Raw genomic sequence first — 277,612 nt, 5'->3', positions numbered from 1 at the left:
AAGAGACATCTTACATTTGATTATTAGCTGATTAGCAAGCAATAATGAACATCTTTATCGTCGATTAATGGAGATGGGAAAAAAAACATCTTATATAGGGTTTTTACCGGCTTGATTGGTTTTGTTTTATATTATAGTAGTTAATACTTAAGTAAATAGTAATAATAATAAAAATAATAGTATAATTAAATAATTTTTTCAACCTGTAATGAGTTGGATTTGATTTTTTTTAAGCCTACCCCAAGCTAAAAAAAATGTAAAGATGTCAAAACACAACCTAAGATCAAGTGGGCCAAATGAGCTCCATCACACTGTAATCCTAGTGGTTATCTATTTACTTGTATCAAACAATTACTTAAATAGTAAAATGAAAATAGTAGACGTGGAAAAAAAATGGAATGTGGATAAAGGAGGAAAATTTTTGAAAACATAAAGATTATCCCTTTTAAATAAGATATTAATAGTAAAAATTAGGAAGGAAAAAAATATATTATTAAGGAAATCTTGGTCATCATGGCCATCATCTTCGCATGCATAGTTTTTATAATATTTTCAGAAATGGTAGAAATAAATTGGTGGGTGAATAAAGAGGAGCCAATCTCAAAGTGTTTTCCCTCAAATTATTTGAAGTAATTAATATTTATAAATAAGAATGAGAGACCTAAATATGTTCATTTAAGAAAGTTTATGTAGGGCAAGAGAGGATATAGAAATCTTTCAAATTTGTCTCCTTTTGAGGTTGAATAATATGAGATTGGTCTTTTGTATTGCTTTCAAGCCTTTTTTTAAAGTCCCTTTTTCTTCTAAATTTCTTCAAATTAAGGGTACTTAGACAAGTTACACAAATTAGTACCTTAACTCTTATTTTGAAGCTTTATAGATTTTAATGAAATTGGCATAATACCATCTTTGTCTCCTTATTTTAAAAGAAAAATTAAAATTTCAAATATATCCTAATTTAGTTTTCAACTATTTGATTTCTTTAATTTTTTTATATTTATTTATTTTTTGACATGAGATAATATTGATTCTAATTTTTGTAAAACTTATTTCATTGTTATTTATTTATAGTTTAAAAAGTGACATTGTTTGTAATATTCAATTTATTTTTAATTATTGTTTATTGTACTTAAATTATAAAATATGGATATGTGAATTTTGGATGGATAAATTTATTATTAGATAAATATTTATTAGGCATAAAATAAAATTTAAATTTTTTATATATATTCAAACCAATCAAGAAAATACTTTCATTGGGATAAAATGGTCATTAAAAAGCAAATAAAAAAATATTTAATAAAGGATTTTACCAAATAGACAAAAATATTTTTTTGGCTCTGAAAACTTCTTTTAAAATATAATTTCCAAACATCAATTTATGAGATAAATAAAAATCATGGCTTATCCTTGTTCTTTTATTTCAAATAAAAGCACAAATAATAAATTATCTTGAATAAAATCATTACCTTTGACACAGTCAAACCTTATCTGGAATAATTTTTATTTTTTAATTTTTAGCTAGAAGTTAAGTCAAAGTCAAAGATATAATTTTATAAGATAATATTAGGTTTTTAAATTATTATTAAATATAAAATTGCTTCCTACATAAGTCAAAATTGATCTTTTGCCAAAAGTAACGCTTTGTTGACTTCTATATTAAACTTTTTTTTTTTTTTAAATTGTAAGGTTTTTTTTTTTTTTTTTTTTTTTTTTTTTTAACTAAAATTAGATAAACATATGCAAAAACTCTTTTTGAGTTTAAAATAGAGATTTTGCCTTCTTACAAGTCATTCCAAATTTGGCTTTTTACTGAAAATAATTTATTTTCAAAATTTAAATTGTTTGTTTTTCTATTTTTTCATGATTTATTATAAATTTTTTACTAAAAAGAAAAAGTTTAAATATGTAGCTTTTTCTAAATAAAAAAAATAACATATTGGTTTTTCTATACTTTTAAATACTTAATAGAAATAAAATGCTACAAAAACAAATAATATAATATTTAACACTATTAAACATTAATGTTCTATTTAAAATTAAGTAAAAAAACAAACATCACCTTAGTCTAACTTAATGTTATGAATTATTCCAACTTAATGTCAACCATAAGGTCATTTCGATATAATTATGTAGAAGCATTGGCCGACTCTTAGTTTAATTTTGTTAGATAGTCATTTGGCTATAATTTTTTAATTTTCTATTAGGTTATTACCTTGAGAATGTGGCTTATATTAGACTTAGGGCTAGTGTGAGCCCACAACCTCTATGAGAAACCTTTCTAATTGATCATGTCACAACATTGGAATGTTCATAGAATGTAACACTAAGTTGGAACAACAAGAAACATTGCTCAATTTGTCTTGTTATGTTCATTTTGACAACGGATTAAGGATGAACACAAGAGACACACAAGACTCATCTAGTCGCCTCCTAAACCAAATTGAAGTAGAAACAAATTTTAGCGAACTTTGTAATGAACTTACAAAGATCATTAATCACAATGTCATGATATGATTTAGGCTATTGTGAATTATTCAATGAAATTTGATCAATTTCAAGATAAAGCATCTCAAATGGGATGCTAAAGAGGATGTCGTCCTTAAAAAATAGCATTTGCATTTACTATTGTTGTTCCAATGAACAATGTTATTAATTTGATATGCCAAAATAGAAATGCTATTAATTTCATGAGCCCAATTTGGCATTGCTTTGAGCAATGCCATTTCATGTGCATTGGGTTTTTTTTTCATGTATATTATAAAATTTGCAGTAAACAACAATTGCTAATGCTAAAAAATAACTTCTTGCTATTTTAGCATTTTGGGTTAGAGATACTTACCCATTGAATTGTTTAGCACATCTTCACATTTTAGAGACCATGGGACATATGGCACATAATTGTTTCAAACAAACATTGTAACACCTAAACCTAAAATATATTTGTATTATTTGATTTTTCTTGTTTAAATTATAGCTTATTATTTTCCATTTAGTTCTTTGATGTCTTAGATTCAAATATTTTGTAAAAGTGTTACTTAAATAATAAAGATGTGTAGAAAATTTCCAAGTTAAAAACAACCTAGAATTAGTTAAATTGCATAGCAATAGGAGGATCTTGCATAAATAGTAAAATAAAGGTTTTATACCCTTATTTTAGTTTTTCATCTTTGGTAACATAAAAAGTAAAAAAAGAAAGAAAAAAAAGCGAAAAAAAGTCAAAGAACCAGACCATAAAAGAAACATAGAATAAAACCCTTTAATCATGTTTGGTTAGTTAGATATAATATGAGATGACATAAGAAAGAGGATAACATTTCCTATCTCATGTTTGATTGGTGATGAGATATGATAAGTTATTGCACCATTTATCTTATCCTATATTCAACTAAACATGAGATATGATAATCAGTGAGACATATTATTCATCTTTTTTTATTTTTTTATATATCTCTTATATATGAGATGTGTTAATCTTAAGCTAACATTTAAGATATACATATCCCATCTATTATAAATATGTATTTTTTATCATTTTTATTTTATTTTTTTATATTAATTATTTTGCAAAATAATTTTTTTTATGATAAAATTAACTTTGTGGTTAAAAAAGAAGCACTAAAAAAAATTAATATATGTATTATTTAATATTTAAATTATTTGTATATATTGATTAACATAATATAAAAAATTGTTTATAAAATTTAAATATTTTAATTATGAATATAATTAAATGTAAGATAAATTTTATATTTTTTTAAAATAGAAAATATTAGAATGCAATATATATATAGATGATATGATATGATATGTTATGGATATCATATCTATTGAATATAATATCTAAAGACATCATATCCCATTAAAAATCATATCCGATGACATATATTTCATATCCAATAGGATATGATATTATAAAAAATACATATCTTATCATATCCTATCTTATCATGTCAATCAAATATAGCCTTTGTCTTTATTCAAACTTTCTTTTGGAGATTTAGGGGCATCAAGAATATAGAAGTCATATTATAAGCAATTTCAATGTCCCCAAAAATAAAACCTTAGGAAGGATTTAAACTTTAAATTTAAGGTGATGTTTGTTTTCTTATACTTAATTCTAAATAGAACGTAAAACTAAATGGTGCTTATTAGTGTTAAGAATGATATTGTTTGTTTTTTTAATGTTTCATTTTTATTAAATATTAAAAAGTAAAGAAAAACCAACTTATTACTTTTAGCATATTTAAGAAAAATTCAAATATTTTCATTTTTTCAATTCAATCTTAAAAATTAAGAAATAAATAATAAGTTAACAAAAAGTTAAAAAAAAAAAAAAAAACAATCTAAAATCTTAAAGCAAATTACTTTCAACAAAAAATTAAAAAAACAAGCAGCACCTAAATATGAAAAGTTTAAGCCTTAAGATTAATAAAATAGCAAGACAAAATGAGTTAATGCATATTTATGACAAAAAAGTTGAAAATAAATTAAGAGCTAAAAATGATTTATTCAAATTGAGAGTTAGAATTCACCTGAGATCAATTTTTAGGCAAATTCTCAATAAATTGTTTTACAAAGGAAAGTAGTATGCTCAAGGTAGCATTTGGATTTTGTCGGCAAAAAAACTTAGGAATGATATTATGGCTTATCATTTTCTTTGAATGTTTTTCCTTTTAAAATAACAAGCAAATAGAGTTTTTCAATTTATCTTTGCATGAATTGTGAAGATCTTAAATCAACCCTAAGTTTCAAACAAAATATTTTAAGATAAATGATTGCATTTGAACTAATATAATTTATAGCAACTTTAGAAACATTTGAATTGTATTATATATTACAAAACACGCATGACTTAAGAATATATGAAAATTCTTAAGAAGCTCTATATTTTATTTTCTTAACCTTACTTAAAAGGGAGTATATTATTGACCTTCATATACTTTGAAAGAGATTGTTAAAGTATAGGTTTATACCATGGAAATTTGTCTTCCATCCATCATAGATAGCAAAAGCGTTAGTTAGCCTCCATGGAATAATATGTTGTTAAATTTTTGGCCTTTAGATCTATCAAATATGATACATTATATTTGGACCTATTATACGAATTTCTTGAAAACTAAATTAAATGTATTAGGATGTGAATGTTTGATATACTTGTCTTCACAAGCTTATTTAAAAAAAAAAAACTATTATCATGCTTTGTTGATTCATGACTTATGATGAGTTGGTTTGTTTAACTACATACAATCTAGTTACCCTTTTGATTCAAATAATTTTTATGTTAGGATGTAAGGCTTGATAAATAAAATAATACTCATATTCCTATTGTTGACATTCCTAGGTTTAGAGCATGAAAATGATACTCACATTATTCCAAATTTTAATTGAGTCTTTATTCATTAGGCTCATTAGACTTTTTGGTTAGCATAAGTTCTCATTCTCAAATAGATTGTTAGTTAATTTGAGTCCACAATTTCACATTTTTAATGATAATCCTTGAACTTCAATTGTAAATTTTTGAAATGGTCACGAGTAAACTTCCATGTGTAGTATCTATGTATAACAATAATCATTAGAAAAGTATTAGGACATTATTTCATGACTTTGTATGATATACATTACAAATCCTTAATGGATTAGAATGTCGTTTATGAGAGATAGTAGTTAGGGTTAGAGGTTGTAGTAGTAAACAAGGTAGCTGATGTAAAATAATAGAGAGAAGAATATAAAGGTCCATTAAACAAGCAAGTGTTGACCACTACTAGATGGTGAACATACTGATTTGTTAATACATCCACAATCACATTAGTTGGCTTCCATGAGAGTAAGGAAATGAGCACAAAGTATTGGAATGGAGGTTTTTTCTTGTAGAAATAAAGGAAGAAAAAATAGAAAGTTTGAATGTGCCTTAGTAAGGAAATGAATAAACCACATTGAAAATTGTACTTATAGTTATGTGTGATGACAAATCAAGCAAATATGGATTGGATCTAAGTCTTTAAAAGTTAAGGAATAGACCAATGAGCATTGATGAAGTTTTCTGATAGAATTTTTAGGGTGACAATTACAACAAATGTGAACCATAACATAATCAGTCTCTTTCAACTCCTTCGTACATACGATATGCATCATCAATAAGTTTATAATCTACATTACTCAAATTAATTTTTTATCATATCTCAACATGTCATTCACAAGTATGGTCAACAAAGGCCTAGAAATTCAAATGATGGTAACTACTAGGCAAAGGATGAAGATCAATAAATTAGTAAGTTAGAAGAACATTAACAACTTTATAAAGGTTTTTTTCATGTGGATTGATTAACCAAGGTGTTTACTCAACTATAGCTAAAACAAGATCCAATAACCGAAGTACTATCATCTCATCATTTACCTTTGTTTTTCCAATTAGGCTCAACAATGCATATAATCTTCCCTTTTTTCACCAAAAACATTAGAAAAATTGGTTAGCAATATTAAAAAAGGGACCAATATATTAATAAGATGATTTTGACCTAAAACATAGTTAAAGCAACAATTAACCATCATTTAGTGACACTTTTTGAGTAATCAAATTTCATGATTGCATACCAAGACATAGGAAACATTAGGTTAAGATTTAAAACTTGCTAGATGACTTGCAAATAAGCCCTTTCATGATAATAGTTGGTGCAAGGGAACTAAAAGAACTATTAACCATATTAATTAACTATTTATACTCTAATAGCTCATATATATATAGCTACAGCACGCATAGCTTGAAGTTGTTGTTTTTTAAGAAGAAATTGGGATATGTTATCAGAGAATGAGGCTTGTGATGGCTACTTAAGAAAATATTGTTTAATGGCATGCACCGAGGCATCATTTTTTAAAGTGTCCCACCATTTAGTCTTAAAAGTCCTTCCAAGGGTCGGAAATGTTGCTGATTTTTCTGCAATAATGATATAGTCCCATGGGACTATCTGAGCAAGACCTAACTCGCTAAAAAAGAAAAGTAATAGGGGGAAAACTAAAAGTCATGTAGTAAAACTATCTAATAATTGATTTTCGTTCAACACATCTAATGTCAATCCATAATTTTTGAGCTAAACCACTTTTTTGGGCCATATTATAGATACATCAACTCCACATTGTATTTATAAATACCAAATGGATTGCATATTTCTATTTGCATTAATATATTATTATTCATGTGCTATGTTTGTGAGTTAATCAACCTAATGTAATCACCTAAGAGAATGATGAATAGGGTGATGATTATTTTTTTACAAATTTTTAACAATTATGAATGCAATTGATAATTATATGTAATTAATATGAAAAAAAAAACAATAAATATATAGTTGTTTATAAATTAAATAGAAAAGAGAAGAAATTACAAACTCAATTTTTATAGCAGTTTGGTACAATTTGTTCTACATCTACTTTCCTCAAACTTTAACTATGTTGAGGACTTCACTAATAAGGCTTCCAACCCAAGTCTTCAAACTTTACACTTAGATTATGGTTTTAAGGGACCCTTATAACAATAAGACTTTTAAAAATAGTCTTCAAACTATCTCCCTTAGATTATGGTTCCAATGGACCCTCTCAAGAGATACACCGTTCTTGAGGTTATCAAGTGATCTTATACTTGGTAATCCTTACAAAGTTACAATTAATAGAAAATTGATCTCACAAAATCCTAATATAAGTTTTAGCTCAAATGGATAAAAGATAAAGCTAGGATTGAGATACACTAATATGAAATGCAAGGTTTGGGTCAAAGTGCAGTCAAAATATTCTTTAAGACTTGATTAATGATTAAAGAACAGTTTGGAACAATTCTCTCTACAATAAATAAAGTATAAGAGTATTATACAAGAATTGCATAAGTAAACTAACCATTAGACATAATTTAGGTGGACTAGTTGACTTGGGTATCAATCAATTGACAATTTGTTAGTTGGCAGAGTAGTAAAGCAGGTGATAATTGTTCTCTACAACTCAATTGGTAACACCAAGAAGTCTATTGATACCTTTGATCGGTTGAGATAACATCAATTAGTTGAGGCTCTAAACCTACTATTAAAATTAAGGAGGAGAGAAGATCAAATCATATCTCCAAATGAGTAGAATCCAAAGTTGAATATTAGTTTCTCATTCAATGGTTGATTTATAAGGATTTACCTTGATTTGTTCAAATTATTTTTATTCAAAAATTTTGATGGTTGTTGACTTACTCAGAAGAGTGATAGTATTTTGTATTTATTTTGAAGTCATTCTTTGATAGAGTTCTACAATAGTGAAAAATTCTTTGTTCTCAAATGTAGGCAAATTATTAAACCACGTTATTCTACGTTCTTCTCTAAATTTTACACCCACAACACAAAACCACCTTGATGAATGGAACCTAACTACCAATTCGAATTATTTGAATATGAAAAATTAAGATTGAAAAACCCTTTTTGATGATATATGCGTGTCAAAATATAATTTTTTATTCTTAAAACAATCAATATTATTTTTCATAAAAATCATTAAAAATATATAAATGAGCTCTATGCCTCATGAAGCTTTTGCATTTTGAACGCAAAATCCTTAGGAAATCCAACCAGATAAACTCCTTGAACCATGAATAACACTAATCAAATAGTAACTAATTTTATTAATATAATAAAATATCAAATGGAGTGAAAACATGTTCCAACATAACTGCTTAATCTTCGGTTGTTGTAGTTTAATAGTAAGAATTCCACTTAGCAAAAGAAGTCCAAAAATTGACTTTTATGTGATGCCAATCAATGTAGAACAGTAGAGAGAAAAGAATATCGAGCACCCCATAAACAAAGTACAACTGAGATTCTAAAATAATTATCAATTGACAAATGTTGAAAATTTATAATCAATGTGATGAAAACCAAAATGGGACCGCATCAACCTTTGACTCATTCTTTTTTCTTTGCATGACTTGAGTTGAAACCCAAGTCTCATGAAAAAATAGTCAATGAACTCTATTATTATTATATACCAATATTCCCATGATACCCTTTCAAACGAGTTTAAGACCAAAATAATCCTTTTGTAAAAAAAAAATGGTAAGAATAATATCCATTTCAAAATATTTGCCAAAGTAATATTTTGTATCCACGTAAGCATTCACATGGATTATTATTTTTTTTTTAAGTGTAAAAAACCACCGTTATAACTATGGTTTTAAAATTTTCAAAAATATGCTTAAAACCATAGTTTGTGACTATGGTTTTACAATTTTCTTTAGAACCATAGTTAATAACTGTGGTTTCAAAATTATTTTTAATCCACCTCCATTTTAATGGTAAAATATTTTTTTTATCATAATAACCATTAAATCACAATTAGTAAGGAATAACCTAAAATCATAATCATTGACATTATTTTTTATATGAAAATATAAAAATTTAAATAATATAAACAATTTGTTTAATTATTTTAAAATTTAAAAATAATATGAAAAATTAATTTTCTTTAATTCATATGTGATAAAATTCATAAAACAAATAAATATTTTATTTACTATAAATATATAAATTTTTATGGGAATGCATGTAGGCGAAATTATTTTCTCAAAATTTCAAGGAAAATATGAAAAAAAAAAAAGAAGATAAATATATATATAATTTTAAAACAGTCGTAAAGAAAAAATTTATTAAGGATAATTTGTAAAAAAAATAGTTTTAAACTGACAATGGAAAATTGTAAAAAATTTTCTCCACTCCAAAATGAACTTTAAGGAAATTTGGTACATCGTCAAGAAATTTTGATACATCCATAATTTACACTAAATTTAAAAATAAAAAAACAAAATTCTAAAATCTTATATTTTTTTAGTTGATATATGGTTATATAAGTTCTTTTTAAAGATAAGTATGAAACCACAGTCTGTAACCGTGGTTTTTAGGATATTTTTAAAACCACAGTTACTAACTATGGTTTTATGGTTATTATGATAAAGGATATTTTAAAAATAATATTAAAATCACAATACCATTTAGATGAGGGTGGGTTAAAAATAATTTTGAAACCACAGTTAGTAACTATGGTTCTAAGGAAAATTGTAAAACCACAGTCTGTGACTGTGGTTTTAAGCATATTTTTAAAACTTTTAAAATCATAGTTACCAACGGTGGTTTTTTACACTTAAAAAAAAAAAAAAATCTATGTGGATGCTTACGTGGATACAAAATATTATTTTGACAAATATTTTGAGATGGGTACTATTCTTACCATTTTTTTTTACAAATGGATTATTTTGGTCTTAAACTCCTTTCAAACAAGGTTAAATGAAAGAAGTCAAATTCAATTATATTTTGTATTTCTTTAATTTTATAAATAATTTGTTGTTATTATATCACAATAATATGTTATATTACTATTTAAAGGGTTAAAATATGTTCATATTTTCTAAAAAAGAAAAATAATCTTTATACTTATTTCACATGAAAACACTTTTTATAAACTAAGCATTGAGGTATTTACTTTTGGGATTAATTGATTAAAATTTTTTTAAAAAAAAATCTCAAATTTGTGAAACTAATATCTCATTTTTTTTTTTTTAAATTTAAAGAGTAAACCTATTTTTTTTTACATAAATATCCTTCAACATTTTCATTATTTATATATGTATTTTAAAAGAAAAGTTATTTTTATATGAAAAAATAAGGATATTTTTCTTCAAAATAAGTACATTTTTTTGGTAAAAAAAAGGTAGAATGTTAAATTTATAATTTCATGTTTATTTTATCCCTTTTTATCAACTATATTTTGTTACTTTATTTTTTATTTTTCTTCTATTTGTGTAAATTAAAAAAAAATGATCTATTAATAAGAAAATAACAAATATATAAAATGTATGCTAGTAATTAAATTCTCCTTTTTCACAAACAATATTGAAAATAAATAATTTTAACCGAAATACGGAGGTAATCGTGGATGAATGGATGCATGTGATGAATTTAACACATGAAGCATCGCATCGCATCGCATCACATCAAATCACATGCATAATATTGCGGCAGAATTATTAAATAGTATAATATAATACAACCGCCATGCGAAAATGACCTCATCAAAGATTCTAACTGAACATAAATAACTTTTTTGGGTTCCATTCCCCTGCATCGCCCCCTTACCCATGTACCTTGTGACTCTCTAGAGACCTAAAGATAACTTCTAGAAAGAAAAAGGGTGTTTCGTCACTTTTCCTCATAACTCCTTGTTGGTTTTGACGATGACAGTAGATGAAATGATGCCAAACATTGCCCATCTTTTGTGAAAGCCATTTTAGTAGAATTTTGGGCACCCTACCCATTTTTAAGATTTGGGAAACAATATTGAACATCTACTATGGGTGGGTTGTTTGGCAGGTGTACCAGCAATAAAGAGGACTTCTTTTAGACTTGTTTTTCCATTTTTGAAAAGATAACGTAAGAGAAGTTTTTTGGCTGATTGTAACCATTACTCAATAGGGTAACTCACAAAATGCTTCAATCACCTCCTCATTGTAACCCAAAACAACCAGAGTTCATTCCCCAATGTGGTCCATATGACCATGCATATAACTTTGATCCCAACTCCCAACACATACGTCTCTCTCACTTTAATAACATTAAACCTTGGGTTTTCCATTTTTAGGAGTACTAAGAATGGAAAGAGTAAAGATAATATGGAATAATGACACTTGATGATCTTCCAGCAATTACAGCATTCTACAAATAGTGATCTACATTATTGACTTTTCCATATATGCTTCAGAATCTCTTAACCTACACTACTGACAAACTACTACACACAAGATTAAAAAAAAAAACTGACAGAATACCACCCATTACCTGGACTCAATGGCATGACTTTCTGAGCCTCTTAGAAATGATCTACGCCACCAGATTTGGAAGGCTTTGCTCAGATTAGGGCATTCAGTACCATGCTTGGAAAAGCAACGAAACCATTCCATAAACAGCATGTACTGATGTTTCAAAGGAAGTGTAAGCAGTGCCTGGCCCATGGCTTCCTCCAATGCCTTCATGTCAAGCCCCTTTTTGCATCTCTGTAGCCAACCAAAGTCCAGCACCATAGGCCCAAACCATGCCTGCAGAAGACCTAATCTTGCTTCTGTTCGACAATGCATTTTTCTGGTTCCCACTGCAATGAACAAAATGGCTGAAACCCGACTCAGCTCATATCTGACCATTGGAGATGTGTTCTCATGCATCCTAAGCAATTCCCCTTGGCTTGCCCACATCTCCACAAACTCCTCAGCTATTTGCCTATCAACTAGGATATCTAGAAGCCAGTTGATGTTATCAACCTGCCTTGAAATGCGTTCAATCAGCGGCTTATCCATTTCCTTTTTTGCCAATCTCTCACAACAATTGGTGGCCTCCTCAAACAGGGTCACTAGTGAACCCAAACAAGATTGGCAAACACCGTAGAGATCCTCCTTGTTGATGTCGGAGTGGTCCTTCTCATAGACTGAACTTTTGCACAGCAGGCCCTTGACTAATAACTTCAGTTCATTCCTTGCATTGGTATCAACACAAGTGGTGATGGACCAAACAAGCTGTCTAGCTAGATTTCCTTGTGAGTCCCCCGATTCAAGAGGGTAAAGTCTGGCCAGGATGTCTTTAGTTGTTGCACCATCAAACTTAAACCTTTCAAATACGCTTCTCAGCTTCTCCTCTTCTTCCTCACTCCAAGGAACAGCCTCAAGGTATTTTAAACAGGACAAAACACCCTTAGTGAACATGATGCCTGCTGATACCTAGCAGTAGTAAGAGAAGCCCATGTGAGCATATTATGATAGAAAATAAAAACAAATAGTGTGTGTGTATGTGTGTATATCTGTATGTTAGCCATACAGAATTCATGTTTGATGCTAACTTCATACCACCACAAGGAAAGACTCTTACAGTTATCCCACAATATCTGAAGATGCATAAATAATATAGGAGACCCACTCATATTATTTTAATCAGTGCCTATTTCAGCCAATAAGTCAATATTTAAGACACTTAAAGCCATCCCATGAGATGGTAAGATGATGGATTTGACCCATCATCAATAAACACCAAGTTCAATCATAATTCCACAGCTCCTGTCTCCAGTGTCAAGGTTCAGACATTCAGTGCCTCGTCCTATTGCACCTTTTCAACTGTATCTCAACCATCCACCTTAAACCAGGCATCCACCATCAGGATGGCTAATTGTGAGGAATGCAACACTTGGAGCAGGTAGAATTTGATATTTGACTGTCGTTGAGGGAGCCACAATTGTCCTTGACAGAGGCCAAATCGTTAGCTATTGATTGCATTACATGGGAACCATAGATTAGACCATTTTTCCTTAGCATTTAATCTTGGCATATTTAAGTTCATAAATGGATTAGTATTTTTAGATATCAAATCAAAATAGTCATTAAAAGGGAAATTTAGATGACCAGAAAAGATTATTCAAGGAACTTATTGCTCCATTGTGTTGGAAAATCTCATGACATCATACTAAATTGCATGACAAAGCTGTTCAGGTATTTTCAGGCATATATCAAGGGAAATCTAGTAACATGCCATCTCATGACATCATACTAAATTACAAAGCCAAGAATAGATTTCACAATGAAGTTAGCTCATATGTCCGGCACTCCCATTTAGGGATGGGAGATTTCAGGTTCAAATCAACTGTTCTTGTGGGAGTTAGCTCAACTAGCTGGCACTCCCATTAAGGAGCAGGAGATTTCAAGTTCAAGTCCTATGCTTACCAAACACACTATTCTTGGGGGAGGTGATCTATCCTGGATTTTCCCAGAAAAAGAAGTTCATATTAATATATAAATACAAATAAATAATAAAATAATTAGTTACAATACTCCCCTTTTTATCAGGATTTGTTGGGTTGCATGCATCCAACTAATACTTCCTAGTTACAAACTGCAACTCAAGTTCTTGATCTCCAGCACATTATCACATACAGCAGAATACTAATGGATAGCAAAATATAGTCATTGGGTTCCTTATAAGGAAATTGATTAATACTATGTAATATCCTCAAAGAAACAAAAGAGTAGGGGGAAAAAAGAAAAAAAGACAAAACCTACTAATATAATAATACCGCCTCTCTGACCTTGTAAAGAAAAATTCAATATTTCTCCTGAAAGGGAAAAAGATATAGAAAGAAAGAACCAATAGACCCTCAGCTAATCAAATGAATGGAAAATGTAAGCCAAATCTGATGGTTGGGCATGGTTCAAAGTTGCAAGTATTGATTGCTAACTCAACAGGTCCCAAGGTGTATCAGTCTCGATACCTCAGATCAATATTGGGTGATATGTACAACATGCTAGTTAAAAAGCCCAAGAAACTCCAAAATACTAATGATAGTGCTATCTATCGCATTTAATATCATCTAAATAGTTACAAAAGCATGGGTTTGAATTGGTTTATGACAGTGTTAAGACTTACATGAAATTTAAAATATTACCATACTCTTTCTTATACACAATACCAAATTTTCACAATTGGTATTTTGTGAAAATAAACAATGAAAATGACAAAAAAAGTGATTGTTAAAAATGATTAATTTGAAAATAAATCAGCTCGAATTTCTTGTTCCTATTAAGGCATATTATATTCAAGTTTTAGTGTTGTTACTCTGAGTCGTCCTGGGTTGGTTGAGTCAAGTGATTCATATTTGAGTTTAACCCAATTTGTTGTTAAACCGCATAATACTAAGACATATATCAGACTAGTTGCAGCCACGACCAAGATAGTTATGACTCATCTGATACACATCAGGAAATGACCGATACTTTGAACCATGTGGCTAGGTGGGTTGGTGGGATCCTCTAGATATCATGTTTGTCCAACCCATGTAGAACCAAACAGAAAATTCATTGTATACTAAATAAGACAATCAGCAATAATCTAATCCAAGAGACATAGCATTAATTTTGGAAATTAAAACTTTGATCAGACCAAACCCAGCTGTAGTCAACACCTCAGTGGCCTGGACACAGGTGTTGAGGGAATGAATTGAAGATAGGGGGGTTCTGAGTTTAATTTTGGAATTAAAATTATAAAAATGCAAAAAGAAAAAAAGGAAAAGGTTGACCATAAAATTGCCTATAAACATACTTACCATAAAAAAATAAAAATAAAAAATAAAAAATAGTGTGATTGGAGGTTTAGTTGTTAGTATACACTGCTCTCAGAGGCACAAACTGAGTAAGGTGCAAAGTTCTCTCAGAGCTTAGGCACTTGCTATAAACCAAGGTGCATCCTTGATTGAACAATGGTGCAACATAGTCCAATTTTATAAACATTGCAAATTTGGAACTAACATTTATCATGTACTCATACATGATCCAAATCGTATCAACCAAAAAATTTCAAAAAAAGAAAAAAAAGAAATCAGATTCAAGAATCTAAAAAACGCATCCAACAATAATAATTAAATTCAGAACTAAACAGAATTTTTTTTTTTTAATATGTAAATAAGAGTTTGTATTAGTAATGCCTAGAAGCTGCAAAAAAGGTACATAACTAAACAGAATATTTCACAGAATTCATAAATTTAGCACTAATTAAAGTCAAGAATAGCTCACATAATTCATATTTAGCACTCACTAATTCAGGCATTAATTGCCATAAAAATAAGAGTGAATTCCAATTCTTTTTTAAAAAGGAAGAAGTGTTAGTGAGGTTTTGCGCTTTTTTTTTTTTAAATAAAAAAAAAAGAAAACAAATATCAAAATGATATCGTTTTTCCCCTTCTATTTTTGCACATTTATCCCAGGTATACCCCTTTGAGGAAAGAAGGGTGGGTCAGATTTATATCAAAGGGCAAAACTACATTTGGATACAATACTGAGAGCTTTCTCTAAGCATGCGGAAATAGGGTTAACCATCTAGGTAGAGACATTGGCATTATTGGAAGGTTTGATGTAGGCAGAAGCTTTGCCGCAATCCAATCTAATTGTAGAGGGAGATTTTGCCACTTTAATATTTTAGGTGAATAATAAGGAAAGGAGTTCATGGAAGTCAGACAACTAGACGTGCAAAATCATAGATACTGCAAATGTATTGAGTTGTTCTTTCTCTTGGATTCCTTGTTCAGCTAACCAAGCCGTAGATTAGTTAACCAAACAAGGAGCAAAGCATATGGCCTCCTTTGTTGGAGATTTCCTTCCTCTTTTGAGTGCCCAATGTTTTTTCTCCTGTGTATATGTGGTTTTTCATAAGGAGGGACTAGTTTTTATGCCTATAAGAAAATGACCACTGGCCAAAACACAAGGACTAAATAGAAACTTCAGAAATTAAAAGACATTTCTTATTTTCTCAATTAGGTCTTGAAGAACTACTAATGAAATGAAGAAGATAAGAACCTTGCCAATTAGTGCATAAGATGAAGAACACAAGAGAGGGTGGGCTTGTGGTGTTAGCACCAAATCTTCCTTTCTCTCCCCATATTTTGCAAACCTTATGCACAAAGGCTCTTTTGCCTTTTCCTCAACACTTTTTTTTCTTGATAGACACCAAGATCATGTATTAAGAAACGCCTACAAAAAGGGGGGTGCACCATACATATACAGACATTATGCACATAAAAAAACCCAAAAATAAGCCCTTTTACTCAACATTTTAGAACCCCTCACTTGAGAAAAGTCATGTCTTTTATTCATTCACTTTGGGAGTCTCAGTTCTAATGTTCCACAAACATATATAATACTGGCAGAAACTTCCAAACCCATGTACCATGACAGAAATTAGCAAAAACTAAAATAAAATTATATATATATATATAGATACTCCAACTATTTTTTTCTTTCATGATAAAGGACACCATATTATGAAACATGGCATGCTTTCAGGACATGAAGGCCAGAAAGTCTAATGGGAAGAAACACTTGGATGAACCAAAAGATCTACAGGGTGAATCAGCACATAATTCCAATCGAATTGCATATCTTTCAAAGCCTTGTGTATAATGCATTGATTCTTGACCACCTTACTATGCTTCAAACACGATTTGAAAGAGGTTAGAGATTAAGCTGATATTGCTTAAAGTTTGAAGTTGTCCACAAGAAGAGACATGTTTCTCACTGCAATAAGCATCACCTAGAAACAGAGGATAGGATGGTCAAGTCATACCATCGTCACTTGCCCCCATTATGCAAATAGATTCAGACACATTGAATGATAAGCAAAACCTGTGAACTCGGATATAATAACACTCACAAAAACAAATTTAAAGTACCTAATGGATCTGATGATGGCTGGGGACAGTGTTTTCGTCCATTTTACACCTTTTTATAATCTAAATATTGAAGAAGACCAAACAGGCTTGAAATATAAACTAGGAGTCAGAAGCACATAATCCACATTGAGAAATCCATCAACTAAAAAGTAAAAAGCTCATAATCCACATGCAAACAGAAGTATGTGGCTACACATTACTCTCAGAGATTTACATCACCAAAGGACAACACATGCAAGTCACTAATTCAATTCCCTGTATTTATCTATTTCTCTACAACACATGTAAGTCAATTCCTGCGTTTTAAAAGAATACAATGGCTTGGTTGCCTTGAGATTTAGGAACCATTTCCAAGCTCATTCCCGCCACCTCATAACATCTCAACAGTTCAACTTCCTTTGCACTTCCAAAACTTTGAATTATCTATATGCAGTAAAAGATAACTACAGCACACATATATACAAATCTAGAAACCAAAGACTTCGAATACAAACCCATTTAAAAAGCAAAGGCAGCAAACCAAGAACCAAAAGAAGAAAACAGGAATGGAACCAAAAGCATCACCTCCAGTATATCAATGGACCGATATACTCCAGCCTTCAAGAGCCGCTTGGTGATATCTTCCTCAAACATGAGCTCAATTGTCTCACGAAATACACCCAAATGCTCCACCTCAGGAACCTCAATCCTACACAACTTCGCCGCAGGACCACTGCAACCCTTCCGATAATCCGATATCAAATCCGCAAATATGGAACTGTTCGCACTCAAAACCTCCGAATTCAACTCCAAAACCAACGACCCACCATGTTTTCCCTTCAAATTCAACCTCACATCAAAAACCCCAGCTCCATTTTCACTCTCCTTCACAACATTGCATGAACCCGGCGACGCCGACCCTTCCGGCGGCGCCCGAAAATTCTCCAGCGGTGCCCGAAAGCTCGCAGATCTCACACCCGTATCACGGACCGGAGACGGGTCCACCAAGATATCGTGAACTAAATCACCAGATGGGTCAGAGTCGATCGGCGAAACTCGACCCGGCGACAAGATTCGTCGCGGATCGATCCGACCCACCAACCCCAATCCGGATCGGGCACTTTGCGGCGAATTCGGAAAAGAGTTGCCCGATTTGGATAGGGTTTCGAACTTCTGAAGAGGCTTGGGTTGCGAGACCCGGAGGTGCTCTGGGCTCGTCGGGGGCACTGAGAAAGAGCAGCACCATGATCGGCGGCGAGGCTGGGGTTCCCGGCGAGCACGGGGTCTCCGGCGAGTGATATCGTCCATGGAGGAGAAAGAGAAGCAGGGGTGAGATCAGGAGCTAGGGTTTTGGGGAGGGCACATTTTTGTTGGTGGGTTTGTGGCTTCTCGGAAAACGTGAGTTCTTTTGGCTGCTTGTTCGGTTTGTTAGTTCGTTTGGGTGAAGAAAATGAGGAATTTTTTAGACAAAGAAATACAAGGATTGTGAGAGATTCCAGTGCTGCAGCTTTCACTCTTGGGGGAAGTGCTAATCTGCGCCTCGGAAAGTGCTAACGTGCGCTGGGGAAGTGAGCTGGAGCTCTCGTGCTTCTGCCGTTCTTCTAGGTACGTCTTAAAGGAGGCAAGATATTGCTTCGCTGCTCTTTTTGTCATTTTCCTCGCCGCCAAACAAGCCCACAAAAAATATAAATATATGAACTTTTCATCATATATTATTAGTAAATAATCTCAACTATATCATAATAATTAATTAATTAAAAAATAGGAAATAATTTATTAATTCAGAAATAGGAATCGTCACAATAGAAAGAAAATGGTGTGAGGTGCTCTCCAAGAGTATAAACCAAATTCCTTGTCACATCTCCCTTGTGCAAAAATGGAATCCAAGGTATATTTTTTCCAACATCATTTGCTTCCATTTTATAATGATAAAAAAAGGGCACATTGTAAAGAATATGTCAAAATTCTACTTTTTTTTTTCCGAATCTACTTGTATAAGTTAAAATTGGTTTGACTTTTTCCCTTTTAGTTTTTGTTTTTATTTTTATATTTTAAAAATAATTTTTATTTTTATTAGGGTGATGATTTTTTTTTAAAACTTTTTATTGAAAATAACTTGCTTTAAAATTATATATATATAATTTCTTAATCTTTAATAGAAATAAAGTATTAAAAAAACAAACAACTTAATTTTTAATACTATTAAATACTATTTAATTTTAAATTCAATTTAGAATTAAGTTGAAAAAAAAAAAACAAACATCACTTATTTTAAATTGCATTTAATCGGAGTGAATGCAATCAATATTTAAATACTTTTAATTGAACAAATGTTATATTAATCTATTCTTAAATTACTATTTATGTTAATATCATTTACAAAATTAGCATAAAAAAGGTTTTTATTGTGAACACAATTAATTGTTTACAAGTAATTTGATTCATATTTTTAACTTTTCAAAGAAATCCTTGATATGCTAGAAAATTAAATAAAAATATAATATGTTAGACTGTCAAGATATTATAGAATCTATTTGATATAGAAAATACTTTTAATTTTTCTAATATTTAATAATTTTTGTTAAAAAGGTTATTTTCAAATTCTAAAAGGATTATAAATATTTTTTAAAATTATTGTGAAGCAAATTCTAAATTTTTTACTCAATTATGGAACTTGAATCAAGCCCAATATTTTAGTCCGGATGCTAAGATCTATCTAGCTTATTTGTCTATTGCAAGTTTTTGTTTGTGCAGTGTCAAGGCTAGTAATGCCCATACCAGATTCTTTTTTTACAACTTATTCATTGATAAATTTAAATTCATTTTCTTTACATCATATTTTGACAATGAAAACACCTCAAGGAGGTGTGATATATGGATCAAACCCAATTTTAAGATTGGCAAAGTTTAAAACCATCCGATAGTCTGAATAATTAAAGAATAATTTGAAAACTAAGTAGGTGTTTGATAAATTAATTTAATAACTTAAAATGATTTAATTTAAATAATTAAGTTAAATATGTTTGGTAAAATAACTTAATGGTATAACTTAAAGTCAAAAATAGTTTTAAGTAATAAATAAAAATAATTAATTTATTTTTAAGTTCATATTTTTATTTTATCTTTTCATCATAATTACCTCTATAATCTTTTTTGCTACTTTACGATCTCTTCTGTTATTCGACATATTTTATTTAGTTATAATTTATGAGAATATACATGTGAATTTGATGATTTAAAATAAGATTTAAGTCAATAATTTAAGTATAATTTAACTTAAAGTCAATTTAAATCACTAAGTAATAAATATTAAATTTTATCGAATAGCCCTAAAAATAATTAAGGTTTAATTTGATGAGGTCTAATTACAATCTATGTATAAAAAATGGGTTTGGTAGGGGCGTTAAAATCTTGTTCCAAAAACAATGTTTGAATTATGTTAATTTTTTCTTTCCAAAATCTCGTTTTTGCTATTTTTAGAAGGTTGTTTTTTTTTGGAGCTTTGGTACGTTGTTGAGAACAAAATTAAGGAAGTAGTTATTTGCTTTCCACCCAATGAGGTAATGCTTTGCAAATATATTCAATTCAAAATTTTAATTTTGACAAAACTTAGATAGATCCAAATATCAAACATCAAATAGTAGAAGGATTGAGAATTTCTTGAGGCTTTGAGGTGGGTTTTTGGAAATTCCGATGAAGGTAAGACCAAATGGAGTAGTTCCCCAACTTGTCGAAAAAAATTCGAATTAGTATTAGAAATATTAAATTGAATGTTATATATTGAATAACTAATTTATAGACATTTATTTTCATTTATTGAATATTAAAATTTATAACTTTAATAATATTTTCCTTAAATAATTATTATTGATTCTATTATTTTGCATAAAATTATTTAAAAAAAACAACTATATTAAATACATGTTTTCACCATTTTCCTATTTATTTATTTTTAAAAGATTGTCCATTTAATATGTGAAAAAAGTTTTTAAATCTTTAAAATTTTATTGACAAGGGTGAAAGAATTACTTTAGATTTCAATCTACAAAATATAGAATTGGGAAGAGGTTTACTCCCTACCATTTAGGTTGGTAGGTAAATAATTTTTATGGGTCTATTTTATTTTCTTTGCCTCCTAGGATAAGTATGGAGAGTTTAAATGAAGTAAATTAATCCCATCCCATTTTGGTCTCACCACCTCGCGTCTAATACATCCACAACATGTCACATCATCGTGAGCTAAAATCCATTTCATGCTTTGTTAGCAAATTATTATTTACCTAAACATCTCAGTCTTACTATGTCATATATTTGACTTAAATTATTTATTTATTTTTTATTTTTAAGACAATTAATATTTATAAAGTTTGTGTTTTAGTAAATTATTTTTAATTTTTTATTAGAATTATAAAGCTATTGGTTTAAGGTTAATTCATATGACTATAAATATATGGTTTTTATAATAGATTGATAGAAAAAGAAAGAGAGAGATAGGGAGAAGAAAAAAAACAGTAAGAAAAGAGCGAAGAGAGATAGGCAAAAGGGTATATTGGGATTTAGGTAGAGAAATGTTGAAAGGGTTTGAAGTGGATAATCTTGATATTTATAATAAATTTGATCCCCCTTTCTCATGGTCTTAGGTGATTACATTGAAGCACGCAAGTGTTGTGATTTTTCCCAATAAGCGGTATCAGAGATTTTACATACTCAACAAGTGGTATCATACCACAATGATGATTGTGGGAAAATTATTTTGAAGATGGTGTCAAGAATAAAATATAATATTAAGCATTTTGATGGGAAGAATTATTTTAATATTTGACAAGAGTACTGTTAAAGATGTTTTGGTGCAACAAAGACTTCTCAAAGTATCATAAGGTAAGAAACCAAAGAACATGATAGATGAAGTATGGGAAGAATTAAAAGCAAGAGCAACAACTACTATTCGTTTAAGTTTAACTCCTAAAATAAAGTATAATGTTTTGAATGAAAAGTCTCCATCTAATTTATGGGAGAAGTTAAAAAAAATATAAGTCAAAATCCCTTACAAATAGGCTATATTTGAAAAAACAACTACCTAGTTAAGGATGAACAGAATAATAGATGTTAATGATTATACAAATAAATTTAATAAATATGTTACCCAAGTATTAAGATTGATGAGGAAGATCAAGTTATTATTTTACTATCATCCCTACAAAAATTATATGAGATAGTGGTGACTACGTTCTTCGTTGGAAAGACAACGTTGACAATGGATGAGGTGTCAATAGCTCTTTTAGAAATTGAAAATATTAAGTAACCAAGTAATTCGTCTTATATTGGACAAGGTCTTGTGATGAATCTGAACCACATCATAAAAAGAGTAATTTGTGAGAAAGAAATTATGATAGGAGAGATGATTGTTCATAATCATGCTTCTAGAAGGATATGAAGTGTTATTAGTACCACAAAAAGGGATATATCAAAAGGTACTATGAAAAATTCACAAAACACCTAGAAACAAGAAAAAAATTTGAATCCCAAAAAACTTCAGATTCTACTAATATTGTTGATATGAAGAGCTTGATAAATGTGATGTTATTCTATTATAGTTGATGAATTTTATTGACTCTTGGATTTTAGATTCTAGATGTTCCTTTATGTATTCATATAAGGATTGGTTTGATACTCATAAGGAATGTGATGTTAATACTATTCCAATGGGTAGTGATTCAATCCTTAATTTAAGCATATTCCCAAGTTGAGGAGGAGTCTAATTTCATTGGGGGCTTTGGACACTTTGGGTTATGATTTTTTTTGCAAAGAACAATATTCTAAGTATCAATAAAGGTGCTTTTGACAAATATAAAAGTGAAAAAAGGCAAGAAAAAAAATTATATACTTTGATTAAGAAGACAATTTTAGGTGGAGCTATCAAGGTGGAGTCAAGCCATGAAGAGTCTTCTACTAGTGTTAAAGTTGTCAAAATAGAAGAGCGAACAAGATGATCAAGACTTCATTTTTGGCTAAGAGTACTCGTTGACACAAGGATGAGAGTAATTGCAAAAGCAATGAAGTTGTAAAAAAGACAAATACGATTTCTTGAGTCAAGTTTGACGAGAGTTTGAACTTTACATGTGTTTATTCTCATTGATTATGCAGTATTAAGAGGATTTGACTTAAGGTAGAGATTATTGAAATTTGGGCTAATTTATTTATTTTTTGGAAAGTTAATATTTTTAGAGTTTGTGTCTTAATAAATTATTTTTTAAAAGTTTAATTAGAATTAGAAAACTATTGTTTATGGTTAATCCATAAGACTATAAATATGTGGTTTTATGATAGATACATAGAAAAATAAAAAGAGGATAGAAAGAAGAAAAAATGTAAGAAAAGAATGAAGAGAAAAATATAATAAATTTGATTGCCCTTTCCCATAGACATAAGTGATTACATCGAATCACATAAATATTTTGTCTTCTCTATTTTATTTTATTTTTTCCTATTTCATTTAAGTGTTGTGATTTTTTCCCACAAGTGGTATTAGAGCTTTCACATACTCAACACTAAGTTGCAACTTGTTGCCTAGAGAAGAGGCTTGACAAATCTTGATCTAAAAATAAGAAGCCAGACGTTTTTTTTCTTCATATGAGCTCTATTGAAAAATACCATAATTAAAAAAAATACTTTTCAAAATACAACACTTTTAAAAATATTTCCAAATCTATGGAGTTTTGTGCTAGTAAAGCACCAGATGGATATCATGTCTTGAAGATACGATTTTAGTTCATTTTGTGGAAATCATGTCTTTGAAACACAATTGTGAACCCACATTTTTCACATGTGTTTTCACTTGATTGTTAGACTCGTTTTTAGTAAAAAAAAAAAAAACTATTTTTTTTTAAGTAGAGCCCCACTTATTTATTTATTTTTAAAGGGAAAACAAAATAAGAAATAAAAATTCTAAGTGCGACTCCTGAAAAAAAAAAAAAGACGAGTCTGTGAAAATCGAGTTTGGGTGTGAGGGTCAAATTACATATCGAGAAGGCATAACAATAAGTCGTAGCACCCCTCTAAGACCTAAAGTAGGTCTCTACTAATTAAGTCAAGACAACTAACAATTGATTGGTTATCTATGGATAATATTAATAATAAAAAATGAGTAAGTGGGATAGATTTGGGGTGTACCTTAGTAACAAGTTGAGTGCTATCATGATAGATAAGGTTAGCACATACGGATAAACATAAAATATTTGATGTATATCCTACGGTAAAGCTAAATCAATCATTTATTTTAATAAACAGGTAACTAGAATCAATTAACAAATGAGTACATCATATATATGGGGTCTCACCACTACTCATTTTATTTTTGCATGGATTAATTATATAAATTTTATTAATTTAGGAATTATAATATTTATTTATGTATATTAAAAAATTGAGAAAAATGGAAAATTATTAAAAATTAAAGAAAATGAAAAGAATGTATGTCGAAATGAAATTTGGCAATACATTTGTTAAAAAGTTTTTTTAAGTCTGATGCCAATTTAGTGTAAAACTCAAATTTAGGGTCTAAAATTCGGGATTAAATTTATGATTATCTCTTCAATCTCTCTAGACCATTTGCAAAATCAAGAATACACTTACAAACATGGTATTCAAAATCTTAGAATAGAAGAAGATTTTAATATTTTTACACTCTATAGATCCATAGTTTTTACATTATTGAGGTTGACAATAATCTTTATCGGTGTTTTTTCAATTATATCTAATGTCATGTGTAAATTAACTGATTATTGATTTATTTGGATTATCATTCATCTCTAAGATTGATCAAAAGAATAAATTGATTAAATCAAATTAATCAATTTTGTTGCCTAAGAAAATCAAGTTTAGGGTTTAAAAATTATGCATAAATTTATGAACTACTTCTTCAAGCACCATCGGTCCTAAAACTTCAATATTAACCTATTTTCCCAAATATGGACGCTTTTGATACACATAAAGTATAAAACATAGATATGATATGTTATTATATTAGTTTTTTGTATTAATGAATACACTTACACATTTTATATTCAAAATTGTAGAATTTAAGAAGATTCCTTTCGACTAATAAAATAACGTTAAACAAAAAAGAAAAAAGTCAAAACATTTAATTTTTTATATTCCATTAAAAGTAATATATTAATATTAACCAATATAATTAAAGTAACCTTATTATCAATAGATTCGAGATAGATTATTTTTAACGTAACAGAAAAGTCAAATATTTTGAATTTTTTTATTTAATAAAAAATAAATAAATATCACCTAGATATTTTCAATAGATTTAAAAATCTTAAATTAACATAAGAAAAAGCAAATAGACCAATATTGCTCATTTGTGTCTATCGACAACAACATCTCATGTAATAAGATATGTCTCAACCTTGCATAAAGATAACGGATAATTAAGACAAGAATTGACGTTAAAAAGCATAAAAAATGAAAAGACAACAAAACTTCCCTTTCAACAAATTATTTTCTGCTTAAAATAAAAAAGGAGTAGAATGATGTACACCTCAAATAGAAGATAGTTATCTTGAGTCAAGACAATGTTCGAGTCCAAAAACAGAGGAGATAAAGAATTCATATTTGGAAAACCCATCAACTTGTCTCATGGCCGATGGAGTGGGCGGCACGCCCCACCCCCACCCCCACCAACAATTGGGGCGTGGGCCGTGTGGCTAACCGTCCTTAGCCACCCAACACTTGGCCATCTCCCATTGGTTGGAGTATCACACACAAACACGTAATTTCCCTTAGAAAAAGCAAAGATCAAAAATAAAAATTGCAAATATCCATTTAGGGATCTCCACGTGACATGTCGAAACACTAGAGAGTCCTCACCTGAGACACACCATAAACATGTGCCACGTGCTTGATCGCACCAAACGAAGCCACGTTGACAGAACCTGGGCGGTTGGAGCTTGCCACGTTACCAGACGTGGTGCGATGGCCAACCCTAGCCTCTGATTTTCCTTCTCTATTTATAGACCCTCCACCGTGCATGCTTGGATTTCGAAGGCCTCTTTCTCTTTCCGCGTGTTCTAGTCTGAGAGAAAAAACGGGGAGTCGCAGTGATGGGTATGGAGAGGCAAACGTCCATAGAGACTGAGCCCATGACTCTTACTATCAATCAGCTCCAGTTTGCAAGGGTACGTTATGCTAGCTAGTATTTGAACTAATTCTTTTTCTTTTTTGGGAATTCGAATCATATGATTGATCATGATTTGGGTGCAGGAGGCGGCGCTGTATGTGATGAACACAAAGAGCATGGAAGAAGCTTTGAGTATTTTCACAGAGGTAATGACCCACCCAAAAAAACTCTTCTGAAATGGAGTCATATATATTTACATATAGATATCACCTGTGTATCATGCTGCATGGAGTCTCCTTTTCTTGTTTTTGGTCCATGGGTATGAAATATGGGATAATACCCAATAATAATAATTAAAAAGAGATGTAGATTTGATGATGAATACTCATTCTCCATTAAGCAGTACTAAGTTTTTGGATACTGCAACTACGTGATTTAAGTTATTTTGTTCTTAGGCAGTTTCAAGCCTGGTTTTGTTTTGCTCTTAGGCATTTTCAAGCTTGCTTCTCTCTCTCTTTCTCTCTCGTTTGGTTTTGCTTGTGGCTGGTTATAACCTTCCTTTAGTTTAATGATATTTTCCATACCCTTTTGAAAACAAATTTCTTAAGAAAAGCATGAAAAATTAATTTTCACGAATTTAATTTATATTTAATAAAACTTTATTGTACGGATATTGTTTTCAAAGATTTTGATTTTCATTCTATTTCAATTTTTAACTAAAATTAAAAAAAAAAAAAAAAAAAAAAAATCTTTAATGGGTTATAAGCCGCCTTGTGGAAATAATTTTATCCCTTGAAATCACTTTCACCGCCTTTACACCTAATGTGTTTGGTGAGGCAAATGGGCAAAAGAAAATTTCATTTTGGCGTCTTGGCATAATTTTGAAAAGCATACGAAAGGTAACTTTTTAAAAGCAATTTTATTTTAAATTACTTACTGTTCATTTGATAATGTGATTTTTGGAATTACTTTTAATATTTTCAAGATACTAAAAAAATGAAAATATTTTTTAAAATCAATGTCAAAACACATTTTTATTCTATTTTCAAAGAAATTTTTTCTCTTCCGAGCTTTATGATATTTATATTTTATGTAGTTCATTATAAAATATTAAAAAAAATATGAAAGTATTTTAAAAATAAAAATCTAATAATTAGATTTTAATAATATAATGATTTATTCAATCATTATACTTGTTTAAAGCACTACAATAATCTAATTTATGGACTCTACCCAAATCTGATTTTTAAAATTATAGTATACTTTTAAATCATATAGTATTTTTTTAACCATACTTTGTTTTGATTTTAATTCAATTAAAATTACAAATGTGGTAAATTTTGCAGGGTTTAGAGCCAGTGCGCAGTGTGTTAAAGAGGAATGGAGATTCAATGATGAATTTAGGTGAAGAATTTGATAGGGAGGCAAAGTATCTGCCAACATCCAAATCAAGGGACATTGTCTCTGCTCCCTTTTAGATTTCAACATTACAACTTTTTCCTGTATATTTTTTTTCATGTATAAAACACTAATCAATGCAAATTTTGTCTTTTCATCATGTATAATATTCAAATTTTGTTCCTTTATATTGTAAATAAAAAGAAAAAAGATTTGGGATTACCTTCAAAGATGCTCAAAAAGATGAAGAAAAATCTTTTTTTTTTTTTAATGAAAAGAGATTATCAAGTTGGTTAAATTTAAAAATATATTTTAAATTTTAATCATCTCTCTTATGTGGATGTGAAGAATTAAACATTAAAATTTCAAATTCTAATTTTAACAATAATACATGTTTTAATTAAGAAATACACAAATTTCAAAATTACATTTTTAATGAGATTTAGATGAAGCTCTTTACCGGCGTCATGTGTTTTCAAACACTCATATAAAAATAATTATAAAATAGTAATTGTCTAAAAATAATTCAAGTTTTATACATTTATCAATAAAATGTAGTACCTATATTATTAAAAAAATTAGTACCTAAATGATTAAAGGTGGTGTTTTTGACCAAAAAAATGAATAAAGTATTAATTATTTTAAATAACCGAGTAAAATTTATATTTTATAAACTTAAATTCCTATTTTGTGATTTTTTTTAATGTATGAAAATACACTTTTCCTGCTTATATTAAAGTAGGCTACCTTGTTACTTATGCTAAGGTCTTGTTTGGATCTTATGACGAAAGCTTGGGAATGATTTTTTTAACCCCACCCTAATGAACCCAAAATTTGGTTGACAATGAAACCCAAATTTTACTTCATTTTTCATCATCATCATTGTGATTATTATAATAATAACTATCATTATTATTTACAAGAATAAAATGGAAATTAAAACTTATTTTTATCAATTTGTTTGACTTTTTCATATGGTATTATGATTAGTTTTATTCTCATTTTTCTTCTCCACCTATCAAATACAATTTGAGTGCATGAATTTTATAACTTATTCCCATTCTCCTCTATCCAACAATTTCAAATATCAAATCATTTTACCATCAGTAAATTTTTAGATATTTCTCAAAATCAAACTATTGAAATCGGTGCAACGATTTATGGTGAAAAGTAATAAAAAAAAATGAGAAAGAAAAACAGGCAGATTTAACGTGGGTGCAACGATTTATGATGAAAAATAATAAAAAAATGAGAAAGAATAACACACAAGTTTAACGTGGTTCGGCTAATTACTTAAGTCCACAGGATTAGGAAAGAGAATTTTCACTATGTATTAAATTAAAGTTACATAAAAGAGTATTTATATTAACCCTTAAGAATGAAAATTTCAAAAATACCCCTGAACCATACCGTAGGGGGCGTTGCCTCCTGCACCCTCCCAACCTATCGTTCTCCTCACAACAAAAGAAGTACAAGCCTGAATGACAAATGTTATCACTCCGACATTTGCCCCATTTTCTCCATATGTCTTTTCGCTCACAAACCATTTAAGAGATGGGGGTGGTCATAGAAGAGCCTAGAGTGAATGGTCATTGCTCTTATTTATTGACTGAAAAATTATTAATTAATTTTTATTTATCTAATTTAAAATATTACATAAAGAGCAAGGATTTGTATGAAAAGTGGATACTTGAAATTTATAAAAAGTTAATTACATTTAAGCAATTTTTAATTTTGAATTGTAATATTAATTTATTTTATCAAACATATTAAATATATCTAATAAATTAAATTAGTTTATCAATCTCCCTAATTGGAGGCTTATTAAATTAATTTATCAAACTCCCTCATTTGAGGCTTATTTTTCATATTTTTAGTGTTTTAATTTATGAGAATTTCTAATTCTTCCCTACTTGTCTAGGATTGGTCCTTCTTTGTGACTTTCCCAAGATGGCTATTTTATTTGGACGGTTTGAGATAAGTTGTTCTTATCCCCACCCATCCTATTTATTTAAAATAATTTTCATCCTTGTGAACATGTGAATTTCTTAAGCTTGACCCATTTATCTTTTATCTTTTTTCTTTTTTCTTTTTTGAGACTTTTTAATTACATTAAAATATATATGTTTTATGAATAATTAAAATATTATAATTTTTTATAACTTATTTTATTGAAATTTTTTTTATTATTATTATGTATTAAAATTTTAAAAATGAAAATTAAATTTATATATAAGGGACGGGGTGGACCCAAACCTGTCCCAAGTCTAAAAAATATTTCTAAATCCATTAATTTAAATTTCAAACTTATCTCATTAGAAGCGAGATGAATACTCGAGAAAACTCATCTCATTATCATCTCTAATTTTATTTACTTATTTTAAATTAATAATCTACTATTTTTAGACCATGCACATTTTACTGTTTTTTTTTTTTTTTTTTTTAAGTTGAGTTGACATGAACTTTAATTAGGTTTAAGTACAACTTTTTATCTTAAAAACCGTGAAAAAAGCAAATTATTTTGCTTTTTCCATCCTTGATTTTCAAGATGGTAAAGATCAAAACAATTTTCGTTTGGTCATGGTTTTGCACAACAAATAAATAAATAAAAGAATTACAAAATAGGCCAAATTTGCTGAGAAAATCTATATTCATACCCACTTATTCCCCACGTATTCACTTGGATTATAATTTTTTGAGAACAAAATTACCTATTAGTGAAAAAGATTAAAATACTTTTAAAAATTAATACATACTTAATATTAAGTGTTTGTTTTTTTAATTTTTTTTTTTTAAAAACTTACTTTTAAATTTCAGATAGTTTGTTTTTTTAACTTTTTATTAACTTATTTCTTAAATTTTTTATTGAACAGAAAAAATCAAAATATTTGTTTTTATAAAAAAGTAATGTGTTGAATTTTCTTTATTCATAATATTTAATAAAAATAAAACATTAAAAAAAACTAACAATTTAATATTTAATATTATTAAACACTGTTTAGTTTTAAATTCTATTTATAATTAAATTAATAACAAACAAACAAATACCACCTTGCTTTTTTTCCTCCTTTCTTTTTTCAATCTTTTCATAACTCCAACAAAGAAAGTTATGTTTTTTGAGTAATGAATAATCAGATAATCATCTTTAATATAGAAGTACAAAGATATGATTTTAACTTCTTATATATATATATATATATATATATATATATATATATATATATATATATATATATATATATATATATATATATATATATTTAGTTTGGAGTTTAAGAGGTCAAAAAGAGTATCAAAAGTTTTCAGGTATGAACAATCCTTGAAGCAATCACGTTATATCTCCAAATACTCTTAAAAGTGTTTGACACTATACCTTTAAAGACCTTTAAAAGCATCTACTAATTTAGTTTCGAACATCCTTAAGGGCAAGTGTTTGAAAGTATAGTTATCAAACACCCTTAAAGAATATCTAGTAGTGTTGGATGCTTCAAAAACTATTAGCTCTAAAACTTCAAACATTGTTTTTTCAACCTCAGTATTTTTAAGTTCCAAAAACAAAAAACAATTTTTTTTAAAAAAAATGGGGATATAAACTAAAATGCATAAAAGATGTTGAAATTTTCTTTGAATACAAACAAACTTTTGATGATAGGATTTTGCCTTGGGATTTTGTTAAGAAGAAGACAAATAAGAAAAGAAGGTAGAAGAAGATGTGATTTGGAAGAGAAGAATAGAAATGATATTTTAGGTATTTTAAAAATACTTAAATGCATGTGTTAAGAGATTTTATATTTTAAAGTGTGTGGATACCTAGACACATTAAATGGTCGTGAAAAGAAATGAGAGCAAGAGAGAAATTAAGATTACCCATTTTGTATTCTTTTTTTGTTATGCTTTGCTATTGTATAGAGATATTTTTATGTACTTACCATTACACTTCTACCATGAGTATTTCTTAAATAAATAAAGCAAACAAAATGTGATTACATAAAATGAGACACCTTAGCTAGGAATGGCAACGGGGCGGGTTCGGGACGAGTCGCCCCCATCCCAACCCTGCCCTGTTTATTTAAAACAATTCCTATCTCCGTCTCATTTAAAAAATTAACGGGATAAGGCGGGTATGATAAATTCTCATACTCGCCACGCCCCGTTTAACTTTTTTTTTTTAATTTTATTTTATTTTTAAATTACTTTAAAAAATTTTAATTACATTAAAATAAATATATTTTATAAATAATTAAATTATTATATTTTTTATAACTTATTTTATTAAAAATATTTTATTATTATCTATATATTAAAAATAATAAAATTAAATTTTAAATTAAATTAATTTTAAAACTTAACTTAAATTTAATTTTAAAAATAATTTTATATATAATCAGGGTGGGAGCGGGGCGGAGGCGGGGCAATACCCGAACCCGCCCCGGGTTTTTTAAAAAAATTTCATACCCGTCCCAAACCCGTTTATTAAAATTGAACCTCATCCCATTAGAGACAGGGCGGGTACCAGAAAAAACCCACCTCGTTGTCATCCCTAACCTTAGCACCTTTATTATACAAGCTTTTATACTTCTCCTTAAGGTGAGTGTGGTCGGTTAAACAACACTAAACTTGCTCTTCAATCTTCCCAAGTGAGTTGTTGATAATGGTTTTGTTAAAATGTCTACAACTTGATCCAAAAAGGGATCATGTTGAACTAGTAGCTCCTTAGACATCACCTTTTCTCTAAAAAAAAAATATGTCTAATTCTATAAGCTTATTTTGCAACCATAGAATTCTACTATCACATTAGTCAAGCTTTAGTATTCAACCTTTGTTATTTCTTTGGGCTTCAAGAAATTAAGTTTCTACCAAAGAAAACATAATAACATGAGGTAGATCTTCTATCATCTAGATCCATACCCTAATCAGTATCTAAGTAACCTATTAAATTAAGGTTAAATCATAATCTGAGTAACCTGTTACATTAAGTTTTTGAGGGTTGGTGTAACAACAAATCGTGATCAATGGTGCCCTTTAGATATCAAAGCGTACTCTTAATAGCCTTCCAAAGCATATCAAGGGGATTTTACATGAACTGACATGCCTTGTTCACACTGTAATAGATCCCTAACCTTGTTATAATAAACATAATACAGAGTACCTCCTATACTTCTGTACAAGGTTGCATTCTCAAAAGTATCACCCACTTTAGTAAACAATGGAGAACCAATTATCATTGGAGTAGATACCAGCTTGGCATGGAGCATTTTTACTAGTTCTAGTAGGTCTTGAATGTACTTCCCCTTGTTAAGAAGCATTCTGTCATTAGGTACACATGTGAACTTCAATACCAAGGAAGAATTGAGAGGTCCTAAGTCCTTGAGTGCAAAAACATTATGAGGCTACAAAATGAGCTAATCAATAGTTGTAGCATCACTCCCGGCACATAAAAACAATAATGAGATCCAAATTTAACAAACAAAGAGCAATCAACTTTAGAAGAGAAGAAATCGCCAGTAGTAAGACAATTTTTTAGCTTGTCAAATTAACCAGACCCTGGGGCTTATTTCAAGCCATAGAGAGCCTTGTGAAGTTGACACACCAGGTGAGGAGAACTTTGGTCTTTAAACCTAAGTGGTTGCATCATATACACATCTTCATGTATGACCCCATTAAGGAAAGTATTATTGACATCCAACTGTTGAATTGGTCAGTGATGTAAGAGAGCCACAATAAGAACTACGGTTTAACCATGGGACTAAATGTCTCAATAAAGTCAAAACCAGCAAGTTGATTGTGGTCTTTGACAACTAGTCTAGCCGTACACTGAGCCATGGAACCATCAACATGTCTTTTGATCTTAAAGATACATTTGCAGCCTCTAAGCTTCCTATCCAAAGAAGGAGAAACCAAGGTCCATGTGTTATTCTTGATGAGAGAATTGAACTTTTCTTCCATGACTTATTTCTATTTCACATTTGATAATGCTATAATAACAATAGATGGTTCTAGGTCCTCACTTGCAGAAGTAGTGAGAACTTTCAGTTTAAAAATTCTTACATAGGCCTAAGTAACCATAGGATGAGAAAGACCACATGAAGCTTGATCAATTGGTGCTAGGGCTAAAGAGTAAGATAGTAAGAATTCTAATACATAAATAGAAGATAGAGAAAGTGTATTGTTAGGGAAAGAATCAATGGAAGGGATAGATAGAGATGGAACCCAAGGTGGAATAGGAGGACAAACGAAAGGCAGAAAAAAAGGAATTAGTTGTAGATTAGTAGATGGAGAAGGAGATGAAAAGGGAATGCTTTGAAAAGGAAAACAAATTCATTGAAAGTGACATGCCTGGAGATATATACTTGGCCATTAGAGTTAAGACATTTGTCACCTTTAACCAAGGAAAGTTCAAGGAGGAGGCTTGTACTCAAGTTTGTGACCATTGTTCGGTCAAATGTAAGGGACACACGGACAACAAAAGACCTTGAACTTAGAGTGGTTAGGTTGAACTTTAAAGAGGACTTCTAATGGATTTTTGTTGTTAAGAATAAAAATAGGAAGTCGAAATGATGTGAACAACAGTAGTGAAAGTTGCATCCTAGTATTAAATGGGGAGGTTGGCTTAAGCAAAGAGAGTGAGACCTTTTTCAACAATGTGCCTACATTTCCTCTCCACAAACCCATTTTGTTCAAGGGTATGAGGGCTTAAGAGTTGATGAACAACTCCAAAAATGTGAAGTGTTGAAGTCAGAGAATGAAATTCTCCACCATAATTTGTTCTAAGAGTTCTTAGTTTATAATTATGATAAAGTTCAACTTGTGTTTTAAAATTATGAAAAATTGAATACACTTTAGATTTAGCTTTAAGGAAGTAAAGCCATATGAATCTAAAATAGGCATCTATAAAACTCACCTAATATCGAAAACCATTAGATGAGAGGGTTGGAGCAAGGCCCAAAACATCAGAGTGAACAAGCTCTAATAGAGTTTGATAAGCAGAATTTGAAATTACGAAAGGTAACTTATGGCTCTTACCTAATTGACAAGTTGTGCAAAAATGAAAAATTCCTATTGCTAAAAAAATTTCTTTTACATTGATTCAAGACAATTTTGACAATCTTATCTGTTTGATGGCCAAGTCTTTGATGCCAAAGATCAAGGCTAAACATTGAGCTTTGATTACAATGAATTGAATTGGAATTTGGACTAGAACATAAGTTGGCTAGATAAACTCTAGAGACTGAAGGGTTGGAGAATCGATTTGTTGAAGATGATGTTGAAATGTGATGACAACTAGTTGGACTGGTGAAAGACTCACTTGAAGGAGATTCTCAATCTTGGAAGATGAAATTGATGAAGTCAATCCTTAAGAGTCTCGTTGATTATAGTGGCTTTTGTGACCACATCCTTTACAAAACAAAGTAGAGTGAACTTTAAAGTAAACCTTATTATCCTTGGCAAATTGTGAGATACTAATGAGATTTTTAGCGATTCTTAGAACATGTAAAAGGTTTCTTAAATTAAGGGATTTAAAAGAAAGAGGACTTGAAAAAATGGAATGTCCAACATGAGAAATAGCCAAACTTGTACCATCAACCAGGTGCAGCCTATTAAAGCCCTAATAATCAGCTCTTATGTTTAGGTTGCTGAATTTGTTTGTGATACCAAAGTCTGGAAATCAAGCCCCATCATCTTAAGTATTTAGTGCTGCAAGCATCGCTGGCATTTGGCCTGCATTGTTGGAGGACCTTGGGGTAGTAGTACCAGTATGTAAGTTTGAGCGGCAAGCAGAAAGACCAATCAAGAATGAGTCAAAACAATTACCACATTTGAGAATAGTGTGACCCATCTTCCCATTAAGTTGACACTTAGGCTTATTACTTCTTCTACCACTACACCCTCAATCTCTACCTCTTCTACCGCCATGAAACTGTCATTTCTATGATGAGTTTCCTTAATCAGGATGAGTGAATTGCTTTTGTGGATTCTGATAGGCAACATTAGTGGTTAGGATGACATTAGTTAATTTGTAGGTATTCAAATTAGATGTAATTTGCATGGTGATGGATTCATAATCATGGCCTAATCCACTAGTACTAGTAAGTACCTGATCTCTTGTAGAAAGAATTTCACCAATTGAGGCAACTGAATCCATAATGGTCTTCATTTTGTTCAAATAATTCCTCATAGCTAAACTACTCTTTTGTAACTTTTGTAATTCAGATTTGATTGCATTAAATGATCTTCATTTAGAGCAATGAAGTATCAGTCAAGGCAGCCCAGATGTCATGTGAAGTAGTACCTCCAACCAATTGAGGAAGGATACTTACAAAGATTGAGCTAAGAAGCCAAGAGACAATCAACATATCTTGGCCTTGCCATTGTTCATTTGGATCCAGACAAAAATTGAGGACAAAGAAAAGTGTCTAAAGCAAAACCATCAAGCCTTAACTCACGAATTGCAACATAGATATGTCGTTTCCATTGGAGTAAGCTATCCTCGTTTAAGTTTCACTGGAATTGATTGTGGTTGGATTCACAACTTGAATCAATGAAGATGATGAACCAAAAAGCATCGATACAGTGACAGTGGAATCAATAGCAGGAGAAGTTACCATTGACGAAAAATGGACCATGAAGAGATATGAGAGCAGGGGAGAAATTTACATTACCCCTTTTTTTATTTCTTTGTCTATTATGCCCTACTACTGTGGAGAGATTTTTATATGCTTACAGTCACACTTCTAATACGAGTGTATCAAAAAAGAAAAATGAAAAAAAGCAAAACAAAACGTGAATGCACAAAAAGAGACACCTCAACACCCTCATTGAGCTGTAAGCTTTTATGGTGACAGAAGTATGAACTCTAATTTGGTCATTGAGTAGACCAAAAAAAAGGCCAAGGTGCTGAAATAATTCCCCATTAAAAGTCGACGTTTAAAAATCACTGAAATACAAGGAGACATCCTGGATCTTATGTGCCTAACCTCGCCCTCAACTTCACATCATCACCATCACCTTCCATTTTTCAATCCAAATCAAACATCCTTGAGCAGAAGAATACCTTCCATGAAGATTATGGAAACAAACGTTTCATTTTAAATGTAAAAAATAAGCCAAGTTATAATTTAAAAACAGAGGGCACATAACACCCTCTGTTTGACCCACACAATCAAGTTGGCCCCATAATGGATTCGTCCTTGTTCATGTCAATAACCAACCAAAATAACATTATAGAATCCCAAACATTCCCAACCAACTTATTTACACAACCCCCATATAATTGAAGGCCTTCCCACCACAACCATGGCACTGAGCTCAGGCAACAAAAGAAAGAAAAACAAAAATGGAAAATAAATAAGCTAAGCAAGGAGGAGGTCCCATGCAAACCTACCAAGTTTCATGAGGATTGCAGCTATGAACACACACATTAAAGCTGAGAGCATCCCCAAGAATAGGGCAAACATGAAATTGCCGTCCCAGAGAGCTGCTTCCTTCCTAAACTCCCTCCTCCTATGCAGGTTGCACCCACAATAACCCAGGCATGACAACTCCAACTTGTCTGACAGTGCCTCCTCGGTGCACCCACCAACCCCAACACTAGCACACAAGACAGTTCTTGTATTCTTTCTCAGTCCGTTGCTAGAACCAGGATGCTCTGCTGCTGAAGCAGGTCGACTGGGGATGGACTCCAACAATTGTTGGAACCTTGAATAATATTTTGTTTGCTGTTCTCCTGGACAAATATAACAAACAAACGAGGAAAAAGAAAATGAGGATTCATCATTTTTAAGGACAATATATAACAATCGAGACTGCAGCAAGAGTTCTCAGCGCCTTATGCTGACGGCCTCTTAAATCAACATGTCAATAGACCGGTAGCAGAAACTCTACATCCAAACATACTTGCAGAACCAATGAAAACAGAACTGAAGAGTTTGCTTACATGACTCTACTCAACAGGACTCAACTACATACAAGAAAAAACCTACAATCTTCAAAAGATACAAAATAAATTAAAAGATCAGCAGTTCCAATGCTTTTGCTTAAGACTCCCACTTGCTCTTATGTGTTCTGCTACACAGACTTGAAAAGTAGAATGAGCATTGGAACAACAATGCAGGTTCCAACCATCAGAATGTCACTGAGGATAATGAAATCTACCTCTTTTGTGGGTTTGAGCCACATGTCCACTGTCTGGTTCAGATTGTTCAGTGCTGTATGATGCAGATTCATATCCCCCATATCCCTGCTTTGCATTTTCTCCAACACATTTCTGAAATATTAGCAAATTCAAATATCTCAGGATAACATGGGAAAAGAAAAAGGAATGTAATTTCCAGATATAAGAGGATGGAAAAGAAATGATGTCAGAAAGTCAAGGTACTGCAATAGTTCACCTTTGAAAACACATCCATTTGATTCTCAAACCCATAAGACCTATCCGCCAGCACAGGAGGATTAGGAATTGATGCAGAAGCATGATGCCTCACACCAAAATCATTAAATGGATAATCAAAGTGTTCAGAGTTATTGCAACAGTCGCAATCCATGCAAACACCACCAGGCGGGACAAAACCAGATCCACTACCTTCAACAATGATTTTCAATGGATGATCAAGATCACGTAACTCCAGAAAAGAATCCGTAGGGGGCCACTGATCCAGAGAATGGTTGCCTTTGTGACTACTAGAGAAATTAAATCCATCTTCATTCATCTCTGCCAGCTTGCCCAGGTCCCCTAAGTCCTTAAAAATATCATTTCCTTCCATAGGGAATGCATCATCCACATTTTGAGCATGGCTGGGTTTATCCACCTGTCAAAAAAACCAAATAAAAATAAATAAATACAAAAATAAAGTAAATATCTGACTTAAAATTGGCTTGGGGCCTAAATATTGGAGGAAAAGAAATGAGTGCCGGCATTTCTAATATAAAACAAAATCTCCAATATGAGTAGAAGACATAAATCAGCAGCCAATGGTTAATCTCCACTGAACCTGTCAATTACAAAAAGGAGGAAAAACAAATATAAAATGAAAAATTTACATCATTTAATCGATTAACACCAGGGACACCCTCTGAAAAACAAAACAAATAATTCATGGCACAAGGCAGCAGTTTATACACCTCATTTTCATGATTCTCGTTGAAAATCATACTGCTATCTTTGTCAAAGGGATCATGATAATAGAAGGGGAAAAAATCCCAACATCGCCTAATGTAACCAGACATGATAAATGCATAAAGTAAGCAGCCAAGAGGAAAGCATATTGAATAACACTCACTGACATGTATCCAAAGAAGACAATGGAAAGTCAATCTTGGAGCAGCTTACCTCATTTTCATCATTCTCATTGAAATCTTCAAACATGTCAAGCATTGACATAAGCTCATTATCATCTGGAAGCTCACAATTATCACCATCTGGAACTGATGGAAGCACCATGTCAGCAGATGGAAGACTTTGAGATGGACCTGAGTTAGATGGAAACCCACTAGGCGTATCCTCAGGGCCAACTGTGTCTCTTAAAATGGAATTGCTTTGGTTGTCATTAAGCACCATTGCAGGCACATCTATGGAAGAAAAAGGTAAAGATTCTATATGATCAGCTTCATCCTCACTGTTCCACTCTTCTTCATTAAATGGTGCACCATATTGGGCACCATTTTTTGGTCCTGGACCACTCTTCTGGAAAATCTTACACAGCACAAACGCATCCTACAACACAAAAGAACAAAGAGAATCAGTTAACATTATAGCCACTACAACTTCTCCCAACGGCCATTTATTTGAATTCAAAATAGGCAACTGAATAAAGCAACATGGAAAGGAGGCCTGATGCATTGTATGATGACTAAGGCTCGTAAGTGCAGCTTTTCCTAAAAGCAATTTCATCAAGGTGATTCACAGCATGTTTAGTTCTCCGGTGAAGCACTTTAGAGAAGAAAATATTTTGGGCTTAAAAGCTCTTTTAAACACTTCAGAACTTTAAATCTTGTTACAACTTACACACTAATTCACAAACTATCTTCAATATAAAATTTCTCAAAGCACTCCATTACCAGGTACTGCTACTTAAAACAGTCCAAAGCATAGTTGTTCATTGGCAAAACATATTGTGTACCATTTTTCCATTTTTATGCATTGTGTGTTGTACCACATATGGTAATTTTTTTTTATATAGTGAAAAATAAATTTAAAAATATATATGCATACATGGGCAGATATATTGGACGCACGAAGTATAGAGTGGTATATAACCAATTTCATCAAAGATAATATGACTTAAAAAGTTAAACTATATCATACTATATTAAGAATACCAAAGTTTTAAAAAGTTCAATTCAACATCATGAGTTTAATGTATAGGTTCATCATAAAATCCACAAAAATAAACTTTTTAATTTTTAGTTCCAAATTTTAATTAGGCATATGCACTTATATGTGGTGTTGATATATGTGCCTTTATGCTTCATCTCCTAGGTTCTATATTTTTATGTTCACCATCATTCCTTTTCAACTGGAAATGAAAAAGAAAAAATCCAGAAAAAAAAAATGTAGTAAGTTAGGTAAGAGTTTTATTCACTGATCACAATCATTTTAAATGTCAACATTCAAACAATTTAAACAAAATTTTTCCATTATTCATTGTAAGAATAAATTTACTTAACTTCCACTTTCACCTTTGAGAACAAGAAAGCAACTTTTCATATAAGATTATTTTAACTCTTTGTTTTAAGATCAATTTCTAACCTTTCTGTAGATGTTAAACAATCAATATACTAATTATTTTAATAAAAAAAAATGAATCTAGGTTCAAGTCCCAATGGGGACAAAATTTACCTATAAAAAAATTTTGAATTTCATTTTTGTTAAAAATTATGAAAAATAGTTGAAAGCATATGTATTATTGTATCACACACCATATTGTGTATCGCATATATATCATAATATACACTTAGGAGACAATATGTATAGTAATACATGTACATTTTCTTTATAAAAAAATGTATTATATCGTGCAGTTTTTAAAAATTATGGTCCCGGTGTGTGCCGAAGTTGTTTTTTATATCTAAATTCATTCTCATGGACCACAAATGCAAGGGAAAGAAGGGCACCAAAAAATGCATACAAATCATGATTGCAAAATTGCTGCCTTAATGTATAAATTTGAGCATGGTACTAGAAGAATAAGCCACTGAAACCAGTCTCTTACCAATGTCAGAAACAAAATAAAGTCCTTGTTTTATTTTTGGAAAATTACAAAGCTTTTTTTTTTTTTTTGATAACCGTGGATGTCCGGGCCAACTCACGCGCACCTCGACTAATCCCATGGGGCCCTGAAGTTAACGACCATGTAAACCTCTAGTGGCCTTGAGGGGACTCGAACTAGTGACCATTGGGGAGCAAACCCAAAGCCGGACCAACTGAACTACCCCTCGGGGTTGGAAAATTACAAAGCTTTTATCAACAAAAGGTCAATTTTCTTTAACCATATGCTAGTAGAAAGAGTTTCAGAAATATCTACTGATCAACACTTTGTTGACTCCAAATGCTTTATTTTGCAGGCATAAATATCAAACAACTTCAGAAGAAAATATTGGCAACACCAACAAGGGCCTACCTCTCTGATGCAGAAGATGAACAAATTAGACAATCAATTGAGTCTAGAAGTATAAGTTACTTGACTAGAAAAATAGTTAAATGAAAATAATCCAATCTTTAAGCAACCAAAAGAACATGAAATCAATCTCAAGCAATGAAAGAACATGTTAAACAAACGAATTCCTTGGGTATGAAGAAGTAAGCATACACACTTTTTTGTGATGCTGAATCCACATACCCATATTTCACGAAATTAGAATGACAGCTATACAAAGAATAAGTTCATAAGAAAAGAGCACCCAGAAATTTCCCAGAAATTTCCATGTATAGCAATGATACCATATTCACAAGGATTGTTTTATTTAATCCAATAAGCAACAATTAAACTAAACAATGCAACATATATTGAAAAATACTGGCCAAACCCTCAAATATGTAGATTGAAAATGTAAAGGCTAACATGTAAGAGACATATTTCTTTCATCAACCATGAAAACCAAAACTCCACATGCACTACAAAGTTATTAAGAAAAAACAAAAACCAAAAAAAAAAAAATAAATAAACAAATAAACACACAAAAATACATGTATAAGTAACATTAACATAGATTTCACACCACTAAAAAATAATAGAAGCTCAATTATTACCTGAACAATTCCTCTGTCAACGAGAACTTTATCTTCGAGTCTATACTCATGCATCACCCAATCTGTTCTGTCCCCTTTTGGTGCCCGACCTTGATGAAAAATCAAAGTTCTTATCTGTCCCACAGTTCGATTCTCATAAACAACTTGTCTATCCTTTCCAGTGGTCTTCCAATATCCAGATTCTGTTGTTCGATTCATTCTACCTCCACTAGCATATTTCCTCGCTCTGGGGCAAAAGAAGTACCATTCTCGATCCCTACTTTTCAAGCAAGATTTATCTAAAGGAACAAAAAAACATACATCAGTAAGAAAGTGGCATGACATAAGTACAGATATTAGCAACCAGATTGAGAATGAATCATAGTAAAAATTAACAATTAAAGCAAGAAATTATTTTACATAGATACCTGGCAGATCCTGTGGAACAAACTTGTATATGTCCAGCTCTGAAATGACTTCAAAAGGCATCTTTTTCCCCATTACCTTCTTCTTGAGATAATACATAACCAATTCGTCATCCATTGGATGAAACCGAAACCCAGGAGGGAGCGATGTTTTTCCCATTATACCCAATATCCAGCTACCAAGTTATGCCCAAATCTGAATATACCCCAATCCAAATGCACAGTCGCTTAAAAATTAGCCACCAAATAGCCAAATCCTTCAGCCAACAATATTGTTTTTCCTTTTTTTTCCGGGAATAAATGATTTTTCAGAGCAAATATTAACTATCTCTATAAACTAAAAAGGGCAGAAATGATAAACGGAGAGCTTATGAATTGCTGTCAGGTCCAGTGCCGAAACAAGAATCTACGCCAACAACACAGCCTACCTCGGCTCGTGAAACCAAAAGCGCGCAGAAGAAACCGCGGGTGTTTCTTGCTGATCAGATCAAAAGACATTTGTTGCACAATAGAAACCCTGTTCCCAACATCATTTGAATCGAGTTACAAACACCTCAAAACCCTAAACAACTACTTCAAACTCAAACATACAGCAAAAGCCAACAAAACCCATCATCTAGACGCCCAAACATATACATATAGACACCAATATAACCCCTTTTCCCCGTCTAGAGACTGAAAAACTGAAAGGGAAATCAATCAAATCAAGCCCACAACTAGCATTTATCAATGACTTGCCGCCCAAGAAACCCAAATAGAGAACAATCAACTGAACCCAACACGAATAGACCAGACACAAACAGTACGTTCCGATTCAAAGACAAACTAAATCACAACAAACCAGCTTAGAGCCCATGATCGACGAGAGTAACAATAAAGATTGACAAACAAAGAGCTCAAAGAAAAACCCTAGCAACACAAACCAACCACAGAAATAGCAAAACAATAGCGGAGAAGAAAGCCTGGAGAGACCAAAAAAACAAAACCCTAGAAATCTTACCCGAGAGAAGAAGGAACCGAGGGGGCGAGAGGCAAAAATCGAGGCTATGAGAGAGAGAAATGAAGAGAAGAGAGTAGAGAAATAGAGGTGGCTATGTCTCACTGCTAATCGGAGGGAAGCGTCTCCTATAATCCAAGGCTTCTGATTGGCTGGCTCTCCTCATAAATCAGAAATTCAATTTCCTTTTCTATTTTTGTTTTATTTCTTGAAGATTCCTTGTGGTAAATGCTTTACCAAACCCTGTTCACACCACTCACTACTCATTCTATGACAAATGTCTTGGATTACTACCACTCTTGTCTTTATTTTTATTTTTAGAAAATTCATGAAAAGTGTATATGAAATTTGACATCATAACAAAATCTTATAAAATAATCATTATTATTATTCTTCCTTTTGTATTAATTAATATATTCAAAATTAATACTTTGTCAAAATTATTAATTGAAGGTACTTCCAAATATTTGATAGTATCAAACTTTATTAGATCATTAATAATTTAATCGTATTTTCCAAATAATTATTATATTTTATTTAATATTATTTTACAAAAATTAAATTTTCTTATCTAGAACCTCATTTTGAGAAGAAAAACAAAAATTGAAAAAGATACTCTTATTTAATTTAATATTGAAAAAAAATTTATTTTCATTCAAGTAAAATTGTGAAAATGTTAAATAAAATAAAATATAAAATAAAGTTGTTTATTATCAAGATAAAACTTCTTTTTTGATAGTTGAATGATTTATTTGTACGTCAAACCAAATCCCTGGATGATATTTAACTATATGTATGTGATTATTATATCCTTGTTTTAATATGCCTCAATATCCTATATCGGATACATTTGATTTTATAATGAGTAATGGATGAGGATGTGAAATGTTAATCTATTTTTCCTTAAGTCTTTCGTATAAAGGTTCGCTAATGATTCTTATATCTTTGAAGTATTCAGAAACATAATTTAAACATCATAAAAATATTTGTAACCGTTTCTTATCCTTAATTTTATTAGGAAATTTATCATTAAAAATAGGTTTTATTTAAATAGGTTTTATCGTTCCTTGATAAATTTTATATCATAAAAATCTAATTTTTGTTTGAAATAATATTATTTTTGAAGCATAACACGTCATTTCATTTTCTTTAATTAAATTGAATTTTTATTTTAAATATATGAAATGTTTTTCTAATGACTCAGAAAATATTAAAACATCATCAATGTAAATAATACTGAATTTGAAATGAGAATTAAAGATGTCATTCATTATATTTTAAAATTTACAAAGGGCATTTTTAAATCCAAAATGTATAATATTCAATTCATAATGACCAAAAGAAACGGTAAAAGTAGTTTTGTATTTATCCTAGTCTTCAACTTGTACTTGCCAAAAAACCCGATTTCATGTCGAATTTTCAATAAGTTATTGCACTATCAAGTCTTTTCAATAAATCTTGTTTATTGGGTATTGGTTATCTAATAATGAATCTATTTCTTGTTTACACAAGTCGAGTTGTGTGATAGTGCAAGTTTTCTGTACTACAACTAAATAAGTAATAAATTTAACTTCCATGGTTAACAATGTTGTGCAAGATCTTACTTTTCCATGAGATGACACCATTATTAAGCAAGAATGTACATCCAAATGTTGATTTGGACTCATCTGGATTACCTACCCAATCAGCATTGGAATAACCCACCAAGCTCAATTCTTTGCCTTGATAATAAAGGGAATAGTCCATAATGCCTTTTAGATACCTAAGAATTCTCTTTACTTCTTTATAATGCATTGTTCTAGGATTTACTTGATGGTGGCTAACCATCCCAATAGTATAGCAAATGTTTGCCCTTGTGCACATTGTAGCATACATTAGACTTCCAACTGCATTGAAGTAAGGAACATTGTTCATTTTCCTATTTTCTTCTGGAGTTTTGCTTAGGTTTTCATTTCTTGCAAATAAAGTGTTAACGAGTTTGCAATCTTGCATATTAAATCGTTCAAGGATTTTCTTAATATAGTGTTTTTGTGAAAAAACTATTAGTTTATTAGAACAATCTCTATGGATCTTTACTTCAAGAATGTAAGATGCTTTTCTCATATCTTTCATTTCAAAAGTAGATGACAACCATCTTTTAATGGTTTGGACAAACTTCAAATCATTTCTAACTATAAGAATATCATCTACGTATAAAGATAATAACACATGTTTATCTTTATGTCGCTTAATATAAACACAATGATCCTTATGAATTATTGTGAAATTATACGAAGTTATTACACAATGAAATCTCAAGTATCATTGTCTGGATGATTGTTTAAAGTCATAAATTGATCAATTTAACTTGCACACTTTGTGTTCCTAGCCTTGAATTATGAAACTTATTATTGTTCCATATAGATTTCTTCATTCAACTCTCCATTAAGGAAAGTTGTCTTAATATCCATTTGGTGTAGCTTTAAATTCATATGAGCTACTATAGCTAGAACAAGGTGAATCGAGGTAAACCTAACTACTGGAGAGAAGGTTTGCTCATTGTCTTCCATTCTAAGTCAAAGATATCCTTGGGTGTTTCTTCATCCTCAAGGGTATTTGATAAATCATTTATGGTGAGAAAATCTTCCATCATGGACTTCCACATAGTACAATTTAAGTTGTTAAGTTTTATCATGGAAGTTAAACTCCTTTCCATTTCCATCCTTTCTCAAAACAAGTTGTAGGGAAACCTGGATCTATCCATTCCCTATACCCGAATTAAGTTAGAAGCATGAAAACTTTTCTAAGCATTTCTCAATCTTATGCACAACGAAAAAATTGCACTTTAAAATAATAACAAGATTTAGAATGTGTAATCGAACACAATATCTCAATTTGGATGTTCCCGAATTAGTTTTACACTATGAAGTTGAAGCATAAAGTATTCAAAGGTCTATACACCCAAGATCTTCCACTCAATCTTGGCACTCCAGGGGTTGGTCTTTGGAAAGGAAAAGACGATGGCTCTCTTTTCTTTGGAAATGGAAATTAAATGACTCTCTTGACCCCTAAGAGGGTATTTATAGGGTTTCCTAATTAGGCTTAAGTGACTTAAAGTCTACCAATGACTTGGATAACTTAATCTAGTCTAAAATGGGTCATAATCGATTAATTAACTTCATAATATTAATCAATTAGTCTAATCCAAAGACTTTGTTCACTAATCCCTATGCAACCTCATGTAATTACCAAAACACCTTTATACACAAAAGTGAACCTAAAGTCAATTCAATCATAATAGATCGTGTCATTAAGGTATATGAGCTTGAGTAGGGACCATTGGGACTTATAGGAGTTCTAACTCCCTCAAAATCTAATTCTGAGTTGATTCAACATCCGACTATAGAAAATCAACTACACTCTAATACTCTATATAAATAACAACGAAATGAAGCTTGAGCTCATGACCTACTATCTACTACATGTAGACTCCCTATAAATTAGTATTTATAATATAATAAGGTAGTGTTATCACCTATCAAGATTACATCTTTAATCCTTAAATTATAGATCTTACTTATTATGTAATCAATTAACATACTCTAACTCTAAAGAGCATATGTTAAATTTCTACTAAAGGAAATGTTACAGTCATAATCTTTTAGGTCACAAGTCCTTTGGATCATCCAAGGGAACACATTGTCTCAAACCTATAAGATATTATGGTGTGTCTATTGAAAATACCTATTATCACTAGCCTTCATCAATAGTGACCCAATCCATAGGGATATATGACTACCTTAAGATCTCATCCATAGGTCAAAGTCTCTTGTCAACTTTGGCACAAACTCAATATCGCATCAAGATTGAGAGTCCATGTAATATAGTAGTTTGGTGAATTATGACAATCAATAATCTTACGTCATGATTCACCATACATTTTGTCCAATGTGTAACAATACATACTAATGCACTCACCATGGAAAATACATCTCAATGGCCAAGACAAGTCATCCCTCTAATTAGGAGGTAGTGCAGTACAATCTCTATTGGATTGCTCAAATTTATGAACTTACTATGAACAACTTATCTACTTTTAAGGAACCAATGAGTTGTATTCTCTATGCAACTCCTAATGCACCCAAGTCATATATAATGTAAAATATATGAGTGTATATTCTTAAACAACTAATTAATGCATATAAGATAATAAATATGAAACTAAGAAGTATAGATAAATACATTTATTAATGAATCTTGATTTATTACATTATATCATGCTTTCTATGACTTAATCCCAACACAAGTATCCTCACTAGAACCAAACTTTGATGCCACTTATTGGGACCTAGGGGATACTTCACTACAATGGGAGATAATTGATTGAAATAGAGGATATGGAATTGATACGAGGGACAAAGAACTACATGAACATAAAACCTAGTTTTTTGCTATACAAATCCAATTTGCTCCACCACAACTACAATAACAACACAACCAAAGCAATAATAACCTAAAAAAATATCAACAAGGTGACATCATATGTAACATGAAAAAAAACCTACTAAAGGAAATGAAAAAACCATGGAGAAATATTCTTCTATTTCAACCAAAAATGGAAATACGAAGTCCTCACTGGCTTCTATAACAATGAAGACTATTGGAAATACACCAATACTTTGAGATGGAAAACCCTCTTCTCAGGAATACAAGGAAGAAAAAAGAGTGTAACATCAAGGGTACCACAATGGTTCAAGCAGTAACCTCCACAAGCAAAGTTGGAAAGAAATCAACCATAATGAACGTCACCTTCAATGCCTTTGAACTCTAGAATGGTGCATCAAGAATCACCCCCCGTTCTCTCTTTTCTTCTTCATAAGTGGGCTCACAATATGCTCTCTCAACCACCAAAAGACAGTGTCACACCCTTTTTTTTTTTGTTATTCTTCAACTAAACAATTGATACTCAAATACAGTATAAGTGCTCTCAAAAATTTAAATGTTGAGTTCTTGCTTGAATTTGTTCAAAAAAGAGGATACGCAAAACCTGTTATAAAGAGTACATCATGTATTAAACTTTGTGACTATTAGTTAACAAAATATGTTTGTTTCACAAAAGAAACTTGTACTACATTAATTTACATATGCCAAAACCCCATTGTTCACTACGGGTAGCCCATACTACAAGTGTACCTGACAAATATTTATATATTGCATCATTCCTACAAAAAGGTTCAGTCATTGATACAAAAGGCAAGGCCTCAAAAGACTTTCAATGCGAGCAAACGACATCCAATCACAGTAAAGCATTGCTTAAGCATTATTTTCTGCATAGGTCTTCTGACCTGCATCTAGAGGTGGAAGGAATAGGGTGAGTTCACAACTCAGTAGGAAAGTTTATAACCATCCTAAGCATACCCTTAAAAACCTTGAATTAAACGTTTAATAACATGCATGATAAACATTTCATAACCATTAACAAATGTGTAATCATGTTAAACATGTATGCAAGTGTTTGTTGGTTTCATCTTTGCTTTTCCTCATCCATCCTTTCACAACTAATAAACTGCTAACCCCCACCAATCTACACATCAGATATCAATGCTCAACAAGATACTTGATCAATATAATAATGACTATTCTGGGACATCACCCAAGGGCAAGTCATACCCCGTGTCTTTTGGGACTCATACCCAAGGGCAAGACCAACCCCGTGTCTTTAGGGACTAAAACCTAGGGGCAGGACCAACCCCATACACCCACATCGGAGTGTCTTCCTCGAGGGCTTTAAGGACTTTCACCCAAGGATCCACGGTCCCACATAAACAATATATCAAATGATAATGTTTGTAGCATCACATAAACACTTCCCATCAATCAATTCTTTGAATATCATCTGTGATAATTCCATATCCTTCTTGTAATGCAACCACACCATGAACCATTTCAATAACACAGAACCATGAATCTTCATACCAATATACGTTCCAATATCATGGTAACATTTTAATGCAATAAACCGAAATGCAATGACACTTTAAAACATTTTATGAAATCATAGAAATAACATGAAATTCCAACAAATGATTCAAGGAAAGAAATCAAATACACCATAGAATAGCATAAAATTTCCTACCTTACACCAGTTTTCCTTTTTGTGTTTCTTCTATGTAGGCGATCTTTGCCTATTACGAGGAACTGAAATGAAACAACATAATTTAGGTTTTCTAACCATTAAAATTTATTCAATTAAAACTTATAAAATTTTCCTTTCTTACTAATTTTTAACAACTTTCTATTATTAATTTTCTTTTTCAAATCTCATATATCCCAATTAATTACCAAACACTAATTCTTTTGATTTTCTTAAAGTCTAACCTATTTTCAAATCCCAAATGTCCAAATAACCTAATTAATCACATGTTCGCTGATCTATTTTTCAATCAAACCAAATTAAATAAAGATTCATGCTGATCTTACTATTAATAAAATACTTCAGCTAAAATACTTTAATCTTTAATTAATTGTAATTTTTAACTAAAACGGGTTTATAACTAATTACACTCAACTTTTACACAAATTTTACCGTTAATTCTTTTCAGCATACCATTAGGAACCAAAATAAACGAAAATTGCAAAATTAAACAACTTGCTTACCTCAAATCTACACTTTCTCTCTCTAGATTCTCTCTCTAACCCAAGTTGCTGCAGGTGAACTGGTGCAAAACGAGCTGCAGCCCCCTCATAAAGGAGTCTCCATGCAGCCAAGCACGAGGTGGTAGGCCACATGGCTGCCACCAATCCACCCAAGTAGGAGGTTGCATTCCACTAACTTTAATTTCCTAATTTTGAATTTTAGTCCTTCAAATTATCAAAAATAAAACCCATAATTGTCCATTAGTCCTTTAGGTTTTCCTAACCCTAATCAGTCCTTAAGAACCTAATAAGCATGCTTAGGTCATTAACTAATCGCACTTAACCTTAATCAAAGTTTAATTCATTATTAAACATGATTAGCACTAAACTAGTTTTAACATCTAATTAAACATGTTTAAAGTTCAGTACTAAGATAATCATTATTGCCTATTTAATTCATTAGTACTAGGTGTTACGGACAGCCCTAGTCATTGCCAAATAATGGGCTTAAAACCCAGCCACCAAACACAGCCAAAACGTGGGCCTAACAAAACTCTCACGGGCTGGAACCCATATGTTTGAGTTAGCCCAACAATTTTTCAACCAATCTTTACTAAACCTGGTGCATTTGGCTGTTCTCCAGCTGAAGCACAAGGGCCTCCTACTCATACATCACACTTCTCAACTTCATTCCTGGATTTTGTCGTAAACCTCTACCTCATAGCTTGCAGCTTTCTTTCATCACTTCTTTTCTGATAAGCTATTTTTGACCCTGGGTGTCTGCAATCTTGACTTAAATTATGCAGACATTAGTGGAGAGCCTGGGCGTAATTAAATGTTTTTAACCTTTAGAAAAGCCTCACCTTTTCCAAGTTCCAAACATCCTTACAAGAATCACATAGATGTTGCCCCTTTCCATGTCTAGATTAGATATGACTATGACAATTCTAGTTCCAAAATGAAACCAACGGTTAATAGTAGTTGTTACATAACCAAAAAGGGAAAGGAAAAAAGAAAAAACCTACAAGATGGAACAATCCCTCTACACCATAGCTAAGTGAGTGACTTACCAGAGCAAAGAAAAAAGCAGCACATTTAACACCAGATTACAGTATCACAAGCCAAAACATTACCTAGGGTTGGTGCACCCTAGCAATTGTTATTATGAAAATAGTGATCCTGGGCTTTGAAAAAATTCTCCCTAAAGGAACAGTAAGACTTCACTGCATGTAACTCAGTACATCTCCCCAAGCCAAACCAAATTATTGACTACCTACCACTTGAGTAAGGTGTACAAAAGGTATTGGAAACAAATGCCAACAAACTTCTGATTTTTATATATGATGAGTATTAGAATGAACAATTGCACTGTAAAAGAAACTGAAATCAATAATATATTATACACAATACAATCATATCCTTTTTCCAAGGGCTTTGCTAACACCAATAACAACTTAAAAATGTATGGAAGAATCATGCTTCAGGAACACACGTGCATGATCAAGGGGCTGAGACCACAGAAAGAAACAACAGGCAACCTTTCCTGTGGTGGAGTTATCCATGCCTTTTGTCTGAAGAAGAGATTGACTTTGTACAGAGTCAAAAATGCTTTTCTACTTCAGATCACTAGCCTGCAACACATCATCTGATAAACATAGTCTCCAAAATCACTCCGTGTTCGATCTGCTGTCTCCCTCGAAATCACTCTTTACAGTGTGCCATTTGATGATGGGTAGAAAGAGGGTTGTATATCTCCTTCAAGTTGAATCAAGGTATAACCCACAAGCCAGCAGAGTTCCATATTACATGAGACAAGAAATGGAAACAGGGGAAAGACCAAAAAAAAATAAAAATGGAAAGACTCTGCTGAGGTAAATCTAGCCTGGAGACTCCCAATGAGTGTTTCTGCCGATACAATTACAAATTCCTCACACTGAGAAAAAACAGGCCACAAACTTTTTTAATCCTTTTCACCTCAAAAGAAAAAAAATCTTTGAAGCCATCCCATAGTGAAACCCACTGGTCTTCTATCACAGTGATTTACAAATGCAATGTTGATTGAAGTGCTTCACTTCACTGAGTAGGCCTTGTCAACAGGACCATGTAACCAACAATTGAACCTAATCTCACAAGATCCCGTTTAAAACCCTCTGATAATAATCATACTGCCGTGTCCGCCATGCATCTAAGCTGCTGCTGATCAGGGAGAGCACCAAAGATACACATTGCTGCTAGAAATCAAGAAATACTGTCAATGACCATCATCTCAAAAATATATTAGCTAATACTAAAATGATGATAAAATTAAAATCAAACCTCTTCTGTTAAACTCAGATGGAATCGTTTCCTTAAGTTTTGTATTGTCCGGGGACCACCTTTGAAGCATGGGAAACCAGAATCCTGATCCAAACATAAAAAAGAGTAGCCTGAGCCAACAGTTCATTCTAGAAACATTCATTCAATCTTCTTTCTACCAGAATTGAGATGACAAAAGTAGTGTGACTCCACTACTCTTTCTTACACTCAAACACAGACACTGTTACAATCTGTGGGGATCCAAATGAGGTGTAAGCATCACTCCTTGAGGCTACCTAGGATGGCAATGAGGCTGATACAGGACCATTGACCCTTCCTTTCACTGTTTAAAATAAAAAATAACTCCTTTCTTTAATCCGATGGGTGGAATAGGACTGGGTTAGAAAAAATGATGGGGGTGGGGCAAGCCCTCAATATAATCTCATTTATTACAGTGGACAAAGGTTTAACTTCTGTTTAAACCATGCATTTAATATCTATATATCCCATCAGAAAAGCCTTTATATGTTAACAAAACAATGCCAAAGCCAATTTAGCAAGCTCTTTATGGAGAAGCTGGATGCTCTACAACATTTCAACATGTACACTTGATTTTACACAGAAACAAATCAACAATGGAAGAAAATCCAAATATATAGCTTTTCAGCATCATAAGGCAACATCAGCAGTTGCTTTTCATAGTTGAGAGTCAGTGCCTTTGACTTGAATCACATATCAAAATATATTAGTGAAAATTTCCTATAAGAAAGAACTCCTTCAAACATTTCCACCTGTTAGGCTCTTCAAGAGAATGGTAGCAATTTTTAAAGATAAAAATTATGTTTCCAATATTTTGATAGGTAAAGCAAGAGAATATTACAAAAAGTAAACGCCAATAGAGTACCCCAAAGTACACTGGAAGTATATAACAAACACTTTTTTCGTTCAAAACTTAATCCATGCTCAAAAATTACAAAGAAAAGTGTGTTTCAGTTCTTAGTTAGAATGCTTCTCGTTTTTAGATGACCTTTTGTTCCTTTCCTTCCAAACAGTCCAATAGATGCATAAGGAGCAACTCGCCACACCTTTTTCCGTTTATACCCATAAAAGAGTCATTTCATCCTAAAAGGGTCTATCTGACCAATGAGGGTAGCACCCATGACATGCCAAATAGGAAAACCAACAATTACCATAAACTCTTGTTTTGACATAGTGAATAAGGATGTGATTAATAAACTCTTCTTCGAAATGACAAAGGAAACATTTATTTTCCAAAGAGAACCCCTTCCTTTGTAATTAATCCAAAGTTAATACCTTTCCCTACATTGCCTCCTAAGCAAAAGAACTCACCTTTGGTGGCACCCAAGAATTCCAAATAATGCTTGTGGGGAAAGATTTTGAACTCCTCGTCTCCAAAATAGAGTAAAGGGCTTTGATAGAAAACTTATCGCTCTTTGGCTCTGTCCAAATCACCTTATCTTCCTCTTATTCTAAAAAAAAAAAAACTCATCCACATTTTCCACCTTCCATCATTGAAAAAACATAGAGAAGCAAGGAGTCCAACAACTTCCTTCATCTTATTAGTGATTACCCACTGAGAAGGAAACCCTACTGCTCAAAAGAACTCAATCCTTCTTAGTGGCTTTTCATAACCCTACCTTGTACCCTTCTCTCACTTCTCGGGTGTGCTACCCCCTTCTTCTCCATTCTTCAAACTTATAACTTGCTTCCAAAAGGGCCTCCTTTCATCAGTAAAACATTAACTCCATTTACAAATCAAGTTGAGAGACACCTAAACCACCCATCACCCTCCTCCTCTTTCATTTTTTTTGAATAAGAGCCCCATCTCCCCAAAGGAAATTCCTTTGAATTTACTCTAACCTCACCCTGACTATGCTTGGCATGCAAAATAAAGGGGCACCCCATCCCCCATTGCCACATATTTAAACGGGGCACTGAATGGAAGACCTAAGAAGATGGAAGCACACCCACCTTGCAACCAAACTCTAGTGCCAACTTTTCTAAATTCTTCCCCTTCTCCACTGTAATTAGCTTGCTTTTATCCAGATTAATTCTTAGTTTTGAAATGACCTCAAACCACATAAGTAGTCAGCTCAAATAAGTCAATTGGTCCTGAGAAGCCTCATAAAGACAATGTTATCATCAACAAACAACGGATGAGAAACTTCAACCCTTGCATAACCTCTGTCCCTCACCTGATAACCTGGTAAGAAACCGTCATCCTTAGCCCTCTTGAGAAGGCAACTGAGAGCCTCAATAGTAAGATCTAATAAATAAGGCAAGAAGGGATCCCCATGTCTCAATCCCCTAGAGTTGTGAAAATAACCCAACGGGGCACCATTAACAAAAATAAAGAACCTTGCTATAGATATGCATCATTTAATCCATTTGATCCACTTATCACCCCAACCCATCTTATCTAAAACTAAGAGCAGAAAATCCTAATCAACATGATCATAAGCCTTCTCAATATCAAGCTTACAAAGAACTCCACACTCATTGTTTTTCAATATCAAGTCAATGGCCACATTAGCAATAAGAATTGCATCCATTGGTCTTCCCTCCACAAAGGCATTTTGGGAATTAGAAACCACTTTACCCACCACCTTCTTTAGTCCATTGACTAACACTTTAGCCAACATCTTATGAAGGCCACCCACCACTAATAGGCCTACAACCCCTAAGGTCTTTCGCTTCCCCTTTTTAAGGAATTAAAATAAATAACATTGCATCCAGGCTCTTTACAAATCTACCCTACTTGCGAAACTCTCTGGAAAAGCCCATCACCTCTTCCTTCACAAAATTATGTTTTGAATATTAAAAAGCAGTGAGATGATAAAAGGTGAAGGGTGGGGGTGGGGTGGTGAAGGGCCATTCCAAGCATGGATCCAAGATGTGTTGTGAACTTGATTACCATGCCTATCCCTGTACTGCTGCTAGGTACCCATCCCTATTCCAAGTAGAGGGGAGGGTTACACGGTACAAGCATCTCCTTGCCATCCTTGTTGGCATCTAGAGCATGTACCTTCATAAGCACACAAAAGGATAATTTTATCCAAACCATTTAAAATTTTCATTTGTTTTTTTTTTTTTTTCATTCCTTATAAGCATTCTTCTCAGGACCTATGCTAATGAAGATAGCGAAATATTTTTCCACAATCAGACTGCATGTTGGAGTTAAACTCAGTAATTTCCATTAGAGCATCTCCAGCATGGTAATAAAGCATTAAGGTCTACACATCACATGGGGCGTCTCAATGCCTTGGCTGCTGTCAAAATTCATGTTTAAAATATGACTGGTTGCCACACCAATGCAGTCCTGTGCTAGGCACTTCTTAAAGTTTCCATATGTTCATCTATGCTTTCAAGCTAAAAGATCACCTGATTTTTGTAAGTGAGATATCACCTCAACAGATAAATTCATTTAGAATCATCAGTGATATCAATTAAAAGATGATAAATGTCATATACAAACTAGCCCAGAAAAAACAGTACACTACTGTTGCAATAAAAAGATCCTATAAATTTGTGGTTGAACCTTCCATTAAATGTATTTCGAGGTTGAATATTAGAATTGAATTTGTGAAACCTTCTTCTCATTTTCTTCTCAATGAGTACCATAGTTTGAATTCAAATGAATGGAAAAAAAAAATGCATAGTTTAAGAATAGAAATACATCATTCTATTGGCTACATCTTTTTTAAGATGTAAAATATTGGCGCAAAACTGTGGATAAAATTTCAAAAAAGGAGAAATTAGACATGTTTTAATCAAATAGGTATTGGCCAGCAGAAACTTATTAAAGGGAGTTTCAACTACCAAGGCATCACCTAATTACCTAGACTAAACTATTATTTTTAGTTGGACCGACGTGGGTGTGACTGCCAACTTAGTGGCCTGCCAACTTTCATGATAAGGTTCCATAACGTAATAGATGACAATTTAGTTGATATTGAAAAATACTACGTACAGAGAAATGTCGCTAGTTGCTTACCTGCAACATTTCAACAAGAAGAATAATGCGCTCTGCATGCTTACGGCATGTTAGAAAACCTTGAATGCATAGAACCTGAATGCATGGGGCAACAATCAAGAGATAATTTAGCGTTGAAGATATGACAAGGCCATCCGAAGATTGAACTAGTCAAAAGAGTAAGAATTTAGTACTTTAAAATAGTCAAAGAACTCGCTTGGAACTCCCTCAGCATCAGAATCCATGACCTACCACAAGTTCATGTCTTGATCAGTTCAGGATCAATTGAGGAACAAAGATGCAAGCATATCATAATGAAACTTAACAAACTCAATATAGAAAGAAGCTTAAACCTACAAGCTGTAATATATTAGTATATTACCTCAAGAAGTTCCCGAGTTAATTTAAATGGTGCACTCTCAAAATTCACACCACCAGGTGAGTTGGAGAGCATGAAGCCAAAATCAATATGTATTATATGACCTTCTTCATCCATCAACAAGTTCCCATTGTGCCGATCCTTCACCTAGCGACCAGAAGAGGAGGATGAAAAGGCAAATATATGTTAAACCAACTCACCAAACTGGTATATACTACAGATAATCCGGGGTCATTGACCAACTAATTCACTGATAAAGTGAATAATGAAACTGAGTTGTAATGAGTTATAATTCATCTTTGAACAAAATCTGTTGATCAAAGTTTTATTGGCCAATAGACAGAACATATAAATAAATGCGCCTAAAAAAAAGGGGGCACAACCCTTGTACACAGGATGTATGATACAAAGTGCACAAAGGAAAAAGGAAAGAAAAAAAAGAAAACAAAAGGGCCAAACATAACTGCCCTCGACTGGGATGTCTTTCACCAGTCAGTTTGCAGTTATCATTAATATGATGGTAACGGATGGAATATGGCTTCTAAAGGTGGCTGATGAGTAAACTTTTTCTCCTTCTTGTTTACTATTATGGTTAATGTAACTCAGAACGATGATCTGTAGGCTGAAGAGTGTGGTCTAGCGAGAGGTTTTAGATTGGAAGGGATAGAGTGAATTTTCCATTTGCAATTTGCAAATGACATCATTTGTTTTGCTTAGTGCCAATGAAGAGCATATTTATAAGCTTAAGCTCATTTTTTAACTTCCTGTGGTGGTGCCCAACCTAAAGATCAGCATAAATAACAGTACAGTCTCACTTCATTGGTGCAGATGAGTGGCCCTTATCTATTTAGGTCTCTCCTTGGGAGTCCTGGATCTGCACATGTATACAATCCACAACTAAAGAAAGCTTCTAAATGGCTACATGGGTGGAAAAGAGTTTACCTGTCCTTAAGGGTTAGGAGTAATTTACAGATCTATCTAGCACAACCTACTACCCTTGCATCTCTAAACTCCCAGTAACCCCTAGAGTAAAGTTGGAGGGGACTTTCCATGGTCAGAGAAACCTCTTGATTGGGTGGTTTAAAGTTTAACTTCTGGGTTTGAGGGGGGACTTTTATGACGACTTCCTCATTAGCAAGTGGTTTCACAAGGAACATATTCCTTATTGCATCAAGTGGTTAGAAGCATTTGTTTGCAAAGTAATGGGCGGATTGCCAACTTTTTGTCGTCCAATTTGCACCAATGTCCCAAGGAACATAAGGACCTCATTTGTCATGTCCTTTTTGTTAATCATGGATCACTAAACTCTTTTCAGGAGCATTGGTGCATGGAGAGATCAACCATTCTTCTACCAATATACTGTCCCTAGCACTATTAGGATTTCTTGTCCCAGAATTTTGCTTATAGATTTGATACGCTAATTATTTTCCTCAAGCATAGTCCATTTGAAAGACTAGAAGTCCTTCAAAAGTCAGACTATCACCAACATCCCCTTGAGCATCATCATGCTGGATCAGAGGCCAAGATGCCTTCCTCTTGGGACAATTAAAAATAGACGTCTTTGCTTGATGAAAGCCCTGAAATCAATTTTGATAGGTACTTCTTGGGTAACATGTCTCATATGGGTAGTGAGTGCCTTTTTAAAGATCATAAAGGTGGGATTATCAAGATGTTGGGCTAAATGGTCTCTTATCTCCGAATTTTCCTTGAATGTACTCTTAAGTTCATATTTGGTTGGCTGGATATAGTATATGATAGGATAAAAGATAGGATAACATATCTTATCCCATGTTTGGTTTGTGATGGGATAAGATAAGTTTTCCTATCACTTATACTATCCTATGTTCAATCAAACATGGAATAGGATAAATGATGAAATATATTATCCACTCTTTTTTATATCTTTCCTATATGAGATATATTAATCCTACATTAAAATATGAGATATACACATCTCATGTATCATAAATTTTTTTTTTATATTACATATTTTGAAACATAAAAAATTTAGATTAAAAAAATGAAATTTGAAATTAAAAATGAACTAAAAAAATATATAAAATATATCATAAAATAATACTAATATATGTATTATTTAATATATACAAATTATTTTTATATATTGAATAATATAATATAAAATTTTTTATTTATAAATTTTAAATATTTTAATCATATAATTAACAAATAGACAAAAAAAATTATTTACTAAATTTTAAATTGTAGAACAATATCCAAATAATACTAATGAGAGAAATTTCATTTTTCTTATTAGAAAATATCAGATTACAATATAATTTTTATTTTAAAGAAATATCAAATATTGAAAAATAGTATATTTTTCATTTCATTTTTTTTATTCATTTTACAACTCAAATATAAATATGATATGACATATCTCATTAAAAATGGTATCTTGGGATATCATGTCCATTGGATATAATATCCAGGAATATCATATCTCATTGGAAATAATATCCTAAAATATGCATATCCTATCCAATGGGATATGATATCTTAGGATACATATCTTATCCTATTCAGTCTCATCAAGCAAACATAGTCTTAAAGATTTGATATTCTGATCATTCTTTTCCTCAAGCCTAGGTCATTTGGAAGTCAAAACTCCTTCAAAATTTAGATTGTGGTTAATATCCCTTTGAGCATCATCTTGCTAGAACTGAATGGAAGATTGAGATGCCTCTCTCTTAGGTAGTAGGTGACAATTAGAAATAAACTTCATTGCTCAGTGGAAGCCTTGAACTCAATTTTGAAGCATGCTCCGGGGTAAAGTGTGCCATATGGGCATTGGTTTTCTTTTCGAAGACCATAATGGTGGAAGCAATTCCCATTCCAACCTTAACTCTTGTTATTGTGTAATAAGGAATGGAAGCAAAGAGTGGGCCCAATAACAATTTGGAGAATGACATTGAAAAAAAGAATCGGTTTCCTCATATAGACCCAAGGAAACTGATTTTGATTCCGACTACATATTTATTTTTACAAAAATGCACCCCTCAACACCACCCATTCTTCTCTTCTCACCATCACCCAAATGGGTATATGTCGTACCAATATTAGCCATGCAATTTTTCAATTCTTATTTTTATAATTAAAAAGACAATCTTAAAAATTATGATTAGGCTCTTTTAAAATAAAGTAAAATTAGAAAATATAAAATATTAGCACAATTACTTGGATTTTTTTTTAAAAATTTTCATAAATATTTTGCACATTTAAATATTTAATGTTATTTGTTATATTTATAGATTTCTTAAAATAGGTTATAATCAAATCCATATTAGTACAATATTTACAAATATCAGATAAAAAAATATGATATTAAAAATGGCAATTATTTAAAAATAATTATAATATATCATTCATTTTCATTCCTTATAATTAGTAATCAACTCAAAGTCGACGATGTTCATTCACATACTCTTTTTTGATTGTTTTATAAACACTTTGATCAAATTTCTAATTTTGATTCCGGCTCCATCTATTTTGTTTCCCCGTCATTTTGATTCCATGTCTCCTCCATTTTGTTTCCTTAAAGTTTAATAAACATGCCATAAGATGCTTGAAAGAGGTACATCATTGGTTGTTCCAAACTGGAAGGTTGATTGGAATTTAATGAAAACCCCTTTTTGGGTATTTGAGTAAGAGAGGGCTACGAAAATATTTTCATTGGTTGTAAGGAAGACTGGAGCTTTCTAGAGTGGGTGGCTCATCATTGTGAATTTTAGATTAGCAAATGGGGAAGCCAAAAAGCTGGTCAAGAAAGGAGCCATCCCTCCATTGATTTTGTCAGGAAGCTTCTACTCTCTTATATCATCCAAGTATTTCCATTACTTTTGCCTCTTACCTTAGTTTGAGTTCTAGGATGGATATTGGGTTTGCCTTCTTCACTAAGAGACACTATCCTAAGTTGGCATGGGAGTTTTGTGGGAAAGAAGCGTAGGAAGGTGTGAAGGGGATGCTTCAGTGTGCTTATGTTGGATTATTTGGAAAGAGAGAAATTACAAATCATTTTGAAATATGGAACGGTTAGATAAAACTCCTCAGATATCATTATTGTGTACCCTTTTGCTTTAAGCTAAAAGGTTCTTAAGATGCAACTTTAATGTCTATGTTAGAATTAGTTGATTGATTGCATTTTAGAAAAAAAGTAGAGAAATGTTTTCATCACTTTCGCCTTTAATCCAATTAGTGCCCTTTGTATACTTCCAATGTAGTTAGCCGTGCTCCTTTCTAGTTAGCACTATTAATAATATTTTGTTTACCACTTTGGAGAAAAGGACATTCTTGTTCATCCTCAAGAAGCAAGAAGATTTGGTTTCATATGAACCATAGATGCAATCTATGTAAAGCATTCCAACATCGTGCACAGATTTCTTCTTTGCTTTAAGGTACTGAAAGTTATTTCTTTGTTAAGTATTTCTTGGGTTTTTTTTGCTCTACCCAAAAACTCCCTAGAATCTTAGAGAGGAGGTATTGTGCAAAGGAAAAAGAGGAAAGTTAATAGAATAACTCTATAATGTATTGTTTGCTTTCTACCAAAGGACAAGAATCAAAGAGTTTTTGAAAGGACTTAGTTATATATTCTGTAGGTCTTGTTTCATGCGGTCTAAGAATGCAGTTGGGGTAGGTGATAGTTGTTATTGGTTCTTACACTTTTCTTTCTTGCCATTATGTTTGGATGACCTTCTAATACACATCCTAGGTACAATGAGTTCCCCTCTAACCCTTTAATACATCGATTATTACTTATGGGAAGAATAAAAGGAAACATGTATAGATAAATAAAATGATTGAAGATGAAACCGAATTCTCCCCTATCCATAAGGTGGGTATTAAGATTATGTGAGATTTGAAGGGATAGATGAAAAAGACAAAAACCATAGGAATAAGAAGGTCACGGCTGTTGAAGGATAGCAAATGGTTGTTGCTAGTATGGGTCACAATACTCTCGTTGGGCCGACCAATGAGGAAAGGGAGGTGGCCTTTGACCTGTTGAGGGCAATCTTGGCAAACGAGAGAGTGAGGGGTTGTTCACCTATGTTAGAGTTGGGGGATGAGGAGGGTGTTGATGGGGCCTTTTCGATAAGGGAGTTAGGAGGCGGGTTATTGGAGGAAGAGGGAGAGGCTTCAGATTCATGGATGACCAGTTGCCTGGCGAATTTTTGCTACTGCTTGGGTATGCCAACCAAGCTTTTTGAGGGGGAGATTTTGAAGCTTCTTAAAAGGATGAAAGGGAGAAAAGAACAGAAGGGGAAGGTCATTGGCAAAAGGAGGAAACTTTAGAAGTCCTTAAGATTTGAACTAGAATTGAAAAAACTTGAGTGCTCAGTGAACTATAGTGGTTCAAGATGGGTGTGTGGAGGAACCACCTTGAGCTAAATGAAGCTACGAATTTTATCATGGAATATAAGAGGGACCCATGACAGTGATAAGAGAAAGGTGATTAAGGCTTTAATTAAGTCTTAGAAAGTGGATTTGGTTTGTCTACAGAAAACTAAGATTCAAGAGATGTCCAATAGGATAGTACGAAGTCTTGGCGTGGGAAGATGCTTAAAATGAGGTCATTGAGAATTTAGAGTTAAAAGACTTGTCTCTACAAGCAGGCCCATTCACTTGGAGTGGCAGCCTGAACAATCAATCTAAATCGAGACTTGATCGTTTCATGGTCTCTGAGGATTAGGAATGTCACCTTATTGGGGTTGTATAGTGTGTTTTCCCTGGACCAGTCTCTAATCACTTTCCTATTCTACTTCATGGGGGAGGGCTAAGGAGAGGCCCCATGCCTTTTAGATTTGAAAAATATGTGGTTGAAAGAGGAGGGCTTTAACGATATGTTGTAAGTTTGGTGGGAAGGGTTCAATTTCAATAGGTTAGCTAGTTTTTTTTTTACTACAAATTTGAAAGCCATGAAATCTCTCCCGAGAGACTAGAATAAGGAAGTCCTTAGTAAGATTGAAATCAAAAAGGATTTGGCCTTAAACCAAGTGGACTTTTGGGATAAAGAAGAGAGAGCCCGTACACTTTCCATGGAAGATATGGAAGCTAGGAGAGAAGCAAGGAAGCAATATAAAAAATGGGTTCTCTTGGAGACAGAAATCATAAGAAGTGTGGTTGAAGAAGGGGATAGAAATACTAGATTTTTCTATAAGGCGGCTAATGCTCATAGGAAGAGGAATTTGATGGCTAGAGTTAAAATTAATGAAACTTGGTTAACATAGTTAAAGGAGTGGCCAGAGCCTTCCAAAACCTTCTGACTACTACAAGAGATAGGAGACCCAGTGTAAGCAAACTCTCTTTTGAGAGGTTAGAGACTTAGGAGGTGGCAAGGTTGGAGGAGCCTTTTTCAAAGGAGGTTTTTGGTGCCCTTTTGGGTTTTAGTGGGGACAAAGCGCCAGGCCTGGATGGGTTTTCTATGGCCTTCTGGTAGTTTTCATGGAAGTTTGTGAAGGATGAGATTATAGGCTTTTTCAAGGAGTTTCATGAACACGATCATTTTGTCAAAAACTTGAATGCAACCTTGTTAGGTTGATCCCAAAGAGAGGGGGAGCGGAAGACTTGAGGGATTTTAGGCCAATCAACTTGGTGGGAAGGTTGTATAAGTGGTTGGCCAATGTGCTAGCCAACAAGCTAAAATTGGTGGTAGCCAGGTGATTTCCAAGGCCTAATATACTTTTGTGGAGGGTAGACAAATTTTGGATGAAGTGCTTATTGTCAATGAGGCCATTGATTTGATCGTGAAAAGCAATGATTGTGCAATTTTGTGCAAACTTGATATAGAGAAGGCATATGATCATGTGGACTGATCCTTCTTGCTTTTGGTCATGAATAAGATGGGTTTTGGGGAGAAGTGGATAGGGCGGATCAAGTTGTGTATATCCATAGCTAGCTTCTTTGCTTTGGTCAATACCCCTTTAGGTATTTCCCAAAGCTCTAAGGGTCTAAGGCAGGGAGACCTCATTTCGCTCTATTTATTTGTGATTGCAAAGGAGACACTTAGCTACCTCCTAAAGAGAGCAATGAATGGGGGTTTTTTGTCTGCTTGTCAGGTGAGGGGTAGAGGTGGTGAAGGGATTCAGGTTTCCCACTTATTGTTTGCTGATGATATACTTATATTTTGTGAGGCTTCTCAAGATCAGGTGACTTATTTATGTTGGCTACTTATGGGGTTTGAGGTCATTTCGGTGTTAAGAATAAATTTGGATAAAAGCGAGTTAATTCCACTAGGGTGTGTTGATAATGTGAAGGATTTGGTTGTTAAGCTTGGTTGCAAGGTCGGAAGCCTCCCTTCTTCTTACTTGGGGATGCCATTGGGTGCTACTTTTAAGTCCATGGCAACTTGGGATGAAATGGAAGAGAGGTTCCACAAGGTTGGAGGAGCCTTTTTGGTGCCCTTTTGGGTTTTAGTGGGGACAAAGCGCCAGGCCTGGATGGGTTTTCTATGGCCTTCTGGTAGTTTTCATGGAAGTTTGTGAAGGATGAGATTATAGGCTTTTTCAAGGAGTTTCATGAACACGATCATTTTGTCAAAAACTTGAATGCAACCTTGTTAGGTTGATCCCAAAGAGAGGGGGAGCGGAAGACTTGAGGGATTTTAGGCCAATCAACTTGGTGGGAAGGTTGTATAAGTGGTTGGCCAATGTGCTAGCCAACAAGCTAAAATTGGTGGTAGCCAGGTGATTTCCAAGGCCTAATATACTTTTGTGGAGGGTAGACAAATTTTGGATGAAGTGCTTATTGTCAATGAGGCCATTGATTTGATCGTGAAAAGCAATGATTGTGCAATTTTGTGCAAACTTGATATAGAGAAGGCATATGATCATGTGGACTGATCCTTCTTGCTTTTGGTCATGAATAAGATGGGTTTTGGGGAGAAGTGGATAGGGCGGATCAAGTTGTGTATATCCATAGCTAGCTTCTTTGCTTTGGTCAATACCCCTTTAGGTATTTCCCAAAGCTCTAAGGGTCTAAGGCAGGGAGACCTCATTTCGCTCTATTTATTTGTGATTGCAAAGGAGACACTTAGCTACCTCCTAAAGAGAGCAATGAATGGGGGTTTTTTGTCTGCTTGTCAGGTGAGGGGTAGAGGTGGTGAAGGGATTCAGGTTTCCCACTTATTGTTTGCTGATGATATACTTATATTTTGTGAGGCTTCTCAAGATCAGGTGACTTATTTATGTTGGCTACTTATGGGGTTTGAGGTCATTTCGGTGTTAAGAATAAATTTGGATAAAAGCGAGTTAATTCCACTAGGGTGTGTTGATAATGTGAAGGATTTGGTTGTTAAGCTTGGTTGCAAGGTCGGAAGCCTCCCTTCTTCTTACTTGGGGATGCCATTGGGTGCTACTTTTAAGTCCATGGCAACTTGGGATGAAATGGAAGAGAGGTTCCACAAGGTTGGAGGAGCCTTTTTGGTGCCCTTTTGGGTTTTAGTGGGGACAAAGCGCCAGGCCTGGATGGGTTTTCTATGGCCTTCTGGTAGTTTTCATGGAAGTTTGTGAAGGATGAGATTATAGGCTTTTTCAAGGAGTTTCATGAACACGATCATTTTGTCAAAAACTTGAATGCAACCTTGTTAGGTTGATCCCAAAGAGAGGGGGAGCGGAAGACTTGAGGGATTTTAGGCCAATCAACTTGGTGGGAAGGTTGTATAAGTGGTTGGCCAATGTGCTAGCCAACAAGCTAAAATTGGTGGTAGCCAGGTGATTTCCAAGGCCTAATATACTTTTGTGGAGGGTAGACAAATTTTGGATGAAGTGCTTATTGTCAATGAGGCCATTGATTTGATCGTGAAAAGCAATGATTGTGCAATTTTGTGCAAACTTGATATAGAGAAGGCATATGATCATGTGGACTGATCCTTCTTGCTTTTGGTCATGAATAAGATGGGTTTTGGGGAGAAGTGGATAGGGCGGATCAAGTTGTGTATATCCATAGCTAGCTTCTTTGCTTTGGTCAATACCCCTTTAGGTATTTCCCAAAGCTCTAAGGGTCTAAGGCAGGGAGACCTCATTTCGCTCTATTTATTTGTGATTGCAAAGGAGACACTTAGCTACCTCCTAAAGAGAGCAATGAATGGGGGTTTTTTGTCTGCTTGTCAGGTGAGGGGTAGAGGTGGTGAAGGGATTCAGGTTTCCCACTTATTGTTTGCTGATGATATACTTATATTTTGTGAGGCTTCTCAAGATCAGGTGACTTATTTATGTTGGCTACTTATGGGGTTTGAGGTCATTTCGGTGTTAAGAATAAATTTGGATAAAAGCGAGTTAATTCCACTAGGGTGTGTTGATAATGTGAAGGATTTGGTTGTTAAGCTTGGTTGCAAGGTCGGAAGCCTCCCTTCTTCTTACTTGGGGATGCCATTGGGTGCTACTTTTAAGTCCATGGCAACTTGGGATGAAATGGAAGAGAGGTTCCACAACAAATTGGCTATGTGGGAGAGACAATACATTTCTAAAGGAGGGAGAATCACCTTGATTTGAAGCACTTTGTCTAGCTTGCCCATTTATTTCATGTCTTTGTTTTCCATGCCAAGGATGGTCAGATTGAGATTAAAGTAGATTCAAAGGGATTTTTTGTGTGAGGCTCGTGAACAAAAACCTCATTTTGTAAGTTAGGCAACCATTTGCTTAGACAAAAGAAAATGAGGATTAGAGGTCAAGTGTCTTTCTACTCTCAACAAGGGCTTTTCTATGCAAATGGAGGAGGCTCTTTGCGAACAAGAAAGGAGTCTTTCGGAATCAAGTGATCAGGGGGAAGGATGGGGAAAAACAAGGGGGATGGTGTTCTCAAGAAGTAAGGGAAGGGTATGGTGTGGGGTTGAGGAAAGAGATTAGGAAGGATTGACACCTTATTAGTAGTAGACTTTCCTTTGTGGTGGGTAACGAGCGGAGGGTGAAATTTTGGAAGGATAAGTGGTGTGGGGTCATGCCTTTGTGCGATTCCTTCCCCACTTTATTTGCTTTAGCTGTATCCAAGGAGGCTTGGATGAAAGATGTTTGAAATTTCTCAAATGGAGAGGGGAGTTGGAGCAATCTCTCTTCTTTAGACCTTTTAATGATTGGGAAGTCGATGAAGTATAGAGTTTCTTGTTATGTCTTCATGGGAAGAGAGTGTAGAGGGATGAGGAGGACCAAGTGCTTTGAACGGAGACAAAGAGTGGCAAATTCTCTATTAAGTTTTTTTTTTTTATAGATAAAAAGAAATATAATAAACAAAAAGAGGAAACACCAAACTCTAGGTATACAGGGAGTATACAAAAGCAGCCCACAGACTCAAAACCAAGGAAGGGGAAAGAAACAACAACCCCTACCCTTACTTAGAGCCTAGCCACTCAAAAAAGCTAACAAGAGAAAAAATGTTCAAAACTATAAACACCCTAACCCAAGACCAAAGATTACATACAAAATAATGTTTCAGCCTTTAGAGTGAAAGCCCTCATTCCCAAAAGCCAACAAATTTCTTTCCTTCCAGACTAACCAAAATATACATAAGGAGGCCATTTGGCACGCCTTTTTACAGGTTTTCCCCACAAACGCTCCATGCCATCCAAGTAGAGTTTCCTTAACTGAACCAGAGAGAACCCAAGCCACACCAAAGAGGGGGAAAAGAAGATTCCACAATGCCCGCGTCTTAACACAATGAAGTAAATGGTGATCCACCGTTTCTGCTTTAGAAAGGCAGAGAAAACACCTATTTGCCAAAGAGTACCACCTCCTCTGGAGTTGCTCCAAAGTTAAGATTTTGCCCCAGGAAGCTTCCCAAGCGAAGAAAACTACCTTAGGAGGCACATTCGCTCTCCAAATACTACCATAAGGGAACAAAGCAGAACCTCCGGGCTCCAGAATAGAATAGAGCGACTTGACTGAGAAAACTCCACTTCTAGATGCTACCCACACCACTTTATCCTCGTCCTCCCTTTGCACTCTAAAGGCTTGGATTTTTAGCATAAACCGCTCCACCATCTCAATCTCCCAATCATTAAGCGCCCTTGAGAAAAGAGGGGTCCAACCATCCCCCACACCATCTGGGTTCCACACATCTGATACCCAGGCATCTTTAGCCAGGGATATGGCAAATAAAGAAGGGAAGGACTTACAAAGAGGCTTATCTTCACACCACTTATTCTTCCAGAATCCCACTCTCCTACCACTACCCACACGATAGGCTAAACTGCTATACATACCCATCCACTCCTTTCTAACAGCTTTCCAAAGCCCTACACTATGCCTCCCGCTTACGGCCTGAGTACACCATCCTCCCTCCTCTACACCATATTTGTGACTGATCACTTGCTTCCACAAAGCCTCACTTTCAATGGCAAAGCACCAATTCCACTTACCCAAGAGAGCTTTATTCATCAAAGCTAATTTCTCACACCGAAACCACATTTCTTTCTTTCCAGACAAACCAAGTTCCACCTAACAAGATGTGGCCTCTGCTCAAGAGCTCCTCCCCCCCACAGGAAGTCCCTCTAAATCTTCTCCAACCTCAGCCTTACTTTTCTGGGCAAATAAAAGAGAGACATGAAGTAAACAGGCAAGCTAGAGAGAGTGCTTCAAATTAGGGTGAGTCTTCCCCCTTTTGATATATATTGTCTCTTCCACATAGTCAGCCTTTTCCGAAACCTCTCTTCAACACTATCCCATACCACCTCTGATTTGAAGGGTGCCCCCAAAGGCAGACCCAAATAACAAGAAGGCGGACCACCCACTTTACAGCCCAACTCCAATGCCAAATCCTCTATATCATTCACCCTTCCCATCAGAATAAGCTCACTCTTCTCCAAGTTAACTCTCAACCCTGAGCAAGCCTCAAACCACATGAGAAGTCAGCTTAGATGCATCAACTGATCCTGAGACTCCTCACAAAACACCAAGGTGTCATCCACAAAAAGCAAGTGAGATATCAAAATCCTCTCTCCACCCCTGCCTCTTACCCTCCACCCTGATAAAAAGCCCCCACTAATGGCCCTTTTCAATAAGCAACTAAACACCTCCATAGCTATCACGAACAGATAAGGGGAGAGGGGGTCTCCTTGTCTCAAACCCCTTGAACTTTGGAAAAACCCAGAGGGAGAACCATTTATAAGAACAAAGAATCTTATAGTAGAAATACACCACTCTATCCACTTAATCCATCTCTCCCCAAAGCCCATTTTTTTAAGCATTGCCAACAAGAACTTCCAACAGACATGATCATAGGTCTTCTCTATATCCAACTTGCACATCACACCCCCTGGATTGCTTTTCAACCTAGAATCCACAGCCTCATTTGCAATCAAAACTGCATCAAGTATTTTTCTACCCTCCACAAAGGCATTTTGGGGTTTCGAAATCACTTTTCCCATTACCTTCTTGATTCTATTTGTCAACACCTTGGCCAACAACTTGTAAAGGCTTCCCACAAGGCTAATCGGTCTAAAATCTTTCAAATCTTCTGCACCTCCCTTTTTAGGGACTAAAACCAAGAAGGTGGCATTTAGAGATTTTACAAATCTGCCCCTTTCATGAAATTCTCTAAAAAAGGCCATAATCTCAACCTTCACCACATCCCAACAAAAAAAACCAAAACACCATGGTAAAACCATCCGGCCCCGAGGCTTTGTCTTTGCCTAGATCTGAAAGAGCTGCAAACACATCTTCCTTTGAGAAAGGAACCTCCAACCCCTCAGCCTCACTACTATCTGAAAGTTCTCAGTCAAGTCTCTCTATGAAGCCTTAAGAGTTAGGTTTTCCAAATCCTTTCCCAATGAAAATCATTTGGAATTCATGGGTATAGCCCAAAGTGAGCTTCTTTGCTTGGGAGGCAATGGGGAAGCACTTTAACATTGGATCAAATTCAGAAAAGAGGATGGTCTTTAGCAAATAGATATTATTTTTGTCAAATGCTTTATTTATAAATCGCATCCTTCTCCACTGTGTAAAGATAAGGGCTTTATGGGAAATGTTCTTTACTCTTTTTGAGGTGTCTTAGGTGCTTTCTTCTTTAATTAGGTCAACACTTTTGGGTTGGAATGGATCATGTGTGGGCAAAAAGTGAAAAGAAGTTTGGAGAGCAAGCCCCTTATGTATTTTATGGGCAGTGTGGAAGGCAAGGAATAGAATTTGCCTTTGAAGACAACATACTTTCCATTCAAAGGCTAAAAAGTTCTTTTGTTTGCTTTATTTGGCCAGAGACTGAGAAATTTATAAAGGATGGTCCTTTGACGTTAATTGGTTTCATTGATTGGTTGGCCTCTCATTGAGGGTGGAGATGTTTTTTGCACCTCCATTTTGGCAGCTTTTTTTGTTGGAGTTGTGTGAGGGTGGGTGTATTTATCTTGTATACACGCCTCTTTTTAATATATATATATATACTCTTCTTTACTTATCAAAAAAAAAAAGAAGAGGTAAAGGAAAAAATAGCACAGTCAAGAAGGGAATAATTACCCATAGAATACTAATACCCGACAAGGGTGTCTTTTGTTGATGGAGTTTGGGCGCAAGGGCAATAACAAAAACTAACCAGAAATATCTCTTCAATGTTTGTGTCTGGAGGAAGGTCCACCTCAGAAACAATAAAAACATAATGGCATTTGATTTTTTTCCCTTGAATGTTTTCTTTTCCTCATTGAAAACAAGTGTTAGCAATCAGATAGATGGTCTTACTATTAACAAGAGTGATTACAGCGTTTTAACTAAGTCTCTAATATGTTCTGACTGTAATGAGGAATAGACTTAGAAGAGCTTTTCGAAATCCTTGTTGGAGTGGTCTTGGGATGTGATGGGCATAGAGATCTTCACAATGTTAGATTTTTTAGATAGCCTTAAATGTGAATAGATAGGTCTTTTTGTTATCTATCTTTTTCAATTACTTTTTTCCTTTCTTTTTGGTGCCTTTTGTGTACCACATGTGTAGATTGGGTGCACCCTTTTTGTTAGGCATTGGCCTTTTAATATATTATCCATTTGCCTATTTAAAAAAAAAAAAGGCTTAGAAGAGCTTTCTATAATGTACTTCCCTAGTAGAAATATGTGGTTTGAGAAACACAACTTGTATGTTTAATTAAGTAAATATAGACAACCTATGAGATATCCAGTTTATGTCTTAAAATCAACAAAGAAAGGTGCAGTTAAAAATTGATGCAAATGCATACAGAAGACCCTCAATTTTGTGTGTCCCACTATATTCCAACATTGAAACCATGGATGGTAAGGTCTAGTTTGGGGTAGAATTGAAGTCCTTTGAAATCCCTGCTGAAAAGAGATTACAGGGAGGGTAGAAGGCAGAGCATTGGAGAGAGGTAGATGCTTTTTCCAGGCCTCCAGCTAAATCAAGTTTGGGAAGAAGAGTTTATCTTGGTTGCAAGAAGGAATGGAATCATGGTGCAAAGGTAAAGTTGTGCTCCCTTTTTGCAAGGTTTGGATGGAAGGGGGGAGGGTTTATTTGCTTGAGCTGCCTAGAAATGGTGCAAGGAGTTATCTTCAGTGCTTTGTTTGCACTAGCAAAGCAAATAAATTTTTGTTGGCTTTTCCAGAAGGTAAAAAGCTTTCCATGAGGTTAGGATACCCTTGGTAAGAAGCTTTGGAAAATTTACATCAACACATAAACTGCAAATACTGATATTAAACACCTCAACTGATATTTCAGACCATATTTGTGCTCATTCATATATATATATGAGCCAGTGAACTATGCATATGGGTCCAGAATGTGTGAGCACATGCATGCATCTGGAAGAGGATGGTAAGAAATTATCATACCTGCAGAAGATAGCACACTAGAGAATATCCAGCCATACTTTCAACAAAGTTCCTCTGCAATAAAAAATCAGTTCCCAGAACCAAAAGGTAAAATCAAATCTCTAAAAGAATATAAATCAATCTTTTTTTCTTCCCTTAGGAAGTCTAAACAACGATAAAAATCAATCAGAATATGTGATTAGCAAGAACAATAACTTCAAGAATGCAGAAACAACCCTGGTATACAGAAAAAATATATAGAACATCCAACCATGATGGAAAAAGGAAAAGGGCCCACCTAAAGGGACTTAGGACTTTTTTTTTTTTTTCAGAAACAGAAAATACATTGATAATAATAAAGATGAAGAGAAGGGTGAGAGATCCTTCCCTCAAAGTACAAAACCTGATCAAAGTGAAAGTATACCCTCCACTGTACTAGGAGAAATACTCATAAAAGCATGTAAAAAAACTCTCAAAAATAAAAACCAAACTCTCTCAAAAGTTATCTACCCCTTTCTAATTACAAACCGAAAGCCAACTAAGCAGAATAACATTAAGGGGAATTCCTCTAAAAGTGAGGGTACAAGAAGCCCAAAAAGAGGAGTAGAAATGAAAAAGATCCCATAACATCCCTTCTGTTCTACACTTTTCCTCAAAAATCTTAGTATGTTTCTCTCGCCACACAACCTACAATACAGTGATACATGCTACATGCCAAAGCATCTTGCCTCTAATTGAATTCCCCAAGCCCCTAAATGAAATAATCATCATATCTCCAATACTCTTTGGTAGAACCCAATCCAAATTAGTTACACTGAAGAGCTTATGCCAAAGCCCCAATGTTATTGGGCAATGTAGAAAAAGATGATCAATTGATTCTCGACTCTCTTTGCATAAAATGCATCAATGAGTACTAAATCCAGAAAAGATGGACTACTCTCCCTCAAATAATCCTTAAACCAAGAGAACAAGGAAGACATTGGGAAAAATTGTGTCCTAGCAAGCACAATAATTTCATTTCTATGCATTTACATAAGTTGCAAACCACCTTTGTAGCAGAAGATGAAACACAGAAACAACTTTAACTAAAATTCAAACAAGAGTTGCTAAATTGAGGAGAGTACCTCACAAAACTGAATAGAATGGCCAATAGTTTGCTCAGAATTGAGCACAGGGGGAAATGCTGAAAAAGAACGAAGTCCACCTTTGCAGAGTTCAGCTCTTAAGTAGTTTGAAGACATAAAAATACCCATTCTTAGGAACAATTTATAGTTGATTTGGTGCATATTCCTGACTATCTTCTACCATGGCCTGTTAGATCCTTTCCTTTTACCTAAATTAAATTTTGCGTTACTTATGTATCACAAATCATTAGTTCCATTTGCAAGTCTTTCTTAATAAAAATGATATTATAAATAAGTAGGCTATTTGCTAATGGTGCTTTACATTTTTTTCCCCATGAAAAAAATATGACAATTTATATGGAAGTAGAAGCATGTTGCATATGAGGTTGACACCTACCCAAGGGACAGAGTTGGGTTCCCCTTCCTGTTAATCTAGCTAAAGCGCGCCAATCATGTGCCAAGGACACGCCGCTGTGCCCAAACCAGCAAGCCTTCCAACTCCATCCACTAAGCCAAGACTTTCTAACCCAACCCCCACACACCCTACCCTCCCCTTAAGTAGAAGAAAAAAGGGAGAAATAGTAATTTTATAATATTTAACTCACTTTCCTAGGAATAAATTCCACACCCCTGTAATCTCTCACGCTGATATTTGAGAATTAACTCAAGGTTAGGCAAGGAGATTTAAGGTGGCACAACCTTGCCACCAGTAATAGTAATAATAATAATAATAATAATAATAATAAAAACAACAACAACAATAATAATAATAATAAGTTTTTCTCAAAAGTATAAATAGTTTCAATAATACATGGGGACAAGGATGCATGGCTCCCACACAAACTGAAGGCTAACTACTTTTCTGTTGTCAAGTACCTGGGCAAGCTTAAAGCTTGGAGAATTTTCTTGATACTTGGCTATGAAAAAATCACGTAAACTTGTGATGTTGGGAAATCTACTTTTGAGAGCATGAAGTGAGGCCTACAAAAATAAAAATCAAAGAGATCAAAAATCTTCTCACAGTAAATTCATTTAAAACCATCAAGTAAGAAAATTACTGTATCTGGAATGGTTTCAATGAGAGCTGTGTAGGAAGAAGTAACAAGGACTTCGTAAGGGCGCAGCCAGAGAGGAAGACCAGCTTCTTGGAATATATCTGGCATTATCAACCAATGATCAAAAAGTTTCAACCAGCAATTAAACAGAATGAGAAAGAAGACCACTCAACATTCTTAAAATAAATCAGTTAGGACATTGTAGTCAAATTTGGTTTAGTTTGCCATCCATCTTTCTTATTTACCAGTTGCAAATGTATGATGAAGAAAACTTTGGATGGCACAACAGAAAAAATTGAGTAAAATTTTGTATTTGTTTGTTCACAAGGAAGATCACATTACACTAAATCATAATGACTGAATTATCCAACAAAAAGATCTTCAAAATGCTATAACACAAATAGCTAAAAAAACACTCAACATCAAGGATGGAGAATATAAATCCTGTAAAATTCTCAAGTTAGATTATCATTGTTCTGTCTGTGAACAGAAAACAAGCCCAATGCATTGAAAACAACTCATGATTTTTTTTAAGAAAAAAAGAATAGGCCCATTAGCTTACAATTGATAAAAGGGATGGGGTGTGTTTATACATTGGTGCTTGAATGAGGTAAATACACGGAAATTGACCACAGTACCAGTTCAACTGGAATCCCCACCCAAAGGTGAGTGAGTAAATTGATTTTTTCCAAACCTTTAGAGCTTTGAGGCAAGGAGATCCATTCTCTCGTTGTTTATTCTTGTGATGAAGGCTTTGAGTTGGTCTATGTCTAGAGAAGTAGATGAGGATTTCAATAGGTTTTAGGGTGGAGGCCATAAGGAGCAAGGAGGTAAAGATTCCGTACTTTCTTTTTTTCTGATGCTTCTCTTTTGTTTTGTAAGGCTGATCGCCTTCAGTTAATGCACATTAGATAGGTTTTATTGTTCTTTGAAGCAGTTTCTAATTTAAACATTAATTCAGACAAAAGCGAGCTTAATCCAGTTAGGAGGGTGGAATAGGTGGATTTATTGACCTCTCACATGGGATGCAAAGTAGGCAACAATTTTGTTGTTTATTTTATGAGCGGTTATCATTTAGTGATGGATTTTATCAGAGTTAGGATTTTTTTTATAGGTAAATAGTAATATATTAGAACAAGGCACTCCAAAAAAGTGTCCCAAAATACACAGAAAGTATACAAAGGATGCCTAAAAGCGCCTCAAAAAAGAGTAGGGAACCAACAAAAAACAGCACCGCCTTAAACAAAGCCCAACCAATCTATAAAATCAACAACAGAAGAAAGGTCAGCAACTAAAAACCCCTTAGCCCACACCCAAAGATTACAAAGGAAATAAAATTCACACCCTTGTACCAAATGACCCTCATCTTCAAACGCCCTAGCGTTTCTTTCCTTCCACACTATCCAGAACAGGCACAAAGGAGCAACAAGCCACACTTTTTTTCTCTTCTTACCCACAAAAAAAACCATGCCAACCTAACATCTCTCTAACTAATAATGGAAGCACCCACAACACCCCAAACAGAGAAAACAACTAGTACCTAAGCCGCATTGATCTTGATCTTCACCATGAAGTTTCCTCTCTTATGGGTAGTGGCTGTTTTGTGGAAAAAACTTCTATTTATGTCTCCCTCCCTCAACCATAACTCCCTAGATTTTTGCCTCCAAGAGGTTTTTCCCATCACCACCCACTTCTTATACTCCTCCGTAGCCTGTTTTATGAGATTCTGCTCTTCTTCGGATAAAGCCCTATTCCCTTCTACAGAATCCCAAAACACCACCTGGTTCAAGGCTGCCTCCTTTCTAGCAGTGGCATTCCTTACACTTCCCTATTCCAAGTCTTCAAAATAACCTTAAGTACTTTCAATTTTTCAGACAGGATGAAACTAAAGAACCCTCTTAAATGGAGACCTAACCACCAAGTTCTTAGCAAATCCTTAAAACCATTCTTCTTTAGCCACATATTATCATTAGAATTAGTTTTCTATAAGAGTCAGGATAGCCTATCAATATATAGGCCTAGTGAAGTTAAACACTTTGGAATTCAATTAATAATATTTATAATTCTTTTAGAAATTTTCTCTTCTACTTTTATTTTTCTGCTCTATATTCTTTGCACCACTATCCTACATCAACTTGAGATTACTGCTCAACTCTTCTTCTACTTAGGCTTTGGTAAAGAGACATTTAAGACCAAACTAACTTCTTGGGAAACATAGTTCTTGTCTAAGGCTGGTAAATTTACCTTGTTAAAGGGCACACTTTTTCTACTCTCCCTATTTACTTTTTATCAAGTCTTGTCATCCATAAGAAGGTGTGGTATATGTTAAGAAAATTTAAAGGGAGGTGCTATAGGGAGTAGGGCATACTAAAAAGAGGATATCCATATGGCGAGGTAGTTAACTATTTATCTGAAAAAGCTGTGAGGGGGGCTTGGAAGTTTTAAGGTGCTCAAAAACGCTTTGGTAGAGAAGTGGTTGTGGAGGTTCACAACAAATAATAACATTTTTTTCCCAGACCGCAAGGTGGTTATAGTGGAGTCATTCTTTGGTTTCTTGACTCTTTTCAAGGTGATAGGTGGTTATGACAACAAATTGATTTAGAAGGTTCCACAAGTCTTTGTCATCAAGTGAGTCTTTTTTCTAAAAAATATTTAGATGTCAAGGGTGACCTCCAAAGTGACTTTTTGTCTAGGAGGCAACATGGATGTTATGTTCTCAATTTTAAGTTAGAATTTGGGTCCACAATGTATACCATGCTCCAATACAAACCCTAGGCCAAACCAACCACCCCCCTAACGCTTCACTCCCTCTTTCATATGCAGCTTGAAAACTACAAATGGGAGGCATAGACAATAGACAAATCATAAATTGAAGCTCAAAAAGAGATAAATATATGAGAGAAAAGCTTGAACCTGAAACATACAGTTAACTAGAGAGGTAATACCATGTAGAGTCACCAATTTTTCTAAAAACTTAAATTATTAGGATTTGGGCCCATGATGTATCATACTCCAACATTGGGAAAAGATTCTCTTGGATTAAAGTTTGATAATAGGCCAAAGTTTCGTTGAAAGGTGTTGCCTTTGCAAATAGGACGTAAAATCATATGTGCATATCCACATCCACATCCATTGCAAGTGGACTTCCGATTTGTGGTCCTTCATGCTTTCCCTGTCCAGAGTATCCCTTATGATCAATTGTTTATTATAAAAAGGTTAAGGGCGGATCAGGATACAAGAACCTTTTGGCACTCAACAAGGCTTTACTCGATAAGAGATTGTGTGGAAGTTCTCTATTGAGCGGAATAATTTGTAGAGTAGATTTATTTGTGGTATGTTTGGGATAGAAGAGTGGCTAAGGAAAGTAAGAAGACTTGTGGGATGAACCTTTGGGAAGCTATTAATAGAGGTTAGGGTTACCTTCCACCCAAGAATGAGTAGTTTAATAGATCATGGATCTAAGACTAGTTCTAGCATGATCTCCACTTTCACAAATCTTCTAAGAAAGGCCATTCTCTAGAATTGTGAAAATTGTGAAAATTGAGTTTTAACAATCTTTTTTAAAATATTCCAAATGGAAAATAGATTAGCTTTCATAGGATAAACCCACGTCACTCTTGAACAATAATCAATAAAAGCAAATAAGCAAATCAAAGGAAGGAAGTAATGGGAGCAGGTCCCCAGGGGAAAAGGTGTCCTAAACCAAAAGGAGGGCTATCTCCGAATTAGCTTCTAGAGACTCAACCTTTGTTCTTCGGTTTTTTTACCAAGATGATCTACTATTTGCAAAGTTGAAGTACAACGAAAGATACAAGGATTAAGGAGCAACCAAACCCTATTATCATTCACAAGCATAATGATAAGAAACTAATATGAGTAGATCACTAAGAAAGGTTTTTTTTTTTTTTTTCATTTGCTAGCATCTAAACTTGAGAATGGGAATCGTATTTTTAAAAATTAATTCTTGAGTTTAGTGGATACAAGATTTTCATTCTAGTGTTCGACAAAAGTTTAGAAATTGAAATTCCAATCAAACTTTATTTCCATCATATTGATTAGGTATCTGGAAATTAATATAAATTTACATCACAACCTTCCAAGAACTATTTATAAAAATTTGATCTAATTATAAATAAAGTAGTCCACGCTTTATCTTAATTCACTAGGAATGTGAATAAAAGAAAATACAAAGGTCCTTCATAGGTACAAGTTTGTCCCAAATTTGAAAGGCTCCCATATCCAAGGAAATAAAAACTTCCCAAGGTATATGCACCCAAAAATGGTAATCATATACAAGATATGCATTTTTTTCATAATCTTACATTCTGATGTACGCTATACATTTTTTGTTTAAGATACTCATGAACCAAACACATTCTTAAGGTCAAGAGTCTCTTGCCCATTTTTGGACACAAGAAAGAAAAAGGGGGGAAAATAGTTATTTGCCCCGAAAACCCAAATATAAACTATACATACATGTACCAAACTACCTACCATAGAAATGAGAAATAAGTTGCACGGCAAGATGCTCCTGCCTACAATCATCTCCACTCTTCACGATAACCTATGCAATAAGTAAGAAAGCAAAAAAGGCATGTCAATTCCAAAATCAATATGAGATATAGGTAAACCATAGAAACAAGCTTCTTCCCTCACATCCAATGAATATAAAATTGTTACACATGAATCTACCAGTTATATCACTATGTTTGTGGTAGGTTGACAAAACCCATTCAATTACCCAGCAGACATTAGATCACTAAATCATAAGAAAACCAATACTATGATAGGGTGGGGTTGGATGAGGGCAAGTAAACAAATGCAAAACTTACAGAACGAAGAGAGGGATAGTTTTGTGGCAAGATGCTTGTATAGTTGTAATTTGGGTTGTGTGGAGGGAAAGAAATGCGAGGATTTTTTAGGATAAAGCAAGGAATTCAGAGAATCTTTGGGATTCTATTCATTTCCTTGCTTCTCTTTGGGCTTTTTGTTCCAAGGTTTTTAAGGGGACTCTCCTTATTGTGTTACAACTTGATTGGCTAGCGGCGTGTAATTCCTTTGGGTTTGTCTAGTCTAGAGAGTTTGTTCGTTTTTACTTTGTATTTTCTTGTTTTCGTATTCTTGTTGTTTAGTTTTCTTTGGTGGAAGGATTTCTCATCCTTCTCTTGTACTTCTTTTTTCTTTTAATATATTCCTTTGTCGTTTCCTATCAAAAAATAAAATAAAATAAAAAAAACTTACAGAACGCAAGTCCCAACCAGGTAACTTTCCATACACTGAAGCTTTGCAAATCCTCTCTTTCTTTACCTCCCAAAGTTCACCAGATAGAGCATCACTGGCTTTGGGAACACCACCATTTGTAACCTGCTAGGGATAAAATCAATCTTTTAGATACAGCATTTAACACTACACAACAAAACACAGAAGATTTTCAGAAAACACCCACCTTTGGTTGTGTGTCTGATGAATCTTGGCCGGCACCTTTCAAGGGGAGTCCAGGTGGAGCTTCTCCTTTTGCAGCAGCCGCCTGCAGAAATGTCAATTAAATTAAAGAAAATAACAATGAAAATAATAAGAACTAAAAGTGTTGCATGAAATAAGCTACCCAAAGAGCAATAAATGGACTATGGTGGAATTGAAAAAACTAGCATTGCAAATTGATTACAAGTGAAAAGGTCACTAGCATTGTAAATTGTTAGTAAGAGTTGCTAGATTGGTAAAAGGGTTGGGAGTGATGGAAAGATTTGACGTGGAAAGAAAGGCTTTTCAGGTAAAGTTTGAAGGCATCAATGGGGGAATGTGGATTTCAATAACAGAGAGAAGTCGAGGTTTTGTTGTTTCGTTAGGATTTGGAGAGGAGTTGGATTGGTTGTTGGAACATTTGAAGAAAGCTGTGGAGTTGGAGGCTTCCAGGGGTTTTACTCGGAAGATGAGGGGCAAAACGAGGACGCATTTGATGGAGATTTGCTTCAATAGTAAAGGGAGATTTATGAAAATTACAGAAATTGTTGCAAAGAGAAAACCTCTAGTGCTAGTTGTTCCTGAGGGTGTTAAAGGCAATGGGTGGGAAACCCTTAGGAAGGCGATTTCTAGAGTCCAAGATGTGTCTGATCAGGCTATAAGAGCCTCGAAGGAGAAGGATAAAGAGTCTCAGGTAAGCAAAGAAATGTACAAAGAAGGGCGGTCCTATGCAGATGTGGTTGCAGAGGAAGGACATAGAAACGGAGATTCGGTGCCAGTTGGAAAATGGGCAAGAGCTATAATTTGTGAAAGTAAAGGAAAAATACTGGATTGGTTTGATGTAGGGAAAGTTATTGCGAGGATGATGGGTACGAAAGGGATGGTGTCTGTAACTCCCATTTCCGAATACAAGGGGTGCTTTTTTGTGGATTCTGCAAGGAGAGCTATGTGGTTTCAAGATCAAGGGAGTTTAACAGTGAGAGGAGGGGTTGTTGCGTTGAGGAGATGGTCGCCAAAAGAAAACTCTGTTGTTGGTGGAAAGTTTAGAAGGGGTTGGTTAGAACTGAGAGGCCTTCCTTTCCATCTATGGGATGAGTTTCAGTTGAGGTACATTTTGCAGAAATGGGGGAGGGTAACGAAGGTGGCAAAGGAAACTCTGAAGCTCGTAGACTTGTCGAAGGTAAAGATGCGGGTGGAGATGCATCCAAATGTCGTGCTACCAGCGTTGCTAGAGGTGGAAGATGGAGCCTGGTCATTTACGGTTGCAGTTTCCGTCATCGGAGAAGCTGAAGAAGACGTTCTTCTCAGGCCAGAGTCAAATCGCAGCAAGGACGAAGTAACGTCAACGGAAGGTTGCGTCTATCAGAGGCCAAAGAACGTTGAAGGGCTACGAGCTACTGCTAGGGATAATGAGTACCACAGATGGAGGCCTCGTCATCGCTCCCGTGCTCGGTCTTCAATTTCAAATTCAGCTACTAAAGTGGAGAAAGGAAGGGGGAAGAGCTGTTTGGGCCCAACGGCGGGAAGTGTTGACGGGCCAACAAAACCAGAAGCCGTTTTTAAAGGCCGTTTTGCTAGGGCCCATTTTGAGGAGAAGAACATTGGGCCTTTTGCGGGTCCAGTCCACGAAACTGAAGCAGGGTCTTCTAATGGTGGCCCAGCAACGCCTTCGTCTTCAAAGCTTCAACGATCAGGAACCTCTGCAAAGGAGGTGATGCCGATAGCACATTCTCAAGAGTCAGCAAAGCTAAAAGGCAACTCAATTACTACAAGACGCAAGGCGAGGAGTTGGCCGCCGAGCCTAAAGGTGACGTCTCTTGCCCCAAAGCGCAACCTAGATGGGGATGGCGCACCGGAAGCAAATCGAGGCTTTATTTGGGGCAGATCAGTCTTCAAAAAGGGTGCCCTTTCTCCTGTTTCAAAAAAATCCCGACACTTCACCAGGGAGACGAAGGGATCTCGCCTTGCAACTGGGTAAAAAAGGTACGTCCTCCTTCCTTAGCTCTCTCTGAGAAGGGTCTTCCTTTGGTTGGGGCTTTTAATCCAAATATTCTTTCCGACTCCTCTGTTTCTTCGGTTCTTCCTTCTCGATGTCAGGCTTTTTCTCCGATTCCGTTGGAGTCGAGCCTTGTCTCTCAGCGTAGTCCCTTTCCGAAGTTTGCTGTTGTTGAGCCCAATCGTCCTGTTGGCGTGTCCCGTTCTGAAGGAGTGGCGTTTCCCCTAGAAACCTCTAACCGAAATTCTGAAGACTGGCCTTTATTTAAGGATTCTCTAAGTAGCCCAGAGAAGCTTTGTGTCTCAAGGAAGAATCCGTCCCCAAACCCAGAACCTCCCATCCTCCCGTTGGAAGGTTTTCAGGTTGAGGGACTCTCGCCTGGAAAAATGGTCAAGGTTCAGTCGGTTTTCGAGAGTTTGAGGATCAGAATTGTCAGAGAATATGGAAAAGGTGCGGAAGAAGAAAACCAGAGTAATTTTTTTGCGGACAAGGTTTATTTCAGAAGGAAGAGGAAAAATGCTTTTGGAATCCGAGGAGAGGATTAGGTTTGGGTGCTGGTTGTGCTGGGTTGTTTTTGGTTTATATGAAGATTTTAAGCTGGAATACGAGAGGATTAGGATCCAAGAAGAAAAGGAGGACTGTCAGAAGGTTTTTAAGTACTCAAAATCCAGATATTGTGATGCTTCAGGAAACAAAGAGGGAAACTTGGGACCGGAGGTTTGTGAGCAGTGTTTGGAAAGGCAAGAGTTTGGAGTGGGCTGCTCTTCCAGTCTGTGGAGCTTCAGGGGGGATTGTGATTTTGTGGGATTCTAGTAAGTTCGAGTGTACAGAGAAGGTGTTAGGATCCTTTTCTGTAACTGTGAAGTTTAACTTTGGTGAGGAAGGATCTTTTTGGTTAACTTTAGTGTATGGCCCGATTAATCCGTTGTGGAGGAAGGACTTTTGGTTGGAGCTTCAAGACCTATATGGTCTAACATTCCCAAGGTGGTGTGTAGGAGGGGATTTTAATGTTATTAGGAGGATATCTGAGAAATTGGGTGAGACCAGATTAACTTTCAACATGAGGTGTTTTGATGAGTTTATAAGGGAGAGTGGCTTGCTTGACCCCCCTCTAAGGAATGCGGCTTTTACATGGTCAAACATGCAAGTTGATCCTATTTGTAAGAGATTGGATAGGTTCTTGTTTTCTTCCGAGTGGGATACCTTTTTCTCTCAAAGTGTTAAGGAGGCGCTTCCTAGATGGACCTCTGACCATAGCCCTATTTGTTTGGAAACTAATCCTTTAAAGTGGGGTCCGACTCCTTTTAGGTTTGAGAATATGTGGTTGCTCCATCCTGAGTTAAAGGAGAAGTTTAGAGTTTGGTGGCAAGAGTGTACGGGTGAAGGGTGGGAAGGTCATAAGTTTATGAGGAAATTAAAGTTTGTTAAGTCAAAGTTGAAAGAGTGGAATATAATGGCCTTTGGTGATTTAAAAGAGAGAAAAAAGCTCATTCTTACGGACTTAGGTAGAATTGATCTAATTGAACAAGAAGGGAATTTGAATCTTGATTTGGTGTTAGAAAGGACCTTAAGAAGAAGGGAGTTAGAGGATGTGTTATTAAAGGAAGAGGTTCAATAGAGACAAAAATCTAGGGTTAAGTGGATTAAAGAAGGGGATTGTAACTCTAAATTCTTTCATAGAGTGGCCACAGGTAGGAGAAGTAGGAAGTTCATTAAGTCTCTGATTTCTGAGAGGGGGGAGACTTTAAACAGCATTGAGGTTATTTCTCAGGAGATTGTTAATTTCTTTGGGAATCTTTATTCCAAACCTATAGGTGAGTCTTGGAGGGTTGAAGGAATTGACTGGGTCCCTATTTCTGGAGAGAGTGGAGTTTGGCTGGATAGGCCTTTTACTGAAGAGGAGGTTCGCATGGCAGTTTTCCAATTAAATAAGGAAAAGGCCCTTGATCCTGATGGTTTTACTATTGCAGTTTATCAAGAGTGTTGGGATGTGATAAAAGAGGATCTTATGAGGGTGTTTCTCAAGTTCCACACCAATGGGGTAATAAACCAAAGTACAAATGCGACCTTCATTGCTTTGGTACCTAAGAAAAGTCAATCTTTTAAGATCTCAGATTATAGACCTATTAGCTTGGTTACAAGTTTGTATAAGATAATTGCTAAGATCTTATCAGGGCGTTTACGCAAAGTTCTTCATGAAACAATCTCTGGTTCTCAAGGAGCCTTTGTTGAAGGGAGACACATTCTAGATGCTGTGTTGATAGCCAATGAAGTGGTGGATGAGAAAAGAAGGTCAGGGGAGGAAGGAATTGTTTTCAAAATCGATTTTGAGAAGGCCTATGATCATGTGGATTGGGGCTTCTTAGATCATGTGCTTCAAAGGAAGGGGTTCAGCCAGAAATGGAGATCGTGGATAAGGGGTTGTTTGTCTTCTTCTAGTTTTGCAATCCTAGTTAATGGGAATGCAAAGGGTTGGGTTAAGGCTTCTAGAGGTTTGAGACAAGGAGACTCTCTCTCTCCTTTCCTTTTTACTTTAGTGGCAGATGTTCTAAGTAGGTTGTTGTTCAGAGCAGAGGAAACTGGGCTTACTGAGGGTTTTTCTGTGGGGAAGGATAGGACAAGAGTGTCTTTGTTACAGTTTGCAGATGACACTATCTTTTTCTCTAAAGCCTCTATGGAACATCTTCAAAACCTCAAGATTATCCTTTTGGTTTTCGGGCAAGTTTCTGGTTTAAAAATCAACTTAGAGAAAAGCACCATTTCAGGTATTAACACTAGGCAGGAGCTATTGTCTAGTCTGGCCTCGGTTTTTTATTGTAAAGTGTCTGAGTGGCCTTTATCTTATTTAGGTCTTCCTTTGGGAGGAAACCCAAAGACAATAGGCTTTTGGGACCCGTTGGTTGAGAGAATTTCGAGAAGGTTGGATGGTTGGAAAAAGGCCTATTTGTCTTTGGGAGGGAGGATTACTTTAATTCAGTCTTGTTTGTCTCACATCCCTATTTACTTCCTCTCCCTCTTTAAAATCCTAGCTTCAATTGCTTCAAAGATTGAGAAGATGCAAAGGAATTTTCTGTGGTCTGGGGCAGGGGAAGGGAAGAAAGATCATCTTGTCAGATGGGAGGTTGTTAGCAGACCAAAGAAGTTGGGAGGTTTGGGTTTTGGGAAGATTTCTTTGAGAAATATTGCTCTCTTAGGGAAATGGCTTTGGAGGTTCCCTAGAGAAAGGAGTGGTCTTTGGCATAAGGTTATAGTGAGTATATATGGGACACATCCTAATGGATGGGACGCCAACACGATGGTTAGATGGTCACACAGATGTCCTTGGAAGGCTATTGCTCAAGTTTTCCAGGAATTTTCCCCTTTTGTTCGCCTAGTGGTGGGCAATGGGGAGAGAATTCGCTTTTGGGAAGATCTTTAGTGGGGTAACCAATCTTTGTGCTCGCAATTTGCTGATCTTTATAGAGTTATTTCTGTGAAAAACCTCACTGTTTCAAATGTCCTTGGCAATTCCTTTCCAGTGGCTTGGAATTTAAATTTTCGCCGCAATCTTACCGATTCAGAAATTGATCTCCTTCAGAGATTAATGTCCTCCCTCAGTTCAGTGTTTTTCTCTCTTTCTTTGGCAGATTCTAGAGCGTGGTCTTTGTCTTCATCAGGCTTGTTTTCAGTGAAATCTTTTTTCTTGGCCTTGTCAAAAGTCTCTAATCCTATTTTGTTCCTTCCGGCCAAGTTCTTGTGGAGTTCAAAAGCCCCTTCAAAGGTTAAGGCCCTCGCTTGGATAGTAGCTCATGGGAAGGTGAACACCAATGATAAGTTGCAATTGAGAAGACCCTACAAGTCCCTCTGTCCTCAATGGTGCATTCTTTGCAAAGGAAATGGAGAGTCGATTGATCACCTTTTTCTTCATTGTCCTGTTACCATTGGACTCTGGAACAAATTGTTTAAGCTAGCTGGGTTGGTTTGGGTCCCTCCAAGGAGTTTTGAGGACATGTTGGTTATTGCTTTTAAAGGCTTGGGGAACTCCTTAAGAGGCAAGACTCTTTGGCAAGTTGCTTGCCTTACTTTGGTTTGGATAGTGTGGCAAGAGCAAAACAATAGGATTTTTTAGGATAAGGGGAGATCGGAAGAGACGTTATGGGATTTGATTTTGTTCTATTCCTCTCTTTGGGCTTCTTGTTCTGCAGCTTTTAGAGGAGTTCCTTTAAATGTGTTACAACTCAACTGGAGTGAGGTTTGCGCTTCAAAAGTTTGAGTTTGTGGGGGTTTCTCTTTGTTTTTAGCTAATGTTGGGTGTTTTTTCTGTTGTTCAGATTGTGTAGGATCTCTCATCCTTCTAGTGGTTTCTTTTGTTTCTTTTTTTTTTCTTTCTCCTATATCTTTCCTTCTATTAATATATTTCTCTTCGTTTCTGATCAAAAAAAAAAAATAAGCTACCCATCACAAGCACATATCTCTAGAAACATGCTTGGGATGAAGAAAAAAATTGAAATGGCAAGTCATGAAGAAGAAAGCAAATGCACTGGAAAATCAGATACTAAGGAAAACAAGTGGACTTCAAACAAAGCACCATGTCTAGAAATGTAGAACAAGTGAACACCAAAAACTCCCAACTTGCATGACATAGAGCAACTATCAAACTCTTAGTATGTAAATCAAAATTTCTTCCACCAAATAATGATTAATAAAATGGGTGCAAATAAATACACCAAACAAAAGGTAAACAATTCTTCTTTTTCCCCCCACCAGGTAGCATTATTTTTCCCCTCTTGACATTTGAATCTTGAACCTTTCATGCCCCATTTCAACCCTTTGCCGCTTGAGTCAAGTATCATGGGCATACAAGGGATAAACAATGTGGACCTACAAAAGAATATAGCTTCCAAAACCATGTGGAAACACTTCTATGACATTTATAAATAAACAAAGACATATGAGATATGAGTCTAAATCCAATCATAATCATATAGATAGAGAAAAAGGATTCAGGTGAAACATATCTTCATGAAACCTGCATCCAGACATCTAGTGAATCACCATCCAAGGCAAAACCCAAGAAACAAAGCAAACTGAAAACCCAGTGGATTAGAAGATCCAGTTCTTAATAACAGATAATCACAATCATCATGTCAACCTTAATTGCAAATGTCAAACCTGGACTTTGAATTAAGAAGTAACTGCCACGACCCAACATCATAAGTGATAAAATAAAATAAAAAAAAACAAAACAAATACTTCTCCATGCTATCATATGCAAATTATCAAGATTTTTTTTTCTTACCAGCTAAAATTATTTGGTCTTTTTCGATCACTCCAGATCTAAGTAGTTGTTTAGTATAATTTGCCCATCTCTAACATAATATGATTTAATGAAGAGGGCAAATGAAACAAAAACAAACTTATGTTCTGGAAGTAACATGTCAAACAAACATACTTCTGATATACATATATATATAGAAATGTTTTCAACTTAACCACCCATAACCATAAGAAGCAAGCATAAACTCGACATTATATAGTGAAGAACAAAGGCAATAACAACATAACTAATAAAAAGCATCCATTCAAAGGCCCACCTTTACTTCCTCTATAGCTATTGTACTTGGAACACGCCGATGCTCTTTCCTACGGGGTGGCTCTTGATCCTCTATGTCTTCCATGCTAACCCCAGGATCTGCAGTCAGCACAACCCTCACCCATTCCAAATCATTATTATTTTCTTCTCTTGAAGCAGAGCGACGACTACCCCGACGAACACCAGGATCCAAATCAAGTGATCCCATGTTCTTTGACTGGCCAAATGGTCGATTCTCCACAGAAAGACTCACCTGAACAAATTTTACTTTTGCTTCCCATAAATGAGCCATTGCCTGATCAATTGCCTGAGAAGTGGATCTCGAAATCCTATCATTACTATTTCGATATACTTCTTGTGTAGTCCACAAAGGATATGCCCAAGGAGGTGGCTTTCGCAATAGTGCATCTCCATTTGCTAAAGGAATCCCCCCTCTAGAAAGCTTTTGAGCGCTGGATGCATCCTTTGTGTTACTAAGAAAACCACCAACACATATTAGTTTGGGTCAATTCACAAGGGCCTCTTACAATAATCATAAAGATAGGAGAATGTTTTGCACCATCTATATAGATCACATAATTCCATGGTTACCTTGGCATTTCACCTTTCAAAACTTCAACACAGATAAGATAAGGTGCCTTTTCCCTAGAGTTCAAAAGGACCGCTTCATCTTCGGGTATATGAACCACGCGATACATACCCTTCCCCATTGGAAAGCACACTCCTAAAGCAACATTAAATGAGAGGATGGATTCAATTTCATAGAATAAAAAACAATTAAAAGAACTCATCCAGCTCAAAAAAACATTAAACAGCAAAGAACTAGGATTAGTGCAGGGTAACCATCTATCACTAAAAGCACAAAATGAAATTTAGAATAATTAGTGAATACTTTAACTTTCTTGATACTTTTAAATTTCAATATTTTTCAAGCTCTAAGGTAAGGCAAAATAAAACAATGAGCATATAAATTACTTAAAAAGATCATTGAGCTCAGAAAAATTTATGCATCTCAATTTATTGACCCAAATTATGTACCAAAAAGAGTTTTTAACCTAAATTGAAATTGTCAGCTCTCTACACCATGAACCTTGCAATAAATCATAGGATTACAAATTGAAACCATAATATCAAAAAGAGGAACTAATGTAATGCACTTATCCACATAACTAAGTAGAATATCCCAAAAATAAAAAATAAAAATAGAGTGTATAGAGTGCTTTAGTTAAAAGACATTTGGCATTTGGGATAGGGTTTGTGTGCTTAAGTACACGTGCATGCATGTGCCTATATATGTATGTGTGTGTGTGTGTGTGTGCGCGTGTGTGTGCATGTGTGTGTGTGTGCGTGTGTGTGCATGTATGCGCGCGCGCGTGTGTGTGTGTGTGAGAGAGAGAGAGAGAGAGATTTTCGTATAGTTCTTTATTCTTTTTAACTCATTTACTTCATTTTCTTACTTCGTTACTACTTTGTAACAATCTAAAGGGAACATCTACGCAACAACCACTACTTTCAAATGCATTATCAACTTTTTGGAAGCTAATATAGTAAAATATTATGAACTTAATTACAATTAAAAAAAAAAAATCAAATGTATCTATAACCATTCCTCAAACCCAGTTAACCACATCTAAAGAAGTACCTCCACTATTTTGAGCATCAGCAATATGTGCATTGATCTCCCCAAGTGACTAGAAACACAGGAATCATAAATTCAGAAAATTGGTTAGAAAAATATTCAAGAACATACACACGCATGTATATGAATGAACATAAAGCAAGTTGGCTGAATAATGCAATATTAGAATAGACAACCTCATGAAGAGCTCTCTTGCGATCTTCAATGGGAAAAATATCCACTAAGCCATATGACGTATCACACAATGATTGCACAAAGTCTAAGGACTCATGATAAGTCCCCTTGCGAAAAGATGCATCATTATTAGGAAGTGGAGGCCTGGCATTCAATTGTTCATTCCGTTGCCTTGGTGAGCCAGGACGCTTCTGCCAAATTAGAAGCTTAAATGAATCAAGTTAAGGCAAAATCAGTCATGTTGATATAGAAAACTCTTACCAAAGGGGTCTCAAATAGTATTCATACATGAAATCAATTACAGACTGATAACTCCCCTGATTCAACTAGTCTTCCTCAAAATGGACTAGCTGACTGGGAAGGTGCAACATGATAAAAATCACTTCTGAATAACTTAATGATTTTTCCATATATTCCTTACTTTAATTACATTTTAAATTTTACATGGGACCTATATAAGAACTTTCTGATTTTATTATTGACTTTTACTTAATTGGATGATAGCACTGAATGATTTTGTTATTTTATGTTTGCTTTCCAGAGGTCAGGTCTTCCAGAATAGGTTTCTTCACTGTATTGATTGCTACCAAGGGAGCTCCTTCTTTTCTACACTTCACATCTCTACCACATCATTTTTTTTTTCATGAATGGAATGTTAGCAACTGCCACCCTAAAATCCTAGCCAAAATGAGAATGTGAGGCATTTGTAGGGATCATTGTGACATTATTTATAGAACTCAATTATCAATGTTTTCAGTAAAAGAAGTGGCTTCCTTAAAGCTCAATTATCAAAAAGAATCTGACTTTTTCACTTCATTTAAAGAACTACATTACCAGTCTTTTAGGAATATTAAAAGAGGAGAAACGCAACAAAAAAGTACACATCCTTCAAAAGATAAAGAAAAGAAATTCCCAACAAGATGAGAAACATAAGAGCACAAATAATAAGAAAAGGGGAAACTAAGACCCCAAAAAGAACATCTCAATTGGCATCTGAACGGCTGAAGCATGGTGGCCCTTTTAGGAACCCACTTCATATCTCTTTTTTTTTCAATCAGAAACAGACAAATATATTAAATAAGAATAGAAAACATGACAAGGATGAGAAATCCTCCCCATGAAATACAGACCCGATAAAAAAGAGCTAAGTAAATCTCCTCTATACAAGGGGATAAACAAAACATACAAAAGTCTATACAAGTGTGACAACTTCTGGTCCTGTAGACCCTACCCTAAGGGATGCAAATCGACAACCAACTACTTCATATCTCTAACAAGCAAAACATAAAAGTTGAAGATTTCACAGATGAAGTCACTATACCAACAGGTCAAGTGCCTAGCCCCTCAACTAATCGATAACAATCAAAGGAATCTCCCTCAATCAAAATGTCATAAAATCCCATAGAGTGGTGTCACAATTATTCCAAATGTGCCACAACTAGTCTTTGATTGGACCCATATAAGCCCAGATTATGCTCCCTCCACAATTTTAAATTATGCTCCCATACCCAACTAACCTAAAGTGCCCAAAGCACCTCTATCAAAGTTAAGCTTGAGCATTCCCAAAGGAGGAGGTTTCTATATATATATATATATATAGAGAGAGAGAGAGAGAGAGAGAGTGATCAAAGTTTTTATAGGCACTCTTCAGACACACATCGAGGAGCGCTTCAACGAGAGGTTGTTGCCAAACACATTGAGGTGTAAGAAAAAGAACATCAACCCTAAAATGCGTTCAACTTAGTGACACATGGTTGAGGCACACCTCATGCACGCTTTTCATACTTTATGGGTGACGCGTAAGCCTCAACAAAATTGTTGATGGGCCCAGAAAAATAAAAATAAAAATAAAAATTGATCGAGAGAGAAAAGAGAATATCCTCATTATTTCGATCTGCTTTTGTTCTCATTGGGGTCGCCACTTTTCTATTTCTCAAGTTGTAGATTTTCTCTTTTTGCTTTTCTCTCGTTTCTCTGGTTTCTCCACTCCTCTCTCTCGTTTTCTTTCTTTAGTTTTGTTTCTCCCTCTCATCATCTCTATCATTTCTTTGTTTTGTCTTTTTTATTCTTTGATTTGTGTGGAAAGTCAAACCAACATCAACCCCATCACATGGCCTTTCAATGCATCTAAATAATTATTTTCTATTTGCTATTTCCAATGGGTGAATTTCCCTTTTTTTCCCTTTTTTATGATTAAATTTATTGAAAGGAAAATTTTTTCCTTTCCTTCAAATCATTATCAAATCTATAAGAATATTTTTTTAGATAAATGAGCGCATATATATAAAATTAGGCAAAAAGCCACAAAGCATACAGGAAGTATACATAGTAGCCTACGCAAAAACAAAAGCAACACTCACCATCCCTTAGGGAGTGGCAAGCCATTCCAAAAAACCTAAAAGCGAAGAGGACTCCTCTCCCATATACACCCTAGCCCAACTCCACAAATTACAAACAAACGAATTTTTTAGCTTCTGAATAGCTAGAGATCCCTCCCTAAAGGCTAATCTATTTCTCTCCTTCCAAACCGTCCAAAAAATACACAAAGGAATGGAAGTCCAAATCCTTTTCCTCTTTTTCCCCACAAAAGGGCCCCTCCAACTTTCTAACATCTCTTTGACTTTCTCTGGGAACACCCAATTAGCCCCAAACAAGGCCAGGACAATCTCCCAAAGAGCCTTTACAACTGTACAGTGTAAAAGAATATGATTGACAGTTTCCTCTTCACAACCACACAAAAAACACCGGTTTGGAAGCTGCCAGCCCCGTCTTTGAAGATTATCCAAAGTTAGGACCTTCTCCCAAGAAGCCTCCCAAGCAAAAAAAGCAACTTTGGTTGGGACCTTGTCCACCCAAATGCTCTTTTTCGGGAAGGTAATGGCATTAGACCCTGTCAACAACTTGTAAGCATCTCTAATCCGAAAGCGACCGTGTCCCTCTCCTTTCCATATCACTGCGTCCTCTTCAATAGAGATCCTCAAGTCCCTCAACATATGCAACAGCTCTCCCAAGGCGTCCAACTCCCAATCATTGGAGTTTCTAGAGAGTCTTATGTTCCAACCTCCTTGACCGAGACTCGAGTCCCACATCTCATTTACCGATGCATACCTGTGAACCGCCAAGCAAACAACTGGGGAAAAGCTTGGGACAACGCCTCATTTCCGCACCACAGATCAGTCCAGAACCTTACCTTAGTCCCCTTGCCCACTTTGAATTCTATTAATTATTATTATTTTCTTTTCTTATTTTATAGTTATATTTTATTTCAATACTCAATTATATGATTTAATTATTTTTTCCAAATAAAAATAATTACATAGTACAATTATTATTACTTTTTAATTTATGTTATGGAATCATTAACATGGTTTTTATGAAAAATAGATTTATAATGAAATTTATTATTTATTTAATTTTATTTTATAGATTTAAAACTATGAAAATAGAGGCCTAAAAGGCTTACGCCTCACCACATGGGCACTAAAACGCTTCACCTTACACTTTCGCCTTTAAAAACTTCTCTCTCTCTCTCTCTCTCTCTCCCTATATATATATATATATAAAGGGTTAAATATACACTTTACCCCCTCAACCTTTGACATGTTTTACACTTTGTCCCCCTATATTCAAAACTCAACACTTTACTCCCTAAACTTGTTAAAAAAATAATACTTTGCCCCCAAACTTTGAAAAAAACCAATGAGCAACTTATTAAATAAAGAAACAAGGCTGAAATGCAAAGAAAAAAACATGCTGTCCAAATTTGAAGTTGTCACATTTTGCAGTTGCATACGAAAATCATAAATAGTCATGTGAACATCTCTCTAGAATCAAAAATCAAAACAAGTGGTTGGTTGGAGGTCAAGAGTGGTAAGAGAGCCCTATGGGATTGGAGTTTGGAAAGGGATAGGAAAGCAATGGGAGCCTTTTAACATGAAGATTTCCTTCAGGATGGGTAATGGGAGAAGCTTGAAGTTTTGGAAAGACAAATGGTGTAGTAAGCAACTCTTATGTAAGATTTCCCCTTCCTTGTTTGCCCTTTCTGATTCAAAGGAGGCATGAGTATCTGATTTTTGGGAGCAAAGTGGGGAAGGAGAATCTTGGAACTTTCATTTTGTTAGAAACCTGAATGATTGGCAATTGGTTGTTATGGAGAGGTTCCTTTCAAAGCTCCAAGGTCAAACAGTGAAGGAGGAGGAGGATAGAGTAGTGTGGAAGAAAGATAGCAAAGGGGTCTTCTCTGTAAAAAGGTTTTATTCTTTGTTGGAGACAGATTCTACCATTCTTTTCCTTTAAAGATTATTTGGAGCTCGTGGATTCCTATGAAAGTGGGCTTCTTTACTTGGAAGGCTTGTTAGGGAAAAGTTTTGACTTTGGATCAATTTCAAAGAAGATGATGGAAGTTGGCTAATAGGTGTGCCTTATGTAAAAAGGAGATGGATTCCATTGATCATATCCTCCTTCATTGCGGCAAAGCGAGAATTTTATGGTAGTTGGTGTTCTCCATTTTTGGTGTACGATGGGTTTATCTAAGTCAATTAGGGAGACTCTCCTAGGGTGGCATCGCTCTTTTGTAGATAAAAGACGTATTAAGGCTTGGAGAGTCGCTCCTCCTTGTATTTTCTAGACAATATGGAGGGAAAGAAATAGGAGATTCTTTAATCGTGTAGAAGTGTCTGATCAGAGACTAAAGAATTTGTTCCTTAGCAATCTCTCTTTGTGGGTTAGGGTATATATAGGCGGAGGGTATATGAATATGGTTGATTTCATAGATTGGTTGGGGTCAGGATGAGGGAGGGAATATTTTTTGCATTTTCGCTCTTTCCTTTTTTTGCCAAAGCGCAATTTGTATACATACTATGCACTCTCGTGCGCTTTTAACACTTATTAATACACTCTCTTACTCATGAAAATAAAAATAAAAACAAATGGTTGTCATATTTCAAAAGCATTTGGGAAATTTCACTTCAAAATTGTCAATTCGATGTTGGTTCTACCTAAGGTCAAACAAGGGTTTGAACCATTGTGCAAAAAAAAAAAAAAAAAGCAATCCCTTTTATAATTTAATGGAAGGTTTGTAATTAAGGCCAAAGTATTGCTCTTTAAGAAGTTTAAAAGGCAAACTATTGAGTTTTGAATGTGAGGGGATAGTGTAAAATACATCTAAGGTTGAGGGGATAAAGTGTATTTAATCCAAAAAATAACATTTAAATAAAAAAAGAAAAAATAACTTTTGGACTCCAGAACCAACACACCCCACCTCTCACAAGGGGAAGGAAAAAAGGTATTACCATGATATCTTGGAAAAAAGCCTCATGGGCTTGCTTGCTAGCTTGGATCATCTCATTGGTGTTCGCCTTCTCTAAGTAGTGGACAAAGCTAAAAGCCTTAAATTTTTGGGGCACCTTAAACTTCAAAATTAACTTTGTAGGGGATAAAGTTTATTTAATCCAAAAAATAACATTTAAATAAAGAAAGAAAAAAGAACCTTTGGACTCCAAAACCAACACACCCCACCTCTCACAAGGAGAAGGAAAAAAGGTATTACCATGCTATCTTGGAAAAAAGCCTCATGGGCTTGCTTGCTAGTTTGGATCATCTCATTGGTGTTCGCCTTCTCTAAGTAGTGGACAAAGCTAAAAGCCTTAAATTTTTGGGGCACCTTAAACTTCAAAATTAACTTTGTAGGGTGGAGGTAAACATTTTCACCCTTTTTTAGGGGCAAAATAAGACATTACTTTCTAAAGATTAATATTTTTCTTTAGGAGATTAAGGAACAGATGAGCATCAGCTAATAGAAAGAGGAAAGTTGCATAAGTCTTGTGTATTAAGATTCATGAAAAGGCAGTGCTACTAAGAGAGGGTTCCTTTGAGGTAATCACAATCTAAATGAGCAAAATCATGATAATAATGTATTCTAAATAAAGCTTGAAGGCTAGCAGGGAATAAAGCCGCAAAAGCCAGAGAAAAGCTGTAAATCCCTTGAAAAGCTTTATATGATGGGATAACAAAGCTACAATCTTGGGAAGTTTCTGAACAGTTTCACATGATAGGGAGTAAAGCTGCAGCCAACAGACTTTGTTTGAGTTCCGAACACCAACCCTCACCTTGGTACAAGTCAACCTCATGATTAGGTAAACTGTGATCACATGGGTCAATTTGGGATTCTTTGTGATCAACTACCCATTTGGAAAATGAAGTATCATTCAGGTCAAGCATTGCAGAGTCAAGCAACCTCAATTTTATGTAGCTACACTAGGGTCAATATCTTGGACCAAGCTGATGGTTATATTCTAAAAGAGCAATCACACAAGGCCATAGGCCCTTCCAAAGATCAACACCTTGGCATGGGTAGTGCCACAAAAGCCTACAAAATGATACATATTTAAAGCTTCAAGATTTACAAAGCCTAAAGATTTACAAAGCCAATGACATCAGTATAGGAGTAAGCCAATGACATCAATAGAGGAGTACTATCTTTCCTTTTCTTGAATAGATGACGACCATTCCATGGAACTATCCCAAGAATTACAAGAAGGATGAGTCATTGATGGAGGACACTGCTGCAAATATCAATTGTAGATTTACAAGTGGAGAAAGGCCGGTCCCAATGCCCAACCCTTTATCTAGAACACCAATAATAATTTGAGTTTCTCTCGGCACCACCACCGTTTGTTCGGATTAAGTTGAAGCTTTTGTTGAGTTTTAGTTTAGGTAGTGATTTACTTTTTGTCGAATTTTTATTTCTTTTAGTCTTCTTGATATATTAGGAAACTTTTTATTTCTTTTAGTTTCTAAATAATATTCCTTTTTCCTTTTTTTTTTATCAAAAACAAACATTTCATTATTATGAAACCAAGGATAAAAATATTAGTTTTGACGAATATATCAATAACTCGATTTACGAATATATCAAAAAATATCAATGGATATTTTGACACAAAATATCAATGGGGTAAAAATTGATCAAAACTCCAATAAATGATATTAGAAGTAATAATAAACATTTTGAAGTTGTTTTATTGAAGAAATTGATATATGTATGGTATAATTTGTTATATTCAACAATGATATCGCGTGCATCAATAAGAAATATGAAATTTGTAAATATAAATTCATTATTAAGCTACATTTAATATTATTCAAAAATAATATTGTTACATTTGATTATAATATCTCTAACCTTAAAACATATTTAATATTAACATTATGACCGATTTAATTCAAATGATTCAATGATATAAAATAAATAAATGATGATATATGCTTAAATTTTTTAATACTTATAATTTTTATATTTAATTAATATACAATGATATAAAAAAACCTATTAAAAAATTATTATGATAATTTTTATATTTTGGTAATCAATTAAATGAAATTTAAAAATAAAATAATTAGAATTAATTTATTTATTAAAATATCCTTTTAATATTTTATTTTTATGCAACACTTTAATATATATATATATATATATATATATATCCACATCTATCATTGAAGGCTAATTAGCCCTAATGGTAACCCAAGGTTCAATATGAACCTTTTGTCTTGGGTTTGAATCCCCTATTTGCAAACCAAGCCAATTTTTGAATTTTGACTAGGTTTGACCAAGCAAATACCTCAGCGTGAGCAGTTGTTTGACTTACAAAAGCAAGCATTAACTGACCGAAAATATCAGGAATTTCCCAAAAAATTGGTGAAAAAATCAATATACACCAAATATCGCTGAAAATGCCAAAAAGTCAACAAGCCAGCATTTCTCCACCATTTGTCGCTTCGGTGGTGACCAATACTCAAAATTTCGATGAAATTTCGCAATTTTTTCATCCTTGTATGGAACAAGGAAGTACAAAGAAATCCTTACCCAAAACACAACCACTATGTAACTCTAATCAAAAGCAAGAATAACTATCTACTCCCAAGAGCAAAGAAATTGTGTAACTAAAAGTAGTTACAATTACCAAAAAAACTACTTTTAAGGGATAGAAAACGCCATATAAAAGAGAACAATAGTTTGGCTCCTCATTTTGCTAACATGTTTGCCACTGATTAGCTGCACAAGGAATTCAACAGCACCTTTCCTATATCTATTCCTATACCAAAAAGAAAAGAAATTAGGAAAATTATCTTTTTTTTTTTTATCAATAAGGAAAATTATCCTATTAGGGAAGAAAGTTACAAGTCTACATATACCTATGTAGTTTTCAAAGTGGAGAACCAAAATTTTAATTAAAGTTTTCAACATCTATTATGCTTCTTTGGAGGATTTGATGGCATTTTTACCAAGTGTAATTGCTTAGGCTATGTTGCTTCGACTCAAATGTGTGTTCATATCAAGGGTTTGATAGCATTATGATACGTGGAACTAGCTAAAAAGAATCCAAATTTTTGGTATGAATACAGGGATACAACTTAATAAAGGGGGGAAAAACACAACCAATTAGAAATTAACTAAAAGTAAAGTACATATCTTTTCTTTTACCTTTATCTTTTTCTTCCTTATCCTTAAATATTCTTAAATTCTTTCCTTTTTCAATGTATGTACTAATTAGCAAGGAAGTTCAAAATTAACAATAAATTAATAAATTAATCAAAATCAAACAATCGTATCCAAAGCAAGGTAGGAATATCCAACAAGGATCCCATACCCATGTCCTATCGACACGGGGTACATTGGGTGAAGTTAAAGGGTCTAGGTATCATAGTACTTATGAAACCTTAAATGTGATTGCTTAAGAACATTAGTGTAACTACCAAGGATTTATTCTATGCTTTTTTTTTTTGATAGGCATCTATGCTTTTCAGCCATCTTTAATGCTTTCATCTCACTTTATAATTCAAGAAACTTCTTGAGTGTCGCAAATCTGACAAGAATGCATTGTTTATCTATCTCAAGGCAAATTGATCACAACAAAAACAATATTTGAATACCAAAAGTGATCTGAACCTAAAACCCCAGAAGTACTAATAAGGAAGAAAAGACCCAATTGTCCCAACTAAAGACTAATGGACAAAGCTCCTTTCCTAGCGATTTGTTGCCTCATTAGTAAACCTTAACATCTAAGAAAAGCAACTTATCTCTTTCTATAAATCTAAGATCTTCCTCATCCACAAGTCTTATAACCATGCTCACCTCCTTTCCTGAGCTACCCAAGTTTTTTTTTTTTTAATAAGTAATATTGAGATATTACAAATATATGCCAAAGAAAGAGTGCATCAAGTTACATAAGAAGTATACAAAGAGCGCCAAAGAAAACAACAAAAAGGTCAAGGAACAACTAAAGTGGGATTACCCAAAAACAACTCCCTCCCTTACTAAGAACCTAACCAATCAACAAATTCAATTAAAGGCATTGTACCATCACCCATATACAACACAACTTTACCTACATAAGGAGATTTGAAAATGATCTTCAGTATTTGGATCAGATTGCTCCTCATTCTCAAATGACCTTTGATTTCTGTCTTTCCAGATAATCCAAAAGATGCATAAAGGAGGAACTTTCCAGACCTTCTTGCACTTCTTTCCGATGTTGGACCCATGTCACCCTAGTAGAGTCTCTCTTATTGTGGCCAACAAAACCCAAGGAACACCAACCAAAAAAACCAGCAACTATCAAAGAACTCTTACCTTAGAACAATGAAGGAGAATGTGATCTACTGACTCCTCTTCTACTTTACATAAAAAGCATCTACTAACCAAGATCCATCCCCCCTTTTTTTTTGTTTTGATTGGAAACGACACAGAAATATATTGATAGATAAAAAGAAGTACAAAAAGAAGGATGAGAAATCCTCCCGCCATAGAAAACTAAACTACAGGAAATTACACTGAAAAACAAACGAACACTCTAAAAAGGACCATTCCTTATAGAGTACACACCGCTAACCAATCAAGTTGTAGCACATTAAGGGGAGTCCCCTTAAAAACCTTGGAACAGAAAGCCCAAAGAGAAGCAAGGAAAACAATAGAGTCCCAAAGATACTCTGAATTCCTTACTTTATCCTCAAAAATCCTCGCGTTTCTTTCCCACCACACAACCCGAATAAGAGCAATGCTTGTAGCTTGCCACAAAACTAACCCCCTCTTAGAAGAACCAAAACCATTAAATTTGATGGACATCATGTCAAAGATGCTCCTCGGGGGACCCAATCCATCTTAGCTAACTGAAATAACCTGTGCCACAACCCCATCCCCTTTTTTTAAGCCAATCAAGAGTCAAAACCTTTCCCCAACAAACTTCTCATGCAAAGAAACTTACTTTAGATGGAACCTAAGGATTCCAAATGACCCCTACTAGAAAAGACAATGGAATCCCTAGCTCTAAGGCAGCATAAAGAGAGTTCACAAAGAAGGTTTCATTCCTTGAATCCTACCACACTGCCCTATCCTCCTCCTCTCTATTCATTATCTTTCATTGTAGTCTTGCAAAAAATTGCTCTACATTATCAATTTCCCAATCATTAAGATTTCTAGAAAAATAGAGATTCCATTGTCACCTCTCCCTTAAGTGATCACGTAAATTTGCTACCCAAAAGCCTCTCTTTTGAATAAGGTAAAGCATATAGAGATGGAGAGTGGACATACAAAAGCTCCTCTCCATACCACCTATCCCTCCAAAACTTCACCCTCCTCCCATTTCCTACAGTAAAAGATAATCTTCTATTAAAGGCACCTCAATCCTTCCTTATAGTTTTCCATAACCCAACACCATACCTACCTATCACATCACAAGACCACCACTTCTTTCTCCCCATACTTATAACCTCTTAAAGTCGAAATGCTAACTCCACTTTCCAAGGAGAGCCTTATTTGAAGAAAAAAGGTTTCTAATCGTAATAAACTAGTTAAAATGATGGTTTTTTTTTTTTTTCCAAGCTTAGCTCCATCCCAAAAGAAATCTCTTTGAATTTGTTCCAATCTTAGACTCACCTTTTTCAAGATGACAAACAACAATATGAAATAAATTGGAAGGCTAAATAAAGTACCTTTTTTTTTTTTATCAGAAACGAAGAAACTTATATTAAAAGAAGAAAACATACAAGAGAAAGAGAAGAAAACAAGAGAAGGATGAGAGGTCCTTCCCACAAAAACAAAAACTGAGCAAAAGAGAAAACACCCAACTTTAGAAAACTAAAAACAAAGAACACTCTCAAACTTTTGAAGCGCAAACCACAGTCCAGTTGAGTTGTAAAACACTAAGAAGAATTCCGCTAAAAGCTGCAGTACAAGAGGCCCAAAGAGAGGAAAAGAAAATAAGCAAGTCCCATAACATCTCTTCCGTTCTCCCCTTATCCTCAAAAATCCTATTATTTCTCTCTTGCCACACCATCCATAACAAAGTAAGGCAAGCGATTTGCCAAAGTGTCTTGCCTCTTAATGAATTCCCCAAACCTTTAAAAGCAATAACCATCATGTCCACAATACTCCTTGGAGGGACCCAAGCCAAACCTGCTAGATTGAACAGCTTGTGCCAGATTCCAATGGTAATAGGACAATGAAGAAAAATGTGGTCGATCAATTCTCCATTTCCTTTGCAAAGAATGCACCATTGAGGACAGAGGGATTTGTAGAGTCTTCTCAATTGCAACTTGTCATTGGTGTTTACCTTCCCATGTACTACTAACCAAGCGAGGGCTTAACCTCTGAAGGGGCTTTTGAACTCCACAAAAACTTGGCCAGCAGGAACAAGATAGGATTTGAGACTTTTGACAGGACCAAGAAAAAAATTTTCACTGAAAACAAGCCTAATGATGACAAAGACCAAGCTCTTGAATCTGCCAAAGAAGGAGAGAAAAACACTGAACTACGGGAGGACATTAATCTCTTAAGGAGATCAATTTCTGTATCAGTAAGATTGCGACGAAAATTAAAATTTCAAGACAGTGGAAAGGAATTGCCAAGGACATTTGAGACAGTGAGGTTTTTCACAGAAATCACTCTATAAAGACCAGCAAATTGAGAGCACAAAGTTTGGTTAACCCACCAAAGATCTTCCCAAAAACGAATTCTCTCCTCATTCCCCACCACTAGGCGGACAAAATGGGAGAAATCTTGAAAAACTTGAGCAATAGCCTTCCAAGGATATCTGTGTGATCATCTAACCACCATGTTGGAGTCTCATCCATTAGGATGTGTCCCGTAAATACTTGCAATAACCTTATGCTAAAGACCATTTCTTTCTCCAAGGAACCTCCAGAGTCATTTCCCTAAGAGAGCAATATTTCTCAAAGAAGTCTTCCCGAAACCCAAACCTCCCAACTCCTTTGGCCTACAAACAACATCCCATCTGATAAAATGATCTTTCTTCCCTTCCCCTGCCCCAAATCAAAGAAAATCCCTTTGCAACTTCTCAACCTTTAAGGCTATTGATACTCTGGGATTTTGAAGAGGGAGAGGAAGTAGCTAAGGATGTGGGACAGACTCGACTAAATTAAAGTAATCCTCCATCCCAAAGACAAAAAAGCTTTTTTCCAACCATCCAACCTCCTCGAAATTCTCTCAACCACCAGATCCAAGCCTATTGTCTTTGGGTTCCCTCCTAAAGGAAGACTTAAATAAGACAAAGGTCACTCTAACACTCTGCAGAGGCCAAACTAGACAACAACTCCTGTCTTGTATTAATACCTGAAATGGTGTTTTTTTCTAAATTGATTTTTAATCTTGATACTTGCCCGAAAAGGATAATCTTGAGGTTTTGAAGATGTTCCGGAGAGGCTTAGAAAAAAAAAATGGTGTCATCTGCAAACTGTAGCAAAGACACTCTAGTCCCGTCCCTCCCCACAAAGAAACCCTCAATTAGCCCAATTTCCTCTGCTCTGATCATCAATTTACTTAAAACATCTGCTACTAAAGTAAAAAGGAAAGGAGAAAGTGGGTCTCCTTGTCTCAAACCTCTAGAGGCCTTAACCCAACCCTTTGCATTCCCATTAACTAAGATTGCAAAACTTGATGAAGACAAACAACCCCTTATCCAAGATCTCCATTTCGGGCTGAAACCCTTCATTTCTAGCACATGATCTAAAAAGCCCCAATCCACATGATCATAGGTCTTCTCAAAATCGATTTTAAAAACCACCCCTTCCTCCCCTAACCTTCTTTTCTCATCCACCACTTCATTGGCTATCAACACAGCATCCAGAATGTGTCTCCCTTCAACAAAGGCTCCTTGAGAGCCAAAGATTGTTTCATGGAGTACTCAAAATAGAGTACTTTTGATCAAGGTGAGTCTCTCTCCTTTGGAAAGATATTCTCTCTTCCACATAGTAAGCCTTCTTTGAAATCTCTCCTCTACTAAGTGATTATACCACATTGACTTTATTAACCCCTTTCTCAACTCACTAAGATAGCAGCTTGAATGGGTGTCTCTACACTCTTTAAGAGGGGTGAGTCAGATATGTGTTTTTTGATCATGTTGAACATATCTCCTCTAGTTTCACCAAAAAGGACTAGGGGTATGGCACTAAATGCTTCATAGTTGTCCAAGTTAGGAGGTGGACTCATATAGCCCATCATGGGCTTGAGTACATATTAGTGGCAAGCTTGGTGTACTCCATAACCAAGTATATAAAATGATTCTCGAGTCTTGATTTGGCAACTAGAGTTAGAAGCTTAAGAAAGTAAGATTGGCTCAAACACTATGGACCTTATCTTGGCAATACTAATAAGGGAGAAGGGACAACTTACTAGAAAGTATTGTGTCACAATATTTTCCACCAAAAAGGTCAACTAGTAGTACATGTGGCCTTATATTATTGGTTCATGTAAATGTGATGTCATTTCATTGATCCTTGATTTTTTTAGCTTGCTTAGCTCTTATCCAAAAAAATTTCTATATAGAAGACTCTTAAGGGGTCACCATTTGAAAGGATTTTGGATTTCTTTAAATATTTTTTCTCTTTTGAAAGACAAACAAAAAAATATATAATAAATAGCACCATCAAAAAAAGGGGGCACACCTTATGCATACATGGAGTAATTTAGCATCTCAAAGAAAATAAAAAATAATTGAAATATCCGAATAGTCACTGATTTTAAATTATACAGGAAAGTATTAGATGATATAATTGTGTATCTCTCCCAAAAAAGAATTTACAAAATTGAGGATTTATGTTATTATAATGCAAGGTTCCACATTTGCAAGATAATTACAGTTACCTTTCCAATAAAACTGAACACTACATGCTTTTCCCAATGAATTAAGTAATAGCTCAGCAACGAACAAAAAATAAAAAAATAAAAAAATGAAAAAAGAGAAAGAAGACCATGCACAGCTAAATGACATTATGGCCAAATTTTCAGTAAAGACCAACTACCATTCAAAATATTAATTGTGTACTGACCTCTTTGTTTCTCTTCGAGCCATACAGCTCTGAATCTTCCACAGAACGATCCCGGTCTCTGAACAGCTTGCGAAAAAAGTTCTCTGTCCCCGGACTGCTTTCAAACAAACCACCACCATTGCTGTTTTCATTAGCTAGGGAAACTTTAGCATCTTCAGGATGCACACGGAACAATTTACGAAACAAAGAAAAGTCTGAAGGATCCTCTTCCTCACCATTTGCATTCCCCTTCTCTTCATCTTCAGTTCTATCATTCCCATCTTTCTTATCCTCAAATTTCTCCTTAAAAAATTTTCTAAAAAACCCCTCCTTTTCATCATCTTCAGCAGATCTAGAACCAATTTTTTCTTCAGAATTCACCCTGTCTTCCTCATCATTTTTATCATTGCCATCCTTCTTGTCTTCAAATTTCTCCTTAAAAAATTTTCTAAAGAACCCTTCTTTTTCATCATCTTCGCCAGATTTTGAACCACCTCTTTCTTCAGAATTCACCCTATATTCCTCATCATTTCTATCATTCCCATCCTTCTTGTCCTCAAATTTCTCCTTAAAAAACTTCTTGAAAAAACCTTCTTTTTCTTCATCTTCTACTGACTTTGAAAGAGATTTATCCTCCGAATCACTCTTGCTGTCACGAAATAACCTCTTGAAAAACCCTTCAGAGCTCGATGTCAGCTCCTCGTCTTCATCCTTACTATCTCTCAGAAGCCTCTTGAAGAACCCATCCTTCTCTAATTCTTCATCATCCTTCTCTACAGACTTCCTAAAAAGCAACGCATCTCTTACTTTTGGACCAGGAATAAATTTCTTGAATATCGTGTTCTCATCAGGTGACTTACAACCCTCATCCTGCAAACTGTTTCCCAATGAAGGTGAGAAGGATATAGAACGGTGGGTTGGAGGTGACGATGTTAAAGACAAAAACCGCTGTTTTGATGAAAGTATCCTATTAAGTACTAGACTCTTGCTCCCAGGGCTGGTTTGTGCATTAAGAGGTCGAACCAGGGGAGGCCACTCACCCATCAAAGTTGCTGCAATCTGACACTTCTCTTGAATTCTACTAATCCCATCATTGTCATCGGAGTCTTCAAGCTCTGCCATCAAAAACCAATGCACCTTCAGTGCTATCTGAAGTGACTTGGAGCACATATCGATGACAAACTTATCCAAAGATGGGCTTGGCTTGTGAACCAACATGTAACAAATTTGGAATAGGTAGCTCTCGATGCCCGAGAGCGGAAGTGTGTACATTCTATTACAGAGGTAGTCTCGAACCCCCGGGTGATCATGTTTGTACAAATAGCTAACAGCAATCCACTCACAGAAAAAAGACGAGTCAAAAAATCGAATGAGCCACCCATTCTCACCAGTCTCGCTGGTCAGATTGGTTCTCGTAATCTCACGAGGTGACTCATCCACGCGATTCAATCCCAAAAGCCGCACCATTGTCAATCTACCATCATAAACCCTAATCACCACTCAATCAAATCCAAAAACCCTAATTTCTTCGGAATTCAAACACGTTTTCCCTCAATTCCAAGCCCTAACAACTCCAATCCAATCCACAAACCCTAACAACTTCCCCATGCACTCCCCTCCAATATAAACCCAACCACAAGCCCTAAATACCCACAGTATGTCACCAGAACCCCCAATTTTAGATTCACATGAAACAGAAAACAAAAACCCGCTATCTGTTTGGCATCCCGGAAAATGGAGAGGAAAACAGAAGAACAACTAGAAACGATGGCAAACCTTTCTCGAGAAAGTTGCAATTTTCGGAAAATAAGAAATGAAATGAGAGATTCAATGTGTCTTACGCAGAAATGAAGAGGCTACCAAGCGAAGATCGTTTGAATCTTCAAAACGACGTCGTTGGCCGCGTCGTTATTGTTGTTGCTGTTGTTCCCAAGAGCAGAACGAAGTTGGGAAAAATTATGATTACATTAATAAATGTCCGAAATTTTGAATACTTCTAACCTGCGCCGGGAGTGAGGTGTTCGTTTATGTTATTTATTATTTTATTTTATTTTTAATTTCCCTTCCCTCCAAGTCCAAGCAAGCGTGACTTTTGGGAGATACGTAATTCACGGCACTCCATATGATAGAGAAATCTATTGGTGAGCAAAAAAGGAATTTTCATCATTTTTTTTTTATGCCTTTCCAAAATTGGGGGAGAGGAAAAGGACATTCATAGAAATATGTAGTTCGGAAATGCTTGAAATTAAAAAATATGAATGATTTTTCAACTATATTTTTTATCTTTATAAACAATAAAATATGTTTAACAATGTCATTTATTTTTTTGCTTTTAAAAACAAAAAAGACATATATTTGATTATAGGCTTTCTCTTTTCTATTCTTAAAAAAAAATATGTGAACATTTTCAAAAGATTTATGTTGAAAAAATAATAGTTTCTAAAAAAAAATTGGGGTATTAAAAAAAATTATTTCCTCACATTTAAAAAAATTTTAAAGTAATTTTTAAGAATATAAGATAATTTCATGCTCTTTGTGTAAGAATTCCAACATTTTATATACAATTTACTACTATTTTCTAAATTTAAAAAAATGGATAGTGTATTTAAAGAAGACATATAATAAAAAGTAAAAATAAAAAAGATGTGCAAACTCAATTTACCAATTAACTATAAAATGTTTATAAATAATAACTCTAAGTACACCCAAAGTTATACACAACCAAAAAAAAATACTAAGTTTGGAAGATAGAGGGTATTAGGTAACTTAGTTTTAGTTGTAATCTCACATTTTTGTAACTTTTCCTAGATTTTAATTTTAAATAACTTAACACTCTAAGGATGAAATGTGGGGAGGTTTTTTATAACCTAGTTTTACTCACCGTTGGCTTATTTGTGCATGATTTAAAAGAATCTAGTTTCTAGTTGTGGTTGCATTGACTAAAACAACCATGGGAATGAAAATATATGTTGACTAGTTATGAGGGTCGTAAATCAAGCAACTTTAGGAGCGTACTTAGATTTAATTTTTATGATTATGGAAATTAATCATAGGTTGGCTCACACGGAAAGGAACTCATTTAAACCATCTAGTTGCAAGGATCCAAAAGGTAGCAATCAAAGTGAGTTGCCTTATTTTGAGGTTGTTACAAGTGATAGTGGTCTTTAATCGAGCTCAAATTTTTTGGTGATGCATTATTTAAGTAATAGTTAGATTATTTATTCATATGTGTACATAAAAATGTTTTGATAAGTACGTAAGGTTACACAATAACTTATAAATAATCTTTATTGATTAAGTTAATAGATTTATTAGTTTAATTAATTGGAGTCCAATAGGTTAATTAATTAATTATGATTTAATGAGTTAAACTAAGTGACCTAAACCTAAAGTAACTAAGTTACTTAAACCCACAAATAAGTCTATATTAACCCCTTTAAGGGTTTATGCTCAAAGTTCTACTATTTAGTTTTATAAAGAGATGAACCTTAGCCTCCATTCCCTTTGAGGGGATTCCGCCATCTTCACGTGCCAAAATCCAGGAAAAAGATCTTGCAAGCGGAAGATCGTGATTTATTTGAGATCCACACAATTGTCTTCACTGATTGGAATTGATTCGAGAACATATAGATTAAAGGTAAAGTTAATCATAGATATAATATCCCGATGATAGTTTTGCATACATTTTAACAAGTTAAAGTTTAGAATAGAGCAATCTATACATTCCAACATGCTTCACCCATGGGAATGTGTGAAATAGATAAGAAGTTCCTTGTTACAATTAGTTGATAAATTAATTTGCTAGGTTGGAATATTTCTAATAAATATATATCTCATATGTGGGAATGAGTTTTACACTCAATTATAAGTAAGCATTTGAGTATTTAGAAGAGCACGATACAAAAATCTTCTACAAGAATATTCTTATGATTGATGTATGATTAAAATTGATCAAAAACGAAAAGTTTATACGATTTTATAAAACAATTTTCAATTTTCTTTTGTTATTTAGCTATTTTTACTTCAAGCTCAAACTTTCATAAATTAACTTATATCCAAATCATTTATTGCTTAGAATGGTCATGAAATGGTAGGGCACATTTTATTTATATATCATTTATTTAAATTTTTTATAGTTACTATACATCCAAAAAGATGTGTGTTAAATTATATATATATAAATAAATAAATAAAACCTTCAAAGATAGTGAAGTGAATATGAAATTAATTGCAACAATGATATTGCATCCTTGTTAAAAGTTTGAAGTGTATAAAGTTTGTTGTACAAAATTTCACTGAAGTAGTAAGGGTGATATGATTGAAAAGTGCCATGACAGGACTTGGTTCCCATTGCCCATTGTTTTGTAATTTGTTTTGTGTGTTGCTGGCATGGAAAAGATGTAGGTCATGTTTGGCAAATTTCTAAAAAACAATTTTGAAAAATAATTTAAATTTTCTATTTTTATTTTTTATTTTTGTAGAAACAAAGTTTGCATGAGAACTTGAAATGTTTTTAACATGTTTTTCATATTTTTTAAAATAATTTTTATATCTAATGCTTTATTTTTAATAATTTTATATATTTAAATAATTATTTTTTAAAACAAATCTAAAAAAACAATTGAAAATAATTCAAAGATATTATATGAAAACATATTGTTTTTTTATTTTTAAGAAAAAAAATAATTTTTTAATTATCAAATATGTTTTCCTACTTTTTTTTTTTGTTTTAAAAAAGATAAACTAATCTCAAAAAACAAGTGAAAATAATTCAAAAATATTATACGAAAACATATTGTTTTTTTATTTTTAAGAACAAAAAAAAAATAATTTTTTAATTATCAAATATGTTTTCCTACTTTTTTTTTTTTTTTTTAAAAAAAAGATAAAATTGTTCTACAATTGTCAAACAGATTCGTAGGAATTTTCTATTTTTAAGAATAAAAAACAGTTTTTAATTATTAAACATATTTTCTCATTTTTTATTTTAGAGAAGAAAAAACTATTATTAAAAACAGTTATCAAACACACCCGTAAAAATTCTATATTGAAAAAGATGAAGGCATAAATCCAAAATATGGATTATGAATAACTAAATTCAAGTATAACTATGAAATAATTTAATCCTAGTACTATAGTTAAATATATAAATAGGATTGTTTGTTAAATTTCCTTATTGCAAGTATCTAAATTAATGAAAGTGATCTAATTAATGACTTGAGGAATGAATGGGATACATGCTTGAGACAAGAATGACTGCAAAAGATTTTAGATCAGTAACTTTATAGAAGATAACCACATGAAATGGAACTTTCTAAGAAGCATAAAAACTAGGATACACTAGTTAATTGTAGTCAATTAAGTTCATCGGTATAAGCTAATGTTCATGGGAAATTTTTGGCTAATAGTTTATTATTTTTCCAAAATGACAATGTTCATGCAAATTATTATAATTGATTTTTACAAACCGTTCATAAAAATAATTTTATGTTCTTTAAAATAGAAAATAATTTTAAAATTGTAAAAACACAATCAATAAATTCAAATATATGCTTTTTTATGTTTTAATTTCTGCAATAAATTAGACAGAATTAAACATTAAATATTTTTTAATATCACTTTTTGCATTTCAGAGATTGTCTAAAATGCATTTTTGGTCAACCTGTGATAGCGGTGTTTAAGGCATAATTTTCATTTGATTCTTCATTGTCTTTTTCAATCATTAATCCTGTCATTAAATTTTTGGAACAATAATTAATCACAGATTTAGTCCTGACTTGGAATGAAATTACTTAAGGAGGCCAATGGGAATTAAATCTGTGATTAATTACTATTCCAACTCGTAACACCACTCGATTCTCAAAATTTCTTACCTTCTTCTACAGATATAATTTACCAATTAAGAGATATAATTTTTTCTTCAATTTTTATTGGAAGTTCAATCTCCTATAAAATGTAAAAGGTAAAAAAACTATACATAGAATCAAAATTTCAAAAGAAGTTTGGGTAGAAGGAGCGGAGCGTAAGTCCAATATTGATCAATATAAAGTCTAAAAGTGGGAAATAATTGACACCAATAGTTAATAATTGAATTTTTAATGGTAGATTTGAATTTTTTTCAAACATTCCCTTAAATTTATTATACTTTGGTGTGCTTTCCAAATACTTGGTACAACTTGGAATTTTTTTTCTTGACTACCGACACATTCTTAACAGCCAAGGACTAAAACAAAGGCAGTTCACCTGTCAACGGAAGACAAGGATTCACCTGTCGAAGATGGGACTAACTGGCTTGCCAAGGCCTTCGATTTTTCAGCCGGATAGAGAAGTATTGATATTTTTGCTTTAAGAAGATGAACTTAGTACCACTGCACTGGTCAATAGCTAAATCATCAATAGCAGCCTTACAGTTTTGGGCCCGGAATAGCACATGGCTTGCCTTTTATTTTATTTTTAAATGCAAAATAATTTAAATTAAGGAAAATGTTAAAAGGAAAATGGTTTTCTAATATTTAATTTTATTATGAAAAATATGAAAAAAAAATCAAATATAATTTAATTTAATTAAAATTTTATGTATTTTTAAATTATTTAATATTTATATAACATAGAAAAATAAGTGAAATGACTTTGAAAAATCATATTTTTTTCACTTTTTCCCTTTTTTCTATTTTTTTTAGTTTTTTTTCCTATATTTCCCTTTAAATTTTTCGAAAACCAAATATAACCTTAAATAAGAGATTACCCATCATTGTACTTAATTTATCACAAGAGGATTGAAGAGCTTTGGAGCTATGGAGGACCGACAACAAATAATGATTGAGCCATTGTATTTCATTTTCCCATTAACCACATTTTTGTAAGTAGTACTTCCATTATGGACACTTCTATGAAAATTTTATTAGTATTTACCTTGTAGTGTACTTGAGGGTAATTATCAGGATTACCTGAATCGAAAAGTAAAAATAGCTTTTAACTATTATAAAACATTTTTAATCTTTTTAATTGACTTCTAAAACTTGGAGATATTTGAAGTATATAAGTAATAATCTAATAGGCAAGGTTTAAAGTATTGGTTGAATCCAGTATGACTTAATCGAGTCGTATTTATCTTGGTCCTTTCCATGTAAAGTGTAATACTTAATATCTTCTTAAATATAGATTCAGTTAGGAATCGGTTAAACTCGATTTGTTCAATTGAGATTTTGAGTTTACATGGTTGAATCATTTGAGTTAAACTTAGAAATTGTTTTTTTCTTTCAAATCACAACAAAAAACACCAAATGATAAAAAATAAATAAAAATGAGAAATCTCTGAAAAATTAAAGATTCTTTTGAAAAGTTTTTTAAGCATTGATTGTTCCCGTAAAGAAGAAGAAAAAAGAAGTTGATAGTTTTGTTGTGATGAATAATGAGAAACATTATATTCTTCCATTGATCATTGACCATTTGTATTGGTTTCTCTCTATCTTCTTCGCTTTGGGCACATTGGGTGTGTGTTGTGAAGGAGGCTCCCTCCCTTTGCTCAAAAGAGCCATCAATACCCCCTCTCTCTTTACACGGTGTGGGTTGATGTGGGAATTTGAAGAAAATGGGTAATATATTATTTTATATAAGAATAATTCAATTATTTTAAATACTTATGTGTGGTATAAATTATATTTATATGATAATGGTTTATTATTTCATATTAAGAATGCGATATGAATTATATCAATGTACCTAAAAATTTATAAGACAATCTTGTTTTTTTAGTTTTTAAAAATTATTTAATTGTATTTTTTTAAAAAAAATTCATATTATTTTTTATTATCTTTTGAACCTACATAAATTTACATATACTCATAATGTGCCTCAAGGCCCTTTGAGTCAACAACCCATACAACTTTCAACCATGCTAATAGCATGTGAGAACCAAATGCACAATGAGACCAGGCAAAGCCTGCTCAAGAGAAGGAGATGGTAGCAATAATGCACTACAACTGAGAACATGGGAGCCAGCCATGATCCATGGCGAAGACCCACATGTGGCCGGGAGTGCTTTCGTCACCTATGTGAAATCATGATCCATATCAACCGTATAATACTGTTACAAATAATAAACAATGAAACAACAGACTTAATCTTAATTTCTGCTACAAAATAATTTCAAACCACACATCAAATGCCAGTGGAGTTAAGCAAGAAAGCTTGCGATTTCCTCTCATAGTAGTAGCCATTGGCAGAAGAAGCATCAGCCGAGAAGATCATTACTCCCTTCACATCAATTCCATTTTTCTCTAAAAGCTTCAATGCATCAAAAAATGCCTCCCCTTGAATCCCCCTCCCGTCAACTTCATAGCTAGGCAGCAACTTCTCTTGATCGAACTGCTTGGCTCGGAGCTTAAAAGCTTCAAGGTACCGTTTCGGTGTACTAACTTTGTCGGTGTAGAATTGGTAGTTGACATAGTCTATAAGATCTCCATATCCATCACAGAGCTGTATGTAAGGCACGGCTCTACTATTAAAGGGTGCAATGGTGGCTACCGAAATGACACTTTGATTCTTCAAGAGGGAGATGAGCTGGCCAATGCAGTATGGGAAAGTTGAATTGCGTTTGGGGAAGTTCTCGTAGTCTATGTCAATGCCATCAAGATTGTAAGTGACAATAAGGGATTGAAGAGAGGTGAAAGCATTGGAGATCCAAATCTCGGGGTCCTTTGGATCATACCAGCGGAGGATTTTTTCCCCGAGGCTCCATCCGGACAGGCTAGCTAAGGCTTTTACATTTGGGTGTTGTGCCTTGATGTCTGCTACGGAGTCGGGGGTTAAGGTGGAAGCCCAGTATGGTGAGAATATGCCATTTTGAGCGTTACCTGATTCGTCTGCATCAATGGCAAAGCCAAGTATAAAATGGAACTCGATGTCTTTTTCTATTGGAACATCATCAAATGTCACTGGAACCCCTGTAGCTCCGATATACTCCATCATGACCTTCCCATCTGGATCATAAAGATTAGTTCAGAACATTTTTGATGCTGTGAAATTCACCCAAAACATGCTCTAAAACCGATATGAACATGCAAATTTTCTGGAAGTATAATTTCCTTTGAACACTCACCCGAAAATCGTAGGAAGATGAGCGCAAATATTAATCCAACAAGGAGGACACAGAAATGAAGCTTGATCATCCTTCTTCTGCTGGCTGTGTGATTGAATGTAGATATAAAACAGATGTAGGTTAGGTTATATAGATTTCTGGAATTCCCAACCAAGCCGGCTCAGACCATTTTAGTAATGCTCTAAGCCAAATATACCCGTCAAAAACAATGTTATATAGAGCATATCATAGGGCTGCTAGTGAAGGTTACAAGACTTTGGTCCATGGTTTTATATTGTTCCTAAGGAATGAGTCAAAGTTTGCTTGCACTTTGATTGTGATATTCTCAATGTCAAGTAGGATGTGACAGAGGCAGCATCTTCGTACCATCCAAAAATATATTTAGGACCAATTCTGAAGGAGGGAGATCTAACCGGCACCAAAACCCCTTCACTGTAATAGTAGAATGAAGCAAAATGACAACAGGGTCGGCCGAATTTGAGGTGGTCAATGATACTGCAAGACAGAAACGATTACCTGATTACATTACTATTAACCATATACCATATAATTCGTGTAGGCTTTATAATTTTGTCATGATTAGTACTTAATAATATTTAGGCTATGTTTGGTTTGCTAAAAAAGAAAAAGAAAATAAAGAGAAAAAATGAAAAAAAAAATTAAAAAATAGATTTAAAGGCAACAAACTATTTTTTTTATATTTCTTTAAACTCATTTAAGTTATTTTCCTTTGTTATTTAAAGATTAAGTTATGTTTGATTTCCATAAAATTTAAGGAATAGTAGGGAAAAAAAAAAATTAAATTCAATAAATTATTTACATGTTTCTTTAAATGCATTTTACTTATTTCCATTTGTTATATAAAGATTAAATAATTGAAAAATATATAAATATTTAACAAATTTTAATTATATTTAATTTTGTTTTCATATTTTTTATAGTGAAACCAAACATGAAAAATATCATTTTCCTTAACAAATTTTTTTTTCTTTAGTACTTTTCGAAAATCAAACATAACATAAATAAATTTAAAAGGAACCAAACATAACCTTAAGCATTAGTCGATCATCAATCATTCTAAAATTGCAACATTTAAGGAAGTTAAACTCTCCTTGTCAAGAGACTTGACCTTCGTTTAGGTTTTTACTTTAATTACTTTCTTTCAAATTTCATACGTTTTGAAAGTGTTGCTCTAGCCCAGTCGGTTGAGTCTTCTATATGCAACTGTTCCAATTCTATAAAATATACTTATACATGTGAGAAGACCCATGTTCGATTGCTTATATGAATAATAATAATAATAAATTAGTTATTTACTTATTTTTTTTCAATCCATATCATAACCCGAACTCTAAAGGACCCATAACTAAATCCATGACTTCGAGTTAAAGGTTTGACCCTAAGGTAAAGCCGATCATCAACCAATCAAATTAATTTCTATAAATAATTTAATATAAAATAAATATATAAAAGAATACTAACAGTTATATTAAAGGAAATCATTTAAATAAATCTTAATTACTACAACAAAATTTAACGATAGATTTTCTAACACTATAATAATTCAATAATAAATTACACTATACAACTTAGATATAAACTATTAGATTTGAAACAATTACAAGTGAAATCAAGGGACTTATGGTTTTCATCCTAAGGTCTCTTTAGGAGCTTCTATAGGCATTTGTCTTTTCATCAACTAGATCTACATCTAAAGGGGCAAGGGGGTGACCAATTCTACTATGCTCAACAGAGGTGTTTCCTTCCACGGTTCCACCCATGGAAAGGTATAATAACTTAAATTATATAAAGTCTTAATATGAATATTAAAACGTTACAATTATCCTCCATTAAGACTAGTTGAGTTTTAACAAGACATTCATATCCAGACTTTCATAAATATATATAAAAAAATTTAATGTTGCATAGTGTTGATTGTCCACCCAACAAAATCATGGGCTATGGGAGATTTATTTATTTATTTTATAAATTAATCTTCTTTATAAATAGATTTGTTTTGTTCATGTTAAAAATACTATAATAGCACGTTACAAATTTTATAAATTTATTATTAATTACTTATATAAAGATCAAAATTGAAAAAAATGGTATAAGTGAAAATATTAATATGGTGTTTTCAATTTTTTTTTTTTTAAATGGTGAATTGTTTTAAAAGTTATTGAAAAATACAGAAGAGAATATAATCACATGAATGATCTTGTGGAATCTATAATTTAAAAAATAAGTAAATATTATAAATATAAAACAAAAATACTAATATAAATAAATATTATCTCATATTTTTTGAAATTAAATATTATCTTACAAGTATATTAATATAAATATATTGTTTATTTATTATATATATTTTTATATTAAAATAATTTAATTATTAATTACAAATGTAGTATAATATTTAGTTGATATTTTAAAATAAAAATAATAAAAAATAAAAAATAAAAAATAAAACTACAATATGATAACAAGCTCATATATAACATTATTTTTAATAATAATATATTTTATAACAAAATATGTGTATTATGCAAAATTTTAATTAAATCTTTTTCACGATATTTTATATTAATGAAAATTCAGAATTGAAAAAAAAATTATAGATTTATTTAAAAAATAATAATTTTTACTTTTTTTTTTTAGTCAAATGGTATTTTTAATGAAAATTATTTTAAAAAAACTATAAAACTTTTTTTAAATCAAAAGTAAATTCTTGGGGTTTTAACTTTTGCAATTAACATGGAATAATTTGTCATCCACCTCATCATATGATATAACTTTACCTTTTTAAATATACTTATTTTTATTAATATTCAAATTTTTAAAAGGCAACGTGGAGAAAAATAATTCATTTTCTTTTGATTTACGTGGATTTGATCAAAACTCAAGTCTATATTTTCTCTATAAATAAAGATGAAACCTTCACAAGATAGAGTTAGAAAGCTCAAGAACTTGTGTTATAAAAATCTCTCTCTAGCTTTTGTAACTTCTCTTTTAAAAAATCTAATCATTTATAATCATCCCTTAGTTATCCTTCAATTGTCAACAAATCTGTTATCTTTGTATTTTTATGATTAATTTTCTATCATAAATTAGATAGAATAGTAATTATTTTTATTTTTATACTTGAAATTCAAAATTAATTTGTTGTATGCGTAACTTTTCACTAATAAAACAGCACACACGTCCATCTGGCACATTTTTCCGAGTTAAAAAAAATTATTAAATTTGAAATTAAATTATTGAATTTGAAGTGGGAAGCAGGGAAGATTCTGTACGAACGGGGCAAAGGGCAAGAATCAATCATCGTCCACGATCCAACAGCTATAAAACACCAACTGTAATATCAAATCTCCTAATCAAACGGTTAGGAACCTCAAATCATCTCCATCCCTCCTAACTGTTTCACACCCAAGTTTCGCTCGTTTCATTTCCTGCAATTTGTAGAAGAGAGAAGCGTAGGAATAGAGTTGAGACATGTATTGTTGAGATGGTGAACAGCAGGGGTTATTCCCACTCGAGAGCCTCTTCAACATCTAAGTTTCTCCCCAGGAAACCAACTCTTTATACCATCACTGTGTATATAATCCTTCTCTTTGCCTTCTCCATTGTCATATTTCTATTCTATACGAGGGATGTTTTGGAAGATGAACAGAAGCCCCTGTCCTCGGAGGATTCTCAGTTTGTGCAGGTATGACTATTTTACTCACTGTATTGCACGTATGCAGAGAAGGATCTCGATTTGTTTGGTGCTTTTTAGAACTGGGTTTTCGTTTTCGTGTTATATTTTTTTGATGGGTGTTTATTGGTTCTAAGGCGGGGGAAGAATGTACGATTTTATTCTTTGTTCTTTACATTTATATTGTGGGTTTTTTTTGTGACCTTTCAATTGCGTGGGGTTTGCTAATTTGGGGTCTTGGGTAACTGTATCCTTGTCTTTACATTTGTTTGTGAAGTAGGTTCTGAGTGGCTCAGATTTGTGAAAGTTTGTAGATCTGAAATTGGGGGTTGAGGGGTTTATTTGTTCTTATGTATGAATGTTGGTGCAACTTGGAAGTAAATGATAATGTTGAGAGCAGTTTTTAGTATAATGTGATTGGCGACATTTTCCCCCATTTCCCCCCTTTCTGGTAGCACTAGAACAGAACAGATTAAGAGTTTGTTTGAGGGTGATTCTTGGGGGGCTTCCTAGTATTCCCCAAGAAAAAAAAACTAAGCATATAAAATTTAAGGTAGTAAAAATTTTTTAATGCCTCAAAATTTTTTTTAACAGTTTTTCAAAGTCATCCAAATGAAATCTAAGTGTTCGGATGAATACACTTCTTGTTTCTCTCTCTCTCTCTCTCTCTCTCTTTAACTTCTATATAAAATTTAAGTTCTTAAAGACTTATATTGAAAATGTATTGATTTTTAGAAACTAATTAAGTAGTAATTCAAATATTAAAATTTTGATATTTGTTTCTGGTAGCAATACTGAGTGTTACATATCACTTTGTTTATATATATATATATAGATGTATGTATGTATGTATGTATGTATGTATGTATGTGTGTGTGTATGTATATATTCCAAACCACATTTTGAAACTCCTTTAGTGATTGCTTTGGCAAATATAGAAGGTGAAAAATACAATGGTATGTTAAACCATCTAGCTTATTGAGCCAGAACTCAAATCTTCTTCTGGCTTTGACTTGCTTATTTTAATTGGAGAATGTTTATGGGCATTCCCTGTGAATAGCAGTTTGTTTTAATGAGTAATTTTTTCCATTTCTAGAGGAAGAATGAATGCAATATTTTTATGGATTAATGAAGTTGCTCTGCTTCCAATTTTCAGATGCAAGATGAACTTTGGAATGCTCCATCCAGCCATGGTTTACACCCTTGTGTCAAGCCTACTTCTAAATATAAAGGTTATTCTTAAATTTTTTCTCTTCTGCATCGAAATCTGGGCCCTTCTTCCTTGACCAGAACTCATAGAATTATTACTCAATCATATGTTTTAACTTTTGTAGTAGTACTAGTTTTATTAGTGTTTGCAGCAGCAAGCCTTTCTTCCATATTTTAAAGTTCTCCATTTGGTCTTTGTCAAATGCATTTTATTTTTTTCACTTTTCTCCTTCAAACTTTGAAATAATAGAAAACTATTTCACTGTTGGTTTTTCTAGTGAAAATTTTACAGAAAGAGTAGTCATACATAAGCAATGCTTCAAGGTCTTTCTGTTTTCCATTATACTTCAAGGAAACAAAATGCCACTAGTAGTTGAGGGAAGTTTGTATCCTATATCCTCCTTTTTTTTTTTTTTTGTGCACTTTAGGTTTTTAGTATTATTTGAGATTATATCCTTATTTCCACAATTCCTAAGTTACCGTTTGGTCTCGATATGCACATGGAAGTTCCCCCTTTCATTCTCTCTCTCTAAACTTACTCTTCTTTAACTTTGGTTGCAATTTCAGCCACCCAAGGATGGGATCGCTATATGACAGTAAAAAGCAATGGAGGACTAAATCAGATGCGTACTGGTGTAAGTCTTTTAGCATTTGCATCCCATGCCATCTTTTCTAACTTCTCATATTTTCTTCTATTGCTATTGTTAGAAAATAAGAGAAGTACTTGGTTAAGACAACTCCTTTATAAAGAACATGGATTGTTTTATGGAAAATGGACTTTTATAAGCTATGTTACATGGGTTTGAGTTCGGGTATTGGGTGCAGGTATGTGTCTAGGTGTTGGATAATTTGCATTCCAAAATCTTAGGACATGAGAATTTTGCTGAAAGTATCTCAACTATGAGAATTCCTTATATACATCATCAATAAAAAATAAATTAACACTAAAAATAAACATTGTATGATAAGTTATCTATATTACAATATGGTTTATTGTAGTTGGAAAATATATTTATTATATCTTTTCTAGTTTAATAAGATGTTATACATTATTTTACTTTGATGTTATCGCTAATTGTACATAAAGAATTTATTATTATTGATCTTTTATTTTAATAGAATGCTGAGAAAAGTCTTTAAGAAAATATTATACCAAATTATTAGTAAATGTTGATTAGTTTAAAGCTTTAAAAATTATATTAATTTTTTAATAAAAATTTTCTAATATACTGGATATTGATAAAATATAATTTATATTTAATTTCTTATCATATGAAAATTTTAATCTTTTTTTATATATCAATTATTATAATTTATTTTTAGATTTTATAAGATGTTAATTTTGATATTCGTCTTTAGATTTTATGCTATTAATTATTATATTTATTTTTAAATTTTATACGATATTGATTATTATATTTACCTTTAAATTTTATTTATTGTAATTTAAAAAAATAACAAAGAGATAAAGCATTTCTTCAATTACAAGACTTAGAAATTAATTCATTTTTTTTTATTACAATTTATGAATTGTATTTTATACATTATTTGTTATAATTAAAAAAAATAATAGAAAAGAGATAAATAATGAAATAGTTGTATAAGATAAAATATAAATATGATTAAAAAAATTTAAAGAAAGAGATAAAGCAATCATGAGCTAAATTTGAAGCAATATAAGAGTATTTGACATTGATCTCACACTGCACTTGTGTCATATCATGTCGACAAGGGTATTTGGGCTAAAGTTAATGTGTCCATATATTACAATTTATAAACATATTTAAGAATAAAAAGAAAGGCAATAAAATAGAAAAGACGAGTTCTTGTCAAAGATATATCTACTTTTGATTAATGTCTAATTGTTTTTTTTTTCTTTTTATTATATTGTAACTAAGTGCTCATACCCATCGCTAAAATCCTTTTTGGTTGAGTCTCCATTTCCTAAATTTGTAAGTGTAAAGGATAGACACCTAAACAATACCCATACTCAAAACATTCACACCAAAACCATGAACATAGCCTTGTATCATTAAAACACCCCTCAAGGAAACGTTAGTGCCTGAATGTGCCTTGCAACTTTGTGCACCTTTTTCCTTATTGCTTAGAACATAGATCCTTGGCTTATCATAAAATGTTTATTGGCTCTTAGTGAGCTTCACTCTTTGGTATTCCCTTCCATCTCACTAAATACTCCATTATAAGAGGTACTTCTTGTTGTTGAGTCATAAAATTGGGTATGATAGGACATTACCACCATGGTAGGTGCCTTCTAAGACTCTCCTTAACTTGGTTTCTTGTTTCCATGACAAGGCTTCAACGAACTTGTATGGAAGGCAAAATGAATTTTAAGACATGAAGGGAGTTCAACCTTGTAGGACACTTTACAAACTTTACCCACAATAAGTAGGGCATTTAAATCTTCCATGCCAATCGTTTTTTCTTAGGGACTTGAATTCCTAAGGTAGTAAGTTCACAAGGGCTAACTCCCTAACCTAATCCTTTGTATGCCACCTTCTACTATTGACCCATTTCTTTATTCTGTCAACCACCTTATCAAGGTAGGAGTGAGCTATGGTAATTATCAACTTACTCATGCAATCCTTTAACAAACTTGAATGTCATAACACTCTTAATAAAACTATAAGATCATCACTTTGATGTAAGGTGGTTATTACCTCATAGCTAGCTTGAGTGCTTTTCTACTATCTCGCTTCTTTATGGTTATATGAACATTAGGCCATGTGTAACAACTTGGCCATTTATTCTTATTGATGGTTATGATTGCCTCAATATAGTTTCAATAGGACATTCAATCTTTTTTTTTTTTTCCATCCATCCATCCATTCAAGGATGAAAGCTTATAGAAAAATGAAGATTTGACCCATCTACCTTGAAGAGCTTTCCCAGAACTTCCTAGTGAAATGAGTGTATTTTTGGCTAATGATAAATTCAGGCCAACCCAAACTCCTTTTTTTCTTTTTTCTTTTCTGAAAGATCATGAACAAGCATTTTATTACCATGAAATAAATACAAAGAAGGATGAGAAATCCTTGTCTCAAACACAACCACTTCATAGCTCTAATCAAAAGTAAGAAAAATTGTTCATTTTAGATGTTGATGGAAATACACAACCAAGAGCGGTTAGAACTATTGATTCTGAACTTAGGGGGGTAGAAAATCCCTTGCAAAAGAGATCAACTAATTAGTTCCCAATTTTGGTAACATATTTGCTATTTGGCTAGTTGCTTAAGGAATTTTGCCACAGGAACACTCCAACTTTAGATCAATATTAAAAAGTTGGCGTAACCACCCATTAAACCTTCACAAGCCTCTCTTCTTTTTATTAACCCAAGATGGGACTATTGCAAAATCTTCCTCTACTAGAAGATTGAATAAACTCTTAGTTTTATCTAGCTTTAAGTCTTTTGGCAAGACTAATGTCTTTGTCTTGATGGATATATCTTTTTGGCATTTATAATAATTTATCTCACTAATGTTTTGTGATGATTCATGAGCATTTCTCCAATTCCTAACTGTTTTGGGTTACCTAAGGAGCACCCTATCAAAATCAACTTCATGTAGCCCATTAGATGAGGCATCCATGTTGGGAGTATCTCTTCAACCAATTGAGCAAATATATGTACCATTGGAGTGCATGATATACATTGTGGGTCTTTGCCTATCAAAAAAAAGAAAATATACATCGTGGGTTTGAATCCTACAAGTTTAAGCTTTTAGGAAAATTGGTTTGTCTATATATACTAATTTCCATTTTAGCAATATAATGCTCAAATGGGTTTCTGGAAATGTTGCACTGGCTGATTCCCAAAAAGAAGAAGAGAAATAGATTAAATCTTAGATTATCTCCAAAGTACTCCATTTATCCTCCAAATTACCTCAATTCCAAATTCTAGTACTTCACTAGGTTACTTACGAACAAAAATATTACCTCTTTCACTACAAGTTTGTAAGAGTTGTTATAAAAGTAGCTAAAGAATTGATCCTCCACCATGACAGTTGATTTGTGGCCCCTCAACTAAGGTAATATTGATGATAAAGTCCTCAATCAAACTCTCTCATGGTCATGCAAGTGTTACCAGCGGCTCCAACATTCCTTTAAGGACCTTTACCATATATTTTTGGCATACATTATATGTCTTGACATTACTAGTGGCTCCAACATTCCTCTAAGGACCTTTACCTTATATTTTTGGCACGCATTATGAGTCTTGACATAGGTCTCATCCCTCATTTGAGGCTAATAGTAAGCATATTCTTTTTTTCTGATAAGAAACAATCATTTCATTGTGATGAAATATTAGGTACAAAGAAGGATGAGCAATCCTTCAAAAAGTACATAATTCTCTATACAAAGAGGGATAAAAAATGACAAATGAATATATACTAGTTCAAGAAGTCAAATATAGCTACAATTCACAATGGTATAAAATCTCCTACAAAAGAAACTATATGTCTAGCTCCACGTTTTGCTAATGCATCTGAGTAGTAAGCATATTCTAGTAGTATCCTTGGGCACCGTTGTCTTGGATTTGGGCTTGTAGAGTCTCTATCTTTTGGGGCATTAGGGGTTGTCATCCACCTAAAACTACTTTGCTTTTTCCTTACTAGCTATGTTGATAAGGCTCATGGCCTAGTGATCCTTCCCTTATTAGATTAACCAACTAGCATAGGGTTTACTACCATTGAACCAACCTTTGTCTTGTGGGTTAAGGCATTGATCGCCTGATAAGCTCTCTTGAGTATTGTACTCTCACAGCTCACTTAGGACTTGGCTTCTTCTAGTTTGAAGGAGCCATTGATATGCTATCATTCTTTACTGCAAAAGGTAGCTTCAAGAAGTAATGATTCCACATGTATTTTGACTCTTGCCATCCCCTTTTTGTAAATCCTACAGGGGCACTTCTTGTTGTTTAGCTTGTGGATTCCATAGGCTAGAGGATGCGTTTCTTCATGATATCCATAACAACTTAGGCTTTGATTGAGAAGTGTTTTCAAAATCAGTTCTGAAAAATTGTTTTTGAAAATTGGTTTCTGATGTTTGTAAAACAAAAGTTTGCTTGGGAACTTGAAATATTCTTAACCTGTTTTTTGTTTTTAAAATAATGTTCTAAAATTATCTTTAATTTGTAGTGTTTTTTATTTTTAATTATTCTCCTTGTTTTTTTAATTATTTTTTAAAATAGTCATTAGAAAAAAATTGAAAACAATTAAAATATGTTATCAAAATACACCTTGTTTTATGTTTTTAAGAACTGAATATTGTTTTTTGTCTTTTGGTTGCTAAATATTGTTTTATGTTTTTTTGTTGCTAAACATGTTTTCTATTTTTTTTTGTTCTTAAAAACAGAAACTATTTTTGAAAACAACTTCCAAACATACCCTTATATCTTCTTTTTTGTCATTTAATTTTTTTTTTCCTTTTTTTTATTTATTTTCCCTACTTGGTTTCCTTGCTCAATGAGAAAAGAATCCCAATGCACATAGTGCATAAAGATTGAAATAAAATCGAGATCTAACATATTCTCATGTTGCATGAAAGTGAGTCATAGAGTCCTAAAAGTGTTTTTTTTTTTTTTTTAAAAAAAAAAGATTTCCCTTCATGATATTGGTATTTAACTAGATTAGATCCTTATGATGTTCTTTCCCATGGAAGAAAGTCCAGTTGTTTTTTAGGTTTTTGTGGTTTGGGATGGTTGGTATTTTCCTCTTCTCTCCATCTCTTGCTAGCCTTTTGGCATTGGTTGTATACTTCGTTGTGTATGTGGTTGCGCCATTTGTGCTTTTTAATGTATTCTATCTTTTACCTATCAAAAATAAATAAATAAATAAATAAAATAAAATAAAATAAAATAAAATAAAAAACCTAGATTAGATCCTTATGATATCTTATGATGATCAAATACTTATGCACATTTTTTTTATTTTCTCTAAACATGTGTTTTTTTAATCCAACAATCATTTGCAAGAACAATATTCTATATAATCTGACAATGAAGTATATCATATTTTCAATATCAGTATTATTGAAAGTATACCATCATGATAAAATGTTTTGATCGACAAGCAGTTTAATTGAATTCAACAATGAAATTTCAGATGATGCCAACCAACTTTTAACATCTGTAAACTAAATTTAAGACTCGGTATCAATACTTTAGCACATAAATTTTGAACTATATGACATGTTCACTAAGGGAAATTTCTAAATATTAGCAGTTGATATAAAACACGGATGAAAGATGGCAACTAATGCCCAAGTGTCATGTCCCCTTTTAGAATATTGTTATAACTTGAAACAGTGGTTTGATATGTTACATCTACTATTTTAAATGGATGGATTAGTGCTATTCTATTAACTAAGCTTAAATTTTGCTTTTTGGTTTTCTTAATTATAATTATTCACCTTGTTTTGTTTATAGATATCTGATATGGTGGCTGTGGCACGCATAATGAATGCAACGCTAGTAATTCCTCAATTGGATAGACGCTCATTTTGGAAAGATTCAAGGTCTTTTAAAGCATTACTTTCTCCTGTCTGACACTTTGGAGCAAGTCAGTTCTTTTCAGCATGTCTATTCTACTTACATGTTCTAATTTCTACATATATTGATGCAGTACGTTTGCTGATATATTTGATGAACTTCATTTCATGACAACCTTGCAAGGGGATGTGAGGATTGTCAAAGAGCTCCCTAAGCAGTTGGAGTCTGTTCCTCGAGCTCGGAAGCACTTCACATCCTGGTCTAGTATGGGCTACTATCAGGAGATGACACATTTATGGGAGGAATATCAGGTATTTTTTCTTTGACTTTTTTTTTCCCTGTTTATTGATAAAGTAAAGAATTCATTGTAAAAATGGTAGCCAATGCTTGAGCACCCAAGGTGTATGACAAAAGAAATTATCTAAAAGTGCAAACAAGAAAGCCCACTCTGAAACCAATCACTTGCACCTGAACAAAGGAGGACTTTGCTACAAAGAACATCCTTGAAAACTCTCCCATTCCTTTCCTTCCAAATATACTACACAATATTTAAAGCCATCTTCCTCTCCCTTATTCTAATGTTCTGTTTCTAACATAAAGATTCCAAACAAATAGCACGTAAAATACTGAACAATTATTTAAAGAAGACCTAGGCTGTCTTGGGGACACTGAGGTGAAGCTTACTCCGGCTCTGAGGTGCTTGGGGCTAGGTTATTTAGGTGTTTATGGAAAATCTTAGCTCAAGCGACAGATGGCTAGGCTCTAGTATTATACAAGAGGACAAGGTATTTGAGAAATAATTGGCAAGATCTCCTCTCTGGTGGTTTTGATGCAAGAAACCAGGTTGAGGTTTTAGAGTTGTCAAAGCTATTTAGAAAGTAACAAACGGGGCCTTTCCAATCATTGCCCTGTAATATTAGGGTTGAATGCCATCAGGTGGGTCCTATTCCCTTTAGGTTTGAGAATATGAGGCTTCAACATTTACCTTTGGGCCATTGGTTAAGATTTGATGCAGGGAGTGTTCTGTCTCAGGGTGGGAGCACCATGGGTTTGCGCAAAACTAAAGTTCATCAAAATCAAGCTTAAAGAGTGGAATAAGTAGGCGCTTGAATGCCATTGTGCTTGAGGATAATGTACGAAGAGAAAATAAGCTGGAAGCAAAAATTTGTAGTGAGCTGGGTGAAAAAAGGGGATTGCAATGCGAATTATTCCACAGAGCAGCAATGGAAAGGGAAACAAAAAGTTCATCAAATTTATCCTTCAAGTAGGTTAGACTTTGGAAGATTAGGAGGCTATTTTGGATGAAATCTTGAGTTTCTTTTCTTACCTCCCCTGAAGAAGTTATCTTTTTACATTTTCCTTGGCTAGATTGGTATTCCATTCCAGAGAAGGTGTTGGGCCTTTGAGAGACCTTTTTTTTCAAGATGAGATGAGAGAGCATGGTACTTGAGTTAGACAAAAACATAGTTGCAAACTCAGTTTACCTCCTTCCTTGTAACCATGCTTTTCATCACCAGAAAACCCTATATGGCCAATTTCCTGATTTTGTGCAAGAGTTGAGAGTCTGTGGATCACTCAGTTATTCATTGCTATTTTTCCTATGCACTTTGTCAGTGGCTTTTTTCTGTGGCAGCATCTCTTGGGCAGTTCCAAAAGAAATTGCAGCAATGTGGAAATTATTTTTGAGGTTTGGTCATCAATGATTGGATCAAGTTTCCTGGAGGAAAAAATGATAGGACAAAAATCTTGCAGACTTGTGCCACTCTAGCTGTCATTTGGGTGATAGGCTGGAGAGGAATATAGGTTATAAGAAGGTATCTCTGGATGATGTTGGATACCTTTATTCCATTCTCTTTGGAGTTTGGTGTTGTTGAGAGAGAGAAAGAAGAAAGACCTTAATTCTCATTAATATAATTAATCTACTTACAATTGAGAAATATATATATATACAAGGCTAGGAGTCCTAACTACCATACATGTATCCTATATTAACAAGGAAAGGTTATATACTATAAATACATTATATTCAACACTCCCCTTCAAGCTGGAGCATATACGTCATATGCACCAAGCTTGTTACAAATATATTTAATCCTAGGACCTCTGAGAGATTTAGTGAAGATGTCAGCTAGTTGATCATTTGAATTAACAAAACTTGTAGCAACACATCCTGATGCGATCTTCTCTCTAATGAAATGACAGTCAACTTCAATATGTTTGGTCCTTTCATGAAAGACTGGATTGGATGCAATATGTAATGCGGCCTGGTTATCACATATGAGTTTCATCTGTTCATCCTTTCCAAATCTCAACTCTAGAAGAAGATGTCTCAACCATATGAGTTCACATGTTGCCAAAGCCATAGCTCGATACTCGGCTTCAGCGCTAGATCTGGCCACTACATCTTGTTTCTTACTCTTCCAAGATATTAGATTACCTCCAATAAAAACACAGTACCCTGAAGTGGAACGTCTATCTATGGGTGAGCCAGCCCAATCTGCATCTGTGTAACCAACAACCTGAGTATGACCTCTGTTCTCGTACAACACACCTTGGCCTGGTGTACTTTTGATATATCGAAGAATGCGGATTACAGCATCCCAATGGCTATCACATGGTGACTGTAGGAATTGACTAACAACACTCACAGGAAAAGAAATGTCTGGACGAGTAATGGTGAGATAGTTCAATTTACCTACGAGCCGTCGATATCTCCCGGGGTCTCCTAAAGGCTCCCCCTGTCCTGGTACAAGTTTGACATTCGGATCCATAGGTGTGTCTACCGGTTTACAGTCTAACATACCAGTTTCTTCCAGGATGTCTAAAGCATACTTCCTTTGGGAAAGGACCACAGCAGAACTGGATTGAGCTATCTCAATTCCCAAGAAATACTTGAGTTTCCCCAAGTCTTTGGTCTGAAAGTGGGTAAAAAGGTGTTGCTTTAGTTTCTGAATACCATCCTGATCACTGCCTGTAATGACGATGTCGTCCACATAAACAACCAGATAAATACACTGCCCCAAAGAGTTATGATGATAGAAAACTGAATGGTCTGCTGTACTGCGAAGCATGCCAAACTCTTGAACAACAGAACTAAAACGGCTAAACCATGCTCGAGGAGATTGTTTCAAGCCATATAGAGAACGGCGTAACCTGCATACTAAACCAGACTCCCCCTGAGCAACAAAACCAGGAGGTTGCTCCATATAAACTTCCTCGGCAAGATCACCATGAAGGAAGGCATTTTTAATATCCAATTGATAAAGAGGCCAAGAACACATGGCAGCCATGGAGAGAAGCAGACGGACAGAAGCAATCTTGGCAACCGGAGAGAATGTGTCACCATAATCAGAACCATAAACCTGAGTATAGCCTTTAGCAACTAAGCGGGCCTTAAGGCGATCAACCTGACCATCAGGACCAACCTTAACTGCGTAAACCCAACGACAGCCAACGGTAGATTTACCCGAGGGTAAAACAACAAGATCCCAAGTGCCATTAGAGTGCAGAGCAGCCATTTCATCCACCATTGCCTGTCGCCAGCCTGGATGGGAAAGAGCTTCATGGGTGCTCTTTGGAAGAGAAACAGAGGATATAGCAGAAACAAAAGCAGAATAGGGTGAAGATAATCGATGATAACTCAAAAAATTGTAAATAGGATGAGGATTACGAGTAGAGCGAGTACCTTTCCGAACAGCAATGGGTAAGTCATTAGGAGAAGGCAGAGCCGGGGTAGGTGAAGCCGAAGGGATAGGAAGTGAGTCAGCAGGTGCCTCAGCAAAAGGGAGAGGAGCAACGACACGAGGGCGACGATGATAAACCTGAAGTGGTCGAGGAGGCATAGCATCAGGTGGGGAGACAATGGGAATAGGCAAGACTTCAGAAACAGGAAGAGACTCAGAAGTGGTGGAAAAGAATGGTGAGTCCTCAAAGAAGGTGACATCAGCGGAGATAAAGTATCGATGAGTCTCAAGGGAATAACAACGATAACCCTTCTGAAGTCTGGAGTATCCCAAGAAGAGACACTTCATGGCTTTGGCGGAAAGCTTGTCCTGTCCAGGAGTGAGAATATGAACAAAGCAAGTACAACCAAAGACACGAGGAGGAAGGAAATAAAGTGGTTGGTCAGGGAAGAGAAGGGAGTGAGGAATCTGATCATGTAAAACAGAGGAGGGCATACGATTAATCAAATAACAAGCGGTAAGAACAGCGTCCCCCCAAAAACGAAAAGGAACATTGCTATGGAGGAGGAGAGTACGAGCTGTCTCAACAAGATGTCGATTCTTGCGTTCAGCTACCCCATTTTGTTGAGGAGTATGAGCACAAGAAGATTGATGAAGAATCCCATGATGAGACATAAACGAAGTAAATGGGGCTGAAAAATATTCCCTGGCATTGTCACTGCGTAACACACGAATAGAAACATTGAACTGGGTTTGGATTTCAGCATAAAATTTCTGGAAAATAGAGAATAACTCAGCTCGATTTTTCATTAAAAATAACCAAGTACATCGAGAATAATCATCAATGAAAGTGACAAAATACTGAAATCCTAAAGTAGACGCAGTCCGACAAGGACCCCAAACATCAGTGTGGACAAGCTCAAAAGGAGACTTTGCCCGATTATTCAAACGCTTTGGGAACGAGACACGAGTATGTTTCCCAAGCTGACATGACTCACACGGAAGCGACGATAAAGTGGAAAAACGAGGGACCATCTTCTGGAACTTGGAGAGACTAGGGTGGCCCAGACGATTGTGAATGAGGAGAGGAGCATCAGTGGAAATGCAAACTGCAGGAGATGAATCCGAGGTGAGGTGATAGAGGCCTTGAGACTCACGTCCTATGCCAATCGTCTTCCCCGTACTCCGGTCCTGCAAGGTCACAAATTTATCAGAAAAGGTAATAGAGCAATTAAGAGTACGAGTGATTTTGCTGATGGAAATAAGATTAAAAGGACATTCAGGAGTATAAAGGACAGAAGTGAGAGGTAGAGAAGGCAGAGGAAGGGCCAAACCAATACCTTTAGCCACAGTTTGAGAACCATTAGCTAAGGTAACAGTAGGTAAAGCAGAGGTAGTAGTAATAGAGGAGAAAAGATCCTTATTACCAGATAAGTGATCAGAAGCTCCAGAATCTAGAATCCAGGGTCCAAGAGAAGATGTGTGGGTAAGGCAGGCAGAGGCATTACCAGGCTGGCCAACAGAGGCAACAGAAGCCTGAGATGCGGAAGAGCTCGGAGCTTGAGGCAGCGGAGAATCAGAGGACTGGGCCACATGGGCAGTGCGAGGAGGTCGTCCATGTAACTGATAGCAACGATCGCGAGTGTGGCCAAGTTTATTGCAATAGGTGCAATGAGGACGTTGACCTCTACCTCGGGTACCACTACGGCCTCCTCGAGAGTTAGTTTGAGAAACTAACACAGAAGAATCTGAAGTGCTATCAAATGGCAAAGTCTGAGTGGAGGAGATACGGAGGAGGCGAGCAAACACATCATCCAAGGACGGAACTGATGAACTACCAAGAATCTGATCGCGGACAGGCTCAAGATCCGGACGGAGGCCAATAAGAGTAAGAACCATGAAGAACTTGTCAAGCTGTGTTTGTTGAGCCCCAACATCAGGAGTAAGAGGCATCACAGTCAAGAACTCCTCCTTAAGAGAGGCAATCTGGCCAATATAAGTAGATAGATCCAAGTCCTGTTGGCTGAGATGGACAATAGCAGAAGCCACCTTATAAAGACGCTGGATATCATTCGTATATAATCCTTTGGCCTGAGTCCAAAATTTAAAACAAGTTTTGTAGGCCCGAAGATGAAGAAGAATCTTGGGATCAACCGATTGCCATAATACACTACATAACTGTGCATCTATCTTCCTCCACTGTACGCGGTCAACCTCAGGGATATCTGCCTCCTGTGTAATCAAGTGATCCTCATATCCTTGACCCATAAACCAAAGTTCAACAGAGGCAGACCAGGAAAGATAATTGTCACTGCCAACCAATTTCTCCGAAGTAATCATAGGAGATCCAGATATAACAGCGGAAAAATGGAATTTTTAGTAGTCATATCTACTTATCTGGAGAATGAAGTATGTTTGGATTGAAGAGAGCCCTAATACGGCTTCAGATTGCGGCGTGGCACCACCGAAAAAGGGAGACGGCCTCAGATCGCGGCGTGGTACCACCAGAAAGGTAGAAGAACACTTCCCAAGGCACGTGCAGGGATTGGAGTAGAGAAAAAGTAGTCGGAGCTTCGCCGGAAAGACTGTTTGGAGGGCCGACGGAGACAAAAATCCCCAAAAGAGGTACGTGCAGGGCTCGAATGGGAGAACCAGGGAGGTAAGGAGGCTGGTCGGCGTCAGGCGAGGCTGCTGGAGGAGCGCCGGACGGAAATGTGCGCGTGGGCGGCGCGTGGATGCTTTGTTGGTGCCGGTGCCTTCATAAAAGTTGTAGATCTCCTCCAGGCGCTCCTTCTGGTATGGTCGGTGTCGGAAAAATACGTCGCCGGAAAAGTTCGCCGGAAAATTTTGCCGGCGGTGAGTTGTTTCTGTCGACGATCCGAATGACCGGAAAGTATTGGGAGATGGGGAAGGTGACCGGAATGAAACACGGTCACCGGAAGGTTTCCCGGAGTTGATGACACGGGAAACAGGAAAGAATTAGGTTTTCTTCCTTGGCTCTGATACCATGTTGAGAGAGAGAAAGAAGAAAGACCTTAATTCTCATTAATGTAATTAATCTACTTACAATTGAGAAATATATATATACAAGGCTAGGAGTCCTAACTACCATACATGTATCCTATATTAACAAGGAAAGGTTATATACTATAAATACATTATATTCAACAGGTGTTAATGATTTTTATGGAGCTTCTCTTGGTATTTTGTAAGGAACAAACATATTATTCATCCATTGAATGATAAATACAAAGAAGGACAAGCAATTCGTCAAAGATATATAATTTTTATCAGAAAGTAAACAAGTATCCTGTTCCACAAAATGACTGTCCATCTTCACAAAGAAAAGAAAATGCAATGTACACATAGTAGAGAAACTTCATACACTCAAGGGGGAATAAACTCTCCAACAAAGGAGACCAAGTGCTTTGCTCCTAGCTTGGTTAACCGGTCCACAACTTGATTGGCTGAATGAGGAACCCAAGGGAAGGAGCATCCCACCTCACTAGCAACCTCTATTATTTTGCATATCCAATTATCAAACTTCCATGAGCCTCTCTCCCTATTAGACAACCGAGATACTACAGTGGTAGAATCTTCTCTACAATTAATTGGATAGGCACAAAGCTTTGACCTGCAACAAACCGAAACGCTAATATCTCTGCCTCAATAGCTGACCCTACTCCTATAAGTTTAGAGTAAGCTCTCAATACTATAATTGAAATGATTGCTTATCATGCTTCCAAATACCTAATTGTTTAGGATTGTTCGAAGAACATTGGTCAAAGTAACTTCACCTAACCTACTAAAGGGGGTAACTAGTTAATCATGGCTTTCTTTGATCTCTCTAAGTAGTAGACACTCTTCCAATCTAGTATTAGAATATACAAAGAAATAACCGCAAAAGGAGAAGAGAAAAGGTAAATCAAATCCCAAATGGCATCCATAAATCTCCATCTATCATCAAATAGCCTAGCATTCCTCTTCAACCATAAGACCCTTATCAAGGATAGGACAACCATTAGCCAAAGAGTCTTCTCTTTTGGTAGTCTGGTAACTAACATCCTTGCTATGCCTCTAACAGGAGCCCATTTGACATTGCCTACGCAAAACAATCTATGACAAAGTTCTAGTGTTGTGAGACAATGGAAAAAAGATGACATGCTAATTCACTATTCTGAAAACACATAACACATTGGTTGGGCTAAGAGCTTTATAGGGCTTCCTCAATTGAACAAAGCTTTAGTATTAATCTCTTTATTAGCTACAACCTATGTAAAAGACTCTACCTTGGGTGGAGTTTTTGAGTTCTAGTTTAACTTATTACAAGTAAAAGGGTTCAAGATAATTCTCTGGAGAGAATTAAGATCAATGGGGAATGGTTACTAGAGGAGCAGGAAATTAGGGAAGGAATTGCTAATGCGTTTAAAAATTTTCTATCAGAAGATTCGGGGTGGAAGGCGGATATTGGGAGAATTCAGCTTGAGCAGATCAGCCATCAAGAGGCTGAAAACCTGGAGAGGCCCTTTTCAGAGGAAGAAATTCATGCGGCCCTGATGGAGATGAATGGGGACAAAGCCCCTGGCCCGGATGGATTTACTCTGGCCTTTTGGCAAAGCTGTTGGGAGTTTATCAAGGAGGAGATCCTAGAAATGTTCAAGGAATTCTACGAACATGGCTCTTTCCTAAAGAGCCTTAACAATACTTTCTTGGTGTTGATTCCCAAGAAAAGTGGGGCTGAGGACCTAGGAGACTTTAGACCCATTAGTCTCCTGGGGGGGTTGTACAAGTTATTGGCTAAAGTGCTAGCTAACAGACTGAAGACAGTGGTTGGAAAGGTGGTATCTACTTCTCAGAATGCCTTTGTGAGGGGAAGACAAATCTTTGACGCCTCCTTAATTGCAAATGAAGTGATAGACTCGTGGCAGAAACGAAAAGAAAAGGGTCTAATATGTAAGCTGGATATAGAAAAAGCCTATGATAGTATCAACTGGAAGTTTTTGTTGAAGGTGTTGCAAAAAATGGGCTTTGAGCCAAAGTGGGTGGGGTGGATGTGGAGCTGCTTATCTTCAGCCAAATTTTCAGTGTTGGTTAATGGCGTGCCTGCAGGTTTCTTTCCCAGCACTAAAGGTCTTAGACAAGGAGACCCCCTGTCTCCTTATCTCTTTGTTATGGGGATGGAAGTGTTAGATGTTCTTATTAGGAGAGCTGTGGAGGGGGGCTTCTTATCAGGGTGTAATATAAGGGGTGGCAGGGAACCCTCTCTGATTATCTCTCATTTGTTCTTTGCTGACGATACAATTATTTTCTGTGAGGCCAGAAAGGAGCATCTAACTCATTTAAGTTGGATTTTATTCTGGTTTGAAGCGGCGTCAGGCCTAAGGATTAATCTAGCCAAGAGTGAAATCATTCCAGTTGGAGAAGTGGTGGAGATGGAGGAGTTGGCTGTTGAGCTAGGATGCAGGGTGGGGTCCTTACCTTCTCAGTACTTGGGTCTTCCCTTAGGGGCTCCTAATAAAGCGCCCTATATGTGGAATGGGATGGAAGAGAGAGTCAGGAGGAGACTAGCTCTTTGGAAACGGCAATATATCTCTAAAGGGGGAAGAGTTACTCTAATAAAGAGTACTTTGGCTAGCATGCCAATCTACCAAATGTCCATCTTTAGAATGCCCAAGATTGTTGCTAGAAGACTTGAGAAAGTGCAAAGGGACTTCTTGTGGGGAGGGGGAAATATGGAGGGGAAAATTCATTTGGTTAATTGGGAGGTGGTTTGCACAGACAAGGACAAAGGTGGGCTAGGCCTAAGGAAGCTAGCCATGTTGAACAAAGCTTTGCTTGGTAAGTGGATATGGAGATTTGCTTGTGACAAAGATAATCTTTGGAAACAAGTGATCAAGGTGAAGTATGGGCAGGAGGAGTTTGGGTGGAGGCCAAAGAAGGCTAATGGGGCAGTGGGGGTAGGGGTTTGGAAAGAGATTTGGAAAGAATCAGATTGGTGCTGGAATAACATGACTTTCAGAGTAGGGAAGGGCAACAAGATCAGATTTTGGACAGATGTGTGGTGTACAGAGTCAGCGCTGTCCCATTGTTTCCCTCATCTCTTTGGTATGACGGTGCAAAGGAATGCAACGGTTGAGGAAATGTGGGATCAAAATTCGGGGCAAGGAAATTGGAATCTAAACTTTGTGAGGGATTTCAATGATTGGGAGATGGAGTTGGTTGGGAATTTTTTACATATATTGAGGGGTCACAAGCCCTCTTTGGAGGAAGATTCAGTCCTGTGGAGGAAAGGAAAAAGAGGTCAGTTCAGGGTCAAGGAAGCGTATAGCTTGTTGGCGAGGTCTGCTGATACAGATTTTCCTTCTAGGAGCATTTGGGTGGCACGGGTGCCTACTAAAGCTGCTTTTTTTGTGTGGGAGGCGACTTGGGGGAAGGTGCTCACTTTGGATAGACTTCAAAGAAGAGGGCTTCAACTTCCAAATCGCTGCTTCCTATGTGGTTGTGAGGAAGAAAGTGTAAATCATATCCTTATTCATTGTACAATGGTTAGAGCTCTATGGGATATTGTTTTTGGTTTAGTTGATGTGAAATGGGTTTTTCCAGAAAGTGTAAAGGAGGTCTTAGCTAGCTGGAGGGGCTCGTTTGTGGGAAAGAAAAGGAAAAAGATTTGGGACGCCATTCCGTTGTGTATTTTTTGGACGGTGTGGAAGGAGAGGAATAGATTAGCTTTTAGGGGAGGTGTGTTGAATGTGCAGAAGTTAAAGCATTTTTTTGTTTGTAATCTTTGGAGTTGGGCCAAATTGTATGTAGGTGAGGAGGCGTTCTCCCTTATAGGTTTCCTGGAGTGGATAGCTTCCAGTTAAAGGGAGGCGATTCTTTTGTTCTTGTTGTTGTTTTTGTGGCCTTAGCTGCCTTGTATACTCCCTGTATACCTTGTGGCGTTGTGCCTTTTGAATGAATATCCTTTACTTATAAAAAAAAAAAAAAGGGTTCAAGATAAGAGCGACTAAAAGAGCTTTATAGAAAGAGTTCATTGAGAGGAGTCTTGAGGGTGCTAATGAAAAAACTCTTTATCTAGGAAGGAAAGTGATAGGTACACATGTAGTAAGAAGGAAAGAAGGCTAGTTAGTTCCTCAATCTCTAAATCAGAAATGTTTTCAACTAAAATTGAAATTCCTTGATAGATAGGTAGGGGATGAAACTAGAACAGAGGAACCAAGAAAATTTCTCGGCCTTGCAACTTTGAAAAGATTTGGAATTAAAGCTGGCGAGATCAATCACCAAACCAAATATCCTCTTAAAAAAATGTAATTTTGTGTCATGTCCCATTAAATATTGGTTAAAATTATAAATATTGTCGAAAACTTGAGTAATAGCCGTCCAAGTACAATAGTGTAACCATCTAACAACAGTGTTGGTATCCCAACCATTAGAGTGCAGCTCTTAAATGCTTAAGATGACCCTATGCCAAAAAACTTTGTTATCTCTAGGAAACCTCCACAATTGCTTACCTAGAAGAGCTTTATTCCTCAAAGAGATTCTCCTTGATCCAAAACCTCCATTCCTTTGACATTTGTACACATGTTCCCAGCTAACTAGGTGGTCTTTCTTCTCTTCCTCAAATCTTGACTAAAGAAAGTCCCTTTGTACTCTTTCAATCCTGGAGGCCACTTTTATTGAGTCCTTAAAAATTGAAACTAAATAAATGGGGATAAGAGATAAATAGGATTGTACAAGGTTTATTCTACCTCCCAAGGACAAAAAGGCTTTCTTCTAGCCATGTAACTGACAAGAAATCCTAACATTGGATCCCTGAGAGAAGAATCTCTAGGAACCCTACCAAAGGCAGATCTAAGTTGATAAGGGGCCAATCAAAGACGCTAATTCCAGCAAGAAACTAAAGCATGAATAGAATCCTCTCTTACACTAATGCTTGCCAATGAGTTTTTTTCTAGATTAATTTTTAGGCTTGATATGCAATCAAACACCATTAAGATAAGCTTAAGATTTTGGAACACCTCTCTATTAGCTTTTTAGGGAAAAAAATGTATCATCTGCAAACTGAAGAAAATAATGATTTGCTTAGTGTCATCATGTCATATTAGAGAATGATTTGCTCTTTTGTCATACTAGAGGCTTCATTTTCTTACAGTACTACTGTCTATCGCCCTTCACACAACCTCTTAAGCTAAATTTTTTATGGTTGTCCATTAGGAAACCTAGGCCAAATGGAATTGAGATTATCATCAGAATCTTAGAAGTGAGATTGTTTTAATTTTAAGTCGGTGGGAGAGGATTCTGCTATAGAACATGTTCTTGGTTTGAGTAGTTATTCTAGATTTAAAGGGAAATTCACTACTTGTTATTTCCTGGGTGAGGAAAATGTCATGGGATGTATGCAAGCTAGGTTGAAAGCCTTCATGGGTTTAACATCCACAAACCTTTTTGTTTTTGTTTTTTGTTGTTTTTTTTTTTATCCCCATGAAGACTTGAACCAACCCTTTACCACTTAAGCCAACCTTTGTTTTTAATGGGAAAACAAAGATATATTAGGAAGCATCAATTAAAAAAAGGGGACACACACCCAATGTATGTAAGGAGTATACAAGAGAAGCCACATAGACAAAAAAGAAGTAGCACCAAAGATAAGAACAACTAGAAACCACTATCCACGGTTCAAGATATCAATATAATCCAATATAGAAGCACACCCTCTCCCTTGTAGGGCTCTAGACCATTCCATAAAAGACCTAATAAGGGTTTCTTTAAGCGTATGGTTGTTTAGTTCTTCCTTATTGAAGGTCCTTTTGTTTCATTAAATACTCCACACCCTCCTCTGCCTTTTGTCCATGCCCCTCACCTTCTAACTTGGTAATACCAATTGTAGCCCAAAGATAGCTAACATGTTGCACCACTTTCTAGTTATTTCACAATGGATAAAAATGTGGTTTGTCAATTGCTCACTAAGTTTACAAAGACTGCATTTATTAGTCATTGACCCCTCCTTTCCTCATAAGAACATCAATGGTTATGATCTTCCCCCACACAACCTCCTAAGGAAAAAATAAAAAGTAAAAAATAAAAATGTGAAGAGGCATAAGTGCCCAAATTTCTTTGGTAAGAACAAGGCTTGATTCTCATCATGTAAAGAAGTATAGAAAGATTTCACTTGAAAAGTCTCTTCCTTCCCTTAAGTAGCTATCCTCTCTTAATTCTTGCTCTCTCACCTTATGGATGAGCTCCTTAAATTGCATCACAACTCCTAACTCTGAACTCCCAATCTTGAAAATACCTTTTGAACAGAAGGGACCAAGAGCCTTTTTCCTCCCTTGCCACTCTTAACTGAACTACTGTTGCATTCTTATTAGAGGCAATCATGGACAACGAAGGGAATGCCTCTTTTAGAGAACATTCACCCATCCATCCAACCAAAATTTGGTTTTGTGGCTATTTTTATCCAAAATGGAGGTCCTAAGGTTGAATTCCTCCCATCTTCTTTTAATTGCTTTCCATAACCTCATACCAAAAGATTCTCTTACTTCTAAAGTATACCAACCACTTGACCTCTCCATATTTTCCTTGGATTATCTTCCTCCATGGGCTATCATGCTCAAGGGCATATCTCGACAACCATTTTCTTAACAAGGCTTTATTAAGAACATCTAACTTTTTCATTCTCAATCCTTCATTCCTTTTATCTTTACACGCTATTCCCCAACTCACGAGGCACATTTTTCTCTCTTTAAGATGACTCCCTCACAAGAAATCTCTTTGATATTTTCTTAACCTTCTCACGTTTCTTGGTATCATAAGAAGGAACGTGAAATATATGGGAGGGCTTGTGGAGGCGCTCTTTAGGCGAGTCAATCTTCTTCCCTTCGATAACTACTGTTTCTTTTAGGGGTCAATCTCCTTTTAAACGTCTCCTTAACTAAATCCCACACTCCACAAGACTTATAAGATGCTCCCAATGGTAGCCCAAGATAGATGGAAAGGAGGCTCTCAACCTCACACCCAAACAATGAAGCCAAAATGTTTAAATCTTTCCCTTAACCAGTCAAAGTCGTGTTGCTCTTTTTCAAGTTAACTTTCAAACCCGACACAAGCTCAAAACATGGTAGGACCCAATTCCAATATTTCAGCTGATCAACATTAGCCTAAAATAAAAAAAATAAAAAAAGGCATCATTTGCAAATAAAAAAATTTGAGACTTCCATCCTACTCCCCCTCTACTTTCAACCTTAAAGCTACTTAAACAACTTTCTTGGATTGCTCAAAGATTTGGTAGCTCAAAGTTCCCATAACTAGAACAAACAAATAAGGGGAGAGGAAATTCCCCTCACCTTAAACTTCAATAGCTAAGGGAGATTTCCATTAGAGAGTTGTTAACTAGAACCCACCTTCTTATTGAAGAAATGTAGAAGCAAATCCATGTCAACCATCTTGGTCCAAAACCCATTTTTTTCATGATTGAAAGGAGGAAGTTCCAATTTACGTGATCATAAGCTTTTTCTAAGTCTAGCATGCATACCAATCCCTCCCTAGAGCTTTTTTTTTCTTGAATCTATGGTCTCACTAGCAGTCAAGGCTGCATCAAGAATTTGTTTGCCCTCCACAAATGCATTTTAGTGCTTTGACACTACCTTGGCAATCACCTTTTTTAGTCCATTCACCAAGACCTTAGCTAGGATTGTTGAGACTCCCAACAAAGCTAATCAACCTGAGATCCTTGATATCTTCAGCTTGTCCCTCTTTAGGAATAGGAACCAAAAAGGTGGCACTGAAAAGCCCGTACTTTGTGGTAGCTGATTTTTGCTTTGTTCGATGTATAGTAGGTGATGCACTCTTCAGTTTGGGAATTTCTCGAGTTAGCCTAGATCTTTTATTGGAAAAAAAAAAAAAACTTGGAAGGTTACTCTATTATGTGTGTTTTGCGTAGTTGTGACAAGTACACTTAGACTCCAGGAATCACAACGCCATGCTTCGGTGCCTTGCCTGACTCTAAGTGCCGCCCCTTCACAAAGGTGTTGATTAGGCCCGCAAGGCACTCGTCTCCAGCCAAGCGCAACACCCCAAACAAGTGCGCCTTTTCGATCATTCCTCTTCTTCTTCTCCTTCTTCTAATCTTCTCCTTCTAGTCTTCTTCTTCTTCTTCTTCTTCTTCTCCGATGATTGAGTTGCAGAGGCTAAGGCTTTTCTTTTTGGCTTTGTTGTTTCTAAACAACATCATTTTGGCCAGAACAAGGTCCAAAACAACCTTGTTTTGGCCTTTCAATTTTTATTTTTATTTTTATTTTTAAAAAGTGTCAAAACCATGTTGTTTTGGACCTTCTTTAAAAAAAAAAAAAACCAAAACGACGTCATTTTGGACCTGTTCTTGTATTGCAGCCCCCAAATACCCATTTTGAAGCCAACAAAACAAAAAACAAAGCTCCAACTCCTCAGGCTCCAAAAGAACTTTGCACCTTGGTGTGCCTTGAGCCTTTTAAAATTATGATGTTTTGGACCATCTTGAAGGAGAGAAATAAGAGAGCCTTCGATAATTGTGAAAGCTTGGACCAAACAATTAAAAATTCTTTCTTGAACCTTTTTTGGAATTGATTAGATTGTATATTGGGGACAATTCTTTTTCATTGATAGAATTTGTGGATTGGTTAGCCTCTTTCTAAGGTGCGTTCCCTGGTTTTTGTGTCTTTGCACCTCATTTTTTGGTCTTTTGGTTGCTTTGTATACATTGTGTATACTTTCTTTTCTCTTAAATCCATTTTTCACTAACCTATTAAAAAGAAAAAAAAATCAATGGATATGGTGATTGACCAACCTTCAGGCTTTCCGTGGAAGGATTCCTTATCCTCCTTTTCTTTTTTCATTTAACCAATCTATTATAAAGAAAAATCAAAACCACCTTGGTTTTTAAATTAAAATAGTGGTCCTATACAATCAACAAAACAAACTTGCTTCTAATGCTATTTTTGACTAAATGGGGTGGTTTTGGTTCTACGGTGTTGAATGCCCCTGAGTTTTGAATATTTAATTTGTGAGCAGTGATATCTTATTAGGTGTATTCTGTAATTAACACAAAATAAGCTGAAAGAAATACTTTATATCCACTTGCTTGTTTGATAAGTTCAATTTCTAGACTTCAAGGTGGCTTATCAAGTTGGTTTATGCAGGTGATTCATGTTGCAAAATCTGATTCTCGACTTGCAAACAATGATTTGCCTATTGATATACAAAGGTTGAGATGTCGTGCTTTATACCATGCTCTCCGTTTCTCTCCTCAAATAGAGAACCTGGGAAAGGTTTGAACTACTGTTCTTGTGGTATTAATTTCACTAATCTCCTGATGGAGGTTTTAATTTTGGTTTCATCATCATACCTAAGTCCCTGATACAATTGAATAAGTAAATTCTAAGAACTCTCTTTCAAATCTCATTGAAATGTTGCAGATCATGATTAAAATTCAGTGGGCCAGATTTTGAAATCTGTCAAATTTTGTGATGGCTCAGAGCATTCAGATTGAAATGCCCAAAAATTTTGAAGTCTCAACACACTTTAAAACCTCACTGAAAAATCATCGTGTTTCATTAGGAAAAAGAAATGTACGTGATCCCCATTTATATTTGCTCTCAGTATGCATGCATTTAAGAGGTCTCCAATGGGGCTTCCTGTTAAATTAGGTTCTGAGCATGCATGACGGTGACACCACAGAAGCTGGTGGAGCGGCTGAGATCACGCGGGAGAAGATACATTGCTCTTCATCTGAGATATGAGAAAGACATGCTTTCATTTACTGGTTGTACTTATGGTCTCACAGATGCTGAATCTGAAGAGCTGAGAATAATGAGGTGAGCGGTGACATGCACGCATAAGGAAATGCATCCATAGTTGCATTCATGTCCTAGTGAATAGAAGAGGCAAACTTTCCTGCTTCTGTCTTTATTTTTGTTCTGTAGTTCTCTTCTGTAAGCATTCTTTTCGTTGCCTTCTTTGCAAGATTTTAAATTTCAGTTTCAGCACCAGGTCTTGGTTGAACAAAATTGAAATAAGAGCTTAAAATTCTATATTTTTTTTTCCCTAAATATTGTAATGTGGAAGTTTTGCAAAGTTTATACCATTGACAAGTCCAAAATTGTCTAGTAGTGAAATTATGACAGGATAGTTTTATTTATTCCCAAAACATTTATTTGATAGTTCAGAAATATGATAAAGCAGATAGTTGGATTCGTCCCTCTAATTTTGATGCTAGCATTTCTCAAATGTAGTACCTTGTTCCTCTTTAAGTATTATTCAGTAGGATATTAGCTTATTTTCCATTTGTTCAGGGAGAACACAAACCATTGGAAGATGAAGAAGATAAATGCAACAGAACAGAGAATAGGAGGCTTCTGTCCGCTAACTCCGAAGGAGATTGGAATATTTCTTCGAGCTCTTGGTTATCTTCCATCGACATTAATTTATATTGCAGCTGGTGAAATCTATGGTGGTGATGCTCGCCTTTTAGAGCTCAAATCCCGCTTTCCGAATTTAATTTTCAAGGTTGGTCAATCAATATCTTAGCTCATCTAAACTGCCAAGATAGTTTAGTTCCGTGAAACTGGTTAATTTGGTGCAATTATGAAGAGAGTGCCAAATTGATGACAGGAAACAATAGCAACTCAGGAAGAATTGAAAGCATTTGCCCATCATTCGTCTCAAACTGCGGCACTTGATTACATTATCTCTATAGAAAGTGATGTGTTCATTCCGTCACATTCGGGTAACATGGCAAGAGCTGTCGAGGGGCATCGCAGATTCTTGGGTCACCGCAAGACAATCACCCCAGACAGGTATTAGTCAGAACAAAAATATTTTTATTTTCTTCATTTTTTCTGTTTGTAAACTGAAACTCAGACCACCCAAGATATGCTTGGAATTGATCTTATCTATTTTGCTTTTTGGTCAGGACATGAATGCCATGGCCCAATAATTTTCCATGAAAAAAGTGCTCCAACTGACATTAGCTTGTTGCAGAAGCAGGGTGTCCTAATATGATGTTGGACCTTTTTATAACCAAACATCCATAGATAAAACTAGAAAAGTAATGAAACTTAATTGTCTTGTTTTCTATCTAGTCTATTAATTAACAATATCTGAATCACATTGAGAGTTTTGCTTGCATGAGTTTTTCCTGCACATGAGGTTTTTGTTTACTTAGGTTCTGTTTGTTTCTCTGGAAATATCTTGTGGTAGAAAAATTATGTTTCTGTTTAACAAACTGAATTTTAAAACTTTTTTATCAGAAAATTTCTTTCCAAATTATATCATGAGTTTTGATTTGCTCTAAGGTTTGATGGAAGTTGTTCCCTCTACTTTCATTGCTCCATTGTTGTAGTATCATTACATTGTTTGGGGAAAAGAAGGCTTTCATGCTCCAAACTCAAATTGAGGGAAAAAAAAAAAGAGGTTTAATATTATTTCCATTTTATTCTACTGAAGTTCCTCCTATCAATCTCTTATATTCGTGTTTATTAACTTCATTTGCAGGAAAGGACTTGTTGACATTTTTGATAAACTGGAGGCAGGACAGCTAAAAGAAGGATCATCATTATCATATCTAGTGACAAAGATGCACAAGAATAGGTAACTTTATTGTAACCTTTTTCATAAAGTTTGTTAGAAATAAGGGCATATCTATACCATTAGGTTATTTTTAGGCACCACACTGAAATGGGATCATTTTTTAAGGGAACTGTAAATCACTTTTAACGAGTCTTTAACACATAATTTTGTTCGATGAAATGGAGTCATTATAACCTAACCATACTGAAATGAGAAAATACAACGCAAGACAACTTTCTCTTATTTTCTTGAATTTCTACTACCTTAGTTTGAACAAAGTATTGAGAGATACAGGCTCATTTAGTTTCCATGTGAGTTACAGGCAAGGAGCTCCAAGGAAAAGAGGAGGTTCACTGCCAGGAGTTAAAGGCCGAGCACGGTTTAGAACTGAGGAATCCTTCTATGAAAATCCATACCCAGAGTGTATATGTAGTTCAAAGAAACATTAGATGAGAGACACAGACAACACCACCATTCTGTTCTTCTGGAGCAGCTCTGTGAATCCCTTGATCAGACCTCACTTAGCCTGATTTGTATTCAGTTCTGGGGTAAGCTATATTGAAGCTCTGAGTAGGAATCTCAAGCGAAATGGCAAACTCTCTGTTACTTCTTTATTCTCTCCTTCCCCCACCTTTTTTTTTTTATTTAGGCTTCTAATTTATCTCATTTAGATGGGAGGGGGGGGTTGCATGATGAAATCCTTGGGGAAAAGAAGTATTAGTCTGTTCATAATTTGGGAAACCTTGAGCTATTGAGCTGTGAATTTCTGGAAAGCATCCAATTCTGTGTACACATGCTTGAATACACAGCTGTTTCATTTGCTATCAACTGAATTTCATGGATAGCCCTAAACTATTAAAGAGAAGGAAAATGTGTTGGTGTTTGGCAGGTTGGAATATATGATGGGAATGAAAAAGTCATTGCATTTCCTGCTCATTATTTTGTCTGAATTGTCTTTTAGCAATGAGAATAAATCTTTTTATCTAAATATATTGTGCGTTTCACTTCATGGTTTTCTTTAAATTTAGATGACATTTTTTATTCTTTTAAAAACTTAATATCCGATATTCCATAAACTTATATTTTTTGTCATTGTTCTCAAGACACCTCTTGATCTGTAGACTGGACGAAAACGTAGTTCAGCCTAGGACATTTACATCAATGAAAATGTCTATCAAATTCCAATTTCTCTACTTTTCTCTGCATAGATGATTCACATATAAGCCATCTCCGAGTGTACTTGGAACCTATAATGCAATTATCATCCCCTTTTAACTTTGACCAGGAAGGATGACTGAGACTCCACTTTGGTTGATGTGATCATGTCATTTTTTGATAAATTGATGTCACTGATCATGGTCGAAAGAACTATACCATTTTTTCGTCAATGACTAATTAAGTTTAAAAAAATCACCCACAAGAAGGAATGAATTAGGTGTTAATTTTATTTTATTTTATTTTTTGAAAAATATTAAGTTATAAACAAGGAATAAGAAATTAATTAAGTAATATAATAGTAAAGCAAGAAATAGGAAGATGATATATGTGAATTTCATTTATAATTGTTCAACAATCCATCTACGTTTAGATGATATTTGTTTTTTGATTGAATAAAAAAAGTTAAAGTATTTTGTTTTTTTTTTTATTCGGTTAAAAGTATCATGTTAATATTAACTAATATAATTAAAATAAACTTGTTATCAATAGATTCAATTTAGTAATATTGGTTGATATCAATAGATTATTTTTAGTTAAATAGAAAAAATCAAATATTTTAGTTTATTCAGCCAAAAAACAAATACCATTTACTCTCCTTAAGATTCTTTCAAAGTAAGGGTTTCACTATTAATAATACCTTAAGATCGAAGTCTTCAACCTTTTTATATTTGGATAATTTGGTTCTAAAGGATTTTCACAAACCCTTTTAAGTATTCCATTAACTTGAAGTCTTTTCAATCAAAACTAATAAGAAGAGAAGATTTCAATGCTTCCAATCCTATAACAATTATAGCTTACAATACACAAGAAATTAGGATGGATTTGAAAGGTGCATTAATGAGATCTGCAAATTAGAATTCAATGTACTTAAATAAAGAGTTTTAAAAGTGAGAAAGTAGGTGTTTTTCAATTCAATACAGGTGTTCTTTTATTGTAATGAGACTCTTTAGTTTATAAAAAAAATAGCTTTAAACATTTGAAATGACAAAATTAATCTCAAGCAACCAAGTTTTGATATGACTAGTTGACTAGTTGTAGATGTATTTAACAAACCTTCGTAACTTTAAAACACGTTTTAAAGGAGGTCATTATATGTATGGTGCTAGGAACTTTTTCTCCTAATCAATACGATATATCACAAATCTAATTTAATTTAAATAATATAAAAGCATATTTGAAATATCATGCTTTAGAATAGCTTATGTTAAAGGATTCCATGGGTGTAATTCGTATATCCATCGTTATATACCAATGAAGACATCGATTATACTTTAAATTTACAAATGAATTGACTTATGTAAGCTTGTTTGTCCGTAAAAGTGAGGATGTTGTTTATTTTTTCTTTTTTAATACGTTCATACGCTACTATTATTAAACTATTTTTTTAAAAATAAATAATAATACATTAATTTTATTAATGTATTGATAATGTTTGTTTTTTTTTTTTTTACTTAATTTTAAATGGAACTTAAAACTAAATAGTACTTGATAGTGTTAAAAATGAAGTCATTTGTTGTTATAATATTTTATTTTTATTAAGTATTAAAAAGTAAGAAAAAATTACTATTTTATTTTTTTCTATTCAGCCAAAAAATTTATAATAAATTATGAAAAAGTAGAAAAACAAACAATAAAGTCTGAAAGTAAATTGCTTTTAGTAAAAAAACTCAAAAAACTAACACCCTTTAAGTGTTAATTTGGAGTTCATTTGCTTAATAAGAAAATCAAGAAAATTAGCAAAAATTCAAAGAAAAGCATGTAATTAGAGGTAGACCTTATTTGGGACATTTTTTTAGCTTGAAGTTGAAGTTAAAAGCCACTATTTTTAAAGAATAATATTTATATTATAAAAGTTTTTTTTTGCATAAGTCAAAATAGAATTTCTACTAAGATTATGTTTGATTCCATAAAAATTGAGAGAAAATGTGAGGAAAATAAAATAGAAAGAAAAAGTGGAAAGAAATAAAAAATTAAGGAAAATAATAAAGAGATTCAAAATCAATAAATTATTTTTATTTTGTTGTTCAAATTTATTTCACTTATTTTCTTTCATTAAACATCAAACAATTTTAAAATTTATAAATTTCTAACTAATTTTAATTATATTAAATTTTCTTTTATATTTTATATAGTAAAATTAAATATGATAAAATAATTTTTTTAACATTTTTTTTCTTCCCTTAGCACTTTCCGAGAACCAAGCATAACCTAAAAGCTGTAATGTTTCTGAAATCTTTGTTTATCACAAACTCAAAAATTTAGGCTACAACTGACTCTTCTTTTAGCATAACTAAAGTGACTTTTCTAAAAACTATAATGATAATAAACTAGATCTTATGGCAAAATGCCAAAGTTAAAGAATTTTAAACCAAGTGGTTTTTGTTTTTCCATTTTTTTTAAAAAACTAAGACTATGTTTGAGTCTCAAAAAGTACTAGGAAAAGAAAAAAAAATATTAAGACTATATTTGATTTTCGAAAAATTTGAGGGAAAATGCAAGAGAAAAAAATACAAAGGAAAAGTAGAAGAAAATAAAAAATAGATTAAAATTCAATAAATTATTATTATTTTATTATTTTAAATTCATTTTATTTATTTTAACTTATCGATATAAAGATTAAATAATTTAAAAACATATAAGTTTTAACTAGTTTTAATTATATTTTATTTTTTTTGATATTTTTTCATAAGACAACCAAATATGAAAAAATCACTTTCCTTCATATTTTTTTTTTTTATTTTCTTAATATTTTCTAGAAACCAAACACAACGGAAGAAAAATTATTTTCTCATATTTAATTTTACTATGAAAAATACGAAAAAGTAAGATATAATGAAAATTATTAAGAAATTTGTATATTTTTAAATTATTTAATCTTTATACAAAAGATTTAAATATGTGAAAAAAGTATAAAGTAATATATAAAAAAATTTATTAACGTTAAATCTATTTTTTCTTTCCTTTCATTTTTCTTCTCTAGTTACTTTTCTTTGCATTTTCCTTCAAAACTTTCCGAGAACCAAACATAACTTAGAAGTTGAAAGTAAAAATATATTATATAAAATAATAAGGCTATGTTTGGTTATAGAAAGTACTAAAGAAGGAAAAAAATGAAAATGAAAAATGGTCTTCTTGTGTTTAGTTGTAATATGGTAAATATATAAATAAATAAATACAATTAAAATTAGTCGGGAAGATTGTATTTTCAAATTGTTTAATCTATATATAAAACAATTAAAATAAATTAAATGAGTTTAAAGTAACATATAAAAAATAATTTATTTACTGAAATCTATTTTTTATTTTCTTCTATTTTTTTTCGCTTGTATTTTCTTTCAAAATTTCCCGAAATCAAATATTGCCTAAGTGAAAGAAATGAGATACGAAAATATAATATGTCAATAACGTAATAAACAAATTGGATATAGAAAAACAAAGGGGATAGAATAAGGCATTAAATGATGATTGTTAAAACTAATGGTCAAAAGTCCATGAAGATACAAACTGTAGAATAAAATATCAAGAAAAAAAATAATTGTTGCCAATGTTGATAAACGGATGATTTTTTTTTTTCTTAAAATTTTATTTGTAGGTTTAATTTTGCTAATATTTACTTTTTTTAAATTTCTACATTATTTCTTTTTAAAAAAACCTTTCCAGGCATTTAAAATTATAAATTATTTTTGCTAAAAATTTTTATAAAAATTAAGGTTATCTTTAGTTTCAAAAAATTCGAGAGAAAATGCTAGAGAAGGAATATAAAGAGGAAAAGTAGAAGGAAAATGATGAATATATTTAGAGTTAATAAATTATTTTTATATGTTATTTTAAAGATATAAAAATTTAGAATATATTTAGTAGTGATTTTGAGAAATATTTTTAATATTTTTAATATTTGAAAAATAAAAATTTTTAAATGTTAAAAAAATTAAAAACACTTTTTAGAATTATAGTCAAATCACTTTAAGAATTCATTTGGTAGTGATTTTTAAAAGTGTTTTGGGATGAAAATAAGGCGTTTGAAAATTTTGAAAAATTATTCTAAAAATTTCGAAAAAGACTTAAAACTTAAAAGTGATTTTTAGTGGATGACTTGAGAGTTTTTTTTTTTATTTTTAAAACACTTCAAATATTTTGAAATACTCCAAAAATGCCCCCAGGTGATTCCCATGCCTCCCTTCCCCTTTCACTCATACCTCTCTTTCATTCTCCTCCTCCACCGCTCTCCATCCGCGAAAGGCGCTCCACTTTCATTCGACATCGTTGATCTGATCGAAGGTAACGCTCTGTTCTTTTCTTGTTTTTGTTTTCCTTTTTTTTAATGCCCGAATGTCTTGAAATGTTAGTTAGGGTTTGGGTTTTAGGATTGTTTGGTTAGGATGAAAGTATGAGAAAATGAAATGGTTTCATTGAGTGATATTAACAAGTGCTATCAAGTATCAGTAAAATCTGTAAATCCTCAAATGTTTTTACAGGAATTACTTCCAAGCCTTAACACTTTTAGATCTATTTTTCAATAGAGCAGTCGAGTCTCATTTCCCAGTACTTCTCTCTCTAAAACCCTCATTCTCTATTCTGATTCACACATGCAATTGCTCTGTTTAGGGTTTTTGAGTTCAAGTGTTGCCGGTCCATTTCTTTTTTAAGGAAGAAAAACTTTGTTTGGTGATATCTTGTTATTTAGAGCCCGTTTGATATGGTTGTTGTCTCATTGCTGTTTATTTGTCTTTAATTTTGGGATTTTTATTCTTCACATTATTATTATTATTATTTAAAAAAAAAAAATTTTCATAGGGGTACTGGAGAATCATCTCCAAGATAAAGATCCACTGCTAGCATTTTTATTTATTTATTTGCATTTAGCATTTCAGAAATGAAAATGTAGGAATAGGTTCCGCCATAATTCAAGCTTGTCCTTTCATCTTGGGATGCCAGTCCTACTCACGAATCCTATTGTTCATTTCTATTTATGTTTTTACTTGGTGACCTTAGTGGCCTTATCCATGTCTCTGTACCTTCATTTAACTTGAATCATATCTACCAAGGGAGTACACAAGAGAGGAAAGACATGTAAATGAAAAGGGGAAAAAAAAAAAAATCTTGATTTGAAAATTTAATTATTTCACAATGGGCGAACTTTGGCTGCAACTCATCTTGCTTTAATCTAATTCAGGATTGCATTGATGTTTATTCAATTTGCAGAGCTTCACTAATGAATTTAGGCTAGTTTTAGATTTTTTATTTTAAATTCCTTTTAAGATGTGACATTATTGGTTAAAAAATTTGATTTTCTGAAAAATGACATAGTTGTGAACCTTTGACATCTTATGTTAGACGACCAATTTTCCCAAAAGCTTAAGCTTGTAGGATTTGAATCCACAATGTATATCTTGCACTCTAACACCCTCCCTCACATGTAGCCTCCTTTGACTTACATGTGGGTTTAATAAATCATGGAAATAAAGCAGTAAATTGAGGAAATAAATTTGCGGTGTGGTTTGAACACATAATTCCCTTCAAACGAGGCTCTAATACTATGTTAAACAACCGATTTTTTTAAAAGCTTAAGTTTGTAGGATTTGGGCCCACAATGCATATCATACACTAACATCTTAATTATCATTTGGGAATTTGATTGAATTTGGATGAATTTTGGATTAACTAAGATTTCAAGAAATGAGGCAGGCTTAGACAGGTAAATTGCCTCTTTGTGTCTCAGGTTCTTGTGGCATTGTTTTCTAAGAATTCAGTGTTTTTGTTTTTGTGCAGGGTCAACTTTAATCAGGGGCTCAGTGGTGTCACCATAGTTATTTTTATTGGAAGTGATTGTAACCCAAGTATCTAATTGGTATTGACCAGACATTGCCTTGTTGCAGCTATTAGTTTATGCAATTTCTCTTATCTTCATTACCTTTTTTATTTTAAGTAATGGAGGATGCAATGTTAAAGTTCTCTCTACCGGAAAATATCCTTCAGCCATTATTCTCTGTTTCAAACTCATCCACCCTGGATGAGACACTAGAACTTCTTATAGAAGCTTCAAAGACCCCTGGTGGTCGCCTGGACCTGGGTTCCAAGAATATCCTTCCAGTTGTCCTTCAGCTTAGTCAATCCCTCTCTTATCCTTCAGGTCATGATATTCTATTGCTGTCTTTAAAGCTTCTCAGAAACCTATGTGCGGGAGAAATGACAAATCAAAATTTGTTTATTGAACAGAATGGAGTCAAAGCAGTTTCAACTATTTTGTTGAGCTTTGTAGGGCTTGATTCTGATTCAGATTATGGGATTATCCGCATGGGGTTACAGCTTTTGGGAAATGTTTCATTGGCTGGAGAAAGACATCAGCGTGCTGTTTGGCATCACTTCTTTCCAGCTGGGTTTCTTGAGATTGCAAGAGTCCGGACACTGGAAACTAGTGATCCATTGTGTATGGTTATATATACTTGTTTTGATCAGAGTCATGAATTCGTTACAGAGATCTGCGGAGATCAAGGATTGCCTATTCTGGCAGAAATTGTACGAACTGCTTCAACAGGTAAACCTGGATTTGTTTTTTGCTTGTGATTATTTTTGGCTAATTTTAATTACATATTGGTACTTAGACTTAACAACAGAACAAACACTAAATGTTTCAACCCTACTTTTGAGTGTTGCCAGTTGGTTTTGAAGAAGATTGGCTGAAGTTGCTTCTTTCCAGAATTTGTTTAGAAGAATCCCATTTTCCTATGTTGTTCTCTAAATTATGCCCAGTTGGTACTTCTGGCAATTATGAAAATATAGAATTTAAAGTCGATGTTTTTGCATCAGAACAAGCATTTCTTATGGATATTGTGGCAGAGATCTTAAATGAGCAAATCAATAGGATGACTGTATCCAGTGATGTTGCATTGTGTGTTCTTGGAATATTGAAGAAATCTGCTGGGGTTCTTGATTCTGTCTCTACATGCAAATCTGGATTTTCTGCAGGATCCAATGCTATTAATGTTCTTAAATATTCACTCACCATTTTGAAAGAGATCTGTGCTCGGGATGGTCAGAAAAGCTCTAATGAGCATGGATCAGTGGATGTTGTTGACTTGCTTGTATCATCGGGGCTTTTAGAACTGCTTTTATGTTTGCTTCGTGACCTTGAACCTCCTGCAATAATTAGGAAAGCCATCAAACAAGGTGAGAACCAAGATGGAGCAGCTTCTTATTCACCCAAGCACTATCCTTACAGAGGGTTTCGGAGGGATCTTGTTGCTGTCATTGGCAATTGTGCATACGGAAGGAGGCATGTACAAAATGAAATCAGAGAGAGGAATGGAATACTTTTACTATTACAACAGTGTGTAACTGATGAAGAGAATCAATTTTTGAGGGAATGGGGCATATGGTGTGTAAGGAATTTATTAGAAGGCAATATAGAGAACCAACGGGTGGTAGCTGAATTGGAGCTTCAGGGATCTGTTGATGTGCCTGAAATTGCTGGACTTGGTCTCCGAGTTGAAGTGGATCAGAAAACTGGACGTGCAAAGCTTGTAAATGTTTCATAAAGGTGTCCAAAGCTTGAAGAGAACTTGTCCTGGCTGGAGCTGATTATAGGATTCATCTGGATATTTTATCTTGTGTCATGCTTGAATCTTGTTGTCCATTTATAGATCCTTGATCAGAAGGATTTTGCCAATGGGGGATCATGCAGATATCTTTCAAGTGGTGCTATTCTTTGCTCATTTTCCAGTTGTGAGAAAAACTGGATGACGGTATTGGAAGAGCAAAAAGGAAAATCTAGAGCAGTTGATAGGACTCTTGCCAAGCTTATTGTAGTAGTTGAACTTTGTGGCATGTGGACTGTTTACCGTGGATTATAAGTCTTAATAGATTAGTACGTACTGGAAACTTGAAAACAGATAAAATTTAGTGAAGGCGAGGAGTGATTGTATTTTTAGTGGTGATAGTGTGATATTCAATGTATGTAAACCAAGCTCATTGATTAACAAATATTTAGCTCATCCTGATCTTAGCATGATTTAAATAAAAGTGCGTTTGAAAGTGATTTTAAAAAGTGTTTTTAGTATTTTTAACACTTGAATGATAAAAATTTTTAAGTATTAAATTTTTTAGAATTATTGTCAAACGGGCTCAAGTTAAAGAAAAATTTTATTTTATTTTTAAAAATTGAAAATATTAAAATATAATATATTTTTTTTATTTTAAAGATGAAAAAACTAATATATGTTTTATATTATTTTTTATTTATTTCGTAAACTAAATATAAATATAATATAATATATCAATATTAATTTTTATTTATTTTATAAATTAAATATAAACATATTATAATATATCTCATTAAATATGCCATAGTAATTGAATGTCGTATTATATGTTAGGTTATATACATATATTGTATTTTATTTTATCCAACCAATCATTGCCACGTATGAAGATCATATTTTTAACCATTGGTCGGAATACTATTTATAAACATCTCAATGGAAAGCTGATCGGTGTTGGGCTTCCAAATATGAAACATTGAAACGTCACCGTTTTGATTATCTCCACCAGAACGAGTCCGGCTTGGAAGATAAAAGGAAGCATCTCGAGCGTAAGGGAGCAAACAGTAGAGTGAAGAAAACTGATGAATTGAAGATGATACACAACCTCTCGAAGCCCCTTGATCTCATACACTTCCCAAAGCCCTCCAAAACTCTAATCACTAAAACTCACTTTTCTTCTTCTGGCCCTTATGGACATGGTTCTCCACCAATTTTACGGTTCAAGAGCAACTCATTTCTTCTCTATAAGCGCACCAGTCTCAGCATTAGGGCTTCTACAATTTCCTCTTCGGCTTTGACTTCGCCGCCTGAAGAAGATGCAGAGTCCACACAGCTATTTGAGGTTTGTTTGCTTTTCCTCTTTCAATTGCTGGTCGGTTTGGTTCCTGAGAAAACGGGGGTGAAAATGAGGAGAGCTTTTTTGGTCTTGCCATTTGATATATATCTGATTTTTTTTTTAAATTTTTATTATCCCTTTTGGGGGGTGGGGGTGGTGTTTTTAGGTTCCAAGGTGGAGTGGCGAATTAGAATGTGGTAATTTTTCGCTTTAGGCTCGGGTTACTGGACGTTGTGATTTTCTGGGTTCTCAAGAGCAGTGCTTGAAAGTGTAATCATGGGCTGTTTGTTTTCTCAGAAAATGTAGGACATTATAAAATGTCAAACTTTAGAGTATTGAAATTTTGGGTCTTTGGAACCTGGACGAACAGAAAGCTTGGTTCTGACTTTGGATGGGTTGCCGATTTTGGTAACAGAAATGACAGCACATAAAAACTCAGGTCTGTTTTTCAAATTTTTGAAAAACAGTTCTCAAAAAGAGATTTTGAGAACAGTAATTAAAAATGGTTCTCAATTATATTTGGGAACTAAAATCTGTTTGGGAACTCAAATATGAAAAATAGTTTTCTCTGGTTTTTCTATGAAGATTCACTTATTTGCAAAAGTTTCCAAAGTGTCTTCCATGGTTTCAATTGTTGCTCGGAGAACTCTAAAAAAACAATTGAAAACATCTCACAAATTTTCTAAACAACAACCTATTTTCGGAACAAATTCTGAAAAAATTGTTTTTGTGGTAAGGCGTTTTCTAAGTTAGAAAACAGTCACCAAATAGGCTGTCAATTTTTTTTTTTTTTGGTTTCCTGTGTTTTTTCCTTCTGTTTTCTCAGTGAGTTATTCAAATGAAATTAGGTTATTAACAAAAGGTTCTTGCATTTATGCTGCAATACATTAGCATATCTTATTTTTGAGTTTGGGAACATGGGTTCTGATGAAAAATGTCTTATCTAAAGAGTGTGGTTGTTTGGACTGTAATATGAAATATGAATGTAATATAGAGTTCATAGATGAGGTCTTATTTTTAATTTTTTTTATTGGCAAACAGAAAAATTGACCGAAAGCCTACCAAAAAGGAGGTGCAACCCCAATACACCAGGTATATGCAGAGAGCACACAAATCCAAACAAAGGAACATAAAAAACCATAACAGAAGTAAAAACCTATACAGCCTGTTATTGACCAATCATCTCAATGAAATCCATAGGGAGTCATCCAATCCCATCCTAACCCAATAAATAAATATCTTCAGAAAAAAGTCTTTTGACACTTCATTGGGATGCTCCTCTTCCCTGAAAATTCTACCATTGCATTATTTCCATATGCACACCAAAAAATTATGGGAGAAGAGGAGGGCGGGTGGTGGCGCAGGGGCGCTCCAGGCTCCATGCTAGCCTAACACATGCTCTCCTGAAAGCCTAAAAAATCCATCACAGGGTCACAGAGCATTTAGGCTTTTGCACAATGGATTAGAATATTGATTGCTGACTCCTCTTTAACCTCACATAAACAAATTCTATTAGCTAGAGATCAGCTCCTTTTCATAAGCTGATCCAACTATCAAAATCTTCTCCCTAGCAGCTTTCCAAGGGAAGGAACAAACCACTACAGGAACCCCTGATTCCAAATATTCTGAGCTGGAAACTTCTCCAAGATTTCAGAGGATAAAGAAGAATTATAAGATTTGAGAGACAAGCACCCATTCTCCACTCTTCTCAACACCAACATATCCTCTCCTAATCTCAGGATAGCCACTGCATGAATGTGTTAAAAAATACCGTTTATTCCTAGTTCCTTCATTGTCCCAATTATGAAACCCCTTATGAAAGCAAGGGTTCTAATAACCTTGCCTGTCCTTTACCACCCAAAGATCCCCAACATTTCCATTGGAAGCAATTTTTTAACAAGGAAGGGCAGCAATCTTTCAATAATAACTATCCACTCCACCTATCTAACTAGAACTTAGTAGTTTGAGACCATTTCAAACAAACATAGAAGTTGTGGGCTAAAATTCATTCCACCTATGTCTAATAGCCTTCCAAAGGCCCACTCTGAAAACCTCTCGTACCACTTTGGAACTCCAACCACCATCAATTATGGCAAACTGACCTACAAAAACCTGTTTGCTTTGGCAATTGTGCTCCTTTGCATTCCTCCATAACCATTTTCCAAGAAGAGCTTTGTTTTAGAGTTGTAAGCCTCCTTAAACCAAGTCCCGTCCCCCCCCCCCTCACACACACTTCACAAGATGCAACTTTTTTCTTGAAAGTTCATCCTTTCATAAGAAGTCCCATTGATTTTTTTAGCATGTTTCTTATTGTCTTAGGAATGATAAACAAAGATATGTAATAGATTGACAAATTAGAAAAGGTGCTATTGATCATGGTCAACCAACCTGCATCATTTTTAAGTGTTCCTCTACCACTTCTCATACTGAACAAGATCTGAAAGGGGCCCCAAGTGAAAGTCTTGGTAAGTAATAGGTAGATCACCTATCCTATTTCTCATCTCTCAATATCAACAACCTTACTCCATTGGGATAACTCTCTTTTCAACAAATTGACTTTCAAACCAATGATCATTTCAAAACATAAAAGTGAAGAATTTCTGAATTCCTTTATTGATAATTTAGGTACACACCATACACATATATATACACAAATGACTGAATAAGAAAATATCAATCTAGCTTGATTCTCTCCTAAAATTAGGAAACTGAATCATCCTAAATGATCTCTCCTTTTTTATTCCTAAAATACTTTCCTAAATTAAAACCCTAACTTTGAATGCCAAATTTCAACACTCCCCCTCAAGTTGGAGAATATATATCATATAATCCCAGCTTGCAAGTTAAGTCTTCGAAGTTAGGCCTAGGTAAAGCTTTGGTGAGGATGTCTGCGGTTTGGTGCTTGGTAGGAACATAGTTCAATTTAACCGTCTCACTAGTCACCTTCTCTGTAATGAAGTGTGTGTCAATCTCAACGTGCTTGGTCCTATCATGATGCACGGGGTTCTTTGCTATGCTTATAGCTACCTGATTATCACACATCATCAGAATTGGAGATGAACTTGTTTGTCCCAGTTCACTAAGAACCCTTTTTATCCAAATCCCTTCACAGATTCCCTGTGCAAGAGCTCTGTACTCAGCTTCTGCACTACTTCTGGTTACAACTGATTGCTTCTTACTCCTCCAGGTAACAAGATTTCCCCAGACAAAAGAACAATATCCAGAAGTGGACCGCCTGTCAATGATGTTTCCTGCCCAATCCGCATCTGAGTATACTTCAGTGTCACGGTTCTCTGTCTTTCTGAAGAATAGACCTTTCCCTGGTGTCATTTTTAAATATCTAAGAATCTTGTAGACTGCTTCCATGTGTTCCTCAGTGGGGCTGTGCATGAATTGACTTACAACACTCACTGCAAAGCCAATATCTGGCCGAGTCTGTGAGAGATAAATCAAGCGCCCGACGAGCCGCTGATATCTCCCCCTGTCTACCGGTGTACTTTCTTTCTCGATACCAAGTTTCTTCTGACTATCCATAGGAGTATCAATTGGTTTGCATCCAAGCATACCGGTCTCCTTAAGAAGATCGAGTATGTATTTTCTTTGAGAGACTACAATTCCCTTCCTTGATCTAGCCACTTCCATACCAAGGAAATATTTCAAATTTCCAAGGTCTTTAACTTCAAACTCTTCTGACAAATACTTCTTCAAATTCCGTAATTCCTCCATATCATTCCCAGATAGAATAATATCATCGACATAGACTATCAATATGGCCATTTTCCCGGCATGAGACTTCTTGACAAATAGAGTATGATCAGCCTGACCTTGTTTGTAGCCCAGCTTCAGGACTGCTTTTGTGAATCTATCAAACCAGGCTCGGGGAGATTGTTTAAGGCCGTACAAGGATTTTTGGAGTTTGCAAACCTGATTCTTTGCCATACTTCCTTTGAAACCAGGTGGTATTTCTAGTGCGTGAGATGCAGTCGCCGGTCGGAAAAACGCGCGTGGCCGGCGCGTGGATGGTTTTTTGGCTCCGGTGCTTTGGGAAAAATTTGAGATCTCCTCCAGGCGCTCCTTGCGGTGTGGAAAAAAACCGTCGCTGGAAAAGTCGTCGGCGGTGAATGTTTTCTGACGACGATTCGACCGACCGGAAAGTGTTTTCTCCCTTGGCTCTGAGAACAGGGACTGATGACCGGAATGAGAGATGGCCAGAGAGAGAGATGGTCGGATTGAGAGATGACCAGAGAGATTTGGCCGGAATGAATGATGACCTGAATAAGAGGTGGCCAGAAGGGATTAGGGTTTCAGAAAACTGGCTCTGATACCATGAAGAATTTCTGAATTCCTTTATTGATAATTTAGGTACACACCATACACATATATATACACAAATGACTGAATAAGAAAATATCAATCTAGCTTGATTCTCTCCTAAAATTAGGAAACTGAATCATCCTAAATGATCTCTCCTTTTTTATTCCTAAAATACTTTCCTAAATTAAAACCCTAACTTTGAATGCCAAATTTCAACAAAAAGCATCCATTTTAGATGCATAGATGTTCAAAATCACCTTTTCCCTTTCTTACACAACAACAATCTAGAAGGATAGGGGAATGATCTGAAATTGGTCTTGGAAGGATTGCTTGACCTGTAGAGGAAAAGTGCTCCTCTTCACTCCTTTAAACTAATAAATAGGCCTATAAAAGCTAACAAACAACCATCCAGCCCCGTACTCTTAAGTGAATGCCTCCTAGATAAAGGGTGATATAGTTGTTAAAAGCTTATAGTACATGATGAGAAGATACAACGATGCAATATGTTTCTAATAGAAATTGAAATGTCTTACAATTTGTATCTTATCTTAAATATATATGATTCATATGTAATACACAATACAATATATGATATAACGACATACACCTTTAAATATTTTTTCACAATTCTTAAGACAAATCAAATTCAAAATTTTTTTTTCTTAAAATAATTATATTATTAATTGTTTAAAATATATGGTAAGGTTACAAAACTGGTGATAATAGGGAAAGGGAGGTAAAATAATATGACATGAAAAAATGATGACAAATATGAAAAGTTGGACCTAGATTTCTCATCCTTCATACTTTAAACTATCATTCAATGATTTTTTTTTTTTTTTGATAAATGAAAACATGAAAAGTTGGAATTTTAGAGATGGCAAATGAAGACATGCATATCCACAATATATATAAGTACCATATGCCTAGCTAGAATTTAAAACTAAAAATCATATCTAAAAATCCAAAAAAAATATTTTTGTGGATTTTATAATGAATGTATGCATTGAACTCATTTGTTAAATTGGACTTTTCAAAACTCCAGTATTCAATTTTTTTTTCATGAAGTATGACATCGTTTAACTCCTTAAATTCTCTTATCTTTCATGCTTACTATGCTTACTGCAAAGGCAATGTCAGGTCTTGCGTGTGAAAGGTATATTAGTTTTCCCACAAGCCGTTGATATCTTCCTTTATCAACAATATCTCCCTTAATTAATTTTCCCTTGTCTCCTTGTTCAATTGGTGTCTCTATTGGTTTGTAGCCGAGCATACCCGTCTCTTCTAACAAGTCTAGCGTGTACTTCCTTTGTGATATAGAAATGCCCTTCTTACTTCTTGGGACTTCCATTCCTAAAAAATATTTCAAAGTTCTAAGATCTTTAACCTCAAACTCCATTGCCATCAATCTTTTAATTTCCTCTATTTCTTGGAAGTCTCCAGCAAGTATTATAACATCTACGTATACTATTAGGATTGTGATTTTTCCATTTGATGATTGCTTAACATCCGTGGCTCTTAATCATCTTCGAAAATCTATCAAACCATGCACGTGGAGACTGCTTTAGCCCATATAGTGATTCTTTAACTTGCACACCATTTTGTCTTTCTTATCTTCCTTAAAGCCGAGTGGGAAACTCATATATACTTCTTCCTCCAATTCACCATTTAAGAATGCATTCTTCACATCCAGTTGAAACAATGGCCAATCCAAATGTACTGCTAGGGATGATAGGACCTGGATTGTGTTGAGCTTTAATTGACCTCCGCGAGCTTCAAGTTCCAGTGGAATTATCAGAGTGTTTTCCTCAGAACCTTTACCAGCCACTCTCACATTCTTACAGAACCACAATAATAATCTATTCATCTAGGCAGAATGTTGTCTAGTTTCTGAAGCCTTAATAACTCTTTCTGGGCAGGAATATCAGTGCTAGCAGTTTTTTGCAGGTCAGGCAAAGGCTCCCTCCCTTTCCCACCTCCTTGGGTGAACCAACAGCCCCACCCATAGATTTTCCTGAAATTCTAGTCCCACCATTTAGAACAATCATCCTCACTGGTTCCCTGTCCCCCCCTCACGCACCAATAGCCTGCCCTATATCCCCCTGCTCTGGAAAAACCGCCCCAATCTCCTTTACCCAGCAGACCCATTGGGTTCCTCCCAACCCAAACAAAGAAGAAGGAAGAGAAACACCCTAAGAAGTCCCATCATTAAGAGAGAAGTTGGAAGCCAGAAATTGGGATCAAAGATTTACTGGGATTATCAGAATCTCCATTGCTAGGGTGAACAAGAAGGCCAGAATGAGAAAGAGATTGTGATTCTTTCTTAAACTTCACCATCTTCTGAGCATTGAAGACACTGCTGTGCTTGTCTGATGTCTCCTTATCAGTGCCTCTTCCTTTTGCACCAAATGCCTCGGGGAATAACCACCTCTTGGTTTTCTCTCTGGATTCTAGGCAGGAATCACAATACGGTAGGCCCATTTGCATAAGAGAATGTAGATCCAAATCTATGGTCCATACAGCAGGCTCAATGAACTCCTTCACTTGGGCTTCCTTGGAAGCAAGCTCATTGAGGCAGCTCCTTGTTATTAAAGATCCATTCCGTGTATGCTGTTAGTTTATGAAATGATGTCTTATTGATAGAATTGGTTGAGATGCATGGATGCACCTGTGTATGTATTTGTATTATGGCTATGGGCTCCATTCATACAACCAGACTGGCTTAAACCAAATAGTCTTACATCTATAGAGTTACATTATATGAGACATGTATGGGAAAGCACTAATGCATTTAGTAATTGATGTTGTTTTACTTTATATAATGTCAAAATTAGTGTATCGTAGCCCCAATTGAAATTTCCATGTTCTAACATCAGTGTGCAACTCACTTAGAACTTGCCATGCACCACAATTCTGTACATGTGATCAACTGTTGTGAGCTATTACCTTTTTATTTTTTTTAATGGTGTTTGTTATTCTTGTGAATCTCCATTTTAATGTTTGAAGGCTGCTCAGAACTTATGTATATCATTTTCGGATTTACTCCAAAGTGTACAATTATGGAGTTAGTATTGTTGTTGATGTTATTCTGCAAGAATTTTAAACACTGTTTTGCTTGCAACTAGATAACTGGTTCATATGTTTTTTTCATCACATTCTAACCATTGTGATAATTTTCAGAAATTGAAGGATGCAGAGAGGGAACGAATAAATAAATTGGAAGAACTTGAAAACAAGGCTAATGTGCAATTAGAGAGGCAGCTTGTCCTGGCTTCAGATTGGAGTAGGGCATTGTTGGCTATGCAGGGAAAATTGAAAGGGACTGAGTGGGATCCTGAGAACTCACACAGGATTGACTACAGTGAATTTTGGAGACTTCTTAACTCAAATAATGTCCAGTTCATGGAGTACTCAAATTATGGCCAGACAATATCAGGTTGGAAATTTATTCTCAGCAGATGGTTTTTTTTTCCATTTCCTTATTATTAATATTATTATTTCTAATTGCTCAATGGATGGAACTTAGAATCCATAGTATGTGATGTTGGAAGGAAATACATGTTGGTGTCTAAGTGAACAATGCATAATGTGAAAGGACAAGCATGAGAGTATCAATTCTAAAACGCCTCGTGGTCCAATACACTTACAAAGAGTCAGATAAGTAAAAGAAGAGGATTGCAATTTTAAGTTTTTCTATAGGGTGACTAATGGAAGGAGAAACAGGAAGACCATCAAGTTTTTAAAGAATGAAGAAGGGGCTACGTTAGACAATTCGAAGAGTATCTCTAAGGAGATAGTGAGATTTTTGAAAAGTTATATGCTATGCCCCCTGAGATTCATGGAGGCTAGAAGAATTGGATTGGTTTCCTATTTCAAAATAGACTTCAAATTGGTTGGACTGACCCTTTATTGAAGAGGAAGTTTGTATAGCTGTCTTTTAGTTAGACAAGGAAAAAGCCTTGGGGCTGGATGATTTTTCCATAGTAGTGTTTCAAGAACGTTGGGACGTGGTCAAGAGGATTTATTAAAAGTGTTATGGAGTTTTATAATAGCAGGGTAATCAACTAGAGCACCAATGCCACCTTTATTGCTCTAGTTTCGAGAAGGAGTCAAACCGTCAAAATATCATACTTTAGGCCTATTAGCTTGGTCTCAAGCTTGTATAATATCATAGCTAAGGTTCTTCTAGGTCGAATCCAAAGAGTTGCTCATGAAATCATCCATATCTTCTGGGGTGCTTTTGTAGTGGGGAGACAAATCTTAGATGCAATATTGATAGCCAACAAAATGTTGGATGAAAAGAGAAAATTACGGGAGGAAGGAGTGGTCTTCAAAATTGGTTTTGAAAAAGCCTATAATCATTTAGATTGGGGTTTTTGGGACCGTGTTCTAGATTGAAAGGGTTTTAATACTAGATGGAGATTATGGATGAGGGGATGTTTGTCCTCAACAATTTTACAGTTTTAGTGGATGGAAATGCCAAGGGGTGGTTTAAAGAAACAAAGGATTAAACCAAGGACATCCTTTTTCTCCTTACCTTACTAAACTAGGTGAAGCTCTACAGGGGTTTAATCTTTGGTCTTGTGATAAATTTTAGTTGTTCCATGAAACGATTGGAATTGATTTGCCAAATGTTGTTTTCAGATAGTGGTGTTCTATCTTACATGGTTGCCTTTTCTCTTAAATTTTGAAACTTGGACTCTCTTTACCTCTTTCATGTGTCTTTTGACTGAGGCAGTGATTTCTTTTTGTGTGGCAACTTGATCTAAATGTAAGAAAGTTGTGATGTCTCATCCGAGTGGTCTGCCTCTTCAAGAGCTACATCTGTGTTAATTTTTATCATTATTGGAAACAGGTCATTTGCTGTTCTCATATTTTTACTGGCTGAGCCTCTGAAAGCATGTGCTCTTATGTTTGTTGCCAATGCTTGCAGGTTGCTTAAAACTTATTTACCAGTTACCTCTCATATTTATTTCCTAGAATTTTGGGTTGATATTGCTTTGATTCTGCTTTGCAGTTATTCTGCCATACTACAAAGATGGAAAAAAGGAAGGGGGAGAAGGAAATTTAAATAAGGAAATTGTTTTTCGGCGCCATGCAGTTGACCGGATGCCAATTGATTGTTGGAATGATGTTTGGCGAAAGTTGCATGAACAGGTGGTAAATGTTGACGTTCTTAATGTGGATGCAGTACCTGCAGAAGTCTACTCCACTATTGCAACTGCAGTTGTATGGTCAATGCGGCTTGCGCTTTCTATTGTATTGTATCTTTGGATCGATAATTTGACGAGACCAATTTATGCAAAGTTAATACCTTGTGATTTGGGAACTCCTAGCAAAAAGCCAAGACAGCCACTCAAGCGACGTACACTTGGATCGTTAGGCAAGAGTCGGTAAGGGAAGGGTGATTTCACAATGACTTTGGTTATTGACTATTTATTCTGATTTCATTGTCCTATAGGTTGGTGCTTGATACCATTCTTTTGACTGTTTCGCTGCTATCAATCTATTAAATAGTATTAAAAAGAAAAAAAAGTTATTTAGGCTAAAAACTAGTGCAAAAATACATATGTTTTTATGCTAACATGATTACTGGAGATTCCAGTCAATCTGGTTTGCTGATGCTTGTTTAGTAGCTGTTGTGATGACATTAGTAAGTTCCATATCAGAGTCTCCTCAAGCTGGGAACTCCTTTCTTGGGTTGTAGCTCTTTTGAAACAGCCAATCTAACAGGGTCTTCTCTTGGCTGTCTGGTTTGGTGTACCTTTTGGAACTTGTTTCTTGACAATAGTAATAAATTTACACATGGTGTCTTATTGTGTTGTTTCTATTTTCTGGAATGGTTTTTTATTTTTTAGTGTTGTCAAAGCTATATAGCTTATTGTGTTGCTTTCTATTTACCAGAAATGGTTTTGTTTTGTTTTGTTTTTTTTTTTTTCTTTTTGTTTGTTTGTTTGTTTGTTTTGGTGTTGTCAAACTGTCTAATTATGAACATGGTACTCATTCAATACGGCAATGTTCCATAGATTCTTTATGGTTTGAGTTCTTGAAATTGTGTCATGATGGCTTTTCTGTATATAGTTGTATTAGTGGTAAGATAGTTTATGCCAGTGTAAGGCGCACTTTACTTGGAATTTAATTTTTAACTGCTATTTCACCAGGGCAAAGTTTATATCAGCAGAAGAAACTACTGGTGTTACCTTTGATGATTTTGCGGGCCAGGAATACATAAAAAGGGAACTGCAAGAGATTGTGCGTATTCTAAAGAATGATGAAGAGTTCCAAAATAAGGGCATCTATTGCCCAAAAGGTGTGCTTCTCCATGGGCCTCCTGGAACTGGTAAAACATTGCTGGCTAAAGCTATTGCTGGTGAGGCAGGTCTTCCATTTTTTGCAGCAAACGGCACTGATTTTGTTGAGGTGAGGCATGATTTTTCTTGTGAATTCTTAGATATAATGAAAGACATGAGGATGATGATGAAGCAAGTTGCTTCTTGAGATTTATTGCTGTGTCTCTCAACTGTCACAGTTCCGTTGTAGATTTTTATCAAAGAGCAATTGGATGATTTTTTAATGAAAAGAAAATTAAACATGTGGTACAATGTAATCCGAAAGATTATGACCTGTACATGTGATGAACAAATTCAATAGAAGTAGCATGAGAAATAAGGTGGTTTCATTTTCCTCTAAAGATGGTCTTGTTTCAACTTGCATCAAGTCTAGAGACTCAAAGTGAGGGTTTTTGTCTTAGTTGTTGTTTGAGGTGTCTTCTGATTTAAACAGCATCCTTCTCTGTTTCATGCTTTTGAATTCTTTTTCCCTTTTTAAAGATCATATTGGTTCTTTCAATCAGCTTGGCATTTGCTAAGAAGGATTAAATTTTCCTTGGTTTCAAACCCTTTCCCTAACTTCTGCTTTCATGTAGTTGCATGTTGTTGTTCTTGTGTATATTGGTACATTTCAGAGTGTTCTTGTTGTTCATTTTGCTACTTTTATTTACATTTTATGAATTTTCTTATGTCAAATTAATATCTTCTCAATGTCATGTTTATTTGCTGCAGGGACATGTATGTTACAAATATTTTCACAATTAACAAAACTGAAGATGAATAAAAAAGAAAGCAGTGTGTATCTAACTTTTTTCAACTTCTAATACAGTTTATAGATTTAAAAATTAAAAAAAAGCAGAAGAATTTGAGTAATCGACTTAGGATTAATGCAAGCATTCCATCTATAGGAGAAATATCATTGCTAAAAGTATTAGCATTATTCTGTCAAGTTCGAATGAACTCTCTTGCTCCATTTCAAGTATTATTTTTTTGAATTACTTGATTTTTTAATCAAAGTTATTTTCCTTGTTTTATTATAAAAATTCTATTGTGGGCTGGGAACTGGTTGTGTGCATATTGTCCCTTGGTAGGAGTAGCGTGCAAAGTTGTGATTATATAAGTAGTGCCTTTTCCCCTCTTTGGAATTAAATTTTTATGGCCACAATGTGGAGATATCTCTGTGAAGGATTGGTTTTTGACCTCTTCAGGATAGCTGCAAATATATCAGCTTCAGTTGCAGATTACTGGTCTTTATTTTATTTCATGTTATTTGGAGGAGGGGGAGGGGAGAGTTTAGTTTGTGTTTCTCAACCAAGATTCAATATATTCCCCAATAGCCAGCAGTTGGGACTGGTGAACTTAATCTCGAACCTTATTCAGAACATCATCATCTGGGTTGAAAGGGAGGACAAGATTGTCTGGAGGCTTCCTAAAGATGGATGCTTCTTCATCAAGTATTATTTTGCAGAATAGGATCTGTGTGTTCTTGGAAAAAGAAATACAGGGGCTAAAGAATTTTCAGTTTCTGATTATTGGGGCTGCTCTTATTCCTCCCAGGGGCTGGTGCAATGGTTGGTGGGCACTGTTGTAACGCAAGGTTCACTAGATGCTTCAGATGGATTCATTCTTGAACCTTATTCATAATGCCAATAACAGCGGCATTAGGACAAGATAGTTTGGAGGCTCTCTAAAGATCAGTTCTCTCTGTTAAATCACATTTCACAGCTGGGAATGGGAGGAGTGATGTGGGTTTCTCGAAAGAGGAACAATGGGGGACACTTTTCCTTGTGGATTTTTTCACAAGGATGAAAGTTTGTGGGAGGATTTTAATGATTGACCAGCTTAGGAGTGGTTGCATCCTCACCATTTATGCTCTCTTTGTATATCAGAAGAGGAGACAGCCTAACATTTGCTGATTCATTGATTAGTAGTCCAAGACCTTTAGGTGATGATATTTTTCCTGTTTGGTGCAATGTGGGTGCTCCCAAATGGTTATACGGTTCTTTCGCTTGAGGGGACTGGAAGAAAGTGCAGAGAAACATCACCATTGTTTGTGACCTGGTGCATTTTGGGGATAGATGAATAGAGGAATATGATGATTATTTCTTTTAGAGGATTGGAGAATTCAATCAGAGGCAAGACTCTTTGGCAAATTGCTTGCCTCACTTTATTGTGGATTGTGTGGCAAGAGAGAAACACTAGGATATTTGAGGAAAAGTGGAGATCGGAAGGGATGTTGTGGGATTTATTTCATGAGATAGTTGGGGAATGGTTTTGTGTATAGTTTTTGTATAGTGGGGTGTCTATCTTACTTTAATCAAGATCTGTATTTTTGAGTGAAGGACCTCTCATCCTTCTCTTGTACCTTTATTATTATTAATAAATATTTTGTTTTTGATAAAAAAAAATAAAAATGAATAGGGGGACATTTGATGATAAGTGTTAAAGATTGTTCCTTGATCCCTGTTGTATGTGGATGGTGGAGGTTGTTAGAGGAAGAAGCACCTTTCTGGCTCTTTTAGATAGCTTGCAGTTTTTGGGTTAGAGGAGTGCTTTGGTTTTTTTGGGAGTGATTCTAATAAAATTGTTTTTAGCCTCAAAACTTTTATCTGAAGTGTACTTACGGAGAGTCGGTTAGTGTTTGGATATGGATAAAAAAATGTACTTTTAATAGTGTTTTGGGTAATGTGTTACACAAAAAAAGTTGACTTTTGGCAGAAGCACCTATCCAATGCTAGTCCAAAAAATCACTTCAAATGATCATCTAGATTTCCATAGTGATTTTTAGAACTTTGCCAAATGCCCAAATTTTATTAGAAAAATGCATCCAAACATTAGAAAGTGTTTCTACTCTTCCCACAATCACTCTGAAGCAGACTAATTTTTCAGAATTCTTGAAACATCATTCCCATTAGCCTTAGTAGGAAAATGTTTTCATTTTCAAGGTTACTATGCATTATGATATGCTCCGATTCAAAAGCTGTATGCTAAATTGTCTACAGTCTAAATTTTTCCATGTTTTATATCACAGTGAGCTTTATCAGATTTTTTTTCTTCCCATTTGAGTGCAACCAATGTTCTAATATAATAATCAAACTTCTCTCGTACGGGAAAAATAGTATTATTTGGAACCTCTCATAGGTCTTGTCAGTTTCCATCATGTTAGAACCATTGATAAATCATCTTTTCTTACATTGTCCGATTACTTTGGGATTGTGACATAAGATATTTTTAGAGGTTGGGATGGTGTGGGTTCAGCTAGACGGTATTCATGATATAATGGTGATTTCATTCAAATGCTTTGGGAACTTTATTAGAGGCAAGACTCTTTGGAGGATCGCGTGTCTCTCTTTGTTATGGATTGTGTGGAGAGAAAGGAATGTTAGGATTTTCGAGGACACTTGGAAGACGCCGGAGATGATGTGAGATTTGCTTCATTTTTATGTTTCCTTTTGGGCTTATTGTGCAGACGTTTTTAAACCCTATCATTTGAGTGTAATTTAGCTTAGTTGGCTTTCGATATGTTCACCCTAAGGTTGGGCCTATAGGGTTAAGAGATGTTATACTTGTATAGGCTTTTTTGTACCTTTTGTATAGCCCTCCTTGTATAGTGGAGGCTTACTCAAGTCTTTTTGATTAGGTTTGTATATCATGGGGAGGATTTCTCATCCTTCTCCTTTTTTATTTATTCTCAATTAATGCATATGTTTGTTTCTGATAAAAAAAATAACAATAGAGAACTCCGCATAAGTACTCTGATAAGACCTTAGCTATAATCTTATATAGACTTGTAATCAGGCCAATAGGTCTGAAATTTGAGATTTTGTTGGTTTAATTCTTTTTTGGCACAAGAGGGATGAATGTGGCATTACTACTTTGATTTATCAACCCATTATTGTAAAACTCTAAAAACACCCTCATAAGGTCCTCTTTAATCACTTCTTAACACTCATGATACATTGTAGTGGTGAAGCCATCATGACCAAGAGCCTTTTCCTTGTTCAATTGGAAAACAACAAAGTGTACCTCCTCTTCTGAAAAGGGACGGTCTAGCCATGCAACTCTTTCTCTAGATATAGGAGACCAATCCAATCCTTTAATCCTCCAAGAATCACCTGAGGGTTTGGAATATAGCTTACCAAAAAATGCACTCTCTCCTTTGAATTATTTTCAATGGTGCCTTGATTTACATCCTCTTCAAACACCAAGTATTTTAGGAACATCCTATTTTGTTCACCATTGGCCACCTCATGGAAATACTTAGAATTGCAATCTTCTTCTTTTATTCATTTGACACTAGATTTTTGCCTCCAATGAACCTTTTCCTTTAATAGTAACTCCTCTAATTTCCCCTTTCTTATGCCTCCAATTTCGGTTTTAGATGTGCAATGTCCTGTGTTTTCTAGAATAGATAATTTTGTCCTATTTTTGGTTAGAGGTATATAGTGGATGATATAATGGGGGAAGAATTTTTCATCCTCTTTTTACTTATTTCATAGTAATTAATTGTTTGTTTTTGATAAAATAAAAAATTGTTTGTTGTTCTGATCACAGCTGTTTAGAGATTTCTGAATTCGAAGACAACCATGTGACTGAAAAGTTAATTTCAGATGTTTGTAGGTGTGGCAGCGTCACGTGTCAAAGATCTGTTTGCTAGTGCTCGGTCATTTTCACCATCCATCATTTTTATTGATGAGATAGATGCTATTGGCAGCAAGCGTGGTGGGCCTGATATTGGTGGGGTAAGTTCATACGAATCTGCTCCTTAATAATTCCTTCTCCTCACTGCCTCCCAATTTTTCATGGAATGGGTTCTACCATTGTGATCTCCCATTGTGTTATTGTCTTGCGGCTTTAAACTTGAGACATAGCAATCTTGCTTATTTAATGTTTAAATTTATCCAACAGTGACCCTGGTTTTTATTTGATTCTTTGCTGCAATTCATTCACCAGCTATTCAAATGATGCCAATTTGATTGAAAAATTGCAACAAGGGATACAAGAAAATTAGATGTGAGAGATTGTCTATATGTGCTGTAAAACTACGTTGACTCTTTAGCTTTTTTGTACTGTTAATCTATTTAATGAAATCCATTATATGATCAGTTTTAATCCTTTGTGATGCTGAAATGGGCATCCAAAAATATAATGGGCTTGGGTTTGTCAATTAAGTTGAGTTTGTTTAGCCTCACCCAATAAAGTTGATGTTAAGGCCAACTGGAACCTAATTACATCTGCTTGAGGTGTGATTGTTTTAGGGCTTTAGCTTAAGTTAGCTTGATATTATTGGTCTGCTGCCTAACAATGCAAGGTTTTGAGTTCATTGCTTTCTTAACATGGTATTGAAGTTTATTGAGCTCATGTGAGTATAAAAAGAAGGCTCCCATTGAGGTGCAAGAATCTTATTTATTGGGGCCAAGGTTTAGGAGACTTGTTTCAGTGGGGCAATGTTATCCACCCCTGTTGGTTTGGGGGCAAGGTTTAGGATGCTTGTTTCAATGGGGCAATATTATCCACCCCTGTCGGTTGTAATTCAAAAGGGGTGGATAACACTGAAAGGAGTTAATTTCAGTTTTTGAAGTTAGTGTATGCCTGTGTTTAGTTCTCCTTGTATGGTGGAGGAGTGTATTCTTACTTCGATCAGGTATTGTATTATGTGAGTAAGATCTCTCATCTTTCTATCTTTCTTTTATCAATAAAAATTTGTCTCTGTTTTTGATAAAAAAAAAAGACATAAAACCTCTCTATTTAGTTCTGTGGTTTATGCACTTTTAGTGAAAATATAATAACAAAATTTTCTTTTTTTGTTTTTTTGCATCACATAGTGTTCACACTTGTTATCTTTTCTTCTAGTGGAGACTTTTTGGAGGCTTTAAACTATATTTCTATCCTTTTTTTATTTTTTATTTTTTATCGAAGTGATAGATTCTTGGGTCATGGTGGCACTTCATTGTTTTTTTTTTTCTTTCTTTCTTGTAAATGAGAGTTGAAACTCCTATAAGGCCTTGGTGAGACTCCATGTTTTTTTTTTTTTTGCTCTCTCCCTCTCTCTCTCTCTCTCTTACCTTCTATTTTTATTTTTTCCAATGACCATAAGTTAAATGCCCCATTCCTTTTTACATCCCAAAAGAGTGAAGTCTTGGTCCAACCTTATTTGATTGTAGGCAATCACCTTAGGGTTGTCCTACATCATTAACCCCCTTACCTCTGCCATGGAAGTCATTTTCAAGTGGTCCCTATTGTCTAAAAAGGAAGAGCCAGATTCCCTAGTTAAAAAAGAATTATTAAAAACTTTTAGGAGGGCTTTTCCATGCTCTAAATTTGCATTTACCATCACAATTTCTTTATTTTTCTCTCTCTTGGCTCGTTATACGATATTTTTCCCTCTTTTATATTTTAATTTATTTCCTTCAATAAATTCCTGGTTTTTCCACCCTTCTCCAGCTTCCCACCCAACCCCCAAAACCAAAAGAAAAAATAAAATAAAATGGAGGTCTAAAGGTGTGTCATGTATTTCTTCATGAGATAATCTTAGCTACACAATAAGCACGTATATAGTATTTGCCCTAATAATTTCCATTGTACAAATTTAGTACAATTACATCCTTCCAACATAGTTAACATTATCAAATGTCATCCAGTTTGATATATTATCATTTATAATATCACAACTAAGGTTTCTTTATAAACTAAAGTTTTGTAATGTCTAGCTTCACATGTTGGGTGGAGGGGTAATAGGGTGATTAAGTTAAAAGTTGGATGGATAGTGTAAAAAATGAAAGGTGGAAAGAGCACAATAAAATATGCACATTTGCGTTTGTAATTTACATATTATTTTTGACAATCATGTAATTAAGTATAAGCTGCAAATGTAGTGTGGGAAGTAAAAAGGACCCAGTTATTTTTTATATGATGCCCTGACTCATTGGCGGAGCCGGTGTATGCCTGTGGGGGGTTGGGCCACATATACCCCTCATCAAATTTTAATTAAAAAAACTATATTTACTATTTTTTTTTTTAAAAAACAAAAAGCATAAAAAAAGAAGTTGCCAAAATAATCATAAATAAAAATCCAAATTTGTATAACATATTTACTATATTTTAAAGAAAAGTGATCTCATTAATTTAAAAAAACTATATTTACTATATTTTTTTTTTAAACAAAAAGTACAAAAAAAGTTGCCAAAATAATCATAATAAAAATCCAAATTTGTATGACATATATTAGGATTCAAAGAAAAGTAATCTCATAAATTTTAAATAAAATTAACATTTTTTTAATATAAAATCTATTTAATAATATTATTTTTCATTAATTTTTTTGTTCTTATCCTATTCTATTTTTCATTCTTTTTCCCTTCTATAATTTAAATTTAGGTTTTTAAATTTTTTATTTGTTTATATGAAATTTTTTATTTTTATTTTTGTAGCCTTTTTAAATAAATTTTTGGAAGTATTTTAACTTTGTGTTTGATATTTTATTAAATAATTTTTTAATGGTGGTTTGTTTTGAGATGTTTAAACATTTTGGACTTTGATGTTTTATGATGATACTTAATTACTAAATTATTGATAATCCTTCAACAAAAAGTTTCATCACTGCCAACTGATTTATATTAGTTATTTGAAAAAGAAAATAAATTTTACTAAAAGAATTATTAATTTTTTATAAAAATTTAATTTTTTTTTGCTATAAAATTTACTAAAATTATTGAAGATTTTCGAATGAGATTTGTTGATTTTTTTCTATTTCTTTTAAATTTTTTAAATGTTTTGATAAAGTTTTGCACTTTTTTAATTAAGTTTTTGAATTTTGATTGAGTAAATTGGTACATTATATGTTTTTATTTTCTTTCATATCTAAAACACAAAATTATTTAATTAAATTTTTAAGTTTAAGTTGTATAAGTTGTCTACAAAATAAAAAGGACATACATTGACATCTTTTATATGATTTGCCTAAGTTATGGAGACACCAATGATAAATTTTGAATTGCTTGGGTGATAAGGTTGTAGGAATAGTTTACTTTCAATATTGAGCTGCATCGGTAGAACAATTTTAAGTTGTAGGAGCTAACATTTGGTCAAACGATAGATTTTCATACTCCCATTGCTGGCAATGATAGATTTAGTTCATCAATTTCCATTAGTATATGTTTACAAATTTGGCTGTGTGGGTGAATATACATGAAAAACATTGCCGATGAGTTAGGATTCACTGTTGAAGAGAGCTCTACCATGCACTTAAAACCTCATTGTAAGGTTTTTTAAATAGCCAAATATTTAGTCCCATGGTAAGTATGCACTTTTTTTTATTTTTATTTTTAAATTTTTATTTTTGATACATGTGTAAGAACATCATATTTTAATATGAATCCAGAATAGCTATTTCTTTCTTTTATTTTTATTGTTATAAATACATACACAGGAACCTCATACTTGAATCCTAAACCTTCTCCAACCTCCATCTACTCTCAAAGCAAGGCCTAAGGCCAAAACTTTTGTTTGATCCTTCATTGCATATGAATACTGTTATTGTACAATTGTGTGATGCAATGATATTAAAACATGTAGACTATAGAATTTTTGTTTTTTTTTTTCCTTCATTTATGATCCATTTGTTCTCATATTTGCGTATCCTAATGACTCCAATTTACGGTATATGCTTAGGAAAGACTGTCTATAGGCATCTGCATGGTGGGGCATTTTACTTCTTGTTGCTTGTGTGCTCACATGAGTGTGCATGGGTGTGCACATTGCTGTCTGTCTGTCTGTCTGTCTGTTTGTGTATCTCCTGAACTCCACTCATACTACTTTTGCATGTAATTTTCCTTCCGTAGGGTGGTGCTGAGAGGGAACAGGGCTTGCTTCAGATACTGACTGAGATGGATGGATTTAAAGTTTCAACAGCTCAGGTATGCATTCACTTTTTCTCTTAATTGATAGAAAAAGATTGCCTGATTTAGCTGCTAAACATTGGCTGGTCAGGTGTTAGTTATAGGTGCAACCAACAGACTGGACATTCTAGACCCTGCTCTCCTGAGGAAGGGCCGTTTTGACAAGATTATAAGGGTTGGTTTACCATCTAAAGATGGTAGACTGGCCATATTAAAGGTACTCTTATCAATGTGTTTTTAATTACTAAAGTCATGGTGCTTTGAATTTACATTATAGCTATATTGAGATTCTCTTTATATGCATCACAGGTGCATGCAAGGAATAAATTTTTCCGTTCAGAGGAGGAAAAGGAGGGTCTATTGCAGGAAATTGCAGAGCTTACAGAAGACTTCACTGGGGCAGAGCTGCAGAATATACTGTAACAATTGCTAATCCATAGTTCATTTTTGGCACAGCAATTGGAGTGATAAGCTAATATGTCCATAACTGAAATGCAGGAATGAAGCTGGAATTTTAACTGCCCGGAAGGATTTAGATTACATTGGCCGGGAAGAACTTCTGGAGGCCTTAAAAAGGGTAGGTGGCTAAGTTCTCTCTCTCCCCCACTCTTCAATTCCTTGCCCTTAAGAAATCAACATTTTGTTTGTTGGAAAATGGTTGTGGTGGTTCCTTGGTGAGAATAGCCATTATGCTACAAGGTGACTGACATCATTTGTGCTTGGGTGGTAATTAGTCAGATGCTAACATTGTGGTTAGGACTTCACATTGATGCCCCTAGAGAGCTGAAGCTGAAAGTTGTTCAGAATTTATTCATTATACACAGCACAGTTTCTTGTAGGAGATGGATCTTCAATATGTTTTTGGGAGGCATTGTGGTGGGTGATAAACCCTTAAGCAGCCATGATGGATTATTGGTTGGAAGCATAATATACATCGTGAACCCAAAGTCTATGAGCTTAAGTAAAATTGATTGTTCAACATGGTATTAGACCCTCATTAGGTGGGAGGCAGGGTGTTGGAAGCATGAAATGCATTGTGAACCCAAATCCTACAGGCTTAAGCTTTAAGGAAAATTGGTTGTTCAACACTATCAACCCTTAATTCACTATGTGAATAAGTGGATTTATGTTTTCTGAAATAATGGATGAGATGCCAACTCTATGATTAGAACATCATACCAACGCGGTGGAAAGCAATAGCTCACAATTATTAGGACTTCATTTATCATTTTGGGGAGGACTTATGGTGGAATTATCAGCTTTCTTTAACCCACTCCTTCCTCCCCCATCCTTATTCCCTTTTGTGAATGAGAGGCCCTTTTTTTGCTAGACTTTATTCTTTCACTCATAATTCCCTCCAAAGCCTTGAATTCTATATGAACCTTAGGCATTAAAAATGGAGGAGATTTTAACCTTCTATCATCTTTGCAAAATTATTTTTTGTCTCATCATCTGTTCATGATGAGAAATGTTAGATATTAGCATATGGTGAGTCTCTTTTCCTAAAGATCCTTTTTTTTTTTTCCAATGCATTATTAAATGTTCGCTCCAAAGCAAGCTTATAGGATATCGAATGCTCACCATTAGGTGGTAGAGCCAAAAATTTTTTAGGTAGGAAATTATTTGGCCTCAAGTTCAAGTTAATTCAGGCTTTCAATTTCAATAAGTAGGTCTTTTTCTCTTATATAATCAATCTATTTTTTTTTTATAGGTAAAAGAAGCAGGATATATTAAATGTGTATAAAAAAGGATGCACCAAAGTATACATGATGTTTACAAGAAGCGCCATGAGGTGAGCAAAAAGGAAGAGAGAAAACAAAAAGGAAAAAACACCTACTTCCTCCCACTTGAAGCTTAACTAATCTATAAAGTTTATCATGGTCAAGGAATAGTCATCTATGTACACTTTAGCCAAATCTAAAAAGATACATATAAAGGAGGATTTGATTTCTTGGTACACATAAAAGAAGGAATTGGTTGGCCAAAATTAGCCCCAATGGGGTTTGGCTATATGAGGAGGAGATAAAAAAGGATAGTTAGGCTTTTCACAACTTGCTGTCTAATTCGAGGGAGTGGAGACCTAGAATTGATGGGATGTCTTTCAAAGCCTTAAATAATTAGGAGACTCAAGGATTAGAGGTTTTGTTCACTAGGGAGGAGGTGTTTAGGGCCTTGTCGAACTTGAATGGGGATAAGACTCTAGGACCATATGGTTTTCCTATGACCTTTTGGCAATTCAATTGAGACTTTGTGAAAGATAACATGTTGGGGAGTTCCATGACCAAAGAAAGTTTGAAATAAGTTTGAATGCTGTATTTATGGTGTTAATTCCGAAAAAAAGGAGGTGCTGATGACTTAGAAAGATTTTAGATCAATTAGCCTGATGGGCCAATTGTAAACTCATTGTGAAGGTGTTGTCTAATAGGTTGAAGAGGGTGGTAGGAAAGGTGGTTTTTGAATTCCAAAATGCGTTTGTAGAGGGAAGATAAATTTTTGATGCAATGCTTATAGCTAATGAGGTAATTGATTATGATGAAGAGTGGCTTTAGGGGTTTAGTTTGTAAGCTTGACATTGAGAAGGTGTACGACCACATCAGGTGAGGTTTCTTGATAGTTATCCTTGGTAAGATGGGGTTTGGTTAAAAAATGGACTGAATAGATTGAATGTGCATCTCAACAATAAAGTTTTCATGCTTGTCAACAAACACTCCCTCGGGTTATTTTCAAAGCTCTAGAGGTTTGAGACAAGGGGATTCTCTTCCCTATCTTTTTGGGTTGGTGATGGAGGTGATCAGTTGTCTCTTGGAGAAGGCTAGGGAGAGTGGTTTTTTGTTGGGTTATAGTTTTAGGAAAGGAATGGAGGTGTCTTATCTATTGTTTGTCAACAACAACCCAGTCTTTTACAAAGCTTCACAAAGTCATATGTGATATTTAAGCTGGTGGCTTATGTGGTTTGAAGTTATTTGGGACTGAAAATTAACTTAGAGAAAAGTGACCGAATCTTAATTGGGGAGAGGGTGGTGGCTAATATGGAGACCTTGGCTCTTGAGTGAGGATGTAGGATTGGGTATTTTCCAATCACTTATTTAGGGCATTATTCGGCAAAATCCTTCTCATCCTTCCAAGTTGATCAAATGTTAGAATCCTTCCACAGACAACTTCTCAAGAAAAGAACCTTACCTTCATTGGAACCTAAGGGCTTCACACTATCCTAGTGGAGAAAGGTTATGTTCTTCCTTGGGTTAACGAAGTGTAGAAAGATTTGATAGATAATATTCCTCGCTTGGTCCTATAAGTTGCTTACCCAAATTTTATATTTCACTTTGAATTTCACTTTTTTTCATCTTATCAGTCTTAACTTTTGTATAAAAATAGATATCATATTGAAGTGAATTTTGGATTAAGGATCCTATAATGCAATAACATTTAGAATACCTCCCTTGATTTCAAATAGAAAATCTGGTTGTATTTTTAGAATGTTTGACCCAAATCATGAAAATTTGAATATGAAATATTACTATTACCACCCGAATTACCTCCTAATGATATGGTAGAAGACCATTAGATGCACAAGAAATTGAAATAGGAATAAAATTACTATTTTCTAGATCAAATAATCATTGCATGCATGGATGAATATGTTGGCAAATTTGTGGAATATTGATGGTTGGATTTTACGGAAATATAAAAAATATCATATAGAAATTTTGGAAAATTTTTTCAGTGGAATGAAAATTGATCAAAACTCATAGAAATGGTAGAAAAAAAAACTCTTAAGAAATAATAGATCAAGCAATAATACACATCTTGAAGTTGTTCTTTTTAAGAACACGATATATGTATGGAAAAATTTGTGATGTAGGAAGAAACCACAAGCAATGGTGTTAGAATGGCGATGAGGTGTGATTTGAAGATAGGGGTGGTGGCAACTGGCTTTCCATTATTGAGCGTTGTCAAGAAGTTTCGATACAGCTAGGTTTGGATAAAAAGGAGGTTGTTTGGCTTATCGAGCACCTTGTAAAAGCTTGTGAGCTGGATAGGAAAATGGCTTTCAATAGGAAGTTCGGAGGAAAATGCAAAACCCATCTGTTGGAGGTTAATTCAGTTGCAATGAGCGATATGTCAGACTTTCTAAGGTCACGATAAACCAGATATTCATGTTTTTGGTTATTCCAGATGGGCCTAAGTGCAGTGGTTGGATGAACTGTGAAGGAGTTTTATCCTTCTTTTTTATTTTCTCAGGGGCAAAGGTGGATTGGGAGTTTCCATTTGTTGGTAGGCAGCCAAGGAGTTCTGTGGACATGCGGAATTGTTGTTCCCATCCCTGTGCAAGGATGGCAGGTGAGGAAGATTGGCAATGCAGTGTGGTAGTTTCAATGGGTTGATGGGCCAGATCTGTCATTGTGAAAAGATGACCCACAAAGGTGATTGGTTGTCAGTGGCAGGGCTAATGCTGAGCTGTTGGGGTTAAAGGGGTATGCTACATAACTCTGTTTATGCCTTTGAAAGGGGTGATGTTTGTGGAAACAATAGATGAAGCTATTTTTCTTGGAAAATTGGGAAGATAAAGTCAAGTGATGGCCATGTATTTAGATTAAAGATGGTAACCCAGAGTAAATGAAGCTTGGTTTGGTTCTTTCAGAAATGGCTAGGTCAAAAAACAGGTATTCTGTTTCATCTGTGGACTGAGCTGGCGTTTGGAGTTGGGTCAAAAGTGGGGAAAGGTTCTTGAAATTGATCATCACACTCTGAAATTGAAAGGTTCAATGGAAGTGAGAATTAGAGTGCAGATTTTTGAAGAGCACTCATTGCCAGCAATAATGGAGTTTTCTGATAGTAGTTTCAGTTTCACGGTGTTGGTCTCAGTTGCTGGTGTTCATCGTAGCCATCCCTAATTGTTTGGTGTGAGGAGATTCAACTACAGTTCTTCTCTGGTTGTCAAACAGGCAGGAGGGCCATGGAGATGCAACCACTGGGTGTGGAAGATTTTGAATCTCTATGGTATTATTGGATATTTGTTCCCTTGGAAGTTTAGATCGACAAATTAGGAAGCTAATAGGCTGACCAAGAGAGAGATTATAACTCGTTTTGACTTCATTGAAGTTTTGATGCCCACTTGAGGTTTGTGGACCATTGATTACCAATGCTGTTGGATTGAGAAGCTTGGATAGGATTCTGTGTGAAGCTCTGTTTTCTATCTAGTCTACTTGTGTACATATGTGTGTGTGTATGTGGAAGATTTCTCATTCTTTTTTATTTAATAAATCATGAGCATCATTTTTTATTTAAAAAAAAAAAGGAATTCAGGCCTTTTCCCCATTTCACATGTGTAGAGTTGGCCATTAATTATTTTTTTGGTTTAACCTAGTGCATTGCATCACCTCACTTTGCTTACTGTATGATATTGCAGCAAAAGGGAACATTTGAAACAGGTCAAGAAGACAGTACTGAAATTCCAGAGGAATTGAAACTGAGATTGGCATATAGAGAGGCAGCTGTGGCTGTTCTTGCATGCTACTTTCCAGATCCCTACCGCCCTTTCATTGAGGTTGATGGAATAATATATTCTGTGCCATTTCTTCTCATTTGGTGTTTTATGTTCTTTTAACGTTTTAGAATGTATGAATCCAAACTTTGTTGATATCTTCTGCAGACAAATATAAATTCCATACATAGCCAGCCAAATATGCGCTATGCAGAAACTTCTGGAAGGGTCTTCTCAAGGAAAGCAGATTATTTGAACTCTATAGTGCGTGCCTGTGCTCGTAAGTAATGAAAATTCTTTCTTTTAGAATTCCCCTTGTAGTTTATTCTTTTATTTTTATCATTATCTTTGAGTTCTGGTTCCTGTACAAGTGGCCCCGGTTTGACTTGTGGGGTACTTTTCTTAGGATTTACTAAAACAGTTGCTACAAGCATATCTAGCCATTGGTATAACCATGTATTTCCAGATAATTTGGAGACTCCTTGTACAAAGGTGTATTTTGCCTCTGGCACTCTATATTATTTACATTATAGCCCATCTGATAAATTCTCATTTTATAGTTTTAAAAAAAATTGACATTTGCAACCAAACAAGCATTTTATGGGGATTACTTTTAACATTTTAGCCTAACAATTGTATCCTGATTGTGTTTTGTTATTGTTTTAATTATTAATTTTTTTTACTGATAGGCTTCTTGTTTTGCACAATTTGATTATTATTATTATTACTTAGTTTTTTTTTTTGGAATGTTTAAATTTGGGAGAATATGGTTGTTATTTTTTGTTTTTATTATTTTTATGTTTTTAGTTAGTTTCTTTTCCTTTTTATTTTTTATTTTTTGGAATCTTTAAATTTGGGAGAATTTGGTTGTTGGGCAAAACTTTTAAAATTTGCTTCCCAAGTTAAGCCAAAAGAGAGTAGATGTGGATCGCCACTTCACAGTAAGTGTGCAATTTCTGCAATTTTAACTGATAGGACTGGCTCTAGAAAAGAAGGCATCTCCTAATCAACTGGATGATGTTTACCGTGGGAATAAAAGCAACACTCATTTGACAAATAGTTAAAATGGGCCTGAAGTCTTGGCCTTTTTTTCCCCCCCCCCACCCTTCTATTTACTTTGTGAGGCATCTGTGTCATGTATATGCAACTATTGAAGCATTAATTGCAATCTCATAGCTGATAGTTTCACTCTGTAGCCAGAGTAATCGAGGAGGAGATGTTTGGGGTTGACAACTTGTGTTGGATCTCTGCAAAGGCTACATCAGAAACGTCAAGGCTCGCAGAATTTTTGATTCTGCAGACGGGAATGACTGCTTTTGGAAAAGCTTATTACAGAAATCAAGGTGATCTTGTGCCAAATGTGAGTGTCAGATCTGATAGCCAAAGTTTCAATTATCAAAGTTTTAAATTTTTTATGTAGATTTAAAGATCTCATCAGATGATTGTATGCTGCAGCTTGCAGCTAAGCTTGAAGCACTTAGAGATGAATACGTGCGCTTTGCTGTGGAGAAATGTTCATCTGTGCTTAGGGAATATCAGTCAGCTGTGGAGACAATCACAGGTCATATTAATCTATTGATGTGATTTATTTTGCTTTTTACTAATCAAGCCAACTGAAGCATGAGATTGCCTGGTTGTGGATTCAGAGTAGTTATCATAAGCATACAAGAGTGAAGATTGAGTCATAGTAATTTAAAGTCTGTTCGGGAGTGGTTCTTGGGGGGTTAGAAGTGGTTCCTAATTTTTGGAAGCACTGTCCTTACAAAAATTATGTGTTTGATTAAGTTTTAAAATTCAGTATTAAAAATCTAGAAAGTTATTTACGGTGACTAACATTTGGTAGGTGCTTCTTCTAAAAGTCACTTTTTTTTTTATATATGTTCCATTATTAAAAACACTTTGTTGGTTCATATGAAAACACTAACAAATTCTTTATGAAAGTATTTCCAATAGATGAGTCACTGGCAGAATCACTCCAGGCTAAAAGTGCTTTTACAAAAGAGATTACAGAAGGGATTGGGCAACAAAGAGAGGAGCTTAGTCAGGGTTTAAGGAGATGACATCCATGTATATTCTTATGTGGACTTAACCTTTTTGTATAGTGAAGGTGTTCAATCACTTTCTGATCAGGCTTTTGTACTTGTGGGAAGGACTCTTCATCCTTCACATGTGCTTTTTATCTACAATAAATACATCTTTTGTTTCTGATCAGAAAAAAAAGGTGCTTTTGCAAAATTCACTCACAAATGAGCCTTTAGTCTCACCAATAAAGTGTGCTATAACTACTAAATAGGTTGTACTGATTTTCTACATGCTTTCATGGTGCTTAGATATTCTACTTGAGAAGGGAGAGATGAAAGCTGATGAAATTTGGGAGATATATACAAGGGCTCCTAGAATACCTCAGGTAGTTCTTGAACTTAAGAAAAAGCATTGATCATCCTGTTACGATTTGTTTGAATGGCATCATATATTGATCATATTTTTTGTTTTTTATTTCTTAGCTAAAAAATTGTATGCCTTTCTTGTGGGGTAGAAGGTGCAATGGATTGGGATGTTGTATATGCAACCAGTTTTTAAATGAGATTCTATTTGTTTGATGTGGTGGCTATTATAATATTTTTTTGCAAGTAAAGTTGTTAAAAGAGCATGGCAAAGTGGGGGTACCCAAATACCCAGGGAGTGCCGAAGTTATGCCAAAGAAAAGGCTAAGAGAAGGACAAAAGGAAAAAACCTCAAGTAACCTATGGCCTAAGAGTTATGAGAGCCTTTACTATCAATGAACGTCAGATAGGAGGCCACCCTCTTGTCTCAGCTGTCAATGTACAAGGAATGCCATTGCTCACAAAGAGTTCCATCCCTTCAAATTTGCCTGTTATGTGCTTTCCTCACCATAGGAAATTTTTTTGGTGGGGGGCGGGGCGGGGGGGGGGGGTGTTGACTGTTCAAATTTCCTTCTTTTATAATTCTGCTGTATTCTAATAATTACAAGTCCTGAATTGATAGAAAAGATTTATTGGGTTTCTGTTAAATAATAATAATTTCAAGTACATTGGAATCCTAACAAATGCAGGCAGCTCTAGGAAAAATACTTGTGATCATCCTTTCATTGATAATCTTTGGCTTTTTATATTCTCACTTTGGGGTTTTAAGCATTTTTGAGTCAGTTGAAGATCCTCTCACTGATTGGTGATATGAGGTGTTAATTTATCATTTCATAAGGCCTGTTTTCAAAGATAGATACTCTTTGTTTGTTGTTCTCTTTGTTCTTTATTTCAAATTGAAGAGACACAATTATTGAGTACTTGAAGACCCTAAAATCTGTACCATGAGGTTGAAAAGCTTAATTGTTATTGTTGGTCTATGGCTTGGGAAAAACTTGAAATTGTCTTGATTTGTAACAAGATGTCACTCTGGCCTATTTTGCCTTTAAGGTCGACATCATCTTTTGCTTTTCTTTTTTCTTTGTTCATAAATATTTAACTGCAATAAAAGGAGTTTACACTGACCATGTATTTGTGGAATTATTGTTTATGACTTCTGATAGTTAAAATTTCAGTTTCAATTTTCTCTGAGTAATATTACATCTTTAGGGTGTGGGAATGGACTTGGCTTTCCATTGCCTATTTGATACTTTATTCTGTATATATGAACAGTATGAATCTTTTACTATGTTGCTCATTGTTCAGCCTACTGTGAATCCGGTTGATGAATATGGTGCCCTAATTTATGCTGGAAGATGGGGAATCCATGGGATTACACTTCCTGGAAGGGTTACGTTTGCACCTGGAAATGTGGGGTTTTCTACCTTTGGTGCGCCCCGCCCTATGGAGGTAAGCAGAAAAGTACTCATCTTAGTCTTTGCCATTTGACTATAATTTATTATGAAAGCTGATGCTGGTTTCTTCCATTTTTATATGCAGACTCAAATCATCAGTGATGAAACTTGGAAACTAATCGATGGTATCTGGGATAAAAGGGTTCAGGAAATTAAAGCTGAAGCCTCAATCCAAGTTGAAGAAGAGAAGGAGAAGCCACAACTTTTAGTGGCCAGCCATTTCCTTTGAAAAGTCAGCATATACTTCATGGCAGGTATCAAGTTTCTTGTTAAAAAAATATTACCTTCTTTTCTTATATTTTATCAAATGATTCTGGTAAACCAATGGGCCTCCCTCAAGTACTTGGTGGTTGTTGTTGTTGTGTATTATACATATATGCATATACAAACCTATATATCCTTCTCCATTCTATAATATATTCGGACCAATGGCAAGAGGAATCTCCCCATCCTTAGCACCACCCATAGATACCATCTGCTGAGGAATCTTATATAGGAAAATGGGGATACTGCCTGAGTACAAAAACAGATTAAAAAGGCTCATATGGCTGGACAGCATGACCTGTGAATCACTTCTCAGAGTAATTCCTTGTTTTTACATTCAGGTCTTCGGAATTTTTTGTTGACCTTAATTCATCCATGCTTGCAAAACGAGGATGCATGTTGAAGTTGCAAGTGGAACTACAAGTACCTAAGTCTCATTTTTGCCTCAAATGTTCTTTAATCTCTGTCCACGCCATTCAGTTATTCAAGAATAAGTTCATGAGAGTTCATATAGCTTGAAGTTCTCAGCTCTCAGCTTCTATAGTTCTAGATGTTCTAATCTGATAAGAAGTTGACATATTTGTTCATGGTTGATGGGCAGTGTTGCTTCTCTTGCGAGCATCGATCTTTCCAATATCATACCATCAGAGAAGGGCATGTTGGATTTTACAGGGCCTTCAAGATTGAGTTGTTATCAAAGGTATGGGTGCTAGAGATGTTGAAAGCACAAGTAGATTTTCTGGAGAGTAATTGTTGTCTACTATGATTAAAGCTCTGGAATTTTGGAAGGCCACAGCATGGACAATGGAAAAACAGGCAGATATTCAAGTGACAAGCAAATTGTTAAATTTTTTTTAATACTGTTCATCATTCCATCTAAATCGATGCTGTGGAATTCAACAAATTTTGAATTTGTTAATCTTATTGGGATCTTCAAATTGTAAATTAGACTAATTGTTTTTTTGGCCATAGGGTTCTCTATCTGGACTACAATAATTATTTTTGTTGGCACTAGCCAGGATTAACAATTTTATGAACTGGTCAATTTATTTTGATATAAGACTAGTCAATTATTTTTATTTATTTATTTATTTTTGGCTTTCTCTATATGGATTGGAGCACGTATTAATTTTGTCCCCAAGTATTTATCTAAACAAAATATTAATTTTGTTCAAATTATAGCCGCTTTTTTTTTGCTTTGTTATTTATTTGTTAGGCTAGACTGCAACATTTGAAGTTTAAAATAGCATATTTCGTATGCTAAAGGACCCTACTTTTGGCCCAAAAATACTAGTACTAGTGTTAGAAAACATTCTGCTCTTTGGAAGGCCTAGGAGCCTTGTGGATTGTTCCTGTTGTAGCAATGGTGTTTTATTATATACTGTTGGAGTTGGGTTAGGGTGCCCTATTGACCCTACCTGACCCGACCTGAGAGGGGGAATAGCTTCCGAGAGTTTTAAAACTACCAGAAAGAAGAAGATTCTCTCTATGTAAGAAGAGTCTCTCCTTGAAAAACCTGAAAGAGAAGAACACGTTTTGTTCTCTCCTTTAAAACAAAGACAGAATATGGGCTATTTGGTTGGTGTTTTTAAGAACCATTTTCCGTTCTTGAAAACAAAAAAAATACTAAAAACTTGTTTGGTTGAGAAAGTTGTTTTTGTTTTTCTTGTTCTCAATGTTCTCAAAATGACATTTTTTAGATAACAAAATAAAAGTTGTTTTCTCCGTTTTTTTATTATTTACAGAACAAAAAAAAGCCATAAGAGAACAATTGTTCTTCGTGTTTTTTTCTCTCCGTTCTCACATTTCCTCTTCTCCAGCACAGTAGCGGCATCTCCAGTAGCACGAAACGAAGGCAACTACACCAACATATTTGTGCTTTCCTTTTATTTTTGCATATGTTGAAGTTATTTTTGGTAGATCTAGTAAAATAGGCTTATTTTGGTAACATTTGTTGAGAAAAATGTTAGATTTGGGTATTGTACAAGCTATTTTGTTTGTTTTGAAATCTATTTTTGTTTGGAATGAAATTGTTTCTCAATTATGTTATTCGAATGAGATCTGAGTTTATTTTTTATTTTTATTTTTTATCATGTGTTTTTAGTTTTTTGATTTTTCCCATTTGAATGCTGAGGAAAGTGGGGAACGAGAAAGAAAAAAAAAATTCTTGATTTTTCCTATTTCTCAGTTTTGTTCAAGAAAAACAAAAATTTTGCTTAAGGACATAAAAGAAAAAGAAAACGAGTTGATGAGAAGTTCATATTTATTGAGAGGGTTTTGCAGGTGATTTTTTTTTTTTTCAGTTTTGAAGAAGATGAGAGATGAGAGAGAGTGAGGGTAGTAATATGTAAATAAGAAGACAGTATTGGGTAAAGACTTTTCTCAAGATTGGAACGAAAGGAATGTGAGGGTCATTTGTATGGATAAAATGGTTGGTAAAATAAAATTCATACATAAAGAAAAAATATATTGGTCAAAGCATATTGGTTGGTAAAATATATTGGTCAAAACATCTTCAAACTTCAAACTTCACAAATATAACACCATCTTCAGCCGGAATCCCTTGGAAAGTGACCATTTTCAAACTTCACCTTACTTATAACTCAAACAATAATGAACAAAGTGTCATTGTAAATAATTATTGACCAAAGCAAATTTATTAAAATAACAATGTGGTTGCTTTGATTTCAATCATCCAAATAAAAATTATATTTAGATTAATTACTAAAAATAAAATTTAGAATTTTTTTTTTTGTTTATATGAAAACTAAAACTTATTTTGATGGTTTCTTTGCATTCTTTTTTCTACATCTCAAATCAACATATTTGCATTTATTTTCATGTGCTATATATTCTATTTACAAGTTTGTTGGGTGAAAATTAGTTGTAAAAATTAAATTAATTCTTTTTAAAACTTTTTTCTCATGTTTTTTAAAATTATGGATTAACCTCAATAATTAGTTGTCAACTGATGTAAAAATTTTAAAATGAAATATTTTTTTTTAATTTAAATGAATTGTGTATATAAAAATTATTTATAAATTTATAATATCAAGTTATTTGAAGAAAACACTTTATTAATTGGAAAAAAAAAAACAACTTTTAAGCATGTTTTTTGTTTTATTTGTTCTAAAAAACTTTTTTTATTAACTCAACCAAACATGTTTTTTTTTTTTTAAAACAAAAACCATTTTCCAAAATTCAGTTCCCAAAAACTTTTTTTTTTTTTTTTTTTTTTTTCTGAAAACATAAAAAATTGTTCTTAAAAATTGTTTTCCAAAATAGTTTTCAAAAACAGCAACCAAACAGACCCTATAATTATTCTTTTTGAAAAAAAAAACAAAAATCCATTCTCTTGAATTTTTATTTTGTTTCGTGAAAACGAAGGTCAAGATGCTTATGTTATGAAAAATAATGGTTCTTTTGTAGTTCCATTCATGATTTAAGACAAGAAAATTGGTCAATGAAATAACCAATCGGAATTTTGAGTATCTCACAAGGTAAGATAACTGAAAAACCTTATTTTACATTATATTGAAAGCTGAAAATTAAATGTATAGGAAAGGACAAACAAATGATTGAATGAGCAGTGTATTGGATGATGGAATCTGGTTGAAAAGAAGACAAGTTAGGAATTTTGAATGGAAACCACTCTCTGAATGTGAGGAGGTTGAGATGTATGTCCTCTTCCAACCCTATCATGATGAGTAGGAGGGTGTAGTTTGCAGTTCCCAAATTTGATTGATAAATGTATGAGCTTGTTAGGAATCAAAGCACCATTAGGCATGATGGTTAATTAGAAGTATAATCAACAAAAATGCTTTTCTTAGACCCAAAGGTGATTCCCAACAATTCCACAACCCAAAAATCAATTATACAAATTATGAAACATTGGAAACCGTTACAGGACAGACACCAGCAAGTTCTCCACTAAATCAACGACTGCCAACACAAAAAACTTCTCAACTTGTCAAGTCTAATTTTGTAGACCTCAAAGATGAAGGAGACCTAGAGAGATATTAGGAAATACCATTTACTAAAATATCTCTAAAGATTAATTTTCTTAAAAGCTTTTTATTATTATTATTATTATTATTATTTTCAAACTTTGATTAACTAAAATAAAGAATTTTGATCATCAAAAGGTTTTCAAATATTAAGAAAAACATTATCTCCATCTATGCCACTTTTCACAGACAATTTTCCATTTTGAAAAAACAAAACGTATAAAAGCAACTTACGAATAGAAAAAATAATATCATAATGGAAAATAATTTATAAGAATTTTATTCAAGTAAAGTTTTTAGAATAAAAACTTTGAATGGAAGGGAAACTTTGGTAGTGATTAGTAATTATTTTTTAAAATAGTTTTAAAAAACAGTTTTTGAAAACTATTATATGATGTTTTATAAAATAAAAGTATATTTGGAAACTTCAAATATTTTAAACATGTTTTTAATATTTTTAAATATATTTTAAAAATAATTTTTATATGTAAGTATTTTATTCTTAATTATTTATATGTTTGCATAATTATTTTTTTAAAAATACTTAAAAAACGGGACAACAGAAAACAATTAAAAATTATTTTTTAACAACACTTTATTTTTTTCTTAAGAATGAAAAATAAAAAACACCTGATTTTTTATTTTAAAGAATAAAAAACTGTTTTCGAAAGAAGTTACCAAAAAAAACCCTTCAAACCAAGTTACTTTTGGAATGTAATTCTTGATATTATTCTTTCATCGCTTGCCTTCTGTACAAATTCTGGGGCCGGATGAGATTAACAATACAACTCTTCTAGTTTGGACTGGAATTTCCAATTATGATTTTGTAAATACTCGTTACAATTATCTATAACGGTTTCAAAAGTGTAGTCTAAAAGTTGCATTAGCACCTAGATGCTGCATGAAGGGAGGTAATTAACATTTGAGGGACTTAAAGGTATCAATTGATTTTTTTTTTAAAGTAAAAAAATAATAATAGTAATGTAGGAAATTATTTTTAAAAATTGTTATTATTTTGAAGATTTTAAAGGCTGTTTGGTCATGTTTTCTGTAATTTATTTTTTAAAAAACTATTTTAAAATTAAAGAACAAAAAATATTTTTCTAGTGTTTATAGAAACAAGGGTGTTTGGAAAATTATTTTTAAAATAAATTACCAAAGCATTTAAAGAGGAAACTAACCAAAATATTTACAGTGAGATATGATATTCTTAAATATTATGTAAAATGTGATTTGTTATATCTAGTCATGTTGATTTGTATTAGGAAGAGAATGAAATGAAAAACATATCCTACTTTAATATTTGATATTTATTTACAATAAAATTCATAATGCATTCCAATTGCTACTACAAAATATATGAAAATTTAAAAATTCTTTTACAATTTATCATTATATAAGTAATTTTTTATTTCCTTTTTAATAATAAATATTCAAGATTAAAAAAATTAAAAAATTTAAATAAAACATATTGTAGTTGAAAACCTCATATTACTTAGTTCTCATGTCCTGGATTGTGTAGAGTGCATGCAAATTTATCATAAACTCTCTAAATCTATTGCAACGAATAAACAAGTATTGAAAACAATAAGAATACCATAGAAAATATAAATCTAGAGAATAAAACCACAAACCTTGATTCAGATGTTCTCGAATTGATTCTAATTGATGTAAATAACTCTAAAGTCGTAGTAGATCTCGTAAACACCATGCATGATCTTTCGTCTAATGACTCGAACCTTGATCTTGATACACTTCTGGTGGAGAGGAAAATATGGTGGAGGACAAAAACTATGGAAAGGTTCCTAAGTGATCTTAAGTGACTTGAGTCCACATGAGTTTGAGTCACTTAATCTAACCCAAAATGAGTTTTAATTGATTAATTAACCCAATAGGGCCTACTAATGAATCAATTAGCCAAATCCAAAAACCTTGTTCACTTACCCTTATGCAACCTTGCATAATTACCAAAACGCCTTTACGCACAAAGTGAACCTAGAGCCAATCCAACCTTCATAATCCATGCCAATAAAGTATATGATCTTAGAGCGGGGACCATAGGGACTCACATGAATACTGGCTCCCTTAAAATCTAATTCTAAAGTTGATTCAACATCCCACTATAGAGAATAAACCGAACTCCAGTATCCTATGTAAATAACAACGAGACACCCAGTGTTTGGGTTTGTGACCTACTATCCATTGTGTTTAGTCTCCCCATGAATTGGTGTCCGTAGTTTAATAAGGTGAAAGTTATCAGTCTTTTAAAACTACTTCTACCATCCTTGAATTATAGATCCTCTTATTGTGTGTTCAATTGACGTATCTTAACTCTCGAAGAGCTTATATCAAGTTCTACTTAAAGAACTATTATGACCATAGTTTTCATGAATACGCCTCTTTAGGATCACCCAAGGGGATACACTATCTCAATCCTAAGAGATATCATGATGTCTCTATTAAGAATACCTATTGCTACCAGCTTCCATCAACAATGACCTAATTCATAAGGAATATATGATCAACTTACGATCTCACTCGTAAGTCAAAGTCATTGCTAACTTTAGCACAAACTTAATAGTTTCTCAAGGTTGAGAGACAACATAATGAAGCAGCTTAGTGAGGTTATGACTACTTGATAGCCTTAAGTCATGACTCACCATAAATCCTGTCCAATGTGTAACCATACACACTAGTGCACTCACTATGAGAAACTTATCCCAATAGCTAAGACCAACCATCAATCCTATTAGGAGGTGATGTACTACAACCTTTAATGGATTGCTTACATGAACCGATTGTAAACAAGTTATCTATTTTCAAGGAACCCATGATTTAGATCTTCTATGCAATTCCTAATGCATTTAAGTCACGTACAATGCAAAAGATACAAACAAAAATGCTCATAAAGTATAATACATGAAATAATGATAGATAAAAGTGAAACTGAAACATCATTAAATAAATAATGAATTCTAAATTTATTATATTATATCATATTTTTAAGGGCTCTATCCTAACAATTATATGTTGTTAAATCTATAATATATATATATATATATGAAAGATGATACATACAGTTAAACCTAATAAATTAATAGTCTTGTGACTAAGGAAAATCTATTCAACAAATATTAAATAATATGTTGTTAAATCTATCAAAAATAGTTTATATAATTTTTGAGAAAGCTATGACATTTCAATTTTTCTCAAAGTTGGATTGAGCATTTCAAATGATCAATATATGAGATTAAAACATATCATTATCTTGGGGAAAACGAATGAATTGGTATGGAGGGCTTGAAGAATAAGTTAGCATCTATAAGGGAGAAAGTACATCAATTTGCAATAAAAAATGTTTTCAATATGGATGAGACAAGATTATTTTATAGGCATTTTCTTGCAACATACTACTTAAAAGGAAAAAAAATAAAAATAAAATAAAGAAAATAAGGAAAGACTTTTCGTTGTAATGAGGATGGCGAATAGAAAATTCCCTTATAGATCATGGGGAAGTATGCTAAATACCAATATTTCAAGAATGTAAACTTATGTACTAAGAAATATTAGGATCACGCCAACAAACGAGCATGGATGATTGGGGCATTATTTGAAGGATATGTTTGATGATTAGATAAACAAATGGATGATAGAAAACTTCTTGTTGCCAAACAATGTCTTGGTCAACTCTCCCTTGCCCCCATCATTATCAACCACTTGAAATTTTTTAAAAAATATTGCTATTATTTTGTTAAATTTTTTTGACTTCTTCAAAACCCATTGTTTATTGAAATTTTAAATAATATGGAAAAAGAAATTGACAAAAAAAAAAGTCAAACATGGTGTTTTTTTTTTTTAATCTTTCTTTTCGATAATAATAATTATTATTTGAATAATTCAAATTTTTTATAAAATTTATGAAGGAATTTTTTTAAAAAAATATTGCTATTATTTTATTAAATTTTTTTGACTTCTTCAAAAGTCAAAACCCATCATGGTGTTTATTGAAAATTTAAATACGATGGGTACACCGTACGTGATCCAATCAGAGGTGACAAACAGCCGCTTCCAGGTTGGCCCCACTAAACACCTCCTCCCACCACCCCATCCCGCCGCGCTCTGTCCCATCCTCGCGGGAGCGTTCCCTGTACGTGCCGCCGTGGAGCGTAGCTAGTCCACCGCCCACCCATCTTCTTTCTTTCTTTTTTTTTTTTGCCACTCAATATAACATAAAAAACGGCGCCTTGTGATGTGGGAAACATACGAACTTTGAAGATGCAATATCGTTGTAGATTTTATCATAATCTTTTGAGAATTTATGAAGTAGGGCAACCAAATCCAAAAAGATAAATGTTTTGGATGCAATGAATCCAAAACTATATTGTACTATGTTATAAATTTATTGAATTATTAATTTAGTATGTTGGTCCCAAGTTCAAAAAATATTATTTACTCAAGGTTATGAATTTACCAAGTATTAATTTATTAAGGTTCGCATACATTAGTATTATTTTACATTATATTTTATATGTGTTGTTTTTAATTTTTTTCTTTTTTGTAACTATAATTTTAATTTATTAATTAATTTTTTTGTTTTTGTAAAATAAGTAATATAAAAAATAAAAAAAATGAATGAAAAAAACAATTAAATTTATGATACAAGGGATATGTATATTTTATATCTCAACTTAACATTATCATATCCTATATAAAGGGGATGTAAAAAATAGTTTGGATAATATTTTTTTATTACTTATCATATCCAATATTTAATTCGATATAAGATATAATCACTAATATGATAACTTATTTTATCTCATTCTTAATCAAACATGAAATATGACATATTATCTTTTTTTTTTTTATCCTATTTCATACTATGACTCATCAATCAAATATAACCTAAAAGTTCTTATATATTTTATAAAAATTGTTAGTATATTTCATTTATACAAGAGAAAATAATCGCATCTCAATGAAACAAGTTAACACGGTACTTTGTCTTTTGGGAAATATATCATGGGAACATGCCAAAAATATTCATAAAATGAAAATGGTAATTATTTTCATAGGTTAATATCATTCATATCATCTGAGGTTTAGCGTAAATATAAAAAATAATCATTAATTTCAAATTTAGTGGATTAGCTAGCATCCCTATATATATATATATATATATATATATATGTAAAATTTAGTTTTTAGAGAATTATTAAAGACATGTATTAAATTCTTTACTTAAAATCTCTTTAGGCTATATTTGGTTATCAAAAAGTACTAGAGAAAGAAAAAACAAAGTTAAATATAATTAAAATTATTAATAAATTTGTATATATTTAAATTATTTAATCTATATATAGAAGAATTGAATCAATGAAAAATTTTTGAAATAATATTTAAAAATAATTTATGAACTTTAAATCTATTTTTCATTTTTTTTTTCTTTTTACTTTTCATTTTTATTTTCTTTTCCTCACATTTTCCTTCAAACATTATGGGAACCAAACAAAACCTTAAAAAATAAATTTTTTTGAATGAAGTAAATTTTTAAGAATACTAATCAACGAAATTTGAAATCAATAATAGTTATAGAAATTAGTCCTTTTTTTAAAAAGCTTTTTTTATTTATTGAAAAGATATAAAGAAAGTTGAGCCAGTTAGTTTCAGCATATCAAAGGAAGGGCCTCAAAGAAGAGTATGATGAAGATGAGAACAGGGGAGCATGGCCCTCGGCCAGTCGACATCCATCACATACAGATTGGTCTTTAGGGAAAGCAAATTGGTTACTCCATATAAGACATCAAATTCTAAATTAGTTAATTGATTTATGGTATATGGTTTTCCACGTGGATTCAGAATTCTATTAGTCGAATTATTGTTACTAAATTTCTGATTAGTCAATAGGTCTCTTTTATTTGGCTTTATCTACATAGATTAATTGGTGACAAAGCTGGCTAGCCGCATTTTCTTGACTTGATTATTTGTTTGACCTTTGACCCCACTTTGGGCTGTAAAATTCTAGTCCAATCCTATTTCCAAGCCTACCAGCCTAGGGTGGGAATTAATGCGTGATTTCCATTTTACTCTTTCACTCCTTCCATTTTTTTTACTTACTTTCAAGAATCAAAATATAGAATGTGCCCAAATCTCGTTCATCGGAATGGGTTTCTCAACTTAGTACTAGGAATATCATTCCAATTCCTGACGTAAAACTTTCATGAATAACACCAGTATTTGTTATATACAAGGAGAAAGAGTATGGCGGAAGGGCAAACCCAAAATTAATTGAATGAATACTAGTGGTAGGAAGAGTGTAAATAATTTTTATTTTTATTTTTGAAAGTTATTTTTAATTTATTTTATTTTAGTTTATTAGTCTTATATTTTTGGGAAGTGTCCTATTGAAAATTATTTTTTATTTTATTTTATTAGTGTTATATTTTTTTGGAAAGAGTCTATTAGGATTGTGCTAGTGAAGTCTTATTCTTTTTATAAATAGAATCACCTTCCATTTTGTGTCATCTTCTAATTACAAGTAAATTCCCATTAAGACTATGTTAGTGACCTATAAAAGCAAGTCACCCCTCTTTATACATAAATATCAATTTTTCAGAGAATTTTTTTAGAAAGTTTTTCAAAAAGTATTTTCATACATCTATTTGGATGAATTTATTCAAAAACCCGAGTTGTACACATTTCGCTAAAGAGAAATCTGATTGTTGAATCATAGAGGTAGACCACCAGTACCCTAGTGCACCAAGTTCGTATTCAAGAAAGGTGGATCTATTTTAAGGACAGTGCTTGTCACGTCTCAACCGATAACTTTTTCCTTTTATTCATTCCGTTATTTGTTTTGTGTCTTTTGGGCTAGTATTTTATTTCCATACCCTTGAAATCCAACAACAGTTACATGATGAAATATTGGTCTGAGTAGGCTACAAGTTAGAAATTGAAGGTAAGACTACACTCTGAATGTGACGAGGTTGGCATCTATGTCTTCTGGAATTCTACGACGGGGAGGGAACTTCTCAAGGAGACTGGCGATTTTGTTTGCAGTTGCCAGATATGATGTGTATCTGCTGATTATTTCATCGATATCTTCATCGCCAGCATGGGTGTGTAGTCTTGATCCATCACTGGTTGAACTAAATGTTGACATGGCCTTGAAGAGAGAGAGTGCTAGAGTCAAGGTACCTTTGAGTGCCTTCTTCCTGAAGCTCCAGCTGCCTGTTTTCCAGTTGAAGTGATACAGAGGGAGGAAGCGCTGGCCGTAAGTAGCTATGAATTCCAGTGCACCTAGGATGAACTCGAACTCCACGCTTGACATGTAGTAGGGGAAGCTAATTCTCGTCCACCCAGGTTTGATTCCTGAATAACCCTGTAAACATAGGCAATTAGCATCAAACTATACATAACCCTGTGGAGGAAATGGGATATTTACCTTTTGGATGGCGGATCGGAATGCAAGGGATTGGGTCTCATCCACCTTGAGCAAGCTGTGACCGTAGGGTCCGGCACAAGCACACCCACCTCGAGCTTGGATGCCAAACAGGTCGTTGAGGAGCTTTGCAACAAAAGGTCCATGAAGAGGTTTATCTCTTCTATTCCCCGTCTCTCTCCACATGTAAAACCTTTCCTTTGTTTCCTCTCTACTCATGTCATCTGAGGCAGAATTTGTGGTGGAGTAAACAAGGAATGACAGGATGGCTTGACGCTTTGCGGTTGTATTTCCTAAAACCCATATGTTTGGATTTGGTAGAAGCCTCTCCAGTGCTGTTTCAGTGTACTTGTTCTCCTCTTCTTCTATAACGTTGTAGCCAACATATTCCTTTACCCAGAAGGCCAATGCTGCTCTGGCTTTCTGGATGATGGGTGGAGTTCCAACATCTTCCCTTCCCTCTATGTCCTCCAAATATAATGTGTCCTGCGTTTAATTTTGATGGAAAATTCAGACAATAACTCTGTAGTGAAAGAGGGCGGTGAATGATTGTAAAGGACAATAAAACTGATAGAATCTACCTTTTCGTTAAAGCCATTGACAAAATCAACAATCCCACCCCCACAAGTTGATGGAGCTGAACAACCGAGTTGGTAGAGCGCCTTGCTCATTAGAAGGATACCCGGGGACCCAGGTCCGCCGAGAAACTTGTGTGGACTCAAAAAAATGGCATCGTAGCCATCAATGTCCCCCGATCTCATATCAATTTCTACATAAGGACCACTGATTCGGACAGAAATATTTAATACAAATCAGATCAACAACCAAAAAAAATGCAATAACAAGGCCACAGCTGTTGGTACGGAGTTTGCATACCTTGCAGCAAAATCAAAGCATACAAAACCTCCATATCGGTGAAGAAGCTGAGCCAGCGCTCGGGTGTCTGTAAATATTCCGGTTACATTACTACAAGCTGAGAAAGAACCCAGCAAGGGGCGGTTGGAGCGGCGATAAGATTCAAGTTGTAGTCTTAGAGCTTCCATGTCGAGTAGGCCATCATCATCCAAACCAATCTCCACCACTTCTGCTAGGCTTTGCCTCCATGACAGGAGGTTGGAGTGGTGCTCGTAAGGCCCCACAAAAACAACCCATCTTTCCTCGCTCCTTAGCGTTTTCAATACTTTCTCTCTCAGAACGGATGGAACAGTGATCCCCATTACCTCTTGTAGCCGTTTGATGGCCGCAGTGGTGCCTGAGCCGCAGAACATGAGTGCATCATCTTGTCCACCGCCTAGACACTTCCTGATGTACCTGGTGGCTTCATGCACCATTTTTGTAGTCCGGCTCCCCACAAAACTATCGCAGGTATGAGTGTTCCCTGTACAAACCATACAGTAAGTTTTATATGCATCGGCTTTTTACTGCTTTCAGACGATTGAAGTTGTTACAAAGTTCCATATTATATTACTCTAATGGCATAATATATGTGTTTGACCTTAAAGGAATAATGATCATTTCCTCAATGATTTCTCATGTGTTCACATTCCAACTCACCATAGAAGGAAAGAACATTATCGTTGATGTAGTTTTCGATGTAGCGTAGACACCGGCCTGAGGCAGTATGATCAGCATAGGTGAGCCTGCGGACTCCAAAGGGGGAGCTGAACTCTGCGTCCCCACCCACAATTTGGGATCGCAACCAAGAGAGCTTCTTCTGTGAGGAGTTGGTGTTTGGCACACCCACCTCTAGCCTTCGAAACGATTCAGAGCCATCGGATAAATCTCGGGATCCCTTGGAAGTACTTGATGCCGAGGAGCCCATGGCTCCACCACAATCTTTGCCATGGTTTGGATCCACCTTTTGAGCACTCGGGTTCTCTCCCAATAAGAGTTGCCCTCGTTTCATCACAAAGAGAGGAGGGACAAGAAATCAGAGATTGGGAAGTTAAAAGTGTGAGAAAAAGAAATCAGAAATTGGGATGTTGAACGGAGAGAGGCTGAAATCACTGGGGAGGAAATTGGACTTTGTATTTAAAGAAAGGAAAAGACATTTCTGGGGGACTAACATTGACCGGATATAAAATAATAATCTTAGATATATAGATATATCTTTCTAGTGGATCATGGGGGAGTAACATGGACCGGATATAAAATAATAATCTTATATATATAGATATATATTTCTAGTGGATCATGATCATACACAATGTTCCTGTTAAGGAATCTTATTATTGAATAAAAAACTTATTGACTTATGAATAACCTTAAAAAGATAACTCAAATAGAACTTAAAGTAATCCACATTTAAAAGTCCTAGAACATGGTCTATGACTAAAGAATAGATCAAACTAAACATCACATCCCTCATCAATAAGGAATACAAATAAATCAATAACAAACTACCTAAAATAAATACTTTAACATCCTCCCTTAAATTGAATGCTTTAACAATCAATTTACTCCAAAATTCAAACAAATACCCAATAAATCACGTATTTTCAAGAATGCATCAAGCTTTAGAGGTTTTGTCATTATATTAGCAACTTGCTCCTACATATGACAATGAACCATCTCCACAATTCCATCTTTTGTAAGCTCACGAAGGAAATGAAAACGAACATCAATGTGTTTGCAGTGACCATGCATCATTGGATTCTTAGAAAGCTTGATTGTTCAATTGTTATCACAATAAACTGTTGTAGAATCATGTTGATCATGGTTGAGACCTTCCAATATCCTTCTTAACCATATTGCTTGATAGGCAAATGAAGTTGCAACAAGAAACTCAGGTTCAGTAGTGGACAAGGAGACCATAGGTTGTTTCTTTGAGGACCAAGACATTGCTCCTGAGCCCAACATAAACACATAACCTGAAGTGCTTTTCCTATCGTTTAAATCCCTAACATAATCACTATTTGTGTAGGCAATCAGTTCCTCATTTCCTCCCTTCTTGTAGAACACACCAAAATCAATGGTACCTTTTAAGTACCTTAGTATCCTCTTTGCTAATTGCAAATGAAGTTTGGTAAGGCAGTCCATGAATTTGTTGATGAGACTCACCACAAACATAACATCCGATCGAGTGGCAGTCAAATACATAAGACTTCCCACAATCTTCCTATAGAAAGTATTGTCAATCCTCACTCCATTTCCATTTTTCGTAAGCTTGAATCCAAGAACCATAGGGTTGTGAATTGGATTGCACTTGTCCATGTTGAACCTTTCCAACACCTCCTGTGTGTATTTCTTTTGACTAATAAAGATGCCATTTGATCTTTACATCACCTCAATGCCAAGAAAGTATATCATTTTTCCAAGATTAGTCATATCAAGCTCAAGCATCATGGATTTCTTAAACTCAATGAACATAATTTCATCATTCCCAATAAATATAAGATCATCCACATAAAGACATACAATCAAGATCTTACCTCATTTTCCAGTCTTGATGAACAAAGTATGTTCATAGTGGTATTTCTTAAATCCTTCCTTCATAAAATAGGACTCTATACGACTATACCAAGCTCGTGGAGCTTGTTCAAGTCCATACAAAGCCTTTTTCAGTCTGTACACCTTCTAATCATTGCCCTTATATTCATAACCAAGAGGCTGTTCGACAAAGACTTCTTCATTTAGTTCACCATGTAAGAAGGCCAACTTTACGCCTAATGGGTAGATTGTCCACTTCTTTAGAGCTTCAAGAGAAATCACCACTCGAATTGTATCTAAACGAGCTACAGGTGCAAAAACCTTAGTATAATCCACCCCATGTTCTTAAGTGTAACCCTTTGCTACCAACCGGGTCTTGTACTTATCCACTTCTTCATTCTCATTGAGCCTTTTCATGTAAACCCATTTTACTGCAACTTTCTTTGCTTCAGTAGGTAAATATGTCAACTCCCATGTTTTTCTCCATTTAATACTTTTCACAGTATCACCAAATGAGACTGGATCATTGTCGGTAAACAAAGCTTAGTATGCAATGTCTTCTTCCTTAGATAGACCTTTTCCACTTTCTTAATCTCTCATCCAAGCTAATGGCCTTCTGATTCTTTCTTCATTAGGATTAAATGGATTTTCTTCATTTAACTAATCTGAATCATTATTCTCCATATTTTCCATTGTATTGTCATGGTGATCAACTTCAATATTTCCTCTATTGGTATCAACTGAGATTGCTTCTTTGTCACTTTCTCCCCAGTTTAGATAAGCTATAATGGCTTCTTCATGACTCTTGTTCCAATCCCAATTGTTTTCTTCTTCAAACTTCACATTTTTGCTTATTATCATCTTCTGAGAGACTAGATCATACAATTTATATGCCTTCAACTCCTCACTAACTCCAAGTAGAACACATCTCACACTCTTGTCATCAAGCTTAGTCCTCTTACTATTAAGAATATGAACATGTGATATGCAACCAAACACCCTAAAGTGATCAACTGATGGTTTAGATCCACTCCAAGCTTCTTCTGAAGTCATGTTTTTTACTACTAGAGTTGGATTTCTATTCAGAACATCGACAACCCAATTGATTGCTTCAGGCCAAAAAGTTTTTGGAAATTTTCTTCTTGAAAGCATGCTTCACACCATATTCATAATAGTTTGGTTCTTTATCTCTACAACACCATTTTGTTGTGGAGTATATGCAGTTGTCAATTGTCTACATATGCCATTTTCCTTACAAAAATTTGTGAACTCGTGTGATGTGAATTCTCTTCCACGATCAGTGCGAAGGCGTCTTATATATGAATCGGTTTCTTTTTCAACATGACTCTCATAATTCTTGAAAGTGATGAAAGCTTCTGACTTCTCTACTAAGAAATAAACTCAAGTTTTGAGACTAAAATCATCAATGAAAGTGATCATGTACCTTTTCTTGCTGTTTGAAGTAGGGTTGATTGGTCCACAGATGTCGTCATGCACCAGTTGAAGAATCTGAGAAGCTCTCTAAGTGCTCTCTTTTGGAAATGGATTTATTCGTTGTTTTCTTACCAAGAAGTCTTCACACATTTTCGAAGGAGCTTAAAAAAAAAAAACAGTCCATTCACTAGTTTTTTTTTGCTGAAGAGTCTTCGAGTCATTGAAGCTTAAATGTCCATATCTAAGGTGCTAAAACCGAGCTTGATCCTCTGTAAGAGAAGAAAAGCAAACTTCTTCTTTTAACAGTTTTTGAGCAAGCAAGATAAACATTATATTTGAGGACATTGTAGTCTCCATGAGTAATCCTCTCTTTGGATGATAAATCTTACTTTTCCCATGTTGTATGAGAATTGCAAGCCCCTTCTCTTGTAGTTATCCCACACTTGACAAATTATTCTTCAATCCCGAGACATAAAACACCTCAATGATGACCTATACAATTCCATTCACAAGCGTTCGTATATTTCATTTTCCTATCACAACCATGCTTGAATTGTCTCCTAAATTTATAGAAGTACTGAAACTCTCATCAATCCTAGAGAAAAGCTCCTTCTTCCACACATATGGTTGCTACAACCTGAGTCAAGAAACCATTACTCCTCTTTGCTAGCTTCCTTGACATCTGCATGTGCCATTAACAATATTTCTCCACTAACTTCTGCATAGTGTGCCTTTGTCTATGTCTCCTTGTTTGGACATTCATAGTGAAAATGTCCAAGCTTATGGCAATTGTAGCACTCAGTGGTAGACTTGTCAAAGCTTTGTTTACCTCTACCTTTTCCTCTTCCTCTAAATCCACCACGACCTCGTCCTCTTCCTCTTCCTTTTGATTGATTTTCATAAGTACTTGTTTTTCCACAAAATGGTCATTCATGCATTGTTCATGCACCAGAAGACTGCTTTATAGCACATCAATGGAAAATGTGTCTAGATTATTAGACTACTCGATAGAGCACACGACATAGTTGAATTTAAGACTCATAGATCTCAAAATCTTTTGAATGACCACAACATCCTTCATTTTCTCACCATGAACTCTCATCTTGTTAGCTATGGTAAGGGTTCGAGCAAAGTACTTATTCACATATTCCCCTACCTTCATGTTTAGCATCTCAAATTCCTTTTGAAGAGTTTGTCGTTGTGCACGTTGCACCCGTGCCGTTCTTTGGTACTTTTGCTTCAAAGAGTCCCAAATGCTCTTTGTTGTATCCTTGTTCAGAATAGTCTCTAGGAATGATCGATCAATGGCTTGGAAGAGATAATTTTTAACCTTTAAATCCTTTAGTTTTGCATCTTCAAGCACCTTTTTTTTGTCTTTTAGTGAGTTCTGCTCCTGTTTTTGCTGTAGGGATCCCTTAATCTATCAAGTTCCAATATTCCTTCGAACGCAAAAAAATTCTCTATGAGCATACACCAATGATCATAGTGTCCATCAAGTTTTGGAATTTCTGGTTGCACAAAGTTACTTTCAGTTGTCATCCTTACTGTTACACTCTTAGAAGACTGTTGCTTCTTAGGTTTTTATGAGGCCCAATGATGTGACTTTGATACCAAATGTTAAGAAATCTTATTATTGAATAAATAACTTACTAACTTATCAATGGCCTTATAAAGATAACTCAAATAGAATTAAAAGTAATTCATGTTTAATAGTTCTAGAAATGTGGTCTATGACTAAAGAATAGATCAAACTAAACAACACATCATTTATCAATAGAGAATACAAACAAATCAGTAACAAACTACCTAAAACAAATACTTCAACAGTTCCATGAGCTACATCTCTCTCATGTATGATTTATTAATGAATAGTTTCTTATTATTAATAATTAATTATTTCATTGTTTTTCTACATCATGGTGTTAGACTAAAATAAGAAATTAGGAGAAAAGAAAGAAAAAAAAGCAAAAATAGTTCTCAAAAGTTTGTAATGATGCATTCAAATATGGAGTTAATGAGTCATGTTCCATATTAATAGCAACAAACAACCATTAGTGCGGTGGCTAACCGGTTGGTTTAGGCCTCATTAAATATTAACTTTATCCTACAAATATATTCAAAACATTAGAACTATTTTTATGGATTGTGAGGTGCACATAAACGCGTCTCTTTGCCAATTTGAAAGGAAGAATGTTGTTAAGAGTGCAAGTGTTTGCCCCGTAGCTAAGTTTGAACATAAAGGGGAGGTTCAAATTTCATAGGTCGGCGTTTGGGAAAAGATATAGAAGTTATGGGAAGCTTCCCTCCACGTATCATTCACAAGCTCAAGATCCTTTGACTATCCAAGTTAAGCAGATAATTTGTATGAGAACAATCCGTCTGGACCAAGACAAGTTTTGTCTGGCGCAAAAGGAAAGATAGATTTCTTTCTTCCCTAATGTTAGATGGAATGGACAGACTAAGCCGACTGGAGACTTCCAAACGGACAAACCAAGCCAGTCAGAAATTTCAGGCATTGAGTGGATGATTAACCGCCACCAATGCCTAAGCGACAATCAAAACAACATTTACACCCAAAAATCAATGTCCCTCAGTCGTTATGCGCAATCAGTGACATTGATAAACATAAATGCACAATCAACAACATGGTCCGAGATTCTTGCACAACAGACGATAAATGACACTAATCAACAACTCTTATTTGGTATGATTGTCCCATCCATACTAAGATAATGACATTGACTACCTTATTAAAGCATAATATCCGTCATGATGGCAATCATCAACGTAAGAAAGGCATGAATGCACAATCAATGCTGCGATGATGGCACCATATGTTCTATAAAAAACCCCTTAGAATCATGAAAAATGTGCACACACACATAACCATTCAAAAAGTTGGATTCACTCTGGCTAGATTTTAACTTAAGTTTCTGAGGGGCATGCTTGAACCACTTGTCCGGATATCCTTTTGTATAAGGAAGCAATCCGTTTGACTTTAGTGAAGCTAGACAAGCCTGTATCCAGTTTGCACAACACCAATATTGGCACCGTTTGTGGCAATTGACTAAGGATGTCAACACCCTCCAAAAACAAATCACTAGTTATGTGTGACGAATACTATTTTGTTCGGCACGAAAGGATGGGGAGATGCCAACGAGAAAATGAGTGGTGGATGTAGACTTTATTCCGCCAAACGAAACAACTAAGAGAAGAGAACGAAGAGTTGCATGCTTAAATGTTAATAGTGGGCTCCTCTTAAAGTTGGCACACTCATAGCCGATAAACAACCTCATGACAAACTGTTGAGGCATTTTTCCTTGGGAGCACATAGTTATCCTCTAACAGCTACTCGAGACGATCTAAGGAGGAGTCTTCACCAGCTCGTCAAATGCTATCAGACAAAGACACTAGCTTCACTCAGGCATCAAGGAAAAAGAGGCACTATAGAGAGTTGCATTTATATGACACGATGCGAGCCCTATTAGGACCTCAAGCACTAGGTGTGGAGACACAACTGCTCATGTCAAAAACCTTGAGGGCACGTCTAGGTCAACCAGTCGCAATAACCACATCCGGATGACCCTCTTAACCACAAAGGCAGCAGCAGGCGGGAGTGCCAACAACACAAGCCCTGCTTAACTTTATCAGTCGACAGTTGGATGATATGCTCTCCACGCCATTTGGCCCCCATATAATTATTTATGAACTGCCTAGAGGGTTTGAGGTGCCCAAATTCACAATGTACGATGGGACGAGTGACCCGTTTGACCACATCATGCACTTCAGGCAGCTCATGACCCTCGACATAGGGAACAATGCACTGATGTGCAAAGTCTTTCCGACTAGCCTACATGGCCAAGCTTTCTTCTGGTTCCATCATTTTTCGCAGAATTCCATGAACACATTTTGGGACGTCTTAGAAGCCTTTGTGGGCCACTACCTATATTCCATTTGCTAAAAGTAGAACATAAGCACACTGTAGAACATCAAGTTGCAGGAAAATGAAACGCAAGAGATTTCATGAAACGGTTTGAACAAACAATGCTTCAAGTTGAATCTTATAGTATGGATGTCATCTTACAGATCTTCAAGTGAAGCATCAACCCGGACATTCCATTTTCCGAGTCCCTCGTGAAAAAGCCACTCATAATAATGGATGACCTATCCAGGTGGGCAAACAAGTATTATGTGTTCGAAGATGATGTCCAAGGGGCCTCTCAACAAGTCTTGGTCATCAATTAGCTGACCAAGAATGATAAGGGAATGAGTTCTAAGCCTTATAACCAAACGAGGCAATGTAGCAGAAGACAAGACAACCAACAACAAATAGCTAAAAAGAGCACACTTGAAGAAAAATTAATAAGTGCATTTATATTGAAGAAAAAAAACTCAAAAGAGCATACATTGTTTGTACAGGCATAAAAGTCCAGGTCACAGTTAAGTCCGCTCGCCTTGGGAGTCGTCATTAGTGGAATGTCAGTCTCTTGGCACAGGCCTGTCTCCTAGGGTAGGGCTGTCCAAAATATTCATTATCTTCATCATAAAAAAGGAAGTTGAGAGTATTGTTAGCAATGTCATGTTTCTTCATACAACATCGATAGTTATAGAAGAACATGTCATTCACCTACTTCTGATAGTCCGCTTCTAGATCCTTCTTTTGAGCGACAAACCCTGTCCGGAGGTCTTGTAGCTCTCGCCTCAATTGGACAGTCTCCTCTTCAGTCTTCTTCTTCTCCGTCGTCATAGTCATCTTCTCTTCAACCAACTAGCGAGCCTCGGTCTTTGATGCTTCCTTTTCATCCTTGACCTTCCTCAGTGGACACACATCCTCCTTAGCCAACTTTCAGGCAGCAACAGTCTCGCTCCTTGCCGCCTCCAAGCCGACTTGGACCTCCTCGTTTTGGTCCATGTTATGGGTAATATATGCCCTCATGGTTACAACTACTTCTAGTCGCTGGAAAAGGTGCACTCGTTGCCACATGAGGTTATGAACTTTGGCTATCACTTGGGGACAACAAAAATCACTATGAAATAAGAGGTTAAAGGAAAAATGAGAAAATTCACAAGTGGAAAAAGAGGGGATGACCTACCATTTCTGTTGTCTCAAAAGTAGTGTATTCATTCATATGCATGATGCAGACAATGGCAGTGTCCGAAGTATCGTGAGGAAACCGCACCATGAAGGATCGATTGAGGTCTTCATCCATCTCAACCAGAATCCATTGTGTAACTGGAAAAAAACACTCTTATGTCGTGCATTGAAGGCTCCTTTTTGGTGAATGAGGAGATACAACTTAGAAGCCTAGACATTTCTTCCCGGCTAGGGACGTAGGTTGGCTTTAGGTAGAGATGAGAAGGATTTGCACACTCAAACAATTCCTCACTGACGCTCACCGAGACAACAAAGGGTTTTCTCATCTTGTGATAGGGAATGTTGCCAATAGATGAAGGTTTTTCATCTGAGCTCGAGATGACGACTACAGTAGGAGTCGATAGTGTTGGCTGGATGGAAAGTCTGAACTGGTTGCCAGACGGGCCTTCTTTGAAGAAGAGGGGTCGATTACGATAGACTTAAACAAGCTATTATGCTGTCTCTCGCGAAATCCAGTTCTCAAAATGGTAGTCATCTCATCTTCTTTCTCTTCCCCACAAGTAATTGGGGGCACCAACTGGCTCTCTAGTGTTCCTGCCTTATCACTAGAAGAAGAGGATGACGAAAAAAAGAAGAAGACGACAAAACAGGGGACAAAGTTCTTGCCTTTTGGACGGGACAAGTCGCGGTCTTCTTCTTTTGGGTAGAAGGACCGACATTGGAATTGGAAGCCTAACGGCTAGCAGTTGGAGCTTGCCTCAATGTTCCCTCATAGCATTTCTTCTCATATTCCTCTAGACGAGCTTGATGTGCTTCAAAATCCACTAAACAAGCAATCTTGAAGAAATGTGGATCCTTCAGCACAAAATGTTCATTGAGTACTAGAGACGAATGAGCAAAGGCTTGGAGGTTCTTGTCCAATAGAAGAATGTTGTAAGCCCATTCAGCAACATCAATCTTGAACAACTTGTTTAGACGGGCAAATGAAGCCTTCTCCATCCACTCTATAAGACAACCCAACCTCTCCTTAACTGCATTAGATGAACATAAAGATCGTGAGTAGGTTAGCAACAAGGATAGAATAATAGCAAGACAAGAAGAAAATGGTAAAAGCATGGTCTACTTGGAATCTCCAACGAATGGTGCAGAGCAAAAACTTCTCTTGAACCCTTAGACGAATCGCTCTAGGGGCCAGACACCAAAACATGCCCCTTAGCCCAGCCTTTGCTCGAGCCCAAAAGATTGGTCACGGATTGGAGATAAGGGATGTGGGTAGATAAGTTGAACCTCTCATTTCATCTTATTTGGACAGTATAGATGAACAAGACTTCCAGTAAGGAGAAATCTAATTGGAAATGCATGTCCAACACATTGCACTCCATCAGTATCCAAATGACATTCAAATGAATGAAGGCAGAAGAAATTTGTGTAAAGTGAAGAAATTGTTTAAGAGGGGAAGGAAGGGTGAGATAGAGCCTCGCAACAAACTACTCCTTATTAAAGTATATCATGTTGTTTGAGATATCAACTAACGATAAAGCTTTGTTGTTTGATAGTAGAATCGGGATGGTGTCTGAAATATGAAAACGAGCCCGAAACTCTAGCTCAAACAGGTCACCAACTGAGCGATCCAACCTAGAGCGCTTGACTCTAACATTTTTCCGTCCACCTTATTAAGGCCTTCCGCTGGTAGAAGTATCCCTCCTCTATCCATTAGATCAGATGGATCTGGGCCATATGGGAACCTGCATGGATCAATGCAGTTGTCAAAACCAATCACTCGGCCTGTCCGCTGTTCGGTGTTGCCTTAGCGACGGACATCTAAATCTACTAATTCTTTGAAGAGAGAATTTGAAATGAAATATTTGGGGAAAACAAAATTCTATCTTGGCTTGCAAATGAAGTAGTTTTCAAATGGAATGTTTATCCATTAATCAACATATACTGAAAAAGTTTTCAAGTGCTTTCATATGGATAAATCACATCCACCAAATTCTCCAATGGTAGTTTGCTCACTAAAAATGAAAAATGACATTTTTCCTTCTAAAAAAGATAACGAAGAAATACTTAATCCAAAAGCACCTTATCTTAGTACTATTATGCACTTATGTACCTTGTAAATTGTACATGACTAGACATCTTACTACTTGCTTGCAAGATGTAGTTCCACATGAACTTGAAAACATTGGAATAGAGTCAAACACATATTATGATATCTTCGTGGAACAACTAACATGAGCTTATTTGATTCGAAAGGATGCCAACTATCTTTCAAATCCTCATAAAACTCGATCTCAAATGGGACATATATTTACCTATAGTGGTATAACAATATAATAGAAATTAGATAAACAAACAATGGTAGCCAAAGTTTTTAAATTTGTGAGGATGGATGATCATTTGCTCCCTGATATTTCTCAACTATTATTGTTAACCTTCTCCGGACTATCTATAAAAGGGGATCTACTAATGAAATTTACACAAAGTTTTATTCTCATTATTTCTTCTTTTATTTCTTATCATATTAACTTCTCCTATTACAATGTTTTTAAATTTTTTCTTTATTTTTTATTTCAAAATTTTATATGGATGATCATTTGCTCCCTGATATTTCTCAATTATTATTGTTAACCTTCTTCGGACTATCTATAAAAGGGATCTACTAATGAAATTTACACAAAGTTTTATTCTCATTATTTCTTCTTTTATTTCTTATCGTATTAACTTCTCCTGCTACAATGTTTTAAAATTTTTTTCTTTATTTTTTATTTCAAAATTTTATTTTCTAATAGTCTTTCTAAATATTTTTTTTATAGATATAAATATATTAAAAATGGAAAAGGATAAAGATAAAAAAAAGAAAAAAAAAAAAGAGGAAAATAACCGTTAACATCACAACACAACCGGTTGTTGCAATTTTTCTTTTTCTTTGAACCCGCCACCTGTCTTTACCTATTGGAGACAACTCTTCAATAGGTACTAAAAAGTTGGCATTGCTATAATTTAATTAGCTAAACCTAATTCCTTATTTTAGTATTAAAACGTTCGGTTTGAAGCCTTAGCCAAACTCGATTACCTATTTTAGTAATTTTCTTCGTGATTGTCCCAAATTTTTCTTTTCAATCACAAGAGCTTTAAATGATGAAGAAAATAAATACGATAACTTCAAATATAAAACATACACAGTGCCTATATTTTCATTGGAGTGTAATTGGTGGAATTTGAATAGAATAAATGGCAAGTCCCAGAGAAACAGCTGGGCTGTCGGTGTATGGTTACCAACAACCACCGATCAAATGCAGAAATCAAAATCAAAAGGACTTTTGCTTCATTGCCTTCCTATTTTAAAATAATATATGTATATATATTCTTTGTTATTGGCTTGACTCCACCTAGGCTGCTTAGTAATTAATAATAATATATTAACAAAAAATAAGGATTATGTTAGTGTTGGTGGCCATCCGGACCAAGTCCCCGTTTGGTTTGATGGTAAATTTAGGAAGTTTTTTAAATATTTTTAATACTTGAAAAATTTTATCATTTAAGTATTAAAAATAATATAAATACTTTTTAAAATTATTTTCAAACACATTTTAAGAGTGTGTTTGATAGTGATTTTAAAAAGCGTTTCTAATATTTTTAGTACTTGAAAATTTTTATCTTTCAAGTATTAAAAATATTAAAAACACTTCTTAAAATTATTATTAAAAGCACTCTAAAAATATGTCTAATAGAGATTATAAAGAGTGTTTTTAGTTTTTCTAATACTTAAAATTTTTATCTTTCAAATATTAAAAATATTAGAAACACTTCTTAAAATTAGTGTCAAATAAACTTTAAGAATATGTTTGATAGTAATTCAAAGAAGTGTCTCTAATATTTTTAACACTTGAAATTTTTTTTTCTTTTTAAGTATTAGAAAAGTTAAAAATATTTTTTGAAATTATTGTCAAATGTACTTTAACATAAGTGGAGTAAACACTTATGAAACGATGGTGAGAAATACTCTCTAATTTTTAAAAACCCTTTAAAAATTTATCCTTGGTTGCCAAAAAAATTGATGATTTGAAGGAAATGTAAGTGAAAAAATAAATAAATAAATAAATAAATAAATAAATAATGTAAAAAAAAAAAAAAAAGAATTGATGTTAATAAATTATTTTTATATATATTTTTAAAACATATCTTTTTTTTTTTCTTTTTTTATATAAAAATTAAATAATTTAAAAATACATAAATTTTTAACTTTTTAATTATATTTAGTTTTTTATTAGTTTTTTATTTTAATATTTTCTTAAAATCAAACATAGAATTAAAGAACCACTCAAAGTAATTCTAGGCTAGCATTTGGTAAATGTTTCTTTCAAAAATTACTTTTTGGAAGTTATGTAATATTATAAAAAATACTATGTAAAAAAATAAAAAATAAAAACTCTTGTTTTGGTTTATATTTGTTAGAAATACTGAATGATTGTATTGTATTTCCTGAATGAAAGAATATACATCAGTGCCTTTATATAGGAGGCATATGTGTGCGGTACAAGTAACCTAACTGGGCCTAAAGCCCATAACATAATATACCCATAATATACATTAACAACCCCCCTCAAACTCAAGGTGGATGTGAGACCAACTTGAGGTTGTCAATTAAATCACGAGTGCGTCTTGTAGGAAGTGACTTGGTGAAGATATCTGCAAGTTGATCTTTGGAGGAGACGAAGAAAAGCTTAAGAGCACCATGGACAAGATGATAACGGATAAAATGACAATCAATCTCGATGTGTTTAGTCTGTTCATGAAAGACATCATTGTGAGCAATATGAATGGCACTCTAGTTGTCACAATAAAGGGGAGTAGTAGAGGAGGTGGACACACCCAAATCCTTAAGAAGCCATCTTAGCCAAAGGAGCTCAGATGTGGTATCAGCAAGGGCACGATATTCTGCTTCAGTACTGGAGCGGGCCACAAAAGTTTGTTTCTTACTTCTCCAAGAAATCAAAGAAGAACCAAGAAGGAAGCAGTAACTTGTAGTGGACCTGCGATCAGTAGGATCTCCTGCCCAATCAGCATCAGAGAATGCACGGAGTACAAGAGGAGATTGAGCTGAGTAGAAAAGGCCATGAAAAATGGTACCCTTCAGGCATCAAAGAATGCGCAGAACAGCAGCATAGTGAGTTGATCGTGGAGCAAACAAATACTGGCTCACCTGATGAATAGCATAGGAGATGTTTGGACGAGTAACTGTGAGATAAACTAAGCTGCCAATCAATCGTCTGTAAAGAGAAGGATTAGACAATGGTTTCCCCCCGGAGGGTGTCAGCTGCACATTAAGTTCGACTGGAGTGTCAACATTCTTACTGTCAATGAGTCCGGCTTGAGACAGCAAATCAGAAGCATACTTGGCTTAAGTAATATAAAGACCATCTGTGGAATGAGTAATTTCAAGACCCAGGAAATAGCTGAGATGTCCAAGATCTTTCATCTCAAACTGCTGACTGAGAAAATCCTTGAGTTCTTGAATGTCACTAAGGTCATTACCAGTTATGATCATATCATCCACATATAGAAGAAGCAAAATAGTGTCTTTATCAGTACGACGAAGAAATAAGGCAGAATCATACGGACTGGCAGTGTAACCCAAGCGAAAAATAGTGGAGCTGAACTTGGCAAACCAAGCTCGTGGGGCTTGTTTAAGACCATAAAGTGCACGTCGAAGATGACAAACCTTGTTTGATTCAACAGAGAGACTAGGAGGAGGTTGCATATAGACTGCTTCACTCAGATCCCCATTAAGGAAGGCATTTTTAACATCCATCTGAAAAAGGTCCCATTGACGAGCAGCAGCAACAGCTAAGAGAGCACGAACAGATGAGATACGAGCAACTGGAGCAAAAGTCTCTTCATAATCAATCCCATACTCCTGTGTAAAGCCTTTGGCGACAAGACGAGCCTTGTAGCGCTCAACGGATCCATCAGAGCGAGTCTTGATCTTATAGATCCACTTACAACCAACCACAGACTGTCCAGGAGGGAGAGGAACCAGGTCCCAAGTATGGTTTTTGGTTAATGCATCAAGTTCCTCTTTCATAGCAATCTGCCATAAAGGGTCAGTAGAGGCCTCACGATAGGTTTGAGGCTCGTGAAGTGTAGCAAGGGCAGTGTAACAATGATAGTCAAGTAGGTGTGGAGGAATGGATCTTACCCGGGTTGAGTGGCGAGGTGGAATGTCTTGTGGAGGATCTTCAGGCAGAGCAGGAGCAGGGGACCCAATCTCAAAGTGGGGTAGCTCGTCATTAATCTGTTCATCTACAACCTGTCTAGGAGAAGCATCAAAAATATCTGGAGAGAAGTCCAAAGGAGGATAAAAAGTATTTGTAGAAGGAACAAGAGACTCATCTGGAAAGATTTCTAAAACAAAGGAGTTAGTCAAGGAAGAGCGAAAGTGAGAGAGTTCAACAAACAATCGATGTTCCCAAAAGACAACATTACGAGAAACACGAAGACGATGAGAGACAGGATCATAACACCTATACCCCTTTTGAGTTTCACCATAACCAAGGAAACAACAGAGTCTAGAGCGAGACTCAAGTTTGTTGTGCTCATGAGACTGAAGAAGAACAAAACAAACATATCCAAATGAGCGAAGGTGATGATAGACAGGGGGTGACCCAAAGAGACGCTCATACGGAGTCTGATTATGGATGACAACACTTGGAATACGGTTAATTGCATGAACAGCATGAAGAGCCGCTTCACCCCAAAATGGGGCAGGAATTTTGGCAAAAAAAAGCAGAGCATGAACAGTGTCAAGAATATGACGAAGTTTTCTTTCGGCTCGACCATTTTGCTGAGAGGTACCTGGACAAGTTAGATGATGTACAGTGCCATAGGAATGTAACAGAGCTTGAAACGCATGTTGAGTATATTCAAGAGCATTATCAGATCGAAAGGTTTTGATACGTTTGGAGAATTGTGTTTCAATCATTTTTTCAAAATTACTATATATTGGTAAAATTTCGGAACGAGATTTCATAGGGAAAATCCAACTATAACGAGAATAATCATCAATAAAAACAACAAAATATCGAGATCTACCAATACTAGCAACAGGAGAAGGTCCCCAAACATCAAAATGAATTAACTCAAAAATACTATTAGAAATGGATTCACTGTTATTAAAAGGCAAAGCTGACTATTTTCCTAACTGACAAGAAGTACAATAAAAAATGTCTTTAGACATAGAACCCAACAGACCCCTAGACACTAACTGTTGTACCCGAGAAGATGATGCATGACCAAGATGAGAATGCCAAAGTGCAAGAGAAGGTAAGGAAGAAACTGCAGCAGCTGCAGTAGCAATAGAAACAGGAGCAACAGGTGGAAGATGAAGATTGCTCACGGGAAACATACGCCTAACTCTAGGACCGGTCCCAAGCTCCTACCCCGTCCTCGGATACTGCACAATACACCCAGAATAGTAAAAAATAAGGCGATAACCTAGTTCAGCTAATTGTCCCACAGAGCACAAATTATAGGATAGGTTAGGAACATGGAAGACTCCAGGAACAGAAAGATTAGAGGTTGAAACAAAACCTAGACTATTCCCATGCATGGTGGAACCATCAGCTATTTAGAGGATGTGGTGCAGGGTCAAGTTTGGAGAATAGGGATGAGTGAGGTGTCATGTGATTGCAGCAGGCAGAATAAAAAAGCCAAGTTTGAGACTTACCAGGTAGAATAGATAAGGCAGTGGAAAGAGATGCATTACCAGCCATACGAATAACCTGAGCTATGATCTCCTGTAGTTCAGTAGAGGAGAGGTTGATAGTAGATCCAGAAGACTTGGACTCAGCTAAGGTGGAAGCTAGTGGCGGAGTAGGCTCAATATTAGCAATAGCAGCAGTAGATTTGTTACGACAGTAACAAGTCTCAATGGTGTGGCCAGGACGCTTGCAATAGTTGTAGAACTTTTTGTTGGTCTGCTTGCGACGATTGCTAAAGCCATAAGAATCACCTGATTGCTGGGGTTGCTCTATGAGTGGAGTAGATGAAGTAATAGCCAAAACATTGAGCTTATTCTGGGCTTGAAGGGTTGCAAGACGAGCTTCTTCTCTAACCAACTCATTTACAGCAGTATCAAAAGAGGGAGCAGGACTGCGATTGAGTAGCTGACCACGAATGGGCTCAAAGTCCTTGTGAAGTGACATCAAGAATTCATAGAGGCGAAATTCATCTCTAATGGAAGCATATTGCTGAGCATCTTTTGAGCATGTCCAAGTTGGATCAGAAAGGTCAATTTGGTCCCAAATAAAGCGAAGCTGATCATAATAGTCATTGATGGATTGCCCTGGTTCTTGCCTGAGTTGATGTAATTCAACCACTAATTGATATTTCAGGGATCCATGAGTAGTGGAGTACCTTTTGGCCAACATTTCCCATGCAGATTTTGCATCATCAAAGCTGCCCATCAGATTGGAAATAGAGGGAATGGAAGTGTTCCGAATCCATGTGAGGATCATGTGGTTATGACTATCCCATTCAATCATGCGACTAAGAAAAACAACATCTCCTTCACTTGCTCCCTTGACAGGAATAGTCATTGCACCAGTACAATAATGCCAGAGCATGCGACTCTTAAGAAAACTACGCATAGCTTGAGACCAAGATAAGTAATTTTTATTTCCTTCCAACACAGTATTGATGGGGCGAGAAAGAAAAATATTCTTTTTATCCATTTAGAGACACAATATGCAAAAACAGACTACAAAAATGAAATCTACGCGAAAAACTGGGTAAGGAGGACCTGGTCAACCCTGGAAAAGTCAACGGTTAACGCTGGACGGTCAACGGATGACGTGGAGATGATGTCAGCTAGGGCTAGCGTGGCACTGACACGTCAACAGATCAGTGGATGGTGACGTAGCTAGGGCTGACGTGGCACTGACGTGGCATGTGCGGTATTCGATGGCAACGAGGTTTCCACGAATGTGTAGATCGGCGCTGGACGATCTCAGTGGTACCTTCAAAATTGAAATCGGAGCAATATTCGTAGCGGTGATGCGAAAAACAGTGATCTTGTGCGGTGTGAAACTCCTTAAGGACGGTGGTTGCAGGTCCGAAACCCAAGGACGACGCCTGGATGACGTCGGAGGTTCAACGGCAAAAGGCTGCGGCGGCAGTTGTGATGACGGAAGCGTTAAAAAGAAAGGAAGTCACACTAATGAAGACAGACTGCTAAGAAAAGGTCAGAGCAGTGGCTCTGATACCATGTTAGAAATACTGAATGATTGTATTGTATTTCCTGAATGAAAGAATATACATCGGTGCTTTTATATAGGAGGCATATGTGTGCGGTACAAGTAACCTAACTGGGCCTAAAGCCCATAACATAATATACCCATAATATACATTAACAATATTAAAAGAGAAGCGGTGCCCACAACCAATACCAACCTAACGCTAGAGCTACCAAAGTTTAAAGCGTATAATATTGGACTCTTGTTTGGTTAGAAGTCCAAAATCTAAATGTAGTTTGGCAATTTTATGACATATTCCATTGTATGCTGCAGAGAAAAATGACACAACTAGGTCAACCTTCTTAGGCCCCATCACAGGAGTGGGCGCCCAAGCGTTGCATGGTTGGTAATCTGGCGCAAGATTAGAGCATGAAAGCGCGCCCTATCAGAAGATGAGTAGCAACTAGCTAACCTTGCATGCAGCTTTGCTAAAACAGATACCACTTCGTTTGGAATAGCTTCCGTAAGGCTTCCAAGGTTTAGTTAGAAGCTAATTCAAAATCAATTCATAATTTTTAAATGATAATATTTATATTATATAAGTTTTATTAAATATAAATATTTTTTATTTTTACATAAATCAAAATATAGTTTCAATAAAAAGTTTTTATTTTTTATTTTTTTTACTTTGATATTAAACTTTTTTTAAGTCGTAAACTCTTTGAATAAAATTAGTCAAGCATACATTAAATTTAAAAAAAAAAAAAAAGAACTTATCACTTCTCAAGTCAATGTAAACATTAGGTTCAATCCCATATACGAGGATAGAGTGGGCGGGGTAATAGTTACAATTAGGTATATATTTGTAAGATTATGGATCCCTGGTTTTGTTCTTAGTCGTATAATAGGTGCATACTTATATGTAAGTTATGTAACAATGCATAGCCCATTGTATTTGATTGTGATGAGGAGCTTGCTTACATTTTTTGTGGCATTTTTTCCAAGCACAAGATGACCTTAATTTACGGTCCCAAATGAAATGCAAGAGGTGAGGTATGGAATTGAGCAATGTGAGCACAAATTTTAGATGATTTAAAACCGATTTGGCGTTCAAATCAGAATTTTTCAAGGTGACACAACCCGTAGAAGCACCTCTAGAAGGACATCTAAAGCAAGGTAGATAATCAATATTTTTGGTATAATTATCCTCTTTGATCGTCTTTCATTTGTAATCTCTTAAGGAAGGATGTCACTCTAAAAGATGAGTATACTAAAAAGGTTACGGGTGTGTCGAGAATGATTTCAATGGTAGTCTAGTGAACACTAGGTAGTGTACCATAGGGATTCTTGTTTAAGGTAACTCTAAGAGAACATTTTGTAAAAGGAATGTTTGAAGTCAAATAATGAAAAAACAAAGTCAAAACTCATATTCCTCAAGAGGGGTGGAAGATGACACAATTCAAGGTAAAATGAAATGGAAATGAATGATAAATCTCAAATTCAATATTATAATTGTAATAGTAACAAAAGAAAATATGTTCATTACACTTATGAATATAGAAGTGCAACTAACAATATAAAAAAGCAAACTAACTATGTTAAAAAAGAATATATTGTATTATTGACATATAAAGGAGAAAGTGAAAAATATATATATAGTATCTTAACACTGAAACAAACAATTTTGTGTGTGGATTCAAAAATATATTTATGGAGTTTGATGAATCAAAAAGTGATTATGTTGTCTTTGGAAACAATGATGAAAATATCGGTTTTTACTAATATATTGATAGTTGGATTTTACGGATATATCATGATATATCGAGAAATATTGACAGAAGCTTTAACAAAAAAATATAAGTGAATGAAAATAAATCAAAACTTATATAAATATTGAAAAAATCCAAGAAACGATAATACAAGAAATAAAATACATATTTAAATTATTTTGATATCTGTTATAATATACAAGATTTGAAAACACGTTGATATTTAATATTATAATCCATTTCATTTGGATATATTTTAAGATATGAAAGAAATTACTATATATGTATATGTAACTCCACTCCCAATCATATAGATATTATTCGCTTTGAACTCAAAAGAACTCTCACGACTTTAAAACGCGGGTTAAAAAGAGTTCATACTTATATAACGTCAGGAACTTTCCCCCTTATTTGATATGAGATGTTATTTCATAGGATCACGGGACCAAACAGACAAACACCTCCTACGATGCTAAACAAACCCTCACACCGAGGTCGGGGATCGACTTTGATACCATTTATAATGACTTGCTCTCAACCGTGTAGATATTATCCACTTTGAACCCAAAGGGGTCTTCACAACTTTAAAACACATTTACAGGGTTAAAAGGAGTCCATACTTATATAACGCCAGTAACTTTCCCCCTATCCAATGTGGGATGTCATAGGATAACTATTTTTTATTTTAAAATATTAATAATTTTATTTATAAATTTATATTTATCTTATAGTTAATTATTATAAAAAATTTATATTAAAATGATTAACAATACTTATTTACAATAATTTTTTTAGTTAATTTATAATATACACATAAAATACATACATATATAATAATAATAATCATCATCATCATAAAAAATAAATAATAATAAAGTGTGCATTTTATAAGTAACACTTCAAACTTATACGACCTAATCGGTGGGCGGGGTTGAACATATTGGAAAAGTTAAACCTTGATTTAAAAAGTTGTAAAAAATTATAAAGTGTGCATTTAATAATAATAAAAAAAGTGTACATTTAATAAGTAATACTTCAAACTTATACGACCTGATAGGTGAGGTGGGGTGGGGTGGGTTGGGCGGGGTTGGACATATTGGAAAAGTTAAACCCTAATTTAAAAAGTTGTTAAAAATTAGAATTAAATTTAGCTCCTAAAAATTAAAGAGAATGTTTTATTTTGAGTGACTGCTCCTATAATGTTTCTTTATTTAGTTATTAGAAGTTTGGATTTTGTTAAGTAAGAATATTTATTAAAATAATATTATGTAATAAATGTTTTTCTTTCAACCGTGTTACTCCACCGTGTCTCTTGTTAGGTCCTAATGCATTTCAAAGTCAATCCCATTTGTTAAAATATTAAATTTGATTTTCTAGTATGAAAAGCAGAAATTGTAAAAGTAAGGGGGGGGCACCTACTATCTTCCTTTTTCCAAATATTAGACAGAATTCTGGAATCTGAGGATCGATGCTGTTGGTTTGATGCCCTCTTCAGTTGTTTTCTACTTTTCTTTCATTTGTACTAGCTAGTTTTATTAAACACATGTGCTGCCTTCTGTGTGAGTGACGTTGACCCACAGCAAAAATTCTCTCTGTGTCTCTTACCAGTACCAAGTTTCTACTTCCAATTCCTTGGTTCCTCCTTATCGGATCGTCAGAATTTATGCGGCCGCTTGTTTCTCCATCGTCTAGGCTTAGTCAATTTTTTTAATTACATTGGAAATATCTTTTTATAAACAATACCATCTCTCATATGCTCCCAATCCATTCCTCATCTTCCCTTCCTCAATTTCTCCCATTTAAGTTTCTCTTTATTTGGGACCCCTGGCCTATTTCAATTCTTCTAGGCAATGGAGCTAGAGAAATTCATCTTTGAAGAGAGTAATGGTGATCAGAAGGCGGATGCAAGTGATGGAGAAAACCAGAGTGGAACTTTGGCTTCATTTTTATCGAGTGACTCTGAGGCTCCAGATGATCTGTCCCATGGCTCGGAATCGTTTAGTATGCAAGATCTGGATGCACCAAGGGCCATCTCCATAGAGAAGAAGCTGTCTTGGCTGCGCTCCCAAATCGTGGTTGGTGATGCAGAATTCAGCTCTCCCTTTGGAACCCGCAGGATAACCTATGCTGATCACACCGCCTCAGGCCGGGGTCTGCACTTCATCGAAAACTATATCGTCAACACTGTTCTTCCCTTCTATGGTGAGTTAAACAGAGTCCTAGTAATTTCAGTAATCTATTATTGTCTGAGTTGAAGCTTTCACCTTCAAATGTTCAAAGGAAAATCATGAGTTGTATTGCCTTAAAAGCTTTATAAATTGCTGTACATATAACTAGTTACCTCTGTGTATAGGAAACACTCACACATGCGATAGTTTCGTGGGAGACCAGACTACAAAAATGGTGCATGAAGCGACCAAGTATGTAAAGAGGTGTCTGGGTGGTAAACCAGACGACGCACTACTGTTCTGTGGCTCTGGCACCACTGCAGCAATCAAACGGCTACAAGAAGTAATGGGAATCACTGCTCCATCGATTGTGAGGGAGAAGGTATTGAAGACTCTAAGGAACGAAGAAAGGTGGGTAGTTTTTGTTGGGCCTTATGAGCACCACTCCAATCTCCTTTCATGGAGGCAGAGCCTAGCAGATGTTGTGGAGATTGGTCTGGATGACAATGGCTTACTCGACATTGAAGCTTTGAGACAAAAACTTGAGTCATACCAACACGCCAATCGCCCGCTATTGGGTTCTTTCTCAGCTTGTAGTAATGTAACCGGAATTTACTCCAACACTCGAGCTCTGGCTGAGCTTCTTCATCAGTACGGAGCCTTTGCATGTTTTGATTTTGCTGCAAGGTATACAAACTGTGCATCAACCGTATTGTCCTTGCTATTCCAATTTTAGGTATGTATCTCATTGGGTTGAATTTTTTTTTGGTTTAGTGGCCCTTACGTGGAGGTCGACATGAGATCAGGGGAGATTGATGGCTACGATGCTATTTTCCTTAGTCCCCACAAGTTTCTGGGAGGACCTGGAACCCCTGGCATTCTTCTAATGAGCAAAATCCTCTATCAGCTGGGTTCCTCCCCTCCATCAACTTGTGGGGGTGGAACTGTTTCTTTTGTCAATGGCTTCAGTGAAAAGGTAAACCATCTGATTCTTCGAGAAAGAGTGAGCTTCTCTGTAAATATTGCCAGATGTAGGGATTTTTTTTTTTTTTTCTATCAAAATTTTATTGTCTGCTATCATGAAATACAGGACACCTTATATGCGGATGACATAGAAGAAAGGGAAGATGCCGGAACTCCACCCATCATCCAGAAAATCAGAACAGCGTTGGCTTTCTGGGTAAAAGAATACGTCGGTTACAATGTTATCGAACAACTGGAGCACAAGTACACTGAAGCAGCGTTGCAAAGACTTCTTCCAAATCAAAACATAAGGATTTTAGGAAATACAACTGAAAAGCGACAGGCCATTCTGTCGTTCCTAGTTTATTCCACTACGAATTCCTCCTCAGATGGCAGAGAGGAAACAGAAGGAAGATTTTACATGTGGAGAGAAACAGGAAACAAGAGGGGTAAGCCCCTTGATGGGCCTTTTGTCGCCAAGCTCCTCAATGACCTGTTTGGCATCCAAGCTCGAGGTGGGTGTGCTTGTGCTGGACCCTATGGCCACAGCTTGCTCAACGTGGACCAGACCCGTTCACTTGCATTCAGATCTGCCATCCAAAAGGTAAATATAAATATTCCACTTCTTCAAATGTCATAACTTATCAAAACTATCATCCAGTTAGCATAGATTTACACAAATTTCTTATGTTCAATTACAGGGTTACAATGGAATAAAACCCGGATGGACCAGAATCAGCTTCCCCTACTACATGTCTGTTGAGGAGTTTGAGTTCATCCTAGCTGCACTGGAATTCATAGCTACTTATGGCCAGCGGTTCCTTCCTTTGTACCACTTCAATTGGAAAACAGGCAACTGGACTTTCAAGAAGAAGGCACTCAAGGATACACTAGCAGGGAAGGAAAACAGCAAAAATTTTGGTGACTTGAGTCTGGCCAGGGCCATGCAGACATTTGACATAACTGGCGCAGAAGTGCACCATGATGCTGACAATAACAATGAAGTGATCAAGAAATACACATCATATTTGGAGACTGCTAAATACATTGCTAGTCTCCTTAGGAAGTTCCCACCTCAGCGTAGGGTTCCACAAGACATAGAGCTAGGCCTCGTGTCCTTCAGAGTGTAGTTTTCCATTTCATTTTTTGGGTTTTTTCATTTAGATTTGCTTCATACCCCAGATTCATAATAACATCTGATGTTCTTTATTTAACTTTCAGTTTGCAATTTTTTCTATGTGATTATTTGTTATTCCTTCTATATACCAAATGATTTCATTAATTACATATCTTATATCTGTCCTCATTTGATTTCTGTTTATTCTTTTGCTAGATGCTTGGACATGCAGAAATTCAAATACACTCTGATCAACATTGACCATAAAACGTAACAAATATGTAAGCATTAATGCTGGGGGATGATCACCAATTAATCCTTTTCGCTACTCAAATTCAATAAACATTGGAAATGCATAGGTCCGTGTATGGTATTTGTTGATAATTCCATGACAATGTCCATGTAAAGTTTTTGAATGGGTTAAAAATGGCATTTGGATGAAGTTTAAAACAAGACAGATTGGTAACCCAAAAGAGCTTAGAGCTAGACTACCTTGCCAGTGTTTCAAGATCTTTCAACAAAGCCGGATGTCTTGGAATATTGGCCCCATTTACATACATATCTTCCTCACATCCCAAAGGATGGTAGGATTAAATAAAAAGACATCCCTTATAAGGTCAAACAGACAAAGACCTATATCGAGGTCATAGATCGATTTTAATATTATTCATAGCGGCCCACTCCAATCACATAAATATTTCCATTTTGTGCTTAAAATGTTTTTTGAAACTAAAAAACCAAAGATATGCCAAGGAGAGCAAGTCCCTCCCACCACCCCCCACTCTCTCCCTTCCTTTGAAGCAAAATTTACATCTTCATATCACATTATCCCTCCCCAATAGATATTTTATATTTCACCCTCTCCGACTTATGATTTTTGTATGAAAAATCTCAAAAAGTAATTTCCTAAAAGCCAATGCTACTTTGGTTTGGAGAACTTTATAAACATTTACTACTCTCATATCAAATAAGGGAGAAAGTAACTGAGACTATATAGTATGAATTCTTTTTAATCTTACAAACGAGTTTTAAAGTCGTGAGGGCCCCTTTGAATACAAAGCAGATAACATCTACTCGGTTGAATATGTGTCATTACTAATAATATTAGAACTAATCCCCGATCCCATAAAAGGTGTTTGTCTGTTTAGTCTTGCAATCTTATGAGATATAATGAAGATATTGTGTTTGTATGAGGAGTGTTTGTGATATTTCATATCAAATAGAAAGTGCTATATATATATATATAGACTCCTCTTAACCTTATAGATGCGTTTTAAAGTCATGAAAACTCCTTTGAATAAAAAAGAAACAATATCTATATGGTTAGATGTGATTCATTACTAATAGACTCTATGAATGATTTTTTATTTTTTTTATTTCTTGTTTCTTTGTTGTTTGATGGTCTTTATTAAGATCATTTTCCCCCCTCAATTATTTGGTTGAAGTTATTCATGAATTTTTTTAAATTTAAATATCATTACAAATGTAAAAAAAAAAAATTAAAAGAAAGACAAAAATACTTGTACGCTTCATGAATATTTTATAAAATTAAGGATTCTATATTTAAAAAAAAAAAAGGTAGTTGAATATTGATGCTCCAAGTGACTATCATATCTAAATAACTTAGACATTTATAAAATATTATCATAACATGAAATTAGAATTTTGATTCTTAGAAGAGAAAATCAGATCGAATAAAAATTTTCAAAATACTTTATCCAGAATTGATGGCTAAATGTATATATGTAATGAAAAATTGGCTGATTTATACATTAAAAAGTTAAATTTTATTTGGTTTTAAATTCATTTAAAATAAAATAGTATTAGCAATTATTATTTTTAAATTATTTTTACTTACTTTGAACAAAATAAACCATTTATGCTTTTATGAGGATTTAATATCCATATTTTTATAAAAAAAAATTATAGTTTATGATTTTATTATAATATTATACTACTCAAAATTTTATTAAAAACCATTTATTTTTAATTAAAAAATTATTTTAACAAGATTTGAATTAAATTTCGTTTATATTACATAAATTGAATTTTAAATTCTTTATAAAATCAAAATAAAAAAAATATTTTTAAAAACAATTTATCTAAATAAATATTTTATATTCTCTTAAAAATAATTTGCACCAAAAGAATCAAAATACTTGAAAGTAGAAAGCAATTGAAATCTTTTTTATAAGTGAGATTTCAATTTCCATTAGAATTTTTTTCTATTCTATTATCATCATCACTTGATTTATCCAAACATCATAATAGATGAGAAAAGAAACGAGGCGTAATTTTGACTAATTATGCTCCCATTGTCTCTCGTGTTTCAATGGAGTGAAAAGGGTGAGAGAAGGAGGAGGAGACCATGGGGCTTAGGGCTTGCTTGGTTATGTGCCAAGTGTAAGTTTGGGCTTGCGCTCATAGACTAACTTGGTGTAGTTTTGGGCCTATTTGCTGATGGGTCTATTCAGTTTGTTTGTTTGAAGCACATTTCCTTGGATCACTTGGACTATTATTACGAGTGTCTTTCTATTGGGCTTAATGTTGAGCTTATTTTAAGTACTATTCAGCTTATATTTTTTAGTGCTTGATTTGGGGTGATATTTATTGTAAATAAGGATTAAGATATCTAGATATATAGTTGATATCGATACAAAATTTGGGAAGATATATCCGTCAACCAATATTTTAAGATGTTTTATTGATATTTTATCGATTTTTTGATTTTTTATTATTAAAGAAATAATTTATAATTATTTTATTTTTATATTTGATTTAATTTATTACCAAAAATATAAACACACAATTTTCTTAATAGTTCTTTTTTTTTATATATATAATCTATATATTTGTTAAATATAATAAAAATAAATATTAAAAAAATTATCCATAGATTATTATTTATTTGATATTATTGAATACATTTAATTTGGATCATAATTTTAATATTAAATATATTTTAAAATCAGATATATTATCATAATAATATTGTAAAATAATCTATAATACAACTTAATAATAGATGTAAATTATAAAATTAATAATTTTTATTGATATAGAGGATATTATTATCAAATATGACAATAAATATATATATTAAAAAATAATATTAAAATATTAATTTTTACTTCTTATATCATTTTTAATTTTTTAAAAATATTTTTAGAATTTTTAATAATTTTTATATCACCAATAATTTATATCAAAATATTTGCTCATATACATTTGATATATCCAATATATTTATAAAATCGAAATAATATATATATATCCGTGATTCCCTATCCTAAACATAATGGTATTTATCTCATCTTCCGCGCAGGTGGTTTGGTTGGTTGGTTAATTACTCTGAAACGTTGGTCAGTTCAAGACGTACGGTAGTTGCTTCCAATTCAATATCTATATCTATGAAGCTAGAAGTCAATAGTGGCTGGTGTGGAGCTGCCAACCGCCGTAAATATGAAAAATGATTTCTTCAACCACGTGATTTCGAATGTACTGACATGTTCAAAAATTGCCTTCTTGATTGAAGAGTTTTGTATAATGGTAACGTATAACCACTTTTTCAAAATTACGTTTAAATTAATATCTTAAAAAACAATCTATTAAATATCTTAAATAAATAAATTATACAATTTTATATATTATTTATTTATTATGTAAATTTATTATTTTAAGATTATTAATAAATAAAATATTTATTTATAATACCTTTTATTTATTGTTTGTTGAAATAATATTAAAATTTTAAATTTAAATATAAATAATTTATTTTTTAAGTATATTTTTAAGTTTTAATTATAAATTATAATTTAATAATTTTTAATTAAATATTAAATTAAAAAAATTAACTAAAGCCGTAGTTGATAATTACGACTTTAATTAAAATGATGAAAAAAAATATTTTTAATAATATGATGCTTATGTGGTACCAAAGAGATCAATTTGAATATAAATTTAAAAGAATGGTTAGATGTTACAAATTTTTTTTTTTTTTTAAAGGGACATTTTGACTCAAAACTATCCAATTTAGATTTAATAGTACACTCCAAATAAGGACGACCATCCTTATTCAATTATGAGGACAAACACTCACTATAAATGTAGATTCATGAACGAATCCGCAGTTGCTGTTCTTGGTATTTACTATTTATGATAGACTCTTCTTCCCATTTCTGAAATTGTTAGTCTTCAGACAATGGCCGGTGGTCAAAGATTTCTGGATAAGGTTACATAGCCGTCAGTGTCAACGGCAAAATTACATGACTTACTGTTATCATAAATGCGGTAATATATGTTTATTAAAAAAAAATCTGTAGACGCCTCTTTGGACCGGGAGAACTTGGTCTTTTAAAGTGTGCTGACCATTTCATTTTCTGGAGCGGGGACAGCTACCTAAGTCAAGGGCTGCTGAGACTAGGGATGGGAACGGGGCGGGGCGCCCCCTCCCAACCCGCCCTGTTTATTTAAAGCAATTCCCATCCCCGTCCCATTTAAAAAATTAAACGGGTGGGATGGGTATGCTACATTCCCATACCTGTCCCGTTTAACTTTTTATTTAATTTTAATTTTAATTTTTTTAAATTTACTTTTAAAATTTTTAATTATATTAAAATAAATATATTTTATACATAATTAAATTATTATATTTTTTATAACTTATTTTATTAAAAATAATTTATTATTATCTATATATTGAAAATAATAAAATAAAAATTAAATTAAAATAATTTTAAATTTTAAATTTAATTTAATTTTAATTTTAATTTTATATATAATCGGGGTGGGGCGGGGCGGGTAGAGCAATACCCGAACCCACACCGAACCTGCCCCGGGTTTTAAAAAAAATCTCAAACCCATCACATACTCGTTTAGGAAAATAATATCTCTTCCCATTAGAGGTGGGGCGGGGCGGGGCGGAGCGGGGCGGGGCGGGGCGGGTACCCGAAATAACCCGCCCCATTGCCATTCCTAGCCTGAGACGTGTGGTAAGGACCACCAACCTGCCATGATAGTGGTTTTGAGAGGGACATATCTTATTGTCATATTTCTTGTATTCGTGAGAACTCTATCCCTCATAATTCATGGCACTTGGTTACCTTCAACGCCCATTTCTTGGTCCCAGCGCTCCTTTTTGTTTTTTTCCAGAAAGGAATGCGAAATGTCTTCGCGCCAGTGATTCTTAATTCTACCTTGGAAGACATTAAAAAACAAGTAGAAAAAAGACTACCATCACAAGGAGAAAGAGACCAAGAGAGGTACGTCTCCTTCTATTTAAGTTCCTTCTCAGTCTAAAGCTTCGAGAAGACATGATTAATTTCAACCACCCGTATTTATTATTTATCTACTTTAGTTATCTTCGTGTTTTAGTCTTTAATACTAAATTTAATTCTTAAAAAAATGCTAAAAGTAAATATAATAATTCGTACCAAATCATATAGATATTGATCTTTTTTGTTTTAAAAGAGTCATCATAACTTTAAAACACGTCTATAAAATTATAAATAGTTCATACTTATACAGTGTCAGAAACTAACTTTCCCCATGTGTCATCGAAAAGAAAAAAAAATTGAAGAAAAATGGTTTCTTATATTTGATTTCACTATGCAAAATATAAAACAAATCAAATATAACAAAAATTAATGAGAATTTTGTATAATAAATTAAATGAGTATTATATAAAAATAATTTATTAAATTTTAATCTATTTTTTTATTTTACTTATTTATTTATTTATTTATTGGAATCAAATATAGCCTAAAAGAGTATTTCATAATCTTACCTTACTCGTTTTAGATGAAAAGTAACCAGAGACTAGTAGTGTGTTTGGAAATAATTCTTCAAGAGTTAGAAATGTTGTTTTAATGTTGGTGTTTGAAGAAGTTTTAAAAATTTAGAAAATCTTTTAAATTAATTTTCATATTATCAATTAATTGGTGTTTATTTTTATTTTTGAAAATTTTGTTTTTCTTTTATAAAAATGCATTTTATTAACAAAATCAAATACCATTTTTAGATGAAAAGAAATATAATTAAAATTTTATATACTATACATATTATTTTATGAGATATGTTATTATAAGGGATAATATTACATATATTAATGAAAAAACATTATCAAACATATTAATGAAAGAAAATAAAAATAAAAGAATTTATATATAAAGGCACATAAGGTTGCAACTTGAGCGAGTTGGTCAGGTTGATAACTAACCCTAACCCAACCCAAATTGAAAAATAATCGACTTAAGCTCAACCTAGCCCAAATTAATAAATAAACAAAATATTTGTGTTATTTCATTTCAATCTCTTTTGTATTAATTATGAGTGCTAAAAAGGTCTTTCACATGATTTATTTCCTCACTTATTCGTGATGTTGTGAAAGATCATTTTCACTTTTTCTATATGTTTGGTCATGAAAATTTTGAGGGAGATTGTAACAAAAAGAAAATAAAAAATAAAAAAATAAAAAATGAAAGGAAAGAAAAAAAACGAAAAAAAATAAAAAAATCTTAAAATTTATTTTACTTAATTTCTTCCGTTATATGAGGATTAAATAATTTTAAAATGTATAAAAATTCATTTTCTTTAATATTTTTTTATTTCCTTGATAATTTTCGGAACCAAACATGACCTAAAACAATTTCAAGAACATCAAATTGAAGTTTTCATTTTGAACTCAGTTATCTAACAAGCAAAAAAAAAAAAAAAAACCATTCAAATATATTCTTGATCAAATTTCTATTTTCTTTGAAAATAAAAACTAAGAACAGTTCATAAATGTTACAATGTCAGTAAGAATCCTGTAGGAAAGGAACATGAGTTCACAAATCAGAAGGGGAACATGACTAGAATCTGGGATATGATTTAATTAAAGGAGAGGCAAGAGGAGAAGAAGAGAAAAAACTCATCAAAGAGGAAACGAGTAGCAATTATAAATTTACAATGAAAGGAAGATGTCATCAACTCAAAGAGTTGAAAAAGGAAAGAAATATTAATATTTCACCAAAATTACGAAAGAAGTATATCTCTAATGAGTAAAATTGCATGTGTGATAGCATCTATGATACTAGAGTTTTAAAAAAGAAATTCAATTCAATTTTTTATATAAAAAAAAAAACATACGATAATTTAGGGGAAAAGGTAAGTTTTTAGTCACTAATTTGAAAAAAAATAAAAATAAAGGAATTCGAATTTTTGTAAATAAGTTTTATCTTTATCTATTTAAAACCATTTTAAAATACATATATTTTTTCATGAATCAATAATTATTTCTTAAAATACCCTTTTACTTGATAATATTAAATAAAATTATCAAAAAAATTAATTCATCATTTTAATTTGATAAAAATATCTTACAAATAAATATGTTATAATTTTTTTATTATATAATATAAAATACAAATCATTGTGAAAATTTTCTCTAACATCTCAATTGATAAATAAATTTTTTTTTATTATCTAATTAATAATGATTTTACATTATATAAATCTAATCATCTTCTCATTTTTTTTAATAAAATTGAATAAAAATTTTGTAAGTTGACATCAATAATAAATTAAGAAAATTTAAAATTAAAAAATATAATTAAAACTAAAATACTTAAAAATTAAATACAATTAAAACCAAAATACTTAAAAAATTAAAAATAAAATATGGATTCGCATTATATTTCAAACTCTTTCTCCATATTTATTTTTTTATAGAAAATTTGGGGTTCATTTTGTTAATTTTTTTTAAAAAAAATTAGTAGGTCAAATCCCATTTTCCCCTAATTTAGAAGCTATTTTCAAATCTATAACACTTTTTAGGCACTAATAAAAATTATCTCTATAATTAGCTTAAGTATTGAAGTCATTCTTTCAAACTACAACTTCAAAATCAAATTGAAAATTTTCAAAATATAATTTTGAATTTTTTTTTCTTTTAATGGTCTAAAATTTCAGAGTTAATGTATCCTTGAGTGGCATTTTCAGTGCTCAGAGAACCACTGGATTTACTTGGAAATCTTCCCCCTTTCAATGTAGATTGAGGAACATACCTGCTGTCTTTTTGACTCATCTGTCTGGTTTGCAGTCTCCCTAGTCCCTTACTCCCTTGCTGAAAGCTCTTCCGATAACTCAGTCAACACGTTTGTGTGTCCATATCATAAATAAATTATAAGAAAAAAATATTCTTATCATACACATAGTAAGTGACGCATCAAACAACTGCAAATAATTTTGACAATCAGGATAATGGTACTACTTCCTTAATTATTTCCTTTGACAATGGAGACCCGACTGACGGTCTAGCAGCGTCAGGACAAGTATTATTATTATTATTAAAATAAAATTTTTACGTAAAGGTTGTGGTATGATAAATGAATATTAATTTATTAAGAATTAATTGGATTGAAACTATAATATTATCATTTGTTAGAATCAAAATATATGTAAAATCGGAGTCACAATTTGTATCGATTAAACAAATAGTTGGATGTTGTGTTTGGTTCTAAAAAGTTTAAAGGAAAAGACGAGAAAAAATGAAAAATATATATATATATATATATATATATATATATATATATATATAAAATTAATAAATTATTTTTATATATTTTTAAATTTATTTTTTATTTAATTTTTTATTAAATAATTTTAAAATATATAAATTTTTTATCAATTTTAATTATGTTTGATTTTTTTTTTTTCATATTTTTCATAATAAAATAAAATATAAAAAATTACTTTTTTGAACAATTTTTTTTCCTTCATGAAAACCAAATATAATCAAAGTGAAGTATTCTCGGATTACCTAAATCATACATTAAAAAAATCGTATATTGTTTTTTTTTTAATAATGGAATGATTTATTACATTGAGGATGATGGGATGGGTCTAAGAACTTGTTTCTCTAAACACGATTTTCTATCCTAATTTGTCAAAGTTTAAGAAGAGAAATGAGGAGGCTGGAAGAGGGCCGAGGGAGAGGCGCACTTGGTCCCAACGGTTCACATCACTGGAACGGTTCGTTGTACATCCATAGGATTGATTTTTATTCGATATAACATTAATTTATTTACCATCATGAAAATGACGTTGAAGACCCATTGAAACTTTCAATGCTATGCTTGGATAAGAGACAAAAAGAGGATATACTCCCTTAAAATATGCCTTTAAAGAATTAATATTCATGCAAGTAGATGAATTTAATTATTATCATCGCTTAACTTCTTTTGATAGATCGTGTTAATATGACATGCACATTCTATTATTATTTTTTGTGAGATGTGATATTTTTTAATAGTATATCCAATAAAATATGTTATATTATATTCATATTTGATTTCCATAAATAAAAAAATGACTTGAAAAATATATTATTTTAATGTTCGATACTTGTTTCAAATAAAAATTATAATGCATTATAATATTTGCTAATAAAAAAGTATAAATTTTCTCTTATAGTAAGTCATTTGATAATTGTATATGTTATATGAAATCAAAGTTTAGTTAATTTTGGTTTTGATGATAATAAACCAAAATTTTTGGTTAAAAATGTGTTTTTAGTGTAACTAGTTCAGGTATAAGGTAATTAATTGAGTCACTTAAGTTCAATCGGCTGAAGGGAGTAAAAATGCTTAAAATTGACAAAATTTTGTTTCAATCAGTTTAGGCTAAACTTTAACTAATCGAGACTAAATCTCAACTAGTTAAGAACTAATTGAGGATCGTTTGAGCTAGTTGGGTAACAATAACCCCAATAGCTAGCAGTTAGTCGATTGATTGAACTTAGACAATGATGAATGATTAGTTTGAATTTCTAACTATAATTTTAAGGCATTAAACTTTTTGTCTTGATGAGGGAAGAGTTTTAAATTATTCTTAAATATTATTTGATCCTTGAGGGAATGTTCTTTCAGAGTATAGTTGCTTTCAAACTTTCATTTCATCTTACTACACTATTCAACCCTAGATTCCTTATAATGTTCCTTTATACCAAATTGTAAATTATAAGTTTTATTTTTATCATATCTTTTCTTGTATACCTTATGAGGTGAATGAAGAGAAAAATCTTAAGTATAAGGTATTACTTAAGTGTTCAAGAGTTTAGGTTTTCAACTTCTTGAGGGAGTATTTATTTAGGGTATACTTGCTTTCAAACTTTCATTTCATCTTAATTAGCACACTATTCAACCCAAGTTTTCTTATATTTCATTATGCCAAATTGTAAATTATAAGTTTTATGTGTATCATATTTTTTCTTGTATACTTAATGAGCTGAACTCAAGTATGAGGTATCACTTAAGAAAAAAATCTAAGGTATCACTTAGTGTTGGTTAAGTGTTGGGTGTGTACTTAGGAAGTTCAAGAGTGAGACATCTCTTGAGAAAAATTGTAAGTGCCTATTGGACTTGATTAATCCAAGTGTAAAGGTTGAAGGCTTGGTTTGGAAGCCTGGTATAACAAAAACTTAAACTTAAGATTAAAGCTAGGGAAAAGTTGATGTAGGTCAAGATTAGACCAAATTACTATAAATATTAAGTTTCCATTTCTTTCTTTTTGACTCTTTTTTATTTATATGCAATTTATATTGATTTTTATCATATTGTCATCTGCATTCCATAATTGTTAAATAACACATGTTAGTATTAAAGGAGAAGTATGTAACCATACCGTATTTGAGAAAAAGGAAGTGCTTGGAATCCAAAGATTTCCATTTCATGGCAAGTATAGAATGAGAAATTAAAATCAATTATCCCTACCACATGTAAAACTTGATGTATTACATTCATTAATAGGGATATTAATTTTAAAAAACAATTTCAAACTCAAATAACGATATTATTAGTATTAGAAATTAATGAATTTAAATTAGTTTGGAATAACTTTATTATTTCATTTTTGCATATAACTATATTTTTATAAATTTCCTTCTTCGATAAATGAACTTCGAATCAAATGAAAGTTTAAGTGTTGAATTTATGAGGGAAGTTAATTATTTTTAAAAATGATTTAGAACTAAATAAATATATTTAATCACTACAAAAAATAATAAGCCAAAATTGATATATTATGAATCATAACTTTGCTTTTTCTTTTATACACACAACTATATTTACGGATTTTTACTCTAAGTAAATAGATTTTAAATTGAGATATAATTAATACTTTAAATTTTTTTAATGAATTTTAAAATTTTTAAGAATAATTTGAAATTCCAAAATCGATTGAATTAATTACAGACTAAATAAAAAATAATTTATGATACTATGCTTGTAATTGAGTATTAAAAGTAAGCATGTAATGAAAACCCTAGTTCATTTATGTATTAACAAGTTAAAATTTATTTATTTTTAAATACAAATTATTAAGAATTATTATTTATTTTTTAACAAGAAAAATCTATTATGCTTTTATGAGGATGATAATATCCATATTTTTATAATACATATTAAAATAAGATTTTTTTTATGAGAAGAAATTATACATAGTCAAATTTATGATGACATTCGAGGAATTCTAGGTGCTTGAGTCCAACTATTGCATTATGTAAATGAAGAATAACTTGGGTTCATATTCCAGTGGGAGCTACTTTTCAAACCACAAACACTTAAACTACAAACACAACATAAAATACAACTATAGCATAACTTTGAAACAGAAAATACAACGAGCATTGTATAAATATTCTGCTTTGTCAAAAAGCTTGTTATATGTAGCGCAACAACAAACTGAAATCAAAGCCAGTACTGCATATAAGATGAAAAACTAGCATCTGAAGGTGCAGAGGTTGAGATCTATGTCTTCCGGAACCCGACGGTGAGGAGGGAACTTTTCAAGGACACTAGCAATGCGTTTAGCAGTCTCCAAATATGATGTGTATTTGTTGATGATTTCATCATTTTCATCAGCGTTGTTGTTTGGTGCTTCTGATTGGTTACTCATTATTGATGCCTGCATGCCCCTGGCCAGACTCAATCCACCGAAGTTGCCGTTGTTTTCCTTCCCTGCTAGTGCGTCTTTGAGTGCCTTCTTCTTGAAAGTCCAGTTGCCTGTTTTCCAATTGAAGTTGTATAAAGGAAGGAACCTCTGGCCGTAAGTAGCTATGAATTCCAGTGCTGCCAGAATGAACTCGAACTCCTCAATAGACATGTAGTAGGGGAAGCTGATTCTGGTCCATCCGGGCTTCACTCCGTTGTTACCCTAAAATTGAACATAGGAAATTCTGTAAAATCTATGATAACTGGACGCTAGTTTTGATCAATCATAACATATGAAGAAGTGGAATATTTACATTATGGATGGCGGATCTGAATGCGAGTGAACGGGTCTCATCCACGTTGAGCAAGCTGTGACCATAGGGTCCAGCACAAGCACACCCACCTCGAGCTTGAATCCCAAACAGGTCATTGAGGAGCTTTGCGACAAAAGGCCCATGAAGAGGCTTACCCCTCTTGTTTCCTGTCTCTCTCCACATGTAAAATCTCCCCTCTATGTCCCCTCTACTATCTTTCATGCCGTCCGAGGAAGAGTTGGTAGTGGAGTATACGAGGAAGGACAGGATAGCTTGTCGCTTTGCGCTTGTATTTCCCAAAACTTTTATGTTTGGATTAGGCAGAAGTCTCTCCAGTGCTGCTTCGATGTACATGTGCTCCATCTGTTCGATAACATTGTAACCGATGTATTCTTTCACCCAGAAAGTCAGTGCTGTTTTGATCTTCTGAACAATTGGCGGAGTTCCGGCGTCTTCCCTTTCTTCTATTTCATCCACGTATAAAGTGTCCTGAATTTCATGACAAGATTAGAACTCAATAAACATTTGATTTACGTATTCAGGAAAGTAAAGAAAGGCTAGCTCCATCTTTCTCAAAATTAGGTGATTTACCTTTTCATTGAAGCCATTGACGAAGGCAACAGTTCCACCACCACAAGTTGATGGAGGAGAGGAAGCCAGATTATAGAGGACTTTGCTCATTAGAAGGATGCCGGGGGTCCCAGGTCCTCCGAGAAACTTGTGGGGACTAAGGAAAATGGCATCATAGCCATCAATCTCTCCCGATCTCATGTCGATCTCCACGTAAGGACCGCTAATGAGTACAAAAAATTTAAGCCCAATCAGATAAATCCTTAAAAATGAAATCACAAGGACACAACAGCCGATGTGAAGTTCGTGTACGTACCTTGCAGCAAAATCAAAGCACACAAAGGCTCCATGCTGATGAAGAATTTTCGCAAGGGCGCGGGTGTTGGTGTAAATTCCAGTCACGTTACTACAAGCTGAGAAAGAACCCAATAACGGGCGGTTGGTGTATTTATACGACTCAAGCTGTTGCCTTAGAGCCTTCATGTCAATTAAGCCATTTTCATCCAGACCAATCTCCACTACTTCTGCTAGACTTTGCCGCCATGATAGGAGATTGGAGTGGTGCTCATAAGGCCCCACAAAAACTACCCATCTTTCTTCACTCCTTAGGGTCTTCAATACCCTCTCCCTCATAATCGACGGAGAAGTGATCCCCATTACTTCTTGTAGCCGTTTGATAGCTGCGGTGGTGCCCGAACCACAGAAGACGAGTGCATCATCTTGTTTACCGCCAAGACACTTTTTTACGTACTTGGCGGCTTCATGCACCATTTTTGTGGTCCGATCACCGACGAAACTATCACATGTGTGAGTGTTTCCTGCAACCAAAAGATAGCTAGTTACATTTGCATCAACTTTGTCATGCTTTAAGACTAAAATCCACAATTTGCCTATGAAAATTTGAAGGTGATACAAAGAATAGCAAATTAAAATTATAACTCATTGTTCATGTTCTTATCTTCACGTTTTAACCCACCATAGAAGGGGAGAACATTATTGACGATATAGTTTTCAATGTAGTGTAGGCACCGGCCTGAGGCAGTGTGATCAGCGTAGGTGACCCTGCGGAGTCCATAGGGGGATTTGAATTCTCCATCACCTACGACGATCTGGGAGCGCAACCAAGATAGTTTCTTCTCTGCAGAGACGGTCTTTGGTACACTCATGTCTATCATAGTAAAGGACTCGGAGACATGGGACAACTCATCGGAGTCCTTGGAACTACTTGATATGGATGAGGCCATGGTTTCATAAGTTTTTACATGGCTCCGGTCCGCCTTAGGAGCACTAATGCTCTCTCCGAACAAGAGTTGCTCTAGTTCCATTGCAGAAAAGAGTTGATTTGGCTAGGGAGTTGTGATAATGAAGAGAAGACGGGGAATGACTCAGGAGCAAATGAGTTGTGATAAGGAAGAGAGATGGAGGAGTGCGCGTTTGGGAGGAAATGAGAGTTGGAATTTATAAGCGAAGGAGATTTCCTGTGATGAATAGAAGCAGCGGTCAATTCGAAGCTAAATCCAGTGTGGAAAAACAAGAAGCAGCATACAATTGGATGACTTATAAAAGAAGAAGAAGACTTGGTCGGGAAAGGGACAACTCTTTCCAATAGGGTCACACCAGCTAGCAGAGGCACCATGGAATTAATAACGAGGGGTACAGTAAAATAACATAAAACAAAAGACGCGGCCTGCAATGAAATGACCTGATCAGTCGAAACCAAGGAGGGTAGACTTAGTCTGGTCAACTTACGAGGCCATTAATTAAACAACCATTTCAAGGCCCCATCAAACTAATACCAACCTCGCTCAGACTAATAATGCTTTCATAAGAATTTATTTGTTCAAAATAAAAGAAAGTGCATCTCATTGTATATTTTTCATTAACGTGCTGTGCTGAGGATATCTCCCTCCTGTTTCAGTTATGGGGTGGAAAGATATAGCCATATAAGAGGTATGATGAAGTAGAGGAAAATGGAGATTCAGAGGGACAGAATGATTGGATGATTATACATTAAGACTTCAGCTAGGAAGTAATAAAAATAAAATTCATTTTGATTAGTACTTCTTTGAATTTCCAAAGGTCTGGTAGAAACGCAAGGATATGTTTCCATGGAAGAGAACTCAGCATTTGTTTTGATGCATCCAATTTAGGTCATCTTTTTACAAGATGGGTCATTAATAGGGGGTGACGGTGATGTATAATTTGTTGAAATAAAGTTTATTATGTCTAAAACCTTTGCTTTGGGTGTGGAACTTAGCATTAGTTAAATCAATGTTCTGTTACGCAGCACTTTAAAGTGCATAATGCTGACAATGACAAGTGATCATGATATAGGTATATAAGAATGTTTTGTATAAAAATGATTTTGAAAAATATTTCAATAGCATAGGTTAAAAGAGATGAAATAATTTATATATATTTGTGAATTTAATGCTTTCATGTTTTTACATGAAAAATAATCTATTTTTAACATAAATGTCTTTTATTATTTGAAGTATTTACATGTAGTTTTAAAAGAAAAAGTTATTTTTATAAAAAAAAAATAATAATAAGGATGTTTTTGTTAAAATGAGACAGAAAAATAAGGGTTAAATTTTCAAATTTTGATTTTCAATGACCCTTTTAATTTAATAACTCTAAGCCTATATTTGGTTCTTGTGAAATTGAAGGGAAAATGTAAGGAAAAGAAAAGAAAATGGAATAATAAAAGGAAAGAAAAAATTAAGAAAAATAAAAAAATAAATTCAAAGTCAATAAATTATTTTTAAATACTTTTTCAATCTATTATATAAAGATTAAATAATTTCAAAACACATAAATTTTCAATTAATTTTACTCATATTTGAACTTTTTTTATATATTTTCCATAATGAAACCAAAGATATGAAAACTATTTTTCATAGTATTTTTTTTTTCCTTAGTACTTTCATGAAACTAAACATAATGCCACGAGAATGATAGGGAAATTATGTCATCTTTTTTTTTTTTTTTTTGTACATAAGAAAAAGGTTTAGTTCATTTTTGAATTGATTGAAGATATAAACATTTTAAGCTAGTCATGGGTCAATAGTTTAGTGAATCACATCTTAATTCCACACTCATATCGACCAGTTCTGTCAATATTTGTTACTCTCCAAGTCCTCTGTTTAAGTATCCCTACATAAACATCTATTTAAGAGTGATTGTACTATAGATAGTTTATTTATCAAAAATATTTTTATAAAGAAGTAATTAAATTTTAATATAAACAATAAAAATAGCTTTGATAAACGATAAAAAACACCCTTCTAGATAAACAAGAAGAGAAAATTTTCTATCACTGTCCAATTAATGTTGGTTCAACTGAGCCAGTAAAAGGAACCCTCAACACTATTTTTCCTTCCTTCACAAGCAGTACTTTGACAGTGTCCAAATAATGCTGCATTATCACATAGGACCCATTGGAAAGATGATCGATGTACCAACAGTGCTCCCTTTGTTGATAGAGATGAGATGATATGGTGTGAATTTTTTGAATTATCCATGCAATATGTTGGCTTTGTGCTTGTTTGTCAACAGAAAGATTAACTGGCACTAGGCCCTTGATTCCATATATGTAGATATGAAGAGAATTCGTCAGCACTAGCTTTATCTAGTTGCATAGTGAAAAATATGTTGCACCCATGATGTGTGAACATCGATGCTGAAGGGTGGCCACTTGGTGGTCTCCTGCAAATTCCAATTTGACTGGAAAAAATACCTGGTCACCAGATAAAGAGTGAGTGGGAAAGTGCTAATTGGTTGGTAGAGACCATTTCTTACATGTTCTACCCAATATGTATGTAAGTTCTTTTACGAGTGGGAAGTAACTGAATTTATCCAAATTGACTCGAAGTTATATTGGATGGTGGTGTTCCCTTCCATCAATTATTGCTGAAGGTGGCAATTTAATGGGAATTATTTTATTCAAACCTGCATAATCTTACCTCTTTTTCCTTTTAGTCCCTTTGGTAATGATCTTCAACCTTTCGAAAAGAATCAAATAAACCAAGAATTCACTCCATAATGAATTTAGACCAATTGGTATTGATTAAAAAGAAAAAGCTAAAACAATATCATCATTCCATGATCTTTCTTAATAGAATCGCAGCAATAAAACTATGAAGTATTTTTAATATTTAAAAAATAAAAATTTTTAAGTGTTAAATTTTTTTTAAAAAAAATTTTTAAATAGCTATCAAATAAACTTTAAGTCACGTAACCATGGGTCATAAAATAAAATTAAATAAAACCTACAAACTTATTCATTTTTCTTCGAACCCTTCTAGATATATATGATGGGATGAATTTTCTTCCAGTGATCTCTGTCCTTGAGTATCTGCCCAACTTTGGAAATCCATCCAAATTTGAAAATCAACCCCAAAACTTCAAACACTAAGCAGACACTCCCTAATGGGAGTGCATGCGCACAAATTCGGTTGTTAAAGTACTTTGGAAAGCTTGTACCATTATGAATGAACATTGACTGAAAGATATGTGATTGTGGCCATATATAGGAAATGTCCATTTAAAGGGACTGTGTCCCATTTTAGGTCTAACCCAACTACTTGGACTTGGAACTCAACTTTTTTACAGTGAAATATTCCACCAAATTTCAGTCTTGTGTGCCAAAACAGTGGACCTTTGAAGAAGAATTGATCCAACCAAGGCCAATCAGCAGCCAGTTCTCTCATAGATTATTTGCTTTGCTGGATGATTAGTTTGTTGGTAATGATTTTGATATATATGACACATTTTAATAGCAAAAACAATATTTTCAAATTGGAATGTCATGTCAATATTATATATAATTTATAAATAATTAATATAAAAAAAGTTATAAAATATTATATATATATAATTAAACAATAATACAAGATTAACAATTTTAAAGCTAAGGACAAAACATTAATGATATCTTGTATCCAAATTTAGAAAATATCTTTTCTATTTGCTTAATACATATACACCAGTCAATTTGTCCCATTATTAAGTCATGTAATAGGATTACTAAGTCAATTAATTGACTCAACCATTAGATTAATTGGTTTATTTACTCGATAAAATGTGTCTAGTTGGATCCATTGATTTGTTTTGAGGCCAATCCTTGAATAGGTCAAATCATGTCTGGGTTTAATTACCCAATATATCAACGAGTAAACATTAAAAAGGCTCCTCACATCACGGGTATTGACGTTTTGGTTGCATAGTAATGAAAACTTAGAGAGTGCTATTGGAAATTTGAAGTACTCAAAAATGACCCTTTGTTAAAAAAAAAGAAGGGAAAATACATGGGGGACATTGACACTGGTGTTAAGGTGATGCAAATGATGACACAACTAATGGAGAATCAATGGTAAATTGAAAGTATTCAAAAATGAAATGGTGAAAAATAGACAAGCAACATTGGTAATGGTTTCGAGGCACCATGAAAGAATTGATTACGATGTGTTACTTAAGGTAGCAAATGATGATATAGTGAAAGGAGAATTAAGCATTAAATAATTGACTTAGGGTCAAAAAAATTTAAACTCATGTATATATACATATATTAAAATTTTAAGTGAAAAAAAAAATAGAAGGGAAAATTAGGTACTTAATTAAAGTTGGAATTTTCAATCTAAAAGTGTTAATTTGTTTTTTAAGTCTAAATAAAACTTAATGATTTTTTTTTTCTAAATATGTTTTTCCCCTCAAATACTATCTTGCCTTAAAGTATATAAAAGGAGGTATAAAAAGATGTATTTTTATCTTACTCTTTTATGAAAGTTTTTTTTTCCTTAATACCAAACTAATTGAAGCCTATACAATTTGTATTGGGGCTTTTTTAGCAACAAAATATGACCGTTGACCAATAACGAAGTCAGTAGTTTAGTTTGAAGGGACAACTTTTAACATATATACAAGCCTTAAGCTAATGGTTCAAACTTATCATTGTTAGGAGAAGTAATAACAATTTTGGGTTAGGAGGGGCACATACCCCATGCCCTAATTGGCTCCATCAATGACACAATGACAATAAATTTATTTTCTTGGTGAATATTTGCAAAATAATATGATTAACTAGAAAAATATGCTGGAACAAAATGTAAATTTCAAACCAACAACCAATCAATCCAATCAATGAACTTCCACATATTATAATGAGATTTACACATCAATGTCATGCTTATATTATCTTTATGGGTAGTTAATTTAAGTGGAAAACGTGATGCTGGATACTACAAATGAGAAGACATATGGGAGTTATAGTAATGAAAACTTAGAGTGCTATTAATTTGAAGTACTCAAAAATGACCCTTTGTTAAAAAAAAAAAAGGAAAATACATGAGGGACATTGACACTGGTGTTAAGGTGATGCAAATGATGACACAATTAATGGAGAATCAATGGAAAATTGTAAGTATTCAAAAATGATATTTTATTTAAATAATGGTGAAAAATAAACAAGCAACATTGGTAATGGTTTTGAGGCACCATGAAAGAATTGATTATGATGTGTTACTTAAGGTAGCAAATGATGATATAGTGAAAGGAGACTTAAGCATTAATCAATTGACTTAGGATCAAAAAATTTTAACTCATCTATTTATACATATATGAAAATTTTAAGTGAAAAAAAAATAAAAGGGAAAATTAGGTACTTAATTAAAGTAAAAAATTTCAATCTAAAAGTGTAAATTTGTTTTTTAAGTCTAAATAAAACTTAATGATTTTTTTTAATATGTTGTCCCCCTCTAATACTATCTTGCCTTAAAGCATATAAAAGGAGGTATGAAAAGATGTATTTTTATTACTCTTTTATGAAAGTTTTTTTTTTTTTTTCCTTATAAATGTTAAACTAATTGAAGTACAAATTGGGGCTTTTTTAGCAACAAAATATAACCATTACTTAGGGGGACAACTTTTAACATATATACAAGCGTTAGCCTAATGGTTCAAACTTGCCATTGTTAGGAGAAGTAATAAAAGTTTTGGGTTAGGAGGGGGCACAAGCCCTAGTTGGCTCCGTCAACATGTAATGACGATGACAAGTTTTCCACTTTTTGGGTTAGCATTACGTTTTCCCCTTTTCCATATTGGTTTTATTAAATAATTTATTTTCTTGGTGAATATTTGCAAAATAATATGATTAATTAGAAAAATATGCTGGAACAAAATGTAAATTTCACACCAACAACCAATCAATCCAATCAATGAACTTCCACATATCATAATATCCTTATATTATCTGTATAGGTAGTTAATTTAAGTGGAAAAGTGGAAAACGTGATGCTGGATACTATAATGAGAAGACATATGGGAGTCATTGACAATGGTGTTGAGGTGCTGCAAATGATGACTAGTAAATGGAGAATTGACAATGGCGTTGAGGTGCTGCAAATGATGACATAGTGAAATGTAGATTTCACAATGGGTTTAAGCTGGTGCTTCAAATGATGACAATGTGAAAATATCATAACCGTTAATCTTTTGAATTTAATTACCTCTACATATTTATATGTACTGATAAATTGGTAAGTGTATACATAAATTACAACTTCTGAATTTTTACAACTCAAAAATATTGGAATGGGGTGTTCATCTTGGAACTAACTTATTCTATATTGGTATACCCTTGATTGAAGCAAAATATAATGGCATGACTAACAATTTTGGCTTAGATTATTTGGCTACAGCGATTTTGAAACAAGTTGCTTGACTGCGATGTGATGACTTGGGAGCTATGCTAATGGGCACAACTTCTTTGAGAGCTCAATTTTCACAAGCTAGGCTTGAGGAAAGGAAGCTGAGAGTCAATAATTAAATGCGCTATTCACTGCAGATTGCAAGGGAAACTCATGCAGCAAACAGGTAAAAATGGCTTTTAGTACATGTGGCTTCAGTCCGAGAGTACTGAACCAAGTGCTCATGCATGGACATTGCCATTGAAGATGACAACAGCTTAATTAAGTGATTTCATTCAGCTGATTCTGAAAATCTGAGTAATCTCCTATGACAAATTGGATTATGCCTATTTTTCATATTAAGTACTCTATGGTCATGACTATCGTTCATATCAAATGATCTACTCTTTTAATTGCTAGATTTCTTAGTAGGGTGGCAATTTGGTTGAAAGCCAACTGCACCAAAGGAAGTGGAAATTAATGGTCCATGGAAGGCCAAAAGATCATCATCACCTCACATCTAGCTATCACACCAGTTTTTCTAGATCAGATGAATGGAAAAGTCCTCTCATTGTTTTTTTACATTATCTGTAGTGGGTTAAGTTTTTGAATAGCATATATGGAAACATATGGGTGAGTCAAATACTCAATTTATTAGTTGTATTCTTTGAATGTTGAGTTTTCTTAAGCAAACCTTACCAAAACAAGCTTTTCAGTAAATATCTCTGTGAACCGCAGCATAGAAAAAGAAGACATGTACATGCATTACTGAGCCTGCATCTAAAACTTTCCTTTCCCCCCCTCAAAATAGCTTCACATCAGGAGTTAGAATGTAAGAAGATTAATGCCTTCTTATGTGCACCATATTGGAATGTGATTCACTCGGTCATCAACAGACTAGTTTCCAATTGAATTTTCTGGAAACATGGCTACAAAAATGGTTCTTCCAAGGGGTTGACGACTCTACAGAGCAAGAATCAAAATTCTCACAAATTTTAAACCAAGAGTCGATAGACTTGTAGGAAGAGTGTAAATGTGAAAAGTATTTTTTGCTTGTCCCACATAGGAAAAGGAGGAACACCTTGTTTACTATCTAGCCCACTTTCCTTAACCTAATGGGTTTGTGAAGAGGTGTGGGATAGCCTTGTGCACCCATGGGGCCCAAGCGCATTTGAGTGGGGCTTTGGGCTAATTGGGTTAGAATTCCTTAATGCGCGTCGCGTCTGCACACGCATCCTGCGCGGAGGTTGTGCGATTAAGACTATTTTTTACAAAATTCAAAATAAAGTTTTGTCTTTAATTTAATAGAGTCCCATTGGGACTAAGCTACTAGAGTCTCGTTCCGCTTATAAGTAAAAACTCGTCCCACTTACAAGTAGAGTCTTGTTCCACTTACAAGTAGAGTCCTGTTGGGACTGTATTAGTGGCCTATAAAAGCAAGTCACTCTTCACTCTCTACACACCAATTTTTTAGAGAGTTTTTCAAAAAGCCTTTCATACATCTATCTGGAGGAATAATTCAAAACCCAAGTTGTACACATCTCACTTACAGAGTGCACCTAAGGCAATATTCACTGGTTGTTCAATCTTGGAGGTAAACCACCGGTACCCTAGTGCACCGAGTTTGTCTTCAAGGAGGGTGGATCTATTTCAAGGAAAGTGTTTGTTACACCTTAACCTATCACCGATAAGTTTTCTTGTTATTCATTCTCTTTTTTGTTTGTATGTTTTGGGCTAGTCCTTTGTTTTCATACCCTTAAAACAACAAGACTAAGGGAACAAAAGAACTAGGGAGAAGAAACCAGATTCATAAACCCATCATGTACAAATTGTTTATTTCTTTTGCTTCTTCTCCTCTCCAATGAACATCCACCTTGTCTACTAGCCTTTTTACTCCTTCAGTCCCATACCCTTCACGCAGTGGTCTACCTATGCCCCATCACCTATCTAAGATACACATAGTAAGAAAGAAAAGATTGTGACACTTAAATATCAATGGACCTAGTATAAAGGTGTCGATTATTCTATTTTGTAAAATTCATGTAGACCAATCATGGTGTTCCATTTGTATAATACACAATATCATGGCATGATCGATTATGGAATGCCACATGTCTTGGCACATAGTAGTAGGACATGCTCAGGACAACTCTCTACTTACATGACACTCAAAGCATCTTGCTCTTGATCTCCAATGCATATGCAAATTCATGTTCCCCCTACATAGTTATTATGACATAGTATTGTGTCACTTGGACATAGATCTCTATCTCCAAACACATTCCTAGATTATCCTGATGCCAATGAAACATAGATGTTTGCCAATGATGGATGTTGAGTTGTCTCTCCTACCTTACATCTTATTGAAGGTGACACTAAGTCCACATAAAAGTGTTGATTGTCTCACTTTTGTGAGAAGGATGTTAAGTTCCTTAATATTTATGGCTAGATGATTTCCTATATATATTCCCTTGAAGGTGTTAAATTTTGAAATGGTGCATTGATACTAATAAACTATAGCGTAAGTCAAAAGTAGCACTTAGGGGATCTAAAATAGGCTAGGCACATCTCAATGGTGGAACTAATATTCCCCCCACCAAGCATTTTGATGAGGGTCTTGGTTTGCTAGTTAGAACTTAAGGTTCATTAGGGTAGGAGCACTATGCATTGAACTCATCTCAAGAATAATGAGAGGAAAGGAAGACCATTATGTCTTTGTAATGTGTCATCTTAAAAACTTTTATATCATCATTGATCCATTAATATGGGGTCATTATTTAAAGTACCATAAAAACTCTTCATTTCTCATCAAATGAAAGAAGCAAGATTTATCCTCTTCTGTGTTCTCTCCTTGATTCCATTGTAACTCTCTCCAAACCCCTCTCGCCTATCACTCTTTTCCACTCTCCCTCTAGACGTTTGACATCTTACCATCTCATGTGGCTGACCTCCTATAGGCAAGAACCCCAAATAAACATTTTTGGCGGCTCCAATGTGAAGGCAATACATTGAGAGCAAAAACAAAAGAAAAGGACTCAAACGAACCGAACTCTAATGACTAGCTAGCAAAAAGCTTGAAGCAATAGAAGTTCATGATTGAGTTAGCTTCAAAATCTCTTCTAAAAGTCCCTTGTCCTTATAAATAGCATAAGTTGAAGTTTCTTCATTAGTTACAATTATTAACCTACAAAACTTAATTCAAAGGGGAGCCTTCAAATTTTCTTGTTTAACTTAGCATATGCATAGACCTCTCTAGTGTTAACTTGGCCAACTCCTTGGCCTTAATGTTGTTGACTTGCATCCTAAGTTAGGTAGTTAAGTCCTTATTGGGCTATTTCTTTTATTATTATTTTTCACTCTCTCATTGTTGTTGAATTTTTTTATTAGACAAGTAGACTCTAATACGGACTAAAACGAGTTCTTCTTTACACATAACTACATCTTTGTGACTTAAATTGTAAGATTAATTAATCAATTTAATAATTTTTTAAAAGTAATTTGAAATTCAAGAATAAACCCAATCATATTAGAAAATAATAAACTAAAACTAGTTTAGAACAGGTCATAATTTTACTTTTTTTCTTTTATATGCAACTATACTTTTTCAAATTTTTTCATAAGGCCAATAAATTATAAATCAAGTTAGGCCAAATCAGGGAGATTTAATGCTTTAGATTCTTTAATGAATCTATTAATTTTTAATAATAATTTAGATAAAAAAAAATGATGCAACAAATTCCAAACTAAATTAAAACTAGTCAATAATATTATATCCACAATTGATTATTAAATGTCTATTTTTATTCAAAATTTTGGTTTATTTACATATTAAAAAAATAATTTGTCTTATTTTAAATTCATTTTCAATAAAATATTATCATCCAATATTATTTTTAAATTATTATTATTCATTTTTTAAAAATGACTTATGCCTTTATGATTTAAAATCCATAGTTTATAATATAATTTAAAATAATATCATTTTTAATATATATATATATATATATATATAATTTATAATTTTATTATAATATTTGTATTCATATTTCAATAAAAACTATTATTCTTAAGGTCGCCTCTAAATCTTTGAAACTTTTGTGGCAAAAGAAAAAAAGAGTTTAATGCTCTTGAGATTTAATCATGCTAAGGATCTTCAATATTACATAAATTCCATTTATATAATCTTAGTTAAATTTTTTCATAAGTTATTTTTTATTAAGACTTGAATTAAATTTAATTAATATTATATAAACGGAATTTACAAATCTTTTATAAAATCAAAATTAGGTTTCCAATTTGGAGTGGTTAGGTGGGCTAGAAGGTTTACCCACATTGAACCCATCATTAGTATGTTCAACTCATGCCAAACCCAACCCGAGGTCAAACTTAGAATATCTAACTCAAGCTCCTGTGCTATTTGGGTTCTTAGAGGTTCTTACGAATGATCAAACAAAATAGTTATTTTAGAGCCTATAAAATATAAGTTATATTGTAAAATAAGAAATTAAAAACTAATGTCATATTTGGTAACTATTATTAAAAATAATTTTTAAGAATAGTTTTTAAAATTTGTTCTTTAATATTTTGTGGAACAAAAATTTGTTTGAAAACCTCAAATGTTTTTATCTTATTTTTAAATATGTTTTAAAAATCATTTTTATGCTACAACTTTATTTTTAATCATTAAATATGTTTATATAATTATTTTTTAAAATAGCTCCCAAAAAATAATTGAAAAAACTAAAAGATATTCTTTGAAAACACTTTATTTTTTAGAATAAAAAACATAAAACAGTTTTTAATTGCTAAATGTGTTTCCAATTTTTTTATTCTGAAAAATAAAAAACTATTCTTAAAAACAATTGTCAAATAAATCCTAAATATTTTAAAGCTGTAAAATAAATTATTAGTTACTACCTTAACATAAATAACTATTTATTAAAATCCAACTTCAACTATCAAAGATAGATTAACAATTAAAGAAAAATGATAACTCATTAATCTAATATAATTAAAAATTCAAAAAAGTTAAAGTTCTTTCTTATCATTTTTTATGTTTTTTAAATTTTAGTAAAACAACATATGATATAATTATAAATAAATAAACAACTAATAATGCGTGGGTTCAAGTTTGAATGAATTTCCCAAATTATAATTAGTCCAAAATATTTTCTGGTTAATATTTTTCTAACCAAAACCCAACCCTAGCCAATTCAAACCTCCCTCACTCCAATCTACACTTTGGTTGGCATGGGTTAGGTCAATTAAACTTGTCCAAGTTACAACACCAACCAAAATTAAACAGTTATTTTTAAAAACAATTAAATTTATTTATCATATTTTTTATTTTTTTAAAAGTGTTTTTAAAAATGGTTGGTCAAACACTCATATTTTTAAAAATATTAAATAACTATTTTTTCTTTAATTTAAAAATAATTTTTAAAAACAAGTTTAAGAAGATGCCAACAAATTGATCCAAGATCTCTAAGTTGTGCACATGTAACAAATTGATCATTGTCTGCTTAAAACATGATCCAAATGCATAAAAGCTTATAAGATAAGACCTTCCCATTTGGCTCTAGACGTGTACAATCAAAGTTCATGACTTAATTAACATTGATTTGAAATTTCATTCTAAACCTGTTTAATTAAAATATTATCATTTTGAAAAGCATTTTAAAAAAGTAATTTTTAAGAAATTAAGGACCCTTTGGTAATGTTTTCTAAAACTTGTTTTAAAAAACCGTTTTTAAGTTAAAAGAACAAAAAACAGTTTTCTAGTGTTTTATAAAAATAATGGTATTTGGTAAGTTGTTTTTAAAATATAAAAAATAAAAAATAAAAAACTTGTTTGGATAAGTTGTTTTTAAAAATAATTTTATGTTTTTGTTTTGTAAAAAAATTACAAATTCAATTTATATAACATAAATTAAATTTAATTCAAGTTTTATTAAAAATGAAAATAGTTTTGTAATTACAAATAAATTAAAAAATAAATAAATAGGGTTTAGTAAAACATGAATAATAATATTATAATAAAATCATAAATTATTTTTTTATAACTAAAAAAATGTACTATTTTAGTATATATTAAAAACATAAGGATATTAATATCTTCATAAATTTTTTTGGTTAAAAATGAATAATAATAATTTTAAATAATAATTTTTTATAATATTTTGTTTAAAATGAATAATGAATAAAGTTTAACGTTTTTAACATTTAAATTAATTAAGTTTGTCATTTCATGTAAATGTTTTAATTTAATATGTAATTAATTAGATCGATTTTTTGAATTCAAAATTATTCTTAAAAATTAAAAGATTTATTAAAGAATTTAAATTATTAATTATATCTTAATTTATAATGTATTTACCTTAATTAAAATATATATATATAGTGGTGTCTATAGGAGAAACAATAAAACCAAGACTCATAATATATCAATTTTGATATATTAATTTTTTTTTAATGATTAAATCTATTTTTTAAGTTCTAAAATATTTTTAAAAATTGTTATCCATTCATAAATTTAATACAAAGTGTTACTTGATTTGAAGTTAATATTTATAGTGAAAAAAATTATAAAAATATAATTATGCGCAAAAAAAAAATAGTATAAGCATTATAAACCAATTTTTATCCATAAATTTATGGTATTAATGAGTTTATTATTTGGGTTTCAAATTATTTTTAAAAATTATTAAACTTGTTAATGAATCCAATATAGTAAGTCCAAATTATTTTTAAAAATTATTAAACTTGTTAATGAATCAAATACCATAAGTCATGTTTAATTTGGAGTTTATTTGTCTAATGAAAAAAAAAATGATATCTATGTAGAAGACAAACAGTGAAGTCATTTTAGACCCAATTTTTGTTAATAATTTTTTTTGCATTGATTGGATTATTATTTGGAGTTTATTTATGTTATTTTTAAAAATTATTATACTCTTTAGTGAATCTAAGGTATTAAGTCTTGTTTAATTTATAGTTTCATTTGCTTAGTGAAAAAAAAAAATCAGAAATAATTATTCTATGTAAAAGATAAACAATATAATCATTTTAGACCAATTTTTGTCCATAATTTTTTTGTATTAATTGGTTCATTATTTAAGTTTTAAATTACTTAAAGTATTTTTGTTTAATTAGCCTAATAAAAAAAATCGAAAAATAATGATTCTATATAGAAAAGAAACAATAAAGTCGTTCTAGATCAAAATTTGTAAATAAATTATTGGTATTAATTGTTTAATTATTTGAGTTTTAAGTTATTTTTAAAAATGACTAATTTTATTAATAAATTCAATGCATTAAATTTTACTTATTTTAGAGTTTATTTGCCTAACAAAAAACTTGTAAAAAAAGAAAATAACTTAGACATTTAAAATAAATTATAGTCTATAACTTTTTAATGGTATTGAGTTCTATAACTTTTTAGAATTAATTAAATCAAATTTAGAATTTTAAATTATTTTTTATAATTACTAAATTTTATATATTAAGTACAATTAATTTAAAATTTATTTGCGTAATGAAAAATTTTAGAGAAGTTAAAAGAAATTAAAAATAACATGTATAATTTAAAGGAATATCGTATTTGAAGATTTTCTATATTGATATTAGATTATGAAAAGAGAAAATGAATGATATCATTCTCAATTTTATATATTTTTAATGATTTTTTTTTTTAATTTCTATATTTTCTTTCTATTTTTAAAAATTAGGAAAACAACCTCTACCTTACTCTCTAAAATTCTTCTTCATTTCAATTTGTTTTTAAAGATTGTTTTCAAATAATAACGACCAAATAGTGTTAAAGATTTTTTTAAAAACAGTTTTTTGTTTTTAAAGATAAAAAATAATAAATAAATAAATAAACATTTTTAAATCACTCCACTAAACATGCTCCAAAATTTGTCTTTTGATGGATCAACCTTATTCTTAAAAAATCTATTATATTTTCAAATAATTTATAAACCATTAGCTTTGCCAATATTGGCTATCATATCAAATACTAAATAGTTAATATTTTTTTACAAAAAATTACTTCTTTTTTTTTTGTTATATATTTCTTTAGCAAAAAAGATTTAAAAACTCTTTTTCTCCCAACTTATATCCCAATATATCCTCCCAATAGAAACAATCAAAAAAAAAAAATTAAAAGTTTAAACCCTTTTACCATCTATATATTTTATTATTCAAAGAATATATAAACAATTATAATATTTCTAATACTTGAAAAAAAAAATATTAAAAAAATTAAAAACACTTTTCAAAATCACTATTAAACACTATAAAAGTACATTTGATAGTTATCTACAAAACATTTCTAATTTTTTTAATTTTCAAGTGTTAAAAATATTAAAAATACTTTTTAAAATCACCGTCAAACAAACTCTAAATCAAGAAAACTACACCGCTTTGTTTGGGGGTCATTACAAACATAAATCAAAAAGATGAAATGTTATACATTCAAATTCCGACTGGTTTTCTAAAAAATTTCAGTCTCCAAAATAAAGAGTGAAGTAAAACAACACAGCTAACGGTCAGCATCAAAATTAGACTAGGATTATCATAACATCCACTCACAGTTTTTGAGCCACCGTCAATTTCTACGGCGCAGAAATAAAAATCATGGTAAAAATCATGTTACGTTAAATATCCCCTACTGCTAAATTACTAGGAAAAATCATCAGTTACATCGTACAGTAGACAGGAAGGATAGAAAAGCAAGGGATCCTCAACAAACAGAGTGAAATCCATAAAACTCCAACAATAATCACCAGCATCAACTGAAATCTTTCAGAACAAATGTCAACTCTCAAATCTCTTACAGAAGATCCACACCCTCAAAATAGAACACACAACTCATCAACATTAGTATCTCCTCCTGGGACTCCTGGATCGATGGCCCCTTGGTGATCTGCAAAAAATTTTACAAGGAAAAAAGATTGATTGTGTTCCAAAAATCCTAAAGATACACAAAAATTTAGAATAGCCAACCACTGTCTAGCTTGAACCTTAGTGTGGTTCCCATTCTAATTATAGCAGATACTACAGAATTGCCTTGGCTGCTGATTAGAGAAGAAATTTCCATATAGACAATCACAGCTCAAACTACTAAGTTGTTTACGGGCTCAGGTTTGTAAAAGACCACAATTCTACTGGCATTATTCTGGAAAGGACCACAACTGCTGCAATTCAGGTAATTCTAATGCAAGGGCAGCTAAAGGGAGCCAAAAAAATATCCTCCCACCGCCCATCTTGATTGCATCTAAAAGAAAATCCAAGAATACATCAAATTTTGGTGTTTTCAAGATGAAGAATTTAATTTCCCTTTTTTTTTTTTTTGGGATTAAATTATTTATTTCACAAATGTTTATCTCCACATATGTTTATGTTTTGCATAATTTCTGGCATATTTGGGAATGTTTTCAAAAATAGTTTCCAAAAAACAATTTTTTTGAGAACAGTTTTAAAAATCTGTTTTCTGATGTTTTTATAACAAAAGTCTATTTGGAAACTTAAAAGTAATGTTTTCTGTGTTTCCAAATATTTTTAAAAATAACTTTTATTTGTAGTGCTTTGCTTCCAATCATTTTTCATATTTGTACATTTATTTTTTTAAATATTCATAGAAAACAAATGAAAACATTTTTAACAATTTAAGTATTTTTCTCATAAAACACTATTTTTTAAAATAAGTTCTCAAAAACTGTTTTCTATTTAAAAAATTACCATTCCTGATTTCGAGTCTAAATAGAACTGTTTTTAAAATCGGTTCCCAAACAAACTCTCATTATTTATACATGATTTTTTTTTCACAATATGAGACTCAAGTGATAATTAATACCTCTTTAGACTCCTAAATCTATTTTGGTTTCATATGACTGGGTAGTTTTGTCATCAAAGGCAAACAAATTGCTCATATACATTTTTCTTAAGATGCAAAAGAGTGAAGCAGTTAAATCATCTGACAAGATGGACTAACCTTCTCCTCATATTCCTTCTTTTGAAGGGCCCATTGCTGAAGGCCCAGTCAACACTGATTGTCTGTGTCAGAAGTTCAGTCCCATTCATGGCAGAAATTGCAGCCTGTGCTTCCTCGAGGTTCTCATATTCAATCAATGCGTACCCCTTGTAAGACAAATATTTCACATCAAACGACTCGCAAAACAGAATACTATTGCAATTTTTTAAATAGAACAAAGAGTAAACATATCCAAAACAACATAACAGAAAATTAACTTCAGAAACATAAGTTTTTTCATCACCAGTTCTAATAATACTCAAATTACAAAGAGAGGGTGTAAATAACAAACGCTTGCTTTTCTGAATTACAAATTTTATATGTGCAATCTTAATTTGCATATTTAACAGGCATCAAGCAATAAAAATAAAAAATCAACAACACATTTATAATGTTAGTTATCTCACTACCCACTAATTACCTAATTTCCTATAGAAGAGCACAACATGATCAGTTAATTCACACAATTTGTAGAGCATGGGAACAAAAGAAAAACAATAAACCAGCCTACACATAAAGCTTTAAAATTTCTAATGAGCTGTTTAATAGCATCTGGATGGGCTTCCAAAAATTATCAACACCAGAAGTCCAGAGTTAAGAACCAACCCATTCTACATTGGAGGCAAAAAGGGTCAATTAAAGAATGTAATGCAACTTATTGATGATTGTATTAATAAAAAGAAAATAAAAAATGTAATCTCATAAAGCAAAATACAGAACTTTTTTATCCATTTCTTTGGAGTATCTCTTGATGCCTTCCATAGTTAGATGTTGCATTACAAGATTCATGCATCAACAATGTTGGCCAATCAACCTTGGCTAGAAACATTAAAAACCCGCACATACAATTAAAGTTGGGTTATTTATCTCATGGTCTTGAAAAAGTTTTCAATCAATTCTATCTCCAGCTGAGTTTGAGAAGCTCGATTTGTTTATAAACCTAAAGAGAAACTATGAGCTGAAGCATCCAAATAAAGTTCAGCCAAGAAACTAACCTCAAGTATGGAACTGATATCGAGCTAAAGTAGCACAGCATTTTTATTTTTTATTTGTTTTGAATAGGCCAATAAAAATATTATTAACAGTATCTAAGCAAAAAAATCTTGCTTTTGCTAGCAAGGATTCCAAACTATGTTAACAAGAAAAGTCCCTTCCAACTTCTACAAGAGTAAAAGACATTCACTAAGAAATATGATCCCTTAAATTCCCCTCCATGCTAATTTTTATTCCGCATCCCTCTTCAATAAATACTTATGCAAATTTGAGAAAAGGGTCTCAACACTTTCTAGCTCCCTAGCACAAAGCTGTATTGAGAAACAGGGAAACCAAATGCTCTCCCTCCTCCAACTCCTCCCATATATCCACAGCCCACACATTCTTTGAGGTGGCTATGACAAACAAAAAGACAAGTTTTGTCTAGGAAGTGTTTTCAGAAATGGTTCTTAAAAACAATTTTTTGGTGTTCTTAGAAATGAAATTGTATTTGGAAACCGAATTGTTAAATTGGTTTTTTGTTCTCAATAACAAGAAAACAGGTTTGGTAGAGTTAATAAAAACAATTTTGTAAAACAAGTAAAACAAAATACTTGTTTGAAAGTTGATTTTTTTTTCTAATCGAGTGTTTTCTTTAATTAATTTGATATTGCAAATATATATTATTTTTAGATATACACACTTCATTAAAATTTAAAAATTGTATAAATTACTAGCATTATTTTAAAATTTTTTAAATAAATCATTACCTTGTAAACATGTCTAATTGCGTTAGATTTCCAATATTCTTATTCATACATATAGTAAACTTCTTAATCATTCTGAAAAACATTTTTTAACCATAAATGCATCATAGTGAAGCATGTTTTCATTAAGAGAAATTTCATCTAAAGAAGATAAAAAAACAAGAGCAATAGGAACTTAATGTGTGCAATTTTGACGTAGTGGAGTGTGTTGCTAAGAGGTAAAAACTAAAAAGGTCTTATTTATAGAAGTAAAAGAGAAAAAAAGAAAAAAGAAGGCAAAGAGAGACAAAAAGATAAAGAGAAAGAAGCTGTTGGGATGATGACCCTTCATAACACCCTTAGAAGTGTCATTCTCAACTTAGACTAGACTTACTCTAATGGGTGTACAATGGTTTCTCAAGTGTTCATTTTTCCTCTTTTCATAATAAGCTTCCTTAGGTCTTATCTTCATAGTGTAACTAGATGTCCAACTTATCTCAACTTTCCAATTAAGTAAAATTCCTAAAATTTTACATTAGTTGTAATAGCTTATTCTCTTCGATATTAATTCATAACCATGGGTCAAGAACTTGCTAACCATGATCTCAACAAAAGATTAACTCATAAGACATTTCCAAATATATAGTTCACGTCAAGCCGAAGAGAACAACTTAATGAATACTAGACAACTAAAACCATGAATGTACACATATGAGTAAACTGATATAGATGTCAAAATAGGTAAGGAAAGCAGTGAGGCAAGGGGTGAGACTTTGGAGTAAAATTATAACATGATTTATGAATACATCCAAAAGAAAAGACCCATAGCTCTATAATCCTTAGGGTCACTTCATGCGATTAAAAATCCATGCAAATTCATATCTGATGAAGGAGTCGTTTCATCTGATAGATAACCATGTTCATATCACATTACATTGTATTAGGCATTAGAGCAAGGATATAAAAAATTTGCATCATTAGTTAAAAGGGATGTGAAAGCAATATGTTGTATTAGCCATTAGAGCAAGGACATAATAAATTTGCATCACTAGTTAACAAGGTTGTGAAAAAAAAGAAAATCGCTTTCAAAGTAGCATCTCAGTTTCAGAAGAATGCATTTATACTAATATCAGTGATTGCAAATTGAAGATTAAGGTATTGCTCACCTTTACGAACCCGGTACGACGATCAAGATTTAAATGCAAATTCTTAACCTCTCCAAACTCACCGAACGTGTTTTGCAGATCATCCTCTTGTGCCTCTTCGTGTACTCCAGTGACCAGAATAATCCATCCTTCAATGGCTGTGCACATTTTTTAGTATGAAGTTTGATAAGAATGATCCAAGCAAAGAAATAAAAAGGAAGAAAAGACTGAATATCCTTCAAATATTACACATTCACCATCATATAACTTCCCTAAATTTTAGAACTTGAATAGATCTCACATCCTTAAACACCAAAAAAATAAAGTGAAAAAACTTTTATCAAGTTAAGCTGCTAGTTGATATTTGAGAAAATTTTGTATCTATGGTCTACCCTTTTAATTATAGGGCATATGAAGCCAATTAGATACTATTAAGAATTAGTGTTTGATATGAAAACAAAAGTTAGGAAGAATTGTTGAAGAAGCTTGGAATATCAAAATCAAAAGTTAAAGCAAATACCAAAAGGTCATGCTACCATAATTCCGTAGTTTCCAAAGATGGAACAGAACAATATCATTTCCAAGCATGAGAATTCAGGAATTAGGCAATAATAGTAAGGCGGGCACTAAAACCAGTACAGATCTAAATGAGACAGTCAAGGACAGGTACAAACTCCTACAACCTCAACTGCCCAAAATCGAGTAGTCGGCCAATTCTCTTTAAATTATAAAGGAATATTGTAGTTACATATGTTGTAACTAGCTACACAGCAAACAAACTAAATCTAAAGATAGAAATGGCTATTGATTGCATTTTTAGGATCACCAAATCAATGCGATACTATGTTTCTACCCACCCAATTAAATGGATAAATATGTTCACTGCCACAACCCTGTAATCATTACACCATAGATATTCTAATACAACTTATAATATGCTCCGATAACAAAACTGTTAATTAAATGATAGGCCAACCAAACAAGGCCTTAAGGATGCCTTTTGAATGGTCGCGAAAACATTCACAAAGTAAATTTTCTCAACAGATCCTTACAAAGCATCTTGCAAACCAAAACAACAAAAAGGATTTAAAAAACAATTTCTTCCCTTTTTCCTATCTTTTCTCAGAAACCAAAAGGCATCATGAGGAGGAATCGCACCAAACCCTAAAATTACAGGTAAAAAAAATTCCAAAATGCAAACCCTAGAATGCGAAGCTCAAAAGTTAGTTCAGGCGAGTTCTCACCCATCCCAAACTAAAACAACAATAAATGATCCAAAACGAGGATACAAAAAACGAATCACACCAAAACCCTAAAACCACAGGCATACAAAATCCCAAATGCGCAAACCCTAGAATGCATAAGAGGAAGATTAAGAAAAAGGAGAGAGAGCACTGACATCGCTGCGGACCAGGCCCACCGTCGGAGTCCAGTGAGTCGAAGTCACGGGCGGCAAATCGGGAGTTGCGGTCGGCGTCGGTCTCGTCACGGAAGCCGCGGCCCTTGGTCTTCTTGGGGGCGGCAGCAAGTGAAGAGGGGGCGCCACCGGTGATGGCGGACTTGAGCTTGGGGAGGGGAGCTCTCGGGGAGGAGTTGTCGACGTCGACGGCGCCGTCCTCGTCCATGAGGTCATCGTCCTCCGGCTCGAAGTCGACGGCCTCCACATCTGCGCTCGCCATTCTATCTCTCGCTCTCTCTTTCTGAGGTTTTGCTTGTATGAGAGGCTGCCTTTTATAGTGGATTTATAAAAACATCATTTGACAATTTTGAATTTAATTGAATTATTTTTGTGATTTATTTGTAAGACAAAGAATAATTTTATAGATATATATATATATATATATATCTCATATATCACATTTTAATTTTCACTTGAAATATTTAATGTAAATAATTAATTTTGTTTATAAATATTGTAAGTAAAAAAAACTAAAAATAATAATTTTTTTGTTATAAAAAGTTTGATTTAGATAAAATGTTTTTTTTTTAAATCACAAATTTTAAAGGTAGAAGAAACCCTCAAAAACATTAAGTATATAAAGCCTAATGAGACAAAATGATAAGTTTTAAGTGAATAAGTTATATAATTTAACTTAAGTAATCAAATAATAAGTATTAAGTTTTATCAAACACCTCATTTGATAATGTATCTAAAATTAGATGTTTTACATTTGACTTTCCGAGTAAGATGCAACTTTTTAAAAAGTTAATTCTGCTTGAAATTGTCATGATTAACCAAGATCGATTTTAAAAAATCTAACTAACTTTTAAAAAAGCTTCATTAAGTATGGAGATTTTGAATCCAAAACCTAAATTGTTTAGGTAATTTTAGGTTTAAACCTTTAAATAAATAAATATTTCTATTTGAGGCAAGGACTTTGGCTTTGTCATTTAGGTGTCCCTCTCGAGTAAGTAATTAACTTTAGGTATCACTTATGATCTTTGGCAATCTCTTTTTTACCATCAAAAATAGCTTTGAAAAACTCTTAGTTAAAACAATAATAATTAGAAAAGAAAAGGATAAAATGAAGAAAAGACAACATATATATAAAAATAAAAAATAAATAAATAAAAAGGACAAAGTAAGGATATATTTGACTTTAAAGGGGAAGGCATAAAGATATATTTGAGTTTCTATGACTTATCAAAGTTGATAATCTTTTGAATCATAATCACCCATGCCCCACCCTATATGATAATTCTCCCTTTTCTTGGGATCATGAAATTCATTTTTGTACATACTAAAACATGTCCTAGAATTTTCCCATAAACACATTTTTTTCCTTTCCTTCCTTGACAGCCATGGCAAATTGTTGTGGAGGTCCAAGTTAAGGGAGATTCGGGTGTTTTTAGGGTTAAGTCAAGGGTGACCAATAAGAATTATAGAAGGTACAGAAGAAGATGGCAAAACTAACATTTGTGCACAATACTAACTTCCAATATTTCAAGTGCCAGAAACATGGTACTCATTCAACTTTTGTTCACAGCTACACCAAAAACTTTTGTACTTCACTCATAATAATAATTCATCATACTATTAAACAGACATTGAAAGAAACAACTGAAATGCATGACGAAAACAACTGGAATGAGCAAATCTCCCCAATGTTTTATGAATCCATGCGAATGATGCATCGAAGACCATCCCCGCTGAGCATATATTCGAAGGCCTTGTTGATCTCTGCAAAAGGGACTTCATGTGTGATGAATTTCTCCACTTCAAGCTCCTGTCCACGGTAAACTAAACGAGTAAGACATCTTCCCAAAATATAATCACCTAATTAAGGAATTCAGCTAATTAATTAATCACCTTGTTCAAATATTTTTCCACCACTGAAGGAAGGTCGGAACGGGGTTTGTAGTTGCCAAAAAAGTGCCCTTCAGAGTTCTCTCGTTCAATAGATTCATGGGGTGCGTTTTGAATGAGTCATCTTTGTTTGGCACACCAACCAGTACAGCAACACCCCACCCCTGCAATGGAAACTCCCAAATTAATCAAAATGGTTTGAAAATTTTCATCTCTCTTTGGCCAACGACTACAAGATGAGATCTGATGAACTTACATCATGAACACACTCAAATGCAGAAATCATAGCATTGACATTTCCGGTACACTCAACACTTCTGTCCACTCCCCCACCGGTCATCTCAGTAATCACCGAATCACAAAAGAATTCTCGATCACTATAAAGCACACACTTATATTTGCTTGTCAGCAATTTATGATAGAAGGTGAAGAATGAACCTCTTGAACAGGCTTGTCATGATCCTTTGGGTTCACAAACTCAGTGACGCCAAATTTCTTTGCTGTTAGCAACAAAAGTCAAATGAAAAATCATCCGTAGTGTTCAGCATTAGAGCAGGCACAAATAGTAATTTGTAATTGTATGACACAGTGTTTTAATCTTGTAGGCATTTTGAGTACTCACCGTCATTAAATCTCTTAGGGTTTAGATCTATCCCAATGATTCTGGAAGCGCCTGCAATTCTAGCCCCCTCAGCAGCCTAATCATGTGAAACCACAGTAAAATTAATTTCATTAATAGCAGTAATAAAGAGCAAAAGAATGAGCGGCTTCCATTAGAGAGGAGAAACTCACAGCAAGCCCCACAGCTCCTAAACCGAAAATGGCGACTGATGAACCCTTCCATGGTTTTGCAACATTCAAAGTAGCACCAAGACCTTTAACAGAAAGCACACTTGTCATTAACAAGAGAATAAATAAAAGAAGACACCAATGAAATAAATAAATTGGAAGAGTTTGTTTCATGGTTCTCCCTCACCTGTAGAGATTCCACAACTGAGAACACAAACTTTGTCGAGTGGGGCAGCAGGGTTGATCTTAGCGACGCAACCAACATGAACCACAGTGTATTCACTAAATGTGGAAGTCCCCACAAAATGGTAAATGGGTTTTCCGTTAATAGAGAATCTTGACTTGTTATCACTGAGCATCACGCCTCTGTCGGTGTTTATCCTGAGGAGGTCACACATATTACTCTCCTCTGACTTGCAGTGCCGGCACTCCTTGCATTCGCCAGTGAATACAGGAAGAACATGGTCTCCAGGTTGGAGATCTGTCACACCCTCCCCCACGCTCTCCACAATCCTAATTAAAATGACAGGAAAGGAAAGAAAATTATTAAGATAAAAAGGTCGATTGTGTTGGAAAAATGAAGTAGACATCAATGAAAATGAAATTGAGTAGTTTTGTTAAATAATTTTTCAAAGAATATCATCATACCCGCCAGCCTCATGACCAAATATACGAGGAAATAAAGGGGTTTGTCCCTGCAAATCGAAAACCCAACTATATATAAATCTCTGCATATTAAGTAATACATTGTAGATTTGTAATTACAGTCTACATAACATTGGCATGAAGAAGTTACCTTAGCTTCCCAGAAGTAAACATCAGTGTGGCAGAGGGAGGTGAAGAGAATCTTCAGACGAACCTCCATGGCCTGTGGAGGCGCCACTTCCACTTCTTCGATCACCAATGGCTTTCCTGCTTCCCATGCTACTGCGGCTGTAATGGAGGTATATATCCATTTGTCAAAAGAATTTAATCAGGAGATATCCATTTGTCCAAAGAATTCAACCTAATTATTTTCATAATTAAATAATACAAATACGACTAGGACAAATCAAGATGTATATAGATCTAGCTACAAATCATCTCATTTCCCCAAAACAATATAAGCCCAGTGCAAGAAAAGAACAAAAAAAATGAAGCATCAAAAGGACCCCTAATCTTCAAGAGAAGCTCACAGAGGACATCAGATAAACAGAATCCAATGGGAGACCCATCAGAGAGAAGCTAGATTCTAGAATACCTTTGCAACGTATAACTTGACCAGCTGTGCCTGACATCTTAAGGCTCTTTCTTCTCTCACTTTTGACGGTAACTAGTCTTTCTTTGTTTCTTCCTTTGTGGAGAAATGGGCGTGCTTCTCTTGGTATTTATACCACACGCCACCCAACTGTCTAGGACACACAACCCAGTTGCTACCCTTGTTTTGTCTTTTGGAGGCTACAACCCACGGCACCTTTCAATTGCATCCCTGGTTTTGTCCCTGGTTGACCCCTTTGTCTGTTTTGTAACCCGCCTCGTTTTACACACACGCACCGTTTCCTAGGGTCAACGCTACATAAAAATAACAATATTCCCTCACCATATCAATTCAAAGAAATCATGTTTATTAAACAAATTCATAAAAAATGGTTAAGGTAGAAAAGAGCTTTTAATTGGTGTTTGGTCAGAATAATTTTAGCGTTTTGAATCAAACAGATTCTATATTGATTAAAAATAACTAACACTAAAACGGCTTAATTTCCGGTAAGGCTGATTTGCCTCAAAGACTATAATGTAAGTAGCATACTATAGTAATGAGTGGAAAGTCCATCTAAGTTTGATCCGTAATGTTTTCGAAAATAAATTTTAGTTATTTTCATGAATAAAATTTTGTTTGGTATCTGCACGGTCATGTGCGAATCGTTACAAGTGATATTAGAATCGATCCACAACCTCGACATAGGCTTTGTTTGGCTCTGTAATTCTACGGGACACAACAAGGATATTATGTCTGTATAAGGAGATGTTTGTGATGTTTCACATCGGATATGGGAGAAAGTTTCCAGTGATATTTAAGTTTGAGTTCATTTTAACCATGTAAACACATTTTAAAGTCGTGAAGACCTTTTAGGTCCAAAGTGACCCCGGTGTGGGGATTTGGTTTCATAGGGGATGTTTGTTTGTTTGACTCCGCAATCTCGTGGAATACAACAAGAATGTTGTGTCTGCATGAAATGTACTTGTGATATCTCACATCGAATAGTGAAAAAAGTTTATGACACTATATAAGTAAGAACTTCTTTTAATCAAGTAGGAGCGTTTTAAACCCGTGAAGAGTCCCTTTGGGCACAAAACGAATAATATCTATACGATTGGATGTGAGTTATTACAAATGGTATTAGAGTTGATCCCTGACTTAGTGTGGGGGTTTGTTTGACCCCGTAGAGGGTGTTTGTCTGTTTAGCCTTACAATCCTATATGACACAACGAGGATATCAAAACCAATTCTCAACCCTGATGTGGGGATTTGTTTACCCCTATAAAAGGTATTTGTCTGTTTAATTCCGCAATCCCATGGAACACAACAAGAGCATTGTGTTTGCATGGGGAAGTATTTGTGATGTATCACATCGGATATGAAAAAAAGTTCTTAATACTATTTAAGTAAGAGTCTCTCTTAACTAAATAGATGCATTTTAAACTCATGAAAGACCATTTTGGTCAAAAGTGGACAATATTTATATGGTTGGATGCGAATCATTACAAATGGTATCAAAGTCGATCCTCAACCCCTATGTGAGAGTTTGGCTCTATAAAAAGTGTTTGTCTGTTTGACTTCACAATCTTGTGAGACACAATAAGAACGCTATGTCTACATGAGGGAGTGTTTGTAATGTCTCACATCATATAGGGAAGAAAATTTCTAACATTATATAAGTAAAAGCCCTTCTTAATCAAGTGGGTGTGTTTTAAACCCGTGAAAGCCCCCTTTGGGCCTAAAGCGGACAATATATACATGATTGGGTGCAAACTGTTACACGACTTCTCATCCCTTTTTCTACTTTCTTCTTCACCAAATCCATGCTAGTCACCATTACACCACCCATCTAGACCTCCCATTAACTTACCTTGTGACTTCATTACCATTGTTTGATAATGCTCGAGAATTTCGGTTTCTCATTTTTTTTTCTTTTCCTTAAGATTCTAATTTGTTTGTGTTTTTATTTTAGGATTTCAGTTTTATTTGAATTTGATTTATCTACTCATATTGTGATTTAGAGTGTTCACTTGGTTAGAGTTTTAAGGATTTTAATTTGAGGTTTTTGTGCTTAAGCCATGGGTTTGTCTATTGACATGTCATTAAATATTTTGATTTGGGCTTTGTTGGATATTACTTGGCATATTGATTTTAGGATTAATTGATTAAAAATGATGAAAATATTCCAAATTTGTAAAACTAACCTTCCCCATTTTTTAACTTGAAGAGTAACCTATTTTTGATATAAATACCCTTCAACATTTTCATTATTTACATATGTGTTTTAAAAAAAATGATTACTTTTGTAATAAAAAAATGAGGGCATTTTTATCAAAATAGGTATTTTTTAGGTTGGAAAAAAGTGAAGGGTTAATTTTCCAAAGTAAGGAAAATTTCATCCCTTTTAATATGTTATCTCTTGATTTTATACTTATTTTTGGGCTTAATTTTTTTATTGCTTTGGGTTGTTATTTTCGCATGGGCTTCACCATCAACGGAGAGCTGTTTTTTAAGGGATGGAATATGAATCTTGATGAACCCCACGTGGATGGTGGGATTTTTCTTGAATGGAGGAGAAAGCTAGATGCATGATAAGAGACGACATGAGTTGTCAAATAGCACTCTATATTTTCTGAGTTTTATTTTTGTGTGAAAGGGTTTGAGATATATTTTGTCTTGTTTTACTTTCTTTAATACATTATTCATATTCAACCATTTTTTTTTGGTTTTTATCAATTATGAAAATTATATTAAGTTAGAGGATGTTTATTTATTTATTTTTTTAGCTTTTTACTAAAAGCAATTTGATTTCACATTTTATATTGTTTATTTTTCTACTTTTTCGTAACTTATTATAAATTTTTTATTGAATAGAAAAAACCAAAATATTTGGCTCTTTCTAAATGAAAAAAGCAATAGGTTGATTTTTCTTTATTTTTTAATGTTTAATAGAAATAGAATATTATAAAAACAAACCACTTAATACTTAATACTATTAAATATTAAAGTCCTATTTAGAGTTAAGTGAAAAAAAAAAAAACATCACCTTAATTTTTAGTTTTTTTTAGAATATTTCTAAGAAATAAAATGAGGAATAATGATTAAATATGTCTTTTAATAAACTAATAATTTTTTTTTTGTTAAAATAACATTGTTGATAAATGGATTTTTATATATTATATTTTTTTTCATTTTTTTTCATAAATCTGTAGTTTTTTTTTTTTTTTTTTTTTTGCAAATAAAATAAAATTCAAAATCACCTTTTTTTCAAAAGCAAACTGAAATTCCCTTTTTATTGGTAAATTGAATAATTTTTTTTTGTCATAAAACAGAAAAATCTAGTCTTTTCTTAGAATAATTATTTTAATAAATTCGTTTTTGTAACTTTTTTTTTGAATTATATATATTATCTTCAATAAAATCAAAATTATCCTATTAATCAATATGAAATAATTTTTTTTGGTGTCAAGATGAAACTAGGAATGGCAACAGGGCGGGTTCGGGACGGGTCGCCCCCATCCCAACCCCGCCCCGTTTAGCAAAACCAATTCCCATCCTCTTTCCATCCTTAGCTTTTTTTTTTTTTTTTTTAAATTACTTTAAAAATTTTAATTACATTAAAATAAATATATTTTATAAATAATAAAATTATTATATTTTTTATAACTTATTTTATTAAAAAAATTTATTATTATCTATATATTAAAAATAGTAAAATTTTAAATTAAATTAATTTTAAATTAAATTAATTTTAAAATTAAATTAAATTAAATTTTAAAATTAATTTTATATATAAACGGGGCGGGTGGGGCGGGGTGGGGTAATATCTGAACCCGCCCCGGGTTTAAAAAAAAATTTCATATCCGTCCCAAACCCTTTTAATAAATTTTAACCCCGTCCCATTAGGGGCGGGGCGGGTACCCGAAAAAACCCGCCCCGTTGCCATCCCTAGATGAAACTTCTTTTGAAATTGTTTTTGAACAAAGTTAAAATCTTGTTTTTTAAATAAATTGAAATCTTGGTTTGTCTTAACAAATAAAAATATCCTTTTTTATAAATTTTAAATCTTATTTAAATAATAAATTTGAAACTTATTTTCTAATAAAATTAATTAAGAATCACCATTTTGGTAAATAAAAAAATAAATTTTGAATGGGAAATTTAATTTAAAAAATGCAAAAATCCTTTTTTTCAAATAAAGTTAAGCAAGATTCTTTATTCTAGATAATATTATGGAAATATCTTTTTGATAAAAGCAAGATTCTTTCATTAAGCAAAATTATAAAATTCTATTTCAAATAAAAATCAAATGGAATACTTTTTTAAAAACAAAATTATAAATATTTTTTTTTAATAAAAGTTGTATAAAAATATTTTTTCTTTAAATAAAATTTGGATTGAAATATCTTTACTAAAGAAATATGTAAAAACAAAAAAAGATTTATTTTAAAATATTTTTTAAATAAAATTTTGATTGAAATATCCTTTAAAATTCTTTTTTTAAATAAATTTGTTTGACTTTAGCTTGTTGGGCCCTAATTATTGTTGACATTTAAATTCCTTGGTGGAGAATATAATTGCAATGGATTTTAATGGTTTGGTTAGAAATTATTAATATTGATAGAGTTTGTTTCATCCACCTTAAAAAAGAATAATATTCGGGACTATCCATCACATTGTAAAGTTTTACTTAATTAGACATAATTGTTATTTGATAATTGGAGTAAAAATATTTTGAAATAATTTATTTTTTTATTAGATATAAAATTATCATTGATATAAATAATGTTGATTGAAAATATTGATTTAATATTTTTAAAGTTCAAACATTTTTATGAAAATAATTATTAAATTGTATCTCTTATTTGTTATTATATTTAAAACAAATTATTTATAAAACTATATTGATATTTCTTACTGGTTTTCATCTCATTCCTTTTTGTTCAATATTTTTCAATTACTCTTAGTTTGTACGAAAATTAAATATTATGGACGAGTTGTGGATGATAAAAATGTTATATATTGCAACTGCGTAGACATTGTTTATATTAAAGCTTTATCCATATAGCATTACTCCACAAAATCTAATCTCATCACGCAAACACACTTTGAAAAAGCAAACTCAAATGCATTAACAGAGGGAGTCATTAGACACTTATGCAGACTGGAATAGGCAAATCTCCCCAATGTTTCATGCATCCATGCGAATGATGCATCGAAGCCCATCCCCGCTAAGCATATATTCGAAGGCCTTGTTGATCTCTGCAAAAGGGACTTCATGTGTGATGAATTTCTCCAGTTCAAGCTCCTGTCCAAGGTGAAATAACCGAGTAAGACATCTTCCCAAAAATATCATCACCTAATTAAGGAATTCAGCCAATTAATTAATTACCTTGTTCATGTATTTTTCCACCACTGAAGGAAGGTCGGAACGGGGTTTGTAGTTGCCAAAGAAAGTGCCCTTCAGAGTCCTCTCGTTCAATAGATTCACGGGATGCGTTTTGAATGAGTCGTCTTTGTTTGGCACACCAACCAGCACAGCAACACCCCACCCCTGCAATGGAAACTCCCAAATTAATTAAAATGGTTTGAAAATTTTCATCTCTCTTTGGCCAACGACTACAAGATGAAATCTGATGAACTTACATCATGAACACACTCGAATGCAGAAATCATAGCATTGACATTTCCGGTACACTCGACACTTCTGTCCACTCCCCCATCGGTCATCTCAGCAATCACCTAATCACAAAAGAATTCTCAATCAGTATAAAGCACACACTTATATTTGCTTGTCAGCAATTTATGATAGAAGGTAAAGGAATGAACCTCTTGAACAGGCTTGTCATGATCCTTTGGGTTCACAAACTCAGTGACGCCAAATTTCTTTGCTGTTAGCAACAAAAGTCAAATGAAAAATCATCCATAGTGTTCAGCATTAGAGCAGGCACAAATAGTAATTTGTAATTCTATGACACAGTGTTTTAATCTTGTGGATATTTTGAGTACTCACCGTCATTAAATCTCTTAGGGTTTAGATCAATCCCAATGATTCTGGCAGCACCTGCAATTCTAGCCCCCTCAGCAGCCTAATCATGCAAAACCAGAGTAAAATTAATTTCATAAATGGCAGTAATGAAGAGCAAAAGAATGAGCGGCTTCCATTAGAGAGGAGAAACTCACAGCAAGCCCCACAGCTCCTAAACCGAAAATGGCGACTGATGAACCCTTCCATGGTTTTGCAACATTCAATGTAGCACCAAGACCTTTAACAGAAAGCGCACTTGTCATTAACAAGAGAAGAAACAAAAGAAAATACCAATGAAATAAATAAACTGGAAGAGTTTGTTTCATGGTTCTCCCTCACCTGTAGAGATTCCACAGCTAAGAACACAAACTTTGTCGAGTGGGGCAGCGGGGTTGATCTTGGCAACGCAACCAACATGGACCACAGTGTATTCACTAAATGTGGAAGTCCCCACAAAATGGTAAATGGGTTTTCCATTGATGGAGAATCTTGACTTGTTATCACTGAGCATCACGCCTCTGTCGGTGTTTATCCTGAGGAGGTCACACATATTACTCTCCTCTGACTTGCAGTGCCGGCACTCCTTGCATTCGCCAGTGAATACAGGAAGAACATGGTCTCCAGGTTGGAGATCTGTCACACCCTCACCCACGCTCTCCACAATCCTAATTAAAATGACAGGCAAGGAAAGAAAATTATTAAGATAAAAAGGTCGATTGTGTTGGAAAAATGAAGCAGACATCAATGAAAATGAAATTGAGTAGTTTTGTTAAATAATTTTTCAAAGAATATCATCATACCCGCCAGCCTCATGACCAAATATACGAGGAAATAAAGGGGTTTGTCCCTGCAAATTGAAAACCCAACTCTACATGAATCTCTGCATATTAAGTAATACATTATAGATTTGTAATTACAGTCTACATAACACTGGCATGAAGAAGTTACCTTGGCTTCCCAGAAGTAAACATCAGTATGGCAGAGGGAGGTGAAGAGAATCTTCAGACGAACCTCCATGACCTGTGGAGGCGCCACTTCCACTTCTTCTATCACCAATGGCTTTCCTGCTTCCCATGCTACCGCGGCTGTAATGGAGATACCCATTTGTCAAAAGAATTCAACCAATCGTGTACATAATTAAAAATAATACAAACGATCACAGACACTAGGAAACCTATATGAACAGGAGAAAGCAATATATGTAGGTACAAATTCCCCAATTTCCTATCGGCCATGTGATCTTGAATTCCTCTTTAACAATCATCTCATTTCCCCAAAACAACCAGGAAAATAGCATAAGCCCAATACAAAAAGGAAGAGAAAAAGGTAGATTCTAGAATACCTTTGCAACGTATAACTTGACCAGCTGTGCTTGACATCTTTAGGCTCTTCCTTCTCTCACGCTTCACAGTAGTACTCTTGCTCTGTTTTTGTCTTTGTGGAGAAATGGATGTCCTTCAATTGCTATTTATAGTACATTCCACCTACCGTCTGGGACACAAAACCCAGTTACTATTCACTACCCTTGTTTTGTCTTTTGGGGGGCTACAACCCACGGCGCCTTCGAATTCCATCCCTGGTTTGTTTGTTTGTTCTCTAGTCTGCCGTCTTTCCTACATACGCGGTTGCTTGTTGTCAACGCTGTATAAAACTAATAATATTTCATCGCTCTAATCTATTCAAAGAAGTTTTGTTTATTAACAAACTAATAGAAAGTGGGTAAGGTATAAACGAGCTTCCAATTGGTCTGCTCATTCAGAATAATTTTGAATAAGGATATGTATATATATATATATATATATGCAATTTTGGATACTTAAAAAATATTTTTCTAAATATGGGTATTATCCTATCCCTTAATCTAATATTTCTAAAAATAGTCTGGATAAAAGTATTGTTTGGTTAAAATAAAAAATAAAAATGCAAATTTCAACGAATGAGTTGGCATACCGATCAACACAATCTTTAAAAAAAAAAAGAATCACTATTTTATGAATGCTAAAGTGTCTTAAAACTTAAAAGTATCGTGACGACGGAAATGATATAATACTCTCCTTTGGTATATGGTAAGATATTGTAGCTTTAGATGATCCTCCCTAAATATAAAAGTAACGAAATCAAAATACATTGCATAATTCAACCTAATTAGTCATAGTTTTCATTAGATACCTCTTCGGTATCATAGCCAGACATTTGTAATTTATAGTATATATGACAAAGACAAGAAGAGACTAGGACAAAGCAACAAATAAAAAGCAATGAATCAAAATGCATATGTGACACAATCTAATTAGTTAGACTATGTTTGGTTCTCGAAAAATTTGAGGAAAAATGTAAGGGAAAGAAAATACAAAAAAAAAAGTAGAAGGAAAGAAAAAATAATGAAAAATAAAAAATAAATTAAAAGTCGATAAATTATTTTTATTTACTATTTCAAACTCATTTTATTTATATAAAAATTAAATAATTTAAATATATATAAGTTTTTAACTAGTTTTAATTATATTCGATTTTCTTTTATATTTTTCATAAGACAACCAAATATGAAAAAATCATTTCCTTTTATATTTTTTTTCTTTGCTTAGTATTTTTTGGGAGCCAAACATAACCTTGTGATTTTGGATAGGTAGCTTGTCGGTATCATAGTTGAATACTTTTAATTATAATATGATAGAAACATGACAAGAAAAAAATCTTGATATTAATGTAATATATAATATAATTGACTAACTTATTCATAAAAAATTTGAATTTTATTTTATTTTTTCTCCAAACAAAATTTGGGTTCACTTGGATTTAACCAAGATTGAACTCCTTTTTTTTCACTCCAACGCCTCTTCCTTTCCTATTCTTACCTTTTAGTCATCCTTTTTTGCATCTAAATTAGTTTAAGTGCACAAAAAATACAACAACTCCAACTGATAATATAGCAGAGGTTTGGGCCCTGTTTGGGAATTGTGTTTTAGAATAGTTTTCTGTTCTGTAGAATAAAAAATATAAAAAAAATGTTTGACAAACAAAAAATATTTTTTGTTTTCTAATTTTAAGAATAGAAAATATGGTGTTTTCATAAAACATCTTTTAATTGATTTTATATTATTTTTACTTATTTTCTAATAATTATTTTAAGAAATAATCATATAAACATGTAGAAATATTAAAAATAAAACATTAGATATGCATATTTAAAAATATTAAAAATAGGTTAAAAATATTTTAATTTTTCAAATAAACTTTTGTTTTACAAAAATAAGAGAACATTCAGAATTTTTTTTTTTTAAATGGTTACCAAACAAGCATTGGGTTTTTTATATATAAAATTATTTTATTAAAAATAATTGTTTAACTTTTTATTATAAAAAAATTGGTTCTTTTTATCACTTATTTTATTTTTATACTAAATTGATTTTTTTTTTAAATGAATTTAGTTTTTGGGTTGAAAAGACGAATTTACCTTTTATCTTAAAAGTTTTTATATTTTTCATTGAATATTTTTTTTTTTTTTTTTTTTTTTTTTTTGAAAAGATGAGTTGTACTTCAAATCCAAAAGCATGAATTATTTTTTATAGAAACCGTGCAGGCAACACAAAAAAAAAAAAAAAAAAAAAAAAAAAAAAAAAGGAAAATTTGGGTGTGCTTGTTATGACAAGTCTCTAAGGCTATGTTTGGTTATCAGAAAATTTGAGGGAAAATACAAAGGAAAGAAAATATAAAGGAAAAGTAAAAGGAAAGAAAAAGTAAAGGAAAATAAAAAAATAGATTAAAAGTCGATAAATTATTTTTTTTTGTTACTTCAAACTCATTTTATTTATTTTAACTCATCAATATAAAGATTAAATAATTTAAAAATACATAAATTTTTAATTCATTTTAATTATATTTTATTTTCTTTTATATTTTTCATAGGACAACCAAACATGAAAAAATCATTTTCCTTTATTTTTTTTTTATTTCTTTAGTATTTTTCGGGAACCAAACATAAGTTAGTAAAAATACTTTTCCACCCTCAAGGAGGCAAGACATGAGATGGTAATTATAATTGCATTGGGGAAAAAAATCACAACATAACCAAGAAAGAAAGACAAAAAACTGAAGCACATCCTTATTGACAGCCATGGCAATGGCTGTGCAGATCCAAGTCAAGGGAGAATTGGGTTGGGATCTTTTCAGGGTTTAGATCATGGGCGTCCAATTAAAAGTACAAAGAAATTACATAAGAAGAGAGTAAAAATGTAAAGTACTGCGACTGCTTTATACATCTATGGTTGCTCCACATAGTTATATTTCATCGAACACAGGCACTTCGAAAAACAAACTGCAATAGGCCAATCTCCCCAACCTTTTATGGATCCATGCGAATAATGCAACGAAGGCCATCCCCTTGAAGCATGTATTCGAAGGCCTTATTGATCTCGGCAAAAGGGACTTCATGTGTGATGAATTTCTCCAGTTCAAGCTCCTGTCCACATAAAAATTAACTTACTAAGGAATTCATCTTCCCCAAAATATAACCACCTAATTAAGGAATTCGGCTAATTAATTAATTACCTTGTTCATGTATTTTTCCACCACTGAAGGAAGGTCGGAACGGGGTTTGTAGTTGCCAAAGAAAGTGCCCTTCAGAGTCCTCTCGTTCAATAGATTCACGGGATGCGTTTTGAATGAGTCATCTTTGTTTGGCACACCAACCAATACAGCCACACCCCACCCCTGCAATGGAAACTCCCAAATTAATCAAAATGGTTTGAAAATTTTCATCTCTCTTTGGCCAACGACTACAAGATGAGATCTGATGAACTTACATCATGAACACACTCGAATGCAGATATCATAGCATTGACATTTCCGGTACACTCAACGCTTCTGTCCACTCCCCCACCGGTCATCTCAGCGATCACCTAATCACAAAAGAATTCTTAATCAGTGTAAAGCACAAACTTATATTTGCTTGTAAGCAACTTATGATAAAAGGTAAAGGAATGAACCTCTTGAACAGGCTTGTCATGATCCTTTGGGTTCACAAACTCAGTGACGCCAAATTTCTTTGCTGTTAGCAACAAGAATCCAATGAAAAAACATCCAAAGTGTCAATGTGGTGAAATAGTTCGGCATAGAGCAGGGTACAATTACTAATTTGTAATTGTATGACACAGTGTTTTAATCTTGTGGGCATTTTGAGTACTCACCGTCATTAAATCTCTTAGGGTTTAGATCAATCCCAATGATTCTGGCAGCACCTGCAATTCTAGCCCCCTCAGCAGCCTAATCATGTGAAACCACAGTAAAATTAATTTCATAAATGGCAGTAATAAAGAGCAAAATAATGAGCGGCTTCCATTAGAGAGGAGAAACTCACAGCAAGCCCCACAGCTCCTAAACCAAAAATGGCGACTGATGAACCCTTCCATGGTTTTGCAACATTCAAAGTAGCACCAAGACCTTTAACAGAAAGCACACTTGTCATTAACAAGAGAGGAAATAAAAGAAAATACCAATGAAATAAATAAACTGGAAGAGTTTGTTTCATGGTTCTCCCTCACCTGTAGAGATTCCACAGCTAAGAACACAAACTTTGTCGAGTGGGGCAGCGGGGTTGATCTTGGCAACGCAACCAACATGGACCACAGTGTATTCACTAAATGTTGAAGTCCCCACAAAATGGTAAACGGGTTTTCCATTAATAGAGAATCTTGACTTGTTATCACTGAGCATCACGCCTCTGTCGGTGTTTATCCTGAGGAGGTCACACATGTTACTCTCCTCCGACTTGCAATGCCGGCAGTCCTTGCATTCGCCAGTGAATACAGGAAGAACATGGTCTCCAGGTTGGAGATCTGTCACACCCTCACCCACGCTCTCCACAATCCTAATTAAAATGACAGGAAAGGAAAGAAAATTATTAAGATAAAAAGGTCGATTGTGTTGGAAAAATGAAGTAGACAACAATGAAAATGGAATTTAGTATTTTTGGTTAATAAATTTGTAAGAATATCTTCATACCCGCCAGCCTCATGACCAAATATACGAGGAAATAAAGGGGTCTGTCCCTGCAAATTGAAAACCCAACTATATATGAATCTCTGCATATTGAGTAATACATTATAGATTTGTAATTACAGTCTACAAAACATTGGCATGAAGAAGTTACCTTAGCTTCCCAGAAGTAAACATCAGTGTGGCAGAGGGAGGTGAAGAGAATCTTCAGACGAACCTCCATGGCCTGCGGAGGCGCCACTTCCACTTCTTCGATCACCAATGGCTTTCCCGCTTCCCATGCCACCGCGGCTGTAATGGGGACACCCACTTGTCAAAGAATTCAACCAAAGAGATATCCATTTGTCCAAAGAATTCAACCAATTATTTTCATAACTAAATAACTACAAATTCCCCAATTTCCTAACGGCCATGTGATCATGAATTCATCTTTAACAATCATCTCATTTCCCCGAAACAATATAAGCCCAATGCTAATAAAGAAGAGAAAAAAAAAAAAAAAAAGCATCAAAAGGACCCCTAATCTCCAAGAGAAGCTAACACAGGACATGAAATAAATAGAATCCAATGGGAGACCCAGCAGATATGAAATAAAAAAGGTAGATTAAAGAATACCTTTGCAACGTATAACTTGACCAGCTGTGCCTGACATCTTTAGGCTCGTTCTTCTCCTCTCTTGACGGTAACTAGTCTTTCTTTGTTTCTTCCTTTGTGGAGAAATGGGCGTGCTTCTCTTGCTATTTATGCCACACGCCGACCAGCTGTCTGGGACACAACCCAGTTGCTACCCTTGTTTTGTCTTTTGGAGGCCACAACCCACAGCGCCTTTGAATTCCATCCCTGGTATTGTCCCTAGTTGACTCCTTTGTCTGTTTTGTTGCCCGCCTCCTTTTCTACACGCTGTTTCCTAGAGTCAACGCTGTACAAAAATAATAACATTCCATCACCATATCAATACAAAGAAACCCAATTATGGGTATTAAACAAACTAATAAAAAATGGTAGTTGGTGTTCGGTCAGAATCATTTAGCGTTTTGAATCAAAGAAATTATATATCATGTCGTTCTAAAGACTAAAGAAGCAATTGGGGACATATCTATAACGCAATCAATTATTATTATTATTATTATTATCTCTTTTTGAAATAAGGGTATATGACTAATACAATTAAAGAAATTTGTATTTCAAAATATATTGTATTTCTTATTTTAAAAACCACTTTTGGATTGGAAAAAAAACTAAAAATTATGTGTTAATTTTTTTTAATTATTTTAAAAAAGTGAATCTCAATAATGGACTACACCTAAAAGGGGTGAATAGGTATTGTATAACAATTTAAATATTTTCCCAACAAAGATTACACTTTCTTAGTGTCAAGAAATTTCTCTATCAATAACTATTCAACAAAGCATAACATCCACAAACAAGAATGTGTGCACCAATACTCCCAACAATTTATAAATACAATACATATGCGAATGTTTCACCAATCCTCAAAAATAAATCAAAAGAACAATTATTTCCTCAACTCATATTAATTTACTCTATGATATCATTAACCAAAATGAGAAGAAAAATTATTAAGGATATTCCGTGGATGATCACACTTATATCACCTCATATTCCCTCCATTCAACATGTATGCCCAAATAATCAATGATATCAAAAACAGAAATTAAATCAAAGTGTAGAGTAAGAGAAAGAGACAATTAACATCGGATTTTAACATGGAAAACCTCCAAAGATAAAAAACCACGGGCCTACCACCGATTGAAAAACTTCACTATGAAGAATAAAAATTGAGTACAAGGTTTTACCTAACTCAAGTCAACCAATCATTCCCTGATCACTTGACTAGTACCTTCACTTTCAGCTTCTCACCTTCATTTTTCGGAGCACACTTGGAGTTCGCACCAAGCTCAATCTCGGCCTCTTCTTGAATCCACACAAGAAGAAAATGGGTTTTTGAACAAACCCAAATAGAATGAGACATTGAGATATGAATAAAGGAATGAATCAACCCATTTATTGCTCAAGAAAATCCATTAAAAACTAGTTTGGAAAACATTAAGAGAAATGAATTTTCTTTACAATCAAAAACCCAAGTTAGGAAAAGATATGAGAAAATGAAGAACACATGGAGTGGCTGCAACTCTCTCCATGTTTTTTGCAATCTCTACCCAAAAAAATGAGAGAATATTGTTTTTTAAAGTGTAAAAAGAAGCTCTTAATCTAATGGCTGAGATTTGATCTAAGAAACAAGTAGTTGGATCAATCTGCCCCTACACCTGGATCAATCCAGAAACATGGGAATAAAAGTCTTGCACCAAAAACCATTTCTCTCAGCTTTCTAACACATTTCAAGATTAAAAATAGGGTTGATTCACATTCAATCACCACACACTCGGCTACATACCTCGGCAAGTAATCCAAAGAGGGATTGGTAAATCGAGTTAGAGGACACTTAGAAATTTTATCTGGAATTGCCAACCTAGCTAAACACTCACATATTTAATAACATTTTTAGATGAAACACTTCCTAAAATTACATGTGGGAAAAAAATTATTTTTTTTGTATATTTTTATTTTGTTTAAAAAACTAGAAAGTCTCTATCCTCATGTTGTTGCCTATGTGCGCATCTTGTACAATTTCAGTGCACGCACTTGTACGCATCCTATAAGCTATAGCCTTGCATCCAAGGAGGTCTCGTACACCCAAGATCTTTAACTCAATGATTTCCCCAAAACCTTAGAGGACAACTAGTAATGTTATTTAGGCGATTGTTGATTGATTAACAAAGTCTACTCATTTTTGCCTACGAAAGTCAAATTTTCCTTGGAACAACTAACTTTTACTTATGTTAAAGAGATTGTGAGAATGTATGGGGTACCTATTTCTATAACATTTGACATGGATCCTCGTTTTACTTCCAAATGTTGGCATAGTTTATAGAAAGCTATGGGTATTAAGTTGAGTTTAAGCATTGTTTGTAATGACCCACACCCAACCATGTAGATATTGTCCGCTTTGGGTCCAAGAGGGCCCTCACGTCTTTAAAACGCGTCTACTTGGTTAAGAGGAGTCTCTACATATATAGCGCCAGGAACTTGCTCCCCTATCCGATGTGGGACATCACAAATACCCCCCCCATGCAGACACAACATCCTCGTTGTGTCCCATGGGATTGCGGGGCCAAACAGACAAACACCCCTTACGGAGCCAAACAAACCCCCACACCGGGGTCGGGAATCGGCTCTGATACCATTTGTAACGACCCGCACCCAACCATGTAGATATTGTCCACTTTGGGCCCAAGGGGGCTCTCACGGCTTTAAAACGCGTCTATTTGGTTAAGAGGAACCTCTACATATATAGCGCCAGGAACATTCTCCCCTATCTGATGTGGGACATCACATTGTTTCCATCCTCAAACTATTGACTAGCTAGAGACAATAATTCAAGTTTTGGAACATTTGTTGAAAGCACATGTTTTGGACCTAAAAGGTAATTGAGATGAACACTTACCTTTGGTAGAAATTGCTTACAATAATAGTTTTCAAGCTAATATTAAGATGACACCATTTCAGGGGTTGTATGGAAAAATATGTCAATCTCCTATTTGTTAAGATGATGTTGGACAAAAGAAACTTTTAGGGCTTGAACTTGTGTAATTAACTATTAAAAAGGTTGCCTTGATTAAAGAAAAATTAAAAGTAGCTCAAAGTAGATAAAAGAGTTATGCTAATAATCACATATGATATTTGGAATGAGATATTAGTTTATCATGTTTTTTTAAAAGTTCTATCTATGAGTTTCTAATGAGATTTTGGAGGAAAGGGAAACTTAGTCCTCAATTTGTGGGATCATTTGAAATATTATATAAAATAAACCCTTTAACGTATAAAGTATCTTTTATCCCAAGATTATCTAATATCCACAATGTATTTCATGTATCAATTTTGAGGAAATTTGGTTTTTATCTCTATCATGTTGTGGAGTTAGAGCCTATTTAGATTGTGGATGTGATGGATAAGGTACTGCATCATGCTATATCAAGTTATAAAGGTATAGTGGAGTAATTTTATTTGAAAGGCTACTTGAGAATTAGAGGAATAGATGAGAAAAAAATAATCCACATCTATTTCGAGGTATTTCAAGTTTGGAGGATTAAAATTTTATTGAGAAGGGGATGACATAAGACCAAAACTTGATCTTAGGGGTAAATGGTAATTTAAAAATAGATAAATAAATAAATTAGAAAATGGTGGAAAAGTCTTTTCACATTAAAAAAAAAAAAGAAATCTAAGTAGAAATTAGATTTCTTAACTTCTTTATAATAAAACACTTTTTGCATAGAGATTAGAGAGATAAGAAAGCATAAGTCGAAAATTTGAGAGTTTAGGATTTGAAAATCAATTTTCTTAAGTAAGATTTTAACCTTTAAATTAGTATGATTTTAACCTTTAAATTAGTATTTTTAGATTCATTAATTAGTTTTAAACAAATTAAATACTCTTTCAAAAGATCTAAATCTAGCATAATTTTTAATTTATTTGATTTTAAATAAATAAAAAATGAATACAGGTGTATTCAATGATTAAGAATTTGGTTATTTAGATTAGTAGAACCCAAAAAAAAATTAAGAAGGGTGGTCCATGTATAGGATGTTAGTGTGTTTGAAATTTTTTTTTAGTGAAAATAAGGAAGAATGATATTTACAAAAAAAAAAAAAAAATGGAGTGGCGTGGGTAGTACGTGCGATGGCTGCCATTGAAGAGTAACTAGTCGTGTGAAAAAAAAAATGGCAGGAAAAATATATGGAATGTTGCAGGGTTGTATGAGTGCTCAATTGTGTTGTTTGTGGAGAATGGAAAAATAAAAGTGTAGAAAAAATAAATAAATAAATAAATAAAAGTAAAAAAAAAAAAAAAAAAGACTATTATCCGTGAAGATAAAATGCGAATGTCATTACTGCAGTTTGTTTGTTTGTTTTTTTTTTTTTAAAGTATGGCTTGAATGGCAAGACGAGGACACGTGGCAGTTCTTCTTCTTTTTTTTATTAAGTGAGCATGTTAAGGTTAGGGTTATATTTTGGTCATTAATTAAATTCTTATAGATTAGGAAGAAAAAAATATGAGTAATAATAATACCAAAATAAAAAATTATTAGGATTGTCAATTTATAATTTTAAATAAATAATCAATATTAATGGTTGTTTTTTTTTATTTTATATTATGTTAGGTGAGGATTAAGTTTTTCAAGATTTAAATTCTTTATAATTTTGAGTATTTTTTTTTTAAATGGGGAAATTAATACAAATTATGATAAAAGAAAATATTTTTTTATGCATTATTTTGAATTATATAAAATGTTATTTTATTTTTTCACATGCATCAAATTTATTTTACATGAAGAAAAAAAATATCTTAGATTATTTTATTTTTTTATAACAGAAAAATGTAGTGATATTTTATTCTTTATTAATTTTATTAAAATACGGCACAATTGTTTCATGCTAGTTTGTTTGACCTTGGTGGGGAGTATTATTGCAATGAAATTCGATTTAGTGGTTTGGTTAAAGGTCATTAATATTAATAAAAGTTGGTTCTTATCCTTTGAAAAAAAACAATATTTGAAGTTAGTTATCAATTTATAAAGTCTTATATAATTAAACACCATTTATTATTTTATTATTTGATTATTTAAATAAAGCAGTTGATGTAATAATTTTTTTGAAGTTGACTTACCAAAAATATACTAAGAGATTTACCAACTTTAAACAAAAATTTGGTAATTAAAAACTTTTCAGCTATAAGATTATATGGTTGTAGTCATTTGTACTATGAGTCTTAGGTTCCTAAGGTATGAAATGACTCTTATGCCCTTAAGGCATGAGAGGAAATGGTAATTGTATTGAAAAATAAAGGGGGCGGGGGGACAATAAAATGTACCCTTTGTTTTCTTCCCTTATCGGAAGCCATGGATATGGCTATGGTTGGGCGGTTCCAAGTTATGGGAGAATTGGGTTGGGATCATTTTAGGATTAGATCATGGGCAGCCCAATTAAAAGGAAAAAATAAAATAAAAAATAATTGAGCAAAATTGTCATTTTCTTGGACGAGTTGTGGGTGATAAAACTGTTATATATTGCAACTGCATAGACATTGTTTGTATTAAAGCATTATCCATATAGCATATTACTCTCCACAAAATCTGATCTCATCACGCAAACACACTTTGAAAAAGCAAACTCAAATGCATTAAAAGAACACTTATGCCCACTGGAATAGGCAAATCTCTCCAATGTTTTATGCATCCATGCGAATGATGCATCGAAGCCCATCCCCGCTAAGCATATATTCGAAGGCCTTGTTGATCTCTGCAAAAGGGACTTCATGTGTGATGAATTTCTCCACTTCAAGCTCCTGTCCACGGCAAAACAACCGAGTAAGACATCTTCCCAAAATATAACCACCCAATTAAGGAATTCAGCTAATTAATTAATCACCTTGTTCATGTATTTTTCCACCACTGAAGGAAGGTCGGAACGGGGTTTGTAGTTGCCAAAGAAAGTGCCCTTCAGAGTCCTCTCGTTCAATAGATTCACGGGATGCGTTTTGAATGAGTCGTCTTTGTTTGGCACACCAACCAGCACAGCAACACCCCACCCCTGCAATGGAAACTCCCAAATTAATCAAAATGGTTTGAAAATTTTCATCTCTCTTTGGCCAACGACTACAAGATGAGATCCGATGAACTTACATCATGAACACACTCGAATGCAGAAATCATAGCATTGACATTTCCGGTACACTCGACACTTCTGTCCACTCCCCCATCGGTCATCTCAGCAATTACCTAATCACAAAAGAATTCTCCATCAGTATAAAGCACACACTTGTATTTGCTTGTCAGCAATTTATGATAGAAGGTAAAGGAATGAACCTCTTGAATAGGCTTGTCATGATCCTTTGGGTTCAAAAACTCAGTGACGCCAAATTTCTTTGCTGTTAGCAACAAGAATCCACCGAGGAGTGTGAGTTTGGATAAACAGTTTAGCATTAAAGCAGGGTACGGTTACAAATTTGTAAATGTATGACACAATGTTTTAATCTTGTGGCCATTTTGAGCACTCACCGTCATTAAATCTCTTAGGGTTTAGATCAATCCCAATAATTCTGGCAGCACCTGCAATTCTAGCTCCCTCAGCAGCCTAATCATGTGAAACCACAGTAAAATTAATTTCATAAGTGGCAGTAATAAAGAGCAAAAGAATGAGCGGCTTCCATTAGAGAGGAGAAACTCACAGCAAGCCCCACTGCTCCTAAACCGAAAATGGCGATTGATGAACCCTTCGATGGTTTGGCAACATTCAAGGTAGCACCAAGACCTTTAACAGAAAGCGCACTTGTCATTTGCTAGAGAAGAAACAAAAGAAAATACCAATGAAATGGGGAAATTGTAAAGTTTTTCTCATGGTTCTCCCTCACCTGTAGAGATTCCACAGCTAAGAACACAAACTTTGTCGAGTGGGGCAGCGGGGTTGATCTTGGCAACGCAACCAACATGGACCACAGTGTATTCACTAAATGTGGAAGTCCCCACAAAATGGTAAACGGGTTTTCCCTTAATAGAGAATCTGGACTTGTTATCACTGAGCATCACGCCTCTGTCGGTGTTTATCCTGAGGAGGTCACACATGTTACTCTCCTCCGACTTGCAATGCCGGCACTCCTTGCATTCTCCGGTGAATACAGGAAGAACATGGTCTCCAGGTTGGAGATCTGTCACACCCTCACCCACGCTCTCCACAATCCTAATTAAAATGACAGGAAAGGAAAGAAAATTATTAAGATAAAAAGGTCGATTGTGTTGGAAAAATGAAGTAGGCAACAAGAATCAACAATGAAAATGGAATTTAGTATTTTGGTTAAGTTGTAAGAACTAAGAATTTTCATACCCGCCTGCCTCATGACCAAATATGCGAGGAAATAAAGGGGTTTGTCCCTGCAAATTAAAACCCAAATTGTTTAGCATTCGACCTAGAAAGGAACACAACTATAAATGAATCTCTACATAGTAAGCAATACATTGTAAGTTTATAACTACATAACATTAACATGAAGAAGTTACCTTGGCTTCCCAGAAGTAAACATCGGTGTGGCAGAGAGAAGTGAAGAGGATCTTCAGACGGACCTCCATGACCTGTGGAGGCGCCACTTCCACTTCTTCGATCACCAACGGCTTTCCCGCTTCCCATGCCACCGCGGCTGTAATGGAGATACCCATTTGTCAAAAGAATTCAACCAATTATCTACATAACTAAAAATCATAAATATGATCAAAGACACTAGGACCCCTCCTCTCAAATGGACAACTGTGGGACCATTGTAGGGCATATTCACCCAACCCATTCTTCATAAACCCATAAAGAAAAGCACTCTATCGAAGTACACCCAGTACGGGAAATGGTTGAATACCCAAGTTCCAAAATTACTGTCCATGCTCTACGTTGAGTCATATCCACAGCCGGTCGCCACTCACAAATAACCTAGCAACGCCTAAATGGACAGGACAAAATAGAATGATTTCACAAAATTTCCAAAATTCCCCAATTTCGTATCTGCCATGTGATCAGTACTTCATTTTTGTTTCACCACCGTATTTGCTCTCAGATCATTAAAACTCAAGTCATATTTCCCCCAAAAAATGAAAAGACCCAAAAAACTCCAAGAGAAGCCAACGGTTCACATGAAATAAACTAATCGATCCAAACAGGGAACAAGCGGAGAGAAGGCAAATTCAAGCATACCTTTGCAGCGTATAACCTGACCAGCTGTGCTTGACATCTTTAGGCTATATTCCTTCTCACACTGTTGACAGTTGTTTTGCCTGGTTTTCCTTTGTGGAGGAATGGATACGCTTCTCTGGGTATTTATAGTACACCCCACCGAACCTGATGATCGCGGCGGGGACCACAAAAAACCACTTACCACCCTTTGTTTTCAATCCTAGATTCTGCAATCCACGGCCCCCCTCGATTCCACCCCTGGTTTTCACTGGTTGACCTTTTGACAATGACCAAAACTTCCTTCCTGTATGTTCCTTTCCCTCCTACTCCCGATTGCCGACAGTTTGGTCATGTTAAAGGGCCCCCACCCGCCTCCACTTGAGCCCTCTAAGTCGGGATTTTTGTTGGGCCTCTAGCCATCCTCCATATGTCCAGTTGTGGTGGGCTTGGGGCAAATTAGAAATTTATTACTTGTTTGGTAAGATTTTTAATTATAGTTCTTGAAAATTAGTTTTACAGCAATAATTATATTTAGAAATTTAAATATGGAGAACAATTTTTTTAACATACTCT

General features: G+C 33.8%; 16 protein-coding genes and 1 pseudogene across 20 annotated transcripts; 5 read left to right on the top strand and 12 right to left on the bottom strand.

Moving 5' to 3' along the window:
- Window positions 1–11,611: 11,611 nt before the first annotated feature.
- On the bottom strand, window positions 11,612–18,839 carry LOC117912857 (BTB/POZ domain-containing protein At2g13690). The gene is made up of 2 exons (XM_034827612.1): window positions 17,833–18,839; window positions 11,612–12,781 (listed from the first exon to the last, which is right to left on the bottom strand). Exons 1-2 carry the CDS (start codon window positions 18,553–18,555, stop codon window positions 11,849–11,851), a joined length of 1,656 nt encoding a protein of 551 aa, XP_034683503.1. The 5' UTR covers window positions 18,556–18,839; the 3' UTR covers window positions 11,612–11,848.
- A 7,467-nt stretch (window positions 18,840–26,306) lies between these two features.
- On the top strand, window positions 26,307–27,939 carry LOC117913116. The gene is made up of 3 exons (XM_034828043.1): window positions 26,307–26,432; window positions 26,518–26,580; window positions 27,721–27,939. Exons 1-3 carry the CDS (start codon window positions 26,358–26,360, stop codon window positions 27,850–27,852), a joined length of 270 nt encoding a protein of 89 aa, XP_034683934.1. The 5' UTR covers window positions 26,307–26,357; the 3' UTR covers window positions 27,853–27,939.
- Window positions 27,940–36,825: 8,886 nt separating this feature from the next.
- Window positions 36,826–43,528, bottom strand: LOC117912660 (NAC domain-containing protein 82-like). The gene is made up of 7 exons (XM_034827347.1): window positions 43,422–43,528; window positions 42,425–42,938; window positions 42,018–42,295; window positions 39,099–39,482; window positions 38,161–38,577; window positions 37,925–38,036; window positions 36,826–37,496 (listed from the first exon to the last, which is right to left on the bottom strand). The coding sequence occupies exons 2-7, from the start codon at window positions 42,579–42,581 to the stop codon at window positions 37,123–37,125; spliced, it is 1,722 nt and encodes a 573-aa protein (XP_034683238.1). The 5' UTR covers window positions 42,582–42,938; window positions 43,422–43,528; the 3' UTR covers window positions 36,826–37,122.
- Window positions 43,529–51,347: 7,819 nt separating this feature from the next.
- LOC117913060 (phosphatidylinositol 4-kinase beta 1-like) lies at window positions 51,348–104,742 on the bottom strand. 2 transcript variants are annotated; one of them, XM_034827954.1, is made up of 16 exons: window positions 102,812–104,742; window positions 88,468–88,671; window positions 88,295–88,343; window positions 87,244–87,376; window positions 86,654–87,125; window positions 79,071–79,151; window positions 78,866–78,988; window positions 78,119–78,188; window positions 73,628–73,725; window positions 73,446–73,550; window positions 71,467–71,520; window positions 56,705–56,848; window positions 56,517–56,570; window positions 56,344–56,418; window positions 52,350–52,433; window positions 51,348–52,261 (listed from the first exon to the last, which is right to left on the bottom strand). In XM_034827954.1, exons 1-16 carry the CDS (start codon window positions 104,255–104,257, stop codon window positions 52,160–52,162), a joined length of 3,294 nt encoding a protein of 1,097 aa, XP_034683845.1. In that variant the 5' UTR covers window positions 104,258–104,742; the 3' UTR covers window positions 51,348–52,159. The 2 variants fall into 2 exon arrangements, with proteins under 2 accessions (XP_034683845.1, XP_034683846.1); XM_034827955.1 differs by having other exon boundaries at window positions 88,468–88,656.
- A 6,135-nt stretch (window positions 104,743–110,877) lies between these two features.
- Window positions 110,878–112,275, bottom strand: LOC117913636 (chitinase 2-like). The gene is made up of 2 exons (XM_034828661.1): window positions 111,891–112,275; window positions 110,878–111,771 (listed from the first exon to the last, which is right to left on the bottom strand). The coding sequence occupies exons 1-2, from the start codon at window positions 111,958–111,960 to the stop codon at window positions 110,951–110,953; spliced, it is 891 nt and encodes a 296-aa protein (XP_034684552.1). The 5' UTR covers window positions 111,961–112,275; the 3' UTR covers window positions 110,878–110,950.
- A 3,027-nt stretch (window positions 112,276–115,302) lies between these two features.
- On the top strand, window positions 115,303–142,519 carry LOC117913543 (O-fucosyltransferase 38). The gene is made up of 11 exons (XM_034828540.1): window positions 115,303–115,596; window positions 116,741–116,816; window positions 117,361–117,428; window positions 123,237–123,325; window positions 123,433–123,610; window positions 139,156–139,284; window positions 139,694–139,830; window positions 140,308–140,521; window positions 140,627–140,811; window positions 141,509–141,604; window positions 141,906–142,519. The coding sequence occupies exons 1-11, from the start codon at window positions 115,396–115,398 to the stop codon at window positions 142,030–142,032; spliced, it is 1,500 nt and encodes a 499-aa protein (XP_034684431.1). The 5' UTR covers window positions 115,303–115,395; the 3' UTR covers window positions 142,033–142,519.
- Window positions 142,520–146,974: 4,455 nt separating this feature from the next.
- On the top strand, window positions 146,975–150,792 carry LOC117913647 (ataxin-10). The gene is made up of 3 exons (XM_034828679.1): window positions 146,975–147,079; window positions 148,571–149,336; window positions 149,459–150,792. The coding sequence occupies exons 2-3, from the start codon at window positions 148,730–148,732 to the stop codon at window positions 150,334–150,336; spliced, it is 1,485 nt and encodes a 494-aa protein (XP_034684570.1). The 5' UTR covers window positions 146,975–147,079; window positions 148,571–148,729; the 3' UTR covers window positions 150,337–150,792.
- Window positions 150,793–151,304: 512 nt separating this feature from the next.
- Window positions 151,305–181,893, top strand: LOC117912964 (probable inactive ATP-dependent zinc metalloprotease FTSHI 4, chloroplastic). 3 transcript variants are annotated; one of them, XR_004651067.1, is made up of 18 exons: window positions 151,305–151,681; window positions 159,170–159,425; window positions 161,007–161,382; window positions 162,151–162,409; window positions 166,929–167,060; window positions 171,159–171,233; window positions 171,307–171,432; window positions 171,525–171,634; window positions 171,714–171,792; window positions 176,626–176,763; window positions 176,869–176,980; window positions 177,897–178,060; window positions 178,156–178,261; window positions 179,031–179,107; window positions 180,390–180,533; window positions 180,624–180,792; window positions 181,144–181,225; window positions 181,404–181,893. XR_004651067.1 is itself a non-coding variant. In XM_034827787.1 (17 exons), the coding sequence occupies exons 1-16, from the start codon at window positions 151,433–151,435 to the stop codon at window positions 180,765–180,767; spliced, it is 2,547 nt and encodes an 848-aa protein (XP_034683678.1). In that variant the 5' UTR covers window positions 151,305–151,432; the 3' UTR covers window positions 180,768–180,792; window positions 181,404–181,893. The 3 variants fall into 3 exon arrangements, 2 of the variants coding, with proteins under 2 accessions (XP_034683678.1, XP_034683679.1); XM_034827787.1 differs by lacking the exon at window positions 181,144–181,225; XM_034827788.1 differs by lacking the exon at window positions 181,404–181,893 and having other exon boundaries at window positions 181,144–181,396.
- Window positions 181,894–191,504: 9,611 nt separating this feature from the next.
- On the bottom strand, window positions 191,505–194,239 carry LOC117912422. The gene is made up of 5 exons (XM_034826995.1): window positions 193,802–194,239; window positions 193,124–193,625; window positions 192,829–193,030; window positions 192,251–192,733; window positions 191,505–192,187 (listed from the first exon to the last, which is right to left on the bottom strand). Exons 1-5 carry the CDS (start codon window positions 194,151–194,153, stop codon window positions 191,771–191,773), a joined length of 1,956 nt encoding a protein of 651 aa, XP_034682886.1. The 5' UTR covers window positions 194,154–194,239; the 3' UTR covers window positions 191,505–191,770.
- Window positions 194,240–194,920: 681 nt separating this feature from the next.
- On the bottom strand, window positions 194,921–195,460 carry LOC117913354 (secreted RxLR effector protein 161-like). The gene has a single exon (XM_034828294.1). It carries the CDS (start codon window positions 195,458–195,460, stop codon window positions 194,921–194,923), a length of 540 nt encoding a protein of 179 aa, XP_034684185.1.
- Window positions 195,461–215,022: 19,562 nt separating this feature from the next.
- On the top strand, window positions 215,023–217,555 carry LOC117913454. Its single transcript, XM_034828436.1, has 5 exons — window positions 215,023–215,412; window positions 215,564–216,065; window positions 216,153–216,354; window positions 216,469–216,945; window positions 217,043–217,555. Exons 1-5 carry the CDS (start codon window positions 215,061–215,063, stop codon window positions 217,469–217,471), a joined length of 1,962 nt encoding a protein of 653 aa, XP_034684327.1. The 5' UTR covers window positions 215,023–215,060; the 3' UTR covers window positions 217,472–217,555.
- An 11,516-nt stretch (window positions 217,556–229,071) lies between these two features.
- Window positions 229,072–231,744, bottom strand: LOC117913086. Its single transcript, XM_034827999.1, has 5 exons — window positions 231,288–231,744; window positions 230,628–231,129; window positions 230,333–230,534; window positions 229,742–230,230; window positions 229,072–229,650 (listed from the first exon to the last, which is right to left on the bottom strand). Exons 1-5 carry the CDS (start codon window positions 231,634–231,636, stop codon window positions 229,216–229,218), a joined length of 1,977 nt encoding a protein of 658 aa, XP_034683890.1. The 5' UTR covers window positions 231,637–231,744; the 3' UTR covers window positions 229,072–229,215.
- A 14,803-nt stretch (window positions 231,745–246,547) lies between these two features.
- On the bottom strand, window positions 246,548–252,594 carry LOC117913111 (RNA-binding protein Y14). Its single transcript, XM_034828039.1, has 4 exons — window positions 252,292–252,594; window positions 250,914–251,050; window positions 247,991–248,136; window positions 246,548–246,922 (listed from the first exon to the last, which is right to left on the bottom strand). The coding sequence occupies exons 1-4, from the start codon at window positions 252,569–252,571 to the stop codon at window positions 246,877–246,879; spliced, it is 609 nt and encodes a 202-aa protein (XP_034683930.1). The 5' UTR covers window positions 252,572–252,594; the 3' UTR covers window positions 246,548–246,876.
- Window positions 252,595–253,808: 1,214 nt separating this feature from the next.
- On the bottom strand, window positions 253,809–263,698 carry LOC117912984 (alcohol dehydrogenase 1). 2 transcript variants are annotated; one of them, XM_034827813.1, is made up of 10 exons: window positions 263,596–263,698; window positions 263,202–263,338; window positions 263,054–263,100; window positions 262,593–262,918; window positions 262,409–262,491; window positions 262,239–262,314; window positions 262,055–262,116; window positions 261,872–261,967; window positions 261,618–261,779; window positions 253,809–254,119 (listed from the first exon to the last, which is right to left on the bottom strand). In XM_034827813.1, the coding sequence occupies exons 1-10, from the start codon at window positions 263,630–263,632 to the stop codon at window positions 254,003–254,005; spliced, it is 1,143 nt and encodes a 380-aa protein (XP_034683704.1). In that variant the 5' UTR covers window positions 263,633–263,698; the 3' UTR covers window positions 253,809–254,002. The 2 variants fall into 2 exon arrangements, with proteins under 2 accessions (XP_034683704.1, XP_034683703.1); XM_034827812.1 differs by lacking the exon at window positions 253,809–254,119 and adding an exon at window positions 261,244–261,533.
- LOC117912633 lies at window positions 254,191–256,309 on the bottom strand (annotated as a pseudogene).
- A 2,577-nt stretch (window positions 263,699–266,275) lies between the features above and the next one.
- Window positions 266,276–269,013, bottom strand: LOC117912985 (alcohol dehydrogenase 1-like). Its single transcript, XM_034827815.1, has 10 exons — window positions 268,863–269,013; window positions 268,402–268,538; window positions 268,254–268,300; window positions 267,794–268,119; window positions 267,610–267,692; window positions 267,440–267,515; window positions 267,239–267,300; window positions 267,056–267,151; window positions 266,802–266,963; window positions 266,276–266,712 (listed from the first exon to the last, which is right to left on the bottom strand). Exons 1-10 carry the CDS (start codon window positions 268,897–268,899, stop codon window positions 266,596–266,598), a joined length of 1,143 nt encoding a protein of 380 aa, XP_034683706.1. The 5' UTR covers window positions 268,900–269,013; the 3' UTR covers window positions 266,276–266,595.
- A 5,360-nt stretch (window positions 269,014–274,373) lies between these two features.
- Window positions 274,374–277,274, bottom strand: LOC117912983 (alcohol dehydrogenase 1-like). Its single transcript, XM_034827811.1, has 10 exons — window positions 277,061–277,274; window positions 276,382–276,518; window positions 276,209–276,255; window positions 275,739–276,064; window positions 275,556–275,638; window positions 275,386–275,461; window positions 275,194–275,255; window positions 275,011–275,106; window positions 274,757–274,918; window positions 274,374–274,673 (listed from the first exon to the last, which is right to left on the bottom strand). Exons 1-10 carry the CDS (start codon window positions 277,095–277,097, stop codon window positions 274,557–274,559), a joined length of 1,143 nt encoding a protein of 380 aa, XP_034683702.1. The 5' UTR covers window positions 277,098–277,274; the 3' UTR covers window positions 274,374–274,556.
- Between the last annotated feature and the right edge of the window lie 338 nt (window positions 277,275–277,612).

Source organism: Vitis riparia, chromosome 4, assembly GCF_004353265.1.
Source record: "Vitis riparia cultivar Riparia Gloire de Montpellier isolate 1030 chromosome 4, EGFV_Vit.rip_1.0, whole genome shotgun sequence".
NCBI classification, from domain to species: Eukaryota; Viridiplantae; Streptophyta; class Magnoliopsida; order Vitales; family Vitaceae; genus Vitis; species Vitis riparia.
The sequence above is the reverse complement of the archived record's forward strand: the minus strand, read 5'-3'. Positions and strand labels throughout refer to the sequence as shown.

Excerpts from the sequence above, each read along its gene's own strand:
- LOC117912964 (XM_034827787.1), top strand. The coding sequence starts at position 151,433 with ATGATACACAACCTCTCGAAGCCCCTTGATCTCATACACTTCCCAAAG. Across the intron at positions 161,383-162,150 it reads GGATCGTTAGGCAAGAGTCG|GGCAAAGTTTATATCAGCAG; the intron begins GTAAGGGAAGGG and ends CTATTTCACCAG. Across the intron at positions 179,108-180,389 it reads GGGCTCCTAGAATACCTCAG|CCTACTGTGAATCCGGTTGA; the intron begins GTAGTTCTTGAA and ends CTCATTGTTCAG.
- LOC117912984 (XM_034827813.1), bottom strand. The coding sequence starts at position 263,632 with ATGTCAAGCACAGCTGGTCAAGTTATACGTTGCAAAG. Across the intron at positions 262,919-263,053 it reads TTTGGTCATGAGGCTGGCGG|GATTGTGGAGAGCGTGGGTG; the intron begins GTATGATGATAT and ends CATTTTAATTAG. Across the intron at positions 254,120-261,617 it reads TGGAAAAATACATGAACAAG|GAGCTTGAAGTGGAGAAATT; the intron begins GTAATTAATTAA and ends TACCGTGGACAG.
- LOC117912660 (XM_034827347.1), bottom strand. The coding sequence starts at position 42,581 with ATGGGAAAAACATCGCTCCCTCCTGGGTTTCGGTTTCATCCAATGGAT. Across the intron at positions 38,037-38,160 it reads AAATGGATGTGTTTTCAAAG|AAATGTGTTGGAGAAAATGC; the intron begins GTGAACTATTGC and ends CTAATATTTCAG. Across the intron at positions 37,497-37,924 it reads GGCTCAAACCCACAAAAGAG|GAGAACAGCAAACAAAATAT; the intron begins GTAGATTTCATT and ends ATATTTGTCCAG.
- LOC117913111 (XM_034828039.1), bottom strand. The coding sequence starts at position 252,571 with ATGGCGAGCGCAGATGTGGAGGCCGTCGACTTCGAGCCGGAGGACGAT. Across the intron at positions 251,051-252,291 it reads TGGGCCTGGTCCGCAGCGAT|CCATTGAAGGATGGATTATT; the intron begins GTCAGTGCTCTC and ends AAATGTGCACAG. Across the intron at positions 248,137-250,913 it reads GTCGTACCGGGTTCGTAAAG|GGGTACGCATTGATTGAATA; the intron begins GTGAGCAATACC and ends TTGTCTTACAAG.
- LOC117913636 (XM_034828661.1), bottom strand. The coding sequence starts at position 111,960 with ATGATCAAGCTTCATTTCTGTGTCCTCCTTGTTGGATTAATATTTGCG. Across the intron at positions 111,772-111,890 it reads CATCTTCCTACGATTTTCGG|ATGGGAAGGTCATGATGGAG; the intron begins GTGAGTGTTCAA and ends TTTATGATCCAG.
- LOC117913060 (XM_034827954.1), bottom strand. The coding sequence starts at position 104,257 with ATGGTGCGGCTTTTGGGATTGAATCGCGTGGATGAGTCACCTCGTGAG. Across the intron at positions 79,152-86,653 it reads TAGCTATAGAGGAAGTAAAG|GCGGCTGCTGCAAAAGGAGA; the intron begins GTGGGCCTTTGA and ends ACATTTCTGCAG. Across the intron at positions 56,419-56,516 it reads AGTTCTTTGACTATTTTAAA|GTTCTATGCATTCAAGGTTT; the intron begins GTACTAAATTCT and ends CCATGCATTCAG.
- LOC117913543 (XM_034828540.1), top strand. The coding sequence starts at position 115,396 with ATGGTGAACAGCAGGGGTTATTCCCACTCGAGAGCCTCTTCAACATCT. Across the intron at positions 123,611-139,155 it reads ATTTATGGGAGGAATATCAG|GTGATTCATGTTGCAAAATC; the intron begins GTATTTTTTCTT and ends TGGTTTATGCAG. Across the intron at positions 139,285-139,693 it reads AAATAGAGAACCTGGGAAAG|AAGCTGGTGGAGCGGCTGAG; the intron begins GTTTGAACTACT and ends GTGACACCACAG.
- LOC117913116 (XM_034828043.1), top strand. The coding sequence starts at position 26,358 with ATGGGTATGGAGAGGCAAACGTCCATAGAGACTGAGCCCATGACTCTT. Across the intron at positions 26,433-26,517 it reads ATCAGCTCCAGTTTGCAAGG|GAGGCGGCGCTGTATGTGAT; the intron begins GTACGTTATGCT and ends ATTTGGGTGCAG. Across the intron at positions 26,581-27,720 it reads CTTTGAGTATTTTCACAGAG|GGTTTAGAGCCAGTGCGCAG; the intron begins GTAATGACCCAC and ends TAAATTTTGCAG.
- LOC117913086 (XM_034827999.1), bottom strand. The coding sequence starts at position 231,636 with ATGGAACTAGAGCAACTCTTGTTCGGAGAGAGCATTAGTGCTCCTAAG. Across the intron at positions 230,535-230,627 it reads TGCTTTGATTTTGCTGCAAG|CGGTCCTTACGTGGAGATCG; the intron begins GTACGTACACGA and ends TGTACTCATTAG. Across the intron at positions 230,231-230,332 it reads TCAATGGCTTCAATGAAAAG|GACACTTTATACGTGGATGA; the intron begins GTAAATCACCTA and ends CATGAAATTCAG.
- LOC117913354 (XM_034828294.1), bottom strand. The coding sequence starts at position 195,460 with ATGGACAAGTGCAATCCAATTCACAACCCTATGGTTCTTGGATTCAAG.
- LOC117913454 (XM_034828436.1), top strand. The coding sequence starts at position 215,061 with ATGGAGCTAGAGAAATTCATCTTTGAAGAGAGTAATGGTGATCAGAAG. Across the intron at positions 216,066-216,152 it reads TGTTTTGATTTTGCTGCAAG|TGGCCCTTACGTGGAGGTCG; the intron begins GTATACAAACTG and ends TTTTTGGTTTAG. Across the intron at positions 216,946-217,042 it reads TCAGATCTGCCATCCAAAAG|GGTTACAATGGAATAAAACC; the intron begins GTAAATATAAAT and ends GTTCAATTACAG.
- LOC117912985 (XM_034827815.1), bottom strand. The coding sequence starts at position 268,899 with ATGTCAGGCACAGCTGGTCAAGTTATACGTTGCAAAG. Across the intron at positions 268,120-268,253 it reads TTTGGTCATGAGGCTGGCGG|GATTGTGGAGAGCGTGGGTG; the intron begins GTATGAAGATAT and ends CATTTTAATTAG. Across the intron at positions 267,516-267,609 it reads TAGGAGCTGTGGGGCTTGCT|GCTGCTGAGGGGGCTAGAAT; the intron begins GTGAGTTTCTCC and ends TCACATGATTAG.
- LOC117912983 (XM_034827811.1), bottom strand. The coding sequence starts at position 277,097 with ATGTCAAGCACAGCTGGTCAGGTTATACGCTGCAAAG. Across the intron at positions 276,519-277,060 it reads TCAGGTTATACGCTGCAAAG|CCGCGGTGGCATGGGAAGCG; the intron begins GTATGCTTGAAT and ends TCTCCATTACAG. Across the intron at positions 275,256-275,385 it reads CCCTAAGAGATTTAATGACG|CAAAGAAATTTGGCGTCACT; the intron begins GTGAGTGCTCAA and ends TGTTGCTAACAG.
- LOC117912857 (XM_034827612.1), bottom strand. The coding sequence starts at position 18,555 with ATGGACGATATCACTCGCCGGAGACCCCGTGCTCGCCGGGAACCCCAG. Across the intron at positions 12,782-17,832 it reads GGTCCATTGATATACTGGAG|GTATCAGCAGGCATCATGTT; the intron begins GTGATGCTTTTG and ends TACTACTGCTAG.
- LOC117912422 (XM_034826995.1), bottom strand. The coding sequence starts at position 194,153 with ATGAAACGAGGGCAACTCTTATTGGGAGAGAACCCGAGTGCTCAAAAG. Across the intron at positions 193,626-193,801 it reads TAATGTTCTTTCCTTCTATG|GGAACACTCATACCTGCGAT; the intron begins GTGAGTTGGAAT and ends TGGTTTGTACAG. Across the intron at positions 193,031-193,123 it reads TGCTTTGATTTTGCTGCAAG|TGGTCCTTATGTAGAAATTG; the intron begins GTATGCAAACTC and ends TGTCCGAATCAG.
- LOC117913647 (XM_034828679.1), top strand. The coding sequence starts at position 148,730 with ATGGAGGATGCAATGTTAAAGTTCTCTCTACCGGAAAATATCCTTCAG. Across the intron at positions 149,337-149,458 it reads TGTACGAACTGCTTCAACAG|TTGGTTTTGAAGAAGATTGG; the intron begins GTAAACCTGGAT and ends GAGTGTTGCCAG.